Source organism: Strigops habroptila, chromosome 17 (genome assembly GCF_004027225.2).
Source record: "Strigops habroptila isolate Jane chromosome 17, bStrHab1.2.pri, whole genome shotgun sequence".
Taxonomy (NCBI): domain Eukaryota; kingdom Metazoa; phylum Chordata; class Aves; order Psittaciformes; family Psittacidae; genus Strigops; species Strigops habroptila.
This window is the reverse complement of record NC_044293.2, coordinates 4,901,634-5,189,991: the sequence shown is the minus strand read 5'-3', so window position 1 is coordinate 5,189,991 and position 288,358 is coordinate 4,901,634. Positions and strand designations below refer to the sequence as shown.

The following is a 288,358-nucleotide window of genomic DNA, read 5'->3' as shown; positions in this document are numbered from 1 at the left end:
AGAACCTGCAGCCCCGTGCCACCCATTCCACATTCCCTATAGATTCATGTACAGTGACACCGCGTCCCAGGCCCTGAATGCTCCTCGCTGTGATTTCTGCATTCTGCTCCCTCTATTTATAAAGCAGCATTGCCAGGCAAGGCACGCTGAGCGAACGCGCAGTGCCAGGGCGGGATTAAGCCTAACTGCATTGCAGCAATTCCAGGCACTGCCCTTCTGCATGGAACAGCAATTGTGGTGCCCCCCACAACTGAAGCACAGACACAGCAGAGAGCATCCATCAGCTCCCAAGAGTTGGTTCAGGCCTGGTCCCACAGAGTCATGGTGATCCCAACAGCACTGGGCTGGACACAGCAAGGGGGGACCAGTGTGATCCCCTCTTTTCACCTCCCTTATAACACAGAATTAATTCTAACTAGAGGAAGTTTCTTAAGAAGAGAAATTTTCTCTGGATATCGCTATTTCCAGTAATGGAAAACCCACCATAACCCAGGCACACTGCTCCGTGCTCAATTAGCTTTGCTGTTAAAGCGTCTCTCCTGCCGTCTCCATCATCCATCCTGTCCATTAGGGAAAATCCAGTAGGTTTAAAAATGAGCCGCATGTCATTCCAACATCTATCTCATTTTTTAATGCAAAACCTAAAAGTATGATGTTAATTAAAAATCGAACCTCTCCCAAAAGGTATTATTTTCCAGAAGCTGCAATTAAGGCTCTTTTGCTTCTGACTCTGGACCAAGAGCTAATGAACTCATTGACAATATAACTACATGCAAGGAAAGGGACTTGGCACAGCCAGAAGCTGAGCCCTATGAATAGAAGGTTTCCTACAGCCTCAGCCACGTTAATGCTGTCTCCATTCAAAAACATTGTGCCTGAGCATTGGGGAATGTTTCCACGTTTGCCAAATGGAATAACCGTAACAGCGGGTTATTATTACTCTGTTCAGCAACTGCAGACATTTCTCTGCTCTTTTCCCACGTTAAAAAGCCAAGGCTGAACAGAACACAACTACTCACAGGCTGGTTAGCAAGATCACCTATTTTTAATGTGACATCTGTTCTTATGCCCACAGCTCCTGGAAAATACAAAAAGCTGGATAAAAATAGGACTTTGTTAGTTATAATCACTGGCAATTACCAAGATGATGGGCCCAATTCTGCTTTCACCTACAGACCCCAGAAGGGCACAGTGCCAGGTGAGGCAGGTCTGTGAACCAAAAGCCACATGAGGGGTAGAGCAGGGCATATCAAGGCACCCATCCTTGATGAACATGAAGGAGATGATTGGCACAGAAGCGAGGAGGAAGAGCTCACTTGATAGCTTAATGAGGCTGCAGGACTCGCTGCCACACAATGCTTCTGAAATCCAAGAGCCAGAGTGTAATTTATGTGGATAATGATACCTAGGGTCATTAGAGCCAGGAGTAAGGAGTAAGCCGCAGTTGGAAGGCAGATACAATGTCATGTACCAGGGTTAAGCCAGCTGTTAGAGGTTAGGAAAAAGGCCCTTGTGGAAGAAAGATTGCTCTGCATCTGTCTGCTACTGCTCCTTGTATTTGCCTCCAAGCCGTTGGCACCAAATACTGACAGAGGCTGGACAAATTCAAGTCTACTGTTTGGACACCTATTTGTCAAAGTTACTCTGTATTCTCCACATCTACTCTGTGCTGCAGGTAGTGCTCAGCTAAGAACACAGTAGTCAAACTCTAACACATCTGCTTTTGCTAACGGTAGCAGGGGATCATTAATTTCTATGCTAATCAAGGTCTGGTGGCTTCAGATGCTATTTAGGCAGCAAAAATCTAAACTAAGGAAACTAGCTTAACCTCTGTGTACAGCCAGAGGCAACCCAGAGAGCAATTCAGCTCTGCAGAAGACAGGATAAATTATCTCTTTCCCTGCACTGGCCATACATGGAAGAAGATGGTCAACTCAGCCTAAACAGCAAACTTTTAGATGGTCAAAGTCAAAGAGATGAAGCCCACTCAAAGGGAGAAGTGTTTCGAGCTGCTGTAGTGCAATGTTGGCTGGCAGACTCTCAAAATGAAAATAAGAAAGTAAAGGTGAAGTTTATTTCCTCACCTCTTAACTGTCAGTCCTGAAAGGGCTCATTTTTTGCATACCATTAAAGCAATGAGAATTTGATAAAGAGATCCAACTACCGACCGAAACTGGAGGAGAATGTTGGAGGAAGAGCAGACAGAAGAGTGTAAATCACAGTGACTTCCACTGAGAAAGTGTGCAACGTTTCTATTAAATCCAGGTGAAATTCATAGAATCATAGATTGGTTTGGGTTGGAAAGGACCTTAAGATCATTCAGTTCCAACCCTCTGTGGGCAGGGATGCCTTATATTAGACCATGTCGACCAAGAGTCTGTCCAACCTGGCCTTGAACACTGCCAGAGAGCACTGGATTCAGAACATGAACAAATATTGCAATCTGGATATGGGAGTTCCATTACAGCAAACAGAAATGGGACCTAAAATACCTGAAGTGGCTTGGACTCCAAAGTAAACAGTGAAGCTGATTGTCGCTTCACTGGAGGTGGGTGTGAAGATCCAATTTCAGGCATTAAGGTCTGGTGGCTTCAACCTGAACCTCTGTAAAGCTGATGAACAGCCCCACAGGCGCACTGATGTGATTTGGACACTGAGTTTCTTGACTCAGCTTTGGGTGCCTTCACAAATTCACCCCCAAGAGCAAGCTCCACGACCAGTGTGGGGTTTCACAATCCAGCTCCAGACCTGAATGCTACAGCTTGCTCCCACCCCTGCCTCTCACCCTTCTGCAGCTGATGACTTGGGCTAGAATTGCAGGTGATAAAATCCTACCAGGAAGTCTGTTATAATATTTCCCCATGCACCAAAAACACAGGAATTTGGGAGCATTTACAAGAAACTCTGTCCAGATTTACAACTGGTTCACAAGACAAAGCCTTTCAAAAGAATTACAACGCATTTCTTATGAGCAGCTGAACTCAGGTCCATGCTCTTCTTGCCATCAGACATGATCCCTGTGGTTTGCTCTCTTTCCATGCTTGTCTTTCTGATTTTGAGAACTGTGCTTTGTGCCTTCAGCTTCCATATCTGTAAAATGGGCACTTCCCCTCACTTAGAAGCTTTCCATCAACTAATGCTGCTAAAGCATTTAAAATCATGGCCATGGAGTTCCTGTTTTCTTCATTTCAACCTGTAAGGAGAGTCACATTAAAGCTGATTGCTACAGAAAAGAAGCCTTTGTGTCTCATCTTCCTCCCTCAGCTTAAGTTTCGAAGGTATGTTAGGAAATGAGACCCCATGGGGGTTAGTGGTGTCCATTTAAATCTCTCAAATACCTACACGCAAATATACCAAGTGCATGAGGATTAACTCTGAATCTGAGTGGATTAGTCAAGAAGCCTTGCACGGCAGCATGGAGCTGCTGGAGAAAAAGAGATGAAATGGTCATTTTGGTCAACTTTACAACACAACTTGATCCCCCCGTGTTTAATGGGCTGTAAGCCTGGCAATATCCCAGGATCAGGTGAAGGGAAAACTTTCACTTGGGAAAAAAACAGTGGAATTCACAGGGTCAGAGCATCAGACACATGACAGATGAGAAACCTGAGGCCACCTACATTCCTCACTCAACACCCAGCAGTCCCTACCGGCTGCCTTCCTGGAGCTCGGCCAGTCCTGCACGTCTATAGTCACACACACATCCATGTAAAAATATAGACTTACACGCTCCCGAGTAATTAAAGACAACTATGAAAGATTGGGATGTCAAGGACGTGATTGAACATACGTCGGCAAACAACCTTGAGCCACCTTTTGGAGGGTACATCTAAGACTGAAAAATAACAGCTATCAACACTAAATACTCAAATAAAAAGGGAGACAATTCACTTTCAAGAAGAACATTTAAAAGGGAGAAAGCAGTTTCCTATGGGACTTCCCTTGCTCCCTTCGGCTGAAGGAGAGAGGAGATAACCACTTATGAGAACCTTACTGCACTATGCCCTGCCCTGTAGAAGGTGCCACGATGTCACATGAGTGGAAGAAGTGACCAAGGAAAGGTGCAACCCTGAGTTATGGCCTAGAAAGTTTTTAACTCCATGAAGACAGGCTGAGAGAGCTGGGCTGGGGCAGCCTGGAGAAGAGAAGGCTCCTGAAGGGGAGACCTTAGAGCAGCTCCAGGGCCTAAAGGGGCTCCAGGAAACCTGGAGAGGGGCTTTGGACAAGGGATGGAGGGACAGGACAAGGGGAATGGCTTTAACCTGCCAGAGGGGAGACTGAGATGAGCTCTGAGGCAGAAGCTCTTCCCTGTGAGGGTGCTGAGGCGCTGGCACAGGGTGCCCAGAGAAGCTGTGGCTGCCCCATCCCTGGCAGTGTTCAAGGCCAGGTTGGACACAGGGGCTTGGAGCAACCTGCTCTAGTGGAAGGTGTCCCTGCCCATGGCAGGGGGTTGGAACTGGATGAGCTTTATGGTCCTTTCCAACCCAAACCAGTTTGTGGGTCTATAAATCTAGCGGAACAAGTGATGTGCCACTTTACCAGGTAGGGAGCAGAAATATAAAAGCTGGCAAGGTTTTTTCCAAGGTTCTCAAGGGAATAAAGTCAGAACTGCTCCCAGGTCCCATAACCAGGATTCTATTTGATCCACAGGACTCTTCTCCCTTTTTTCCTTAAAAAATCCCGCTGCCTGGCTGCGCTGTCAGTGGCTGCATGACTGGTCACAGCTTATTCATAGCCTTGATCAGCAGGTGTGTGACTGCCTGTTTAGCCACATTTTTAGCTCTCCAGACTCTTGCAAGCTGTCAGAAAGAAAAGCTTTATTTTAGGTAAAATACCACTGCAAAACAAAGTGACATTCAGTTTGACGTGAGGGGATAAATTAAGGATGAAGATACATGAAAGAAACCTCCGAGCGCCTTCGTCACATTCCTACATTCAAGGAGAAATGCAGTCGAGTTTCAGTTGATCTTGGCTTCCTCACTGACCTGTAGCAGTAAATTTTCCCCCTTTCCAGTGTTTAAATAGTTTGTCAGTGAATGATCCCATTCATAAAGTGCTGGCGATGACAGTTGTGCAAAGCTAAACAGCACTTAACTGTGCACCTAATAAATCTGCAACAAAAACAAACAGAGGGGATGAGGATAACGAAGATTAACAATGGCAAAGAGCGAAGAAAACCCCAAAGAAACAAAAGCAGCACTGGCAGGTCTGAAAGGATATTGCCATTCTAACTGTTTGAAATGGTGGAGTGCAGGATTGCTCCCATTTCCCACCCCTGCTTGGCTGACCTTTGGATCCTCAGAAGAAAACGCACTTGGGTATCTGGGAACTCAGTCTTTGGTCAGATGAACTCACTGTGGACAGTGCAGATCCACATCCGTGTGTCTCTGTGTAGTTATCTGCAACCTCCTGAGTTAGTCAAAGGGCATCTCCACTCTCATGGAAAGCAAAATCTGCATTTATCACACATTTTATGATTCCATATAGGAAAAAATGAACTCAAATTACTGAAAGCAGGAGTCAGGTTGGGAAGGGAAATCGGGGCAGGAATGCTGGAACCATGACAAGCTAGTACAAAACAAGTCTCAGAACCACAAACTGCCAGAGCAAAATATTGATTTTAATAAATCAGATAAAATCAAATAAAAGAGATTGATTTTAATAAATCAATCTGGCTGAAGGTGGCACTGAAGAAATGTCCCATGTATTTAAGAACTGGGAAGAAGATTTGGAATAAGCAGACTGATTTATAGCTTTGGGGGAAAAAGCAACTTGGGGGAGAAAGGAGATACAGGGAAATGGGGTAATGTGGAAAGAAGTTTGCTCTGCCTAGTCTCTCTCTTCAATAAGATAATGGGGTTTCTAGACAAAGGAAATGCAGAACACCAGTCATTGGTATGGACTGTGCCATTCTGTATCAGGAATTAATAACTTCACTGGCAAAAGCGGGGTTTTCTGTTCGAGGTGGCCAGAGATCACAGGAAAACGTGTTCAGAGGGACACAAGTGGGCTCAAGGGAGTTTATTAACAGAGTTGTTCAGGATTCAGACTAATTCTGTGTAAGTCTTGAATTAAAACCCTGGGCAGAAAAGCTGAGTTGAGCCCTGGAAGTTTGCTGGTGACAGAAACCTGAGTTAGATTGCCCTTACCAAACAGGACTGTACAAACTGCAGGAAAACCAGGAGATGGAGAACTGGAGCAGAGGAATGAGGCAGGAAGGAGCAAACTGGAAGCATGGTAACCAGTGACCCATTAAACAAGGTTTGTGGCTACTGAAATCAGGTCACCCATATTAGAAACAATGCATTTGTGTACTCCAAAATGAGCCAGATGAGGTATTTGTGCTGGAAACAGCACTGCTGTGAGACCTTCTCTGCAGCAATGGGTCTAGGTTTCATCCCCTGTGCTCAAGAAAGATGAATTCAGCCTGGAACAGAAGCAGCAGCAGGACACCAGAGTGATGGGAGAAGGAGTTTATCTCATGAGACAAGCCTCCAAGAGCCTGGCAGGATGAAGGCTGCATGGAGATATGATCCCTGGCTATAAATACCCAGGGAGAGAAGCAGCAGGGAAGGAGAAGAGCTGTTTGAGGCAGTGGACAATGCTAGTAAAAAGAAAACCAACCAAGGAAACCTCCAAAAAACAGTGAAATGGGATAGATACACATAGCTAGCTAGCTAGCTAGGTAGGTAGGTAGATAGGTAGGTAGGTAGATAGATAGATAGATAGATAGATAGATAGATAGATAGATAGAAAGAAAATTCAATGAAGGACTGCACAGGAATTAGCCTCTGAAACAGCTTTCTGAGAGAAGCAGAAATATACAACCCCCCTTGATTTGTTCTTAAACAGAGGTGGAAATATTTAGGAAAGGGAAAGGATGAACAAACGCATGCAATGGCAACAGCCTGGTCTTTGTAACCCAAACAGATCCTGCTAATGCTGACTTGTACCTCCTGCCATCATATAAGATCCTATCTCGAGAAAGCCCCCACCAACACTGACAGAGGAGAATACTGTTGTACAGGGGAATAGGGAACATTTCTATTGCATTACACAAGAATCCATTTCCCAGCCTGTTGCTATTGTAACTACGCTGAGTTTAATCAGGCTGAGCTGCTAGGAAGAACAAGCAGGAAATGAAACTGATAAAAATAGGATCCTCCAAAGCAGACAGCACAGATCTGGGAGCGCATGGGGAACATCAGTGATTTAGCAACACTCCCCTGTCTACCTGCACCAGATTTATGGTTCAAGATAGAGCAGATGGGCTCTGTGCTGTGTCCAAAAGGTCAACATGGTTGGCCTAATCCAGAGCAGGGCTGGGAGCCAGGGAGCTGAGCATTCCTCAGGAAGGGGTCCAACTGCTCCATAGCTTTCAAACAGCTTCCACAAATGGGAGGATCAAGTTCATGGACTTCTGCTCGTCCCTGTTGGACAACATGGCACGAGGAGAGAAGTAGGTCCTTGGGAAGGGGAATAACCAACCTCAGAGTTAGCAGGGAAACGTCTGGCTGACGCTTCCCAAAGGAGTTATCCCATCTCTCCTGGCAAGAGCTGAGAACAAGCATTGAACCATCCTCTGCTCTTTGACATCTTCATCTCACTGCTCACAATGGGTGAATTTTCACTGCACAAACGCATCTAATTATGACCTCAGGGGTAAATATTCACTCAGGCACATGGAGAATAAGGCACAGAACTTCCAGTCTGGGCTTCTAATCCCATTATCAGACACCTCCTCAGCATCATTATCCTAAATAACACAAAATGAAACACAGAGGGGAAAAATACCCCATTGTATTTGCAGTAATGAGCAGCATGGACACGAGACGAAATCAGTTCTCTGAGTCATGCTCCCCACCCAAATAATAGACACAGCTCCGTGTGGAGCAGCAGATGACGTTATGGATTAGCTGCACTTCATTTTCATCATGAAAAAGTTCCTGTGTGCAAATCCCAGCATGGAAAAGCCGGTTCCCTGTACTCAGGTGGCCTAAACTCCAGCTATTTGCTCCCTGAGTGTTGATGCTCTACATCCCTTTTCACAGGATCAGGCCCCTCCGACTGAAGCCGTGCTCCCACATGGATCATCCCATATCCATTCAGCAGCCTGTAGTTTGGGAGCAGCCCCAGGCGCTGCTGCTCAAGACCTGGCAGCACAGGTGGGTCACAACTCCTAGCTCTGGGAATCCTGGAAGGTGCAATTCCCTGCAGGAACAAAGCTGACTGGGAAGGGGCAGAGGCAGAAACGCTTGGAAAAGGAGCTGGAATTACGGGCAAGCTGAGATTCCAGTAAGAAGAGGGAAATTCCCATCTCTCCTGGCAGGACCCTGGATGCCCAGAGCACCCAGGCTTGGATGTGCACATATATGCTAAGGACAGGGATGGATGATGGAGAAAAAGTCTCTTCTCGCTGAGCTGGTGCCATCAGTTGGGAGCAGGCAACCCTGTGACCTGGAGATTTATTGCTTTTAATCCACCACTTTTCAGCACATTGGCTTCTTATTTAGCTGTGAGATGTCTAAGAGAGCCCATATTCCCACAAGGAAAGCTCCACTGAGAGCAGCTGAGTGATTTGGATTTAAAAATCATCTTCCACCTTGCTAAAAAGTACTCGAGAGCCACAAAAATCTGTATCCAGCAGTGTCAAGGAAGAAGCCCTGCTGTTTTCATGGCACTTTATACCTCTTTTCTCCCATTACTCCTACTATAGTCCTACCATAACATCATAATGACGAGGTGATGCCGCTGCAACAGCCACCCAAGCCTCCCAGCTGTGATAGGAGAAGGATGCTGCTGAAATCTTTCTCCCAGTGCTTTGCTTCTTTCATCAATACCAGGACCTGCCTGACTTCAAGCAGCTCTCAGACCTGCTATAAACTTAATTCACTGGCTGCAAGAGCCTCCCCAACACCTTGCACCATCTCTCGCCCATGGGTGTACCCCAGTCAAACCCACCCTACCTCACTAGAGGTCTGTAGGTGTTTGCACAGCATGAGAGTGGGGTACCACAGCTCTGGTATAAGAAAGGTTTTGCTTTAGCACTGAAGTGCTTGCTATCCTTTCCCTCTTGCAATCTGGAAACCCTTTCTCAGCCATGTAGTTCAGATGTCCTGCTGCTCAGGGGAGGCATTAGGAGCCTCATTTGTATAAGTCTGTTCCTTAGAAGAGCCTGTGGACCCTACTTCAAACTGAGGGAAGTCAACTTTGGAGCCCATCGCTTCTGAGCATCTACACAGGAACTAATGGTATGATGCTGTTACAACCAATGACAGAAAAATTAACCCCCAAATGGCAAAAATATCAGCATTCCCCAAACTCCCGTTGGAGTGACTCACCTTGGCTTATCCTGACTTAGGAGGAGATCTTGGCTTGGTTGTCCAGATGTTACAGGTTACCCAGAGAAGATGTAGAGTGTCCATGGAAGCTGTGGCTGCCCCATCCCTGGCAGTGTTCAAGGCCAGGTTGGACACAGGGGCTTGGAGCAACCTGCTCTAGTGGAAGGTGTCCCTGCCCGTGGCAGGGGGTTGGAACTGGATGAGCTTTAAGGTCCCTTCCAACCCAAACCAGTCTGTGGGTCTATGCTGGGCTTTCCGTGTGGTGAGAATGGTGAAGTTTAAGCTAATGGAAAGACATTAATGACACTTGTATGGGAAGCATAAAAGGACTGGAATATTTTATGATTGTTTTACCCACAAGGGTTTGGTTCCTTTGGTTCTATGCAAACACTAGAAGCATTTGTCCAAGCGTTACCCATTGCTTCCTCTGCTTTTGCTGGCCTCTGACATGCTCTAGCAGAGGGGGAGGAACCCTCCTCCCAGCTGCCTGCAGGAAGGTCCAGGACCAGGATGATTTCAGGAACCTCTCTATTACTCTCAATTGTTTGACAAAACAAGAGCTTCGGTGTTTCCAGCAGTTAACTGACATGTCAGAACAGCCTGGAGGGGTGAACACTCTCCATCGGCAATCTCCCAGCAGTACACCTCTCCCTTTTGGCACTTATGGATCCCGGGAGTGATAAGCAGCTTCCTTCCTAGTAGTGACTGCCGTGCTAAGGTGGAATTACTCCATCGCACTGGGACAGTATATTCGGGAAGATTAACGATATGAGAACGGACTAGAATTGGGGGGAAAGCCTAGAAATCACAGCTTACCTGTTTATGAGGGAAAAAACAGATCTATTTCTGCTAGGGATATAGATTTTAGGGCTCAAATCCCTACACGGAAATCACCCTCATGAACTTCAACTCCAGGACTTCAAAGTCTAAAAGCTTAGAGATTTGAATTGCAACTCTTATGCTTGCAATGTGCCACCCTCTTTAAAACAGGAAAACTACTGTGCTGCAAAGATTTAAGCCCCTAAAATCACTCATCTTCATTTTACAGCAAAACCTAGGGAAGAAAGAGGAGCAACGTCCTTACAGGATGCTCGTTCCCAGCATTTAAGATTCCACAGGATCTAGGCTTCACCAAACTTCTGCCTTTGTCAAGACTCAGATTTAGGCCCAAATCCTGTATTGTAGCTTAAATCTAACCCAACTGTTCTTTACTCAGCTACGTTTTGACTTATAAAGGGTAAAAGGAAACAGAAAAAGCTGTCATTCACCATCCTGCATGTACAGCTAAGCCCCAGACAAATCTCTCTTTACAGAACCAGAGCTTTATCTGTCAAAATTTACCAGAAGTTGATTTTACACATTATTTTTCTCCCTAGCTTTTATTTTCATGTAGTTTGATCCAGGTAAGCTTTTCACCTTCGCTTTTTCTCTCACCTCCTCTTGTTTCACTCATTCTCTTCTTACTGTCCTTTTCCATTTTGCTCCTGAAGAGAGGTGATGGAACTGAAAACCCACCCAAACACCAAATTCCTTTGTTACTGGCCCGAAGTTAAATGAACACATCTTTTTTCCCTTGCAAAACAAGACGAAAGCCCATTCATCCTTGCTGGGACCTGGGGGAACTTACCATCCTGCAGGATGAGCTCAGTGCTTTGCAAAATTATCTAAACAGTGGGTACAACAAAAGGTGGGTCCCAGCCAGAACTCCGGATATGAGCACTTTCAATCCCTGTAGGGAAGTTCGGATTTCAACATCGGGGCTTGTTCCTTGCTGTTAGAACTGGAAGCCAAACACCCCTGAACATCAGCAAGGTTCAACCCCAAGGGCACACGATGAGGCTCCTCTGATAAGTGACAAACAGTCCTAGGACAGGAGATGCCTGGGAGACAGAACAGTCAACAGCCTTTTAAAGAAGTAAAACTACCTTCAGGAGCAGTGCAAAGGCACTTGGAAAGCCTTTGCTGTCATTCTCTCAATAAAGATGGGGGATGAGACTTATAATGTTCTTTCTGGGTCTCAGAAGCATGAAACAAACACAGCCACGAGAGGCAGGCATCACCACAATCCCCTTTAAAAGCTAAACTCAACCAGCCAGGCCTTCTCCAGCCCAGCTTATCTCAGCTCAGCACAAAGCAAAGGAGAATCACTCCTCAATTCTTTGAATTCCAGTGGAGGAAAATCTTAAAACAAGAGAAATCTTACCCAGAGAAGCTGTGGCTGCCCCATCCCTGGCAGTGTTCAAGGCCAGGTTGGACACAGGGGCTTGGAGCAACCTGCTCTAGTGGAAGGCATCCCTGTCCATGGCAGGAGGTTGGAACTGGATGAACTTTATGGTCCTGTCCAACCCAAACCAGTGATTCCATGAAAAGGAGTACTTGCCTACCAACAAAGGCTGGGATCAGTATGTTCAATTCCACTAGAATCTGTAGATATTTTTCTCCAGCTGCAGATATAACCCAGGACAAACAAGAAGTATGAAAAGATTTAGCCAAGAAGTAATTCAATGGGTTTACCATTTCTCCTTCGCTCTTTTCATCCAGACACATGCTGCATGTGCTTTCCATGAACATTCAAGAGACGATCAGGCAAGTCAGCAAAAGGAACTCAGTGGGAGCAAGAATCAGACAGCATTTCAAGAGCTAATTTTGCTCTTGAAAAAGAAGATGCTAAGATTGCAACTCATCCAAAAGAGGAACAAAATCATCTTCAGTGTCTTATGGACTCATTCAAAACTAGCCCAGACAGCTTGAGTATTGCATTTGTACCCAGATTGACTCATAAGTGATTAGAATGGGATTAAGGAAAGAAAAAATAAAGTCAAATCCCTGGAACTGTTCCCACCATAAAGTGGGGCTGAGTCAGAAACAATTATTTTCCTCTGGGAAGTGGGAAATGTAGTTTTGTAACACTTGCTTTACTCTTTGCTGGAAACTCACCAACTTCGCTTTGTTGGTGCTTTGAAAATGTAGCTTGAAAAGGATTTTCAATTTTCTATTTTCTTATTTATCCATTTCAGTGGATAGCACAGACACAGCACTGCCTATTTCAGAGCAAGAAAATAACTTCTTTGTTCCTGTTTCTACTTTTCCTGCTGCACTGTAAATCAATCAAAACTCCTCGAATTAGACAAATCCACTGCAAGAAAAGAAACACAAGCCCCATATGCACCACCCATTTTATGGAGCTGCCTTTGGTTGAAAGAAAGGCTGTATGCTGAAATCTCTCACATTTCAAATACACCTCTGGATTTATTTGGTTTGTTAATTCACTAGAATTAGAATTGCTCTCTTCACTGAGTACTACAGCATTTAAGACTTGTGGAAACATTTTACTTGGAGATAACAGTGCTGATGCTACTATCCAAGAACAACAGAGGACGATTGTAGATTTCATAGACCATCTCATCTAATTCCTGTACAAACAGGCCACAGGCCTCATCTCAATTAAATGCCATTTCAAGTCCAATAGATATGGTTGAACTAAAGCACAGTTCTGGAAAGGAAAATTAAAAAAGACAATGAAAAAAGACAGCCACAGATAAAGGAATGTGCAACAACATCCTGTATGGGAACTCCAGACAAGCACCAAACCCCTGCTCTGCCACCCCTGCCTCTCCCTATGCCTGTCACCAAATCCTGCCAGGCTCAAAGACAAATTTTGAAGCATTTTAGTGGCAGAGGAAAGACTTTGTAGCCCACAGCCTGCATCTTCAACACAACAGGGAAGAGGGAAACCTATCCTCCTTCCATCCCTCTGTGCCAGTAAAAATCAGCTAAATGGCATTAAATGCCTGGGATTTCCAAAGGTTCTTCCAAATGAGCATTGCCCAACTCCAGTGAATTTGTTTTAGGTTTAGGTGTAAACCTGTAGATTGCACTGAAATCTGTAGATGCCTCTTCAAAGTTGATTACTATGCATGAAATACACAGCGAGTGGAGCAATGTCCCACCCTGGCTCTGCTGAAGTCAGCTGGAGTTTTGCCATGTCAGTATTACCTGATGCAGATGCACGTGCCACTGCAGAGCTAATCCAGAGGTGGAATTAAAGTCTTCCAAACCCCATTGAGCAAGAAACTGGGGGGGGGGGGGGTGTGGGGGTGAGGAGAAGAAATCCTTTCTCCCACTCACCACTCCTTGGATAAGCCACTTGAGATCTATGTGTGTGAATGGTTACCACCACCCCAAAAAAGGGATATTAAATCATGTTCACAGGGGCACCAAGACCCATGAATGGGGTGTCCATAGCCAGAACACCGGTGCTTTCATTCTGACATGTTCATCTGCACCCAGTGACAAGGTGGCATTACCAGCATCCCTCACCTACCTCAGCAAGGTGCTACAAGGAAGTCTGCACAGTGCTTGTTACACAGTGGTGTTACGGAAAGTCTGATGACTCCCATTTTCTCCAGGGTTTGTTAGAACAGGCAAACCTAGCCCACAAAAAGTCTCTGTCTAGCACTCTGAAAGAGAAACAACAACAACTGGTTTATTTAGATATTTAATTTTTAATTAAAAAATAAAGGTTATCTGAATACATCTCTTGCAGCCTTTGGGCAAAATGCACCCTTAACAAGACTTTATGAAACATGATGCACGTCTATTCTTGGCACACATCTTAAACAAATGTGAACTTTCTGCAGCAACTTCTTCAATTCATCATTCTCCCAAAGCCCTGGAAACATTTAAATGTTCTTTAGAAAAATCCTGACAAAAATTAGAAGTGGGCCCGAAGCAAAAATCCCAGCTCCAAGCATCCCAAAGCTTTTGGAGCAGACTCAAATCCAAACCCATCATCTCATTCGAAGTTTTATCCTGGATCACTGCAAATCCACAGACACGGCACCCAACCAACACAGAGAGATGAAATCTGGATGCTGAACCCGGTGTGGACCTCGCTTCAGAAGCTTTGATCTTTACACTGGGCCAAAGCAAACCGATGCGACTGAGCTCCTTCCTCAAATGGTTTGGAGTTGGGCCCATCCCAAACACAAATAAGTGCTGGTTACACAAGGAAATGGTGCTATCAGAGCTCCCCATTTCTTAGCTGTCCCTGATCTGAGACCAGACCAAGCACTCTGTCCATTTGCACTACTTTAAAAGGCAAGGATAAAGTCAAGCTACCACACCGACCCCTCCAACACAGTCCCAGCACAGTCTTTCTTCCACTGTGGCCCATGATGGCTGATTCCCAAAGGCACAAAGTGACCAATCTTTAGACTTATACACAAGGTCTACATATATATATATATATATTTATATATATATGTACACACACACAATTACATACATATTTAAATATATATATACATATATATATTTGGTTTTGGTTTTTCTTTCGTATTTTTTTTTGCTTTTCTTTCTCTCTCCTTTCTTCCCCTTTTAACTTGATGGTGTAGTCTCCTCTGAGGAGGGCTCTGGTATATGTTCTGGAGACTCCTCTGTTTCCAAAGAGACTTCTGGCTTCTCCTCTGTCAGTTTAGGCTCCTCGAGGGCTTGAGTTCCCTCTAGCTCCTGGCTCTGAGCCTGACTGTTCATTTTCTCTTCTGCTTCTATCTCTTCCGAGGTGGGAATGGAGTTTTTCTTTGGACGGCCTTTGGGCTTTGTTGGAGCTTCCTGTCCACCCTTCAGCACCTGGAGCAATGAGATGAACCATCAGGATCAATCTGAACTCTGCTGCTGTGAGACATCCTTCACAGAAGGACGAAACTCGGCTTTGACCTCAAAAGTTAATTTGTGGTCACCACTTCAGCCTCATTGAAGTGTCCTGCATTCATGAAGTGAGTTCACCCATTTTCTCATGGAAATAAAGTGAAATGCAAACATTATCAGCGAGGACACCCAGAACTCTAGAGGTCTCTAAGTCAGTTCCTACAGGAAGCCCAAGAGCAACCCAGCCATGCAGTCCTCATCACTACACACAGAAGATTTTATGCAGAATTTAGTTCCTTTCCTGAGTGTTTGCTTTATTCCAAGCCCAAGTATTAAAATGCATGAGACCCCTCTCATCTGAGTAAAAGGTGGGAGTCAGCAAGCCAGGTCTGATCCTATGTTTAATTCCCTCTCCCTTCACACCATCACTGCAGCAATAAGACACTTCCAAAGATCTTTATCCAAGCTAATCCCAGATTTAAGTGGCAGTAACTTCTGCAGCTGTCACACACATTCAGAGATACGGTCTAGAACTGCATCTCTTCTGCCAGATCAGAATACATAAACATCTCCACTTGAGAATGTCACAGCATCATGGTTTCCACCAGGATTTATTGGACACTTGTCCTTTCTAAAAGCATTTTAACTGGAAAAGGGCCATGAAGCTATGAAGAAGTGAAAGACATGAAAGGAAGATATGAAAAGCAAGAATTAATGATACTAGCTCTCAAAACTGCACTGGTTTCCATAGAGCAGCACAATCTTTTTTGTCTATGCACATAACCTATCCCACAAGCATTAAGATTCCAGGAATGCTAAAAGTGCAGAGGGAGATATTTTGGTTCTTCCCTCTGTTCTGTCCTCATTTCTTTCATCTCTTTGCTTTGCATTCTTCCTACTGCCTATGGGCCCCTCTAGCCCACCACATAGGCTGCAGGATGAATATTTGAAGAAAAAAGAGTGTCTTTAAGAAAAGTGATCAAGAATAAACCAAAATTTGATATCAACAGGCACAGGTCACTGACAGTGCTCAGCTTCCAAATCTGTTCTTTTGAAATCCATTTTTAAGGAATGATGGAATGAACCATTTACCATTTTCTTCCACTTCATCCTACGGTTCTGGTACCACGTCTTCACCTGCAGCTGTGTCAGCCCCAGTGACTGAGCTAAGTCCAACCTTGGAGACAAAAGAGACACTGAAGTGAGTTTACAGAGGACAAGAAGAGCTCAGATGCTCTGGGACAGCTGCTGGTACACCACATCCCCGATAAACAGGTTTATGATGTCTGAAGCAACCACCTAAGAACCAAGACACCCAGCATCAGTCTGCTCTTTGCATCCTATTTCTTCTTCACTACCCACATAATGGGGGTAATAATACTTTCTCATTTCTCACGGAGTAGTAGTACATCTAAATCTATTAATTCCTTAGGCATTCTGCTATTATAGGCAATTCAGGCTTATAAATGAATTTATTATTTGCGTGCTTAGCTTAAGGGTATATGTGGCAGACAGCCCATAATCCTGATTCATCCTCCACAAATCTCCAACCTATGCAAGTTCATCTGAAACCATTCATTATTTCTATATTAAAACCCAGGATGTGAAGCAAATGCAGCTCAAAGTAACTCTTTATCCTTCCCCACAGGTGGTAGCTCTATGCATCTGGCAGTTTTGTCATGGAGTTGCACAATGGATGGAGCTGGAAATCCTCAACCACGCTAGGTAAGTGGCCCAGAGAGTCACGCAAGTCCTGCAGGTGGGATAGCTCTGAGAGTCACATTCCAATGTGCCCTGGACTCCATGAGCTTCCTGGCAAGTCGTTCCTGGCCTTTGGATAGGGTAAAAAAATTGTCAAGGCCAAGTTTTTCATAATCAAACTTCTGTTCCAGGCGGGCTCTTAGGGCAATAGACTCACTCTCCTATCCACAAACACCTACATACCTGCAGCAGCTTGCTGGTCTCAAACTCATGCTCTCCCCCACTGTGGATTCACTCCAGACCTACAGGCTTGGTTTGCCCACTGCCTGTGCCACTACATAACATCTGAGCGATACCCCATCGACTTCAAGACACTGTTATGTGAAAAGGAGAATCTAGCAGAGGCATTAATCCTGTTGTGCTGCACTCCCTTTCTGCTGCTAAACCAGGTGCTTCAGTTGCTCTGCCAGGGGTACAATTTTGTGTTCAGGAGCAAACCTGGATCACAACCCACTGCTTTTCCATCACGTTTCCAGCCATGAGTTGACAGAGAGAAACACTGCTTGACTAACTCTTCTTGCCTTAGTGCACATGTCTGATCATACGTTGTAAACAGTTACCAGCTCTTGCCACACGCATTAGGGTAACCAGCACTGCCTAGAAACCCAAGGAAACAAACAGAGGGGAAGTGGTACATGGACAGGAGTTGCTCATCAGCCTCAAACATGTACAAAGCCAAGGAACAGTCATATGATAATATTAATTAACAGCCTCGAGTGCTTCATCAACGGTGTCAACCATCTGGTTATGTGAAGCTGTGAAGAGTTAGCACAGGAGCATTAGGAGCTCTGACACAGTGTGATACAGCCTGGCCATGCCGGTGAAATTTGGTGACAAGCAGAATGAGCAGAGAATGACATCTTCAATTTAAATACTGGGGCACTGCCATCTGTGGAGTTCAAGGTCTGGTGTACCTTTCAAACCCTCTCTAGGTTTACAAACTTCATAGGAATTGGACAGGTCTTTCTCCTGTCATTTCAATTTGCAAAGTAGGATCCAAAGCCCTTTAAAAAGCTAAAGCCTCTCCTTAGTTTGGTTTCTCCATGTGGTACCAAGTAGTTCCCAAGAACTTCCCTTTTCCTTCAAAAAGACAAGGTACTTGCAAGTGCCTTCACAAGGGCAAGGCAGCCTTCAACTCTGCAACCTTGGATGTGTTTTCCAAGCTGCTGGAAAAGCCATCACCTTCTCACTGAAATGCTACCCAAGTGTGGTAGACAGGCTCCACCGTTTTTCCAGTCAGCAGCAGGAATGGGAAAGACTGAGATCCTTCTGCTCAGTACTTTGCCTGTCTCTGAGCCTGGATGCCTGCTAGCAACCACATATATCACCACGTGGCCTTTCCATTGAGCTAATCTATCTGTGGAAGAGTTACCTATCCCAGGAAAAGTTAAGTCTTGAAACTGAATCTAGTCATCTGCCCACTGACCTATGGCAGACGCATCTCTGTGGAGCCTGAAGGCAGCACGCTACGGTCAGTATGGGAAGAGCTGAGCAGGTCCAGAGCAGCCCTTTTTGCTCATTCCTTTTCCTAGTGGAAGAGTCTGACCTACCTGTCAGGGGTAGAGAGATACTTCTGCTTCTGGAACTTCTTCTCCAAGCCCATCAGCTGGAGCTCGGTGAAGATGGTCCTGCTCCGGCGTGGCTTCTTCAGCCGAGGTGTGGGCTGCTCTGCCTCTGACTCGCTGCTGCCATGGGTCTCGCTGGCTGGTGCCTCGGAGCTGGCAGTGCCTGACGGGGTCTGGGCTGGCAGTACGCGGGAGCTGGTGGCAGCAGGGACAAGGTGAGGGACCACGGAGGGCTGCCGGGTGATGACGGAGATGAGAGGGTATGCCCGCAGAGAAGGGGAGCCTGGCAGGAGAGGAAGCAGAGGGAGATAAAGGCCAGTTCAGTGGCAGTGTGGTAATGGGAGCACTAGAGAGAGCAGGGAGAGAGGAATACCTTTCCTGGCTCTGTCCTAATGATAAAAAGCAAAACAATTCCCCTCTCTGGATCTGTTCCTTCTCCCAAACTTCATAGCTTTCCTTGGGCTGGGAATCTTGATGTGCATATCACTAGCACAGGGAAAGGAAGGCCTGTGTTTCCATTGATGACTGTTTTTTTAGGAGCTATTATAACACTCACCATTGAAGTCATCTAATTACCACAAGAGATTAAACTCCAAGCAAACGATGACATCGATGACATCATCTTGCATGACCCGCTCATGCAAGTCTGCTTCTCTATGGACTCTAGCACTGAGTTCACTTGAGATAGTTACCTATTCTCCTCTTACAGGCAACAGACAGTGGAGTTCAAGTCACAATTCATCTCATCCTTTAGTGGGTAACTGAGGGTTACCTACTAACCAGATAGTCAGATGAAGCACACTTTCATCCTCCGCTGTCTACACTGTCCATACAGGCAGATGAGGATGAACAGGTCAGAAGCAAAGTTCTTCACTGACTCTTAACTCTACATCCAACCAGTTGATACCAGCCCTAAAACAAAACCAGCCATTACCCTCCAATCCTTGGAGGCCAGGGCCATTCTGGGGTGACAAACCTAAATGTTTCCAAACACTACAGGAAGTTTCAATTCACATCAGACCTGAATTTTCAGCTATAGACAGATTTCTGCTCAGTGTACAGAGTGTACTCTCTACAAGTCTGCAACCAACCTGCACAGTCTGGGCAAGTCACTCTCTTGCTCTGTACCTCAGTTTACATCACTTGCAAAATGGAAACAACCCCCCTTACTTACTCCATTGGTGGTAAAACATGGATTAAAGTTGAATGTACATAAAGTATTCCGAGATCTTCAGATAAATGGTGCTGTGGAAAGGAACACCTTACATCAGCAGGCCTGATTGCGCAACTCTTCCTGTGAATCACCACTAATGAAAATAATGACCTGTAGACCTCAATCAGTCTATTTTGGTGAGTAACTTGTCGCAGTGGAAGAAAGGAGCTGTCAACTTGGCCTGCTGATGACCTTATATATATATAGCATATATATACCTATATGAGGGTATTCTTACCCTCCTCCCTTGAGTGAAGGGTTGCAATGGCACAAATCAGGTCCCAGGCACAGAGTACATCAAGGAATCACACAGCTTGTTGATCATCACTTCTCTCCACAACCACTGCAAGTTGTGCAAAATCCAGCCACTTACAAAGCAAGCTTGGAAAACTACTGCCAAAATGCCTTAAATTCCAACAGACTGGGATTTAAACAAGACTGGGGCTACAGACTGGGGTTTAGACAGACTGGGGCTTAAGCCTTACTTTCTCCTCCACATCTCTGCCATGCTAAATATCTAACTATTTCCATTGAATTTAACATAAAGCACCAAATAAGTTCTCGAAACATGCGAACAGAATTTCCAGGCAAACTTTAGCTTGTGCAAAATTGACCTTTTCTTTCTGTCGATCTTTTTCAGCTGTCCTACAGCATCACCAAGGAACCTGGCAGAAATTCTGCCTTGATTTAAAACCTTGGTGGCTGCTCCAAGATCATGAATTAGGATAGAGCGCCCTCTCCTTTGCTTTACACTACTAATTCTGCCCTCACTGATACTCATGCACCCAGCTACACAAAAGGTAAAACAGATCCAGCTCCCACAGCCTATATCCAGAAGACCTGTGCAGGAATCTGAAGCCACCTCTACCATGAGAGATGTTCCTAGGGGAGCGATGAGGTTTGTCAATGGGAGTTGGCTCTTCTGCTCTCATTCACAGAGGCTAAATGGGAAGAGACCTCACAGACCCCAGTTCCAACCTGCCCTGAATAAGGAAACTGAGAACTGATGCCCAAGCTTTACATACCATAAAGGAGGGGATCCAGTCTTACTATATGCCCTTATCCTGCTGTTAGGGGGTCCTGGTTCAAACCATCCCATCACAGAGCTCCTGCTCCTCTGCAGGTTCGTTCTCTGAGCCTTATCTCACAGCCTGAAACTGTCCTTGCTCACGGGTGGCTTTTGGCACCAGATCACTGGTTAGTTGATACTTTCATCCTTATACCCCTGTATATTTGCAGTACGGCTCTCCATAAACCACGAGATTACTGAGAAGTAATAAATCAGCAGAGCTCAGAATCCCCTGCAATGCTCCAAGTGACCTAAACCTCTGGACAAAGGCATTCTTACAAGGAACTCTCTTCAAGGGAGGTCAGCAAAAGGTATCTGATATCAGAGCAATCAGAATCATAGAACCATAGGATGGTTTGGGTTTAAAAGGAACCTTAAAGCTCATCCAGTTCCAACCTCCTGCCACGGGCAGGGACACCTTCCACTACAGCGGGTTGCTCAAATATCAGAGATATTTGCTTTCCTGTATGGCACTGAAGCAGCATGTGGGACTGCCTGGAGTATGGGGAGGCTCACTATAATGGTCCCAGAGGTTAAGATCTGCCTCAAACAGAGGGAAGTCTCTTCAGGCTATTTTTCTAACAATCAGGTAGGATGGGGAATAAAAGGACTGCTTCCGTCTTTCCACAATGGGCAGTGAGAACGTGGCTGGTTCTGCAGAGTAGAACTGGCTGGTTTTTACAGAAGCAGATGACATTGGAGTTGTTCAGGTCCACGCTTCCAAGTGCTGAGCACCTGAATGGGGGGATACATTTCCCAAACATTCAGCAGCCAGCAGCTGTGACCTGGCCAAATGCTCAGAAAAGCTCAGCACAGGCTTATTTTTGGTGCCCACGTCAGGACACTGATTTCCTTACGGCTGTTCTACTCCTGTGCTACTAGTGGTTTGCAACTGTTGGGTTGCTTTGAGCTCCAGGTGGTGAACAGATTGGTGAGGCTGTTGACACCAAGTATCTTAGATTTGTTTACCATTTCTGCTTGAAAGAGAAGCCTTTGCTTATGGTTTGACACTAACAGTTGCGATGGTGCTTTTAGAAACCACTGTAAATAATGAAGGCATCTGCTGATGTTCAGCCCAGCCATGTACAAGACTTCTCAGCTTTCTGCCCTCAGCCTGATAAGGACACAGGATGGGTAGGGCATAGAATAAGGACAGCTTTTAGAGAAAGAGGAAAGGTTTGAGGTTGTTGCTGGCCAGAAAAGAGGCAATACTTCAGCAGTCAAGTCTCCTTGCAGATAGAGGAAACCAGAAACAGCCTCTATAGCACCCTAGCTAGCTTCTATATCACGAAGAAACAAGCCTAAGTTCAATGTCCTCTTCTGGATCTAGTTATCCCAAAGTTCAAAGGTAGCTGAAGTTGAGCCAGCCCATTGTCTCTAGGTACACTATTAACATGACTCCCCTTAAACCATCCGTAGAGTTCTTATCCTGATAAAGCCTTGGCCTCCAAACACTATGAAATCTGAGGCTAGATCTAAGTTCCACATCCTCCAGAGTTCAAATGATATTGTAAGAATGGAATAATTTCTTAATCTTCAACAAATTAAATGCTGGCAAGCAGCTCTTGTCTGCTCAGCACTGTTGTGACATGCTCTGTCTCCCAAATTGGGAAGGAATGGAAATGAAGCACTCTTCCTTTCCCTGCCTTTCAGAACAGCTTCAGCTGAACCCAAACTTTTCCTGCATTGTATCTGAGCACCTATTCCAATCCTGACCCACTGCTCTTTTGCACTTGAAACCCAAAAAGAAGCCCAAAAAAGACAGAAAATGAGGAATTACCCCAGCAACATGCACCAAGCACTTTACTGTTTCCACCTAAAACAATCAAGAGGCAGCACAGTCAAATGTTAGATTGAAATGAGCTCTTAGGCAGAAGCTCTTCCCTGTGAGGGTGCTGAGGTGATGGCACAGGGTGCCCAGAGAAGCTGTGGCTGCCCCATCCCTGGCAGTGTTCAAGGCCAGGTTGGACACAGGGGCTTGGAGCAACCTGCTCTAGTGGAAGGTGTCCCTGCCCGTGGCAGGGGGTTGGAGCTGGATGAGCTTTAAGGTCCCTTCCAACACAAACCACTCTGTGTGTCTATGATAATGGTGAACCCATCAGTGGTTTAGGATTCCAGAGGTGTCTTAATAGGTAGTTTTATACATAAAGGCCCCACTTCTATCTGTTAGAACAGTCTTAATCACCCCAAAGCCTAGGTTAGTCTTGGGCTCACTTTGCTGCTGAACACTTCTCAAATACTTGGGAAGTGTTAGCATAATCCATACTTCATACCAAGCACAACTGAGGGAGTGGTGCTTAAGCAACAGAAGTTTTCCTGTAGTTATTTTTTAGAGGATTTGAATAGTCTGCATTTCAAGCAGCAAGAAAGCTCTAATGTCCATCTCAACCACAAAGCTAACATCTGGCTGCTCAGTTGCTAAATCTAACCAAGAGCTAAAAATAAAAAGGGCTTTGGAGCTGCAGAGTGTTTTCTAAGATCTGAAAACATTTTGCTTTGCTATTTAAATCAGGCCATGCTGCAGTCACTGTACAGACCTTTTCAGCAGTAACATCAAGAAGAAGAACAGTGAATTCATCCCATTTTCTCCAAGTTTCAGTCAGAAATGGCAATTTTGACTTACCAAAAGAAGCTCATATCCCAGGCATAACTCTGCTGCATGTCAGCCTTTTACTGCCTCTTACCTAAGGTGTGAACACAAGGGGTAAAGCAGCAAAGGAATTGGGAACACTTGCTTTTCATCAGACCAAACTCAGAGCACCTTCCAATACCTAAAGGGGCTACAAGAAACCTGGAGGGGGGCTTTGGACAAGGGCCTGTAGGGACAGGACAAGGAGAATGGCTTTAACCTGCCAGAGGGGAGATTGAGATGAGCTCTTGGGCAGAAGCTCTTCCCTGTGAGGGTGCTGAGGTGCTGGCACAGGGTGCCCAGAGAAGCTGTGGCTGCCTCATCCCTGGCAGTGTTCAAGGCCAGGTTGGACACAGGGGCTTGGAGCAACCTGCTCTAGTGGAAGGTGTCCCTGCCCGTGGCAGGGGTTGGAACTGGATGAGCTTTAAGGTCCCTTCTAACTCAAACCATTCTATGCTGGGATGTTTCTAAGCTGCTTCTGAGCACCAGACATGACGCATTGGTACCACCACTACACCAGATCACCTTTTAATTAAAAAGAAATACTTCAAACACATCTTTCCCCCTTCTTTTTCCCCTTTCCCCTCCTCCCTGGCTGACTTTCAACCCCATCAGACAACAGACTGGAGGGAAGAGAAAAGGGAAAGCACTAATTAATTGCACTGTTTGACTGTCGGCAATGGCAGAACAATTTTCCTCCTAGGCAAATTCAGCTAATGCTGTTTTGGAAAGAAAGAAAAAGGAAGGAATGATTTATGAATAAGCTCCTCTTGGCAGGTCAGCCCCGCTCAGAGGCAGAATGAAATCTCACTCCGAATGGGCTGCAGTGAAAGGTAAATAGTGAAAGAAAATGAACTTGCGACTCAGGAAGGTCTATAAATCTGTCGTCTCCTGAGTGTCAAAACAAAAGCAAACCAAGAAGGAGTTGAGTTCCTTTGGGAAAGAACTTCATTTTGCTGAAGGAGCAGGCAGCCTACTGGAAGGAAGAAGCAAGCCCTGAGTGAAGCAAAGGAGGCAAAAGCAGCAAGGGAACGTTGAGAATAAGTTGTATCATACAGTTGGTTTAGGGGAGAGGGCGTTATATCTACTTTATCCACCACAGATTCCCAAAAGCAGAGATTTGCCAGCCAGCCACACAAAACAACACACAAAAACCTCCCCTTTAGCCACTGTGTAAGTAAAAACCTGCACTCATTTACTCTTAATGTTTTCCTTAAGCTCTGCATTACGATTAACTATGAGAAGGCAGCTTGCATCAGGTTCTTTCAAGATCAATACTGTGCTCCACCAAGTGCCCTGATAAGGACATAAAGGCAAAAGGAAAAAGAAGAACAGCAATGGGCTGTGCATATACCAGGCAAATTCATTTCCCCTTGGGAACAAGTGCTTAGGAAAAGGTTTAAGGGAAATAACCAGGACTCCAGGAAGGGCAAATAGTCCCTTCCTAAATGCCCACTGGAGTGCTGTCATTAACAGACACTTGGATCCTAAGTTACAAGATGACCTGGGTGTCATTTATGCTCTGCAGCATGATGCTGTGCACAGATCCAGGATGCTTTCTCCAGAATGGGAAGCAGCACAGCCCTGTCAGGCTATGATTGCACCTGAGCTAATTATGGCCTCAGGAGAGGTGGGCTAATTAGGTTGTGAACAATGTGTTGACAGCCTGACAGTTTCCAAGACATGAGTTGGTGTGTTTGCACGGTGCAGTCCTTGCAGTACACTGATGCAGATGGGCTTTCAGAGCTAGCTACCTCTCTTGTGTCCTCTTGTAATGGGCTGCAAGTACAGGCATGGCCATAGTCTTCCTGAAGCTGTCCCCTGCACAAGTCAACTGAGTCTCAAGCCCAGAGGTGGTACCTAAGTATGGATATCAATGATTTAGCATCCCTATCAAACAAAGCTTGGCCAGAGAGGTGGTGACAGATAATTCATCAGGAATCCTTGGTATCAGCAGTTCAGACATTGATTCTCTTCTCATTCTTGCCACTTGCACTGTAAAACAACCCAACAGAGCCTACTCCTCGTTGAATATTGAAATAGCTGGAAAACCTGCATGTGATCCTCAGACCCTTTAGAAGTGCCATATCTCAGCTCTATAATCTGACCTTTCTGTGGCTGTTGCATATTAAATAGGAATGCTGGAACTGGGAATGCTTGAGAGTTATCTTCGTTGCCATTCCTCTTCTCCAGCATCTCAGCATCCAAGAACTCGGTCACCTAACTGAGAGCTAGTGCTGTTTTGGGAGAGGAGATTTGTCTTTGGTTTTGTTGTTTCTTTTTCTACTAGCTCTCTTTTTCTGTGGTTACATGTGGAAACCTTTTGTAGCTAAGCTAAAGCCAAAAGCTCTGCATATGAGCAGAGGTCAAAAGCACCTCTGGGATGTTTTGAAAGCTTCCAAAAGGAGTCCCAAGACTCAGTCCAAATGCACAGAGCCAGTATTTCCATGGGAATCAGGAGTGCCTCAGTGGCTACAGGAAAGGAGAGCATTTTTTCCTGAAATCTAAGTGCAGAGCTGGAGCATGAGGAGACACTGGTGATGCTCCAAAATAGCACACAGGGAGGTTCCCTGTAGTGAAGTCTAAGTGCTCCTCAGAGACTGCAGGTACAGTTCACACCATATCCTATTTCCACTTCAACTGAATGAACTATATCAGCCTGACAAAGACTATGAGTCTTGCAAAATTAAATGCAGCTCAGCTACACAGCAGAAAGACCCCTTGGCAGCAAATGGCTTCTCTGCTTTGTGGAAGAATCCGAAGCCCAACCCATGTTCATGGCAAAATGCCCATCAGCTTCAGTGGAGCCAGGATTTCACCCGCATGTGTCCACAGAAGGAAAACAGAGAAGAAATGAAAATGAGTGCAGCTAATTTTAGCACAGCTAAAATGATCCTTTTTTGGAGAGCTGAAGGCCAGTTCCTCAGGAGTCTGCACCTTCTGTGATGAGCCAAGTGGAAGTGGGGGGGGAAAGTAGCACCTTATCAAATGGTGATTTCTGACAACAGCTTCTTAGCTGGCGAAAAAATAGGGCTCATCCATGTGTCCTATTTCACCTTCTCCAGGCACATTAGAGAACATCCCGTATTGGTTTTGAGTGGGTTTCTAGCTACATCAGTTGCAAACAAACCCACTGGTGCTTGTAAATGTTAACTTCAATTGAATGTAATGTATTACAGCTAAATGCTCCTCCTCAAAGCATCTCTTACCATGCAACTACCTGTCCAGCCACCCAGGGTTGAGCAGAGACGGACACAGGCTTGAGGTGCCATTCCCCAAGCTGTGGGGCACGTAGAGCTGTGGTTGAGTTGAGCCCAGTTTCCTCAGTGAGATGCAGGTTTTCCCTTCCAAGCCTGTCCCCGTTAGCAATTCATCAACGTAACGTTTCAGTCTAACTTCTCCATAATAACACTAATGAAAAAGTTTGAATGCATGTGAGGCATGCATGCCGCAGGCCTGCACAAAAACCAACCAGAAAGATAATTAATCCTCACTTAATAATGACATTTGATATTTATGTTGTGCTTTTTTACATATTTAGGGCACTGTACATGCAGTACGTAATTGGCCCTGAACAGACGCTGAGCCTGAAGGAGAACTTGCCTCACTCCCCGCTGCCACGGGCACCAGGCAGGACTGGATGTGGAGTGATTATAACCTTATAACCACAACCCAAACACTCACCTACAGCACCAGTTTCTCCAGGGATTCCAGATCCCTAAAGCATGGCACCAGGGTTCTTCTGGCAGGGCTGGCGATAACCACTCTAACAAACTGGCATTGTTGAGGGCTGTACTGGTGGGGCAGGAGACAGGAATTCATGTCGAACCAGGAGTCCTGGTTGTGCTGCTATCCTGGGGCAAGTAACTCTGCTTCCTGTTATCACAGGATAGCAATGCTGAGCTGCTGAGCTTCTCCTGAACTGCTGGAAAGATGGAAGCAAACACCTCCTTGGTGCTATGCGTTGTTCTCCTCCCCTTTCTTCCAGGCTGTCTGTCAAACAGCGGAGTGTGCCAGGACCTTGTCAGATCCTCAGTGAAGAAGAAAATTTATATATAAAGAAGATTATTATTTTTTTAGAGAAGCATTTAAAGCATCTATTTGGCCAGCACTCAAGAAATCCTTTGTAGCAAATGTAATAGCATTCCGGCTTCATCAGTGGAGAATGAATCAGAACAACACGCATCACTGTTCTAGTCTGAATTATTCTGCTTCAAGTATTCTAACAGCAACCTGCCTTTTGAAGGTTTTGACTCAAATCCACATTCTTCAAGCAAACCGAGCATGGCTCTGAGAGTTCCTGATCCTTGAGGATAGAGGAAAAGGATTCTGCCTGGGATTCCTCATCTTTAGCAGATAATCCCTTTAAATCCCACTCAGTGGGAAAGCAAGTGCTCTGAACCCAGGTAGATCTGTCCTAGTATCTCCTATTAGGCCATCATGACAGCTCCAAATGGATTGGTGGGTTTGGACATGAACTTGCAGTCCTGCCCCTTATAGTTTGAACTCTGAGGGAGTTCTAAGACCAGGCCACATGAGTCTCAGAGAAATAAAGATGAGCTCCATAAAGGACATATGAAGTCCTTTATGATCTCCATAAAGGACAGTGCCCAGATGGTGCAGGCAAGTTGCTGGGATACAAGCCACCAGCTCATTTACCATATCTGTACCAAGGGATGCTTTGGCTCCACTAAGCCAACCTCAAGTTGAAGCTCTTTCTTTTGAACTAAGTCATATTAAATACTTCAGCCAAGCGTTTCCTTCATTACCAAGGATAAGACTCAACTCTAGAGCCCGTTACCCGCTGGATCCAGGTTTAGCAAGCAAAGTAGCCAAAAGATTACAGAATCAAACAGCTAGAATAGATTTACAGGGAGTCTCTGGTCATGTCTATTGAGGTGGAGGAAAAACACTGCACCAAGATGACATAGCTTTCAGGGTGTCTAAGCTTAAGATGTCTTTCCTAATGATGACCAGATGACCAGACATCTTGGGACACGGGGAAGAAATTGTAGCAGGCCAATTCCAATCCTCTGTCCAGATGATATCCAGATGGTCAAGGAGCAGGATTTGGACTTAGATGGAGAAACAGATCATCAGAGCTGAGAAGGTACAATTTTAGTGGAAGGATAAGTCACGTTGTGTTCTTCACACTGCTCCCTATCTCTTGCTGGCCAGGATACGAGCCTATATGGACTTTGGACTGACATTATGACCATTCTTACATCCTTACACATTTGATGAATAAATCTGCCTTCTCTCAGGATTTCGGAGTTTCTGTCCAAGTTCAAATGCACAATGCCATGTGTGCATAAACCAATCAATCCTTTACTTCCTGCTCTGTTAATTATTGTCACAACAGCCATGAGCAAACACTAGCCTTGGACAGCTGACTGGCCTTGCACACAAAAGCACTCTTTGGGTTTCTCAAGCCCACCCTTGTGTGAGCTCCAGCAAAAAGCTTCCCATAAATATCACTACCTCTTCCTGCTCTGAGCTTCTAAAACACTCTGGTGAGTGACACATGGGAGGAAAGAGAGTTCAATTGTTGCTAAACAGCACACTGTGTAAATTTTGCCTGATGGATCTTTTGGAAAGTGCTTTTTTTCTTCTGGGGAGAATAGTGGATCAGTGTTTGAAACACACAGACATCCCCCCCTTCTCCTCCACATAAATGAGAGGGGGACTTCACCAAGGACCAGTGTTAACCTCAAAGAGACATGTCACATCTTCGCCAAGCCTTTGGCTCTTCTAACTGTGGCTTATCATCTCAAGGGTTGCTTTATTAATAACCTTGCCCCCATCAGGACACGTTTAGCAGAGAGGTTGGTCTCTCTGAGCTGCATTATACGACTCTTTGATCTTGCATCTGCCCTAACAGAGAGAAAACTCATCTCTGTTTCCTCTATGGACGAAAATAAACTCTGGGGATGGTTTGGCTGAACAGCTGCACAAACAATGCCATTTAGAAGGATGCAAATGAGACACGAGCGGGTTTTGTTCACAGCCTGTCTCTCCTTTGTGTTTGCCAATTAGATTGGTGATCTTCACCCAGCTCTTGTGGCTGGGCTGAGGAGGAGAGACACATCCAGGGAATAGAGCTAAGCATAATGCACATCAGAGGAAGGTGAAACCCTATTATCATAATCTATAGCACCTTGGAATAAGGATTTCCTCCAAACCTGATCTTTTTGGTTGAATAAGCTGACAAAGACTATGTCACAGCTTCCACTGGCACAGGGCATGGCTATTTTTAATCCCTCCACATTAAGTAACAGTACACCCATGTCACCCCACGGATTGAATCTAACCCAAACAGAATGAATGAAGGAGAGCCAAGCTTTCACTTTTTGGATGGGGGAAAAAAAAAGTCATAGAATCCCAGACTGGTTTGGGAGGGAAAGGACCTTAAAGCTCATCCAGTTCCAACCCTTTGCTACGGGCAGGGACACCTTCCACTAGAGCAGGTTGCTCCAAGCCCCTGTGTCCAACCTGGCCTTGAACACTGCCAGGGATGGGGCAGCCACAGCTTCTCTGGGCAATACAGCAAAAATACAGCTGAATTTCCAGTTTATAGAAAGCTTTCATTGCAAACTGTTCTGCAACAGTGCAAAAAATCACTGCTGGCCACTTCATTCCCAAATCAGCTTTGTATGATGTCTACATTATACAAAGTTAGTCATGAGCTGAAGATCTTGCAAGAACAAGCCAGTCATCTGGCTTTATCACAGCCTCTACCTGCAGCTGTGACCATCCAGTATGGACACAGGGAGGTGGGATGCTCCCACCAGTCTCCAGGCAAACTGATACTCCACTCACTTCAGCATCTGCACTTCATTAGCCAGGCTAATGAGGACAAGGAAAGCTGCATTCACTGCCACAGACATCATGGAAAGATCATGTCAGATGACAGCATTATACCACAGAGTACGGCCGGTGGGTGAAGATACAAGCAGAGCAGACAAGGCAGCTACAGGGTTAGTGTGCAGTAAGCAACAAGCAGAACAGCCAACTGCTGGAGAAGGACCTAGAGGACTCCAAACAACAGCCAAATCCACCCTACACCCAAACCTGCAGAGCCCCCAGCATCAAAACCAGTCTGATGTATAGTAGCTGAGACCCAGCCCATTTGTTTCAGGGTGGGTGGTGGTTTGTTTCTTTTCAGCTGAAGCATAAAACAAGTTTCACTCCTATTGAAACTCATCTCACCTCAAACAGCAAGCTGGAAAATGTCTAAAGGATGGGCACTGCCAAACTGGTCACACCCCGAATAAGCAGTTCCATGAGAAAAACCTTTGAGCTGCAAAGCACTTCAGGGGCAGGCAACCACTACTGGGTCAGGAAGGTGGTGACAAGGGTTTCCCAGCTACCAGGCTGCCTTCTATGGCACTGGTAGAAGGATAAGCCAGAAATTCCAGTTGGTGAGCTCTAGTTGTCCCAGTTTCTGATCAATACGAGCCCTTGCTCATGTCAGACATTGGTGTGCTGGGGTTTTTTCCCTTCTGATAGGAAGTCAGCCAAGGAGACACTGTTTTTACACCTCTAGACAAATACAGATTAGACTTAGGGTGGAAATAGGCCCTAATTAATCATCACGAGGGACTGAATTCGGTTTCTACAGTGCTCAAATTGTGAATTAATGCCATCATGGATAGAAATGATCAAAGGACATGTTTCTGACAGCTCCAATCCAGTACCATAAACATGCCCCTACAAATGCTCTGATTTAGGGATCCAGATGGGAGACTCTCCCTCATCGTGAGGTTTGGAGGTTTTGAGGCAAAGCTTGGGTTATCCCCCATCTCTGGTTTCCATCAGCACATCTATTTAGCTCCGATTTTCCTCACGCACCCATCGCTGAGGAATGCAGCATTGCCATGTTCCACAAGTACCTCTCGGGCTTGAGCATCTCATTTAAATACCAATCAGGAAAGTCACTAAGCAAAACACAATGCAGCCCTTTCTTCTCTCCACATGAGTGTGGGTGTGCAGTTAGACACAACTCCAGGCTGATGGGAATGTTGTCTCATTCCCACCACCTTTATTTATCCTCACTTGCCCCATCAAGCACCAAGAGAAGAACGTTCTCTTCACTTAGATGCAGATCTGGGGGGAAGAGAACATTAGGCATCGAGTTTCCAACCCTGCCACTGCTTTAACATAGGATCTCAGCCACATTCTTGAATCCCATTGTCCTGCTTTCCCCACGTGCAAGGTGAGGATGGTAATACCGACCACACGAGGTGATTGTATGGCCTGGAAAATACTCAAAGGGAAGCCATGAAGGGAGGCAGAGGTGTGACCATCTCACAGCTGGCTGAAGACATTTCCTATTAACAGACTGCATGAGCTCTGCATTGAGAACTCTCTTCTGTGTCATTGGATTACGAAATTCCTTAAGGTGCCATTAATATATATGTTAATATTGAAGCAGTGCGTGTATCCTGTTGTTGTGTAACTGGCAGTGTTGCCACAGGAACTCCTCCAGTAATAGGCACGTATGCAGCATGTGGCTTTTCAAACCAAAATAACTCTTTTCAGCCTTTCTGGTTGGTTGGTTGAGGATTTCGTTTGTGTGTTTTAAAGTTCTAAACCAAGAAAGATTCTCTGCCAAAGATCAGCTGTGGCTGCCACTTTTTACATGATGGTGATCTAAATCAGTATGCAGGGAGTAGGTTTTCTATCTTTAAATACCACAATTACCAGACTCTTCTATGAGGCACTGCCGGATGAAACTTGTTCAAGATCTGGCATTCCCATGCTCTCCCTGCAGACAGCATGACAGACTCTTTATATTAAGCTTTGAAATGGAGGCCATATCCTACATGGAATGTTATAGTAATCTGTCCAGAGAACTTCGGCAATTATTGGCATTCACTACCATATGATGAAGAGCAATCAACACTGCTGTTCCATCAAGCTCAATTCCTTTGCTTTGCTCAGCCATGGCACAATAGTTATGGGGGATCTTTTAAATGCCGAGAGCTAAATGCACCTTTAATTGATGTTGGGTGAATCACATACAAAAAGCATTTCAATTCAAACATTATTTAACAAATCCTACTCATTTTTGCTCTCCCGTGGGTGACATGGTCCAAGGTGAGGTGTCCCTGCCCATGGCAGGGGGTTGGAACTAGAGGATCTTAAGGTCCTTTCCAACCCAAACCATTCTATGAGTCTATGATTCTGTGGTCAATGCCATGCCTACAGCTGTCTCTGTTTCCACCCCAGAAGATCTGCTGGGAAGCCAGATCCAAGGTCTTTCAGTTCATGTAGAGCTTTAGAAAGACTTGGACACTGCTACCCACTTCACTGTCTTGAAATAGATTTTCTCCAATTCATTCCAGAGTGCTTTTTCCTTTTTCCTTAATAAAGCTATTCTATAGAAATGAAAACCTTGAAGTTAGATGGATGCAATGCTGAACACATACAGATATAGAGTTGTCTTAATAAAAAGATGACTTCCACATCTAGTTTCTGATTCAGACCACCACAAACACTGCCCCACCACCTTCTTTCCACATATAAAATGCCATAAATGAGGGAAAAAAGTGCAACTGAAACTAAAGCAACATCAGAAACTTGTAATACAAGAATTGCCTCAAAACAACTAGAGATTTCAAATTATTTTCTAAAGCCATAAACCAAAAACAGAGCAAGTTTAAGGCATTTGAATAGCTTGCCCCTTCCAAATTTATCAAGTTTCGGACTGACAACACATTCTGACTCCTTTCCAAAGGGGAGGGAACAAAATAAGAATCTCTAAAGAAAAAGAAAAATCATGTATTTAAACAAAAATAATTCAACAAATCTAATCCATGTGAGTTGTCTCTGCACACATTGCAGAGAGGCAAAAAAAGGGCATCATTTTTATTCTTTTCTCCTCTCTGCAGGTCATCTTTCATTAAACTGTTAAGAATGAACCATCCTCCCACCAAGACAATAACATCTCATTTCCAGTGCTGCTTGGGTGAGGAGCCCACATAAAAATAAATGGCTTCTCCAAGACGACACATCATCCATCTTCAGCGTGTAAAACACAGTCATTAATCACAGCAGCAACCTACTTATTACAGGTATTCAAGCACTGGCAATACAAATGCTTATAAAACAGGGGCTCCTTTCATAATTCCCTGCCCTTGCCTCTCAATAGTTTAGAGGATTAACCCTTTTACAACAAGGGATGGGCAAACTGGTTTTGCCTAATTCCAAACCAACTTGACGTCATGGGTTCGAAAGTTCGACTTGAACTCAAACCTTATCAGATGCAGTTTGTGCCGAGGGGAGGCAGCTCAGGGGGGGAGGAAAGGGAAGGAAGACAGTGAAAGAGCAACTTAAAAACCCCAGCAGGCATAGGCAGAATGAAAGAAGTCCAGTAAAGAGTCAAAGGATGGATAAAAATTGCTTGTGAAGGAGTTGAAGCCCTTATGAAGTAATAAACACAGCTTTATCTTAACACCTATCTTAATGCAGTCTGTTGGGAAGTCTCCTCCCTCCTACAGACCTCTCTGGTGGGGAAAAAAATACAGATTTGATTTGTGCTTCATTAATCCTCCACAGTTAAACAGCCACAATTAAAAACCCACTGACCAGATTACTTTGGGTTCCTCTTGCCTTTCTTAGCAAAGGATTTTACACCACTTCGCACAGGTGTGCAATGAACCACTGTTTTCCTTTAAATAATAGGAAGGATGAGCATGTAACTGGCTCCACATCACACAATGAGTCAAGGGCAAAGCCAAAGCACCAAGCGGCCACTGCAAAGTTCTCAGCTCTTCCAAGGGCTCTGCAGAATCATAAGCTCCATTTAGTTATCCTGCTTCCCACCAGCGGCATGTCCCAAGCTGCCGGCTAAATGAATGCTCAGCAGAAAACGTTCAGATATTTGCAGTCTGAAGCAATTCCTTTTCTTTTTCTACACACCCAAAACTTCTGTTGACTTCCAGGAGTAAATAAGAAGTGGAGACAGGGGGTACATCAAGAGGTATTGAGAAAAGTAGTATTTGGACATAACCTGCAGCATGCAAAACCACGAGCCGCACTATTTACTGTTTGTTGTAGAAAGTGAGACACCTGAATGAAGGAAATTCTTGTAGAGAGGAAGGACAGGAGTATTTGGATTTTCTCACTGGCCCCAGTTTAACCAGAGGCAAAAACTTTTCAAACAAACACTTACATTCACTTTGTCATCAACTGGACAAACATTTCCAGCATCGGCATCATGAGGCACATGACCCACAACTGGCTTTGGGGAGAACAAACATTTTGAGAAGACAAATTAAGAGAGTCCACCACATTTTAAAGCTACGTTAAGAGCTATCACATTTTCCTAAAGGTAATAATTTTTCTTCAAGCGAAGTTGTCATCAATGCACTGTGATGAATGAAAGCGTTTTCAGTATCTTTCACTGTCCAAAAGGACCTGCTATCCCGTAATTTACTGCAGGAAAATACCATTTTTATTGCACTGGCATGTGCTCACGGATAACTACAATCACCAGGTAAAAACATTATCACTGGGTTTGCTTTTTGAAAGGTAATACCAAAGTTAAGATCACTGGTGAGTTAATGTGAGTCAAATACAGCACGCCTGGGCTGGACTCAGCAGTCAGTATCTGTGAGGAGATAATAGTAATGCTCAGGTTTTAAATAGCTGTCAACTGATTTTAATGCATTTTTACGAGTTGTAACATGATTATTTGTGTTAATATTAAGAAAGGAGAAATAAGACATCACAGAAATTAGTTTTTTCAAACATATTCAAGCCACAGACAGTCATCTATCGCTATCAGGTTGTCTGCATTGCTTTCATGGCAGCGCCTTTGCTTCCTGATGGGAGAGAAAACAGGCAGTGTTTTTTCTTGGGTTTGTGACACAGAAGTCCTATACCAATATTTATCATGGTTGTATCCCTTTCTCCCGATTAACACTGATGGGTATCACTTTTACCCTTCTCTGAAGGACAGATAGTTCTATTTCACCATTGTAATCTCTTTAGAAAGTGTTAGTGGAAGCTATTAATTGATCCTGCTATTCACAGAGACGCACGGAAAACAGAAAAAGATAGCAAAAAAAAAAAAAAAAGGCAAAACCACCATGAAAACTGTGACAGCACAAGAGAAAAGGAAATAATTTGCCAAACAGAGTTTGCCAGGCTAAAAAGGAAGCCCATTTAGCCAGCTAACCAGCTCTGGAGACGCTCCAACGCTCCCGTGCTAGCTGTGCATGCAGTCGAATGGATCCCGTTTTCTGTCCCTTCAGTGGTCTGCAGATATCCAGCATTTCTATCCACCACAAAGACCTTTCACAGCGCCAGAGCCATGTCGTGCCTGCAGTTAAAATGAGGATCAGGCCCCATCTTTCATTTTAAACACAGCTGCTTACGAAGGCAGAAAAGAAACCAGACCAATTCCGAGCCCTGCACAAGTCCTTTCAGTGCCTGGTGTTGAAGGGAGATCGTCTGTCTGCGGGGACGAATTTAGTTCCCTTGGAGAGATGGGAATGACCCCAGTCAACAGCTATTCACTGCTGCATGCACAGCTCAGCATGCTCCAGGCTTCTGACAGATCTTTGGGGATGGCACTCGGAATGGGATGTGGTACTAAAACCTCCCGAGACAGCCTGTAAATACAAGCCAGGAAACCCTAGACCTGCCAACCCCGAGCTGCTCCCAGGAGCAGGAGATGCCTTCAAAAGGGACGGCGAGGAGAAATTCTGAGGACAGAATGAAAAGGGTCAATCTTGAATTTATTTAAAAAGAAAAAAAAGACATAAATTGTCTTGAATCAGGCTTGTGAATCCCAATTTAAAAGCTGATCTCCCTGAGGTTCTGAAAACACCACTATATGTTGTGAAACTTGAACATACTTCTAAATCCCTCTTTTTATCATGGAGGTTATTTCTTTTTAGATAATATTTTGGGTGCTGTCCATTGTTCAGCTGAGACAAAGATGAATATCCATAACCATTACGGTTTTGAGATGAGCTGATGCAAAAGTTGGAGTGGTTTTTGAGCTGGTACTTACACAAGTAAGCTCTCTAAATCCTCACAATTAGATGAAACAGCACTGGGATTTCTACAATCTCTTCTCAGTCATCTTTGCTGTCTCTTCTCATGCAATCTCTGGCCAGCTAGTCTCTGACAGACAGAAATACATCTTTGGTATCAATTGCTGCGACATCTCTTCACAACAGACAGGTGCTGTAGGATTTAGGCACCACACTAAGAGGTGTCCGGCTCCCAGCCGCAAGAAAAAGGGGTTTTCAATAGAGCTGTACAAATAAAACACTCTCTGTCTGGGATTTCGCAAATGCTTTTGGTTTAATGTTATTTAAGTGCTAAACTACCTTATAATAATGTGCTTTTAAATGTTTACAGTTCAGGAATAATTGAATTTGACTCATTTTGGCCCTGATCCAGCTACGATTTAATTGACTTCAGTGGGAGTTGGATTGGGCTCTAAGTAATTTTAACTAAAATAATCCATCAATTGTTCCTCACCCACTTCATCAAACTCCTTGCCATCACTTATGATTGCTCTGTAATTTATTGCAACAAGGTGAAACCAACCCTTCTAACTTCTGGCATGGCTTCCTGTCCCTCCGTGGGGAATTTTACTACTCTCCAGCAAGCTAAAAAGCAAGTAGAAAGCTAAAGAGCACAACAAAGAGCAGGCGGCAGAGATCCAAACTGCCGAGCACCGGCCTCTGCTGTCACAGAGAACTTCAAATATCAGCTCCTCCACTCTTTAGTCACTGCAGGAACAAAATGAACTGTTAGCAAAGCTGTCAAGAGGAGGTTTGGAACAAAACAGACAGAAGGGTGAAGCAAAATGTATTCACAAACTCACACAAATGTTTTGTGGGCAAAAAACCCACCCCAACCCATTTGCTTCAGACTTGTCACCATTATATTGTATCAATGATTACGTTCCCCATTTCTATTTCAGGGAGACTTTTCATGTTTTTTCCTTTTTGAGCTGCCTGAATCAATGCAAGCAAGGGAAATAGGCCTTCCTAAAGACATACGATGTCATGCACTTACACGTACGTGTTATGTACGGCATGCAAGTAGATATTTTTCATCAGAGAGTACCACCACTGCTAATTTTGCTTCTAAGATGACAGGTTAATCTGTCATAGAACACCCTATTTAAGTAACCACAAACGTATCACACACATTTCCCTCTCTTCTAAAAGAAAGGAGATGCTTTTATTAAGGCTTCACCCCTTCCTTGTGCTTACACAAGAGTGTTTTGGTTTAGAATGTACAGACGTAGGCAGCTGTACACTAGATGTGGCAATAGGTACCTTTAAACTCAAAGCTACAGGGACCTGTTCTTGCTCCAACATTAGTCCTAAAGATGTCTATTAAAATTTAATTCAAATCTGGATTTAAATCCCAGTTAAAAGTAGCCATTAACTGACCCGTAACGTGCAAAAGAATCACTAGTAGAAATACCCAAAGCCAAGTGCTGAGCCAAGTGGTTGATGACTATGTGGAAAACTCTCATTTTGAAGAAAAGCCACAAAATGAGTATCAAGATTATCCGAGTTACAGGGCAAACACAAAAGCTTCCAATCCAAATCCTTCTTTGCATGAGTAGTCCTGTTGAAGTTAGCCAACTAGCTACATGAATCAAACCCACTGGCATGTTAAAGAATGTACAAGATAAGACCTGAATATGCACATCCAAACACATTTTAAGGTCATAGTAAGGTTGTTGCTCCGAATCTCACAGAAAATAAAACTCAATTTGCAAATTTTCTGTCATCACGTTTTCAAAGGAATTTTATTTTTATTATAGAGGAAGTTCTGGAAAACTTTATTTTGTCCTTCCTTAAAAAAAAAGTGTGATTTTCTTTTTACAAAAAATGAAAACCCAAACAGACGTGCTGTTAAGGGGGGTGTTCTTTCAGGTGCTGTGTTTCAGATAGACCTCAAATATTCTGGAAATAAATACTGCCAAAACCATAGTTTTATAAAAGTCTTGTATAGCAAAAAGACTGTATTTTCCCACTCATCATATATGCCAGGTTGTTCTCGTAGCAAATGTCTTGTTTTTACTGAAAGTCATTTCTTCTTACTGAACTATATATTCATGCTCTGCAGAAGTGCCAACTATCATAGAATCACACCGGGCTGGGTTGGAAGGGACCTTAAAGCTCATCCATTTCCTACCTCCTGCCACGGGCAGGGACATCTTCCACTAGAGCAGGTTGCTCCAAGCCCCATCCACCTCACAAATTCTCATCAGGAAGCCAAGAGCAGAATCAAGCCTTTAGCATCCTTATGGCACAGGTTCTACCAGCATCGCCCAGACTCCACTGGACTTGCCCCCACTGGGGTCAGGATATGTTCAGAGAAGCAGCAAGTGTAGAACTTCATTTGCAACACCAGGATGTGCTAAGTGCAGTTGGAGGAGGTTTGAATACCAACCAACGGGGGAATCCTTAAGTTCTTCACCCTTCCCTTGAGTTGTTTCAATGGATCTCAGTGACAAGTACTCAAACACCTGTCTGAAATATCTGCAACTGGTAACTTGGTGTCCTGGCCAAGAGAAATGAGGAAGAAGATGTCAAGAATCAGTCAAAACTTAAAGTTGCTGAGAGGAAAATGGAAAATATTAAGTATTTACAGTGTTAGCCAGGTCCTAACACCAAATCTCTCTATATTTTTAAAGATGTCATTAGAATACAGTTTTGGGAATTTCACATCACTCAACAAGGGCTAGAAGCCTCTGGGTTAGATTCTCCCAGAGTGCTAGGAACACAAGAAACCTGGGGAGGAGAAATCCATCTCCAACCCTTCCCTGGATGATAGTATTGCTGCTAAGCTACTCAAACTCTTGCATTTGTCTCACCCGCATGATCCATGGTAGGAGCCATCAGACACATGATGGCACAGAAACATGAGCAATGCAAAGAGGGGACACTTCAATCAGTGTGAGTGGACACTGTTGTGTCCACCAGCAGGAGACATAACGTGGTCTGTCTCATCTGAGCAAGGCTACACTGTGCTCCAAGTGTCCACAAGTAAAAGGACATCTACTGCTCAGCTCCCATTAGCTTGTTCTTGTGATCCTGTTCCGTTACGGGCTTTGTCTTGACTTCACAAATACAGCTGAGACCACAAAGCAGGTCCTAAACTTTCCGAGGAACTTATTTCCTAGCAAATGAAGCTCGTGGTAACGTGTTCTGGCTTCTGCAGTCCAGCTGGAGCAAGTCTGAAATAGAACTGACTGAAAGCACTCGCTTGTAACTTCCCTTCATCAAAAACAAGACAAAAAGAGGAAAATTTTGGAATACAAAGTAACTTCACTGCTTTGCAAATGTCTCATAAGAAGGAAAGTGTTATAAGTTTTGGTTCAGCCTAGAGAAGATGTTTTCAATGTTTTATTCAAGATCAAGTATTTTCTCTGATCTGATTTCCCCCACACACACATGCAAACTTTTTAAACTTTAAGCTTGCCAAGATATAGCTAAACCATTTTGCTTCACTCTGAACGGAAAAGGACAAGAGATTGTTATTTTTAATATCTATCAACACACTAAACCACCCATTTTCCTGACTACTCCCAGTGTTTTCACTTTGGTGTGATGAAACTTCATATATGGTCTGCAAACGCAAAGCTCCAGTTTTCAGTTCTTCCAAACCGGACTGCACAGTCACCTCAAACTGGAGAATCATGGAATCACAGACTGATTTGTGTGTGAAGGGACCTTAAAGCTCACCCAGTTCCAACCTGCTGCCAGAGGCAGGAACACCTTCCAAGACCAGGTTGCTCCAAGCCCCGTTCAACCTGGCCTTGAACACTGCCAGGGATGGGGCATTAGGGTATCAAGGGAATAAGCATAAGAAATAGATGATCAGAATCAAGAAATTCAGATGATCTAAGCAACAGTGAGCAAGAGCACAGCCTCTCTCTCACCCAAGTTAGTGCCACCAGTGGAGTAAGAAATGCCTCTAGCCAGTGCATTAAGTCATCTACAGAGGTCGGTTCCTGATGTCAAGATCAATTCCAGATGATCAGCTCTGCTGTCTATCATGTGTAGTTGAATGCAAATCTTCCTTCCACACATGCTGGCACTGAGGGCATAGAAGTGACTTAAAGTCAGATATTTCTTTCCCTCCTCCTGCTTACAACACTCCCGTCAGCATTAAATCCTTTCTGAAGGTGGATCTCCACTCCGATCACCACACTGCCAGAACATGATACACCAAGCTGTCCTTCACCATGTTCCTCCACTGGGAAAGAAATGGAATGCTCAACATGAGTAAACAAGACAAAACAAAAAGGCTCCTTAGCTACTGCCCCGTTCCCTGCTTCACACACAGCCTCACTTCTTTTCCCTCCTCAACTTCCCAGTGGAATTCTTGCCCTTGCTCATACCCAGCTGGTGCTGAAGGCAACAATGCTCGGGGACGATTATTCACCTTTTGATATCTGTCCTTTCCTGCATTTTAGAGCAGCAAGTTGAATAAAAGGCATAAAATCAGTAATCACAACACCCTGAGAGTCGTGGCATTGTGCAGTCACCTCCATGAGGACACCCTTTACACATCTACAGCCTTTAAACCTAAACCAGTGTGGAGATGGATCCAACTGTGCGTCAGTGCGAGCCGTGAGGCTTTAGGAAATCAGGTGTAGGTGTTGGTTTTCCCAGTAGAATCCCAAATTCATTAATACCTCCTATTAGAGCATTCCTCCACAACGTTTATTCACACCTAACCACAACCACAATGCTGATTACTTCCCACAGCAGGTTTTGGTGTGATTTTCTCTTTTGTCCCATGTAGTCTGGCCTTTCATTCATTTCTTTTAGTCACTATTAACTGTACCGAGATCCAGACGGCAAAATTCAGTCTGGATTCCAAATGTTTTACTATCTAGCACTGAAACCATTTCAAAGCCAGATTTCCCTGCTCAGTCTAAGTGAGACCTGGTTTCAAACCCAGATTCTGATCTGCCTTTGCTTCTGAAATACCACCTCTAACACTGAATATAATCTGACAGGGAAAAATGACAGACGCTTCCCCGAGTATCTAGTTGTCATTCCCCAGCCTATTATTATCCCTCACATGCCAATTTTTGGCATTTCTGAACCATGTTTTCTGCTAAAGACATCAAAACATGTAAAAACCAAGGCAGATGTCCAGAAAAACGCCTGACTTTCAGCAGTTACAGATGAATTCTATGATTCCATAAACCGATTTTCAAAGTCTATAGCATTGGGCCAGTTTGCCTCAGTTGGTAAACTGGTCTTCAGCGTGACTGCTATGGAAAGACTTTTACTTGTAGGGCTAAAATGGGTGAGGTTTGGACTTATTTGGGTGAGAGTTTTGAGAAAACTCCAGAATTCCCTGAGGCTGCAGCTACGGGAGCAGCGAGACAGTTGGGACAGCAAAGCCTGACTTTTCCAGGTTTCCAGAGGAGCACACCGCGACATCAGTCTAAATATGACTGCATCTTCTAGGATGTGTATGCAGCAACATCACCTCTGAATTATCTTATGCTTATTAAGAATACCTGATAGCCCCCCCAGTACTGCACCAGGGACATCTACAGATGCAATACTTCATATTTTAAAGGATTAATAGATCTCCTTTGCCATTTTGCTTTTATTTTTTGCTATTAGACACTAGAATTACACTGTTCTTTAGAAGCTAAACCCAATAAATGCAGGCAGTTTTCAAAAGATATCATTTATCTTCCTACGTTTGCACAAATAACCAGAAAAACCCCAACCAGCATTGCAGCAATGTGGATTTCCACACAGACATGCTCAGCTTTGCGATTGAAACTGGCACCTATCATTCCCTATTCATTCCGGCCCCGCTTCCCTCAACAAATCCAACTTGGGACACAGGTCCCAGATGACAGCTCATGAGCCATCAAGCTCCAGCTCGTGCCATTTCAGGCACATGTTTAAGGCATTTGGGGGTCCTGAGCACCCAACTTCACACGCCACAAGAGCAAAAGTCTTTCCAACACCTTGGAATAATGGCTGGAATGCCACCCTTACATCTGTATTAGGGGATGGCAATTCCACCCCAGCTGAAGACGCAGGGCTAAGGCACACTCAGGTCCAAGTTCGCTTGGCAGAAGGTCTACCCACAACTTCGCATTAGCTTTATTTCATGGGATTAATCCAGCTGTTTTGTTTCGGATAACATACTTCGAATGGATGGCATCTCATTTTTCCCCACGCTCGGGACATACGCTACATGGAAAGCCTTTTCCTTTCCCACAGTGCCCTGCTGTCCCCCAGGAACTCCATAACAGGATCCATTCAATTTAAAGGAGAAAGGTTCAGCAAGTATTTGAGCAAAAGAAATAATGTCCTAGAGCAAATTCAACCCTTGCCTAGATCAAGGCTTTGTGAAGAGAATCAGAAGGAAACTCGTTGTGCAGCCACACATAAAGACTGAGCTGGTTTAAGACACAATAAATGTACTTTCTCACCATGTGTTTCTAGAAAGGCTAGTAAGACTGAGCAGGGACCGTGAATATCAAAGCTCCCACTTTAACACACAATGATTCCCAGCAGGCCCCACTGGTCGCAGGAGTTGCTTAGTGTAATCCAGAAAACACCAAAGATACCCGTAAAATGCCAGCTCAAAAAACAACTTTGGGATAAGCAGTTCCCAATTTTATCTTAAGATAAAACAACAGGAGACAGACAAAAGAACTGGAAAAGAAAAATGCAAGTTTTGGACCATTTTATACTAGATACCTGCCTACATTAAAACAACCCCCAAACGACAAAAACCCACAACCAACAACCCCAAGAATCATTCCAAGGAAGCAAATCATTATTACGAGTGTTCTTTAAAGGCAACTGGTTCCCCAGACAGAGCAATAGTAGTAAATGTTCAAACAAGTTGAGAAAATGAAGGTTATGTCCACTTTCAGAAGTTGTGGCACTTCTAAATACACACAGAGCGGTGCAGTTCCCTTTAACACAACTCCCCTCACAAGAGTGGAAATTCAAGTAGCTCATCTCTCAGAAAAGTGGATTTAAGGCACCTTTCTGCCTCCAAAACTACGTTCATGCAAGACCTTGTTCTAGTACCGCGATTGTGGCAAGTAAAAGCGAAAGCACAGTCCGACCTGAGATACGCGCTAGTAAAAACCTTGGTGTAGAACATAAATCAACTGGTCCTCATTGCGATTTAAATGATACTTTCAAATACGATACTTTCAAATTGAAGTGGGTTTTTTATGAGCTCTAGAGTAAGTGCACACACGGCATAGACACTGAATAATCTGTCCTGCTTTGCTAAAATAAACTGAACTCTGGCAGCTCGCTCTCGGAAGGGGCAATGCGATTCTTCTTAATCCAGCCAGCTCAAGTCATTTGGATAGTTCAGAAAGGATGTCCGTGACCAATATTGTTAATTATTAATACACAGCATCACATACTGCACTATGCTGGGGAAGGAGCACAACTTCCCACACGCCCCCCAGCTTTTCTTTTTCAAGCAATTGGAGTTATTTTGATACTATGGAGCATTTCTAGTTCGACCTCCTAACATCATACGATGACAAGGGATTCTTTCTCATGCCCAGAACTACAAATATGGCAATTGGATTTTGAATGTATTGCTAAGCCAGGATTTGAACAAAACCAGGAAACAAACCAGAATTGGTATAGACTCACCTACCCATGTTTTTAGAGGTAAAATTGGAAAGACATTTGTTTTCTCTACATATTGTCTTGTATAAAAGTCTTACACGGTGTCTGCATATTATCTTCTATAAAAGCCATATACTGTCTTATATAAAGACAATTTGAGAAATTATTTCTATAGGACTCTGCTCAGCCAAAAGCAATCTTCAGAAATCCCTGTAACAAACCAAGCAGGGGATAAACTAACACTGCAGTCATTTACCTGCACAGATTAATTGGGTATCTCATCAGCTGAAAAGCCAATGAAAACATAAATATCACAAAACCAAATAAACGATGGTTTCATTAAGCCATCACATTCAAAAAGTCAGGGAGTTATTAAACATCATCTGAAGAGATTTCTGGTTTCATAGATGGATTTTTTAAATCACACGAGCTCTGCATTTTGTTACAGATTCAATACGAGTTTATTTGGCTCAAGAAATGCCACAATAGATCCTCATACACCAAATTTTAAGCTAGTAAGGGATCCTTTTTATATGGAATTGCATTTTAATTTCCAAACAGACACACTCTGGTTTGGTTGGGGCTGGCTCCAAGCTTTTCGCAATGGGAATCCCTGCAGTGAGACAGGCGAGCTTTGCATTAGACCTCCAAACACTCCTGAGGACTAAAATGTCAGCCTTTGCCCTCACGATGCCCAGGAAAAGTCCCAAATTTTCCTTCCAGCCCCTCTCCCCTCTACTTGACAAATCTGTTTGATCCCAGCTCAGCTGCACACACTTAAATATTCAGTGTTTGACCATGGCCAAAAGAAGAAACATTTTCCATTTGGTTTGCTGTGGTTTTCACTCACTTAACAAAGGGTGTTGTTAAACACACACACACACACACTGCACAACTACAACATCTTCCATCTTTCAGCTCCAAATAAATGCTGAAGGCATATCAGGCTTCTCTGACTTCACCCCAGATGAAAGAACTATTAACTCCGCAGCCCGTGAAAGCGCCGACAAAGTTTGCCTCCCAACTTGCAAAAAGCCGTGCTGCTGGAGAGGAGCTCAGCCGAAACCACCAGTTACTCATTCCTCTTTCAAACACCCCCCATGTCCCAGCTACAACCACCCTGACCAGGCAAATGTCTGTGATTTAGGTTAGGATTTAGGTGAAGACAGTTTTTCAGACTGCAAACAGACTCTAAGCACTCACTCGCTTCCCGATTAACTCCAGAGACAAAGGGAACGCTGGCAAGTTAAACGCTACAGTGCTGGGATTCTGCAGCCTTCAGTCCCTTGGAGGGTTTGGGGGTTTTTGGTTGGGTTTTGGGGGTTTGCTTTTTGTTTTTTTAAACAGATTCATATTGGGTACGATTCTATGACAGAATTTCCTCTGTTATAATAAAAGAAATCCCATGATCTAATACACATATTACTTTAATTACACCTCTAAATCTCAGAAAGCTTACAATTTGGAAGCATTTTGTGGCAGTTTCTTCTACAGTTTTAATCCCACAAGCAAATCTCTCTTCATACTTCTCAAGCTTATACAGCTTATTCCATTAGAAGCAGATATTCCCAATCCACCTCGCCACCGGGACAGGCCAGAGCTTGGGCTAGAAACACAACCTTGAGGGCAAATTCATTAAAGATTCCAGGCACAAAGAGAAATAAGGCTGTAATTGAACGGTAACCACAAAAGTCTCACTAGCATCACTCAGAATCCCCTGCTGAATCACTGCAGGCTTATTAATAGTTATTTAATGAATATCTAGATGACTCTTGCAAAGACAATGGTTGCTATGCTTGACACAGAAGTATATATTAAAAACTATTCTCTTCTTTCTTTCCCATAGAGGTGGTGAGAGGCAAAGCAGCTGCTGGGAACTACCCCAGTCATCAAAGGTATTAAATATTAGCCTAAAGGTGACACCCAAAATGCAGGTTTTGATGCTGAGTTATTCCCATGTGTTTCTGGATGTTAGTAAATATTCAGGCTAATATTCCTTTTGGGTGCTAAGGGGAATATTTTTTCTAATGCTTTCTTTTTCTGTATATAGGAGGAGATAGAAACGTCGTCTCCTTGGCAGATGGAAGCGTGTGGAAGCCACAGCACCGACTTCAGCGCAAGCAGAATCGGGCCCTCTGTGCCTGTCTCCAAACTGAACCCACCTGGGACTTTCATGCCCATTTTGGCTAAGCACTGATTTTTCCCCTCTCTGCTCTGAAAACTTCCCTTGTCAGCAATATCTTGCTTAACAACCAGATCTTCTTGTATAAAACCATGTCAGCCTTTAGGCAGAGGAGGCGAGGAACGGCGATCGGAAGAAAGCGATGTTGAAGGAGGATCACACCATTCAGGTCATTTCTTCCCAAATACCAGTCATCAGGGGTCTTAATTCTGATCCAGCCTCTTAATCCCTTCCAGATCTTTAAAAGTTAGTATTTATATTGAGTTTGGAGGAAGACTTAAGCTTGGGCTGAGGGTTTACTCAACTTGTCCAACTCTTCGGATACCCCAGCAGCGAGTTTTTTATTAGCACAGTTCCACTAAGACCCAAAAAGTTCCTTTTTCTTTATATTCAGCCATAAAAAACCCAACCCAAACAAACCTAAGCCTGAAGTGCAGGCCTTGAATTTTAAGCACCACTTAACACAAATGCAAAATGAACTTTCCCAGGAAAGGGAAAGAGGAAAACTAGGATTTTATGACCTTGAAATAGAGAATATTTCCTGGGAATTATCCCTTTACAAATGTTATTTTCAGGAGTTAGGATTTTTATTGAAGAGCATATTTTATTCTGCAATTTCATCACCTGATTCTCTGAAGACATCAGGTGTCAACACTGCAAGTACGGGAAGAATATGAACCTGGAAAACTGCGTCCTTCACCAAAAAGAGGGATTTTTGGCTGGTTTAGGATCTGGAATGCATTAGAACAACGATATTTTCACTTTTAGTGTGGATTTCCAAAGCTCACATTAGATAAATCTGGTTGTGATATTTAATAACACTGATGATCAAGACCCAACTGCTCATTTTGGTGTGTTTTATCTGCACAGGACTGAGGTATTTGTGTGTGTTTAGTTGTGGTGCCTGCGTTTGCAACATCAGTACAAGTATTTTCACATCTTTACCACTAGAAATAGCTTAGTTTCTTTCAAAGGAAGAGAGGATTTAGGGTAGAAAAAGAGGGTTTAGGGTAGAAAAACTGTCTCAAGAGCGATTTGTTCTCCTTTTTCTGATTTTGTTATTAATTTCTTTGTACAAGTGGCAATGAAAAATCAGCACAAGGTCACTGCCGCTTCCTAAAGGACCTGAGCTCCTCTCAACCCCCTCCCATTCACATCGAATCACTTGTGAACACCGTGAGGCTGAACCCCACCACCGCATGCTGAGATGAGCCCGCAAAATTCCCTCTTCCCTGGAAAACACGGGCAGCGGGAGTAAACCCTTCCACCGGGGATGCAAACCTGGGGTTCACGGCAGGGGCTGGCTTGGGGGAGCCCCTTCACTGCAGAGGAGAGGATGGGTTTGGCTGGCAAATAGTGACCTCGGAACCCTGGGCACAGGGTTTTCTCTCGGGGCAGCGGTCTTACCGGCGCAGGAGTGCAGGGGCTTGGGCCGGACGAGGAGGGACGGACAGACGGAGTAGAGGGAAAGTTTCTCGAAGTAGTCGCAGGTCTCCTTGGAGAGGATCTCGTCGATCATGAAGGTCTTGTAGCGCCTCCTGCCTGCCCTGTGCCGGCCGGGCGCGGCGAGCCGGGGCTGCGGCTGGCAGTGCATGGCGGGGCCGGCCCCGGGGCTGCGGGGCGCTGCGGGACCCGCGGCCGCCCGCGCATCGGCCGCCTTCTCCTCTTCTTCTTCTTCCTCCTCCCCGCTCGGCTCCGCTCCGCTCGGCTCCCCCGCTATATAAACCCTGCGATAAGCATCTCTCCGCGGCCTTTTTAGGACGCCTCGGCTGTCAATCACGACGCCCCGAGTGTCAATCACGGCGCCCGCGGCTCCCCGGCCAGCACCATTGTTACCCTGCGCCGGGCGGGGAGGATCCGCCGGGCCGCTCCCTCCCTGCGCTCTATTTTAAGACACCGGGGTGTGTGTGCGGTTCTCTCTCCCGTCTTTTTTTCCCTCTGGAAATGCTCCAGATTGGGGCTGGCTTTTTCTTTTTTCCCCTCCTTTCTTCTCTCCCCACCCCCAGGCCTGTTCATTTAAGAGATTAAAAGTGCACATCCCGCATGAAATCCATGCGACGGGAGAGCGCCTCATCCCAGCTTCCCCGCAGCGGCATCAAACCTATTCCCCAGTCACCGCGTGCTGCAGAGAAGCAAGGAAATAAATAAAATCCTATTTATAAGGGCCTTGCTGAAGCAAAGGCTGCTTTCTTCGCAACGGTGTCCCGGGATAAGATGATTTCCTGGCGGATCGCTGCTCATCTCAGCTGGATTTTTGCAGGAATGAGGGTTGAGGATGGACCGCACCGGTCCCCACTCCACCGAGGCTGCGTTTCCTCACAGGCTGAGCCTCAAGTGCCATTTCCCTGCGGCTATTCCCCCCGATGTGGAAAATTCGGAGTGGTTTAGGGCAGGAATCATCAGGACACACTCTAGGGGAAGGCAGACTGGGATGAACCGGAGCTGCGTGGTTTGCCACAAGATACAGCCGGCTTGCAGCGACTTGTGGCCACAGACGGGTGCAGAGAGGCTCCTTACAGAGCTGTGCCACCCCCCAAAACAACCATTTGCAGCCTTCCCGCAAGGATTTCAGTATAATCTGCAAAATGCCACCAGCCACCCTTTAGTTTTCATGCTTTGGTGATCCCAACGGCAGCAAACTTACCTTCCTATTAGAAAACTGTTTATACAGAAGGAAACAACCATCTCAAACGCATAAAAGATTTACTTTCATTTTGTTGATCTGTATTTTTTTAAAAGCCCTTGAAAATGTATAACCTACACCTCTAATCTCTTTTTTTACTATTTCACTATTTCTTTTTCAATTGCAAGAATCAGTTGGCTGTAAATTCAGAGACACATTTGCTGATTTGGGCAAATTCGAGCCTGAAAACCCAGAAGGCACGCACACAGTGTCCACACACTCTCCCAACTGGAACGCAGATGCAAGGAAATATACTTTTGAGATATCCTTTGATATTATTTCCTTAAAAAGTTGTTACATGGTTTTAAAAAAACATTATACAAACCAAAGGTAAACCAAAGCGTTTTTGCTCCTTAAGCTATTGGAAGGGCATTCTCATTTTAAATAAATGACTTGGAAATGGGTTTGTCTTTTTATACCACCTAGAAAGTAAAGTGATTTGACAAACAGGAATTGAACCTGAATAAGAAGAACAACAAAGGAGCTCAAAGACTTTTCCCCCATGTGATAGAACTCTTTTAAACTTTAGTGTTGCTTTAATTCCTAAACAGCCATTTAAGAGATTTGCTGACTTCATTATGAACGCAGCTTTATGAATCCTCGCTTAATTCAGACATGAAACATTTTAGGAGTCCACCTTCTCTGCCTCTTTTCCCAACATTTTTACTTTTAAGGAGCTAAAATAATTACGAACACCATTAACTTTAGCAATTAGTGCTTGAAGATCATTATTGCCAAAGAATATTTCTGAAGCGCTGTCCTGAGCGTGGCACTGATTTAAATCCCAGCGCAGCAGCAAAAGGCATTTTGCTCCACCGTGGTTCCTTGGTGTCTGGGGAGCTACAGCCCCTCTCCCCTCATGCCAAATTCATTCTGCATTCACTGACAAGACTCGGCAGAGGAATGTTTCCTAAATGGAGAGTGCTGGAAATCAAAGTCTTCCATGAGCCCGATAAGATCCAGCCCTGAAATCAAGAGGGGAAGAAAAGCGTCAGCTCGCCTACAACTGTGCGCAAGACAGAAGCCTCAGTTTGGCTTTAAATATTTCTTTGTCACATCTGAAGGGTTGGATATGCAGAGATGTGGGGCTCACACCTCTGCCTGTGCTCTAGAAACACCAATGTCCTCACCAGACCCTACCCACAACAGGATGAACACCCCCGACCCCATTGATGAGCCATCAGGTGGGATGAGCGCCCTGTGACATGGCTCTAGAAACTTGGTTTCTTTTCTCAATTAAAAATAGAAAAGTCAAACTGTGGCCAGAGGAATACAGTGGGTTGTGACGTATGGAACACACACTGGCTGTCAATCAAAACAGGGGGGCTTTGGTCAGGAATAATCAGGGGTTTTGTTTCCAAAATTAATGAAGTGGCTGGAATAGCAAACATCTGCCAAGGGGACTCAAACCCTGAGCAGCTGCTGGAGCCCCCAGTGCTCTCCCTGTGCAGGACTTCTCCCTAAGGTTTCTCCTGTGGTTGGGAAATGGGGCCGGACAGGAGGGCAGGAAGCAAAAGGCATGTTTGGAAAGGTCTGCAGGGCAGAAGACGTGACGCACTTCACATGTGTGAGCCCAGCACCTGCACTGCACAAATGACAGCGTGACAGCAAGATGCCAGGATCGCTCCACATGCCCTTTTCCAAAGGGGAATTAAGCCAAGGGCACGATCCTACAATTCAAGGTTTTGTGTGGGTAAAAGCACTGTCAGAATTGAGGAGGAAAACACCTCAGCTCTGAGCTTGCCAGTCAGCAGCAGGTTGTTCATGATGAAGAGGGAGTTCAATGCTCCACCAGAGAACTGAAAGGAGATCCTCCAGGAGGGAAATCCTGTTCCATCAGGAAGGAGAACAGCAGGAGACTTTAACTAGGGTTTGGGGAGACAACTTGCTTTAATTCAGAGAGGATTTGTGCTACCAGGCACTTCTTGTGCTGTAATGGAGCCCTGCTGGTGCTGAGCACCTCTGGAAGATTATTAAGCACCTTCAAGGAGACTTGTTTAGTCCCACCTCCAACATTAGCATAAGGTGGTGATTAAGGCCAGAGCAATTAAACTGCTGCTGGATTACTATATTTGTTATTTAGGTAGAACCCAAGTACCTGGCTCTGCTCAGGGAGGAGCTGCTGGTTGTGATTACTTGCTCCTGTATTTGTACATTGCCTGGCATCATGTGCCTAAGGAGAGGAGCTCTGCCCAGTGGGTTTGCAGCTCACTAGTTCCACATTCAAACATTAAAATGCAAAAAAGTAAAGTTTTCCTGCCTATTCTGTAATAAAAGAGTGCCAAAGCCTTAAAGTGCATTGGTTCTGGTTCTAAATTCCTTACCAAAAGGGCACAGATACCTTTTGCAGGCCCCTAACATTACAATGTTTAATCACTAGAAAAGTCCCTTTTCCAGTGAAATCCAACCACCTTTGAAAACAGATCCATAGATCCTGCTAAACAGCAACACTCCGATCCTGAGTGTACCCCTTTTTCAGCAGGATCTTGGGCTTGATACCTGATCCAGAATAGAAAAGTGCAATGTTTGCCTACACACAGGGAGGCACAGTTCGGGCCAGTGTTTCACCCTAAATAATCCAGAGGCTTTGTCCTCTCAGCGTGAGAGGTCTTAGTGCATCAAAGTCCCTCTGAGTAAAAGAGCACAGCATCCATCTCACATAAAGAGAGTTTCTAGTATCTGATTGATGCCTGAGAAAATGGGCTTGGTTTTGTTTTAAAAACCAGGAAGGGTGTAAAATCTCCCCACACATAAGCCCATGAGTCCCTGACAGAAATGCTTTTTGAGACAGACAGTCAGACACCCCTGAACCACAGAATGGTTTGGGTTGGAAGGGACCTTCAAAGCTCTTCTAGTCCAAGTCCCTGCAATGAGCAGGGACATCTTCAACTAGATCAGGTTGCCCAGAACCTCATCTAGCCTGGCCTTGAATGTTGCATTCACCACCTCTCGGGGCAGCCTGTGCCCGTGTTTTACCATTCTCATTATACAGAACTTCTTCTTCACATCCAGCCTGGATCTCCCTCTTTTAGTTGAAAACCATCACCTCTTGTCCTGTCAGGACATTTGCAGATGGGAAGATGATACCACTGGCACCAAAGTGTGTGATGATGCAATAGCAGAGCAGAGAGGGAAGTGCTCGTGCTCACACACTCCACTGGCTTCAGGGAGGCTCCCACTATTCCCCCTACACCACTATGATGCTGCAGCATGTGTGGTCCAAACTCACCCTGGATTTGTCTCTCAATGGCCAGAGCTGGGCTTATGGCAGCCACACCATAAAATGGCCCTTGGTATGGTCAGAAGAAACAAAGGCTTGAGTTAGTTACTTTCTTCAATAAAATTATACTAAAAGCTGAACTATCAGTTGGGACACCTTTGTTTCATTCCTTGCTCTGTCACAAGCCCTAAACATGTTCTTCTTTGCTTAGAGCCAACTTTGAATCACCCCAAAATAGAGTATAATGGTGTTTATCATGTCAATGAAGCCATTGGCTAGTCCCCCAATTAGTTCAGATGCTGTGCTTTAAAGTACTAGCATAGCTTATCCATGCTGATAGCAGGCTCAGAATGCCAGAAAGCTCATCACAGAGATAGTAAGTCCTTCAGAAAGATATAGATAAGGTTTCAGACATACATAAAGAGAAACTGAGGCAGAGGCTCCCTCTCTGTTAGCCCTCAGTACAGAAGGTAGATGTCCCTCAGCACTATGCACACTCTCCAGGCAGAGAGAATAATCTGTATCCCAGTATTTTCCTCATTTCCCCCCTCGCCCAGCAGCACTGGGGGATGCGATATCATCTTGGTATTTTCTCAGTTACCTCTTTGCAGGGCACACAGCACCTCAACAGCTTCTTTCCTAGGCTCTGTTGCTACCAAAACCAACCCAGATGCACCACTGGCAGTGCTGGTTGGGGTTCCATGAGCATTGCCTCACCACTATGGAGAGCACCAAAGAACACACCAAACCAGACAGAATAAATCATTACGCATTCTGAGACAGGCTCACTGGCAGAACTGAAGGCATTCAGTGTGATATTTATGGGGTGGCTCTGATTTTCTGGGTGTTGGAAAGATACCACGTACACCTGAGTTGATGCCAAGGAACATATGGCATCTCTCAGCAAGTGGGGATTTGTTTCTTCATGCTATAGCTCAGAAGCTAGAATGTGGACTTGCAAACTAGGGAGAAGGAGTTTGGGAGCAGCAACCAGGAAGGAAGATGAGAATATCCAGGACAACACCACAGAAGGCGACTGTTCTGCTGCTGTCCTAAGCACTACAAATGAAGGCCCAGTTTGGGCAAGACAAGATTGTGCCTGGTCCCCTACTGTGCATCCCAAATATTAATGGGACTAGAGTGTTTTCCCCATGCATCCATTTCTCCGGGGAACTCTGCACTGCACAACCATCTCTTCTTCATCCTACCCATGCTGCTGTCCTCTCCAGGATGCTAATGGAAACCAAGGTGTCTGTTGTAATACGGCCAAGGTTACAAAACTCTCATTTAACCCACTTTCCTAGAGGGACTGGAACCGACAGAAAGGGGAAATATCTGATCTCATGAGAACAAGAGTGTTTGGGGTTGGAACATCTTAAAGGTCTCCCAGTTTTGGGCCCTTTTGGCCATTTCCCAAAGCTGACACCGCTTCACCCTAATCCACACTCCAGCCTCATTTGGATGAGGATCAACATGTGGATCCTCACTGCTGTGTTCAGCTTTGCCTAAGGCCAGCTATTTTTTGCACAAGGCTTGCTAAATCTCTGCCAAGCTGGATGGTAGCATGTTAAAAAAGGAAAAAACACAATATTCCCAGCTCCTATAGAAGGGGACAGGATGTTTTGGTGTTCTGTGAGTGATCCTTTATTCACCATTCACAAGGATTATATCTGTTTGTCTTCTTTTTCCTACAAGAAAACTTACCTGAGAGCAGAGAAAAACGCTCCCAAACCAATAGACCAGTCTCCAGTCTCCATAGAGACACCAGCAAAACACCATGATCATGTGAGCTGCACACAAGCAGCCTATTCATACTGGAATGGGTGGTGTTCCAGGACATGAAGTAATTTTGACAATCTGCCACTATCTCAGCCTGCAAGAAGCCCAGAGGGAGTTATTGATGCCATCAAGTACTGAGTTTTATAAACGCTTTCTAGATGGCCCTTCATCAGTCTGGGCTCTCAAACCCAAAGCTCCAGGTGGATCTTAGCACAGCCATTCAAAGGAAACCACGACCACCATCCCCAGGGACAGCCCAGATGTCCTACATAAACTGTTCATGCTTCCCCTCCCAAGCAGGCTGCAGAGAGTCAGGAATTGCCTGCAGGAAGCCCAGTTATCACAATACATCTGAAGAGCCCAAGTCTTCCTCTTCACTTACTTTACTGTAGCACTCCTGAGTCCTCAGGGTTCACAGGTAAAGCCAGGACTCCCATTGCCTAACACTAAGGGAAAAGCAGAGATATTTCCAAGAAGCAAAGCCTGCTCATGCCTATAGATTCATTCCTTCTAAACAAGAAAAGAGCAAAGTCTCAGCTACAATGAAAATCCCCTTTCAGAGGCCCTGGCCAAAATGACTCTTCTGAAGTAGGCTGCAAAAGGCTTGCTGTATGCATGAAGCCAGCCAAAGCAGGGTTTGGTGTTCCAAACACAGAGGAGAGCCTATTTCAAGCACCTAATTCTCCTACCTATGATGTGAAGTGTCCTTTTGCATAAAGTTCTACAACATCTGCATCAAGTTCCTACCTGTGGAACAGCTCAGGAATGGATTTCATGGCCAGAGCTGAATAACAACGCCATTCCCAGAAGGATTTGTTGCAGCAGTTGGGTATTTCAACATCAGCCAGGAACCAGCACACAGCTCCTAGGATTCAGGAGCGCTGGGCTGCCTGCAGGACACTCACATTCATCAGCCCCAGCTCAGTTTAAGCTGCTTCTACCACCAAATCCCTCAAGAGTAGCCTTGGACTAAAAGATTTGGCCCTGAAGAACGACCTGTCTGCACCAGTGCCATTCTGGAAGCAAATCGGTCACCCTCTGGATTGCTTAACAACAGCCAAGGCTCCCATAGGAACCTGCTATCAATCGGGTTGTGCCACTGCCCACCTCCACAAGAACTGGCTCTGCCTCACTGCCCTTCTGTTTGCTGCAACATGGTTTCAGACAGAGCTTCTTGGATGATCCCAGCTTCATACAGGGACAAAACCTGCCTCCAGCCTAGCGCTCAGACCGAACAGCTACCACTCGTGAGGAACAGGGGGAAGCCAACTGTAATTCAATTGCCATTCAGTATAATCAGGACATTAAAACACCCATAGCTGTTAAGCCCCTGGTGCCAATGGTTAAGCCACGGAGCTTTCACTGTGTTAGCAATGTAAGGGGAGCAATACGACATCAAAAAACCACTACATGTGGCCAATCCCTTTGCATTTATGGAGCATCTTGACTCAGACATCCTGTTTTCCTGCCTGTAATCTCAGCTTTATGCTTGACCCTGAGCTCTTTGTCTTCTCACCATTACCCATTTCCTTGCTTTCTCTCTCAAAAATGCTCTCAAAAGTGCTCTTCCAGCAGCATTCTGAAATGCTTAATCCCTGCAGCCAGGGCTCTCACCACTTCTGGGAGCCCCAAGCCTAGTATTGCCTGCTAACTGACCGTATGTGCAGTGCCTTTCATTCAGGGCTTAGCTCAGACTGCACAGATCATGAGCTCTGTTTGCAAGCAAGAATAGTTCTCATTTGCTTCTACCTATTTCAGAGACTTTCTAGGGGAAATAAAGTTGCACTATCCAGATTGCTGTGGGCAGCAAGAACAGCCATTGAGAAATGCCTTTAACACAGAAAACTCTCTAGACACAACCTGAAAGCTTGCTCCTGCTACACCTAAACTACCTTGCCACCAATCCACCTTTAACACTTTTACCTACTCCAGAGACATTCTTGCTTATTACATTTAGAATTCTTCCTAGCTTAGCCCCATATTACCCCCCATTATACATTATTTTCTTATTAACCTACCAGAGTGGTGGCACTATCTTCTTTCCTGTTTTAAGATCTCATATTTTGCTCTGAAAGCCTCTCTAGAAAGCTCATCTTCCCCCTTTTATAAGAAAGGAAGGGTGCCCACATCCCTGCATTTCTACCTGCAAGAACTAATGAGGGCTCATCGGCTTAAGGGCTTCTACACTATAAAAAGGGGATGGGACAACCTTAGGAAGTCCTGTTGTGGTTGTTAGTTATGCTATGGTATTAGTTCAATATTGAGCTCAGAAATTGAAAGCAAAATATTCTGGCTATTAAAATAGGTAAGGTTGAGATGAAATGAGTCTGTATAATTTATATTAGATTTATAATCTATGTAAATAATAGATTATAATTGTGTAATATTAGCCTATAGAGATGCTATAAAAGAAATCAGACCATGTGGTAAGGACATCTTGCTATAAACCATGTTCTATTATATTGAGCTCACTCTTCCTTTTTTTTCCCTCAATTGTGAACTTCAAACAAATGTATTTTTTAGCACTGCAAGAAGAACAATCCAGGAGTTATCTTCTGAAACCTCACCAACTCACATGGAAATTTACTTTCATCATCAGCTGTGGATCTTTGTTGTAGGTAAGAAAGCTCCTTATGAGCAGAGGTCAGGAGCACTCTGAGACTCCTTAGTCTTGACTCTTCTGTGCATCCTATTTTGTGCTTTTTATATAGAAGAAAATGATTATTTTCCACAGTCGTAGCTCTAAAGGCTAGAAGAACACTAAATGCCTAGGAAAATAGAAGCATAAAAGTAGATAGGTACATTGGCATATGGAAGAAGTGTTAAGGCTTATAGAAAACCTTCTGTTCAGTGAGCAGAAAGAAACTATTCAGCTGCAGCTGGAGAATAAACCAAGATATGAAATTTCTCATAGTATTAAAAGCTTCTTTTCACCTTCTTACAACTGCTGGGGCTGACAATACATGCAATAGCACTGCTGGCTAGGAAGCTTGACAGTGAACTAGCAGATGTTTCTGTTGTGGTGTAATGCCTGACCATGGACGTTTGATGTGTAACTAACTCCAAACTCAATGATGAGCTTCAGACACCAATAAGCAGAGCTAACCTTGCTGATCTGGGGAGAGGAAAGCGAGTTATCACGTGCATCAATCAGCTTATAGCAGGGTTTGGACCATTCCAGCATGACACTCTCCTATCTTAGCTTTGCCTGCAAACACAGCAGGTTGTGGATGCTGTAATGCAGCAAGGTTAGAGAGCTAAGGGCACTTAGGCATTGGAAGCATGAAAGGAGGTGTGAGAGCTAGGGAGCACATGGAACTCTGAGGAGGAGGGAGGTTTGAATGCTGCTGTACAAAGAGGGCTGTCTGGGGAAGATGGGGCCGATGGCTGCCTCTAGGAGCTGGTCTGTGTCCTGTCTGTGTGCTGCTGCTTTAACCTGCATTGGCCCATCTGAGTCGTCTGTGGCATGCTACCTTCACTTCAGTCTTCCACTTAACACTTGCTGCTAGCTGCCATGTTTCTGCAGATGTAAGTGGGAAAACTCCCCGGGTCTTCCAGAATGGTAGGATTGTGAACAGGATCCAGTTTAACAGATGAATCCTGTTCCATTGCATGCAATGGGACTATACTGATACTGGATAAAGATCTGTCTTGTGATCCAGGTGAGGCAAAGCTTAATTACCAGGTAATCAGGTCTTTGGTCCAACTGTTCTCTTGGTTGAATCATAAGTAACCGGTTCAAAATCAAGACCTGCTCTGAGCTTAGAGCAGAGCAAAGTTGTTCCTTTAAACTTCCAATGTGATATTTTTCTATGTATAGTAAAGGCACAACAATGACAACATCAGTCAGGCAAAGGATAGTGACTTAAGATGTACCAGTAAGCACAAATGATTGTTGAGAAAGGCAAAGAGCAGGTTAGAGTTTTCTGGTCCTAATTGTTTTTAAGCAGAACTGGTATGGCCACATTGCTACAAGATGCTGCTGTGTACAGGCGTACAAACAACTCGGCCATGTTCCACAGGGCTCTCTTGCTTCCAGTTCTTCCTTTGTACATATGCAGCCTGGGTCATGGGCTGAGACAAATCAGGCTGGTTCTGCTTGCTTCTGCAGGCTTTAGACAACTTACATTCGGAGATACAGGTCTCTTGGGCAAAGGTGCATGTTGTCAGCTGCTGCTTTGTCTCCTCTGCGGGGGATTTGGAGGTCCTGGTGACTAAGCAGAGTGGGTAAAGGTGGAGTGTTCCTGGGCTGGTGGTGTTTGTGAATGTTGCCCCATTGCACTTTACAAATGCATGCCCTCAGCTCTCAAATGAGCACTTAGAACTGTTCTAAATAGAAGAGGATCACAGTATTATCAGAAGACAGGCTGATTAGAAGTCCTGGACTCATCCTGACCCTTTAGAACTTGAAGAGCAGGTCAGAGTAACAGCAATCCATCTTCTGTGACAGGCTTCGGTGGGATTTCCAGAACCTTGCTTCCCACTGGATACAGAGGCACTGTATTAGTGGTAGGTAGAGGTACCCACCTCTGTGGTAGTGGTAGGTAGAGGTATGCCAGCACAGTTTCTAGTTTTAAAATGAACTTACCAATATCCAACAGGGGAGAATCCTTGTTTTGCACATCCTGCTGCTAAAGCTTGCTAATATTGTGGTGGTGGGTGCTGACAGTCTGAGGTGCCAATGAACTGGTCATTAAAAGGCTAAGTTTAAGAAGACTGTCAAACGCAGGGTGTTGTGTGTGGTTAGAACAGATAGCACCATAAAACCCAGATGCTGGTAAAGAGGCAAGAAAACAACTGTCCCTTAGGTCTGCTCCTGCCTCGGATAACATCCAACCCATGGCCAAACATCCAGCCGGGGTTGCTCTGTTCTCAGAACCAATTGCCTCTCCCTTCTGCAAGTGCTGGGTCACAGACACATGGGATATTCGTGCTAAAAGCCAAGCACCACAGCTCTTCCATAAAAGTCCAGCAGACAGCCATGTTAACCCCTGTAATCCCTTCCTGTGGGGTACGTGACGCCACAGGGATTTATTAATTAAACCCTGTTATCCGGTGGCCGCTGTTTCCTTGTAATGTGTATAATGAGGGCTCATTCATTAGCAAATGTTTCCATTACATTTAAGGCTGTGAGGCTCTCTGAAGACTTCTCCTCCCCAAAAAGAGGTACAAAATGTGTTGTGGTTTTGGGTGGACAAGTAAACCTGGAGATGGAATGGATCTGTTGCTAATCTGAACAATTTCAAGCCTTGCTGTGCCCTGGGAAGACACGGTGCTATCTACAAACAGCTCTGTGCCAGGAGATGGATGTGATTCCTGCTCTGGCACTTCTCAGCCCCGTGATCCCTACCTTTTTTGTTGCTGTTTTGTGCTTAGCACTCTGGAGAACCACATGTGCAACTGAAAAGAAGCAACCTGATGTGCAAGGCCTGCATCTTGATGAGTGCCTCTGAAATGTACCCTCACCAAGTAACCTCTTCAGGTGGGCAACACTGAGATCTGAAGTGTTTCTGACTTCATTGCAAGACCTGGAGTGCTGACACCTGAAGTACCAGCTTCCTGAGTTATGTTACTAGAAATATAATCAGATGAACTCTGAATGCTGAGAAACTAAGCCACCAAAAGACTGGACAAAGAAAAACCCAAGATGCTTCTTTCAAGCTGCAGCTGTAATAATAGAAACTTCATGATTTTAAATGGGTACCTGAAGTCCCTTCAGACCTGATGTGATTTTTAGATCACTGGGGTTTGGTAAAATGATCTAATAGAATAATAATCTGCTCTGCATGTTACCAAGAGATCTTTCCAGCAGCTGCCTCAAGAGGAAGAGGGAAAGGACTAACTGAATCCAAAGCTTTTAGTAAGTCCAGGCCTGCCAGTTGTGCTGGAGCAGCTGTTGGGAGATGGAGCTACAGTTCCCTCTTCTGGCAAAGTCTGCAGTTGCAAGTCCTTTTAAAAAAAGGATTTAATTGTATTTAAATTATATATTCATTTAATCCAAGCCTGGGTTAGGGCTCCTTGTGAATAAAGTTCAAAGCTAAGGATGCCACACGAATCACAAAGTCCGAGTGTGAGGGGAAAAAATAAAGCCTTTATGGAGATAACAAATAGCTGAAGAAATTAAGCTTGTTGGCCATCTTGATACAAGTAATCATAGAATCATAGAATCCCAGACTGGTTTGTGTTGGAAGGGACCTTAAAGCTCATCCAGTTCCAACCCCCTGCCACGGGCAGGGACACCTTCCACTAGAGCAGGTTGCTCCAAGCCCCTGTGTCCAACCTGGCCTTGAACACTGCCAGGGATGGGGCAGCCACAGCTTCTCTGGGCAACCTCTATGATGCTCTTAGTGCTGCAGTGGTGTAATGACCTTGTACCATGATCTCAAAGCTTTAGAATTACTACAGAGGCAAGAGAAAGGGAAGCCTCTTGTAGCAACTCTTTAGTTGCCAGAGCCTGGGAAGAGATGGGAGTGGACATTTGAATCTCAGGCTGAAGAGTTACTGGGTTGTGTCCCCGTGTTATTCCCTGCTCAGTCGGAGCTCTTGCCTGCCAGGAGTGGGGTCAGCAGCAAAGCCTGAAGGAATCCCACAGCAAAGATGTGAATCAGATGTTCCCCCTCTTCCCTCTGCAGCCAGACAGTGAATGAGCTGTTCCCATTGAGCACATGGAAAAGGCGACCTTATCGAATCAAAATCACTGGGAAAAACAGCCCATCCCATCTGGCTGCTCCCAAGCGAGCTGCAGACCTTGCTGGCACTGGCTGAGGCAGCCTGAACACTCATCCTTCCCCACGCATTCCTGGGCCATTTCTAATCATAACTGTGAATGGCATTCCGCAGCGCCTTTCTGGGATCAGGTTCCCCTCTAGAAATGCCCAATCCTGTGTCTGGAGGCAGCAGAGCTCCGAGTGAAGGCTGTTGTGGCACAGCCTGCCTCCCTAAACAGAGCTGGGACCATTAGTAAAGTTTTTAATAGAAATTGAGATTCTTTAATAGTGCTTGGGATTTTCAGAGCGGTGGTGTAGCTTCTCACAGTTGCATTTAGAAGGAAGCCGGCAAAAGACAGGCAAGGCTAAAATGACCTATTCCTTGTCCTCTCTTTTGAGTTGTTCCTTGTCCTCTCTTCTGAGCTGTTCTACAGTAACATACGTACATAATCAATTACGGAGAGCAAAAAATAGGATGATTTTTCAGAAGGCCACTTTACATTTTTCCCTTCTTGGTGCCGGCGTGTTCACACAGTTCCACATGGATCGAAGTGCTAACGAGTAACTCGGCACACGGCCCTGTCTGCTCACTTTATTATCATGCATTCCTGTCTGCCTATCTAATCTAAGATGCTTTTCAAGGACCCATCATCAAAATAGCTAAGTGCTGCCACAGGATCTGGTTACTAATCTTCAGGAAGAACCACTGCCTTTGCTGCAGAGTTGGAATAACCTCCCCTTAAATCTTTATGAAGCAGAAGGCTGAAAAGCACCTAAAAGATCAAACTTTCTTGTCCCTGTCTGTGAGCGCCTGAGGCATGATGCAATATAGAACTATTGTTCTATCAGAAATGATGGTGTTATTTTACACTGTATGAGACCATGAGTCATTAAAATTGTGCTGAACTGCGTCCAAGAAGTGGTTTATATTGGCCTGTGTTATTCACCACTTGCTTTATTGGTTGGCTTTGCTTTGAGTGTGTTACCAGAGAATGTGAGTGCCTTACAAGTAGTAGTGGAATCACTCTCACAGCATCCACAGATCACACAGCATTTTCTTTCCGTGTGGGGAATAGGAGGCATGATGAAGGATGAGATTTGTCTAGGGAAATAAGAGTGATTTTCAGGGCAACACTCCAAATGCACCAGATGTCTCATGTCATAGTCCTTCTGTGCAGGGTCTCCATTTAAATAGAGTCTTTTCCCCTGTCTTCTGACAAGCCAAGGACAGGTTCACCAGCTGGACCACATAAAATCATAGCCAATGTCTGCATCCTTCTGCTCAAAGAAGTTGTTAAAACTCTCACAGTGCAACAGGTTCATGGTAACGGTGTTAGATACAGACTTTGTCGCTTACCATAGAAAATGGGGGAACAGAAGACTAGGGAATGGGCCTGGGGTGAGTCTTTTATGCTTGTTAGAGAAACTAGCTTGCCTAATTCTAGGTCTTTCCTGTTCCTAAGTCACTACCAGCCTTATACTCTGTTCTGCATATCCTTATTCCTGGATAATTCTTCATCACAAACAGGAACAGGCTCATGTATCACATCCATGTGTCCCAGAAAGACAGCCTTCACTCCAACTCAGTCCACAGAGTTCCTCAGCTCTGTTTGATTTCCAGCAAATCGGGATTTTCCTAAACCCACTGTAAAACTGTGGGTGGGCACAGTCTAATTTCCAGTTTGTGTGGACTGGGTCAGTTTGTAGTGGTACATTTGCAGCTAAAAACTAAACTATTAAAGCCAACTGAAATGGCTCATATTACACTGCTATAACTGTGTTTTTAAACAAATGTATATAGACAAATGGATGTATTATCTCATCTTAATAACTGCCATCCACTCTCTCCCACGGGTAGAAGTATAACCTGCATATCTGAACCCCAGCCTTCTCTTCCCATTATTCAAGTCATGCTCCCTACCAAACAATAGAATTATAGAATCCCAGCCTGGTTTGGGTTGAAGGGAGCTTAAAGCTCATCCAGCTCCAACCCCCTGCCACGGGCAGGGACACCTTCCACTAGAGCAGGTTGCTCCAAGCCCCTGTGTCCAACCTGGCCTTGAACACTGCCAGGGATGGGGCAGCCACAGCTTCTCTGGGCAATAGCAGCACATTCATAGAGTTAAAGCACGTACCATAAAGTTATCCAGGCACCTCAATGCAGATGTCCTTGAAATGCTCTGGTTAGTCACTTCAGGAGAAAACAGCAACTTCAGAAAAGCCTTCATTTGGTGGCATCCTGAAACAGAGAATTGATCCACCTGCTGAGATGTGCCTCTACAAAAGAAAAGTTTTACATCTAGGTTGGATGCATTCAGCTTTACCATCTAAATGTTGATTTAAACAGACTTGATTTCCAATGATAAAACTTCTAATTATTTTTTTGAGTGCATTTATGAGAGTGGTTTTAAAAAAATGTTATAATTTTGTAAACTCTTCTACAGAGCAGGATTTATCACCTGTAAAATCAGTATGCTCATCACTAGAAAGCCATTTTAAGGTGTCCAGCTTCACTCCTTATTCTGGCTGGCCTGGGTTTAGCAAAAGTTCTTCTGCCCTGCCACTGTACCTGAGGGCACACAAGCTGCACAGGTAAAAGCAGGGTTGCAAAACACCAGTTCCCCAGTCCTGCAGCCCTGCCTTTCCAAGAGAAGCCCACCAGATGGCAATCCTCCAGAGCAGAGCCTCAACCCAGCACATGAGCATCACCTCTTCCTGCTGCACATCAGCCAACAGCAGCAGCTCAAACCACGGAAACCTGAGAAAATGAAAGAGCAAAATGTCCCTGAGCTTTGCTGAAACATTCAGCCCGAACTTCTGTACCATAATGGGCAAAATCATTGCCGCATGTGCCCTCTTCTGCCTCTCATTTCTCTGTCCCTCTCTGTTCTTACTATTGTAGCTGTTTTTCCTTTGGAAAGCAATAGCTACTTTTAACAGGATGGCACCCTGCTGGGATGAGCACCCTTTGCGCTGGATGCTGAAAAAAACTCACCCCTTTAACTAAGATTTTCCAATCTAACGTTATTCTGTCTCCACAGACAAGGTAACACTTTTGCTACCCCAGCAGCATCTGTGCAGAGGTTGGAGGGAATGTTGTTAGCCTTCACACACCTTGGTAAAACTGCGTGTTTCATACCACATGGTTTGCATAGAACAGTGAAGGGGCTTGGATGAGCCTTGAGTTAATCTTCTTCCTATTTTCTCCCCTAATTGTATCATTACATCTTTTACTTTAAAACCACTGAAATAGAAACCAATCTAAGCCTAGAAGTGTTCATGCTGGGAAGGACAAAAGAAGGCCCTTAATGACACTGGGACTGAGGGCATAAATTGTCATCCCTGGCAGAGTTCAAGGCCAGGTTGGACACAGGGGCTTGGAGTAACCTGCTCTAGTGGAAGGTGTCCCTGCCTGTGACAGGGGGTTGGAACTGGATGAGCGTTAAGGTTCCTTCCAACTTAAACCATTCTATGATTCAGTGCTATAATAAATAAAAAAACCATGCAAAACTTAGCAAATCAATTGATTTCCCAGCCCTAGGAGGCAGAGGGAGAGGTGGTGTTATCCCAAACATGGGGAAACTGGGAGAAGGGGTTATACAATATTCCACAGCAGTGGCCGAGAGCTGGGCTGCAGCTGGATGCTGAGTGCCAAACAGGCAGGGAACAGCAGGGGGAGGTATCAGGCCAGACATGAGAATAACCAGGCGAAATTCCTGGCTCTGTACAGTCAGAGGTGATCATTAAGGTTCTTTTGGGTCTGCGCGCCTCCCACTCCCATATTCCACTGTGCAAATACCCTCAGAGTAGTTGTGCATAAAGAAGGAAATGGTTTTACTGGCAATATACAGAGAGAATCCTTTGTGTCCTGGTCAAGTGCACAGCTGTGCACATCTGTGAGCCCTTGAAAGGACAGAGTTACTGGAGGAGCATGTAAAAGGCTTTGGCCTTTGGGTATACTTCTGAATGCTGCTGATCTCATCACCACCACTCAGGCCTGAAGGAGAAAGACAGTGATGCCACGTGCAGCCCTGGAAGGGGATGTAGCTCTGGCCCTCCCAGTGCACAGATGCTCTCAACAACCAGAGGTTCTGAAGAACACATCTGGAATCACTTCCAGCAGCATCTGGAAGTTGTCATGAGCTGCAATGAGACACAGTTGTTTAATTATTTTGGGTCCGTATCCTTTGCCACTGTGAAGCTGTCAGTGGCCATTCAACCTCCTCGGCACAGATCCCAGCACACCATCCCTGCACGCTGCTTGTCACACATAACTCTTGTAATGGTTCAGGAAACACCAGCTTTATCTTCAGCCCTGCCCTGATGGCATCCAGCACAACAAAACAACTCTGGAAAGTTTGCTGTTACATCAAGAGGAATGAAATACAAAGGAAAATGTCTTAAATACAGAGCCTAGAACAATAGCTCTGTAATCTTCATGGTTTATCTCATCACCAGACACAAACGAAGCTCTCATTCTACTGCTTCAATCCATTCTTTCATGAGAAGTCTATCAATAAATCTATTTGCAGCAGCTCTAAGGTAACATTATGAGATATCCTAGAAGAGGAAAGGGGTATGAACATACCCAGGACACACTGCTACTCTACTATTATATTCTCAGTACTTCATGCTCTCTTCCCTATGTAGGATAGATGGTCTTTTAATGCAAGGTGATCCTTTTTGTTTCCCTCTCTCTTTCCCAGCATCTCTGCTTGCTCCTGGAAGTGAAGGAGTTAACCAGACTGCACAGTGCATTTTACTCCCAGCACAAAGCGGGAGAAGCTAAGGATTCTTGCTCTTTATCCCAGAGCTGAACTTCCTCTGGAATCGTTTGCATCTTCCCTTTCCGCCTCCAGCAATGCCTCTGAGGTCAGTGTCTTGACCCAGGATGGATGGGATTAGAGCTGATGCCTGTTCAGAGTGGGATGGTGCTCCCTGTGCTAACAGGAAGTACAGAAACATGAGGAAAAATGCACTAAAAAATAATAGAAACCAAACAAGAATGTCGAGAAGTTCTGGGGAAAAGAGGGAACATGAATGTACATGGAATACAAAAGGGCAGAGTGCTCCAGGGGCACAAATGAGCTGTAGAGAAAATGTAAAGGAATGACAGAGAAATCATTAAACCAGGACCAAATTGCACAGGAGACATCTAAGGGTTCGGCTCATGCTGCAGTAAAAAGCCAGATGGCTGCGTATCCCAGAGAGATGCTGCTGGGAAAGGAAATGGAGAGGGAAAGAGAGGGAGAGCAGGGTCACTTACACATGACTCTGCCATTCCCAGGGAAAGAGGAAAAGGAAATGTACATTGAGAGAGGTCTTCATAGCCCCAGCACAGGCACAGGAGGCAGAAGCAGCCAAAGAATGTTTTTGAACCTCTTGTGTTCACATATTTTTCTCGCCCTCTTCCCTTCTCATTCTCTCCCACCATTCCAGCCCTCTCTTTTCCTCCCTCTCTCCTTTCTGACAGTGTCTCCGCACTTTTTCAGAGGCCCAGAGCAAGGACTGGGTTATAGCATATATGGTCTCAGGTCCTTTCTTCTTTTGGGGCTCCAGAGTCCTCCGCAAGGTCATGGTCAGACGAAGGGGAAGCTGTGAGAGAAGCCTTTACTCTTGGCATCCCCAGAGGCCCACAGGATCTCCCAGATTCATTTTGCCAGTGGAAAAAGTTAAAATCCGAGTCATACAGACTGGGCTTCCCACACCAGGACAGTTGTGGGTAATAGTGTGAATTTAGGAATGCAGCAGTTGCCTCAGGATGTCTTCTGGTAGCTCTTGACACTCTCAGAACTCATGATGTGATCTTGAATAAGCCATTGACCCTTTCTGGGTCTCAGCCTCCTCAGTTCTGAAAGGGGGAAGGAGGCTGACCTTGTTTTGGACAGGATCCCCAAGCTTTTGTGCTGAAAACATGAAACCAAGTTAAAGAAATGTTATTGGATGAATCAGCAGCTATTGGTGTCTTCTCTGAAGATTTGGTCCTTCAAGAAGCTGTGAAAGTAAGAAGTGAATTTCAAAGCAGGAGGGTTTTGCTGTTGTTGGTTGGGTTTTTACTGGGCTTTTTTGGCTTTGATAAGCTCCTTTCCATTAAATACTATCCTATTACCTGCGCTGAGGCACTGAGTCCTCAATTAAATACCAATGGGAAATGGGGGAGCTGTGTTACATCGAAAGTGGCTGTCTAAAACTTTGGCCATTAAATCAACACTAACTGAGTCTTTTTACTTTGTAATGCCAAGGGCATTCCTGGAAAAACCAGGACCAGAAGCTATTACTCAGGACATATTCCCAGTGGGTCTGTAAAGGGCTGACACATAAGGAATACAGAAACATAGGAGATGTTAGCCATGAGCTGTCTAGCAGAGGAAGATACAAGACGTAGGTTGCATTGTCCCTCCATCACCCTGAGGGGTTAATATATCAGGTTGATTTATCCAAGTTTGAAAACATATATATGCACACATATATATATATGTTCAGGAAAGGGGATAAAGGTCTAGTTTTGCTTTTTTCCTTTTGTTCTGTGCCTTCTTTAGGTTGAAGAAGATATTCTTTCTTCTAAGCTTTTTCTTTTTAGCATCACTATTTGTTCCTTATTTTCCCTTTTACACATGTCTGCCTTTAGAAGGAGATGGAAGCCTGCTGGTAGGGAGATGTTGGTAGCACTTCAGTCCCTGGGTGCCTGAATGGCAGGGTGCAGTGCTTGGAGAAGTCAGCATTTTTAGGGTTGTTTGCTTTCATCCTTGCTTTGAATCCGTTTTAGAACCTGCTGACTAAGCAGGGAAAATAGACTGGAGCAGGAGGAAGACAACAGATTGCCATAACACCTTGTTCAAGGATCTCTTTTATACTGAGGCTGCTAATAACCACAGAATCATAGAATCCCAGACTGGTTTGGGTTGGAAAGGACCTAAAGCTCCTCCAGTTCCAACCCCTGCCACAGGCAGGGACACCTTCCACTAGAGCAGGTTGCTCCAAGCCCCTGTGTCCAACCTGGCCTTGAACACTGCCAGGGATGGGGCAGCCACAGCTTCTCTGGGCACCCTGTGCCAGCGCCTCAGCACCCTCACAGGGAAGAGCTTCTGCCTTAGATCCAACCTGAACTTCCCCTGCTTCAGTTTAAACCCATCACCCCTTGTCCTATCACTACAGGCCCTGATGAAGAGTCATCAGGGACTGATGTTGCAGATGGTCTTACCATCTCTTCAATCCCATGAGCAGAAGCTGAATATTAAGAGGAAGAATAAATAGTTTCATGGATAAAATAATAAAGCAGATACTGCAAATTTTATATCTTGTCTTTAGTAAGTCACTGTGGGATAACTCATCTGTAGAAAACCAGCTTGCTTTTCTGTCTTGCCTTTTCTGGGTGCTCTTTTGGTGTCTCTCATGACCCACAGAGCATCTACCCAGTGGGATTGCTGTGCCTCTGAACACCACCACAGAGGGAAAACCAATGGTGTGTGCTGAATCCTGGAACACAAGACTTTGTATTTGTGATCCCTGTATCATTCCCACTCAGCAGACAGGCACCTCTAAGAGCAGGAGGCCTGTTTTAGTGACTGGCTCAGCTTCCAGAGCCCCCAGAGCAATAGAAATTGAAACACACTGTCTAGAAAGCTTTAATAAAATAGTCTTTCAGCCACAAAGATGGGCACCAGGCCAGTGTCACTTTGCCTCTGTAGCAGCATACTTTGGCTGATGGGTGAGCAGAGGCCAAGAAAGCCACTCCACACAAAGGAGAATCATTCTTCTGAGTCAAAACAGCACAGAAAACATTTGTTGGGCTGCAGCAGTAACTGAGACAAATGCACGTGTATCTGCCACAGCATTTGGAATATTTCATACTCCACAACAGCTCAAGGTATGCAGGCTTCTCAATGGAATTTGCCTGAACTTCCTCCCCAGTCCTGCTTCTGAAGCCAGAAATCCCTCCCTGCCTCATCGGAATCTAAAAGGTTTTACCTACATCTTGGTTGGAGTGTCCTTGACTTGTTTAATGAGGTGCAGGGTATTTTTATTACCATCATCTGCTTTGCAGAGGCATCCAGCATTCCCAGTGGCAGCCCTGCAGTACCAGCCGCCTTACACACGCAGGAAAATGGGAACAGACTTTCCCCAAGGAAGTTTATCTGCTCAGACTTGCTGAATCCTCCTTATGACCCATACACAGCTAGTTCCTTCCTTCATAAAGCCACGTCTGCTTACGCGTCTCTTCATCTTCTGGAAATAAAGCCACTTCATATAAAATTAAGCTCCCAGAAAGCATCAAGCTGGAAATCAGACCTAGATCTTTCCTCCTGGCAAAGAGGAAAAGGTTTAGGACCATTACAAGTGGTGGAAACTTCCCAGGAGATAACGGCAGTTCATTGGGGGGAACTTTTCAGATGCTCTTTCACACTTCTCACAATGGTGTCATTCGGATGTTATGCTTCAGTCCTAAACTGGACACAGGGATGCAAAACCAAACCAACCCAAAAACCCAACCCAAACCCCCAAATCAGCTTGCTAACATCTGTTAGTTCATCTCAGGCTCTCAGCTACATGGGATTTCATTTTATTTTCTTGTTCCTTCCAGGAAATTTTATCCAAGCAGATCTGAAGAACACATACACTTTTTCCCCCTGGGTTTCTGGATGTCCAGCAGCAGCTTTGCTTAGGTAGCTCTGTGCCCGGGACTCCTGAGCGTACACTTTGGGTATGGAAAGCTCATCACTCCAGCACCTGCAGAGCAAAACTCCAAAATCCAACAAATGCTGGAGCTACTAAGCATGCAGCTCACAGTCAATCTGCATATGCAGAGTGACTCCGTGGTGTTCATGGTGTACTACACAGAATGCCTGAACAGAAACATGCAGTCCCACACCTCTCTAGCAACACAAACACTGTCACTGTGACAAGAAGCTTGATGAAAGACTATATATACATGGAGAAATCAAGCATGTTTTAGCTGTGCTCACAGACATGTTGTTCTAAGGCTGGGATCCTTCAGCTTTTCTAGAGGGTGGGGATTGGAACTAGGTGATCTTTCAGATCCCTTCCAACCCAAACCATTCTATGATTTTGTATTGTTTGATGCTGGGACATCAAACAGCAATTTAGGAACATGCTGCATTGGTTCCAGTCTACCCTTTAGCAGCTGCTATGGTGCCCTCCTAGATCCAGCAGCCTCTTGCTGTGGGCACTCACCACCTTACAGAGCATCACACACTGCCCTTGCCAGCAACACTGGTCAAGCTTCTCTATCTCAGGGGATGTTGGACCCTGTAGATATCCTTGATCCCCACCATTGTGATGGGTCAACACCCTGAAGAACTGCTACAATTCTCCCTGTCAATGGTCATTTTGTAGAGATAGAAAGGGCAAGGCTTTTCAGCTGATTTGAACGATGTACTTGGAGCACTGTGTGCAGTTCTGGTGTCCCCAGCATCAGAAGGACATGGACCTGTTGGAGCAAGTCCAGAGGAGGCCACAAGGATGCTCAGGGGCTGAAGCACCTCCCGTGTGAAGACAGGCTGAGAACATTGGGGCTGTTCAGCCTGGAGAAGAGAAGCTGCGTGGAGACCTCAGAGCAGCTTCAGTGTCTGAAGGGGGCTACAAGGATGCTGGAGAGGGACCTTCATCAGGGACTGGAGCGATAGGACAAGGGGTGATGGGTTCAAACTGAAACAGGGGAAGTTCAGGTTAGATACAAGGCAGAAGCTCTTCCCTGTGAGGGTGCTGAGGCGCTGGCACAGGGTGCCCAGAGAAGCTGTGGCTGCCCCATCCCTGGCAGTGTTCAAGGCCAGGTTGGACACAGGGGCTTGGAGCAACCTGCTCTAGTGGAAGGTGTCCCTGCCCGTGGCAGGGGATTGGAGCTGGATGATCTTAAGGTCCCTTCCAACACAAACCAGTCTGGGGTTCTATGAATCTATGATTCTCTGATTCTATGTTAGTCATCTTTGCTTGGCACAGGGCTCAGAGAGCTTTCTTAGTGTTTCTCTCCTCCCACTTTCAGGCGTTGCAGAACCTTCACACAAACTCCCACAGTAAGTGGGCTCAGTTCTGAGATAAATACATCCAGGTACTGAAAAAAAGCTTTATAAAGCACTTCGTGCTTCTTCATGGGAAGCACCAAGAAGACAGAGGTCTCTCTGTTCCTCCTCTGTCATCAGTGAATATATTCTTTCTTGTATTGAGGAGTAAAGAACCATGGCAAGGAGCAGCAAAGGGAACAGGGATCTCTCTGACATGAGTAAGGAAATTCCAGTAATTGAACAGCTCATATTTTGACACATTGAGCTATTAAATTTGGAGAACTGATGAAATCTCTCTAGACATAGCACTGCTTCCCCAGCGCCAGGATAAATAGCAGAGCTTAGGCAGCCTGATTTTAGCACAGATACATGGCCATGAAGCCTACAGTGCTGCTGGTATAGAGAATGTTTAGGGGAAGAGGCCTAAAAAAGGAGAAGGTGGCTCTGAAGGTAACAGCACCACAATGGCTGCACACATGCTGATGGCATGTGTAACCAGGGCTTAAAGGTCATGGAATTGGAACTCTTGCATTTGCTCCTGTCTTCACTGAAAGCTGAGGAACCTCCTCCACTTTCTATAACCTGCTGCATTTCCAGCTCTTTTCTGTTCCAAGGGGCACCCCCACAAGCCAGATTTGGCACCATGCATCCCTACCTAAGCATACCCTTGGATCTTGGCTTGCAACCTGAAATATGCCATGGATCCCACTAGAAATGTAGTATTTCCAATGAAACCCCATTGGTTTTACCCTGCAAATAGCTGGGAGCATCACTGTTAACAACTTAGAATCCCTTGCACATATGTAGCATCTTTCATTCAAGAGTCTCAAAGCACTTAGGAAGAAGCAATTCATTAACCCTGTAACATCTCACTGCTGTAATTACAGCATCTCTACAAGGACTAATTGCATCACCAGTGACTCTGGGTTCCAGTAACTTCACCAACCTGCAGCAGATCTGTCGCAGCAGCCTGTCGTGCAATGCCACAAACAGCAGCAGCCTTAGAAAGATCCTAAAAAGCTCTGGATTAGGCTCCAGTGAGGGATTCAGGAAAGGAGAATGCATGTAGGGAATTCATCAGTGGTGTTACAGGATTTCTGGACAACACACTTTAATGCTTATCTTTAATAGGTATATTAATCACCAGTATGATTTCGTCCATCACATTCACATTAGGTTAAAAGCACCCCATGGAAACCTTGATCCACACGATTCCCATAGCAAGAGGCAAGTCAAGGGTTTCAACTTCTAAGCACGAAGTTTATGGAGTAGTTAGGCCACCAAGAAGGCCTAATGATGACTCAGGATGTCTTTAAGATACCTTTGAGACTTTCAGGTTCACAAAGAAATAGCTCCAAGGAGCATGTAAAGTGCTAACAGCTCAGGTATTACATTGCATTTGCATTCCAGAGCCCAGGGCATTAAGTGAACAACAGCCACTGTCTCACAGGCACAAAGGGCCCTTCATGTCAAAGTGTTTATCAGACACCCTCACCAGGCCGGTTTGGGGATACTTCATGTTTCATTCTCAGTTTGGATGAAAAGCTGTCTCCCATCTCTTCCTAGTGCTGCATTAGCTTCTTTCCTACCCTTTGATACCTCCTTTCCAGTAATAGCTGTCCTATCTTCCCATACAACTGTGACATTTCCTTCCTCTGGGAATAGAAAGGGCATTTGTTCCTTTAGAGAGCTTTGCTCTGCACACAATGCTTTAAGGCATCTGCCTAGATTTCTATAATCTGACAGCTTAAAGATGGAACAACAAGAATAATCATGGCAAGACTTGCCATGTTCTCCAGCAGCTCTCAAAGTAATGAAATGTTCTTCAGCAACATGAATTTTAAGTGTTTTTGTAAATGGGAAATCTTCAGCATACACAGTAGTTAAAAGGACTTGCAGAGCATCACAGAGGTCAGAAACACAGTTAAGAACAGAGTCCAGTAGCCAGATAGCACTGGTAAGGCCTAATTTTTCCTTTTTCCTTTCCTCTACATGTGCATTAAAGTGCATTTCTAGTGTGCTGGCGTATAAGAAGTGGCTGTATTTCACACCTTGCTGCTTGCTCTTCTCCTTCCAAGCCCACATCCCACCAGGCTGGGTCAGCACCCAACACAGGAAGGACACTCCAAAGCAATGCTTGAAATGCTAAACTTTGAGATGTCATACCCAAGATTTTCACAGCAATAGAAGACTACTGATAATGAGTTACTTTCTATTGTCAGGCAAAACCCACACAGCAGTAAGAGGCCAAGATTTTAGCAGGTATAATTTAGCATAGCTTTATTGAACCCAGAAACTATAGACCAAATTAAACCCGTCAAAGCTGTGATAGCAAGACTCAAAGGAAGTATTCATCAGGGACTGTAGCAGCAGGACAAGGGGTGATGGGTTTAAACTGAAGCAGGGGAAGTTCAGGTTGGATCTAAGGCAGAAGTTCTTCCCTGTGAGGGTGCTGAGGCGCTGGCACAGGGTGCCCAGAGAAGCTGTGGCTGCCCCATCCCTGGCAGTGTTCAAGGCCAGGTTGGACACAGGGGCTTGGAGCAACCTGCTCTAGTGGAAGGTGTCCCTGCCCGTGGCAGGGAGTTGGAACTGGATGGTCTTAAGGTCCTTTCCAACCCAAACCATTCTATGAGTCTATGATTCTATTTAACATGCATAAAACCATCAAGATCTGGAGTTTCATCTTAATAGAAAGATAAGTATCTTGCCTCAACATTTAAGCCAATCTTTGGAGCAGGTCCAAAACAGACTGGGGGTGAGATTTTCCCCACACACTCACTCTATTGCCTAAACAAAGGAGAGCTAGGTTATTTCCATCAAAGCTCTGCCTTGTGCTGTAGGAAGAGCAGAGTGAGTTGTGGCAGTGCTTGGACCTGAAAGACAACATTGTTAGAGTGACAATGTGACAGAGAATCAGCAGTGAAAGTGTTAACCCAAGTCTGGGTTTGTATTGCCCCAAAGACACAGAAAAGAGTGGTGACATCTTGGGTTGGATGGCTGAGAAGACACCAGTTGTAACTTCAGCTGTACGGGTAACCACTGCCGTAAAGTTTTAGCATGCTTCATCCACCAGTTCCTCCTGCATAGGAAACTAATGAGTGGCATCAAATGTGCTGTTAATGAAAAGCTCCTGAAATGCCAAACCTTCTCCACACTTGGGCTCAAGTCAGCAGTTCTGTAGGGCTGGGTTAGGCTGCAGCCCAGCCCGCAGCCTCTGGCAGCAGTGTTCAACTATGAAACTATGAAGCTATGAAAGATGTTCAGCCAGTATTTAACCCCCTGTTAAGAGCCATCCACATCTTGTTTAAATTTATCCAACAGTCTGCTCCTGCTAAGAAACATTTGACATGGCAGAGCTCTGTCAAACAGCTCAGAGGTTGTGGTTGCTCTCTAGAGCACCCAAGCCAATGTTAAAAACATAGGAGCATATAGCTCACTGTGAAGTCAAAGAAGATGTTGCTGATCTATCTGAACTAAAGCTGCCTACTGAAACAGACCCAGATTCTCAGATCATAACAGAATTCACAGAGCACAGTGTGTCTGTTATTCAAAGGATGTGTGCCTCTTGCAAATGAAGAGGCATTTCCTATGTTTATTATTCAGGTCTATTGTTTGGTACACCAAAAAGAAAAGATCATGCTGGAGGAGGAGAATGTTGTTCTGTTTTACAGGCCTAAAGCTGTCAGTATTGGGTTTTGCCTTGATACAAGTGAAGCAAAGAATCCCCATTCAAATCAAACTCCATTTCCTGGCTGTTGTGGCATGTGGGACAAAGCAACAAGCCAAACTAGAAAGGAAAAGGGAAGAGGAGACTAAGGCACAGGACACTGGGCACATCTCCCAGACTTCTAGTTGCCCAAAAGCTAAGAAACCCACAGAATCTCCTTGTCACTGTAAAGCTGCTTACCATCCTCAGATGTGTTCCCAGCATCAGAAGGACATGGAGCTGTTGGAGCAAGTCCAGAGGAGGCCACGAGGATGCTCAGGGGCTGGAGCACCTCCCGTGTGGAGACAGGCTGAGAACATTGGGGCTGTTCAGCCTGGAGAAGAGAAGCTGCGTGGAGACCTCAGAGCAGCTTCCAGGGTCTGAAGGGGGCTACAAGGATGCTGGAGAGGGGCTCTGCATCAGGGACTGGAGTGATAGGACAAGGGCTGATGGGTTCAAACTGAAACAGGGGAAGTTCAGGTTAGATCTAAGGAAGAAGTTATTTACTGCAAGGGTGGTGAAGCATTGGCAAAGGCACTTCATGTGCTGAAGAAGTCCTTGAGTGACTGCTGTCAGCAAGCACTGCTGTCACACTTGGTGCATTCTTCACCTGGAGACCTAACCACATAATCATAGCCTTAGAAATGAAGAATTTAAAAGAACTCCAGCAAGCATGGGTGGGCAACAGGTTCTGCAGCATTTGTTCATCATGGCAATTAGAAAAAGAGCTTCATTCAAGCATTCAAGGATTAATATAGAGAAGACTAGATATTAAATACATCGCAAGGGACATTCTCCTCCCATTTTGCTCCAGATTGATGCATGGTATGGAAAACATTCCTTGCAAGGAATGCTCTTGTTTAAGTGGCTTGAGAAATTGGATTCCTTTGCTGCTGTTTTCTCTTCCTTAATCTCTCCTAATTGTAATAATGATTCTCTTGTCTGCGATGCATCTGACCTACTTCCACACTCTCCCTACCCCGCTGTTCTTTTCTATCTGCATTCTCTGTGAAGTATCTGCATTCTCCCTCCCACCCCACTGCCTTTTCCATCCAATTTCTTCCCAAAAAATTAAGATCCTCAGGTAAATGAGGACATGTTTTGATTCTCACCACCTAGAGAATGCTGGAAACCGCATGCAGGGATTCTTCCCCTTTAACCAGTCCTGGCATCAACCTTTAGCAGTCCCAAGATACTGTTAGGCTACATGGGATTTGGTGAAGTATTTGAACCACAAGAGACCTACAAAATGAAAGCAATTCCTTTTTTAATCAACAAAAAAGGAATCTGGCAATTGAAATAAATAAAAAAATAGAATAAAACCCCACCTTTGATACAGGGACAGAAGGAAAATAGGTTTGAGTAGTGGCAGGTGCATCAATTCAGGCAAATGATACACCAAGCACCCTGAATTGTGTCTGATAGCCCAGGCAGGAGGGTTTTCATGGAGAGTTTAGAATTAGGGATTATGGTGCCTGCTCCACTACAGGGTTAACAATTTTCCTCCTCCCTCAGCAATATTAAAACACCACAAACACTGAATATTGTGAGGCTCTTAAGGCTAGATACAATCTAAAAGAAATCATTCTGGGATGGAATCTTGAGCTCTTAATGTGGGAGCTTCATGGGCATTTAAACTGAGAGCCATGACACTTCAACTCTGGTACAATCCAGGAGGCAAGAGCTTTTTTACACCTCAAGCTCTGCAGTCACCTTATTTTCTACTGTAGCTACCTCCATTTTTATTATTTTATTAATTTTTTTAATCTGAGATGGAAATCCTAGTGCTACAGGAGCAATAAATAGGGGTCTACAAGGATGCTGGAGAGGGACTCTTCATCAGGGACTGTAGCGATAGGACAAAGGGTGATGGGTCTCAACTGAAACAGGGGAAGTTCAGGTTAGATCTAAGGCAGAAGTTCTTCCCTGTGAGGGTGCTGAGGCGCTGGCACAGGGTGCCCAGAGAAGCTGTGGCTGCCCCATCCCTGGCAGTGTTCAAGGCCAGGTTGGACACAGGGGCTTGGAGCAACCTGCTCTAGTGGAAGGTGTCCCTGCCCGTGGCAGGGGGTTGGAGCTGGATGAGCTTTATGTCCTTTCCAACCTAAACCAGTCTGGGATTCTATGATTCTATGAACAAAACCAAGGAAAGAGCAGCTGGTTGTACAAAAACCATTTCCAAACAGAAGTAGATGCTGACGGGGACCAGAGTGCCACAGCACAGAGGATCTGCAAACAGCAGCACAGAGAAGTTTAGATCCAACCTCAGTTTGTGAGGCTGTACCTCTGACATGGCACGGAGCAGTAAGATGGGAAAGGGACTGAATCTGCACTTTGTCAGCTGTGACCGAACAACACTGAAGACCTTGTGACAGTTACTATTTCTGCTCAGACCTTAATTATTTTCCATGTTTTACCAACTTCACTCTTCCCTGGAGATCACAAGAGGCAAGAGAAAAGCAGCTTTTGCATCAAGAAAGTAATTTCTTTCCCCATTTCTGGCATACTCCACTAGGAAACCAGTAGCAGGCATCTTGCCTCCAGATTCTCATTTGAGAGCCAGTGCTTCTGCAGACTTTGCACCATTCTGTACCAGACTTCACTTCTAAATCTCCCCTCTGTCAGTTTAAAGCCATTCCCTTGTCCTGTTACTACTTGCTCTTAAAAATACTGGAAGATTTGAGAAGAGCAGTACAGAATCCTTGACAAAGATTGACAACCCCTGCCAACAGTCCTAATTCCTCTTGTGTGTGTCAATGCTTCTTAACTTGCTGCTTCAGAAGCAGTATTCCTCGTTTGCTGAAGCACAGGGGAGAGGAGAACCTGGGCTCATGTTCAGGGAACAAAATGTTTAGAGCCAAGCAAGCAAAGACAAAAGGACAACAGGAATCAAAGGGTGTTGTATTTGATCCAAGAACACAGGGCAGTTTTAGAGTTTCAAAAGTAAATTGCAATAAATGGCAGGTACTATAGTAGCTAAAGAGCTGAAAAACAGAGGTTTCCTCTGCAAGCAGCGTTACATAAAAGAAGAACTTAATTTAAAGGGACAACCATCCTCATTCTGTCCTTTCCACCGCTTTTAACACTTCTGTGACAAACCAGCAAGACACCCTAATACTGCAGCTTTACCCCAAAATCTCTGAGGTGATTTTTCTGGATGCCAAGCCAAAGTACAATGAGGATACATGACCAAACTCAGGGTCTGTCTCTGGCAATGCAAGAGCTGAATCTAGACCTCCCACAGTTCAGGTCAATGCTCTCCATCACAGAAACAGAGAGTAGTTTGTGGTGGAAGCGACCTTAAAGCTCATCCAGTTCCAACCCCCTGCCACGGGCAGGGACACCTTCCACTAGAGCAGGTTGCTCCAAGCCCCTGTGTCCAACCTGGCCTTGAACACTGCCAGGGATGGGGGCAGCCACAGCTTCTCTGGGCACCCTGTGCCAGCGCCTCAGCACCCTGATAGTAAAGAATCCCTCCCTTTTAATGCCAATACCCACCTCAACACACACACACTTACAAGAAGGGGTGGGAAACTGGGCTCAAGCTGACCTGATTTTCTTTATAGAATTCCAGTGAATCATCTCTTGATTCCAAAGTGCAGAATCATGCAGATGTGACTGTCCAGAATCCAGGGGAATGCTGAAAGACATCATTTTCTCCCTCCTGTCCTCAATACCATAGATGAAATGAATTTACTGGGGGCCATTCACAACCTCCACCATTCTAATGAACGGTGTATGCTGTCTTGCCAGATACCTCACAGAGGCTGAAGAGCTTCTTCATCCAAGAGTAGTTCTCCTGCTTGCACTGTGCATCCAGTGGATTCATTACAGGTCCCATTCCCACTGCCTATCTTGCACTTGTCAGAAGAACTGCACAGAACTCCCCTAGAAATGAGAGAAAACATATCCTAGAATAAGCAGGCTTAAAAGAAAAAGCAGCTTTTGTCTGGAGTATATATGTCTAATAGCTACCGATGATGCTAAGTCATGGAATCTGATGCTAACAAAAATTAGGTATCCCCAGAAGACACATAATAATAAACGTTCATTGCAAATCCACCTCCTGAATCTGCTGCCTGCTGAGAGAATGAAGAATGATTCAGTCAGACCCAAGCACCTTTTCATTTCAGCTGCAAAACTGCTCAGGGTGAGGTGAGGCTGCTGCAGAAAGGTAAATGGGGAGGATAACCAGTGCAAAACGAGCTGCCACAGCCCAGCCAGGAGCACCCTGTCCAGTTCCATAATGAAAGCTCAGGGGGAATAATTGCCGGTAGGATTCCTGTCTTAATTCTTGGTTTATAAATCCACGTTTTCAGCCCATTTATGGAACAGAGATCGATTCTGCTCTGAAGACTTTGCTCCTTGTTGCTATTCTTCTCCCGTCACAGCAATCCTGACACACAACCTTATTCCCTGTTGTATTTCTATTTATTAATGCCAATGCAAACCCTGCCCCTGCCCTTTGGGCAGCAATACCTGGTGACCCTCCTTCATCTCTGAGCTGAGAACAAAGCTGTTATTCTGTTACCTTCTAAAAATGTTCAACAGCTCCAGTAATAGAACATCAGGCAGCAAAACTCTATCTATTAAAGAAGTTGGGATGTTCTTTCTGTTTCCTGATGGACACATTTAATCAACTTGTATTTTCAAGGGGCTGATTGATAGCACAGGGCTCTGCTCCAAAGCAGCCTGAGAGTTTCCATAGCACAAGAGAGCTCGAAACCACAACACACAACTGATGATGCAGCACTTTTAAACAGATTTCCAGATGGAAGGAGATGCTCTCCCTATCCACCTCCTGACAGAACAGCCCAGCAGGTAAAACACACCTACAGCTTCTGAATTGGCACGTATATATTAGGGAACTGTCCTTGTAAGGGACATTTCTTATCCCTTTCTTGTTTACTTGCCCCCAGGCCAACATGCTTGGGCCAACTCTCATTCGCAGATGCTCAGAGGGAGAGCAATCCCATAAAAGCATTGCACACTTGACCTAAGGCCAATTTCTCTCCAGTGTCAGTTAAATCAATCAATGAAGGAGCCTTTTAGCTAAATTCCCTGCTTATTTCTCATCCTTTGTCTTTCCTACCCATTGCCTGAAGCCACTCTCAACCTTCCCCTTCCTGCTAGTTGCAGTGCAGGTCTGGAGCAGTTAAGTTCATCTGCTGGTCCACAGCACCAGCTCCTGCAGCCATTTTCAAGAGAACCTTACTCATCCCTTTATTGCTACACCCCGTAGCATCTCACATCTGCTCTTGAACGTGCCACATCTCTTGTGCACTGTTCTTCTCACCTTTTCTACTAACTCACACAAGATTTCATCTGGCTTGGTGCGCAGGGTATCTTTTCTTGAGGACTTCTCCCTGCCCTGTTCCAGACTTCTGAGGTGGCTAATGCCAATAGCCAGAAGTTGGACATCTGCCAGCAATAGGCACCTTTTAGTTCCACTAAAAAGTATAGGAGCCCTCTATGGTAGCAGTATAGTGCTCCTGGTATGGCAGTAGAATTGTAACCCTGGTATGCAGTAGTATTGTAGTCCTAGTATCTACACAGCTCTGCAGCTAGTATAGGGTATCAACCCTAAACTACACTGTTAAATTCAGTGATCATATGGAGCTTGGTTTCTATCTGCTGTCTTTTATCCTATTCAGGTTCAATTTGGCAGTTCCCCCCCCCCCCCTTCTTTTTCTATCTACAGATTAAGCTTTTTATACAGTACTTTAAATGAAATAATGTCTATACAAACCTAAAAGAATTCCATGGGGAATCCAGCCTGCCCTCAATTACTGTGACTTCTAGTTTTTACTGCAGACCCTCGGTACAGCAAAAGCCAGTGTGAAGTTTTAGATGGTTTCTAAGTAGTTTAGGAGATTCCTACCATAAGTACTGAGCTTTGAGCTGTTTTAACATCTTCAGTTTTACAGTTGTACAGCTTGTGTTAACCTTTGTGTGGCTCAAAGCTGGCTACAGGTAAGCTGTGAGGGCTTAGAGTAGGTGATACTTACTTTAAAAGACTCTTCTATTTATTTGTAAGCTCATTAAATTCCTAAAGAACTATTGATTTGCTTCAACAAAGCAGCAGACAGTGTTTGCCATTCTGTGAAGTGCACACAACACAGGGAAGTTGCCACAAATATTGACACTTGTGAAATAACTTGTGCAAAAGATCAGATGAATCATATGACTCTATGATTCTATGAATGGTTGAGTTTAAAATGAGTGACCTAAAGCAGCAAAACCTATGGTGAGACATTACCAGAAACCTCATTTGCAAGAGGAGGTTTCCCTTGCTTCCCAGTTTATATCTGGGACACCCAACCGCTAGAAGATTTAAATACCTCTTCTAATAATAATTGAATATATTTGTAGATATTTTCATCCTCTAGATGCAGAGAAATACACAAGACTCATTCCTGTTTAGCACTGAGCACCAGGATCTTATGGTAGCAACTGCTGCTGATCATCATTATATAGTTCTCAGAAGTCTGCATGAATTTTGGCTTCCCCCAGCTCTGATGTGGGTGTAGGAATATACACATTCTGCTCTTAGGCCGTTTCTGGCACCTGCACTGTGCAGCCCTTCACTTTGCCTCCTTCCATGTGCTCTTCTTGCAGGATTGCAATTTGGAGGGTGGGACTGGAAAGGCAGAGTTGCCATCTCACCCCAGTTTCAGCCCTGAGAGCCCGTCACTTTGTTTGAAACTCTCCTCATCTCATGAGTCCACTTCCAGATTCCCTCCTTTGGGGTTTTCAGGCACCCATCTAACAGTCATCCCCTTTGCAAACTGAATTGCTTCTAGACTTCATTCCGCCTGCTCAGGGTTACAGCAGCCCAACTCTGTGCTAACCCATGTCCAACATCTGGATGTAAGGAACTGACACAGTTGTCATCGTTACAACAGCTGAATTCACTATGAGGGTGCTGAGGCGCTGGCACAGGGTGCCCAGAGAAGCTGTGGCTGCCCCATCCCTGGCAGGGTTAAAGGCCAGGTTGGACACAGGGGCTTGGAGCAACCTGCTCTAGTGGAAGGTGTCCCTGCCCGGGGCAGGGATGAGCTTTAAGGTCCCTTCCAAACCAAACCAGTCTGGGATTCTATTATACCTCCTGTGTTGGGGGTTAAGCCACTCTCTGACAGAGATGGAGAAAACCTAAGATTGAAAATGCAAGACACTGTGCACTTCTCACAAGGTAGTTGTCCAGCTTGTGGCAGCTAACCCTCAGGCTTGATCCAATCTGCTGTGTTCACTCACTTCAGGCAATGGAGAGACATGAATAGAAACAGGCAGCTCTGGCCACACACAGTCATAAATATACAAATTATTACACAACCTGATTTGCATTAAATATGATGGGGTGCAGCACTGAATCAGACACTGTGAAAAGTAGGCAGGGGCTGGTGTACCCTGCATGTTTGATTTCCACCACAGAGTGCCTCACATACTCTCCCCCAGCTAAGGAACAGTGCTGGGTTCCAGGACATTGCTGTATTTCCCACAGCCCAGTATCTTTACTCACTCAGTGATGTGCTATGATGTTAGCAGGCCACAGAAGTGCACAGCACGTGCTAAGTCTCCTCAGTCTTGCAGGACCCCTGCTTACATGAACTCATCTCAATCACTTTCTAAAGAGAGAAACTGTGTGACTAGGCAAGTAGTTGCAATACAGCCTCACCTCCCTTCCCACCAAGGTCCCAGCAGCTAGAAGTTGGCTCTCCTGGAGAAACAGGCATGTGATTGACCTAACTAGTCACTTGATTTCACAGATGCTTCAAGGCAGTATAGCTCCAGGAACGTTTATGAGACTATAAAGGAGGGATTAAAGAGCAAGCAGTCAAAAGAGCAATTTTACTCTATCCCAAGCACAGCATCACATTTGCACACAAGGAGAAATCAGCCCAATAGCTGGAAGAATTCCATTTGCACTCATCTGAGCAGATTTGACCATCAAAGAGACAGGCTGGGATAGAAAGTTCTATTCTGCTCTGCTTCTACTTAGACACAGCTGAACTTTACAGAGTCCCAGAGACTATGTGTGTACACTGTTTTGTAACCATCAGAGGTTCAGGGCTTTACAAATGAATTTATACAGTTAACACTTCTCATCTTCCTCATTGCCTCATATATGCAAACACAATGTTTTCCACAGAGGTGCCAGAATAGGAAGAATTTGAAAAGGGTGGAAAACCATCCAATTCTTTGGATAAAGGCTACAGAATATTGCAAATTCGCACTGGTGTTTGCAAGCATTTTGAGTTTTCAATGGCTATTTCAGCCAAATTATTTCAGAGGATGGCAGTTCCTTTGCTAAGTAGTCTAAATGAATGGTTCCTTTAAAATCTGACCTCAGTATATCTTTGTGAGTCTAGAATTCATGTGGATTTACAGTGTTGTGCACATACACAGAAATGTTGGGTTTGTCCTATATGAGTCAGGAGGATTCTGATACCTAAAGATACTAAAAAATAAAAATAAATTAAAAAAAATCAAGCCATAAAGTACTGTAGGGGAAAAACCAACCTCCTATCTCTGCTGAAAAGGAGCTGAGATGTCTGAACACAAAACATTCATTTGGAAATAGTCACAGAGTGACCAGTTGAGGAATCAGCCACACTGAGCCTGTATAGCCATTGCCAGGAAAAGATACCTTTATTTCCTGAAAATATGAGTAGGAATATTGGTAAAGACAGAGGCTTTCTCTCTCCTCCCCCAGAGCCCTCTCAAACGTGTCAGGTTTGCTACTGAAGTTGCTTGGATGAAGTCTCTTACCACTAACATCTACCTTGGGGAAAAAAGCCTGGCTTCAATTGTCAATAGCAATGCTCCCATCAGCCTTAACAGAGGCAAGATTCCACACTTGGCATCTCAATCCTAACTGAATTACTGGATTAACCAACTGAAATGAAGATTAAGCTAAAACCTCAGAGCAGCTAAGACCTCAGAGCAGCCTTCCAATATCTGAGAGGGGCTACAAGGATACTGGAGAGGGACTCTGCATCAGACAGTGCAGGGATAGGACAAGGGGTAATGGGAAGTTCAGGTTAGGTATGAGGAAGTTCTTCCCTGTGAGGGTGCTGAGGCGCTGGCACAGGGTGCCCATGGAAGCTGTGGCTGCCCCATCCCTGGCAGTGTTCAAGGCCAGGTTGGACACAGGGGCTTGGAGCAACCTGCTCTAGTGGAAGGTGTCCCTGCCCATGGCAGGGGTTGGAACTGGATGACCTTAAGGTCCTTTCCAACTGAAATCATTATATGATTCTATGATTCTAAAACTGAAGTTAGTGAAACTGATTGCATTTTTATAATGATTTTTTTCTTGATGTCAAACACTTGCTCTGTAAGGATTCTGATAAGTGAGATAATCTTTCTCTGCTGTAACCCCTTGAAGCCTCAGCCCAAATTCCGCACCCCTCTATAAGAAACTATACAATAGCGTGGGTCCCACAACCCTGCACCAGAAAGGGTTCACCTTTCTCCCTGGATTATATCTATCCAGGAAACTTAATCTCTAAATGGTGGCAGGAATTGCCTCAGTCATGTCCCAAATCTAGCATGAGGCATGACTAATGCTTGTGATGTGCCCTGCAATACTCGGAGGAAAGGTGCTATAGGAATGCAAAGCAGCTTTCAGGAACAGAAACACATTGTCTCTCACTCTTTCTTTTCCCCATCTTTTTTTTTTCCTTTCACACTTCTTTGTTGTGATCCCAGTTTACTTTGTGAACAGTCTAGTACTGTTTGGCAATGGCATCAGCATCTTCTCAAAGCAAACATCTAAAGCTCAGCAGAAATCTCCAAATGCAGCCAATTGTCTTAGATATTTATCATTTCAGTCCAAGAAAAATATTTACCAGAAGCAGAACATGAAGGAAAGATACAGTGGTATCTCCCATGAGCATCTTCTCAAAGCACAGCTGATCTAAAAACTCGAACTAGCTATCAACATAGCTGTTCTCTACAGCTTCTCTCAGCATCTGAGGCATCTTTCCCTTAGCATTCCCAGACCAAAAAGGGCCTCCAAAACCCCGTCTGCTCTAAGCAAGGCAAAATCTCCTTCTCTAATTTTCCTCAGTGGAAAAAAGATAGTGGAGAAACAAAAGGACGTATGTAACAAGCCCTGTGGATCAAAAAGTCCTCACTCAGGAGAAAAACAATCCTACTCTTGATAACAAATAAATATGGACCAGTTTTCAAAAGCTGAAACCAAAACCTCAGGTCTGGAGGAACTGACACTTTCCTAATTGCCAAAATGGCTGTAATTCCTCCCTCTCATCCTTTGGGCAAGTTTTTTTCCTGAAAGCACTGGCTGCTGAGGTGACCAGGGCCGAGTGACCTTCAGATCCCACATGGAAAGGGCAGACAAGCCCTGTGGCACACAGCAGCAACCTCTAACTGGCAAAGGCTGAAGCAATTCACATCAGTCCTTTCCTGTTTGGGTGAACTGGATACAAGGGCTCAGTACTTTTCATTCAGGTTGAAGCATTTCCTGAAGAGCCATTAAAGTTTTCCAGAAAATTAGCAAGAGCAAGGAGGGAGGAACAAGAAACAGAGAAAGTTTGAGGTGGGAAAACATTCTCCTTTTATTTTTTCTTTTTTTAAGCAAAGCTGTTGAGGCAGAAAGGAAAGGCAGCGAGCTTCAAATCACAAGCCACAAGCTTGGTGGGAGGCAGTTAAAGGGGAAATGCATCACCGAGTCAAGACCTTTCTTTGATCTCCAGTTTTCCCAAGCTGCATTCCCATCTGCAGCCCACCATTTGTTTTCAGTTAGACAGGGAGAATTAAAACTCCTCTGCTTGGGAAGAGCAACAAACCAGCCTTGCAAAAATCACACAGTGACACACAGCCAAAATAAGGAAGAATTAAAATCTCAAAAGAGCTGATGGCATCTAATGAAGAGGGAAAGGCTCATACTTGGGGATGCTCTGGGTATCTTTCATCCAGGAATTTCAAAGTCACCCAAATCAGTGATGGGTAGATAGGGATCGCCTCCTCACACATTACTACATGGAGCCAACAAGCTGGTGCCCCAAGGTTTTATCAGCAGCGAGTGTGGTCCTGGCCCATCCTAATGAACTTGACAGGTTTGGCAGGATCAGAGCAGTAGGTTGTAGCACACACCAGCACAGTAAATCCCATGATTTTGCCTTGTCATCACTGTAATTTATGTATTTTCTGCATCCTCTTTTGTTTGTTAGCCCACGCAATTACACTCTTCCCCATTTTATGGGACACGGTGCAACATCTTCATGATTTACTGTCTCCTGACACGTGGAGCCCCAACCCCACCAACGTCCTCAACTACAGTTCTGTTTGTTGGCATCTGGCACAGCATATGCTGACACAAAGCAGTTCGCATGTCTCAGAGCTATTGTTCCAGACTCTGCACATTTACAGTTACCATGAGTTACTCACAACAGGCTCTGAAAATTTTCATTGCCACAACTAAAGATTCTTCAAATCTTCTAAATTAAAGCTCACAATTCAAACTTCTGCATGCTTACAGCTCGCTTTAGTCACCCCGTACATTAGCAAACAGTGCTATTTAACCAAACACCGCATAGCTGGTGTCACCAGAGTCTTCATGTAGATTACATACTACATTTACAGTGTTTCACAGATGGAAGCGAAAACCAAAAAGCATCAAATCTAGCTTGTGGAATAGTTTCAGCTATGCCTCTCATTTAAAACATTTCTGAAAGTGTAGCAAGTGGGCCATTTCATATTTGCTTTTGCAACACAAATGTAGCCCTCACCCCGTGGTTAAGGCAAAGTACACACCACTGCTCTCAGGTGAGCTGCCACATGCATGGCAACATGCGTGATCCAGACATAACTCTGTATAACTCACAGCTGTGCCTCTGGGCCCGCGCCAAAGCCACCGAAGGAATAAAGGAGGATGGAGCCAGGAGATGGCTGGTCTCTTCTCCCAAGGAACAAGGGATAGGACAAGAGGAAACAGCCTCAAGTTGTGCCAGGGGAGGTTTAGGTTGGAGATTAGGACAAAATATTCCAGAACAGGGCAGTGGTGGAGTCACCGTCCCTGGAAATATCTAAAAGACATATAGATGTGGCACCTGGGGACATGGTTTAATGGTGGTGTTGGCTGTGCTAGTCTAACGGTTGGATTCGATGATCTTAAAGGTCTTTTCCAACCTGGTTGATGTGAGATGATATATATACCTGCAATCAGATTTTTAACCTCTGCGGTCACGAAATGGTGTAATTATCAGGAGGGATTTTCCACATTGCCTACTGCCAGCAAAATCAAGTAATGTCTTTCTGAATGTGCTAATGATGGCATAACTCCTCCCCCCCACCCATAAAGCACATTGTAAAGTGGTTAGGGTCAGCTCCCGAAACACAACACAGGGATAACGTCTCTATCAAAAAGCTCCTCTGCTGCAGCACTGCAGGTCCCTTCATTCAACAAGGGACTTCACTCAACTGGAGAAAGGACTTTGTGGTTAATGCTTAAACCCCACTTAAAAGTTCGAATTAACATTTTTTTCTGATAAAACAACACCATCTCAAGACTAGGGTTAAAACATTTGAAGCTTGACCAGAAGGGAAGGCTTTGTATTGCGAACGGGGTGTGTAAATAGCGTGCCCATGCATACACACATCCTGTGACCAAGGTAAAGCATCTTTCTTGATCTGGCACTGACACAGTGGAGGCACAGTATAGTAAACAAATTAATAGTTGTAGTAAACAAATTAAAACACCAACCAAACTCCAGGACCTCTTTGATAAGATTTTGAGTGCTCTCCCCCAAAAAGAATCGCTCAAAGGCTTGGAACAGCCCCATCGCCAAAACCAGCACACACCATCAAGCACCTTGCTCAGCACACCTCCTTCCCTCAGCCCCAAACAACCCTTCTATGTCCACTCTACTGCAGCTCAGCCCTCACACGAACACAAACCCTTTCCCCACCGCAGCCTGACCCCAACCTCAGCGTTTCCTCACGCACAAAGACCTCTCAACCCCACAGCTTTACCACTACCAATGGCCGCCCCGCTGCCACACCGCCCTCCCCACATAACCCCCGTACAACGCCGCATCCTCCGGCCCCACTGCGCCCTCCCACCCGCAGCAGCCCGCCCTTCCCCGGCGCCGGGGTGGAGCCAGCGAGCGGCGGCAGCGCGCATGGGCCCCGCAGCTCTTTCTCTGAGCCGGGCAGCGTGTGTGTGGTGCGGGGGGGCGTGAGCCGGACGCGGTTTCCCCTCACCCGGCGGCGGCGGGGCCTTTCCCCATCGTCACCTCACCTGCGGCGGCGGCCATGTCGGCGGGACGCGGCTGGTAGACGGTGGTTGGAGCGCCCGGGTTCGGCCCCCCCCCCCCCCCAGCTGTGGTGGAGCGAGGTGAGCATGGGGAGATGGGCTGTGTGTGTGCGGGGCCGGTTCGTGTCGCGATAGCGTCCTCAATATCGCGAGGGCGGCGCCGAGGGAGGCGGGCGGGGGGGAGATGGGTGAGGTGAGGGGGCGCGCGCCGCAGCCTCGGCAACGTTTTCGGCCGTTAGAGCCGAGGGACGGGCCGGTCCCTCAGGGGACGTTCAGCCTCGTCCTGAGAAGGAATAAGACGATAAATGAAATGAACCGTCGTGCTGCTGTGCAATTTTTAATTGTTATTATTATTTATTTGTCGTTTGGCTGCCCCCCCCCCTTTTTTTCCCGCACGCCTTCAGTCGCCGTCCTCCAGGGAATGTCTCTGAGGTGAATCAATTCGCCTCTAGCCAAGAAATAATGTTTTAGGAAAGAAGGGATAATCAGGATTTCAGCCTCCCGTGCTTATGAGGCGTGAGGAGAACGGCGTTGTGCTCCCCGGCTAGCGTGCAGCTGCCGACCGGCTTTGTGCTTGGCCTCCTTCTCCATTGTCCTTTGTGGTGGTTTTAATAAGGCTCTTTTAATGCCTTGTTAGACCTTTTCAGGTGCAGTGAACGTCTGTGGGTCAGCGAGGGTGCTCTGCGAGTGACATGTGTGCTTGGAAACGCTGCGAAATGGAGGAGCGCCCAACAGGCGTGTCACATACGTGTGTGTGTGTGTGCACACGTGTGGAGATGGTTTTATGTGGAAGATCTTGATTAGCTTTCCCACCAGATTGCAGTGAGGAGGTAATCAAAGGGTAGTAGTGCAGGGTCTCGTGAGGAAAGATCCGTAACACGTTTGGACTCTGGGCGAGCAATGGCCTCAACGTGAGAAGCAGCTAAATTAACCTTCAAAACTTTCATGTGTGGAGTCATGTATATTACTGTTTTCCTTTCTCAAACGGTTTCTCCTCTGAGAACATGTCCTGTATCTCAAACTGCTGCTCTGGACCGGACCGATGGCTGTGGGGTTTTAAGGTGATGGGAATGAGTCATTTTATGTTGCACCTCTGTACTTCGCACACAAGATCGTGCAGAAAACAGCACTTTGGACAGAGGCTTGGACTTGGGTGTCCAATTTGTGGTGTTGCTTGATGCTGTCTTTGGTAAGAATGGAATTTAGAGGAATAGGGGGAAAGGCAAGAGGACAGAAGTTTAAAATATGTTATAAACCTCAAGTGTGTTACCCATAGGTGACCAGACATTCCTCTTTGACACATGGAACAGAATGAGTAAGTTTCCAAGACTCTTAAAAGTGTATCTGTTTCAAGGGTTTGAGGTTGGAGCATGGGTCAGATACCTTTTTCTACGAGAGGGACCAATTCCGTGCACGTGCTTGTTCGGAAACAGCTTGTGCAGTTTCTGCCCTGCTGCGCAGATGTCTTTTCATTCCAGCTTTGCAAAATTAGGTTAGCCTTGAGTGAGCAATTTATTTTGACTGGTAAGTAAAATATTACATATTCCTCATGATAAAAGAGCAAGCAAATAGTTCTTGTGCTTGCACTGATTTATTCTCATGAAAATATTTGGGGAAAGAACAGAACTGAAAGTGTTAATGTGGTATTGATACTGTGCATAACGTACAGGAATGGTACTCCATTGCCAGAAGCAAATTATTGTTCAGTCTCTCAGCTTGTGGTCATAACCTGGGATTTGTTTAAAGTATATAGGTCAAGTTTATAAAGAAACAAAGAGCATCAGAGGCAGGTCAGCAGAAATATCAGTGAAGAATTGTTTTGCCTTGTAGACTTTACATACAGTTTGCAGCTGGATGTTGCAGCACTTTTGTGCCACTTGCTTATGGGTTGTGAACTATCAGTTCTTAAGAGTCTGTTTTTCTGTAATGCAAAGTGAGGGAAAAGGTGATGTCATTGAATTTAAGGGGGAAGAAGATCTCAGGGGGAGTGGAGGGAATCTAGCAACGTGGGGAATACTGCCACTTTGGCCATTTTCCTTTGGGCTTCTGTTTCTTTTGTGAACTTCTGAAAAGGAAATGTCATTTTGCTGTTTGCATGCATTGTTTTGCCTGAAGTGTCAGACCACATTATGGGGATGATTCCAGTCAACTTCCCCCGTTCCAAATCAAACACGTCAACTACTGTAATATGTTTATACAAAAATTCAGTGTGTTTTGCAGGAACTCATTCTACATATTTCCAAAAATAAGTGATGTTTTTCATTATTATGGCTGGAAGAGTTTGTATAGGAGACAAAAAATTGAATGGTTTCCCTTGGCCTTTGCATCCTCCTGTCCACAAGTACAAGGAAGACATTGGCTTCTTCAGGAACTGGGGGATTATTTTCATTTGCACTTCCTCTCACAATATTCTTATCTGTGTAGTTCTGTGTGATTCCAGTGGTTGGGACCGAGGCAGGAGCTGTTGTCTCATAGCCATTGGCTCGATACCATTTTGACTGATTACAGGGTTAGGGCAGAAAGGGAAGAAGCTGTGAAGAGCTGCAGGAAAATTAGTACATCTTACTTGCAAACCCCTGGACTAATTGCTCTCGTGGCACTGTAAATGTGGGTGGCTTCTGTCAGGTAGCATGTGCTCATGCAGGGCCATTTCCCTCCCCACTTCCAGGATCTGGGTTCAGCGTGGTTTCACGCTGGGTTTCAGTGGGCTGCAGCAGCATCTCGTACCGGCAGAGCCTATGAGCTTCCTGATGAGGGGATTTGATGATCAACATGGTAAGGCCGAGCCAATAAGGGGCCTGACAGACCCGTTCTGCTCCACCAGATCCCTGCAAGGATTTGGACTTGAAGATGAGCACATGCGATGTCTGTGCCTGCCACAGTGGAAGTTGTCAGTTTCACTGCTTGGGTCTGGAAACTTTCCTCAGGATATCTGTTACCTTAATATGAAATAAATCAACTGAAGTGTCTATCAGCTTTTAAAGCCCACAATTTTCCTTGGGAAAAGAAGTCAGTTTGGTGTCTGGGTCACCGAGTCTGGTCAGTGGGAGCCTGTGGATTTCCAGAGTGATTTCTATTCTGATGCTAATCCTTTGCACAGGCTGGCTGTGCGCTGTTAGCCAATGCGAGAGAGGGGATGTGCATACTGAGGACGCTCAAGGGGAGCCATTTGTTTTAGTTATTGTTATGCAGATGGAGTCTTCCAGCCAACCAGAATTTGGAGAATCATGTAACCTGAGGATGTAATGCTGCCGGTCAGCAGTCATGGAGCAATTCTGAGCCCGTTTGGTTGAAAGTGTTTCTTTTCAGCATGAATTTTGTGGACTTTTTGTTTGATTCGGGTTCGTTGGTTTGGTTTTTAATCCATGTTGTAGCTGAAAACAAATTGGTGCTCTACAATTAGAGTTGGAAAACTGAAAGTTTCAATTTTTAATCATAGTGTTGGGTAAAAAGGGTAGGAAGGCAGTAAAGCTGTCACTCCATTGACACAGCTACGAGCTGCTCAGTGGGATCCTACCTCTACTTCTGATGGGGACTTGCTGTGTTTCTGCATTGCCTCAATTTCTGCTGTGTAAAACGCTTCAGACTGTTGAGTAGCCTGCGTGGGAGTGTTCATAAGTGTGTAAAACCAGGTAAAACGTGTAAGTCTTACTCAGCAGAGTTTGTTTGTTTGCTGAAAATTTGTTCCCTAGAGATTGTTTTGGAAATAGCAAGTACTGGAGTAATGGAAAAGTGCAAGGAATGCTCCAGGTTAGTCTTTGGTTGCATATTATACCTGGTGCAACTGTATGTGGTTTCCCTCCTTTTAAAGATTCCCCCTAACATCATGGGGGCTTCTGCAATATGTTATTAGGCTGGGGCTGATGTTCAGCTACTAAGAAGCCTTTTTATGTTTTATTTAAGTGGTGTTTTGTGTTGCTGGAGTCCAGAGTAGATCAGCGTAGCATATTTTTTGTCTCTCTAGTGTTAGGTGCTTTGGAAGTGTGCAAAAATAATTAAAAGCTGCCCTTTAAACTATTTAGTAAATTGGATTTGCTTTGACCAGCAGCGGCACAGAAAGTTAATCGTGTTTAAGCTGATGGTGACTTTTCCAATCTGATTTTACCTGGCAAGAAACTTTGCTACCCAGTTGTTCAATGCAGTTAATGAAGTGCTGATAATTTAAGCTGATAAACCAATGCTACCAGGTTTACTGGAATCACTTGGGTAAATGTGTATATGGTTCCCTATGTTATCATCCTGCTTTTTGATTAAACACAGTATTAACTACCATCATACTTACAATTTGAATGTATTTAGATGCTATTGTCAAGTGATGGTTATGACATTTAACTGTTATTATCCACTGGATGTACTTTGGCTCTGTCTTGGTTACACATGTGTAATTCTGGAGTTCATAGTGTCATCCCTGAGCCACCAGCTGAGAATATGGCTCAGCAGCTCCTGTCTTTTAACCTGTGGTTTATAAGATAAAACTCTGAGCACGTCCTGTTGATGTGGCTTGAAGTCACCAGCTGTAGCAGTAGTTCAGCACAAACTACTGATCAATGAATCATTCATCCTCTTGTCACGTCAGTTTCTTTGGCTTGAAGTCACTCCTTGAATCAATAGTTCAGTGCGAAATACTGATCAACGAATCACTCATTCTCTTGCTGCGTCACTTTCTTTTGCTGATGAAGAAGCTGCAGTTGCTGCCCCTCCATTCACTTCCTGGTGTGCCCAGTGCTTTTGCCTGTCGACATCTCGGCCCCTACTGGTTGCAGGTGGAAAACATTGATTTAGCATATCCATTATAACTCTCCAAGAATCAGAGAAAGTGGAGTTTTGCCCATTTCTGCCATTAATTCATTAAACCGTGACCACAAGAAGTTTGTAGCCTGCCTTCCTATGGATTTCAGGGGAAAATGAAATGCTTAACTATCCCTGAGGTTTGTTGGATAGAAGGACACTTGGTCAGCTGCAGCCTATGTTATGGCCTTAGATCTCTGGTAGTGGTCCTGTGTTAGTTCTGATTTGGTTTTGCTTCATCCTTTCTAGTAAGCATAAAGTCATAAAGCAGGTGGAAAAATGTCTTACAGCAGCAGTTTGCTGGTGTGACATCACATGTGCCATTCAAACCTGTAGCTCAGCAGTACATGGACATGGCAGTGGTCCCCCACCCGCAGCCCCAGAATCCAGTTGTAGAGAAGGATGACAGATTTACTTACTCCCATAAGTTGCTCTTAAGACACAAGGATGAAAGGGGGTGTTCTAACAGCTTTGTCAGATTGAGATAATCAGTTTTGCTAAAAATAACTCCGATAGCAAGGTGTTAGGTTCTTAAAATTGGTTCCAAAATTCTTGTTTCTTAGAGAAAACCATGTTTAATCCCCTGTGTATTTTGTTACCTGCGAAATATTTATCACCTGAAGACTAAACAAACGTCTATTGACATATTAAGCTGTTTGGTTTTTAATTTCAGTAACAATATTTCCTGCCATTTGGGAGGTGAACTTTTTTCTCTCAATATTCAGAATGCTCAAGGTGCATGTGAAAAGGAAAGAATGGTGCTCAGTGTTTTGAAAGCAGATTAGACACATTCTGGTCAGATCTGTCGTTATCTCAACCCTTCGTGCCCCACGTTGGGTACGAGAAAGAACTGATGTGGTTTAAGCCCAGCCGGTAACTCACCGCTCGCTCACCCCCCCTCTTCTTCCCTCCTCCCGCTCCCGGAGGGGTGGGGAGGAGAATCGAAACAATCTAACTCCCACGGGTTGAGATAAGAGCAGGCCAGTAACTAAGGTATAATACAAAACAACTACTAGTACTACCACCAATGATGATAATGATAAGGGGAATAACAAGGTGAGCAATAACAATTGCTCACCACCCGCTGACCGATACCCAGCCCAACCCGAGTAGCGATCTCAGCCTTCTGGGTAACTCCCCCCAGTTTATATACTGGGCATGACGTGCTGTGGGATGGAATACCCCTTTGCCTAGTTTGGGTCAGGTGTCCTGTCTCTGCTTCCTCCCCGCTTCTTGTGCCCCTCCTCACTGGCACAGCATGGGACTAAAAGTCCTTGATTGGAGTGAACATTACTTAGCGACAACTAAAAACATCGGTGTGTTATCAGCGTTTTTCTCAGGCTAAAGTCAAAAACACAGCACTGCACCAGCTACTAAGAAGGAGGAAAATGACTACTACAGCTGAACTCAGGACAGTTTGTTTTGTGCCAGTGTAAAACCAGAAAGTTTTCCAAATCCAAGTGTTTTCATTTGGCCGTATTCTAACTGACTTCACTAAGGTCCTAAGTGTGGCTGTTACAAAGAAGAATGTAGCTGGACAACCTCTGTTTGAGCCTAATTTTAACAGTTGCAGGAGCCTTAGAGTATTTGCTGGGATCGTTCACCCTTATTCCTTGTTATGATCCATGAACATTTTCATTAGATTTCAGATTAGCTGATATCTTTGGTGTTGTGTGTTTGACAAGAAGCATCTCTAAAGAGTCAGTTCCCACCTGTGTCGATCAACCAGTCTTTTAAAAGGATAAATGAAAATGTAAGTTTTAATTTAAAAGGATAAATTAAAACTTAATTCAAAAAACCACTTCTCCTGCTCAATAATGTACCTTGCTTGTTTTCCTCCCAAAATTTACATAGCAGCTGATAGAATCTTTACAAACTTTATCGACAATTTCCAGATCATCTTTTCATGGAATGTGAATCAATTTTGTAGCTGCTATCCATAGCTTCCCCTTGAGATCATCATCTCATCCCTTACACTCTAGCTGGGATATAAACAGTAAAAAAATCCCTCTTTGGGTTTCACTGTTTGCTTCAAGTGCATATGTGTGTACGTGTATTGTTTAAAACATTGCTGACAGACACCACTTTTGCACTACAATGTAGAATTTGTAGGATTTTATTATAAACTCCCAAATCATAGAATCATAGAATGGTTTGGGTGTGAAGGGACCTTAAAGCTCCTCCAGTTCCAACCCGCTGCCACGGGCAGGGACACCTTCCACTAGAGCAGGTTGCTCCAAGCCCCTGTGTCCAACCTGGCCTTGAACACTGCCAGGGGTGGGGCAGCCACAGCTTCTCTGGGCACCCTGTGCCAGCGGCTCAGCACCGTCACAATAAAGAACTTCTTCCTTAGATCTAACCTGAACTTCCCCTGTTTCAGTTTGAACCCATCACCCCTTGTCCTATCACTACAGTCCCTGATGAAGGTCCCTCTCCAGCATCCTTGTAGCCCCCTTCAGACACTGGAAGCTGCTCTGAGGTCTCCACGCAGCTTCTCTTCTCCAGGCTGAACAGCCCCAATGTTCTCACCCTCTCTTCATATGGGAGGTGCTCCAGCCCCTGATCATCCTCGTGGCCTTCTCTGGGCTTGAATGAGCAAATGAATGAGCAATAGCTGTAAATTTATTTTCAGATAAACCAAAAGGATGTCTTTGATACAATCTGTAAACCAAAGTGTGTCGATCCTTCCTCGCTTCTCTGTATGTGCAGGAGTGTGAAATACTGTATATTATACAGTATATTATACAGGAGACTGAGATTCTGTATATGCTGTGTTTGCTGGAGGTTGATTCAATAAGCAGTAGTTGATTTTGATGTCAGAATGAGTTATGCTCATTTCTTCTTGAAATTGTAAATGAGATTCCATAGCCCTTCAGCTGAATGATGCACAAGGCAAGCTTTAGACAGCAAGTTCACTCATTGGTAACTGCTGCAGCTTATTTCATTGAAGAAACAGGAACAAAAGTTGGTTTGTAAGTACTCTGGAATGGAGAACAAAGGCTGTGGGGACCTTTGAACCTCTGTGGCTGTGCAGCTGAACAAGGAATTGTTCAGGAATGGGAAAAACTGCCAGAAGACCAGAGATCTGCTTTTCCCTATGTCTTTCTACAGCAGTGTTCAACTTCTGCAAGTAAAGCAAAAAGTAGTTAGTTAATTGGAAGAGTTTCTTTCTTGTTCTTCCCCAGTTTGATAATCAAGTATGTGCAGGAGTGGTTATTCTATCACTTATTTTTTCACTGAGGCAAGCTTGGAACAGATGAGTGTGTGTGGTTTGTTTCTGCTTATTTTTGGGGGGGGCTGGGGGAAAGAGAAATCTTAATGGTTGATTGCATCCTTCAGCATTTTGTTCTCTCTCCAATGGTCTGTGCAAATAATTGAGGCCTATGAAGCAATTTGTTTCTGTGCTTCCTGGTGGTGTTCTAACTTTGTCATTCTGTGCTAGCTATCTCCTCAAGGAAGATGGGAGGGAATAATCAGTGTACTGAAGAAATGGTTATTCTCTGCAAGATGTGATGGCTGGCATCTTGAGAGTTCCATCTCCAGTGGGTTGTCCAACAGGAAGGTTCTGCTTCAGGCAGTGATTTGTGTCATATCATAGAATCATAGACTCACAGACTGGTTTGGGTTGAAAGAGACCTTAAAGCTCCTCCAGTTCCAACCCTCTGCCGTGGGCAGGGACATCTTCCACTAGAGCAGGTTGCTCCAAGCCCCTGCGTCCAACCTGGCCTTGAACACTGCCAGGGATGGGGCAGCCACAGCTTCTCTGGGCACCCTGTGCCAGCGCCTCAGCACCCTCACAGGGAAGAGCTTCTGCCTAAGATCTAACCTAAATTTTACAAGGCTTAAAGATAGGATGGGCTGTACTCAAAGAACAGACTCTCTAAATTGCTTCATGCTGAGGGAGAAAAACCACAGTAGTGAGTGTTTTTGAGTAATGAATATAACCCACCAGCTGGAAACAACAGGGTTGTTCATTTATCTTTCTCAGCCTGTACATGCAGCTCATAAGTGTGCTCAGGCATGCATGTAATGTTCATGCCTGTCCCCCTTTCTCTTGCTGAAGAAATACTCTGTGCTGCTCTGGAATTACTTGGGTGGAAGGGAAAGGCAGGGCTTGCCCCTCATGGTCTCTCAGGGATTGAATTGGGAGTTCTGGCATCTGGTGTTCTTCTGTCTGCCTTGGTTCAGCCTCTGCTGGAGAGGGCACTTCCATGGCGGTTTGGAGGGGCTGCAGCCACCTTGAGAGCATTGCTTGGAGTGTCTTCTGGGTCCCTCATCCCCAGAAGCACAGAGAGAATTGGAAAGGCTCTAGCTACCAGCAAGAGGAGTAGCAATTGGGCATGGTTTAGTTGATAGATTAGTATTTCAAGCATGATTCTTCTTGCTGCTAGGGAGGAAAACAGTTTCTTTCTTGGAATGTTAAATTGTTTAGGGACCTTCAGTCCCCTTTTTTTCCCTTTTTCCTAAGGGGTCCATGCAGTCAGCGAAGGTTATGTAGGTTTTTGTTGTATGTTCAGCCTGCCTTTTCAGCTGTCCAAATGACAGCATATCTCAAATGTCTTCTCTTGCTTCTTCCAACTTGTCCTCTTCCTAACCTTTGGCTGCAGATTCTCTGACATGAGGCTGTGCTGTAGGGAAATTCAGCTTCCTGTCTTCCAGGCAGCACAGGAACCTGGCTCCCAGGAGCATGGTGAAACTCCATAGTGGTTGTCCTTGTATTTGGAGGTTCTTTACACTGTACTGGTAGGTTGTCTCTGTGTTTTTTGCTTCCTCCTTTGGAAAGATGCGCAGCAGCTTGAGCTACACCAGTAACCTGTGATGTTTTAAGGTTTTCACTATAGGGAGTATTCATTACCTAATACTTCCAGTCATCCATACACAACGCAATACAAGGACCCAATACATCCTTGGCTATTTAGTTATGTAGCCATATTGTATTAGTTTAGGGAGAATTTAGCTGTCTGGAGTACAGGTTAGGAGCTTTCTAAACGTTTTCACCTAGGTGACAAGAAAACTTTTCCTTGCTTGCATCATTTGCTATAGGTACCCTTTGCGTTTCCTCTTCGTCAAATGCCAGGTTTAAAAATTAAACCACAGTTGACTTCGAAGATTAAAATTGGAAATTAAACCATATAGATCAGTGTTTGACAAAACTTAATTTGTCAGTTCTTATCTCCAGCAAGCATGTGTGTGGAGGAGGGCTGCCATATGGCTGCTAAATATAACCCAACTTTCTCCTGAAAGCAGTCTGAAAAGTACAGAAGTTCACAATCTGGTATCTGTGTTTTTAAGAAGAGTGTGCTGCGGAGTTTAAGAATTCCATGAGTGCAAACTAAGGTGATGGGAATAGAGCCAGAAAGTCATCCAGTAACATGTAAGTGTTTCCTGTGCAGAGGTGACACTGGCTGACATGCTGGAGAGGTGCTCAGCAGCTCGCGGATACTGGACCATTTAGCAATGCCTTTAAGGTGTAAGGGTGGTAGTAGCTGTCAAGGTTACATCAGTTGTTGGTCCTCCCTACCCTCTAGGTCCAACAGCTTGTATTCTTGTTTTCCTTCAATAGCTGCGCTGTTACATCCCAGCACTGGGATGCTGGGGAACTTCATCTCTTGCTACACTGTGCAACATAGTATTTCTATGTAGATTTCAGTATTGGGCAGCTTTGTGAAATACTTTGCTGTGTAGATGAGCCATTTTCTGACTGAGAACCCCCTGAAGAAGACCAGAGCTTTAAAATAATTGTGATTTCCTCCTCCCCACCAAGATTACTCCCCATGCCATGCTGGCCCTGTCCTCTTTTTGACTGGAAACATCCAAAATAGGTATTGAATTTCACATTTAGCAAAGCACTTTAAAATATGTCTACTGTTAGTAATCCTAGGGCTCTGTATAGGATAAAAGGCATTGCTGAACTGAGTCAGATATATCTGATAGGAAAAGCTTATCCTGGAAAAGAATCAGAGGAGAAACTATATTGGTTATATTCCTTAAGGCCTTAAAATATATCAAAGGGAGGAGTATAGATTTACTGATGGGGTTTTGGTGACTAAAAATGCAGTTATGCAAATCAGAGCTTGTCGTGGCAGGGAGCACATGTGCTCCTTCACTGGTTTCTCTATGAAGTTGAATTATAGAGAACAAGAATGCACTTTGTTGTTCTTTAATAATAAATAACAGCACAGCACTTTTGATCTTCAAAGCACTGCTCAGACCTTAATTAATCTTCATAACAGTCCTTTGAGAGACTCACAAATACTCCCTACTCCTTTGGAGAAGGAACTCCTTAACATGGAGATGTCGGAGGATTTGCTGAGGGCCATATTGTCAGTGCGTGCTGGGACAGTGGCTCAGAAATCCCTGCTGTGGCTGGTTCTTGAGGCTGTGTTTCTTCTCTTTTAGGTGTTAAAATTCCCCCAAATTTGAATACATAAAGAAATGGAGTTCTAAATTCCTTTTGTGTCCTTTTGGATTTCCATCCGAGTGTTAACTTATGCATATGCATGTTGGAATTTCCCTTTTGAATACTCCTGTAGGCACCAAGTGCTGTAGGTTTGTGTGTGTGTTGTGCACAGTGTGTGGGAGCAGGTATGCAGAATGGCAGTGCACAAAACCTGGGGCACAGCTTTGGTGGTACAGGAGAGGCAAGTAAAAGGATACTTTTAGAGACGGTAGGACACATAATAAATAGATAGTGTCTTTCAGTCTGCCTTCTCTAATCTTCCTAGTTATTTATAAGGTTTAAAATAAGGAGAAGAAGAGGAATTAGTGTTGATTTTCAAGGGTTTTCCTAGATAATTGTTGATTTGAGTTCTAAAACAGATTTAGAGAGCACATTGCTGCCTGAAAGCCTGCGTTTGGAGAATAAAGTAAGAATGGCAAAACCTGAGACTGTTCAGTTCTGCTGAATCACTTCTCCAGAGGAGCTGATCATCTAAAGATGGTGATCTCTCTACATAACCCTGTGTAGCCAGAGTCTGGAGAACAGCAAAGCTTCATTAAACGTGTGTTTTTCTCACAAACAAGAGGATGGAGTATGTGTGAATAAGTACAAGTGGGTGAACCGGTTACTGCTGGAGGTAAGGGACTCAAAATGAAACCATCACAAGGAATGCAGAGCTATATCTCTAACACAGAGATACGGCTTTGTTAGACCCTGAAATAACCAATGCTTCACGCTTTGTAAATTCCAAATAGTTTGTCATAAACTGGGATGCCTCAAACTAATGAGTGTTTTTATAATGAGCTCCAGCTTTGGCATAAGGCACTAATTCCTGCTGGAGGTTGCACCAGTTTGCATGAGGAATGAATGTGGGACTAGTTGGTGAAGGAGAAAGCTGAGAACCCGTTAAACGGGTTTGAAGAATTCTTCAGTACCAACAGCTAAGTCAGCAGAATGCTGTAAGCAATGCCAGCAAACCCTGTTATACTTAACCTGGTGACCTTGTTAGCTCACAAGAACTTGCTGACAGCATGATGCTTCCAGCTTTGTTTGGGTGAAGGTCTTCTCAGCCTTTCCTGCTGTGGTTCAGGAGCTCCTCATTGCTCGGTACATGCATTCAGAGGAGGAATCTCTGAAGTGATTTAAATGTCTGTCTTTAATTTGTTAGAAATGCAGTGACTTAGGCTGACTCAAGGGGCAATAGAATCACAGAATATTGTGCATGTGGAAACGGCAGAGAAAAGTCTCTGCAGAGCACATTGACACCTTCTAGCCCCTGAACTCGGGCACTGTGGGCTGCTCTGCTTCACCTTTGAAAGCATGAACGTTTGAACAGTGTGTGACTTTGCTTGTATTACTGCTTCAAGTAATAGTTCCTCTTTGTGTGGGGAAATGTGGATAACATGTAGCTCTGGAGAGTGCTTTTCGAAAGCTGATTGGGAAGGTTGTTTGCTGACTGACATATGGAGTGACATACGGCGCTATTTACCACCTCGGGGGCTGAACTTCCAGGGAAATGAGTTTCTCTTTTTGAAACATTTAACTCTATTAAGCACTTGTAGACATCTTCCTTGTCCTGGCCAAATCCATTTACACTTTCCTTTGCTTCTGTTTGTCCCATCTGGTTGTGATTGTTTGTTGCTTTTTCTGTTGTAAATGGACTGTAGTGTTCCAAGGGCTGAGGCTCTCAGTAGCAACTAGCACTTGTAAATGTCTTACCTGCGTTCCTCAAGGTGTTAGGTTTCTTTTACCTTCCTAGAAGATGGAAATGCATGCCAGGCCAACTACTAAGCTGGAAAAATTGCTCTCTGCAAGGTCTAGTGGAACATCTTTCAAAGTCATCTTAGTTCTCCCTAGGAATAACAAATGTTTGAAACCGAATAATGGGTGAGGGCAGAGAAATGACATCAGGGGTGACATTGTTTTGTTGAAAACCTGGTTTGTAATGGAAGAGTAGCAAAAATAACATGGAACAAACTGTTACCTTAAAACCTGGGCAAAAGTAGCTTGAAGGCAGTGCAGTTTCTGGAAGATACATCATGTCTTCGGGCACTGGTGGGAGATGTTGAAATGAAAAGGCTTTTCAGGGAGAAGAAATGCTCTGGACCTTTCCAAGCATGACTTCTGATACCATGGATTCTGCTGTCAGGTTTGCTGCCTTCCAGCTGGCCCTCTGTAGGAATTGCAATGAGGGTATTATTGATCTGTTTTTATATTAGTGCTTTTTCAACAAATACTTGAAGTATTTCCCTTATATGAAAGAGAAGCGATAAAGGACTTGAAATATACAGGGGGAGATACAGAACGGCCTGTGTATTCTAAGCTTTTTTGCATCTTTCTGGCTTCTATTAGTCTCATTTCTTTAGCAGATGCTGCAATTTTGCAGAAAGAAACATTGTGAGTGTGTACAAATAGCTTGAGACTTTTCCTTGTGCTCTGATTCCACTTTTGTCTTCTCCGATCTCATTGGGAACAGCCTGATTGAAATGTGGATATACATCCCCATGAAAACAGCGTATCAGGATGTGTCCCACTGCTCTCTGAGTAATCACTCACCTTGTGAGCATTCATGTAGAGAGCAAGCAAGAAATGTTCCTCCTCCCCTTTTCTTCCCCTTTGCTCTACTGTCTGTCTTTCCTTTTTTTCCCTTAGTCACTAAGAAATGGTATTAAAAGGTTTAAGCAAGAAGCGTGTGTAAACTACTACATTTGCTGCTTAAATGAATAAGTGGTAGAAAAATTGGAAGCAAAGGTCCAGCCTTCACCAGTTTCCTGTGTTTCTACTCTATCCCAGATCTATGGCGTGATAATCTCATTGTAGGATGCTAAATGTTGATCCTTTTCTCATGTATTTAATGCAAACAGTAAGAAGCGTGTAAAGGAAAGGCCTTTTATTGCAGGTTATTAAGTTCTTCCTGGTGTGAGGTTCACACAACAGAGAAAAATACTCTCTACTTCCATGAAGCTTTGTGAAGATTAAGAGATTCCAACCTGAAAAATCTACCTGGATTTGTCAGATATTTGTTTCTTAAAACTAGTTTTTTAGAACATGGGGAAGTGGTTGCTCCAGTATGTCAGAAGTGCGTGATAATGCAGGATGGGGAGACAATCCAGGTGATCAGTGTGATGCTTAAACCAGAGAGGACGACCTTAAGAGGCTTTCTTACCTCTATGAAATGCCCTTGTTAAAGTGCTTCAGTAAGGGCTGGTTTTGCTTACTGAGACCATACATTTAAATGAGCTTAAACACAACTGCATGGCTTCTGGGGGGACATGAAACACACTTTTCCCCTTTCCTTTCCCACTAGGACTCTGAGTTTGCCAAATGACACTTCTCTGATGGTATTCAGGAGAACCAAAGTAAATTTTCTTGTGTGTAACCATGCACATTGAATGTTAAAAACCTGGTGCCATAGGAAGATAAACTGCCTATGGCAGCAAAGTGCTTACTGCCTGCAGGACTGTGACATACTCCTCAGTCTGGTAGTCTCTTCCTATGTGTGGTAGGATAGAGGATGTTCTTTACAGGATCTTAGAATATAGTGGAGGTGGCAAAGTATGGAGAGAGACTTCATGGGAGTGCTGTGATCACAGCTCAGCACTCTGGAAGGGGAATAGCACGGGAAGCGGAACGGAGCCATCTGCCAGTGGCCATAAGGTCTGCAGGGAATGCACCTGGAAGTTTGTGGAAACAACTTCTTTGTGATGTAAATGTTACTTGGACTTTGCTAACCCTCTGCAGAGAGTTCTGCCCATGGGATGCTTTCTCTGGAGGTCCAGAGATTAAACACCAAGGTCCAGGTCTGGAACTGCCTAAAACCCCCATGGCTTTCAGTAGGGGAGGTGATTCCACCACAGCTCCAAACACTTTCAAACCAATGTAAAGCAGAAAAGCAGCAGAAAGGAAATGGATTTGAGCTTCATCAGATCCAACTCCAGTTGGTACTTCCTTGCAAACCCAAATTTACTTGCAGGTTTGGTCTCCTGGGCTGGCGTGTGACCTGGAGGTGCGGGTGCTCCTCTGATTCTGCAGTGGGACAGTGGTATTCCAAGTGGAGACTTGATAATGCAGCCCCGAAGCTCTGTCGCTGGCTTTCATTCATTGCTACTACAGTTTTTAGATGTATTTATCAATTCTATGTGTTTTCTTGATGGGTGGCAGAGGTGGCTCCTTAATTTCACTCAAGATACTTCTTTGTCAAACTTCCTTACATAAAAAAGGGGAGATTAAATGGCTGTGTTCTGGAAAGGGGGCTAAATCTCTCTGAAGTGACTTGAATAAACATTGCTGCATAGTTGATGTCCATCCTTTGGAGGAAGTGTTGACAGAGCAGTTAAGGTTTTTGCCTCCTTTGATGTATGAGGGTTTGACAGCTCTTCAAAATCACTGTTTCTTTAAATAGCCCCAAATCTTACTTTGAAGGAAGATGAGCAGGAAAAGAGAATGACTGACAAGAGCAATTTGCTTAAGAACTTCCCATTTAGCCAAAAGATCAAACTGGTTTTCATCTATATTCCCAATTTAGAGTAAGACTGATCAACCCAAGAGCCACCTTAAGGGTTTCTGTGCACATCTCCAGATCAGCTTCGGATCAAATCAGTCCTGTCTCTGTGTTCTGTGGGGTTTTTTGCTCTAAGTGAGTATGTGCCTTGTGTTCTTCCAAAGGGTTTTCTGGGTCACTGACTTCTTTTCTGAATTGCCAGACCCTCTGTGTGGGGAAAGGACCCTAATATTGAGAACGCATTGGAGTTACAATTCTTTTTGTGCCTGCGAGCAGAAGTTTGTAAGGAAAAAACCTGGAGTATCTGGAATCTAGCTGAGCTTTACAGAATCACTTTGGAGAAGTGATCCAGAGCAGCCCCAAGGAGAAGGACTTGGGGGTGTTGGGTGATGAGAAACTGAACATGAGCTGCTTCAGTGTGTGCTTGAGCCCAGAAACCACCCGTGTGCTGGGCAGCATCAAAAGCAGCGTGAGCAGCAGGTCAAAGGTGATCCTGCCCCTCTACCCTGCTCTCGTGAGACCCCACTTGGAGTATTGTGTGCATTTCTGGTGTCCTCAACATAAGGAGGACATGGAGCTGTTGGAGCAAGTCCAGAGGAGGCCACGAGGATGCTCAGGGGCTGGAGCACCTCTCACATGGAGACAGGCTGAGAGAGTTGGGGCTGTTCAGCCTGGAGAAGAGAAGCTGCTGGAGACCTCAGAGCAGCTTCCAGTGTCTGAAGGGGGCTCCAAGGATGCTGGAGAGGGACTCTGCATCAGGGACTGTAGGAATAGGACAAGGGGTGATGGGTTCAAACTGAAACAGGGGAAGTTCAGGTTAGATCTAAGGAAGAAGTTCTTTATTGTGAAGGTGGTGAGGCCCTGACACAGATTGCCCAAAGAAGTGGTAAATGCTCCATCCCTGACAGTATTCAAGGCCAGGTTGGACAGAGCTTTAGGTGATGTGGTCTAATGTGAGGCATCCTTGCCCATGGCAGGGAGTTGGAACTGGATGATCTTAAGGTTCTTTCCAACTCAAACTGTTCTATGATTCTATGATTCCAAGGCCAGTGAACGGAGCTTGTCACCTGCTTCCTTTGGCTCTGCTGAAATTGGCATCTAAATGCAAGATACAAAGTAACTCCAATCAAAAACCTGGAAATCTTTGAAGCTCCTTTGGTTAAACTGCCATTGAGAAGTGTTGTTGCTTCAGTCCTTTGAAAAACTGCCCAGTGTGTCCTTGTAGGTGCTAGAACTGGGAGGGCAGCAGACCTATATGTTGCCTGGCACACATGGGGCCTGGTCTGTAGCGTGGCATCTGTGTGCTACAGAATCCACTCTTTAAAGTACAAAATGTGGTGAAAAATTTGTGTTGCTGAGCAGTCACTTAGCAAGGTGAGTTTAACTTCATATGTGATTTGGTATCTGCAGTCTTAATCTTGTCAACAGTCTTTGAGTTACATCATTTTAGGGCTAAGGGAGAGGATTGAATCTCTGCCATATTTATCCATGCTGGTTCTGACAGTTGAAATGTTCTTGACCAAAAACATATCTATGTTTGTTCAGCACAAATACACTCTTCTGGAAGAGTTCCCAGCTGTTTCCTTTCTTCTGCAGCTGTGGAAACTGTTCTGGTTTTTCTTTTTTCCTCTGGGTAAACTTATCCTTGTTTTTCAAGCCTGTAGTAGATGATTAGTAGTCGTGTTTGGTTTGTTGGTTTGAAAAAGCCTGTTGTAAATTCATTACTTAATGTAATCACACTGATACACTCCATGAAGTTCAATTGAAAAGCAACTGGTGACAATAAGGTTTTTGGTTGACAGACACATGGAGTGTTTGACTCGTGTAGGAGAGGGAATGTGTAACTCTGTCCTGCAGTGGGTTTGACACAATACACAACTGCAGTGGTGCTCTGGCCTAGCTGATCCTCAGCTCTGTTGTCATGTACCAAACTCCTCCCCTAGTATTTGCTTCTTGTGTTCAACTTATAGTTATCTACCTCTGGAGATCATTCTTAAAAGGAAATTTTCCTTCTTCATGGGTGTTGATGATACTTGATGGTGTTTCTTTTTAGCGCCACTCCTGCACACTGCTTCCAAAACTTATTTTGTCCTTTGAGCAAAAAGCATTCATTTTATGGCTCGTGATGTGAGCTTTGCAGAAGTTCATGTCAGGAACATGACAGGGCTTGCAGTGATGCAGTGGGGAAAAAAAATCTCTGGCTCAAGGTAGTTTTAAAACCAAATGAATTAATTTTCTCTGCCTCTGAGTGATGGTCATGTGGTGCTTTGCTTTGGTTTTATTCTTTTACTTAGTCTCTTGAAAGCTTCAAGGAGCTACCAGCCACCCTGGGGCTTAGAAACACAGTGCTTTTGGTTGGAGCTGCAATAAAGAAGTCCTAAATAAGATCTTTTCTGCTTTAAAACAATCAGGAGAAAGAGAAAAGGATCAGGCAGTGGTCAGCATGAACTCCTCTAGTCACTGAAGGGATGGTTTTTATGGCTCCTGTGTAAGTGAATAACAATAAGAGATGCCAGGAGGACTCTGCTACATGTTGTAGAATGTTATCGGAGGTGCTGAACCCGACTCAGTGAAGGATGTTTCGTTGCTGCTGTTTTTAATGCACTGGCTGAATGAATCGTTCTGTGGCTGTGAGGATGACTGAGCAACATGCAGCCTCCTGAAACCAACGTGTGTGCTTCTTGCAGGGCTATCGGTGATTCACTTGGATTGTGCTACAGGTTAGTTAGAATTCCTTCAGTAAGGAATACTTTTTTTAAGCTCTTTCAGATTATATGTACATTCACTAACTTTAATATGCATCTCTGGGAGGGAACAGCATATTTAACAGCACTTCAGGAAAAATAATATCACTGAAATCTTGTATTTGAGTCCAACAGGACTTTAGAGCTGACGTGGTTTTGTTTAAAGAGGGGTTTTCTATTGTTTGCTCTGTTTTCTTTGCCAATGAACCAATTTGTGTCTAAGTCAAATGATTTGGGCATCTTGTGTGTAAAACATTGTAAAAGCCCCTTTGTGTAGCTTCTCTGCAGTGGAAACACAGGTCTGCAGGCTCTGTATGTGCTGACAGGCTCAGAGACTTGCAGTTGCCAGATGTGAGGCTGGATTCTGCTGAGCCACAATGACTCCATGGGAAAGGGAATGCTCTCAAGAGTGGCAGATTTCACTGCAGTTTTATTTACAAGCCTTCACGCTTCGGGGGGGGGCACACAAAAAAAACCCATTTCAGCAGCAATTTGCTTCATAAACACTGTTCATTGAAGTCGCAGATGCACTTGATTGAGGGCAGTGTTCCCAGCGGCTGCTGAGCCCGCAACACAAGCAGCCCCATGGATGTTAAGGGAACTGATGTATTAACTTGAAGCATATGCAGAGCTGAAATGAGATGTAAACTGGAATAATATTGGATTCTGGTTTTGAATAGATCTGAATTCCAACCCATTCCTCTGTACTTGCAGGGAGTAAAATGGCACTTTCTCCATGCTTGTTTTGCAGCGTGGTTATTCCTCTTGGATAGCCTTTTAAGATTTCGGGTAGCTCTTCCCCATCTCCATTTATAGTTGAACTACATAGGTTTATCTTTGTAAAGTCATTTCTATGAAGTGGGCAAGCCATCTCTTGAACATCTGTACCTAGTGTGCAAAGTTAAGAGCCAGTTTGGGTTAGAACCATGCCATGTTTGCATGACTGCATTGTGCTGACCTTTGCTCTTTGCCTGCAAGCTGGAGATGACTTTCTCCATCTGTCTTTTGAAGTAGCAGGCGCTCAAGATTATCCCCTCCTACCACCCATGTTCTTGGGCTTTATTCTCTCACCTGCAAACTTGCCCCTTCGTAATCAGGTCAGAGCTCATTCCTTCCTCCCCAGCAAAGCCATGATCTGCATTGTCCCTCTTCATCAGGGACTGTAGTGATAGGACAAGGGGTGATGGGTTTAAGCTGAAACAGGGGAAGTTCAGGTTAGATCTAAGGCAGAAGCTCTTCCCCGTGAGGGTGCTGAGGCGCTGGCACAGGGTGCCCAGAGAAGCTGTGGCTGCCCCATCCCTGGCAGTGTTCAAGGCCAGGTTGGACACAGGGGCTTGGAGCAACCTGCTCTAGTGGAAGGTGTCCCTGCCCGTGGTAAGGGGCTGGAACTGGATGAGCTTTAATGTCTCTTTCAACCCAAACCAGTCTGGGATTCTATGATTGTCTCGCGTGATGACCCCTGCAGTGGACAGTGCTTGAATCTCGTATCGGTGCTGCTCAGACATGCTGTGAAGCTCTTTGCTCAGGTGACAAATATGATTAGTCCCATTTTACAGATAGGCAGATTATTCGTTGTAAAATCATATGATCAGTGTTAACCTGGGGAAATACTTTTAATCTGAGACCCTATTCCAGCTGCTCAGGAATGCAGCTGGGAGTAGGAATGGTCACCAGCCTCAAGTTGCTGTGTTACGCACACGAGTGCATTCATCAATAGATGTTGCAAATCTGAGTTTCTCTTGACTGAGCCTCACATTGGTCTGTCGTTGTTCTTCAATTGCAGCAAAGTTTAGGCCAGAGCACTAGTTTCTTTTTTCCCCCCTTTCCTTTCTTTTTTAGGGACAACATTTTTGAGGCTCACATTGTCTGGTCATGCCTCTTGAAATGTAGATTTTATCTGACAGCCCCTGGATTTTGGCTGCACCTTCTCTTCAGCAACTTGTGTATTTAAGAGGAGGTCACCACTTGAGCGTGAGAAAGAGGGGTTTATTGAATTGCAAAAGAGCATGCTTGTCTCTTTGAATTCCTTTGAGAACAGCCTTACATTATGTGTATTGCTGTTTGGAATTGGCCCCATGCATTTGGCAAGCACAAATGGAAGTGGGTAGTAGAGCCAGAGTATTGTACTTGCTTCTTTTAGTGCTAGATCCTGAAGGTTGGTGTGTCTTTAGGTTTCAGTGAAGTTACCATATCAATAAATAAGTCACGTGAGTGTTTGTATGTGTTGGAAGCAGCTTTTAATAGTCCATTTGATTTCAGTGGTTCTGAATTTTTCCCTGTGTGTTTGCATTGAATAAATCATGGCATTAAAATGCTTCTTGTAAGGTGGAATAATGTATGTCCTGAAGCAAGTACATTAGAAATAGGAACTTTGGAGACCTGTCTCTGTTTAGCATGTTGTAATTATGATCCATGTTCTGTAAATGCTGCAGTGTTAGACCAAAACAGTGGTGGCAGTTTGATATGCAAGAGCAAAGTGATGTCATCAATTACAGAAAACAATTCAAGAATGTTTATTGAGGAGAGAATTCTCAATCTTGTTATAAACTTCAACATTCATTTCTGCTTCCACTGAAAGCTGTAGGAAGACTCAGTTTCAAAGAGCACAAAGCAGCACTGGGCACACAAAACTAAGAGAAACTAATTTCACATTATTGCTTGGGAAAAGAAAATCTACATTTCCTTCCTCTGCTGGCTCTCCTCCAGCTGCTGGTGATGACATCAAAATGGGGATTGTGAGTTTGATCCCATGATTATTCCAGCTGCAGTTCTAGGACTTGCAGTCATACTGTGTGCAGTTGTGCCCTCAACATCAGAAGGACATGGAGCTGTTGGAGCAAGTCCAGAGGAGGCCACGAGGATGCTCAGGGGCTGGAGCACCTCCCGTATGGAGACAGGCTGAGAACATTGGGGCTGTTCAGCCTGGAGAAGAGAAGCTGCTGGAGACCTCAGAGCAGCTTCAGTGTCTGAAGGGGGCTACAAGGATGCTGGAGAGGGACTCTGCATCAGGGACTGGAGTGATAGGACAAGGGGTGATGGGTTTAAACTGAAACAGGGGAAGTTCAGGTTAGATCTAAGGAAGAAGTTCTTTATTGTGAGGGTGCTGAGGCGCTGGCACAGGGTGCCCAAAGAAGTGGTAAATGCTCCATCCCTGGCAGTGTTCAAGGCCAGGTTGGACACAGGGGCTTGGAGCAACCTGCTCTAGTGGAAGGTGTCCCTGCCCGTGGCAGGGGGTTGGAACTGGATGATCTTAAGGTCCCTTCCAACCCAAACCATTCTATGATTTTTGTTTATTGCATGAAATTTCTTTTCCCTCCTCAATCTCCAGCACTTGCTACAAACAAGGTCTTCACACCTTCCATTTCACCTTTTTTGGGCACACATGTATGTGAAAGCCCTTCTCTGGGTTGGATTGAATTGGTAATACACTGAAGTCTACAGACTCATCTGCTCCTCAAAGCCAGTGTGTCTTGGTAAATGGGGCCTGTAGGCTTGGTAGTGAAATGTTTCTCTGCTTTACCTCAAAGTCAGAGCAGCTGAGCAGCCCATCTTCTATGGTTCCTGCACGGCACACTTACTCTTTATAAAAGCAAATAGGAAATTGTCACTATTGGCAAACTAATCATGCCAATTGTATTTGGCCTTTCAAAGGCTTGCTCTAATTGAGCTGTTAAAGAAATTGCTTACCCAGAAGACATGCAACAGGAAATAATAAAAGCAATTTTCTTTGGGGAGTGTTTTTAATGTCTATGGTATTTGATACTTGGAATTAAATAATGGGGAGACTAGTAACTGCAGACTGTTCCAAAGGGAAGCATCAAGCAAGGGGAGGAATTTCCCTCCTGAAAGTTCTGGGCTGGCAAAACGGTACTCTTTGGATTCCAGATTGATATTTAAAATGCAGTCAGCTCTGCAGCATCCCCCTTGTTTTGAGGCCTTGTTTGTGGAGTGCTGTCCAGGAGTGAATTAATCTTGGCATTGACTTTTGTCTAAAATGTATCTATTTCACTGAAGTGAAGGACTCAAAATTCCATAGACCTGTTTCAGTGACATTTTGCCAAAGAAAGGGTAGAGAATTGCTCCCCAGTGTCAAATAGGTCTGGTCCTCCTCCTGCTCTAGAAAGATGATGGAACCAGTGAATTTCAGAGGGCAGCCAGCCCTGTCATATCTATATGGATTTTAGTGGAGCTAAAACCAGTTGTGGCTTTAGTCCTTTGAATTGTTGGAAAAATAGTGTCACGACAGGGCTGTCTGTGTCTGTTTCTATGTGTACAGTAACCAGTGAGGAACCACAAACCACATGTTATGCATACATTTACATAGAGCATTGTTCAATGTTCCACAGTGATTTTCACGCTGCTGCTGAATTTATAAGTTGTTGAATATATCAAGTTCTAGAAATGCCTAAATTAAAGGCACCATAAGATCTTTCTACTGAGGTTTCATCTCAAATGGCTATTATGCCTTGAATGTACCAGGATTTCTTATTTCTATTCTTATTTTGGCATTGAATTCCAACCTTTGGAAAACACTGCAGGCGCTTTGCAGCTGTTTGTGAGATACCACATCTTTGAGACCCGGGAGGCAGTGAATTGGAAGTTACCTGGAACATATGTTGACCAGAACTCTTGTTCTGAAACCTGTATTTAGCTCAGTGTGGATATAGCAAAAGGAATAGAACTTCTAGGTTATAATACATACTCATCTTTGCAGATTCCTGAGAGAGAGGTCAAACTTGCTTTTTACATGGTGAGTGCTACTGGTGCAAGTCTGTTAATTTAAGATTAATGGGATAGGAGGGATGCAAACAGGGTATTCTTCTTTAGTCTAGGAAGGTGATATACCTGTTTGAAAACCTGTCAGGGCCCTGAGGGCACTAATAAGCCTCAGTGGCCCTGAGCAACCTCATCTGGGGCCTGCATCCACATCACTGAGCCCAGGAGCTTCAGGCTTTAGGCCATGCTCAGTCTCTCCCTGGGCTGTGCTGGAGGAATGTGGTCTTCTGCTTGGCCACCAGTGTTGCCCCAGCAGTCCCTTGGTCCAGACCTCAACCCACAGACCGGCCTCCCGGCTTGAGCTTAGCTCTCTCCAGTTGCTATGGACCTGAGCCTAACCCTGACCTAAGGATTGGCTTCCCAGCTTGACCTCCTGCCTGCCTCAACACCAGGATCCCATGTTCTGAGCCAGGCTCTGGGCTGGAGCTGCTGTCGTCCCTGGCTCAGTCGCGCTTGCCTTGCTGGAGCTGGGCCCTGCCGGGGAGATGTGGCAGCACCAGAGGCACCCAGGCTGGGGTTGGGTTGATGTTAGCTGTTTGCCTCTCACACTCTGTAAGCAAGCTTATTTTACACCAGTAGTTCTCCCAGGAATTTAACAGTCAAACAGCTGAATTCAGCTGTGTGTGTACCCAGCGTATCAGGAACAGGTATGTTTCAAAAGGCTGTACTTTTAAGAGCCTTTTTCTAGTTAGCTTGCTTTCCGTTTTTCCTTTTTTTTTTTTTTTTTAATTAAATGTAAATGCTTGGCATTAGGTTTTTTCACAGTTCAGCCTCTTGCTGGTTCTCATAGTTCTGTTGAAAATAGTGAAAAGCTTTCTGGAGAGTGATACTGGAGCCGTGGCTCTGTTAAGCCTCTTGCTTCCCCCAAAGCTTTAATTCCAAATCAGCAGCCTATCCAGATCTTCTGCTGCATTTTCTTAATCCTTAGAAGTTCGGGATATTTTTTTCTCTCTCTCCAGAGGAATTTTAATTATTCTTGTATCGTGAGTGTGGAAAAAAAAAATCCACTTTCCTGTAGTGTGAATGTGAAGTCAGTGCTATTGTCAAGTCTCGGCGGGTTACTTGCATATAAATAAATTAAAGGGGGGGAAAGTAATCTTTTGTTAATGTTGCATTCTCTTAGGCTGCTATGGTAACAGATGAGAGGGAGACAGGGCTTGCATGGTAAAGCTTCATGGCAAAGCGGGAGGAAGAAGGGAAGAGAGCACAAATCCTTTAGCAATCATAGAATCAATTGTGTTGGAAAAGACCTTTAAGATCGGGTCCAACTGTTCCCCACCACTAACCCACGCCACTGAGGGCAAGCTGATCTCCCCTCATGGCTGCCACCATCTCCACTCACAGCCACCCCTCATCTGCCTCCCATAGTGACCCACACTGTATAGCTGCTGCCCCTACCCCTCATGGCCACCCCTCATCTCCCCTCATGATCACCCCTCACAATCCATGGCCACCCCTCCTGTCCCCTCATGGCCGCCCCTCCTGTCCCCTCATGATCTTCCCTCATGGCCGCCCCTCCTCTCCCCTCATGATCTTCCCAAAATGAGTCACCAATTCAGCCACAGATGGAGAAGAGCTTCCCTGTTTATTTACAACTGATTTAAATCAGATTTAGTTGATTATATTTGGAGCAGGGAGAGTGGCAGGCTGGAACTTGGGGGAGCAGTAAGTTGGACTGCATCTTTTTCAGCTGATTCTTTGAATCAGGTCCTTCATGTGGCTTGTCAAGGTGGCATTGCTGTGGGGATTGCTTCTGAATCGTTCCGGATGACATTCTGGCTCTGGACCTTGCCAAGACAAGTCAGTGGGCAATTTCATAGGTTCTTAGAATGGTTTGAGTTGGAAGGGACCTTAAAGCTCACCTAGTTGCACACCCCTGGAACTCCAGTTTCTCACAAATGTAAACTTCTGTTGGGTGGTGGGATTTTTCCCCTTCCATATATTCTGGTGTGACTTCTGTACTGCTGAATTATAGAGTGATTTCTTTGAGCTCTTGGGGAGGGTACTTGTCATCTCAAGTTCTTCTTGGTGAAATATCAAGAGAGAATTATAATTACTGGAAGTGGGAGTGTTTGTGTTAAGCATAAAGTTCCAGAGCATGGGATCTTTCCTGCAGAAACTTCATCCGAAGCTTTAGCATTGTGGATGTCATGTCATGGAAATGGTTCCAGAAGTTAGTAAACAGATTATTTACTGTCAGTAAGTAGTGCCAAATAGTGTCAATTCCACAGCTGTGAAGAAATAGCCATGCCAGGTTTTCAGCAGAGTTGGAGGGAAGGAATGGGACATAACAGCAGAGGCAAAGGGAAGGGTTTTGAGAGAACAAGTGACATGCGAGATGAAAAGCTGAAGTGCAGGTTGGTTGGAGTGGAGGATGTTTAGCATGAGGTTTCAGCCTTCATTAAATAAGAAGGCTGAACAGCATGGCATGACCCGTGGCAGAGATGGCTATGGGGTATTCTGCATTGCTTTGGGTCTTGGTCTTACTCTTTCTGCCTATAACTGAAAGCAGAGTACCCAAGGTTGCTTCATGAGGGTAGAAATAGATGGTGATTGGAACAGGGTAGGAGAATTAACTTGTGATGAAAACCCAATTTCTATGTTCTCCAAAAGTGAGCAGAGTTATAAATAGCGGGAAGTTAAATTTGGGCCTCTAGTATGTGCTGTGAGCTTGTTACAATGAGGACTCTGTCACTGCTGTATCCTTGCCATCCTCAGGAGTTTGTGGAAAAAGCCTGCTTTTGCAGGGCAAGAGGCTTTGTGGGATCTTCTCTGGCCTGTATGATCGTCACAGCCTCTGGGGAGAGATGGCGCGGGTCTATAAAGGACTGTTGATTGCCGTTTCAGGACAGGTCTTGCAGGGGAGGAAATACTCTGGGGTCCTTTACAGCCTAATTCTAGTTGCAGGAATGGCCTTATTTTGCAAGCTTCTGTGGTTTGAGGTGTGCCCTGAAGGACAAGGCTGAAGGATTTCAGTGTAGGATTGTCCTGCCTGAGCTGAGGAAGGCAAGCCATCCCCTTGCAACATCTTTCCTAGTTCTGGAAATACATCTTTTTTTTTTTGTCATTATTTAAAGATAAGTGCCATTACGTGATGTATTTCAAACAGTGCAGATGATTAATTGTACCACCTTCGATTATCACTGCCTTCCTGTTTCCTTTCCCAGTTTCACTTGAATGAAGGATATTTCATCCCTAGACATTTCTTTATTTTCTGCTCCATAAACCAGCATAGTGCTGAAGAGCTGATCTAGCAAGAAGCACCTTGTTAAAGGTAAAGTTGGGTCATTTCCTTGCCTCTGACAATGTTGTTCCTTTTCTGGAGAGTGTGGCACCATTCAGGTGGCAGGCTGAGAGAGCTGGGCTGGGTCAGCCTGGAGAAGAGAAGGCTCCTGAAGGGGAGACCTTAGAGCAGCTCCAGTGCCTAAAGGGGCTCCAGGAAACCTGGAGAGGGGCTTTGGACAAGGGATGGAGGGACAGGACAAGGGGAATGGCTTTAACCTGCCAGAGGGGAGATTGAGGTGAGCTCTGAGGCAGAAGCTCTTCCCTGTGAGGGTGCTGAGGCGCTGGCACAGACTTTTCCCAGAGAAGCTGTGGCTGCCCCATCCCTGGCAGTGTTCAAGGCCAGGTTGGACACAGGGGCTTGGAGCAACCTGCTCTAGTGGAAGGTGTCCCTGCCCGTGGCAGGGGGTTGGAACTGGATGAGCTTTAAGGTCGTTCCAGCCCAAACCAATCTGTGATTCCATGATTCCTGCTAAGACTGGCTTTATTCCCTCATAACTGTAAAGCAAAATGATTTCTGAAAAGTTAGGATTTTTACTTTGGAACCCATTTAAACCAAAGCAAGCTGCAGATAGGGTTTTAAAATGAAATCGTCTTTTCAACACCCACTTCTATTACAGCTGATGATTACTTGGCCTTTGTGTGCCATGGATGCAGGATGCTCTGAATTGTTGCTGTTCTTTTGGTGGACCACAGTCACGTGCTGGTTTTGGCTGCCAGGGGAAGGAGTAAAACCATGCATTGAGAGAGCTAAAGTGTTACAGGGAGATCACACAGTTACTCGTGTATATGTTTTGTTTGGTGAGCTCTGTGTTGTATAGTTGCTGAGCTGCTGGCAATGCTCTGAAATAAAGGAGTTGTTTCCGTTTGGGACATGGAAAGGCAAAAGCATGGAGGAGAGAAACTAAGTATTTGAAGACATTGGGAAATAAGGATGCTCAGCAAAGCCTTTCCTGTGTCAAGCAACAAATGAGTCTAGAGCTTGAAATAGAACAGGGGTGCCTGACTTGCAGGCTGCTCTGCTGTGAAACTACTCTCATTTTCTAGCAAGGATCTTGATGTCATTATAGTGTTGGTAATAAATTGAACCAGCAAATGTTCATTTCCTGCTTTGCAGTGATTTCCACAGAGCTTTCTCAGGTCTGAGTAACTACTCCAAACAACACATGCTGGGGTCATTGTTTTGTTTTCATCTGGCCCTGTTGGGAAGTTCAGCTTTTGACCTTTCATACAGCACTTGAGGATTTTGGGGTTTGGCTGGGTTTGTTTGGGTTGGGGTTTGTTGTTACTGTTGTTTTTCCACAAGTGCAGTGAAGGGACAGTGCATTGGAGGCTGGTTTGAGTTTTGTTCATTTTCACAGCTACTTTAAAACTCTTCTGACCAAGCAAAATCTTCAGCCTCAGCTCTGCTTGTACTTGGATCTTTTGTAGTCGTCCTGGTTGGGTGGTTGTTGCCTGATCAGCCTGTATTTCCAGTGGGGTTCACATCTGTCAGCTCTCTTTGAGACTGAAAGGCAGCGTTTGGGGGGTGAAGTGTGATCACAGTGGAGGAGATGGGTGTGAGTAGGATCAGGAGAGACAGAGACAAGTGGAATGAATCAGATATTTGAAGCTGGGTGGGTACATTTATTCTGGGTACAGGGTGGTTGTCCTCATCATTAGGAGGAAATGCACAAAATGAGGCAGTGTATGGCAGAACCCTGCTGGTTCTCACTGAAGGTGCTGAGTTCTTCTGGGCCTGCAGGTCTGGCCTCAGAGGCAGAGACACGGCTGTTGTTTCCTGACCAGATCAGCACAAAGTAACTCTGTTAAGTCTTTTCAAACAACTCGTGCCTTTTAGAGCCATTTGTTGTCTATGGAAGGGGAACAACTGTTTTTGGCTCCTTGCTGTCGTTGGCATTTAATGCTATAAGGGACAAACTATAGAGAACCTGATTTTGAACACCATAGGGTAAGTATTGCTCAGTAAGTACAAAGAAAATTCCCTCTTACCTGGTGATTGCTCAATATACAGGTATAGTAGCACACCTGGAAGACCTTAAAAAGTTGGGCAAGATGAGACATGGCAAAAGCCATTTTGCCTGAACATGTTTCTCATGTTAAAGAGAAGGTGTGTGCTGCTCTGAAGCAGCTGTAACTGTTCCCGAGGCCTATAACAGCCTCAGTCAGGGTGTTGCTGTGGATGCTCTCAGGAATATTCTGTTACCAGTAAGAATGCATTATCTTTATTCCGTATATTTGCAGTGTCTGCAGGTTGTGATGCTGTCAGGTTGTGGCACCAGGCACAAGGTTCCTGTGTTTTGCATAGCAAACAGTGTGTTTGCCTGTCAAGTGTATTTGTGTGGTTCCAGTGGGCTTATGGTCATGATGCCCTCAAGGTTTGATGTTACTCTCAGCAATTGCCAGAGGCTTCCGGGTCATTCACTAGCTCAATGTGCCATCAAATAAGGAGATACAGGAGGCAGACCTCTTTCTTCCTGAACATACGTTTAGACCATAAAATCATAGAATCAACCAGGTTGGAAAAGACCTTTAGGATCATCAAGTCCAACCATTTCCCCAGGGCTGCTAAGACCACCACTAAACCATGTCACTGAGGGCCTCAGCTATGCAGTTTGGGAACACTTCCAGGGGTGGTGATTCTACCACTTTCCTGGGCCATATCCTTTTAAAAGAAAGGATACAAAGATCAAATATCCAAGGAAAGCCCTTTTCCTGTGTAAATCTTGAAAGGCCTTGGACCAGCCAAGCAGTGGATTTGTAGCTTTTACCAGTCCTAAGACACAAGGTTATAAGATTATTATAATAACTGCTTTGCCCTGTTATTTCCATGTAATTTTAGCTCTGAGAATCCGTCGCTGAGACTCTAAAATACCATCTATTGAATTATGTAAAGCATTAATCTTTAAATCTAGCAGAGATACTAAAAAAGTTGGATTACGAGGCTTTTCTGGCTGCATGTACTCACACTTAGGTCTGGTGCTTTCTGTTACCAGGCCTTCAGGGTGTCTCTGATATCATTGACTGTTTTTGATAGGAGAAAGTACTTTTCAAGCTCTGAAGCTTTAAAACACAAAAACAGAGATTAGTGCTCATTGTTGGGTTCTTAAAGCACAGTTTTCCTGCAGTGCAGTTGCTGGGGGTGTTGAGGACAAATTCTGGAGATGGTAACAGGACTCCAGAAGATTACAGGAAGCTATTTTATGGTTTTGGGCAGGTTTTCAGCCTGACTGAATAAAACAGCCTCCTTTTCAAAAGGCAATTTCATTTAGTGTACATTTTATATCTTTTCTTTTGAGAGGAAAAACCCACTCACCAGTACTTTATTATAGCTCTGCTGAGAGCCAGATGTTTCTCTGCTCCAAAACTGAGGCCATAATGCAAAGAGGGACTCTGCAGTAAAGTCCTTTGCAACACAAGTGCCTTCTTCAGAGAGAAAAGCAAATCTGTTGAGGGTAAGATGTTAACTTCTGTTATGAATAATTTGGGAGGGGGAATATGTTTGGGGCTTGCTGAGGGATTGTGGGCAGCGCTGGTTTGAACAGTCCCAGTGAGGCAAGTGCAGAGTCCTTTCTGATGAGCACAAACGACAGTGCAACTGTCTAAAACCAATTAGATGGCAAATAAACAATCTTCTGTTGTCTAAGTGGTGGTTATTGTCATCATGGAAGTGAATTGCCAAAGCTCCAGGCCAAAGGAATATGCTGTAGCTGAGCAGTGCATAACACAAGGAGGTGTTCCTGCTCCCGCAGGTCCCAACTCTGTTCTCGGGGGAATGAGTGGCACATGTTGTTCCTGTCACTTAGGTGCCATGCTAACAGGGAATTCTGATCCATTAGTCTTTGTGCTGTTGTTTAGTGGCACATTAAGAATATGCCAAAGGAGACAGAAGTGTTCGTTCATGACCAAGCGTGCTCCTTTTGCTTCCTCTGATGCTGAGGATTTTCATCTTGGAAACAGTTGAAACTGGAGCAAAGCTGGGTGAGGATGTATGTGGACAACAGTGCATTCTTTCAGAGAGAAGCAAACAGAACAAGCAAAAATAATCAAAATAAATAGGAAATGACCTTTCCTCTGCATTAGCTGCCATTAGAAGAGATGGAAGGGGAAGCCTCCAGAAGTGAAGTTCTACTACAGAGAGAGGCACTCGGGAAGTGTTGCCGTGTCCTGTGGCAGAAATAGCTCCTGTAATGGATTCCCTGTTTCCTGGTTGTGTTTTCAGCAAGCTGTGGCTTCTACATGAGTGTTTTTTGAGCAGTCTTTTCTATAACGGTCTTGCCCAGACTTCCCCCCCCCCTCCAAATTGCTTGTTTCTTTTTGAATGAATCCCTTTATATGTGAGACGATGGAGCGCTGAGGCATCAATATTGTCACAGAAACTAGAACTGCAGCACTGGCTTCCAGCCAGAAAACACACTGATTCATGGCTTGGATGTGGGTGTCTGGAAATGAAATAAATTCTGATTCTCAGGTGAATCAACGAGGAGGATTTGTGTTTGTATATATTTATTTTTTCCCCCTAGGAAGTGTTTTGAACATTTTTCTTCTCTGTCTCCTTTCTCACTTGTACCATTTTAAATGGTAGGAAGGATGTTCTCTAACTACACCTCAACATCTAAGCAGTAAATACAGCTCCGTGTGGTGAATACTGACCTGTTTCTTCTTTTCATTTTAGCTCAGCTTTAAATTCACAAAGTATGAGACCTGGAAGCTGAAATTTTGTATATAGCAATTTGATTTCATTATGGGCCGCTTTGAGAACAGGTTTGTGTCTGCAATGTGTGAATGTGGTTTCTGTGTAGGCCACAAGGATGTGCTAATTGCAGATCAGGGTTGCTAAATGCAACCTCAACTTCTATAAATGTTGGTTGTGCCCACAGTGAGTCCTACGTTTTGTTTATATTTGTGCATAGAAATAAAGTAGTTGCAGCACACACACAGGCACAAGTGGCGATGTGAACAGGAGGGCTGTGTTGTGGGTACACATACTTTCAGCATCCTCCTGTTGCTGAGAGTTTCTCGCTGCTGTCTTTGAGTTAGGGCACCTTATCATAGAATCATAGAATCCCAGACTGGTTTGGGTTGGAAGGACCTGAAGATCATCCAGCTCCAATCCCCTGCCATGGGCAGGGACACCTTCCACTAGAGCAGGTTGCTCCAAGTCCAACCTGGCCTTGAACACTGCCAGGGATGGGGCAGCCACAGCTTCTCTGGGAAAAGTCTGTGCCAGCGCCTCAGCACCCTCACAGGGAAGAGCTTCTGCCTTAGATCTAACCTGAACTTCCCCTGTTTCAGTTTGAACCCATCACCCCTTGTCCTGTCACTACAGTCCCTGATGAAGGTCCCTCTCCAGCACCCCTATAGCCCCCTTCAGACACTGGAAGCTGCTCTGAGGTCTCCACACAGCTTCTCTTCTCCAGGCTGAACAGCCCCAATGTTCTCAGCCTGTCTTCATACAGGAAGTGCTCCAGCCCCTGATCATCCTCGTGGCCTCCTCTGGGCTTGCTCCAACAGCTCCATGTCCTTCTGATGTTGAGGACACCAGCCCTGCACAATTAATATCAGTTAATAAGGAATAATTCCTGTCAGTAATTTAAGACTACAGTGACATAATTTATCAGGTTTTACACATTTGAGTGCCATGTGTTATTAATGATTGCTTTTCAGTTTAAATCTTCTGTTACTGCAAGTAATATGCAAGATGATCTTTTCTTCCATTTCTTCCTTCTCTTTGTGGCTTAGGTGATTTTTGTTTCATGGGCTATGCTAGTCTCTGCATATCTTCTACCTGTGATCCAGAAAAGTCCATTTTAGAGCTGTGGGTTTGCCTTCTGTCAGGACTGCTACAAATTCACCTCTATGTTGACCTCTTGGAGTTGTTCTTCCATGGTGTTGTGAATTTGTCAGTCCACAGGCTTTTGAGTGAGTTGCTGCTGAGATGATGTATCCTGTGGAAGTTTGTTCCAGGGTTTTTGGTGCTGCTGTGGGTGTGATACTACTCTTGAAGTTCGGAGTCTCAGAATGATGGGTTCAGCAGGGCAAAAGATTCAGGATGAGTCTGTCTTCTCAGCGGTGCTGAGGATGTCCCTGGAGACCTTCAAGGCTGTGGTCCTGAGCAATCTGATCCAGCTGAGGATGTCCCTGCTTATCCCTGGATGAGCTTTGAAGGTTCCTTCCAACCCAAGCCATGCTATGGTTCTATGTGTGGAGGAGCAAGAACCTGCTTATGTAGCACAGGAAAGATGTGCTACCAGGAGGACTGGCTGCAAGCCAATATTGGTTTGCTTTCCCATTTCAGAATCTGTTTCAAACCCTCCCCCTTCTGCCTTCTTATTTTAATAAAGCGAAAGAACAAATTTGTTCTTTAAGACAATTGTTTCATTACATTCTGAGGCTTAGATGTTTCCAGCATGTACAACTGAGAGGCATTAGGTGCGAGGGAGAGGGGAAAAGGAAGCCTCTGCGGCCCTTGTGTGCTTTAAGAAGCATCTCTCTGTTTCTAAGGTGCCCTAAAATGCCGTTTCTCTACTATGAGTTGTTCTGTGTGGGGTTTTTCCACCCTCTGTTAAATTAGTGGGGCTATCTTGGTGGTGGTTGTTGTATATGCTCTAGTGTAGATGCTTTTCAACAGGGGGACAAAGCTGGGTCAGGAAGGCAGGTCACTGTCTCCCTGCTTTCCCTGTTGTCTTTTCTGAATAGTGTGGCTTTTATATCCTCATTCCAATTGGGAATGGATGTGGAGGAGGAGAATGAGGTAATGCTTCCTCAAAGACATCTCTGTTGCCGCTAAACAACTCCCTGCTGTGCTTCCTACCCCGCGTGGTTAGGCTGCTGCCTTGTAGCTGCCCTGTCACCAATGGCAGGGATGTCATTTTAGGTCTTTTAGACTCATCGTTGTGTTCTGGGGCTGTATTTTGACTCAAATTCACGACGATGCCGATGCATAAATGGGGCTCCTGGAGTATCTGACAGCAGCTAGAGATGCGTCTAAAGGAAAGCAGCATTCTGGTTGGGCTCTTGAGGAAAGCGCTGGAGTAACAAGCATTCCCGTGCTTCCAGTATTTGCCTTTCAGTCAGATGGGAGCAAAACTAACCCATGGTTTTAGTCTGACAGTAAATATTGGAATATGAAGTAAAGAAGAGACACGAGTGATGGCAATTACTGGTTCTTCCCTGCAAACTTTGGGGGCATTTGACTAAGATGGCTTGTAAGTGCAAACAGACTATTGAACAGCAGAACACATCACTGGTAGGAGTAGACAGCGCTTGGATTTCACAATGAGGATGAAGGACAGGATTTCAAGGCAAAGAATGAGCTGGTTTGTGTCCCCTGATAACCACATTTGACAGCATAGCAGCTGTGCTGGCAATAACCTCATGCACACAAGTTCTTCTGCAAAGCTTTGCTTATCTCTAAGGCCACTGTGTTTGGAATGCACCCAAATCAGCTGTTCAGACCCTAAATGTGAAGCTTTTCAGACTTATTTTATAAAGCCAAACCAAAACACCCTCCCCAACCCAAATGTCGGTTAGAGATGATTGTGACCTGATTGTTCTGTTTTAAAATTAGGACTGTTGGCTTGGTTTCTGCTCCCCCCCCTCCAAATGCCATCTTCATTTCAGCCAAGAAACTTAAGCGACCTTGTTTCTTCTATTGAGTCCTGAAGTTTCTCCTAATGATGTTCCACTCACTCGACCAGAGGAGCAGAGTTAGAAACCACCTCCTCTGGTAGGACACATCTGCCCCAGCTTCTGCAGTTGAAAACTGGTGGCTGTGTCTTCCTCTGGAGCCCATGCAGGCAAGTGAGCACTTCCCAGGGTGAAAAGCATCCTTGGATCTCTGAACACTGTTTGTAGGTGAACTATATATATTTTAAATTCTATGCACAAAAACCCGTGAGTTCTGGAGGACCTACAGGATTTTGATGCTAATCATGGAATCCCAGATTGGTTTGGGTTGGAAAGGACCTGAAGATCATCCAGTTCCAACCCCCTGCCATGGGCAGGGATGATTCACACCAGACCATGTCTCTCAGAGTTGATCTTTTACTTCATACTGAGCTCTGAAAGTCTCTTTGGCCCCTCTTGAGAAGAACTGGTGAGACTGCAGGGACTGGGATTTGAAGTGTTGGTGGAATTGCTCTCATGGAAACTGAGATTGTGTTGATAGGTGGAGTATGGCAACAAAAGCCAAGTAGCAAGCCGAGAGGCTGTTCTCCTCTCCTTCCACAACCCTTTTGTGCACCTGTGGGGTAGTTGGCATCTCCAAGCATCCATCTATCCATGGCTGAAGCTGCTGTGGAGGAGAGCAGGAGGAGGTGTAGGTCAGCAGGGTTTGCTATGCTGGAGGCAGTGCAGCAGAACTGCCCGTCTCTCTCCTTGAAACACATTCAAAGCTTTTAGAGTAACTGTGTTTGGTTCTTTGCACTTCTCTATATCCCAAATGCTCAGGGAGAAGGCATCAGAGAGAAATACAGAGGAGGTTTGGCTGAATGTGCTGAGCCTGTTGGGACAAGAGCTTGTTCTGCCTTGAAACGAGCTGAAGATGAAAGGCAGTGAATTATGAGTGTTCAGTAGTTCCTGATGTATATTACTTCATCTGAGGGGCCAAAGTTCAGTGAAGGTGACTTTGTAAGTGCCTTACAGTGCAGTGGTTGGTACTAGGAAGTGTAAGAAAGATTAATCAGAGCATTGAACTTGGTATGAGTTTTCCATGCTGGGGTGGGATACATGTCTAATGTCAGTGGGGTTTGGAGTTTGATCATAGAATCATAGAATGGTTTGGGTTAAAAAGGACCTTAACATCACCTAGTTTCAACCCACTAAACAGCTTCTTTTACTCAAAGGAGTGAGGACATGGGAGTGCTTCAGCCATCTCAGTTACCAGGGTGCTAAAACCATGGGGAATCTGTGAAGATACTGAGGGTTCTGCTGATAGATCTTCCTAAGAAACAAACTCTTTAAGTTGAGACGAGTCAAAGCAGCTCTGAGCAGTGCAGTGTCGGTGTTGATGTCTCTGTTTAATGGAGGATTATTTATTTCCTACTGGTACCTTCATGAAGGTGAATGTTTTCCCTTTTCCAGCCACAGTTTCAGTGGCGGTCAGCGTGGCTTGCCTTTTGCTTGGGCAAAATATGAAGCACGATGCTTGTTGAAACCCACCTTGGGAAGAACACCCGATTTGCCTGTCATGCTCAAAAAGAGGCTTTCCTGGTGCCCTTCTGTATGTTTAAGGCTTAATGGCACCTGCTGTTTGCTTGTCTGTTGTCTGAGCAGCACCTCTACTGCTGCATGATACGGAAATCTCTATAGCATTGAAAAAGAGCTGAAAACTTGATTTGACTGCAGTGAAAGGGCAGTAACGTGCAAACCAGCAGAGGATTCTAAGGGTTGGCAAGATAAAAAGTCTTATCTCAGTTGAGAGATGGGGGCAGCTATAATTCAGAGCAGGTCAACTGTCAGGCAGGACTGCGTGGGGATTCAGACTGGGCCTCTGAACACTACAGAGGCTCTTTAATAGCTGCTATCTGTAGTAGAAGCCTTTATCCTGATGTGGATGCTGCTACAGGGCTGGAATCCCCAGTCCGTTCTCAGTGGCCATCCTTTGCAAGTGTCATTATTGCCCCTGTGGTTGGGGTGGAGGGTGGAAAATGGGAACAAGAGTCATACTTTTCATTTCAGGGTGCTAAGGACTAGCTGCTACTAGCGTTGAAAACCAAAGAGGAGGAGGAGAAAATGGTGCTGACAGCAATTGCTGCTGCTGCTGTACACAATTAACACTATTCAGTTGGGATAAAGCCCCATCAGGAGCATTTTCCAGCAAAGGGTTGATTCTGACCTCTGAGCCCTTCTACAAGCAAGCATGCAGAGTACGTGATGATGTACAGTTCTTGTAGTGAGCTAACAGGGAACTACCCTTCTGTTGCTAGCTTTTAAAATCCTTAATTCCTGTCTCTTCCCTTTTCTGTTTGCTTTATTCTTGACCCAGTGCTGTATTTTTTGGATGTTTTGGGGTCACTGCTTTCGGCTCCTCCCATGGCCACATGCTCTGATTTCCTTGGGATGATGCTTTTGATAGAAGTGGATGTTTTGGTGGTACTGTTCAGCCAGACCACATTCACTACTGAGTCTGAGTGGCCTGACATGAAAGCAGAGAGCAGAAAGAGAACCAAGCAGTGAACTAACTGCTGCAAGAGTCTGGCTGCAGTACAAGTTGCTACAAGGGGGCAAAGAAGCTGTCAGCTGAGAAGTAGGACACATCTGGGGTCATACAGCTGTTCCTGCCCTGTGTTCTCTCACTTGAATCTTCTCTTTGGGCTTGCCTGCACTTGCAGTGTGTTGGGAGTTAACTCATTGTGTAAATTAACAAAGCTCTGTGCCTTTTTGTGCACATCCTCTGGTGTTTGACAGCACATCCTTGTCGTGTTGCTGGCACAGAGTTCAGCCCACAGCTAAGTAGGTGTGGATGCTTTGGAGCCCAAACCTCTTGCAGTTCTGTGGTGTGTTATAATTCCCTGATTCACTGGGCAGTGTTGTCTGTTCTCCTTCATGACTAACTTGAGTGGACGTTGCCTTTTGTTGTTTAAATGTTGGAATGAATTCAAGGCCTTTCTTCTAAACACCCTGCAAGCTGGAAGCTGTGTGTGCCTTTGCTGTATTTATTCATTCACTGCGGTGCTAGGAATCATAGAATCCCAGACTGGTTTGGGTTGAAAAGGACCTTAAGATCATCCAGTTCCAGCCCCCTGCCACGGGCAGGGACACCTTCCATTAGAGCAGGTTGCTCCAAGCCCCTGTGTCCAACCTGGCCTTGAACACTGCCAGGGATGGGGCAGCCACAGCTTCCATGGGCACCCTGTGCCAGCGCCTCAGCACCCTCACAGGGAACAGCTTCTTCCTTAGATCCAACCTGAACTTCCCCTGTTTCAGTTTGAACCCATCACCCCTTGTCCTATTGCTACAGTCCCTGATGCAGAGTCCCTCTCCAGCATCCTTGTAGCCCCCTTCACCACTGGAAGCTGCTCTGAGGTCTCCAGCAGCTTCTCTTCTCCAGGCTGAACAGCCCCAATGTTCTCAGCCTGTCTCCATACGGGAGGTGCTCCAGCCCCTGAGCATCCTCGTGGCCTCCTCTGGACTTGTTCCAACAGCTCCATGTCCTTCTGATGTTGAGGACACCAGCCCTGCACACAGTGCTGCAAGTGGGGTCTCCCCAGAGAGCAGCAGAGGGGCAGGATCCCCTCCCTGAGCTGCTGCTCACGCTCTGGGGGTGCAGCCCAGCACACGGGGGGGTTCTGGGCTCAACCACACACTGAAGCCGGGTCATGGGGAGCTTCTCATCACCCAGCACCCCCAAGTCCTTCTCCTCAGGCTGCTCTGAATTGCCTGTTAAGCCAATCTTGCAGAAGCAGTGTGAGGCTGAGCTGTGAGGCAGATGTGGCTCTCTCCCTTGAAGCGATGCGGTGGAGTGAAGTGCAGTGGGTGGCTTGATGCAGGTGCTGGCACAGATAAGGGCACTGGGAGGTTTTTTGTTTTCCTTCCTTACGAAAGATTTCCATGGGTTTATGCTGCTGCTGCTTCAAAAGTTACCAGAGAATTAAACATTTCAAAGGGTGGATTCAAAGCACAGAGGTGTCATTTAAGTAGCAAACTAGAGGTGGGGGGCAGAAAGATTTTCCCATTTGGATATGTGCAGCACGCCAAGTTCTAATTAAAATCCCTGTAGGTTCCTTCTGTTTTTCATTGTCATGTTGACTAAAAAAGGGATTTTGTGATAGCTCACCTGCATGGAGAGAGAAAATTATAAAGATAAGAGTGTCTGGGAGAGAGAGAAAAGGGAGATAAAGTAGTAGTTATCCTTGTGGAATATCCTTGTGGAATGTCCACATGAGTTTCTGAAACAGAACTGTTTTCCTCCTTCACACTTTTGTATGATGATGCTACTGGGGGTGGCACTGGAAGGGGAGGCAGGAAATCCATCCCTGGCGGTGATCAAGGCCAAGTTGGACAGAGCCTTGGGTGACATGGTCTAGTGGAAGGTGTCCCTGTCCATGGCAGGGGGTTGGAACTGGATGATCTTCAGGTCCTTTCCAACCCAAACCATTCTGTGATTCTATGATTCTATGAAAAGATTGTGTTTTCTTGATTAAGGACGCAGGAGAGAAGAGAATGGGAGATTGAACATGTCTCACTAGGGTTGGGAATCTCAAAGATATCCAAGATAGGTGAAGTGAGGAAATTGTAATTAACCCTCTTTGTAGATGAAATGGGGACAGAGGTAAAAAAGCAGCATCTGAATTTCATGGGAGATTTTAATGGCAGCATGAACACGAGCAGCTTGTGCCCAGGCAGCCAAGAAGCCAACAGCCTCCTAGCCTGTATCAGAAATAGCATGGCCAGCAGGGCCAGGGCAGTGACTGTCCCCCTGCACTGGGCACTGGTGAGGCTGCGCCTCGAATCCTGGGTCAGTTCTGGGCCTCTCACTACAAGAGAGGCATTGAGGTGCTGGAGCGGGGCCAGAGAAGGGCACCGGAGCTGGAGCAGGGCCTGGAGCACAAGTGTGATGAGGAACGGCTGAGGGACCTGGGGGGCTTTAGTCTGGAGAAGAGAAGGCTCAGGGGGGACCTTATCGCTCTCTGCAACTGCCTGATGGAGCCAGGAGGGGGCTGGTCTCTGCTCCCAAGGAACAAGGGATGGGACAAGAGGAAACGGCCTCAAGCTGCACCAGGGGAGGTTTAGATGGAGCTGAGGAGCAATTCCTTCCCCAAAGGGTGGTCAGACAGGCAAGGCAGTGGTGGAGTCACTGTCCCTGGAAGGGTTCACAAGCCATGTAGCCGAGGCCCTCAGTGACCTGGGGTAGTGGTCGTCTTGGTGGTGCTGGAACAGTTGGACTTACAGGTCTTTTCCACTCTGGTTGATTGTATGATTCTGTGATTCTGTCTCTGTCCTTGTCTCTAAATTGGAGAGACATCAATTTGATAGATGGACCACTCGCTGGATAAAAAACTGGCTCGATGGCCGCACGCAAAGAGTTGTGGTAAATGGCTCGATGTCCAGTTGGAAACCTGTAACGAGTGGTGTCCCTCAGGGATCGGTGTTGGGACCGGTCCTGTTCAACATCTTTGTTGGCGACGTGGGCAGTGGGATTGAGCGCGCCCTCAGCAAGTTTGCCGATGACACCAAGCTGTGTGGTTCGGTTGATACGCTGGAGGGAAGGGATGCCATCCAGAGGGACCTTGACACGCTTGTGAGGTGGGCCGATGCCAACCTTATGAAGTTTAACCAAGCCAAGTGTAAGGTCCTACACCTGGGTCGGGGCAATCCCAGGCACTGCTACAGGTTGGGCGGAGAAGAGATTCAGAGCAGCCCTGCAGAAAAGGACTTGGGGGTGTTGGTTGACGAGAAGCTTAACATGAGCCGGCAGTGTGCACTTGCAGCCCAGAAAGCCAACCGCATCCTGGGCTGCATCAAAAGAAGCGTGACCAGCAGGTCAAAGGAGGTGATCCTGCCCCTCTACTCTGCTCTTGTGAGACCCCACTTGGAGTACTGCGTACAGTTCTGGTGTCCTCAACATAAAAAGGACATGGAGCTGTTGGAGCGAGTCCAGAGGAGGCTATGAGGATGATAAGAGGGCTGGAGCACCTCCCGTATGGAGACAGGCTGAGAACATTGGGGCTGCTCAGCCTGGAGAAGAGAAGCTGCGTGGAGACCTCAGAGCAGCTTCCAGTGTCTGAAGGGGGTCTATAAGGATGCTGGAGAGGGACTCTGCATCAGGGACTGTAGTGATAGGACAAGGGGTAATGGGTTCAAACTTAAACAGGGGAAGTTTAGATTAGATTTAAGGAAGAAGTTCTTTACAGTGAGGGTGGTGAGGCACTGGAATGGGTTGCCCAGGCAGGTTGTGGATGCTCTATCCCTGGTGGTGTTCAAGGCCAGGTTGGACAGAGCCTTGGACCACATGGTTTAGTGCGAGGTGTCCCTGCCCATGGCAGGGGGTTGGAACTGGATGATCTTAAGGTCCTTTCCAACCCTCACTATTCTATGATTCTATGACATTGAGCTCCACACTCATGCATTGTTCTTGTAGGGGAGGTAGAGTTTTCAGACTATGAAATCCCATTTTATCTTTGTGCTAAGAGCATAAAAGCCTCTTTAAAACATTTCCCTTGGAGTTTTGTTGGAAGACTATTCTCTAGACCTGATATGCAATGTATTTTTGGCTGATGTTTTAACTTAAAAATGGGTTTCTGCCTTCTTTTAACTTTAGCAATTGCCCTGCTTTAATTTCTTCTCTTTTTCCAAGCTATTTCATGTAAATTGAAATCTGTAGAAATAGCAGTTAATTATAGTCAGCTCAGAGTTAGGCCTGAAATAGGTCACCTGCTGTTCGGAATAAAACACACTGGAAGTTATTAAATCTGTGTCGTTGGGCTTGAAATACCTTCTGGGGTGTTCGATCCTCCCCTGGCTGCTGCTGTTCCAGTTTGTTCTTGTCTGCCATGGCTGGACCATCAGGTGACAATGTCTCTTCTAAAGGCAAGAAAGAGCGTATGAAACTGTTGGGCTTTCTGTCTTCAACACGGAGGCCAAAACCTTCGTTCACTCTGTCTATTTGAGACTAACTAAACTTCTTCCTAAGGGTTGTCCCATTATCTGAATTCCCAGGGGGAAGATGTGCTATTTACTGTCACAGAAAACAGCTAATATTCAACTTAATCATTCCTTTCCTTTTTGCCCTGGAGTTGCATTTCAGGTCCTGGCTTTCAAGGGAGTTTCTTTCCCATCCTGTTTAGAGGGGATAAGGATGGAGCTGCCTTAGTGAGTCAGCAGGATCTGGTTAACCCTCTCCCTACTGGGGCTGCAGTGCTTCTACTTGTAGGTGATGCTTCTTGTTGTGCTTCATAGGAATTTCTGCATTATGCCAGTTGGGTTTTTTTATTGAAGTCTTCTAAATGCTGTTGAATCAATGCCATTAAAGCAGCTTCACCAGTGACCTTGAGCAGAAGTGATTTCCAGCAGCGTATCTTTTGCATTTAAGCACTGACTTCATGCCTGCACTTCCTCAGGTTCAGCTCTTCTGCATCAACTCTTGTTTCACATACCTGCATGTGTGTCCTTTATGGGAGCCAGTTAGTATTTTACTCACACACAAGAATATGTGCTTATGTTTTGTTTTGTTTTCTTTAAACATTATTGCAGTAAGTACTTGTAAAACTGTCTCCAGCAAAACCAGGAGCTCTAAAAAGCTACATTCAGTGTAGAGGTTTGCTTGAGATACACCTGAAGTTGTTTGGAAAGCAGCAGCACTTTGAAAATAGCTGTGTGGGCTTGTGTTTATCTATTCTGCTTCCTGATCCAGAGTATCTGCAGTGTAAGTAGAAGGGGGGTTACTTTGCACAAACTGGGACTTGGGTAGACTCAGCTGTCCTTTCCTCCTGTTCTCTCCTCCATCCCTAACCCCAGGTTCTGCTTTATCATTGCTGATGGAGCCAACTTGCGTGTTCAGCTAAAGCTGAGTCTTCTCAGCCTGTCCTCAGTGTCCTGCCTTGCTCTCAGTGGATTATCTGCTGGCAAGGAATGGAAGCAGGCAGTTGTGTTGATCTGGTATTGTCACTGAAGGAAGGAGGCAGGGCTGACCTTGGGCAGCTTTCAGAAGCTACGCTGTTGAGCAGAAGGCTGCTTATGGTGAGTTAGTTTTAAGGATAAAGCTGTGGCTCAAAAATAGGCCTTTCCTAAGCAGTATTTTCCAATACAGTTGTGGATGCACATACAGGAAGATACCAGTGCAGCAGTCCCGAATCTGACCTGGTGCATGAGGCCTTGAGCATCCTCACTGTTGAGGATTGAATTTCTCCCAGTTACCATCACCATAAGTCTGTTGTTAGTGTTCTTTAGACTTGCACATCCACAGGTAGCAGCATGTAGCAGTTCTTCATCTGCATCTCCGTCACGGAAGAGGTTAGGCTGCAAGTGCTGTCTCCCTTTAAATGATTTTTGGACATCTGCATCATGAAAGGTAAAACGTTGGAGCATTGAGGTTGCTTGACTTCAAATTTTATGGAAAACTCACCAAGTACAAAGTGCATTTGTTTTCCCTTGGTTGACATGACTGAAAATAGGGAACGGAGGCGGCTTTCCATACTCGACTGTGGAGTCACAGAGTGAGGTAGTTGGTGGTATCATTCTGTTAAAGCTTCAGAAAAGATGGATAATGATTTCCCACCCTTGAAGAGTTCACTCTGGGAACTTCTAATTTCCAACTCTTGTATTTTGAGCTGTGGTTTAGCAGGATCTGTGAGGAAACAGAAGGAATGGGGACTTTTTAGAGTTATGTTTCTAGCAGCACGAAGTGTGTTAAGGTTCCCTCAGCCCCACAGGACTGCACGAGTGAGGGGTTGCCTCACTGTAAAGCCACAGCAACTCTTGGTGAGTTTGGGGCTACGTTAGGGTTACAGTGAGCCACATTTCTGCAAGAGGAGAGCAAAGATTTCTAGTTCCTGGTTACTTATATGTGGGTCAAGAGGCCAGTCCTGCAAATCATTCCTCAATGTAGTCACTTCTATATGGAAAATTTTGCAGGAGATGGTGTCCAGCTTTTCCTTCTCTTCATCTTTTCTGTTTCCCTCTGCTGTTCTTTGAGCATTTACCACTGAAGGCCACAGGGATGTTTTATAGAGAATATGATCTTTGAAAAGAACACTTGATGGAAGCAACTTGTGCAGGAGAAATACTCTCTGTAAAATGAAATCATTCATAGCTTTTAGCTCTTTAAAACCCCATCTCAATGCTCCTGCTGGGTTCCTTTCACTGAGAAGCAAAAGAGAGGATTAGCCAGCATCAGCTCATTAGGCAGCAGTAAAGTCTGTTTAAGTGACTCTGCCCTGATTCAGTTTCCATTCATAGGACTTGCCCATTGAAACCAAATGAAATAAGGACATCTTGATGGCATTGGAAATGTCAGAGCAAGTGTGAGGTGAGGCATACTTAAAGGGGTTTTGCACCTGGGGAGGAAATTCAAGGTAATCCTGTGCAGTTTCCATACCCAGTTTTCCTGTGTTCTGAGTGAGGCTGCAGGTTTACCTCCTGGTTTCTTAATAGCTCCAGTGGTTTGAGAGCTTTCATTCCACTCTATCCTTCTGAAAAGGATGGGAGTGAAAAGGTTCATAGAATCCCAGCCTGGTTTGGGTTGAAGGGACCTTAAAGCTCCTCCAGCTCCAACCCCTGCCACGGGCAGGGACACCTTCCACTAGAGCAGGTTGCTCCAAGCCCCTGTGTCCAACCTGGCCTTGAACACTGCCAGGGATGGGGCAGCCACAGCTTCTCTGCGTGTTCGAGTGTCTCACCACCCTCACAGTAGAGTTGCTGGAGAGTCTTTCCTTCCCATTCCTGCAAGTCTGGGCTGCCTTGGGGTCTGTGCTGGATTGGCTTTGCATAGTACTGTGGCTGAGAACCCTTTAAACCTCCCCCCCTAAACTGCTTGGCGTCAGCTCCTGGCAGGCCTGAAGCAGGAGAGCACAGCTTGGGGGGTGCCAGGATAGGCTGATGGAGTCTCAGGATCCAAGAAAACTGGGTTTTACAATAGAACACACAGGGACCAGGAGCAATAGCTTCTGTTACGAGGTTTGTCTTGGCCTTCACTTCATAAAAGCACTTCAGCACATACTTAACTGCACACAGACCTACGTGTTATGTGCTGAGCAGCTTGCTCTGACTTTGGACCTCGCTGAGGAATGCTGACACTTCACTTCATGTTTGCCTAGAAGGACAAGCTGGATTTTACTTCTTGCCCAGTGGTTCCCATAAGATTACTTACAGCTGAGGAATTTGGGAAGAACAACTCAGCCTTTTCTGAGTAGAGATTATTACTGTAAAGCTTTGCCAATTGGGGCACTGGGTCTGTGGAAAGGAAGGAATTGACCTTTTTGTATTGAGCTTTAAAAGAAACAAAAAGCAAACCATCTTACTAAAACAAGGCATCTTTGAGTTAACATGGTATTTTAAACAGAAGATGTTGCTGGAGATCCTCTGTCACAGATGAAATAGGTGAGACATGGTAGAGGAGAGGATTAAAGAGTTTTCTGCTTTTCAGTCAGACCTGCTTTCTAGTGACAAGTGATGTTATTTAACACATCACTCTTATTGCTGGTATTGGTAATGGACCACTAAATTACTTTTTGTGACTCCCAGTTTCAACATAGGACCTTGAAACTGAGCCCACAAGCAATCAGCTGGCAAAGAAAGGACATGGATCCAAGGAACATCCGTTACTTTAGCTGGAATATCCATTTTGGTGCCTGTGAGTCTGTCTGACCCTGTTACACAGATGAGAAAAGAAGTAAAATCCCCTCTTTGTACAGCTGGTGAGGAGCTTTTGGGAGGAAAGAGCTGGTGGGAAGAGAAGGTCGGGTGACTTCTGCAAGGTGGCTGCAGCCTTGAGACAGTTGAAGGGGATGAGGTGAGGTGAGGCTGGGGTTCAGGGAACTGAGAGAAGGAAGCAGCCAGGAGTGAGCTGAGGAACACCAAAAACCAAGGCAGAATTTGAAGAAGTGGGAGAAATCCAACTCCTCTTTACCTTTAGGCACTGTGGAATGCCTGAACATGGACAAGTTGTTTCCCTGCCTCCCACACCCCCTCAGGAACACCACCTGCAAAATACTTCTCTTTTCCAGTCTATGGAGTACCAGAGTAGATCAGAGCCTGCTCTTCCCAGCATTCAGACAGGAGATCTCTAGGGACATGTCAACCAAACTTCCCAACCAACCTTCACTGCTTTCTTCCTGATTTTTTTCTTATTAAAGGAAGACCTTCTATATAACAATAAAAGCAACATAACAATTCATGTAAGGGGAACCACAATGAGAAAATAACTGTTTAACTTGGCTGCCCATTGAAGACACCTTTGAAATGATGTTCTGCATGCAGATGAGGGCTTGGAGCTTCTCATTCCTGATGCTGGGGTAGGCATATGGCAGTGTCATGTGGAACCAGGATGACAGCTTCTGGTCTAGCAGTTCTCCCACATGGTTTTTAAGCACTCCGAAGCTTGAATATCCCATTGTTTCCTAAATGTTTTGGGATGAGCTTTCCAAAGAGATCTTATTTTCCTTTGTTTTTATTCTTTGAAGAGAAGGTGCATTGTCTGAGGCAGTTCCAAGGTGAGTCACTTGTATATAAATAGAAGTGCTGAGCACACCGGGTAAGCTGCAGCGTGCAGAGGACAAAAATGCTTCAGAAGAAGCAAAGCTGCCTTATTAAAATGATCACATCATTGTAAATGCCTGTCCTTTGAGACTGCTGTCAAGGGGACCTGCCACAGCATCTTTTCCCTTCCCCAGGCCTCTCCTTCCAGTGCAGGTTCATTTGAAATGGTGATTAGTGCATTTGTAAGACCACTGAAGCTTCAGCAGAGAGCACCAGGGGTGGAGAGAGCTGCAGTACAGATGCTTGCAGTGTAAATTCTGTTCCTACATGATATTTCAGTTTGCCAGCACATGGTTCATGTAGAATTAACATGGTAATATCAGATCCTGTGCTGTGGTTCCATGCTGCAGGAGAGCAGAGGCCTGGTCACTCAGGGTTGCTGAAATCATTCAGACTCTGACAGAGTTCTTAAGGCTTTATTCGGTTAGATCTGATATGAAGAGCAAAAGGAGGCTTCTGGCAGGATGAAGCATGAAGGTGTCACCGCTCTCTTCAAGCAAGAGCACTGGATAAAAAGCAGCAATTCAGTAGCTGTGACAAAAGGTCAATTTGTTGGTCAGTGCAGGCTCTGGGAGAGGTGTGATGGGGAAGGCAGAGGCATGTGGCTGGACTGGTTCATAGAGCAGTAGGGGTTTTGCTCCAGGTGAACCTGCCCAGCTGCATTTTTCCATACATTACAGTGTTTCAGCATGCCCAAACTTCTCTTTCTGAAGAGCCTGCTCCCATTTAGAGGTAAGTTTTTGCTTATGTCTCTAACTTCCACTAGAGATTGGGTTGGTGTTGGAGTTGGTTGTTCTTTGCGATAACATCCTTTAAATCTTTATGAAAACCACTCTTGGCAAAACTTGAATATTTTTAGAAGCACTTTCCCTGAGCAACTCTCACTTCAACATGCATATTAGCAGTCAAAAAGGCATTTCAAGTCCATTTCATTTTCATAATCTTCATTTAAATGCAGCCCCTTGCACTATACAAGTGATAATGGGATGCACAGTTTACTAGGTGAGTGTTGGCACTATCAGAATATGAATTAAATCAGCTGTGAGTTATATCTGGTCTGTAAAACACACGTCTGGAGCTTTTCTTTAGTGATTTAAAATGATGGGGATGGCCTGGCTTTCATTTGCAGGTATCAGGTCTTGTTGGTTATATCTTTACAGCAAATCCACAAACAAAAGTTTAGCACCTGGAGAGCTTGTAGTGAGCATTAGAAGCTTGAAAAGTAGTTGTACATGTAGCTGTGGTGCAATGCACCAGTAGAGCTTAAATTGGCTTTATTCTAGAATATCTTGATTATTATCTAAATATGTGGCATTTAAATCATGTATTTTATATATAATCATTTGGAAAATCATTGTGTTTCCCTGATAATAAAGCACAAGGTGCAGCAAAAAGGCTCTGAGACCCTTCACAGAGGCACCAGCTCTGGTTTAGGATCACGGCCCTGAAAGCTTGAAGTTGTCCTGAACATCCAAGTAGTCAACTCGTGTGCTTGTGATCTGTCTGGTGCTTCCCGAGCTTCATCCCTGAGGAGGTCTTCACAGTGCTTCTCTCTTCGCTTTGTCCTGCCACAAACAGAAAAGGGACAAGTGACTCCTCCGCTTGCTTTTGAGAGGTTTTGTTGCTCTCATTTTCATACAATAAATGTCAATCTGTGTGTTCAGATATATTTGAGGAAGGAACATGACATTTTACCTCTGGTCCTTATATTCCAAGAGCAGTCTCCAAATCCTTATTGTGGCAAAAGTACACTCTTTCTATAAAAATACTCAGCGGTAAATATTGATGATGAGAACTTCATAACACCAAATTACAGCCTGTCTGTGCCAGGGCGTGATTCACCTCCTCCTGCGCAGCACTTGTCACCCAGGAGTCTGGCACTTGGGTTTCTTTTTATACATTCGACTTGAACATAGGGATTTTGGTTTCTTTATTTCCCTCCCTCCATTCCTTGTGAGTCCCAAGACATCTAAAAAGCCACATGGGGCTTGCTGAGACTCCCAAGTGACAGCCTGAAAGAAATCCGAGGTGTTGTGTCTGGATGTTCACCTGTGGGACTGGACAAACAGGCACAAAAAGTGACTCCACGTTCTTGGCGCCCTGTTGATTCGATGTCCCATTTGTATCATTGTTCCCTTTGAAATCGGAATTCCAAATGGAATTGGGGGCAGGCTGAGTGTGTTTCATGCAACTGTGGTTGATGTGGATACAAGTACCTGGTGTTGGAGGTCTGCTCCTCAATACCCTGTGGTTCACTGTGGAAGACTCCGTGTGTCTGGTGATGCCTGTGCTCTCCTGTTAGGCTATTTAAAGTGATCTTCTGTTTGGTGTGAGTTAGACACTTGTGTCCTCTCACAGTCTGTGAAACAACTGGCTTTTGGTGCAGGTTAGTGTTCAGAGGTGAGCTCCAAGGGCTTGTATTTTGACTTAACAAAACCAGGAGATGCAGCCTGCCTGCCTTTCTGGCCCCAGATGATGGGGTTTGTCTTCTCACTGCTTTATTGAGAAAGAGAAATCTCTGTTGGTGAACCAAATGGGCTGAGAGGTGGGAAAATAGAACTGGGTCTCAGGAGGCCTGGGCTGTAATCACTGTTTGTCATCAGAGAAGTCATTTCATGCACCATCCCTTCATTTCTCCTCTGGCTTTTCAGCCATCAGACTTGTGCTCTAAACCCTTCAAAAGACCAAATGTGTCCTACAAAGGGCTGTACTTAAACTAAACCCAGCCCTGCTGCAGAATCCTGAGCATGACAACAAAACCCCCATGAAATCCCCATTTCATTCCAATTACTGAGGAAATGCTTTAAACCTCTTTTCCAGTCAGGTTTCCTTTTAGCTGCCAGTGGCATTGTGGATGATGATGAATGTTACCTCGCTGAGATGGGAAGTGGGGTCTGTTTGCTTTTTACCTGCTGCTTTTACACCTTGTGTGCTCATTACATGCTTGAAACTAAATGAGGAAGCATCTTCTTGGCCTTGTGGAGCCAATTTCCAGTTGTCTGTTTAAATCTTCATGTTGTGTTTGCAGCAAGGCTGGTTCAGAGGGCATTAAAGCCTTGAAGTGCAAAGCATCAGTGGCTGTGCTCTCAGAACTCTGGCATAAATCACTATTGAACTACTTCCAAGATGCACTTTTCCCCTTTCCTCCCGCCCCCCAAAGGGAAATTTTTGGTACATCTTAAGCTCATTTTTCTATTAAATCTATTTAACAACTCCTGCACCAAACCACTACCCTGGTGTGTTAGGTGTTGGGCAAAGCAGGGCAGCAACACCCTTTTCTGGATGTCCTTTTCCCCTGACCACAGCACTTGTATGTTTTCCTGCTGTAACATACTGCTTGGATGTTGTTCTCTATGAAAACTCCTGACAAATTTACTAAAAGATTCCCCAAGCTCTTTCTCAATCTGCTTGTATTTTCTGATGGTGCTTCGTGGGTTTATTATACATTTAGATTATACCAATGAGGAAAGCAGTGAGCAGAAATGTGTGCATCAGTGGATTCTAATGGGAGAAATTAGATGTCTGTTGTCTTTTCTTTCAATCTGAGAACAAGAAAGAAAGTGTAATCTCTTCTTCATGTTCAAAACAGCCACTTTATTCTTCTTTAGCTGCTTCATGGGATTCCTGCCTCTGGGAGCTGGTGTGCACACATGGAGTTAGATCCCCCCTGCTGCAGAGGACAGACTGTGCAGTCCCAGTACATACCTATATGCAACCTTTGGGTGAAGGGGGTCGTAACAGTTGACAGTTGTGTTTGAAGAGCAGCTGGTTGAGAAAAGGACTTGAGGAAACTAAACCAGAGGAAGTTCAGGTTAGATCTAAGGAACAAGTTCTTCCCTGTGAGGGTGCTGAGGCGCTGGCACAGGGTGCCCAGAGAAGCTGTGGCTGCCCCATCCCTGGCAGTGTTCAAGGCCAGGTTGGACACAGGGGCTTGGAGCAACCTGCTCTAGTGGAAGGTGTCCCTGCCCGTGGCAGGGGGTTGGAGCTGGATGAGCTTTAAGGTCCTTTCCAACATAAACCACTCTGGGGCTCTGTGATTCTATGAAATGTGGGATGATGCTCAGAAATGAGAGGGATGGGTGGCTGGGGGAAGCATTTGAAATGTTTCAGCTACTGTGGAATCTCTTCTGGTTTAGATTGCAAATGCTCCAATCGCTTTCTGTTTCCTTCTTCCTGCTAACCTCTGGCACTGGAGAAAAAGTTGCTCCCTCAGGTGCTGGCCTTTGGGGGCTGAGAAGCTGTTATCTTGGAGGACTTTGACCTGGTTGCAGTAAATGTGCCTTTGCCAGTTGATCTGCTTTCCTATTACTCAAACTTGGAATCCAGACTTGGCCACCTTCCACCACAGAACACCTCAAGCTGTGGCTCTCCTTCACTGGCTCTGCAGAACACTTGCATCATCCAGCTTTAATGAAATAGAGGCAGTGTTGCTCTCTTCCCCATGAGCTTTAAAGGTGGCAGAGTTCTTTACAGCAGTGTCAAGTGTCCAACCTCCTTCTCCTTTGTCTGCCTCTGCTGCTCTCTGCTGCTGAACCTGCTTCTGTTTTCTCCAAGTCTAGAGGTGATCCTGCCCCTCTACGCTGCTCTGGTGAGCCCCCACTTGCAGCACTGTGTGCAGTTCTGGGGTCCCCAACATCAGAAGGACATGGAGCTGTTGGAGCAAGTCCAGAGGAGGCCACGAGGATGCTCAGGGGCTGGAGCACCTCCCATATGGAGACAGGCTGAGAACATTGGGGCTGCTCACCCTGGAGAAGAGAAGCTGCTGGAGACCTCAGAGCAGCTTCCAGTGTCTGAAGGGGGCTACAAGGATGCTGGAGAGGGGCTCTGCATCAGGGACTGTAGTGATAGGACAAGGGGTGATGGGTTCAAACTGAAACAGGGGAAGTTCAGGTTAGATCTAAGGCAGAGGTTCTTTATTGTGAGGGTGCTGAGGCGCTGGCACAGGGTGCCCAGAGAAGCTGTGGCTGCCCCATCCCTGGCAGTGTTCAAGGCCAGGTTGGACACAAGGGCTTGGAGCAACCTGCTCTAGTGGAAGGTGTCCCTGCCCATGGCAGGGGGTTGGAACGGGATGAGCTTAAGGTCCCTTCCAACACAAACCAGTTTGGGATTCTATGAAACCCAAAATTTGTGTGGGGTAACCACTGTGCTTGCTCTCCTCTCTCCTGTTACAGTTCCCCATCCCTACTTCTTGTCCTAGTAGCTTATCTTGCACTTCCTCTAGGCTCAGGAGAAACAGGTCCAAAACTGATGTGGAAGCATGTCCAAAGCATGAGGCTGATGATCTCTTTCTACAGAGCTAACTCCTGAAGATGTAAACATTTAACCAAGCTTACTGTTTCTGCTGTAATGCAGAGTTCTCTTCACGACACATTTGAGGGGCAGATGTTTCAGTCCGTGCTCATTCCCCTTCCTCATTCCCAGCAGGCAGGCGGCTGCGGTCCTGAGAGTGCTGAATCCAGGCAGGTGGATTGCACAGACACACCTTGGACACGGCATTGCAAAGCATCCCAACAAGCAGGAACTTGTGTGGAGCAGCAGCTTGCTCAGGCTGTTTGACAGAGCAGGAAAAGCAGTATGGGAATACTGGAATGAATCATCTGGTTCAGCGTCTGCCTCGTGAGGCTGGTTCCTCTCTGCTTTGGAATAAGGTTTCACTCACAGTAAGTTGCAGGGAGCACCTATTTCTTCTCCTGGCAGGGATTCCACCCATGCAGATCATGGTTCATGACTCAAAACCACACACCATGTGTCCCATCCATGCAGGATCTGGAGCTAGGTAGCTGTTCCTCAGCTTCCCCTTCATGTGTTGTTCCTGGTCAAGCTGAAGTATAAGCATCCTCTTGTAGTTTCACACTTTTTGTAGTCCAAAATTCAGATGAGGAAGGATTTGAAAGTCTTCAGTGTGGGTTTGAGTGTGGATGTGTCAGTCTTTACTGCATTAGTGTGTGTAGGAGTGTCATAAAGCCATGCTGCATGGGTGCTTCTGCTCTTTGCACCAGGCTCAGCCTGGTCTCAGGTTTAGGAGGGGGAGGTAGGACACATTCTGTGTGCTTTCTTGGCACCTCTAGCAATAGCCCTGCAGCTGAATGTTCCTTTAATAGCCTGTGAGGTCACAGCACTTGTATTTGACACCTTGAAAGCAAAAAAGGCTTTGGGAGTTGAAGATACTCCATGTTATGTTCCCAGTGTGAGAGGGGGTTCTCTACACCTCAGTCACCCCCTTTCAGTCCTGATCTGAGGTGTTTGCAGGGCTGGGTTTTCACTGAGATCCTAAATGACTTGTTCTCTTCCCCTCATGCCACATACTCTCTGCAGCTCATTCCTGGAGCCATCAGTAATATACCTGCAGTGGATCAGGTGGGCATCAAAAGAACAGGACCTACCCCAAGAAGTTCAGCATGGCATAACTGTCATGGAGATGTAATAATATATAGCTGTATAACTGGCCTTGAAAGATGGTTAGCTGGGAGGTGTGCAGCAGTGGCAATAGCTTTGCATTTGAAGCAGAGCCTTGAGCCTAGTTCTGGTCCAGGGAACGTGTCCCTTTGGATTGGAAGGTGTCTGCTGCAGCCTGCTCAGCATGTCTGTTGTCTTCATGGAGAAGGCACAGCCTAAACCAGCCCTGCAGAGAGTCTTTGGGCTTGAGCCATGCAAAAAGAGCCTCTGATGTGGTGAGGGGTTGAAAGGCTTCTACATGTGTTTTGTCAGCCAGAAATTGTGGTCTGGTTTTCTCTCCCTTGGGCTGTGATACACCCATAAACCCCCCATATCTCATAGTACATGGAAACAGGCTATGAACAATGTGCTCTGTGGCTCGTGGAAGGCAAATGTCCTGCCATACACTTCAGTAGAGAGCAGTTTGTGACCCGTGTCATCACTTAGCAATGAAATAGTTCTCATCTCAGGGCTAACAGCAAGATTTTCTTGTCAATATTGTAGTTTCTTGGTTCCAGTTGGTCTTGATATTTCCTGAACTTGTTTCAGTGTGTATTGAGCAACGCCTGAGCTAAAACTGTGGTTGGAATATACAGTGTGAGAGTGGAGTTGCTTCAAGTCATTGATTCAAAGGTATTAGATAACCTCAAGCAATGGACGGGTTACATTTAAAATCCACTCTTGCTGGGCATTTTTATCCATTTAAAGGGAATGGTGTTTAACAGAGGAACTATGGAAGGAGGAACAAATGTGCTGGCAGAGGTGATGAGTTGGATTGTCTTAGTCTATAAGTGGCTGACAGAAGTTGCTGTTAAAGTAGTCTGCAACAGGAGCTGGTGTTGCAGGTCCCCGGAGTGTATTCAGGTAGTAGAAAACTGAAACATGATGTAAATCTAATGATCATTCTTGATATCATTCTGTATCAGGCTGGAAGTGAGAAAGCTGGTTGTGTCATAAAGAAGCTTCCCAGATTGGAGACTTGTGGTGATGTTTGGTTCTGCTCTCCCCTCTGTTACACCATGGATTAAGAGATGAAAGTTTTCCAACCCACTGCTAATTCAACAGCAAATTGGAGCTTTCAGTTAGTGACACACTCTGCTCTGTCCTCTTCATAACAAACACCAAAGCACCTACAGTTTGGGGCAAGATTTCAGTTTTGCTTTGCTGCTATTGTGATAATTCAAGCCCTAAGTAAGGATAAAGTGCAGCTGATCTTGTCTGTGTTAGAAAACTGATCCTTTACTGTCAAAACTTGTTTCCAGCAGAAATGCTCAAGCTCATGTGCAGCAAAGCTGTTACTTCACATCAAATCTTAGCACAGTTTTGAGTCTGCTCTTCGAAGAGATGCCTTAAAAGCACAGTTTTTAAACTGTGACACTTGCTGTGTGTTTCTTAACTAGTGAATGGTTGTTAGATATGAAACAAAACAGTTATTACTGTTTAACCATAGAATCCAGAACACTGGTCTTGAAAACAACCTGACTGCAGCTGAATTACCTGTACTCAAGTCAGAGAGGTCAAACCACAAGTTGAGGGATACAGCCCTCAAGATAAATCCATCCACTGTACTTGGGTCTGTGCCACCAGGAGCTACAGGAGGGGGAAGGAAGAGTGTTGTGAGAGCTCCTGGAGCTCTGCAGCATCTACCAAGGCAATGTCAGGGTAGTTATTTCCTAAATGGGAATGTTGTTTCCTCTTCAGTTCTTCTATGTTTAGCTTGTCCCCCTCATACATGTCTGTTGTAGTGAAGCAAAGAGAAATTGCCACTGGGAGAAAGGGATTTAGAAAAAGTCATTAGGCTTTCTAGGCACAGAACAGGTATAACCTGTTTGACTTTGCTCAGGCTTTGCCAAGCTTGCATCTTCCCCTGTAACTGCTCAAGGAAGGGCTGGCATGGCTCTGTCCTCCTGCATCAGGTTATTGTCTCTGTTATACAGCATTTAACAAGCAGCATTGATCCAGCCAGTGAGAACTAAAACATAGACCAGAGCTGTACTGGCTGTGGTGTGTAATGAGGGATTGTGGAGTACTCTATCTCTCCTCTGGCAGGTTAAAGCCGTTCCCCTTGTCCTGTCCCTCCATCCCTTGTCCAAAGCCCCTCTCCAGGTTTCCTGGAGCCCCTTTAGGCACTGGAGCTGCTCTAAGGTCTCCCCTTCAGGAGCCTTCTCTTCTCCAGGCTGCCCCAGCCCAGCTCTCTCAGCCTGGCTCCAGAGCAGAGCTGCTCCAGCCCTCGCAGCAGCTCCGGGGCCTCGTCTGGCCTCGCTCCAACAGCTCCACATCTTTCGGGTGCTGTTGCCCCAGAGCTGGATCAGGACTGCAGGAGGAGGAGGAGAATCCCCTCCCTGACCTGCTGCTCACGCTCTGGGGGTGCAGCCCAACACACGGAGGGGTCTGGGCTCAAGCGCACACTGAAGCCAGGTCATGGGGAGCTACTGGGATCCCCATCAATATTACCCTGTTTTCAAACTGGAGGAAGCAGAGCAGCAGATCTGTTGATGTGATCCATCCAAAGTCATGCACTTGGCAAACTGGGCTTAGACTCCTGCTTTTAGGACTGTTCCTGGTCACAATCAGAGTTGCTGAAGTTTTACGTTGGGTAAAACCCTGCAGAGAGCAGGTAAGAACAAAGAAATCCCTTTTGCTGCCTCTCCTCCTCCAGCTGGGAAAGGGTTACACTGAAATGCCTGGAACAGCCTCGGGAAAACATGAATCAGTGCTAGGAAGAGAAGGCAGAATGGGAACCCGGAATTGCGACCTGGTCTGTGCGTTTTATTGCTATATACGTTTTTTTTGGGGGGGGGTGTTAGTTAAATCTCATGTTTCAGAGGGTCGGGGCACAGCTGACACTTGAGCAGCTCATGTACCGTGTCATTAGTGGGTGCCTTTGTGCTGGGGTTAGGGGGGGACAGGCTCAGCCCTTCCTCCCCTCTGTGCCTGCAGAGCCAGAGTGCGAGTGTGAGTGCACACACGCAACATGGAGGGAGGGACCGGAGCTGCTGCCGCTGCCGCCTTCCCCGCTGTGTCTCCGGCAGCAGCGGGGACGGGAGGAGCTGGAAGCGATGCTGAGGAATCAGAAAGGTCAGTGCTATCCATACATCACCCGCTGAGAAACACTCCTTGGAGCCGCTCCTTCCTTTCCTTCTTAACCCTGTTCTCTCAGAGATGGAGTATTAAAGCAATACCATATCTCTGAGGAATGTGATTGTGTCACAGTGTGTGATAGAGATGCGGAGCATGACTTAAACAGGCAAACCTGTCACTTCATGTAGCAAATATACCTTCATTTTAATTCTCAGTGTGTTTTGAAGCATATGTATATGACTGTCTTTTGAGTGCTTGAGTTATTTGAATGGAGAGAGGTTAATTGCCTCCTTCAATCAGATTGCACTATGTAGGTTACAGTAGCGTGCAGAAAGCACACAAAGTATAATCTTGCATCCCATTCTTCATGTGACACTGGTCCTTGAGGCATTTTATGGTGAAGTGTGTAGAATGTGGTTGTTGGCATGGCTGAAACATGCATTTAGAAAGCAAAAATCTCCTGTATCCTGTCCGTAGTGGAGTAGAGCACTTCGGTTGTGCAGCAATATTCACACGGGCTCTGTGCTTAGTGGGCTTCTTTTCCTAATGGATAACCAAGTGCTGCTGATCTGGTGGGGATTTAGGAGCAATAGGTCTGGAGGGCCAGGTTATGCTGGAGTTGGAATTCTTGCGGAATGAGGCAGTGCTGATTATCCTCATGGCAAATCGTCCCTTTCACCCTGGGCTTGGGTTTGCACTGATAGGAACTAAGCCCAGTGCTGCCACAGTTCCCTTGGGGTTTTCTGCTTCAGGGCTGAGGGTGCATAAATATTTACTGGTGGAAAAAACCAAAAGAGGGACTTGGGGAAGCAGTAAAGCAGTGTGATTGAAAATTTGCTGTTAACCCCTACCTGTGTTACAGATCCAGGCTGCTTCTCCCAAACTACAGGTATTTCTGAACGTAGCTGCTGGCAGCTGGAGATGCAGGTTCCTATTTCACTGGATAATAGATGATAACAAAGTCCTGATAATTTATGCTAATCCCACCTCCTACAGCTCCCACTGCCAGGAACCAGAGGAGAGTAGCTCCAGCACTGCAACATTTCCCTGGATTTGGCTGCCTTTTCCTTCTTTCTCGAAGTATTGTTCCTTAGGAATGCTGCTGCTGAGTATCTGCTCCTTGTTTGTGCTACCTAGTGAGTTAGCTCCCCTTAGACAAAAACTAAACGTGTATATAGTGCTAAAACTGAAGGCCTTACACTGCCCAGTACTTTTTGTGACAGAAGCAGCACAGTACACAATGTATTGCCACCCATGTGTATGGACACACGCATCCCATAGGGAATTTTGTGAGCAGGAACACCATGGGAGTTTGGTGTGAATTCCCTTGGGAATGTGGAAACGGACCTTTGTGAGTAGCTGGCAGCGTCAAGACCAATACCACCAGGTGTGTGCCTAAACCCAGCTGCAGTTTAGCAGTGCTGTGGTACAACCTCTGCAGTTCTCTTCCAAACAGGTCTTGTATCTTAGATGAAATCTGCAGTCTCTTCCAGGTCTGGCAGTGGCTTCACCGCTTGTACAGATAGTTCAGAGCATGACAAAACTTCCTGGTAGCTTATGACAGTTGTGTATCTGAAGGGAGACCTTTTCTTGTGTTCCCTTAGTGTCCTCCTGTTTAGCATAGACATAAAAACTTGCATTGTTTCTTAGAAACAAGACTTTGATAGGATTATAGAAGGGTTTTTAACTTCATACTCTCAGTCTACAGATACTTGGAGCTTGCAAACGTGTTTGAGGTGAATACCCAGAAAGCAAAGGTGTGCATTTCACACTCAAACATGTTCTTTGTGCTGGCCCAGTGGTAGGGACCAGAGTGGGATTTAGAGTGGGGATGGTGGGAGGGATTTGAACTGGTACCCATTTGCTTTGAAGCACCACATGTTCTGGCTTCTTCTACATCCTGAGTTCATTCCTTCTGAAACTGAGTGTGGAATTTGTTATCCCAGCACCCCTGGAGACACCCGAGGTGATGCAGGACCTGTTTTTCAGTCAGTTGCCTTTTCTTATGCAATCCCTAATCTACTCTGGTTTTCTTCCTGTGGGTAAAACAGCAGTAAAAGTGCAATACTTATTACATGCTTACGAAGTTACAGTTTTATTTCAAAGCTGATAGCAACCAGGATGCTTTGTGGTGGCAAAGACCACACTCAGGTCCAAGAGGTGGTGGTAGAGCTGAGCGTGACCCTCTGTTCAGCCTCCTATGCCAGGAGCAGTATGGATGTGTTGGGTCATCTGTGTTAGGTCATCCTCATGGCCTCTGCTTTAGTTTCTAGAGGGTTGCCCAGCCTTGCATTCCCTTTCAGTATAATCCCATGGCTGAATAAACTCCTGAAGCATCCAGAAGATGACAGTGCATTACTGCTTGTTGGCTTACATATTTACAGTTACTCTAGGTTCGTTTCCAAGCTCCTTCTTGGAGGAGTGAAATCTCTGGTTAATCCAACTTGGGGAAGGACTTGTAACACTTTCTGACACTTCTCATGATGTTAAGGACTAGAACTTTAACACAGCTCTTTGTTTCTTAATTCAGACAATTCAAGCTGGGGGCAGTTTTAGCTGGGTGATCACAAGCATCCTATTGCTCTTGCTGAAAGAAGATGACAGCTTTGTGGCCATGGAGCTGCTACACAGGCAGTGGTTTGTGTTCTCTCAGCACATGAATTCAATGCAGTGTGGAGTCCTGATGGGATTTAACCACTCTTAGAGGAGGCAGGTCTGGTGTAAGGACTCTCCACTTGATCTCAGTCTCTAGGTGCAGCTCACTGTTGTAAACCAAATGCGACACACGGGTGAACTCCAGCCATGTGTGTTCATTCTGTATTATACAGCTCCTTTCCTATTAGCAGCACTATTGAATAGTGAAGGATTTCTCAACGTTCCCCCCTAGGGTTTATATATTAGTGCTCCAAACCTTGTTGAAGATTGGAATGCAGCAGATGAGATTTCAGCCCTTAAGGAGTGTTTTAACCAGGCAAACATGCTTTAATTTCTGGCCACTTGTATATTTCAGAAGGTTTTGTCCTTTTAGAAAGTAACAAGACATTCCACAAACTTGTTTCTGAAACACAAGCACCAAGTTTCCAAGCCCTTCCAATCTCTGGTTCTTTGTGTGTTTTCTCTTGCTGATGCTCTAATGGAATTAGAATGGAATTTCTATATTAGATAAATGTGATTTGTGCCATACTCTATATCTCTCTGCAGCTTGTTCAGTCTTGAACTGTGCTGAATTATACTGGGGAAGTGTAAGGACCAAGGCATGTTGTGCTTCCTTAAGAATTATGTAAAATAATACTAAAATACCTATTTCAGATGCATGTGCCTAGTGACTGTGTGAAAACTTACTTGTTCTTTAAATAAAGATGTGCTGGGAGAGAAATTTTGGGAACCAAACCACTATATACCATGAGAGCAAAAGCCAAAAGCAAAATAAAAAGAGCGCTGAACTCCTTACAATCTCTTTTTGGTGCTTTCTGAGCACATCTCCTAATTCAGAATGATGGGAAGAGGGGCCATGGCACCATATTTCCATGTTTTCCATTAGTGATACCAGAGTAAGGCTGGAACTTTGGCTGGCATCAAACACACTTGAACTAGGAATGAGTTTTGACCTCAGTCATGTGTCTTGAAACACTTGATGTGTTTGGAACTTAGATACCCTGTGTTGCACAACAAGCATCTCACTTGGTACACTGCAAAGAAAGTGGGGTGCTTTCCTACCCAGAGACAGGACATGGGTTGCAACAACTAAGAGGAGGAAATTACAGAGATGTCTTAATTTTGCATGGTTTCAGCTGCAGCCCAGTGCTGACAGCTTCCCTTGAACAGGGGACTTCCCTTCTGCTACCAAGGGAGCTGCTTATGGGCACACATGAAAGTACTTGGATTTTCATTATTAGTGACTGAAGGGAATGAGACCAGTGAAACAGCAAGTTCAGAAGATGGTTGTTCTGAAATCCAACTATTTGTGGTTGCAGAGAGCCTCTAAATCCAGGCCCAGAAGGTTGACCAGATCCATGTTGGCTTTTTTTGTCTCCAGCCTAATTTGTTCAGTACTGCCACAGTCCAACATAACTTTTTGCAGGAGCAATGTGATGAGATCGACAATCTGATCACTTCTATATCTGATACTTCAATCCCCTGGGGAGGTGTGAAAGTGTCAGAGCTCTGCTGCTCTTGTATGGGGGGAAAAACCAGGAGTTGTTCTTTATGGAAGATGTAGGGTTGGTTGCTGGGATGATGGAGCAGCAAAGCTTCAATGTGCAGCCTTGGAGCCAGAGGGACTTTGAGAAGCAGAGCAGAGATGCTGAGGGGTTCGTTATTGGATAGAAAAGCCAAACACCCCCCTCCTTCCTATCACGATCCTCTGAAGAGGGAAGCAACTTCCATAGCGAGATAATTCTGCTATGGAAAAGCTGCTGTGTCAGCAGTGGGGTGCTTGTGGGGAAAAGCCATGTTACATAGGCACCAAATTCTTCCCTTTTTCACCCAGTTAGGTATGGTGTATATGCAGAGTGCTGTCCCGATGTGGTCACTGCTTACCTCCTTCCATGGCTTTCTTTGCCTGCTCCAGGCTAACAGGCAGTGAGGTGGTTTGGCTGCTTCAAGTGGGAATACAGTTTGACTCCTTAGTTATATTTCTCCCTGCTTCTAAAAGCATCCATCACTGGTTATGTGCTCAAAACTAGAAGCTTTGTCTTAAAAACAAAACCAAACTGAGAGAGAACTCTGCATAGTTTTATTGTAAAAGCAAACAGAACACAACTGAGGATGATTTTGAAGCAGTGCTGTGTTCCTGTGCTTGCTTTACCCAGCACTTTGGTGCTGTTGAGGTGTTAACAGCTGCAATACAGATGTTGTGGTAGTCTCCACACTTCCATAGCTTACAGCCCTTTCTGGGTAAGGTGCATAAGTAGTTTCCCTCAGTCCGGTTCTTGAGCTTGGTGGAGATGTTCCCTTTTGCCTTGTCCGTGGAGCTGGTGACTCGTAGGAATAATACCTCTTTTTTTCCACTCTTCAATGTACATTAACAACAACCGGAGACATGAATCACACAAAAGCCTTTTCTCCAGCCAACGTCTCTGGGTTTGAATACATTCTCCCTTTCGAGGGCTTGACCACACATGGAACTTCTCAGAAACAGCTGCTCCCAAATAATTCCAGATGCAGACAGACCTCGAATACAATGTTCTACTCTGTTTTGGGCCTCTTTATGCTGCCCTTTTCCAATTCCTTTTATTGCTCTTTAAGCTCAGGATTACCTCTTTGCTCATTTAAAAATATAAATTCTAGAGACCTTAAAATCTCAGCATTCACATACATGAGCTGAAACTACTTTTATTCATGGCTGTATTCTTTGTGCCATTTGGCACACTGAAGAGGCTTTGCTGCTGTTGGAACTGTCCGTCTAACAAGAGCTATAGGATTTTGGGGGCTGCAGAGCTATTGGTACACAAGCAGTGAAGCCTTTGTTGCTTATAGACTTGAGGAGAGTGCTTTAGCCCCCTGAGAACCAGTTATTTGGTTACGTACCCAGGTAGGTCAGAAGTGGTGGTATGACATGGCAAGTGAAGACCTGAACTTCTTGGCCACAGGACTTGGTGAAGCTAAAGATTTCCCCTCAAGAAATATTAACTTCAGTTTCTTGATTATGATTTGCCTTATTTCCCTCTTTTTCAGTGAGGAAATATCAGAGCACATTACAAATCCTCTAACTCATTTTCAGGTGAGTCAACGTGCACTCAGTTGAACGATGGAAATGTACTTGACTGCATTTACACAGAGAACAGCCAGAAAGAGCAGGGCTGGAATTGCTTGGACCTTCTTGGCTGCTCACTGTACAGGGAGGAGCATTCCCTGTGCCAGCTGGAAAGCAGCTGCTCCTTAAATCTGGCACCTAATGTAGAGTCCTGTCGAAGTACATTGTGTTGAAGAATCCTAGAGAAGCATCAGTGAAGACTTGAGTCGCAAGGGTGGAGGGAAGTGCTGTTGGAGCTCTGTGTTCATCTACCTTGAAGGTGAGGTTTGTGTGGCTTCCAAAAGCCATGGTGGGTTAAGCTGGGTCCAAAAAAGCAGAAAGGAAAGTATTCATGTGGATATCTGGTGGTTCCACAGATCATCAGTGGCTCTACTCCCATGCAAGCCCATGCTCCACTGGCCATCTGCAACTCTTATATCACTTGAAGTATAATCCTTTAGGAGAATGGATACCTTTTCTCTGGATTCTGTGGAGACGGGTTTAGTGACACATGTGACGTGGCTGAAAAGTGCTATTAAATGCAGATTTCAATGTCAGGGAGATCAGCAGCACATAATGCTCATTGTGGGGAGCGGGGGTAGATGGCCTTCGGAGGTCTCTTCCAACCCAAACTATGGTTCTGTGATTCCTGGGGCAGAAACCACCTTCTTCAGTACTTTCTGCCCCTTTGATGAGGAGTGAAGTTGTTGAAAATACTCAATACATTTGGGTGCTAACACAACATAGCTGTGATGTTGAATTTCATCATCATTAAATGAACAACATTGCTAACAGGAAGCAAGTTAAAGCTGATTTGGTAAACTATTTTTCTGGGGTTTGTTTGATTCTTTTCATACCTCGTAAACGATTATGACAGAAAACAACAGAAAATTCCAGTTTATTTTCACTTATGTGCTTCCTTTTGTGTTCAGTCTTTGTACAGTGGGGTTAATACATTTATTCTCCTGGCAAGCAGCACAAAGAGATATCCATCAGAGATGAAATGAGAAGAGGAATGTATGTGTAATATTGTGAGTTGAATTATTATGTGTTTTCTACTTCTCTATCTTCACAGCTGCTTTACTGGCAGATCTGAGCAAATGTGAGCTGAAGGAAGGGGGTGAAGTTGTGGGAGAGAGAAGGCCTGTCTGAAATCTGTCACACAGCTGTGTTAGGAGCAAGCAGTACCTTTGGGAGATACTAATGGTATTACAATTATGTGTATATTCAATAGCAGAGTGAAGAAGGTAATAACGCACTTGTGTACGTTGTAGCTTTTCTTTCCTCTTTTAAGGGAATAGAAAGTAAGTTCATTAGTGGAAATAAGATGGATCCCTTTCTTGGGGGTTGACTTTGGCCTGCCTGTCGAGGTGACGTTTCTTCTGCCTGTGCACGAGGCTGTGGCGGTCTCAGAGGTGACTGACGCACTTCTCTGTACAAGTGAGGAATGGGCCAGTGCTGACTCACAGTCCTGTGCTTGAGCAGAGCGAGCAGCACGCTTCATTTAGAGAGGTCAGAGTAACATTTCTTCCTCCTGGACATAAGAAAGGACTTCTGTACAATGAGGGTGATAAAACACTGGCACAGGCTGCCCGGAGAGGTGATGGATGCGCCATCCCTGGAGACATTTAAAGCGATGGGTGTGTTTCTGGGCAACCTGATCTAGTTGAAGATGTCCCTGCTCATTGCTGGGGCTTGGACTAGATGAGCTTTGAGGGTCCCTTCCAACGCAAACTGTTCTGTGATTCTACCAGGGTTCACAGAAGGATTTCTCCATTTAATTCTAAACACTCCGATAGCTTCTTCCAGACATTCATCTCTTCCATTAGATACTTTATCCCAGTGCTATTTTATACCAGAGATTGTGGGGTTTGCTGTTCATTGTTTTCTTATGGGAATCCTTTGCCTGAGTCTACACAGTCACTCAGAGACTGACAGGCTCATTGGAAAGAAATGCCAAGCTACTACAGTGGCTTTTCATCTCTCTCTTGACCCCTCCAGCATTTAAAAGCCAGCAGTCAAGTCACTGAAAAATCCCTAGATTGCTTTTGAAAAGTGCCTTTTCAAGTGCACTTTGATTACTTATGGGTTTTTAATTTGAATCCAGTTTGAGTTTTTAAATGCCAGACGGGTCATGTTGTGCAGCTTCCCTTTGCACCATGGTTTCAGCAGCATAGGGAAAGCTGAGAGTATTTCTTCACTCTTTGGCTCCGTGACTGGAGCTTTGCAAATACAAAATGCTGAGAGTCTTGCAGTGGAATGACAAGGAATTCTAACAGTGAGCCTTGCATGGTGTAATCTGAAGGTCACGGGCAGTCCCAACAACATTTGTGCTCATGGAAGTTTTAGTGTTTGATCGCAATGAAAATACCTCCCCATTTCTCCTCAGCTCCTTGAAAAACAGCAAGAAACGGGGTTTTTCCTTCAGGTGCATGTATAAATGTGCACACATTCTTTCTTCTCTCTGAAGCGGATCTTAATCCAGCTTCATATAGAATTGTGTTCTGCTATGGCAGCAGCTCCTACTCTGTGCAGGGCTTTATAAATACACGCTAACACTGGGTAAAGGTGGAGTTTCAGGTACTGGGAGAGGCCCGCACCTCATGCTTTTTGTCTCATGGAGTTGTTCTTTGTCTCCTCCAGGGAAGTGGCAGCCACATGGGTGTATATTTTCAGTTGTGTATATCACATTGAAGTACCCTGAATGCTTTGACTTGAGAGTCTGTGGTGTGTTTCATGAGTTCCAGCTCCTCAGCAGCAAGGGGAAGACAAGGTGTTGATCTCCCCTGGCAAATGAGATCTCCTATCTCATTACAGCTAACAATCCATCGACATAGGATATGGTAACAGATACCCAGTGAGATGTAAAACTGTTGCTGAATACCAGCTGATGCCCAGCAGGCTTTTTAGTTAGGACCTGGCCTCTTTTTGAACCAAGATGCGCCTCTATGGGGGAAGATTTTGGATACATTTGGGCTCATAAAGGATGAGAAGGTAATGTTCTTTTCTTGCCTGTTCTCTCTCATGCATATATGAAGTTTTCTTGCTGCCTGCTAAGGAAGTATGAGCAGGGAGTGTGGCTGCACAGAAATGGAAAAACCCATAGGACAGAATTCTTACTGGAAGAAGGACTTGTGCAATTGTGGATAAAATGCAGGATGTGGTATTGCACGGGGTTCTGAGGACAATACATCCCTGGCAGTGTTCAAGGCCAGGTTGGACACAGGGGCTTGGAGCAGCCTGGTCTAGCGGAAGGTGTCCCTGCCCATGGCAGGGGGTTGGAACTGGATGAGCTTTAAGGTCCCTTCCAGCCCAAACCAATCTGTGACTCTGTGGTTCTAAGGAGGTGATGGGCATGGCTGGGCTGGTGCAGGGTAACTCCTGATGTTAAGTAGTTTGGGTTTCCTTATGCTCAGCACCCACTCTGCACAGGCCTGAGCCCTGCCCCTGAGTGGCCTCAGCCTTTATGTCAAGCTGGTCATTCAGTGCTGGGTTTTCATCATTTTTTCCTGCTTCAGACTCTTCATCTTTCCCCCTCTCCCTCTCTGTGTTTTCCTCTTTGATAAGGAGATGTAGTGCTGGTGAGTCTCGGTTTGGTGCTCTGGGGTTTTCCCTGCTCTGATGACAAGATGAACTTTCTTTTCCAAGCGTTACAGTAGTGAGGAGGTGATGTGAGGAGTGAGAAACGGCTGAGTAGCTTTCCAGGACGTATCATTTGACTGTTCTATAAGGCCAGACCTCAACAAGAATAATTTGGAAGTGCTGTCAGGCTGCTCTGGTCCCTGGAAGTTGTATTATATCTTACAGTTCTACTCCTTTGTTTGCTATATTCTTACCTTTTTTACTTTTGAATCTATTCTCTCACAGCTTTCTCTTGGTGCTGAGGTATTCCTTATGCACTAAGAAGTCTCTTTTGCAAGTGTCTGTTCTAAAATCATCATGATTTCTAAGGGGGGGAAGCTTGAAATGAATGTGCACTGATGTCAACAGTATCTCATTCCTTTGGGAAGGCCAATAGCCCAGACACTTCATTATCCTGCCTTTCTGCACAAGTGCCAATGTAACAGAAATGCTTTCATTTGCCACACTACCCGTTGGGTGCTCGAGACAACTGCTTGCAGAAGTGGAGCCACGCTTTCTTCTTTGTTCTGTCAATAAATCTCCTCATCACCTCTACTTTTAGGTCAGCATATTGCACGTGCAACCCTTTTTAATGCCATCAATGATGTGCTTGCCCTGGTAGGTACTTTACCAAATTATTAAGGCTTTCTTTGTCTATCGATTTTCCCAAGAGGGCATTTTATTACTGACAGCATGAGTCAGGACAGTTAAAGGTTGCAGTGAAATATTCCAGCTTCTGATGTGATGCAATAGGAACTGGAATGAAACATTCCTTTAGTCACAGTGAAAAGAAACCCCTATTAACATGCTGTGGTACCTGTGAGTCGGGATGCTGCCAGGTCTCTCTTCTCAGTAACTTCTTCTCCCAATGTACATCATGCCTGGTAAGGAGAAACGTTGTTCTGTGTTAGTGTGCAACCAGCATGGGGTTAAAGTGTGTTGTCCATGCTCATGTTTTATGGAGAGAAGGCTGTTAGGAAGGAAAGAGGGCAGGCAGGACTCGGGGGTTTTACTCCAGGCTTCACTGACTCAGCCAGTGCTGAGTCTTCTTGTGCATTATTTACACCAGTTTTAGGCAAGGGGAACAAAAATAGCTATTTTATGGGAGCCTTCTGACTGAATTTGAAGAGCTGTGTATAAATATATATATACAGAGAACTGTATATATAAAATATAAGTATAAAAATGACTTCAGGGCAAAATTTTATCTTTTTCCTGTTGGTTTTGAAACGGGATTGGCGGTGGCTTTAGTGGCTGGGTGGAATTTCCAGCAGGATTGGCCTTGTTTTTTGGCTTCCCCTTGGATTGTAAGAACTCTGCCCAAGGCAGGGTGGATGTTGACGCTGTGTTGCAGATATTGTGCTTCTCCTCACTATGAATTCCTGGGTTTAACAGTAAGTTACTTTGACACAGCGGCCCAGCATCCATCTTGATCCCTCACTGCCAGCCATCCAGCCACACAAACACATGGAATGCTTTGGGTTGGAAGGGACCTTAAAGCTCATCTAGTTTCTTAAAGCCACAGCAGGGACACCTTCCACTAGAGCAGGTTGTTCCAAGCTAGGCATAAAGCCCCAGCTCCTTGCAGGGTTTCATTTCTCAGTGGTGGGAATGGACAGTGTCTTGTGTTAGGTGGTATTGCCGCAAAGGAGAGCGTTTAGGAGGTCATTTTAAGCACTGTTATCTCTTCAGCTGCTCTGGCCAGATTTTGTGGCCTTTCCTCCCCTTCCCTCTGACTTTATAGTTCTCTGCTTTAGCCAGCCCAGTTATACAGCTACATTCTGTGACACAGAGAAGGTGTTGGCATCATCTCAGCTTCTATTCTGCATAAGGAGAATGGTTGCAGAGATACCGTGTAGCATCTGTACTGGTGGAACCAGGCCAGGAGTGAGTTTAAAGGCAAAGAAGAAGGAAGTGATAAGACATGGTATTTCTCAAGAATGATGGGAAGGAGTTTCAGTTACCTGATATGTTTTTTTCTACCCCTTGAAAGCACATCAGCATCTGCTTAAATGTCACAGCGCTTTACCACGTGGCTCAGGCAGCAGCTACCTGAACCCTTGCTGCTTCTCCTGCAGCTGGTTCCAGGCTGAAGGGTAACTGATGTGTCAGTGGTAATTTAGAGGATTAAATGTTCTTGAAAAGCTATTGCAGAAAGGTTTGTAAAGGAGAGAATGTGTCCAAACTGAGCACTGAAAGCTGCACAGGTTTCCTTATCCTGGTTGGAGTGTGTTTAACAGATTGCATTTCATCTTCCCATTTCAGGGAGGGCTCTTGAGCCTCAACAGCAATGGGAGAGATGTCCTGTAAAGTTATGCAGGTAAAACAGCAGCTTCAACTTCATGCTAACATGAAACAACAGGAAGGTGAGGACAGCAGAGGAGGTGCAGAAATACCACATCACCTTCATGTCCTGGCTACTTTTGTTGGCATTATAGGCCAGGACATGGGGGCAGCTCTCCTGCTTTGCTTTCTGGGCTAGTGCTGGATTCCTCAGGCTGCATTTTCTGCCTTTCCTGTGCTTAGGGTCTGGCTTTAGCTTCCTGTCACGTTGAGAAGCAGGTTCCCAGCCTGCCCAGGCAGCAGCAGTGGTGAAGCAGGGGTTAAAGGAGCTCAGTTTCCTGCTCTTCTGCTTGCTCAGGTGTGCTGTAAAAGGGACTAGAGAATGGCTGATCAGGAGAAACAACTTTGTGCGCAGAGCTGACGGGACCAGGCACAATTCCAGGCTGGGAACTCTTCTTGTTTCTCATTGTTTTACTTATTTTTCCTCTGGTAGCTGTCATTTTTAATGGAAAAGCTTGTCCTATCTGCAGCTATATTTTTCTTCTGTATTTTTTTTCTTCCTGCTGAGTCATTGCCCAATTCAACAGTCATTTCTGTGCTCGCTTCCTGGAGTCTCGAATGGGTTTGTCGCGGCCCTTTCTGCTTCCCTCTTACGTGTAATACAACTGCACTGGCTTCCAGCACAGCAGAACTCCTCTCCGATGGTGCCACGGTACCTCTCTGTGATCACGGTGAGTGGGAATTGGCAGGATTTGGCCTGTGGAACGGATCAGTAAGCTGTTATTCCTGGGATAATGTTAACATTTAGGAATTACTCATTTTCCTTACACAGAGGCAGCCGAGGAATGCAGACGTGTTACCTTATAACTGAGGGGACAGAAAACTTCCTTTGCTTTTGCTTTTTCATACAACATCCTGCTGTTGGCACCTGCAATTAAATGCCTTTCATCTTTTTCATCCTCTGTAATGCATGAGGGGGGTCCTTGTTTTGTTGTTTGTTGAGTATCTTCTCAATCCTGACTTGTCTATGAATATGCATTTCACTTTTCTCCCCTCTTTTTGTCCCCCATTTCCTTCTGCCTTTAGAATTGGGTTGGTGTTCGTAGGATTTTCTTGGGCTGGCTGATGTAAAACTGAAGGGGTTACCTAAGCCTTATGAATAGGTTTGTTTTAAAAGGGGGATAATTCCTGACTGATGTTATATCAGTGGTAAAATGTTGTTCTCAGCTGCAGGTTGGTTCTTAGTTGCAGGTTGTAATGTTTAGATGTTGTTGCTCAATCTTCGCCTTTCCTTTTTCCCCCCTCAAGTGTTTGTGTTTCAGATGCTTCCCCCTCCATATAATTAGAAATTACAATAACAAACAAAACTATTCTTTTTCCTGAGCTCTGGCATTCCCAAAAGATTTGGGTGACGTTGCATGATGAAGCATTGCAGCAAACTCCAGTCCTCAGCTCTAACCCTTGCAAAGCTAAGATAAATACCCAAATCCTCTTTGCTCAGTATGAAGAGGTACACGTACACATGAGGATGGGATCTGCAAAAGCCCCCAGGAGGCTTCGTAGGGCAGGAGCTGGCCAAAGTCAAAAGGGCTCTGAGGAGGGTGAAGATGTTGCTTATCCCCTCCTGTGGACCGACCTTCTAGGGCAGGTGAACTGAAGCAGTGAATGCCCCATCCCTGGCAATGTTCAAGGCCAGGTTGGACACAGGGGCTTGGAGCAACCTGCTCTAGTGGAAGGTGTCCCTGCCCACGGCAGGGGGTTGGAACTGGAGGAGCTTTAAGGTCCCTTCATCCCAAACCAGTCTGGGGTTCCATGATTCTATGTTGTGGCTGAAGGAGGCATTTCCAGCCCTGCCACCTCCATTAGGCCAACAGGAGCTGCTGCGGTGGGTGCTTTGCTGCTGATCCAGTGAAAGCTAGTCCTTTTTGGAATGTATTTCTTTATCCTCCAGTGTCTGTAGAGAGGGGCAAGCACCTCTGCTGGCACGCACGGGGAGATACATCACCGGGTGCTGGGGAGAGGTGGGGAGCTGCCCTTTTGGCACCAGCAGAGCCCTTTGCATTGCTTCTTACTGTTACAGAAACCTCATTGCTGACTGAAAGTGCTGTCTTGAAGATGTGCTACGCAAGCACTTGGATGATGCTGATCTCTGCAGCCCAGTCCTCCTGGGTTTAGTGGTCCTAGGCAGTCTTTCTGTACTTATGGCTTTCTCTCTGAGTTCTTCTCCCTGCATCTCATTGTTTTCCCTCCAGGCCCTCCCTTGGTACTTATCTGCCTTTGGATAAAAGCTGTGTGTGGTTAGGATCTGTGAAACCCAAGTGATTTCCTACTTCAGGCCCAGTCTTCCTCTGAAATACAGGACAAGCTGTCAGTGACTTTGGGAAGTGGATGGAGGTATTCTCTTTGCTCACCTTGTCTGCTTTGATGCAGATAGTCCTTACCTTGATGTTTTATAGTCTCCCGACATATCCAAATGCAGCATAATTGGGGTCACTGGGCTCTAGGCAATAGTGCTTGTTAGCAGAAATCCTTGTAATCGCAGGTTACACATGGTATTTCAGTGTTGTGCTCCTCTGAGTAGCCTTTAGAGTTAACGGTTTTGTTTTAGGATATGCCACCTCTCAGCCTCTCCTCCAAGCAGAAAAAGCAATCTAAATTTGCTTGGCTAATTGTTCTTTCTCTATTCATCCCTGTGGCAGCAGGAAACCTAGCAGCAGGGTTTCCATTTCCAGCAGACGTGGTACACTTCTGTCCCAAAAATGTGGGAGAGGGAGGTAAAAATGATTGGGGACAGTAGTGGATGCAGCTGCATCCTTGAGACCTCAAGGCAAGGGAGAGCAGTGATTTCTTTCCTCTGTGTTGAGGCTTTTTCTTATTCACTGGAAAAGATACTTAACAAATTACTCTAAAAGGGCCAAGTGAAGGTATTTTGGGGGTCTGTTTGCAATGCTCTGCACAAGGGAAGAGTGGAAATGTGCTCTGAAGCACTGTGAGACAATTCAACCCCTACAGCACCTTCATCTTCTGGTCTGCATCCAGCTCTCAGGTGCTGCTTCACGTGTCACCTCTGCATCTTCCTGCGCTGCTGCCACTTCCCTTTCCTCATCTCATGCACCAGGAGGAGCAGATGGGTGGCCTGGGAGGTTTGTCCTGGTCAGCACTTTGCTGTTCCAGCTTCGTGTTAGCCTCAGGATGACCTGTTTGCTCATGAGATGCATCTCTGCTGTTGAGAAATAATCACAGTATGGCTTTGCTCGTGTCATGCCTATGTGACCCCCATGTGTTAAATCTGACCCTGATGACTTTCTGTAGTTGTAGACCTCCATTTAGCTGGTCAAGAACAATCCAGTGGGAATAAGAGTGAAACATGTAAGTAGTAGTTTCTAGACATGAAAGGGTGGAGCAGCCTCTTGTTTGCTGTTGATACCATTGAAATGGAGTGATAGTAGCACAGGTAGGAAAAGTGCTATTGTGAATATGATGCCAGGGCCCACCAGTCCGTTCAGCCTAGATTTAAAGTCAGAACAACTGTAGCTATTCTATTCTCTATTTATTTAGTGCTCAAGGCCAGGGTGGACGGAGCTTGGAGCAACCTAGACTAGTGGAAAATGTGCCTGTGTTCTCAGTGCTGCTTCATGTTAGGAGCAGTTGTCACTTAACAGCATGTGAGGCTCATTATAACTGATGAGCCGATTGCACTTGAGCATTGCTGAAAGCATCAGTTTTCCAGTATATGCTTCCATAAGGAAAGATTACATTTGGCTTTGCACTGGCACTGAATTGCAGCCAAGAGATCAGATACATGTCCTTGGATGTAAGTTTAGGTCATTCTTTATAATTTGGGGGTATACTTTGATCTCTGCTACACTCGGATGAGCTGTAAGCAGATGGGGTTCATTGCTGCTCTGGGTTATTGGAATATTTGAAGACTCCACCAAAGATCAGAATTGCTTTTGCTGGGCAGAGGGGAAGGAATGAGGCTGGTTAAGGAGAAGGTGTGATCTTAACAAACAAGACAAAGGAGGTGGCAAAGGAACATTACTTCCCAGTGCAGCAGGAAGGCAGGAGCACACAGTCCTTTCCCAGCTCTCTTCTACGTTGTAAGTTTAGAGCTGCTTTTAGCAGTTTATTAATTGTAAATGAGAGGTTAGTACCCTTTCTCCCTGGAGGAAAATACCTTTATTACTTTTATATTTGTTCCTGAACCAAATGAAAGAAATCCAAGGCAGGGCTCAGTGATTCTGATTGTTCAGTGATTTCCTAATTCCTTTTCTTAAAGTGATAAGAAAAACCTATTCCTGAAGAATTGGTTTATTGACTGTCACTGTGTTCTTATGCAAGAAAATGCCAAGCACCTACTAAAACAATGTTCTTTTATGTGTTGCCAGATAACAGAGCAGGTTTGTTCAGTAATATGTGCATGCAAAAGCGTGAGGATTCTGTGGTTATAAAGCTTTTTAATAGCTAAGAACGTGTCTCAGAGCTTGTAAAGCTGAATATTCCATGAACTTATTCTTTTCCTAAAGAGTTTAAAGGAATTCCAGTTATGCAAAACCTGGATGCAAATTATTGCAGCCCAGTTCAACAAAGCTCTTGAGGTACATGTTCCAATTCCTTCCAGAGCATGAAGTCCATATCCCTCTATTTTACTTCCTTAAGGAGATGGTGTTACTGAGTTGAGACATAAGACACCATCAGGTGAGATAAGAAGTAATAAAAGAAGCTGTCAACGCTGTGACAGAAGAGCAGAACAAAGGGAAGATGGGTCTGTTGACCCCCAGTTGCTATTTGTTGCATCCCTCCTTACCCCTTGATGGATGTGCAAAGCATCTCTTCAGTGATGCTTTGACACCTTGGTGGTACTTTACACCTTCCTCCCTGTGAGGGTGCTGAGGCGCTGGCACAGGGTGCCCAGAGAAGCTGTGGCTGCCCCATCCCTGGCAGTGTTCAAGGCCAGGTTGGACACAGGGGCTTGGAGCAACCTGCTCTAGTGGAAGGTGTCCCTGCCCGTGGCACTGGATGGTGGGCACATCTACTTGTGATATCCTGTTACTCTATTAATTTTTCTTGTGCAGTGGCTTCCCAAACAATTGAATTTTGGCTGCCCGACTCTGAGCTTCCATCAGAAGTAGCATTTGCAGCTTTCAACTTGGTTGAATCAATCACAGTAAACCATTTAGTTATGCCAGGTCTTCATTTTGTGGTCGAGGATTAAGTACAATCCATTTACCATTTGTTTATTTATGATGGAGGCTTTAAGCTGACCTTGTAGGTCTTTTCTATCTTCACGTTGTATGATCCTTGAGACAGAAACCGTGTTTTATATAATACAAATGGACATAATGGAATCAGGAAGGTGTTGACAAAGCTGATTTAAAACGTGGGAAATGAAATCCTCTTTCAGGTCAGCACTGTCAGTGCTCAATTCCCATCTCTTGTTTCATTTTTCCTGGGGCTCCTGAGCTATCTCTGCTTTCCATATTGCACGATTCTTTTCTTCCTTTCCACCGCATTAGTTTTAATTTCATGGACACAGAGTTTACGTGAAACCACTCTGTGATCTGATGGTTTTTAACCCCCCTAAAGCAGAGTTTTCAAGGTACCTCTCTGTCGATTCACTGTTGGCTTTTACCTGTTCATGCTGTAATTGAAACCTTGGGGATTGAATCCTGTCAAGACTCTACTTGATTCCATGGGAAGAGATAGGGATGCTGCTACGCCGAAGGGCCCCGTGGCTCACCCATAGTGGCATCCTGAAGCCAAAAGTAACCTGTCTCTGCTGTTCTCCTCTTCCCTGAGCACTGTCTGGCAAACTGAAGAGTGCTTATTGAAGACAGACATGGTTGCTAGGAGCAAGGGAGATGAGCCAAGTAGATGTAGAGGTCCCTGCATATCATATTTGCAAGCAGTGCAAAGCTCAAGCCATAGTTCTTTTTAGTGTGATATTTTGGCCTTTTGTGCAAATTACTTGAGTGCATAAATACCAGTTTTCATCAGCTGGTGTTTGGAGCTCATTGGTTTTCAGGATGAGTTTGTGTCAGCACAGTTTGGCTTTTTGGGTAACATTTACAGCTCAGAAATCATCACTTTCTGTGGAGCTCTGAATCCTCTTGTGTTGTTGGTTCTGTAGGGCAAAGCTTTTACATTGGCTGAGAAATCTCCAGGCACATCACCAGTGTTAGATAACAAATAAACGAATAAATCAGTCCTCATCAGCTCTCACCTCTCAAATTGAGGTCAGAAACAACAGCCATTTGTGGGAGAAGCAGCAAGGAAAGCTGAAATGCCTCATGTCCCCATGGGGGAGCACAACCTAAAGATCAGGCTTGGCATTTAATTTAAAGATTATATAGCCAGGCCCCAACGAGGATCTGTCAAGCAGACAGTTCCCTCTGCTGTGAGGAGCCTGGCATTCAAAATGCTTCATGCTTCCACCAGCACGTGGCTTTCAAAGCACCTCTGAAAGTCACTTGTCAGCAGCCTCGTGTCCTCCTAGAGGAGAGCAGTTCATCTGTGTATCATCAGCATCTAGGTGACAGCAAAGCTCATGACAATTGTGTTTTGTGGTCTGTTGTGGGACACAGGACGTGCCAAAGAGCCTCAAGCAGGGGAACAAGGGTTCTTGTAGGGATCCCACAGTGGTTTAAGAGTTTCTGTCCTTTCTCCTGCTGGAGAGGGACTCTCCATCAGGGACTGTAGCGATAGGACAAGGGGTGATGGGTTCAAACTGAAACAGGGGAAGTTCAGGTTAGATCTAAGGCAGAAGCTCTTCCCTGTGAGGGTGCTGAGGCGCTGGCACAGGGTGCCCAGAGAAGCTGTGGCTGCCCCATCCCTGGCAGTGTTCAAGGCCAGGTTGGACACAGGGGCTTGGAGCAACCTGCTCTAGTGGAAGGTGTCCCTGCCCGTGGCAGGGGGTTGGAGCTGGAGGAGCTTTAAGGTCCCTTCCAACCCAAACCAGTGATTTAAGGAGCTCTTCCCACAAACCCACTTCTGGGACCAGCAAATTGGCTTTGAGCATGTGGAAAAGAGATTTCTTGATACAGTTTGCTCATGTGCGGATGTACATCCCTGACTTGAAATTCATCATCCTGACCTACCAGAGAACTTTAAAGAATGGGTGTGAATGTGGGCTGGGCCTTTCGTGAAATGTCCTGTAAACATTTGTTCCAGTACATTTGCTTCTCAATTTACAATGAAGAAGGATTCATTCAGCTGAACAGAGATTGCTTAATGGCCTCCATGCAACCTTTATTAATGTAATGGTGTCAACTTGCATTTGAAGGGCATTCAAAGCTGCTCAGCACTTGAAGAAGTGGCATTTGAAATGAAATTGTGCTTCTATTCTTATGGCTACTGTTAAATTTCCCAGCAGGTTTTCAGTCATTTACAACTCCCATGGAATAGCCAAATACCTGCTCCCTGCAAGAGAGTCTTTAATGTGTACAAAATGTGGGTGTCAGTGTTTGTAAGTGCCAGTGGGGCTCTGGGTCTTCTCCCCTCTTGTGGAAGAGAATCCATGGCAGAAACAAGATGAGGGTGGATGGAGAAATAATGCTTAGAACTGTTGTTGCACATGGATGCCAGACCCTGAGGTTTGGTTTCATTGTCTGTGTCATCCTTGAGGACGCAGAGTTGTAGTAAAGTCTGTTGGAGCAGTGTAAAAAATGGGAGCATCTTGAGTAGCTGCTTTTCTTCCTCTTCTTCCACCTTTCTGGCCCTACTCAGACCCATATTTCACTGCTGCTGATCCACAACATTCATTTTCCATCATCCCCATCATGGATAGGGAGGAAAAAGCCACTAGACTTGGTATATAAGGGACTAATATAACCTGTAGCATCTTGAGCCTTCCTTGGTCTCTTGTCTCAGATGGAATGAAATAGTTACTACTAAAGATTAATAAGGGTTCAGAGGTGGTTATCAAGTGGTTTTAATTGTGTTAGAAAATCTTCAGGGTTCCATCATTTTTATGGTCCTGTGACAAAGGGTTTGATTTTCATCAGTAGTAGAATATTCTGTTAAATAAGTCTGGGAAATGCTCAAAGAGTTGGCTGCAATATGCAATTGGACACACAAAGTTTCTTACTCCAGTAAAAGTCCAGAGCACCTTCAGGAGGAAGGATAATAGGACTGTGCTTCAGGATCTCAGTGGGAAGGCTTTGGGAGGAGTTTTTCATGGAGTTCTATAGACATAATCAGATTAAATGTGTGTAAATAGATGGGAGTCTATTAAAAAGGTCTGGTGACATCTGTGTTTGTCCACTGTGAGGGCAGAGCCCCAGAAGCCCAGGTGATGTTACAACAGAACACATTATTCTCTGTGCTCAGGCCACCACAGGGTTTGAAGCATCCTCCAGGAGGAACTGAGTAATGGTCACTGTAACCAGGCTAAGGATAGACTGTGTGTGATACAATCATTCAGAAGGGTTACTTCTTGAAAGGAAACCACATCTCTGCTGAGGAATCCAGGAGGAATTGCCCTAAGCCTGAGGAGTTGTGTAGTAAATGAATTTGTAATCCAGAGTGCTGATAAAGGTGTACATTCAGTCTCATGTAGTTTCGTATAATGAGAAAGTGTTAATTGTGATAAGCTGTTTGTTTTAAAGCATGGGGTTGGAAGCTGGGTCTTGCCCACGTTACCCATCCTTTTGTTCCATCACCCACTGGAATTAGACTAAATGCTGTTCCACAGCATTAGACTGAAGCTGCTGAGGGATGGCTTGTTCAGAATCTTTGTGTACAGCTGCAGTAAACCAAGCCCCAACAGCCAGAAATGCTGAGGAAAGCGTGACTGGGCCTTGTTCAAAATCATGAGGTTGATTTAAAGAAATATGGACTTTTCCCCCCTTTTTTCAGTTTATCTCTTGTTTTGGAATTGCACAACCTGGTTTTAACTTGTAATATCAGTTAAAACAAGTGGCAAACTCCTCATGTGGTAGAGAAACAGGCCAAATATTCTCATTCTTGGTACGCAAAGAAGGAGGAATGAAAGAGTCACCACTCTGAAGTTTTCAGGTTCACAAAAATCACATTCTTTTGACCACACACATGTCGAAGGTGCCCATCTGAGCTGGCATCACACCTCTACCTTCTAAATCATGCTATTGTCATACAGGGGTTTTTTTGGGCTGGAACTGGATGATCTTAAGGTCCTTTCCAACCCAAACCGTTCTGTGAATCTATGGAAGCTGCTCTCTCCATTTGGGCAAACATGCCTGGACAACTAAGGACTCGAATGTGTGTTTCTTCTCATGTTGTTTGCCTGGGCAACAGAAACAATGGGTTTTGAATGGACTGAAAATTCCTGCTCTACATTTCTCTGTGTTTCAAGACTTGCAAACTGTGCAGTGATTAAACAGAATGATCCGTTGCTTGGTTAGGGAGAGCAGCTTTCTCTGCACCAGATTTACACGTTGTCTTGCTTGGATAATGAGGAATGAAGAGAAACTCAGAAGTCTGTAAGAGTTCTGGGTTTATAAAAGCATTTATATTGTCATACGAGCCACAAAACCAAGCACTAGCACAGATGGTATGTAAGATCACCTAAACCTTGTCACTGAGTATCAAACCTCTCTCTCCTCCTTTCCAGAATGATGAAGTCCTCTGTACACGCAGAAGAAGATGACTTTGTGCCAGAGCTTCAGAGGAGCATCCATCCCAGAGAGAGGCCAGACTGGGAGGAGACTCTCAGCGCTATGGTGAGACACTGTGTGGTGTTTTCTGACTGTTCTTTTCAGTTCTGAACACTCTTCTCTTCCATTTACACACTGATTTACATGCCCTGAGTTTCAGATTTCTAAATACGTAGTACTTTCAGGACCAGAGTACTTCCCTTCCTCTGGCAGTTTGTCAAGGAGAGAGAAGGAACGTGCATAATGCTTCTGCCCTATTAATATGTGCCCCAAAGCAGGTCTAGGAACCAATTAAAGGTCCATAATGTCACAAGGATTTTGTCTGCAGTAACCTCTTTTTCAGCAGAGCTTATGAGCATGAAGCATGTAAAAACATGCTCTTCAAAGCATGCAGCATTATGGAAGAATTAGATTTTAGCAACAGGCTGCCTTAGTCTATAGAAATAAAACCTCAACCTGAAAGCTAATGTACCATCAGAGGGAGCAGAATTGCAGAGAACAACCACAAAGGTGCTGTTCTCGTGCTGACAGGAGGCACTGCAAATGGCAGTGGGCCACAGACAACTGTATTACCTTCATATCTTCGTTTTCTTTCTAAATGAGGGAGTAGAGTACCTGCAGTTCCACTTTCCCAACTCCCTCTGGCATTTGCTGAGATTGGAAGGTCAGACGTTATGTATTACCAGCCAAACAGGGCAATGTGATGAGGTGGTTTTGTGGAGTTACCTTACGTCACAGAAGCTTCACCTGCTTTGTTGCAGTTTAGGAGTGTCTGGAGGTTTTAACTTGCCTGGTATTTTCGGTTGTTCTTAAAGTACCTCCTTAGCATCCTAAATTCAAGAGGAAATTGCCTTCTGTGACAGAGCTTGGACACCTCTGGCTATTCCAGGTCATCAGCTGTGCTTGTGAGGGGCAGGAGGTCCAGCAGTATGGTGAGGTTCCTCACTGTGATGCAGCACTACCTCTCACTGGATCATGGGATCCAGTGGCCAGGCTTCAGCCGGGAAAAGCCATGTGCTCTCTGCTCTGGGTGTCCATCCCAGTGGATTATTTGAAGTTCAAAGCACCATTAGCAGCTGGTTGGGCCATGTGCAATAGATTTTGGATTAGCCATTGGTTATACAGTGCTCAGAAAGTGCACAGGTAATAAACTCCCTATTTATGTTGATTTTAAACAGGGGAACAAAGGTAAGTACTCTGTTTTACTCTTTGAAAAGCATCATTAAACCCCAGATAATACAATGATCACATTTTGTTCCAAACTTTATTTTCAAGGCAAAAAATCAACCCAAAACATAGGATTCACCAGTGGTTTTGTCCGTGGGTATTTTCTGTGCTGGTCACTCCACTCAACACCTTAATAGCCAACATTAGTGTTGACTTTCTGCAGCTGGCACTGAGTATGTTTTTTCTCATGTGCAGCTATTTTCTCCTCCTCCTCCTTGGCCAGCAGCTCACACTGGTGCTGGGTGTCTGAGAGCACTGTCTGTTCTCATCAGCATTGCCCAGCCTCAGCGCATGGTGCTTCTTACCACCCTGGGGCCAGGCTGGTGTCAGTCACTGTGTGACACCCCCCGTGCTGGCTGTAACCTCATGGTGTGTCTCAGGGCTGGGAGTCCCTAATTCAGTGTCTCCCCCTGTAACACAAGGTCGCTGGCATACCTCGTTTGTTCCTGTTCTGCTCCACTGTTGATTTACAGGGAAGGAAAGCTTCACCTCTTCTGGCTTGGTACTTCCCCTGTTCTCATCCAGGCTGTTGTGCTCATCGCTCAGTCTGTTCTTTTTCCTTAAATGTTGATCTTTAGGGAAGAAATATGCCTTGGTTTTAGCTAACGATGCAAGAAAACGTGCTTGGAGGATGAAGATTCTCACTGTCACTTCCTGCAGAGTTCACTTCTTGTTCTGTTGTTCAGATGTTTAGGGTATAAATTGCATGTTACAAGTAGACACATTCTTCACATTATTTCTGTGTTGTTAGAAGAGTTGGGAGAACGAGTGTATCATACAGCAGGTTTGTGTTTTATGCCACTGGAAACAGCTCTTTGTATAAACCAAAAGCGCAGTCCAGGTTGGCTTTACATTGTTCAGTGTTCAGCTCCTACATGTGTGCATAAAGTCGCTCTCACTCCTCTATCACTTTACTTCTTAAACAGCTCTATGCCAGCAATATAAAGATTGAACAGTCCAGGTGGCTGTAAAAAAGAGATTTAGAGGACAAGAAACAAGAAAATTCCCATCTCGGGTCTGCTGCGCAGGGATTTGGTATGATGAAGCGCAGGGCTCAGTGCACTGACCCTGGTGGCTTGGATTTGTGCTTACAGTGTTGGTTTGACCTCCTGCTCCTCTGAATACATTGTAGATGGGTAGAAAAGCCTCCTGTTTACTGTGCTGAGAGAACCACATTTCCACTCTCAACCTCTGCCTTATGTCCTGTCAGAAGGTAGGATCTACAAAATGTCAGTATTTACAGGCCAGTGGCAGGCAGCTCGAGAGCCAGCTAGGGACAGGGCTTTGTTAGTGAGCTGAATTCCATGTTCTGAGCAAATACTGGGAGTAGGAACACTATGGAGAGCTCGGGATACTCAGCGGACCTGTGATGCTTATTCATTTGTCCCTTGAACTTTGTCTTCATACATGGCACAGGGTGCCCAGAGAAGCTGTGGCTGCCCCATCCCTGGCAGTGTTCAAGGCCAGGCTGGACACAGGGGCTTGGAGCAACCTGCTCTAGTGGAAGGTGTCCCTGCCCGTGGCAGGGGGTTGGAACTGGAGGAGCTTTAGGTCCTTTCCAACACAAACCATTCTGTGATTCTATGCTTTTGTAGTTTGGGAAAGGGCCATTTATGCTGTCACAGTTAGATGAACTCTAGTCATCCCCACTCTCCCTCCTCCCTCCTTTTATCTGCAATCCATTCTGAAGTGCTTATTATTAATGTATAAAAGTGCTTTGTTTCCAGAGCTTTTTTTTAACTAGAAATAAACTAAAGGTCTTTGAAATGGATGAAGGTTGAATGTCCTCTATACTGTAAATGTAAAGTAGGGCAGAAACTCTATTTCTAATGTTTCTGTCCTTGCCAGTTTATTCTGAGCACCTGAGTAGCTTCAGTCCTTCAGTATCAGTCTGCTACTACTTTTATCATAGAATCATAGAAGGGTTTGGATTAGAAGGGACCTTAAAGCTCATCCAGTTCCAACCCCTGCCATGGGCAGGGACACCTTCCACTAGAGCAGGTTGCTCCAAGCAGTTAAGTGGATTTTGGGAACCAGGCTGGACGAGATGCAATGCTACATGGACAGACTTCACAGCAGCTGGATAAGAAGCCAGCTGCCTGCATAGTCCTCAAGGACTCCTGTATTTTATATTCTCCTCCCAACTCCTGTTGTGTATTTATAGAATTTGGGGATATTAGAAGCTCCTGGTCCCTCTGTGCCTCTGGGTAACCTTCACACAGGTCTTTTTCTCTCTCTGCTCCAGTTTGGAAAATGCAGTTGATGATATTGACTTTCTTTGTAGGAGACCTGTGAGTTCTAGGGGTGAAAAGCCATATTTGAGGCAAGTGATATTGCAGGATATGGATTTTCTCCCATTTCTCTGGGGTAGTGATGTCATTTTAAAGGAAAGGAGTATCTTTTCCCTGTAAGGTCCTGAAGAGTGTTCCTGTATTACAAGAAATGAAGTTGTGAAAGAGCCTTTATGGAATATTTCTCATACCAAATGGTAACATAAATTGATACTTGTACTTACTACTACATTTACCTTCTGTTATTGACCATCTGATTTGCTCTCAGCACCTCTGTATGAGCTCAGTAAACTTCCCACCCCTCTGAACACTGGCTTTTGGGATCTAGATTGAGGATATTGAGGTGACAGCCGTGGTGTCCAAAGTGTTACTGGTTTATAGCCAGGCTGCCAGTAGAGGTGTGATGAGGAACCTCTATGTTACCAATGGGAAACCATGATGAATCCTTGAATTTGGCCAATGCAGAAGTGAACAAGAAGGCAGGCAGGTGGCACTTGGTGCACATCATCCTTTTTGGCTTATGCTGGTGGAGTTTTCTGTGGAAAAATACAAATCTACAAGTGTTTTGGAAAGGCACAGGGGTTATATCCTGCCCTAGGAAGGCCCTGGAGTAATCTTAGTTCCTGTATCAGGTCAGATGAGTTCTGAGATCCACAACTGATACTAGATACCAAGGTACCATGGCTCCAGAAGGTAATAAAGGCATTTTAATGAGGCCTCAATATATCACTGTTAAATCTGGGACATGAGTGAGGAGAAAACTATTTTTAAATGTAATTTATAAAAGCGTGTGGAAATGAGTGAATTGTAAAGGTTTACAGAGAGATTTCACTCTCCTCCGTACAGGGTTTGTTTCTTGTTCTTCCTATGGCACTTAGCCCAGTGCTGCCCAGGGCAGTGGTGGAAGGGACCTCAAAGCTCATCCAGCTCCAACCCCTGCCACGGGCAGGGACACCTTCCACTAGAGCAGGTTGCTCCAAGCCCCTGTGTCCAACCTGGCCTTGAACACTGCCAGGGATGGGGCAGCCACAGCTTCTCTGGGCACCCTGTGCCAGCACCTCAGCACCCTCACAGGGAAGAGCTTCTGCCTCATAAATCCTGTTTTTTCGGTTGTTTTTTGAATGACTCAGACGATTCAGCGGAGATGGACTTTAGATCTTTTCTTCACTGAGATGCTCCAGCAGTTGGCTGCTGGCTCTAAATCTCCGCATTTCCTAAATGCTATGGCAAACGTTCCCTTAAAGCTGTTCCGTGCAGTCACTGGGCTGTAATATTACTTTGGTCAAACCAGTTCTGGTCTGGCATTGCACCAGTAGAATATTCCATTTTCAAGTCCCATAACTTGTTTTCCTTGTTCTTACTGCAGAAATGAAATGGTTTTTCCCTTTGTTAGGCTTTTGGCAAGGTGTTCTGTTGTCCTGTGTGGTTCTTTCTGTCCCTCTTGGTTAGAGAGTTGTTTTATTTCCCAGTCTAACTCCCAGCATGAAGCTTGTCCCTGAGAATCTCGGAAAACTGGGACAATCACTGAATTGGAAGCACATTGGCTTCCATTTAGGTTCTCTAATTAAATGAGTTCAATTAAACCAGAATGGATCCCATCTTTTTGGCAGTAAATATTAATTTATAGCAATCATTTAATTTTCAGTGGCAGTGCTATAGAAGGGATTGTTTCTGGTGGCATTTACTCACTTTACACTGTGTGTAGTCTTCAGTACAGTGTTGATCCAGGAGAAAAATAATCCATTTTCTATATTTCTGGTGTAAATCTGTGTGTTTACAACATTTAGCCAAGAAGGAATGAGTTAGAATTTGGGAAGGCTGGATCAGTAACGTTGTTGTTCACCATGAGCATGATTTTATGCCCCCTTCTGCATATTTATCCATCTCAAAGCGAATCTGATGCACATCAGTAAATTCAGGTCTTGCTAAGGGAAGTGGTTGGGGCATGGATGTGCACACCACCACTTTCATGGTCATAGGGGATAACGGCAGTTACAAAGATGAAGATGGCACTGGAGTGTAATGGCTTGTCTTTGGAATGCTCCTAGCCAAATTCCATACGTGTAGGTAGATGTAATCATGTATTAATATATTAATCACGAGGCACTTGAGGCTGGGTTTACTGAGGCATTAGGGAGCCTGAGCACCTCATTTTGTCACACTGGGAGTAAGCCACTGGGCTCAGCGGTGTATGTATTGTTGGTAGCAGCATTTGTGAATGAGCAGTCTGCATTTCTTGGGGTGTAGATGGTAGAATTTTAGGTTCAGTGTCAGACAGTTCCATACCCCAGTATCTATTACCATTATCTGCCTGTTGGTGCCAGTATGGTGATGCTGTGGTGATTAGTCACTGCTGGAAGCTCAGAGAGGCACCGTGAGATGAGCTCTGGAGACAGGAGAATGTTCTCATGAAACTCTACCTCTTTTCCTCCTACCTTATTCCGAAGATGATCTCTTTTTAGTTTTGTTGTACTAATAGGAGAAATGCCATATTTGTGTACTTCTTTGGGAGATAATACTCATCATTTATTTATCAATCACTTTTCCCTACTCCCAGCTGCTTGACAATAAGATGGAACATCCAGGAAAGGAAAGGAGTCTCTTCTAAATCAAGTGCTTGGTTTTGTTGGGGAGGTTTTGTTTTGGTTTGAAATCATTGATTCTTAGTTACCATAATGCAAGAAAAGATGGAACCGTTTTTGAAGGGTTGTCAGTAGTTTCCTCATCTATCCCCTTCTGTTGCCTAAGTTAACCCCAAGAGACAAACAAGACACGTCATATATTGCCTTGCTGAAGGTTGTAGGCATGAATTTTTTGGCCCTAATTCAGCCTTCTTAATTATAAGGTGGTGAATTATTCCCTGAAAGCACTGATAAATCTTTAGCCTGATTTATTTCTTTAAATCCTTCCATACAGGATTCCTTCTGGCATTGTACCGGTCACTGCTGCATTGGTGTAGAACAGAATCATAGAACAGTTTGGGTTGGAAAGGACCTTAAGATCACCTGGTTTCACCCCCCTGCCATGGGCAGGGACACCTCACACTAGAGCAGGTTGCTCCAAGCCCCTGTGTCCAACCTGGCCTTGAACACTGCCAGGGATGGAGCATTCACCACTTCTTTGGGCAACCTGTGCGAGTTTAGGGTATAAATTGCATGTTACAAGAAGACACATTTTTCCCATTATTGGGAAAACGAGTGTATCATACAGCAGGTTTGTGTTTTGTGCCATTGGAAACAGCTCCTTTTATAACCAAAAGCCGAGGCCAGGTTGGCTTTACATGCATAAGTCTGAATTCCTATTAACTCAGATATTGGGGTTAAACGTCAGGCCACTGTTTTTTCCACCTTCCCAATCTTTCATTGGGAAAACTCTTCAGTTTCTAAGTAGATTTATACCCATAACATCAGTTTCCTATTTGCATCATCCCTGAATATGGCCAGGGACTTGGAGAGTGGCATTTGCTTGGTTCAGGCTGAATTCACCTCTGTAGTCTTTCATGTGATGAGAAATTGCTTTCTCCCGTAACAACCCAGAGCTCCACTTGTACTGTTATAACTAAGCCATGATTAGGTTCCTCCCCAACCTCTGTGGCTCAATAAACCATAGAAATTGTGCCTCAAACAGGATTTTAGGGGTCCTTTTTAGGCAGCGAGGAACTGGAATCCAAGTGTTGTGCTCATTGGATATGCTATTTGCTGGGGCTTTTTCCTCACATTTATTCTGTAGGCTTTACAGAAGCCATGGGCAGGACCCCTTCCACTAGACCAGGTTGCTCCAAGCCCTGTCCAATGTGGGATTCCACTTGTCAAAGTTGTTTCACGTCTGAGCTGAAGGTGGTTTTACCAGGAGATGAATAGTTCAGCATTTGTTCTTTGTACATTCCAGTCTGATCCTTTAAACTATGGTAAATGGTCTAACTCCTCTACAATGCTGAGGCTCAGGAATGAGAGGTTTCCCTTCGTTTGCCAACTCATGGCAATGCTTAGAAATTTTTTTCTTCTTATTTCCCCCATCTTTTTGGAGGGGAGAAGCTGGGAATAGAAAAAGTCCATCCTGTGTGGTCTTTGGGAAGAGAAGAACTCCCTGTTAACCATGCCATGTAGTGAGTACTGCCTAGAACAATCCAGCATTGACAGGGAATGTGGAAAATGGCATTAAAAGTCCTAAGCTCAGAAAACGATACACATGAAAGTGTCTTCTTTATTGAATGCAGATTTCTGAGACACAGGATCAAGGATGTACACTGCCAGTATTCACAGTTTCCCTACTGGAAGCACTTGCCAATTTTTCACTGCTTTCCTCTATCCCATTTCTCATTTACAGTGAGATTTTAAAGGCATCTCTGCCTGGGTAACTGCTTCCCTGCCTTGCCCAGTCCCCGAGCTGAGAGCCAAATGAAGAACTCGGTGCTACCTCTAATGAATGACTCCAGCCATTGTGGCCTGGAGCTATCCCTGCACATAGTCCCACAGCTCTCCTGTGCCATATCATGTGTCTCTTAACTTTGCAACAGGGATCAAGACATTTGCACTACTTAAGGAGCTAAGAGGTGGCTTCAACTAACAAAAGAATACCTTTATAACATGTAAAAGGTCCCACTATTCCTCATTGTGCCTTCTGGTGGATCTCGAAGCTGTTTATTCGCTGTAATCACAGTATGCTGGAGCCTCAAAGGTAACATTTCTCTGATGCCTTGCTGCAGCTCTTGCAAACAGATGGGTACACAGGCCCATGGGGCGTTAGGAGTGGAGCTTGTCCTTGGTGTGCAGCTTTGGTACTGCTCTGGGTGGTTATTCAGTGTGCCAGTGCTGCGCTCTGCTGACCACGCCGTGAACAGCACAGATCTTCATTCCTAAGATGTTCCATTAGGAAATGCGCTTGGAAGGGGGGTGGTTATTTTTCTTTTTGACTTCTTCAGTAAAGCTTCTGTGGTATCATGAGCAGATAGCTCTGTTTCTGCTGAGATTGATGGATCTGGAGACATTCAAAGCGAGGCTGGATGTGGTTCTGAGCAACCTGGTGTAGTTGAAGACGTCCCTGCTTATTGCAGGGGGGTTGCACTAGATGAGCTTTGAAAGTCCCTTCCAACCCAAACCATTATATGATTCCATAAACCAGATGCAGTTGCTTCTTCATCTTAAATGTGTCCAAATATCTTAAAGAGCTCTGAAAAATGTAGCTGAAATGTGTTAAAGTGACACAAACACCCTGGATGAAAATACTTAGGAAGATTCATTTGCACCACTAAATGAATCAATGGGAAGTGCTAATAGGGAGAGCTTGGCAAACATTTGCAGTTTTGTCATATTGCCCCTGTACCTCAGATGTTTTGGGGTGACAGTTGTGTCTTCTTCAATGACCAAACTTTTCTGCTGTTCAGAAAAGTGACCCAGTTGCAGCCTGGTGTGCTTGATACGTTCTAATCCTTTTCATAGAATCAACCAGGTTGGAAAAGACCTTTAAGATCATCAGGATCAACCATTCCCCAGCACTGCCAAGGCCACCACTAACCCATGGCACTGAGGTCCTTGTCTACACGGTGTGTGAACACTTCCAGGGATGGTGACTCCAGCACTGCCCTGGGCAGCCTGTTCCACTGAATGTGAGTGGCTGTGGAGTATGAAGCTGAGCTGAACCATCTTTCTCCCTTTAATGTGCTTCAGGCTAACTCTTGAGCAGTAATGGGCCAAAGCAGGACAGTGCTAATGAAGCCATCATCTCTGACCCGTGATGAGGGAACGGTTCCTTCTTGACATTGCCAAGCTCTGCAGAGACGTTGATGCCGAGCCAGCTTTGTGTAGCTGGTTGGTACCCAAGGTTTGGAATAGCTGTTGATGTCCTTGTGCATAAACGGCCACTTCAGATAGGGAACTGTGCAGTTCAGTCCATCCTCTTGCTCAGGTTAAGTAGACTATTACCACAAAGTCATGGCTTACTGAACCAGCATTTCTCCAGTGAAGAAATAAAGCTCTAACAAAGCTTTGGAGTTTCTGATGGTGGGGTTTTTTTCCCTCTTTTTTCATTTTTTAACTCCTCTCCAAGAAAATAGAGGGGAAATGAAGATGATGTAAAGGAAAGGCTGTCATGGAAACCAACCAGCTCAGCCATTTCTAGAAACAAGGCCATGTGCTGAAAGGATCCAGAGCAGTCTGGTCCCTCCAAGCTGGTTTTGGTGAGAGATTAGTGGTAGGAAGGTGCATAAAGGCCAAGGCCGGGTTGGACACAGGGGCTTGGAGCAACTTGCTCTAGTGGAAGGTGTCCCTGCCCGTGGCAGGGGGTTGGAACTGGATGAGCTTTAAGGTCTCTTCCAACCCAAACCAGTCTGGGATTCTATGAAAGTCAACTAATTGCGTTCTGGATCGAGGCCTAATGTGTTGACCAGAGCAGCTTAGCTCAGCAGTGACATTAAGCTGTGAAAACTGGGCTAAATCATTTGCCTAAACAGGTCTGCTCTGCAATTCCTGGCTTTCACAGACCAGCGCTGCATAGAGAAAGCAGGGAAGTGAGGAGCAACTGCTGAGGCTGGTGAGCTGATTTTCAGATGTGAATAACCCAACTGTTTCAAAGTGATTTAAAACACAAAACCGCTGTGACACAGAGCACGAAAGATGACAGATCTCATTTGGAGAGGTTTGTATTTTGAGAGGAGGTGACAGTTTGCATGCCAGGTTTTGGATCAGAACAAGTACAGACTAGTAGGGAATAAAGTGCTTTTATCTAGCTTCGTATCTTTGGCTTAAATAGAAAGTAGTTGCAGTTTCCTTTGGAGTTTGGTTTCTAAATGGCAATGAGTTTCTTTTTTGCTTACCTGTCTATCCACCCTGTTTTTTCTGGGGTTAATACCTCATACTAAAGATTTTAGCTTGCACGAGATCACCATTGTGCCCCTTTTCCCTCAGCTGTGAGACTTGGGAGAGATTGTCATGCTGCAGCAGAGTCAGAGAGCTCAGATCTAGTCGGAAGAGCAACCGAAGTGAATTACTGTGTTGCATCTCATTGTAGTCCATTGAAATGGATACATGCTGGAAATGGGAGACAGATCGCTCCTTCCAGCAGGGTTTGGGCATAACTCAACTGGGAAGAAGACGATAATACAACTTTTTCAAAGAGAGATGCTGGCATTTCGCTCTGCTGGAGGTGTGAGTTTTGCCTACGCTGCTTTGAGTCAGATCCAGGAGAGACTCTACCCACTGCTGCAAACTGGCTTGAAGCCCACATTTTTCTGTCAGATTTGTTTATCCATTTTTATACCCCACCAGCTTCTACTGCTGATGGAGGAGAAAAACTCTTCTTCTTCCTCCAGAAATTCTGTTCCTTAGAAAATTAAGGCAAGCACATCCAGCTTTGCCTGAAAGCAGCTTACAGGGATGGCACATTTATTACTGTAATTAGTTATTTGCTTATGTAAAAGACCTGTCAGGTTTATTACATTGGTGATCCTCTTAACATTACAATTCACAAGGAGACTCTCAAGTGTCCTGTTCCATACTGGAGTAATCGTGTGCTTAGTCAATCAGCCCAGAGAGGTTTCTTTAGAGGTATAAATACTTCTTTAAGGGTATATTTCCTGCAGTGCATGGTCTGTACAGTGGTGGGACAGTGGAGCTGAAGGGCTGTGAAAGGCACAACTGGGAGAACGAGTGTCCTGGCTTCAGATTTATTCAGGAATGTTGAAAAGGAGGAGCAGCAGTGCTGGAGAGAACAGGAATTTGTCTGGGTGCAGAGAAGATGCTCTACTCGCGCCCTATGTAAGCCGCAGTGATGGTTGGATGAATGCAGCCAGGATCGTCCCACATTCCCTGTGTCAAGGGAGGAACAGATCCTGCCACAACACAGTTTCTTTTGTCCTCATCTGTTATCTGAAGTATGTGAACTGGACTGTTCACCTCTGGTGACTGTAAAAGCACCCTCAGGTAGAGAGCACAGTTGGAGCTGTGCACCCTGTGCATGCCTGGAGCTGAGTGAGATGAATCCCTTCCCGTTGCTGTTAATGAATTAATGAATATAGACAATATTAAATGAATGGACAGTATTCAATTAAGGAATATAGACACGGGGAATGATTTTGAGTCATTTGCTGCAGCTTTTTCTGCCGTGGTGAAGCATGTGTAAATTTGACCCATGTCAAGCTAAGAGGAAAGCTTCAGGGGCAGGGATAAGACAGATTCCCCTGTTGTTCGTCCCATATGTGGGCTGCTGGCTGGAACTGTAGTTGCCTGACTCTGAAGTTTTGGGGTTAGGACCAAGTTGGTTCCATATTTTACATGTATTCTGTTACATGCAACAGTTTTTGGACTGAGCATCTCTGTTCAGAGATCTTTGGCGGACCAGGTTAGAAGCATTGCTGCTGATGTGGATCAGGGAAGTCATCTCTTTACTCCTAAGGGAATTGGTGTAATACTTTTTCATTGAAGGCCCGTAGGAAGAAATACCGAGGTGCCTTTCTTCCACATTATTAATTGTATAAAGCAGAAAAAAGCTCCTCCAACCAGTGTCACCCACATCACTAGTGACTGTCTCTGGCCAACATCAGGAACCCTGTTTTCTTCTCCCATTTGATCACTGCTCTCTTCATAAACGCCTCACCTAAACCCCCTGATTCCTCTAGGGCTCAGGGCCTGGTACAGCACAGCAGAAACACAAGTGTTTCAGAGTCCCCTGGGATGCTGAATGCAGGTGGAGGAGAGAGAGGGTGGGAAAGCATGACAGAACAAATGAGAAGAGGGAGTTTGCAGTTCTGTCCTCCTGAAAGTCAAGGAATTTCAGTGATTAAGGAATTTTAATATGCACTTACACCAATAGCTTCAAACACCTCCTTTAAATGTTCACCTCCCACATCTCAGCAGCTCTGTCATTAACTTGATTTCCCAGTGTATGAGCTCTCCAGCTTCTTCCAGTGCCTCTGCCTGAATCCAAGTGTTTGGAAAAGCAGGTACTTAATGAGGAGTCTGAGGATGGAGTTTAGGGATGAATGTCTGACTCCTACCTCTGAAAACCTCTTCAGACACCAGCAGTAGCAATGAATGAAATACTGGCACTTGCAGCTATTACTAAGAAGTGGGAAGATTCTGCAGCTGGGTTCAGGAAGAGATGATCCCCTACTAGATTATAATCCTGAGGTTCCCTTTTCCTCATCCAAAGGGCAGAAGCACAACTTGTAGCAGATAGAATTTAGCTGTGTTTGTAGATATATGTAAAAATATGGGCTCAGCAGGCAGCAGGCCATAGCATGCAATCAGATTTGAAGTTCCTTGTTGTTTCTTCCTCCTGTTTTGCAGGCAAGAGGCGCTGATATTCCCGACATCCCAGGGGAGCTGGCGCTCCGGACCTGCGGCAGCACAGCCAGTATGAAAGTGAAGAATGTGAAAAAGTAAGAGCAGCATCCTTTGATTTTCCTGTCCTTGCTTGGCTTCTACTTCTGATATCCCAGCGAGGGCACTCGGGAACAATTTGGGGTAGTATCTTCATCAGAGCCACCAAGATCCATGTGAAACAAAGTAAATTAGAGCTGATGGAATCTAAAAGTGGGGATGTGAGAGGCTTTGGTGGCTCTCTCCCCTGTTTGTGGCCACAGAGGCAAAGCTTTTTAGAGTTTTGAACTTACACATTTTCTTCCTGAAAATAATTTATAATAATAACTTAAAAATATACATTAAAAAACATAAAGAGGGTCCCAGGCAATGTATCAGTGAGAGAATCTACCCTCTCTTCCCATGCTTTGGGAAGCTAAACCAGGACAAGTGGGTGGCCTAGATATATTTTTTCTCTTTTTCTTTCTTTACATTCTGCCCTGTACATCTTCATATGAATGGGTTTGCACAGTTTTAGGGGTATTTTTTCTTCTCTGATCTCCCAGATTTATTTTTCCTTGGTCTCGCACTGTCCTTCTCTGTCTCATTCTCCCCCAGAGAATATAAAGCAATTGATTCTGCTTGCAGCTAAGGTTTCAAACCCCTAACCTGCAAATGGGATCAGAAGCAGTCAATATGTCTTTGCTATGAATGCTGACTGGAGGACCACAACTCCCCAGCATCGATTGCTCAGTGCCTGCAGCTCACCTCTGATGCTGTAAGGGAAATGGCTCTTTGTTCTAGTGCTGAGCAGCCAGCTGCTGCATCTCACTTCCCACTTATATTCCCGTGGGAAGAGAGAGCTAGATAATGACAATCTCATTGGCTCACCACCAGCAATATCTATAGGAGTCTATAATAGCTTCAGCAGAAGCAAGAGCATGTTGCAGAGCCAGAGGATCTCCCCGTCAGCCCTCACTGTAAATGGAGACACTTGGAAATAATTATGGCTCTCTTTGGAATTTGAAAAAGGCAAAGGATAAATAGCGTTTGTTCTGCACCCTCAGATACATCAACCCGGGACTGATGGGCTGTGATGCCTTTCACAGGTAAAGCTCTACTTTCCTATGTGTCTCGTGTAAGGCTGTGTATTTGCACTGCACAAAAGCTTTTGTAAAGGTAGAGCAGCTTGTCCCTGTGCCTGTCCCTCAAGATGTGGGCTTTGGTGTGGAGGAGCTGCCGCACAGTGCTTTAAGGGTGCCGTGGTAAAAGCCACTTTGCACTTTAGTTTTCCTTTCTCACTTGATTCCTTTCTCCGCTCTTTTGGTGCATCACATCAGCAAATCCCTCTGTTCCCTTGGCTTTTGGATGAGAAAGTGGGAAGTGTTATTTTCTGTTGGTAACTGCATTTTGGAATGGTACTTGGTGCTTGGTTCAGTGATTTGCATCTATCTGACGGGGTGCTTTTGATGTGCTTCAGGTTATCCTTTACAAAGGGTCACTTCCCAAAGATGGCTGAATGTGCACATTTCCATTATGAAAACGTGGATTTCGGCAACATCCAGGTGAGTTTCAGGCTTCTTTTATATACAAAACATCCCTGGGTTTGGCTGCCAACTAACCTGCTGGGGAAGGCAGAGGAGGGACCTCCACTAAGGTTGGTTTAGTGATGAGATAGGGTCTCTTGCTTTGGACTTGCTTGCATGTACTGGGCCAGCATCTGTATGTGTTGCCACCCCTTTGAGGCTGGAGTGGTGTTATTTCCACTGGATTTGACTGATATCACTGAAGACTGCATCAAACACTCATGATCGAGTCATCTCAATAACTGCATGCATGGGTTTAGTTTATGTGTGTGTGTCTTTAAACAATTTGTGTGAATGTATTTGTGTGCATAGAAATCATTCCATTTTATCCCTTCTCTTCATGTTATCTTGGCTCTGCACTGTGCAGCTGTGTCATCAGAATCCAAGCAATTGTTAGTCAGCCTGAGTTGCACTTCTGGAAGTGTGATCCATCCATCAGAAGCGTTTTTTGCTGGGCAATACTGGGGAGGTCTGAGAACCGAGAATCACGGCTGGTTTCTCCTGAACAGGGCACATCTTGTTCTGCACTTAGAGAAGCAGGAATGCCTCCAGCATGTGCCAGCCTTGGAGCCAAAAAGAGGTTACAACCTTTTCATTTGTAAAACATTTCCTGGAATAGAGTGAATTATTTACAGCCTTTCATGTTTCTCTACTTGACAGTTCTGCAAGCAGAGTTACGCATCCGATCTTTCTGTCTCTATGAAATTCCAACTGAGAAGGAGTTTGGGTCCTAGTCAGGGGTTGTATCTACTATTATTCACATTTAGTGGCTCTAAGTAGGTCCATTCTATTGAGCATAGGTTGGCAGGCACACATACACACAAAGGCAAAGCAACTGAGGCAGAATGAAGAGGACACCAGCATAAGAGCTCAGTTCTTAGGAGGTCTCTGGAAGATGCTGACACAAACAGGAGCAGTCCTCAGTTTTCTGGAGCAAAACTCTGTTGATTTTCAGTGTACAAGAATAGGTCGACTACTCTGTGTCCCTGGTTTTGGTCTCCTGGTAGTTTTCTGATTTGGCACCACTACTTTTCAGTCATTTTGGAAGGAAGTTTGATGTTGGAGTAGGTGTCAAGCAGGTTTCTATGTCCATACAGATCTCTCTTGCATCGCGAGTTTTCCTTTCCATCATTCAGAGGTACAAGCAAGCTGCAGAGAGATCACAACCCTTGCATGGCACCAGGATTTGAAGCATTCTAAAGACAAAGTGTGGTTGTGTGTGCTGGGGGGGGGGGTGGTCCCTGCTCTGTTTCCACCACTTCTACCTCTGAAAAATCATATACACTTCACTATTTAGGTACCTAAAGCAAAGCATGTGCTTAAATAAGGTGAATTGGGCTCTGGGTACTGGCTCTGTGCCTCTTGTCCCTTCCTTTTTCTAAGCAAGATTTCTGTAATGACCATTTAATATGGATAAAAATACCTTAAGAACAGAGCTTTGCTCCTGAAATACAAAAGGTGTAGGACATTACAGTATTTCCTTCGTAGAAGAGCAGTGTTAAGGGTAAAATAAATGCAAGCTATTAATACAACAGCAGTATTAGTCCACAGATTTCAAAATAGCTTCATCTGGGGCTCATACATGTGAATCAAGAGGCATTCATTGGTGGCTCCTTGGTGCTAAGAAGGGAGCCAGAGAATAGCAGTAGGCTGAAGTGACTTGTAAGTGACAGCTTGGCACCTAATAGTGAATTGCCAAGTTGCATCTGAGGGGTAGTGGGTGGAAACTCCTTTCAAAATCTCTTCACTGTTCAAAATGTGCAGAGTTGCAGTGCAGCATTAGCAGGTATTGTGTAATGCTGCCTGTTAAGAGCCTGGCTGGATTTCAGCTTGTTTTGTAACTGTTGATGTCACTTCGAAGATGGTCTCATGGCGCAATCGGTATTAATATCCTGGCATCTCACCTCATGAGCTCATTCTAAATTAACTTTCTGAGATGTGTGAAAAAGGATTTGTTCTCTTCTTACCCTGGCACCATGCTAACAAAACTAGGTGCTTTTGGGGATGCTTTTTCGTTGCAGAAATGTGCTGCTCTCCTGCTTTCAAAAGCCTTTCAATGTGGTTTAACCTTATCTGCGTCTGGCCACTGAGACACGTGTTGCATGGGCAGGAAATTGCTGGTTTACCATGCACAGGTAGTTGATGTCAAAGCTGTAGTTATAGGAGAGGCTTTACGGATTGCATCAGTGCCTGAAATTCACTGCTGTTTTGCTGAAATACCTTAAATTTCTTACTGCATTGAGTTTTTAAGGCTACATCATTGATTTTTAATCTTACAATGAAAAGCCACTGTCTGCGTAATAGATTTCTCTTAGTCTAACATTGGATAAATGTGTAAGAATCCCATTAGCATGAGCAGAACTGTGGTTGAGCTTCACTGTGGTCTGGGTCTCCCAAACAACATGCCTTGATGATCTTAAAGGTGTTTTGCAACCTGGTCGATTCCGTGTGAGGCCATGGCTAGATTGGGATCACTCAGCATCGGTTAGGTCAGTTCTGTTGCTTTCCTTCTCTCTAAGCTCTGCTGCCTTCACACAGCTAAAACCTCTCAGTGATGCCTTTCCCTCTCTGGAACATCAAAACTCAATTCATTAATACACAAAGCACTGAGGTTTGGAGTTGGAAGTCCTCAGCATCTCTACCAGCTCTTATGTTAAGGCAGAAGGGTTGACTATGCATTTAACTTCATGAGTGCCTAAGTCATCCTAATGTAAGGTAAGTTCACAATCAGTTTCTAAGGCAGCTTATTAAATTAAGCACGATTTTTGGTCTCAGAGTTGCCTTCTCAGGGGCTTGAGTTGTTCCAGCGTGAAGCTGAGGTGCACACGCTAAACAGCACAGCATCTTCCTGACAGGATTTGAGTTGGAGTTGAACCCTGAGCCAACCTGATGGCATGTTCCAGGTTTTGTGCTGTAGCTGTAGAGCTGTGGAGGTGAACTCATTCACATGGGATTTGGATATCTCAGTGCAGCCGTTGTGTCATGTAGTTTCACTGCCTTTCATCAGTGAGCTTTAGGTCTTGTTAATATGTAGGAATGGAACTATTTCAACTCCTCCCCGTGTCACTAAGTTACACAGAGTAGAGCGATTCTCCCCCCAGCATAGTGCAGATGTGATTGTATTTTACTTAGTGCTATGTGCCATTAATATTAACAGAAGAAATAGCGATTAGGTATTCTGTAACATCTGAACTTCCTGCTAGAGATAATTTGTTCTACCCTTGAAAGAATTAAGACTTTATCTTTATTGGAGTAGGTTTTAATAGTAGAATACAGAGAGCTGATCAGCTTCCTGCTTCCCAGGTAATATTCTTTGCTCCCTGAAAAACATATTGCTAAAGGAAAAGTGCTGTCAGGCATTTCAGCACTCCTGCATGTGTCACGGATTCAACCCCTTCAGACAGCAGGTCTCTTGTCTCTCTGTGTTTGCATTCATGTAGCTGCCTTCTAAATATAACCCAATCGGAACAGGATTGGATTACAGGGCATGGAAGATCCTTTCCCTCTCCTTATCTGTTAAACTTTGGCATTGCAAGTGGTAGGAGCACGTTATCAGCCGTAAAGGAAGTATTTGGTCCAGAATCACTTCCGCCTGCGGAGGCATCAGCTGCCAGGAATGCTGCCAGGAATTCCTGTTCCCAGCTCAGCAGTATTGTTCCCTGTTGAATGCCTTTGGCAAGCTGCAGCTTTCCAGCCAAGATGATGCTCTGCCTCGCAATGGGGGCTGTGGTTCCTGCGTGTCACGGCGTTTTCCTGTTGCATCTTCAGAGTGAAGAGCAGCTCGGTTCTTCTCGTGCCTTCTGTCAGCAAAGCCTCTTGAGAAGAGATTTTTCGGGGTCATCTTCTTTTGGTTTGCCTTTTTATTTAATACCATTCCAGGGAAGGGGGGTGCAGAGGGGAAATACGCTTGGGAAGGTGTCTCTGTTAGTTATACAGTCATTTTCCTGAGGTGGATTGCGAAGGAAACAAAGATGGTAAAGCCTGACCAGATGCCATCCTCTGGAGTGATCTGGGGTAGTTTGAGATGTTTCTGCCACAGCTAAAAGCAGTTCTCTGCACAGATCAACTAGAAAGAACAGGAATAGAGGAGTGCTGCCTGGTCTGTGTGTGAAGTCGGGCAGCTTAGCTCAAACCCCTTTCCAGTAGTAATTTCAAACCAAGGCTGCTTGCTACCTTCAGTGTAGGAGGGTTTCTTCATTTTGCAGCTCTTCTGTGGGCACAATGGCTTTCAGTGTCTTGGCAGCCATGAGCAGCTCCATGCTGTAATGTCTTCATTTATTCTACTCTTTTGCTAAGTGTTCTAAGAGAAAAACATGATAGAGTCACAGAGTGGTTTCAGTTGGAAGGGACCTTAAAGCTCATCCAGTTCCATGGGCAGGGACACCTTCCACTAGACCAAGCTTTGACATATTCTGCTATGTTATGTTCCCCTTCTTTAGATGAATACCTTCCCCCCCGTTCACTGTCTTTTCTATATGGTTTCTTTACTATTGCCTTCTACAGTGGCAGGGGGAGATGTTGCAAGGGCTGCCTTAAGGACATGGGTATATAAACCCAACTATGTTCATAGTGTAGGTGGAAACTGCTTCTATTAAATTAATAATTCCAGCCACAACTCCCTGAAAACTGGCACAGTCTCCTGCCAACATTAAGAGTCTCTAGGCCAAGCTTCCTGATGCCAAAAGAGTTAGGAAAATATTCGAGTAAGTTCACCTCAGTTTTTGGATTCTTCTATTTCCTGGTCTTGCATCCAACTTTGCCATGAACTCCTCAGAAAAATTCCTCCCTGGAACGAGATCAGACCTGTGACATTCCAGCTTGCTTGGTTTTCTTCCAGTGAAGTGGGAAGAAATCCAGGATGGGTGTTCCAGTGGAGGGATAACTTCAAGTGGATGGAGGATCTCTCATGAAGCTTTATGGTTGCCTCTCACAAACTACTTGTTTACACTTGTTGCTTGCTGTACAGAGCACTGACAGCCTTGAAGTGATCCAGCCTTAATGGGGCTGTGTTGAAGGCCAGGTTGGACACAGGGGCTTGGAGCAACCTGCTCTAGTGGAAGGTGTCCCTGCCCGTGGCAGGGGGTTGGAACTGGATGAGCTTTAAGGTCCCTTCCAACCCAAACCAGGCTGGGGATTCTATGGCTGACAGTTACAGAAATCAATAACTTATACATGTTTATCTTGTATTGTAAAGTAAAAGGTATTTGCTGGCATTACTCACCTGGAGGGTTATTGAATTGCCTGTCACAGGAAGGAAAGGATCTAGACTACCTCTCTGATTCCAGGTATGTTCATCATCTAGGTGTATAAATGGAAGGGCAGGCTACAACCCTCAAATCATTGTTAAAAGCAAATGAGATTCTACTTGTTACTCTGTTGAACAAGTATTTCTGCTTTTTTTCTTCTCCTGAAAACACAGCAAACTTGTTTGTGGATCTTTAGTCTTTCTTGGTGCATAGTGGCTGTTTGATGGCGTGAGTAGATCTTAAAAGTGAGTGCAATAAACCCAGTTTAACTTTGGCATTGACCTGCTGTTTGCCACCATCGTACATCATCTCTAGCACCATGCGACAGAAATGTACAAAAGTTGTTTTAATTAGTGACTTGTGTTGGAAAATTTGCCTTCCCTGAGGATTAATGGCCTGGGAAAAGCAGAAAGATGTATTACATGTGTAATTAAAATGTATTAAAAAGAATCCATAGGCTCCAGAAGAATAATCCCCACCTCATTGGTGTTTCATAGTTTGAAAAAGGATGAAAACCCCTATGTTTTTGTGTATAATAAACCATGTTGTTAACACGAATGGTGTTAAAATGCAGCATAATATTGTACTCCAGAGACCTGCCAGCATGCCAAGCTGGTGGGATTTTAATAACCAGCAAACTTCATGTTGCTATGATCCTGAGATTTACCGAAGCAGGGCTGTGTTTTCAGTCTGCAGGGGAGGTTTGTCATGCCAGTGGATGTATTAGCTGTTAAAGCAAACAGCACGGGCAGCATTTCCATTCTGTGTTTACTGTACCTGCTTGCAAAAAGAGCAGTTTGTTTAGTTTGTGCTTCTGTGCCAGAAATGTGAGGTTTGATGACAGAGTTGGCAGCTCAGGGGTAGCAAGTTAGGCTACAGGGTGTTTTAAAGTGTTCATTCATTGCCTTGGCTTTCCCGTGGCGTGTGTGTACCTTTGTCCTGCAGTTACAAATGTTTTCATTCATTTCCTGGTGAAGAAGCATGGATAAGATAGAACCTATAGATGTGATCTTGCAAAATGTGTATTCCCGACTGGCTTGGCTTTGGGATATGTTGGAGAGAGGCCAGAGGAGGCCCCGGAGCTGCTGCGAGGGCTGGAGCAGCTCTGCTCTGGAGCCAGGCTGAGAGAGCTGGGCTGGGGCAGCCTGGAGAAGAGAAGGCTCCTGAAGGGGAGACCTTAGAGCAGCTCCAGTGCCTAAAGGGGCTGCAAGAAAGCTGCAAAACCAACCTACTTGTGCATGCCCAAAATGGTGCTTCTACCTTCCCCCAGGGCAAGGAAATGAGCAAGTAGCTAAAGGCCATAGGCTTTATTTGAGAGCACTGGGAGTCCTGTAGCTCTGTGTGTGTCTGTGTGATATTCAAGTGCTTGCAGTGGTCTGTTTAGTCCTAGCCTAACCTTTATGGAACAGTGGGGGGTGTCATAGTGGAATGCAGCACATTCAGGGTTTCCCACAGCCTGATCTGTGAAGATGAGTGGTTGTTGATCTTTCCCACTTCTGGGGTCATGGCAGGAAATGGGCTACGCTTCCCCTCAGCTTTTATCACTTCCTTCTGCCAGCTAAGGGGAGATTATTTTCCTTCATTTGCTGCTTCTCTTGTCAACAAGAGAAGTTGGTGTTTAGCCAGATAATAAATAATGCTTTTCCTGGGGAAGGAGCTCTCAGTAATGCTGATTTCTCCAGCCCCTTGTTTCTATCTTGAGCTTAGTCCTGCAAGTTCTTGCTTGGGAAGGTGTGGTTTGCATACATGTGATGTGCAAAGCTTGTTTGCTTTTGCTTACGGTCCGTTTCTGAAGCTTTTTCAGCAGTTCTAATGGTGGCTCCTTGTCTGCTCTTGTGTAAGGCTTTCGAAGACCCTGCAGGCCAGCCTTGCAGTGCAAGTATATGCTTGTGCACACCTGGTTAGTATTATTTATTCTGATTTATGGAGTTTATTTTATCATTCGCAAGGGGAGACTTTGTCATCTTGTTGAGCTGATTCTCTTCCCCTGAGCCTGCAAGGGTGCTGCACACCTGCAGTAGGTTGAAGAATATGGATCCCTCTGTACTTGGTGATGGGTAAAATGTGAAGCATGGGGTGAAGGCTGGGTTTTCCAGTGCTCTGGGAAGGTAACAATGACCAATTTGAAATCAGCACATCAGGATCCTCTGGCATACTCTCCAGAGCCTGTGGAATTACTGGACAGATGGGTCTGTGGAAAGGAGGTTGTGCATCACCCATGGGTAGCATTGGTTTGCAGTTTCAGGGATGTTGGTTTTGCTTCCTCCCTTGCTGAGCAATGGGTCCTGCATGTTAAAAGGGGTAGAACTGCTCACAGAAAAGGCAGGAGGTGCACTTCCTAATGAGATTCCAGAGTTATTCATTTCCTGCACCTCCAAATATAGCACAACCAGGCTACTGACTTCAAGGCTCTTCAGGGTACGTTTACTTTTGCCTTGTGGGCATTTTGTTTGCTTCCTTTTTGCCCTGGGGATGTTGGTTCCTTATTACTGGTTCTCTATAAATGCAAAATAGGAAATGTTACTCAGCACAGTTCTTGCTTTGGCCTGTGGATTTGAAATAACACGAACACCTCTCTTCAGATGAAGGTGAGAAGTCGTAGCAAAAACCTACCTGCACTCTTGAGTAAGGAAAGGTGCTTTGAAAATGTGGCAGTGAGACAGGATCAATGACTACCTTAAGTACATTAAGCCTCTCATCGCTACAGTACTCTTCCCCCCATCAAAATTACCCTCTCTGGAGGGTTTTGTTGTTCTTTCTCTCCCCTTGGAACTCCTGCTGGTATTTCAGATATATAAGACTTTTTTTGCCAATGACTTTGATTCCTCTCAGTGTGGACAAAAAAGATAATACTGATTTAGTGGGGGAGAAGAAAGAAACAGTGAGTGAGTAAGAGAATAATAGCCTGGAATGACAGGATTGTGTCAATTTTCAGTTCTCTTACAGGAATAATATGCTTGTTTCAAGCAAATGGAAAAGTAGACTGTGACTAAAACTGTCACTGACCTCCCACAGAATTGAATGGATTTTGGAGCTCAGAGAGGAAAAGGCAGTTGTAACTAATGTGGTGATTTTAATGTGCTTTCCTTGTAAGTCAGCAGTTTTATGAAATGCTGTATTCAGGAAGATTAAAAGTATCTATACAGAATCATTGAACCACAGACTGGTTTGTATTGGAAAGGACCTTAAAGCTCACCCAGTTCCAACCCCCTGCCCCGGGCAGGGACACCTTCCACTAGAGCAGGTTGCTCCAAGCCCCTGTGTCCAACCTGGCCTTGAACACTGCCAGGGATGGGGCAGCCACAGCTTCTCTGGGCACCCTGTGCCAGCGCCTCAGCACCCTCACAGGGAAGAGCTTCTGCCTCAGAGCTCATCTCAATCTCCCCTCTGGCAGGTTAAAGCCATTCCCCTTGTCCTGTCCCTACAGGCCCTTGTCCAAAGCCCCTCTCCAGGTTTCCTGGAGCCCCTTCAGGCACTGGAGCTGCTCTAAGGTCTCCCCTTCAGGAGCCTTCTCTTCTCCAGGCTGCCCCAGCCCAGCTCTCTCAGCCTGGCTCCAGAGCAGAGCTGCTCCAGCCCTCGCAGCAGCTCCGGGGCCTCCTCTGGCCTCGCTCCAGCAGCTCCATGTCCCTCTTATCTTACAAAGCTATAAAATAATTTATATTCACTGGCTTCATCCGTTTTTTTTTTTTTTTAGTATGGTTGAATGCATTTTTCAATAAGCTTAAACAATATCCTGCATGGTTTTGTATAGAATTATAAATATCTTATAGGTTCAGCATGTAAAACAAACCTGTTTAAAAATGATGGATAAAAACTTGAAGCAATCTCTTTCGAGTGGCTTTTCTGTGTGAACAGCAGTGCCAACTATGAAAAGGTCCCTTTTGTAGGATGAGGAGGAACGTTGCATTTGTGTGTATTTATTGGCAACAGCCAGAGTAAGGATCCTGTTCTGTCCAGTGGTAGACAGTGAAAGAAAAGACACTTTGTTTGGTGGCAAAGCCACTTTTCTTTTAAATAAGCACATAAATAAATAAACAATAATTTAATTGAACTGCCTCTTTGTTTTCACCTGAAGCCTCCAAGGGGCTGGTTCCTCTTACAGAGCCATCTCCATTGTGTTGACACTGTAAGTATTCACGCGGTGGTGCTGAGCTTTACTTTCAGGAGGGCCAGGAAGAGAATTCTGTTGGTGTTTTCCCCAGGAACCCCAGTCGGTGCCTAATCCCTGCAATAATTTGTAGTGCAATGCCATCTAGTGTTGCAATAGGCTCCTGGGCTTCTAAACATCCGGAAATTCATGGCAGCAGTGATCTGCCCTGTGCATCTAACCCCCTGTGCATCAACCAGCCACATCATTCAGTGGAGATGGTTCTAATAACATTTTGGCATCTGGCAGTGTTCAAGGCCAGGTTGGACACAGGGGCTTGGAGCAACCTGCTCTAGTGGAAGGTGTCCCTGCCCGTGGCAGGGGTTGGAGCTGGATGAGCTTTAAGGTCACTTCCAACACAAACCACTCTGGGGTTTTGTGAACTTCCAGGTTCTCTCTTCTGGGGTTTGCATCATATCCAGTGGTTAGTAGGTGTTTACATCTGGTCTGTTGTTACTGTGTGCTACCATGGCTTATGAAATACAGTTAAGAATCACCTTACCAAATCAGAGGCCGTTTGAATTGACTGTGCTGTTCTTCAGACCTGTTGTCTAATAGATTGGGGCAGGAGCAGCATTACTTCATCACTCACGCTGTGTGTCTTTGTTTGGACTTTGATCTCAATTCTGCACATGGAAGGATATAGTTTTCCCTGTCAGTAGGACAGAAGAATCCTTCCCTCTCTTGTTCTGAAAAGTGATGGGTAGTATTGTTGTGTGATATCCAAGTGTTGAATTCTCACTACTGCCAAGAGCAGGGCTGTGTCTCTGCAGGTAGTAACTAGACCCCAGCCTGCCAGAGAGGGTTCGTTTCTGAATACTCTCATTTGGGTTTCAATTAATTGTGAAATCAGACTCTAATAGGGTGTGAAATGGAAAGAGAGAGAGGTAACACCAGATGCCTTGATTTACATGTGTTAATCAACACAGACCGAAACAACAACAACAGATCCAACTGGAGCCATTCATAGAGTTTGAAACGCTCCGCGTTGTAAAATGTATGACTTGGGAGAGAGATGGAAGGTCAGGAGCATGCACCAGACATGCCAGCATCTGATCCGAACCCCCCTGGAGTTACAGCATTTCAGAAACACCCAATGTGGCTATTGAAACCCATCATTACCTTGAATTAGCTTTGCTGTGAACAGTAATGTGGAAGATACTTACTTTGCTCTTTTGGAGCATAGCCTCTGGAGTGAAAACGAACTCACAGTGTTATATGTGTTGCTCTGTGTACTTTGTATCTCAAAATGCCTGTTTCCAAATGGCTGGTATTATATTCACCAGGGTGATTTTATTAGTGACTAAAGGGGGTTTCCTTTGGAGGCAGGCTGGGTTTTTCTTTTTGGCTTCTGGTTCTGTAATGGTAGGCATCGGAATTCTGTGGGAATTTGTATTGGAAGCAAAGTTTGGTGGGCAGTCGGAGAGGTTCTGTAGTTACCTCTCTAATTCAGCTCAGTGGGGTGAGGGAGAGAACCAATATCTCATGGTGATTGTGCTGCAGATGGTAGTAAGAGTTTTATCTCTGGAAAAATACATTCTGTCACTTCTGGCTAATTCTGTTGTTCAACAGAGCAATTTGATTTGGGTTCCTGGGAAACTTGTGGATTTTGATGCTGTTTGGAGATCAGGTTTGGTGGAATGAGGAAGATGATTCCTCTGGGAAAGAGTTGAAGCACGTTCAAGATAACTTTTGCATTATTCCTCTAGAGAACTTCACAATGGAGACATGAAATCAAGGAATGGTTTGGGTTGGAAGGGACCTTAACATCCACCTAGTTCCAACCTCACTGCCATGGGCAGGGACACCTTTCATGGTGGATCATAAGGCACGTTGACTGCTGTGCTCACCAGAAAGCAGATTTCCACCTGCCATGGTGCCTGTCTGTGACAACAGAGGGAATATTTCTCTGATGTAGGTGTGCAGTAACAAGAAAGAAGTAGTTTTCTTAGAAGCACAATTTCTTCTGGTGGTGTTAAGTCCTTTTTGAAACCCTGTTTATAACCTGCAGACTGCATAGATCCCCGGCTCGGTCTGTGGTGGGAGCAGAAGTGGTCAGCATAATCAATAACCTATTCAAAGGGTTAAGAGGGGACAAGGAGAGTTGTGGCTACGTGGTGTAGGGCTCTGCATGCTCCTGGGTGCAGATCCTCAGTATCCCAGGTAGGTTGTAGGATGTATAGACATCAGAGCTCCCCTCAAGATGTCTCTAAACCTAAGATGTAGTTGAGTTTGTTTTGTTTCAGCAGCAGTACTCACCATTCCAAACACACTATGTGAAATGCTGCTGCTGTTTTAAACCAGACAATGATTTCAAGATTTGAAGTTCAACCAGCCTTCTTACCCCCTTGCACGAACCAGAACTGAGTGTTGCTGATGTAAGGATGTGAGCAATGATTTCATTTAATAAACTCAATTTAGAGAAGAGTCATAATTGTAGCTGGTTAAAATGCAATTTGTCAGTTGAGGGAATAAGAACTTCTTTGGTTATTTGCTGGTGTTTCTTTTCCCTCTTAGAAGGAAATCACAGAATTGTAGAAGCAACTGCATTGGAAAACACCTTTAAGATCAATGAGCCCAACCGTTCCCCAGCACTGCCAAGGCCAGCACTAACCCATGTCACTGAGGGCAAGCTGATCTCCACTCACAGCCACCCCTCATCTGCCCCCCATAGTGACCCACACCGTATAGCTGCTGCCCCCACCCCTCACGGCCACCCCTTGTCTCACCTCATGGTTGCCCCTCATGGCCACCCCTCATGGTCCATGGCTGCCCCTGCTCTCACAACCACCCCACCTCTCCCCTCATGATCTTTCCTCATCCCTCATGGCCACCCCTCCTGTCCCCTCATGATGTCCCCTCACCCCTCATGGCCGCCCCTGTCAGCTCTCTGGTAGGGATAACACAGGCAAGCAGCATAACTAGTTCAAAAGAGGGAGATTGATAATCAGGCTTGTCTTGCACTGGTAAGATCCTTTTCAGCTCCATGCACTTATGAATAATACATGCTGCTGGTTACCAAAATAGGCAAGTCTGTGGTACAGCCCCCCCCACCCCATTCAGACCTTTCTTTCCTGCCTTTTACTGGTCATTCCAGAATTCTGTTTGCCTTCAGAAGTATGCTTCCATCCTCAGAAGTGATTTTCTTCATTGGCACTTTCTAGCATCTCTTTGTGCCAGCGACAGGCCACTCTGCACATCGATAGCAGCAGGAGTTGCTTTCTAACGTTATCAGAGAGGACCAGGTACAGGAGTGGTTAACAGAGAGCAGGACTTGGAAGCTGCTACTCACTGGTTACTACCCTCTTTTGCACAAAATAAGGCTGCTCCTGAGGCGTAGGCTGTGTAATTTGAAGGCACTGACTTCTTCCATTCCCTATTGTTTTCTCTGTGCCATTACAGCACCCTGTAGACTCATTTACTTTGGTGTACGAGAAGCAATCTTATAAACTTTCCCAGCTTCTCATCCCTGAAAATACAGCAACCACTGGCACTGTCTGATAAGTTTTCCAGTGTGACAGTTAAGAAGACACTTTAATGGAAAGCAATTTTCCAAGGTTTGGGAAAAGTCGTGTATTGAGTGGGAAAGAAACTTGGGTTTCTTCACAACAATGCTAGTTCTGCATTTTTTAAACAGCTTGGGTTGAGCATTACAAATTCTCTGGGGTATTTTCACATTATCTGGAAGAACAAAGAGAAACTTTAAAGAGGGGAGAAATAGCTATCAGTTGTTGAGGAGGGGTTTAGAAGTGTATGTCCCTATATGATGTACGTATGATGGACTGGAAAACTCTCACCTCGCTGCATCTTCTACTCCACTTGTTAGAGAAATAAATAGGAAAGGTATGCAACATTCCGTTTTAACCTTTGAATTCAGAAAGAGAGATGTGAGAAGAGGGAGCTGACTGCATTCCCTTCCTTCAAGGTGAAATCACTGCCTGGCAAGGGCAGGCTGGCTGTAGCTAGAACCAATTCCATGGTCAGGAACTCGCTAAATGCCTCTTTCTGAGTAGAAATGACCAGAGCTTGATATTCAGGACTAGCCAAAGTGCTATGAAGCTGCAGCAGCAGTATTCCACAGCGTCGTAGTCATTACAACTTGTAGTTCTTTGCATGGTTAAATGACCAGGCGTGCTTACAATTGAATCCAAATTCTGGGGCTGGGGGTAAGGAATGAGCTCCTTGTTAGTGGTCACTGTGCTCAGGAGCTGAAATGTAAAGTCCTGCCAGGGAATAATGATCTGCCAACTCTGATTTTGCACATGCCCTGGGACCATTTGTTCTATAGTGATAGTACAGAACCCCTGGACAAGCAAATGTGTTCAGGCTCTTAACTGAACAGGGAGGATTTTGACAGCAAACTTTTCACCGTTGAAATGCTTGTTTTCCTTAGGGAATATGTACAGTGAACAGAGAACCCTTGTACCTAGGCACTAGGGCACGCATCCTGCATCGATCCGCGCCAGGGACTGGAGAGGAATTTCATGGAGCTTTAGCTCTGAGCAGTTTACCAGTGGAAAAGGACGAGCAAGGAGGAATCGGCTTGCCTGGAGCCGTGCTGGGCTTCAGGCATGTGATGGCAGTTTGCTGTCATTTGTTTTCTTTCCCTTTGAGCTGTAGCAGCAGACTTCTCTGCCTCAACACAGCCCCTGCCTGCATTCCCTCCCTCTCTGTTTCTCTTGGCTCTTGTTAAACTCCACGGCTTGTCTTGTGGGACCTTTCCAATGCGAGAGCGAACGCGAGAGAAAGGAACACCGCAGCTTGCTCCCCAGTGCAAACCGAGCATGAAATGGGCAGCGTGGAAGCGGCGAACAGGGCTGCGGAGGCAGATCTTCAATGCTATTCATAGGCACTGAAGAAGCAGCAGCACCAGGAAGAGAGGAGAGCAAGGGAAACGAATGTGGGGAGTTTGATTTGATTCTTCCAGCCTGGAGTTCCTGCATTTTGGAGCTGATGCCTGGAAGGTTTTTACAATTAGCTGCTGGGAAGCTACGGAGGGACCTGGAACTGTTAGGCCTTGGCTAGGGATCCATCCATGGAAAGAATAGATCGTTGTAGCAGGGGTAAGTAGCGCACACAGCCTTTCAGAGATCCTCTGTGCTTGAGAGAAGATCCTTTTTGTTACTGGCACAATATAATCATGATGCTAACAGAAAACCAGCAGGAAGGATGGCACCGGGTGCTGGTGCGGCGGTAAGGGGTGATTCAGATGGCAGTTTAACAGGCAGTGGTTTCTGTGCAGAATGCTCCGCTGCAGTTTCCAGGGGGAGTTTATTGCTTTTTTGTGCAGGCTGTCTCCCATTACAGATTTGAAAGCTCAGCACAATGCAAACTGTGGCTCTCCTTCCCGAGATTAACCTGTGGCCTCTGGGAAGCTCCGTCTGAAAGCCCTGTTTCTGAGGTACACGGAATTAACTGGGAGTGGGACTGGGAACATCCCAGGAATATTTCCTTCTTTGGCAGAAGCGAGTGGCTCTTCAGATACACAGTTTTAAACTTGTAGTGTGTCTTCTACTAATTAGAGAAATGAGGGGCCAGTAAAAGAAGGAATATATTGCTTTTTTTGGTGCTAGATATGTTCCAAACTGTTGCTGATGATGCCTAGAACGCTCCCTTTGTTCTAAGGGTAGGATTACCAAAGGTTTCTTTTTTGAGATAAGAAGATTTTAGAATTTACTTCATTTTCTTTGATCTTTCATGCATCTTTCTTTTAAAATAATCATTGGAATATGAAATATGGAGAAAGAGAGTGTGTGTTTGACTTTGTAAACCTTTATTCCATATTTCTTTTTGATGCAGGTATGTATGTATGTGAATCATAGATTTGACTAAATCTTTAATCAGGTGCAGGGGCACATAATACTCATCCTAGATGGCATACAGACAGGAACCATAGGAAAATATACAAGGACAGATAAGCTTTACAAGATGACAAGGATTTTTCCATTCGTAGCCAGTGAGTTATTAACCAGACAAAAGCAGCTTCTGGCCTTTCTAGGAATGACTTTGTCCACGTGCCTACCTGTGGAATTCCTGCCACAGGCAGCTCAGTGCCACTCCAAGCCCTCAGCAGTGCAAACCGGTACAAAGCATCTACGAGACCCCTACAAAATCCTTCTGAGAGTTACCATTGCTCCTTCGTTTGGGAATGGTATGTCACTGCGAGCTTTTGGGATGTGTCCTAACTTCTCCCTCTGTGCTGGCTCAGCTCTCCTCCTCTTCTGTGCAGGAGAGTTGGACTTTCACCACTTCCCATGTCCTGCCTATCTCTGCTCATTGCTTTTCACATGGCCCACAATGTCTTTTATCCCCTGCCCCCAGATTTGCATTTGTGAGCAAAGGGCATCTCTTTACATCCTTTTTTTCCCCTCTGTTAGTTGTGTCAGGCCGAGGGACACCTTCCAGTTGAGTTCTTGGTTAGTGTTGCTGGTGGCGCAAAAATCTGAGCTTAAGATTTGCCATAAGCTAAAGAAACTGAGAGCTTTTTTGTGTTATATTTATGTGTTTGGCTGAGCAGAGTAGAGTAACCAGGGCTAGCTGCTTTCACAATGGTACACAGTTTGCTTCTCGCACGCAAACTTCAGCAGCTGTGACATTTAAATTCATTATTTGGAATATATTGGTTGGACTTGTGGCTTTTTTTCTTATGCTGATTCCTTCCAACACACTTTAGCGAATAGCCAGGTTTTCTGCTTGTTTCTTTCTTTGTTACCTTTCACGTTTTAAAAGCTAGGAATTCATCGGGATCAACTGGCTATGCTCTGGAGCTCGAGGGGACAGACTCCTCACAAGAACCGTGCAGCTTAATAAGACATGTGACACGGGAAGACACGTGGAGCTGCAGGCGATGCGCTGGTCACTGCTTCAATACAATCATTTAATCAACAACATGCCATAATAGAGGCTCTGTATTTACTGAAACCAGATGCATTCATGTCTCTCAGGCTGCGCTTAAACTTCACAAGAGCTGTGGTTTTGATTTCCATCGTAGGTGTGCTAGCAAAATGGGCTTTTTCCTTTCTGTTTTATTCCATGGATGTTCTCTAATGGATAGATATATGGATGATATATTCTTCCCTGTGAGGGTGCTGAGGCGCTGGCACAGGGTGCCCAGAGAAGCTGTGGCTGCCCCATCCCTGGCAGTGTTCAAGGCCAGGTTGGACACAGGGGCTTGGAGCAACCTGCTCTAGTGGAAGGTGTCCCTGCCCGTGGCACCAGATGAGCTTTAAGGTCCCTTCCAACCCAAACTAGTCTGTGATTCTGTGATATGATTCTATTGTATGTCTCTTGGTGGTAATAGAAGTAATAGATGGAGTCAGTAACAGATTCTCTTCATTTATCTTCTAGTTCTTAATTGCTGAAGCACATGTCTAGTGGCAGAGTAGCCCTGGAGCCTGGTTAACGTGGTGTTGGCTATGGCCTAATAACCTCTCTCGAGGGTGAGTTTGAGGAAGGAGCATGATTCCCTGCACCCATCCGCACTGCTCTGGCAGTGATTCCCCAGTTGTGGTCACAGTTACTGGATGTAGGGACTTTCCACGTTGTCACCATGTGTAACTTATTACCCCGTTCTATGTCTGGCAGCAGTACAGCCACCCGGGTCCACGCTAAACGTTTGCCACTGCTTAGTGCCAAGTTTCATTGCTGTCTTCTGAAACCCCAGAGACTGGAAGTAGTTTCCCCTATGAGAAAAGGAGAAGAAAGAGGTCATCATGGCAGCTAAAACCACCCAGGAAAGAAATCTGTGAAACAAAGCTGGTAGTAGTTCTGTATTTCTCCCATGTCTTCCCAAATTTCATTACAAGTGAGAGAGAAGACGTACTAAGGAGACGGGAAATGCAGGTTTCACCCAACTGAGGTGAAAAGCAGTTTTCAGCCTAAAAATTCTCTCACTAACAATGTTTTGGGTCTAATTTATCTTTTGGCCACTGTTTCTGCAGACTGGAATACATGGAGTGAGTAAGTTTCGTAGCGGTCAGTTCACACAGAGCTTTAAAGACAAAAGTCAAAGGCACTAAACTCCAACCAGGAAACCCCAGGTGACAAATCCAGCTTATGGAGCCTTCCAGGATGTTGTGTACTCTTTGCCAACCATCAAGAAGTGCCCCAAGCAGTGCTCTGCATGCAGCCACGTGGAGGGGTGTTCGTTAGTTTGTTTTTAATAACAGCAGATATTTTAACTTTGTGAAAACATTCTGTTTTCAGCCCCTAAGAAGTTGGTTTTGCCTCATGGAGTCCCTGATGGCTGCATCTCAGAAGTTTTTATGAATATTTCATTGCTTAGGAAGATTGACCTTCTTGCACATTTAGAGGAAATAAAAGGGTGAGACCACATGAGAAAACATTTGCAACTTAATACAGGAAAATCTGGGAAAAAGTATCTGTGACACAGCTCTCTGAGATTTTATGTCTCAACAGGCTTAGGCATCAAATGTACTTGGCTTAAGAATTAAAACAAACAGACTCCAGCAGCATGTACATCAGCTGCCTGTGTTGCCAGCTCAACCTGGAATCAGGGATTGAAGTATGGTCTTTCCCACTTGTGCATTTTTCTCTCCACCAGCTCTTGGGGGTATTCCTCTGCCTGGCCTTGAATCCCCCCTGTACCTCCTGGGGGTATTCCTCTGCCTGGCCTTGAATCCCCCCTGTACCTCCTGGGGGTATTCCTCTGCCTGGCCTTCAATCCCCCCAATACTTCCTGGGGGTATTCCTCTGCCTGGCCTTCAATCCCCCCAATACTTCCTGGGGGTATTCCTCTGCCTGGCCTTCAATCCCCCCAATACTTCCTGGGGGTATTCCTCTGCCTGGCCTTCAGTCCCCCCAATACTTCCTGGGGGTATTCCTCTGCTTGGCCTTCAATCCCCCCAATACTTCCTGGGGGTATTCCTCTGCTTGGCCTTCAATCCCCCCAGTAGTTCTTGGGCCTATTCCTCTGCTTGGCCTGAGCGAGAGCAGTTGCCCACTCTAAAGGCATGCCTCTAGCAAAAGCCCACGAGCAGCAGTGGGAACAGCCTCAGTAACCTTTGTCCAGCATTGCATTCTGGAATTAACCTGGAAACAAGATGCCAAATCCAGGAGTAATTAAATCTCAGGAGATGCCGAGATGCACAGCACGTGTCCGTGACCTCCTTGTAAGCTCATACTGGAACCAACATAAAACAACCCAAAGGAGACCTGATCTTGTGACTATAAGGCACATATGGAACCATGTGTGATTGAAGCACCTCAAGGATCCTGCTGCAGAATCAGTATCTGCCCTTTTCTCTAGCTGTGCATATTTATGGTAGGATTTATTAGTCTTGAAGGTGAAGCTCAGTTGAAGGGATGCTGCCTGCTGAATAATCATGCTTCCATCGGAAAAACTTGTCCAATGTGATTTGCAAGCTTAAAATAGTTCTCAAAGTAACTACAGGCAAAATACACATCCCACAACCTTTCAGATTTACTTAATGCTTGTATTGCAGAAAATCCAGCCTTCCCAGTACACCTGCGGTTTGCTGGGACTTGTGTCTGCGAGGAGGAGACTTTAAGGCAGGAGTTAATTTCGCCTCTGTCACTAGTATCCTCCTTGCGTGTTCTAGTGATGTTTTTCTAGTGATGTTATAGACTGGTTTGTGTTGGAAGGGACCTTAAAGCTCATCCAGCTCCAACCCCTGCCACGGGCAGGGACACCTTCCACTAGAGCAGGTTGCTCCAAGCCCCTGTGTCCAACCTGGCCTTGAACACTGCCAGGGATGGGGCAGCCACAGCTTCTCTGGGCACCCTGTGCCAGCGCCTCAGCACCCTCACAGGGAAGAGCTTCTGCCTCAGAGCTCATCTCAGTCTCCCCTCGGGCAGGTTAAAGCCATTCCCCTTGTCCTGTCCCTACAGGCCCTTGTCAAAAGCCCCTCTCCAGACTTTTCTCAGCCCCCTTATGATGCTTCTGTGCAGATGTATCACCTGCACTTTGCAATACTTGGATCATTCAGGATGTTTATGCTTGGGTAAAGAAGCTGCTCTGTCAGAAATGTACTTTTCCTGTTCTGAAGCCACAGTTCAGTATGAAAAGGATAAATCAGGAGAAGATGGGGAACCCAGTGGGAGTATAATTAGTACATTTAGCTAGAAAAATCTGGAGCAAGGAAAAATAGGCCAGATAAATACATTTACGGTGTCAGAGTCATGAGTTAGAATATGTTTCCCTTCTCAAAAAGGTTTGCCAGCCTAAAATTTCAAACACAATAAAATAAAATGCTCAAATATATCAAAACTCAGGTCAGGAAGGTGCCTCATTGCAGGACAAATGTGTGTAATGGGCTCAGCTAAATGAAAATGAAGTGGTGTGATTTAGGAGATGGCAGAAGTATTGTCTGTTAGGGTCTGGAGCTGCGAGAGGGAATAAAAGCTGTTTCTTATAATGACTCTGCATCTCTGAGTCTGATCAGTGTTAAGTCTTTTAATTTCTTCAGGATTTATCCCAAGGATATTTGGGCTTTTTTGAAAATAAAGCATAGCAATATTTCACAGGAAAATGAGCCTCATATTTCTTGCTCTTGGCCACCAGACATAGTTTTCACCCCATCCATACATTCCAAAGCGATGCATAAAGGTGGCGTTTGTCCTGTGGTTTTTCCCTCGTCTGATTTGCTCAATTGCACAAACATCATAAATTCACAAGAGGACAGACAGGAGGCAGGAGGTGGTTCAGAAAGAGAAGAAAGACAAAGTTTGTTCCTAACGCTGTCAGAAGAAAAATTATCAGATGTATCAGTGGTTTGGAAACTTAATGAGCTTTTGCTCTGGTTGAGCTTTCGGTTGCATGTGTCTGGCTGCTTTTAACCTTAAATTCCAGCTCGGAAAAACATAGAAGGATTACCAGGTTTCCTTGGAACAATGACACATCCTTTGCCAGGAAAAGCATCAGCCTTTCCACTGACTTAAAGCTCCTGGCAGAAGACTTCTTCACCATTCTTGCCATCTCTCCTCTCCTGGAGATCTCTACAGATGTGTGCTGTGTTGGAGATGACACCTCTTGAAGCTCATGCTTGCCTGGGAGGCTGGTTCATCGCCATCTGCCCCATCACATCCCTCCATGCGCTCTTCATCCCACCTGGAACACTGTGCCAGATGTTGCCAGTTGTGGGATAGCACAGCTGGACAGGTTGTGGCTTCAAGTGAAAGGACGGGGTCTCTATTAGCTGACTTTACAGCAAATTTCTAATAATATTAGTATTAGGAAGCATTGCAGTTTCATAGAATCATAGAATGGTTTGGGTTGGAAAGGACCTTAAGATCATCCAGTTCCAATCCCCTACCATGGCTCCAAGCCCCTGTGTCCAACCTGGCCTTGAACACTGCCAGGGATGGGGCAGCCACAGCTTCTCTGGGCACCCTGTGCCAGCGCCTCAGCACCCTCACAGGGAAGAGCTTCTGCCTCAGATCTAACCTGAACTTCCCCTCTTTCAGTTTGAACCCATCACCCCTTGTCCTATCGCTACAGTCCCTGATGCAGAGTCCTTCTCTGTCATCCTTGTAGGTTTCTCCTCATCTGTAGAGAGCAGTTGTATTCATTTTATGTACTAATTACTTTGATTTGTCATGGAATACATGTTTCACAGGAGAATATGCATTTGCACTACTCAGATACGTGTGTGCAAGTGAAATCCATGTGTTCGTGACTTTTGGAAGCAGAAACTGAAATAAATAAGGTTCAGAGATGAATTAATCTATCCTTCCCCAGTTTTTCCCAAATTATCCTGTTATCAGGAGGGCTGGATGACAGGGTTAACATCGCTCAGCAAACAAGGAAATGAAAGCCAAAGCTATTTAAATGAGCTTATTTGGCATCTAAGGTCAGAGGCAGAGTGAGGAGGAGCAGACACAGCCCCCTGGACCTTGCAAAGCAAAGGCAGCTCTTACGTGGTAAGGATTTGGCCCTTCAATTTAGTAGCCAACAATCCTGATCTTGGCAATGGATTTCTGTAGTGCTTTTTCTTGAAGTGATTCTTCAGAGTTTTTGCAGTTTCTAAGAGGAGCACACAAGGATGTGACTCTGATTTAAAGCCTGTGGTCACGCTGACAAGTGAAGGACCTGCCTCTGCTCAGATTAAAGCCCTCTCCCCAGTCATCAGCCCTTGCTTTTTGGTGCTGTGTGGGGAATGTGGCAGGTCCCATGTGGCTTCCAGACAGGTTCACAGTAGCCTTGTGGAGCTCCAGACAGACAAATGTGTCTTTAAAACACATGCTGCTTCGCTCCAAGCACAGATCTGCCAGGGCTGGATGCAAGGAGTGTTCTTGGAGGGAGAGCAGAAGGGAGCTTCCAAAGCCACTTTGGAGAGATGAGAGTGTGAGTTTTGTTCTTGTTAACCCCAGTTCTGGAAGGTAAATGCACATGCACAGCATTGCACCTTGTAAAACTGCTGAGCTTTGGAATAAGCCTTCTGAATGTGCCATATCATAACTTACCCTCCTGTTCACGCTGGTGCTGTTTAACTCTACAAGAGGAATAAGCAATAAATCATCCTCTGTGGGAGACTTCTGTAATCACTGTCTTCATCTGCTGGCTTACCAGAGATGAGCTGCTTGTTCTCAGACTGCATGAACTAGAGGCACTTGTAAGCTAGTCCTGCCTCTGTGTGTGATCAATAGTCTTGGCTGTTGAGCACTGCTCTGTGTGGCAACACTAGAGGAGCAAGGTGCATTTTGCCTTTCACTCTTCCCAGTGATACCATGAGGCCCCAATTGCTTCTTCCTCCTGCTCTGGAAGCCTTTGTTTCTATTTGGTTTATTATAGTTACTCATCCTTTGGCAGATCATCGTAGTAGGGACTACAGCTCTTACTAGTCAGCTGCACAAAGCAGCACAGTGTAAATGTGCTGGTAGAGGGAAAATGGCCTGTCTGCTCACCGGGTCGTTGCAGATGTGTGCTGGAAGGCAGAAAGGAGGGGACTCACAATGATAGCTTGACATAACATTCACAGCACTCTGTGCTATTCAGGCACCTGTTAAAGCTCGTAGGAGCATCTTTAGGCCTTGCTTTGTGTATCATAAAATGCTTCCACTGAAAAGTTTAGGGTACCATAAACCTGATTTATGGAGTCAGTGCTATCTGACTGTGCTAGCGAAGCATAGTATTCCAGTAACAAACGTACCTCCAGAACCTAATGCATCCGATGTGTTCATCATGCTCAAGAAGTTTGACACGTTTTGAATGTGAAAAATGAACATTTTGGATTCTATATCAAGCCATATATATCTGGAGGATGCTGTTTAACCCTTTGCTCAGTTACCACAGATGCTATTCACAGATTGTTTCAGCTATCTCAGGTCATACACATTTCTGCTTCCATTTGTTGGGATTTTTTTGCTCTTGGCTAATTACAATCTTTTCCAGACTTCAACTTTTCTGTACACATTTTCCAAAAGAGAAACAAGTCTCTTGTTCCAAAAGACCTTTGTGGAAAAAGGCCCGGATTCTTCCTCAGTGCTTTCTGCTTTTAAGCTGGCATCATTTCTGCTTAACAAGGTGCTGTCACTGCATTTTAATGTCCATCACACAAGGAATAAAGGTAGCTGTGATGGCTGCATGAGCGCTGAGAGGTTAAGATCCTCATCCTGCTCTGTGTATAATGGAGTTTTTAATATATATATATATAATTTTTAGTTCCTGGGTCTCTGTGCTGAGTAAGGATCTCTTTCTTTCATAAAACAACTTTTTGGAAGACATTTCCTTTTATTATTTGCTTTTCAAAGTCTTAATTTGCTTATGATCACTTTTAATGGTCACTTTTCAGAGAAGATGATGAAATATAAGCCATTGTACACATAGGATGTTAAACTAGTAGGAGCAGCAGGACTATTAGTGGTACTAGTCAAGGCACTCAGTACATTCGTTACATGTACAGGAATGAGATGGTTAAATCTCTCCTCCCTGCTCTGAAATAAAAGCACATCCTGATGTTGTATTTAATGACTCTGTATGTGATAAATGGTGCCATAAAGCTCTCTGTTGTGGTAAATTGCTTGACAAGGCTGAAATGAGGAGATCTGGTTTGTTATCTAATGTCTGCTGAACATATCAAATAGAAAATGAATAAAATGGGGGGGGGCGGAAATCACTGTTATCTGATACATGAATATTTATAGAGATATTTCAGTGAACAATTGATTTTGCAGACTTCTAAGCTTTAATCCCTGGCTTGAATACTTTGCCTTCCTAGGATGGTTTTATTTTTGAACCATAGTTTTAGTTTTAAACCTTTAAACCTCAGGTGAGGTGCCGGAATCCAGTGGCATTCCAGTGCAAGCCACGAATGCTCAATGTTTTCTCTCTGACAGCTCCAGACACACAAACATGTCCCTGATTCCCTGCTACTCAGCATGTCTTGGAGCAAGTTGATGTGAACGTCGTGCTTCATGCATTATTACATGCCTGGCTTATCCCTGCTCATTGACCTGGTCTTTCTCTCTTTCTCCACCCCATCCCCGCTCCCTTGATGCAGCTTTCGCTCCCGGAGGAACAGAATGAAGTAACAAGAAATGGCTGTGAATCCAAGGAACTGGTCTACCTTGTTCAGATCTCTTGTCAGGTAAATGCTGGGTTTTCTAGCCCCACTTTGGTTTACATTATGTTTGGCAACACAATGTTTTGATGTGACACTTCTCGGTGGCGGGGAGGTGGGTTTCTGCTTCTCACTTTGGGTCCTCCAAAGGATGCTGTCTGTGGGACTGCAGGGAGCTCATTGTAAGCAAAGGAGCATCGAGGGGAGAAAAAGGAGTCTGTAAGCAAATAATCCTTGCTCCAGTGTGTGTGTAGCTGCTGGATGAGTAGCCTAGAGATAGAGCTGCTCCATGAGTAGCCTAGAGATACTGGCTGCTGGCTGCCAGGAGATGGGGATTCTCCACCTATGTCTCTAGACATCTAGCATGGAATTCTTTCACTGCCTTTGGTATCCAAATGCTTTGGGCAGATAAATATGCTTCTTCGGACTCTGTCTGCTATGATGAAGATAGTGACTTTGTCAAATACTGCATAACAAGTGATCGTATTTTAATATGTTGAATTAAATTGTTTGTGTGAGACATTGCCTGGGTGGGTTCAGCTAAGTGTGATGCCTGTCTTTGGTCAGTTCCCTCCTCTTGGCATAGCAGTTCTTTCTGTGATTCGTGTCAGCACTTCTTGAACATCCATCTTAGCAATTTCTGCGGAACATCACTGCGGTGTCTGTCTTTTTAGAGCTCTTTATGTGATCCTGCCACTGTGATCACATCCTTTATGTGATCCTGACATTTCTCAGGTACCAAAAGGAAGTGTACAGACTAGGCACACCTCTGCTGCCTATATTTGAATTGCATGAGGTAGGAAAGTATTTTCTGTTGGATATTGAATTGTACCAGCCCAGTGGCATTAGTACACCCAGAGACAGGTAGTGAGTTCCCAGTGTCCTTGCTCCTCTGCTCTAACTCTGTGTGCACACTGGTGTAGGGTGTTTGGGGAGAGCTGAGGAGCAAAGCATCCTGCTCTGTTTTGAAGGTGGAGCTTGGCAAAAGCTGCACTACAGCAGTGTAGTTGGTGTGATAGAAACACACAATAACTCTTCTCTGTTGTCATACTCTCTCAGATGCTTTGCAGGGATGTTTCTGAGGACACAGTGCAGAGATTTGATTTCTGTGGGGACAGTGGGGTGAATTCTCTGCCTTGGCTAAGGAAGATGGTACTTTGCAGCTGCTGTCCAATGGATCCAGAGGCTGCGAACAATAGAATCATGGAATGGTTTGGGTTGGAAGAGACCTTAAAGCTCATCCAGTCCCAACCCCCTGCTACGGGCAGGGGCACCTTCCACTAGAGCAGGTTGCTCCAAGCTCTGTTCAGCCTGGCCTTGAACATTTCCAGGGATAGAAACACTTCCCTGCCCAACTGCTGAGAAGTTCTGGTACCTTCTTTTTTCCTTTTTTCTATTCTCTTTTAAGTAATCCTCCTGGCTCACTAGAATTTCTCCCTACCCCAGCCAGTGATTCACCTCTTGTGTGTTAGTCTATGTCCTTGTCTCTCAGATACTTACAAAGCTGAGAAACTTGTGGCATCTGGATTCAATGAGTGGAAAGGCATGGAATGAACTGCACAGCTGAGCATCATCCCTACCATGGAGATACTTCACCCCTGACATCTCGTGGCCTCTCCTAATGTCCAGGGAATGATTCCATTCTATCACACATTGGACCCTGCCGGTGTCTGGATGGATTTGGCTCCACATTAGACTGGAATAGGAGGTGTGAAATAGCTCATGGAATGATAGTGCAGTGGGGGAGAGATTTTGGCAGGATGCACTTGGATAAAGCCAAAAGTATTGAAGGAGGGAGAAAAAAGGCCTATAAAACAAACTTTACTTTGCTCACCCTTTGGATATGCTGCTGCCACTGGTACTGCAGCACTTGCAGAAACCTTGTCATTTCTCAGATGGACACAGAGAAAACGAATTCTGTTGATGAAGGCTAAACCCATGTACATTTAAAAGCCATAAGATACTTGGGATTTGTTGCATAAACAGATAGCACGGGGAAGAGGAAGGGCATTTGGCCATCCTGGCAATTTTAGATTACAGACCTTAGAGAAAGACCCAAAACCCCTTAGTTTTGGGGTTGAACTTATTCTACTGCTGTGCCTTGCACAGTTTGGACTGTGCAGCCCCAATCTGTGTATTGCATGGTCCATTAAAAGACACTGATTTTGTCCTTTCACTCTGTAGCAGGCAACAAACCAAAGCTTGTGAACATTAGACCTTTAAAACCTCCAGCTCAGCCTTAGCTGTGTTTGGCAGACTACACTAAGGAAACTCAATCCCACTCTTTCCCATCTGTAAGTATGATTTTAGTGGTGTAAAGAGAATTATTGTTTTGCAAAACCTTCCCAGAGAAGGGTTGAAACAAATTTTGAGGGGGGCTGTATTTGTGACACAGTTCTGCTGCCCCTCAGCTTGTGAAATACAAGCTTTGTGTGAGGTTCGGGGGGGTTTCAAGTCTCTATTCAGCTTTTCTTCTACTTAGAGACCTCTAAACAATAATCCATTTTAGTAGCTCTTAAGAAGAAGTGGGAATATAGAGAGGTTGATATTATTAACTAAATCTAACCAAAATCCCTTTCTATGATAAGAGAAGTGATGGATGGATGGATGGATGGATGGATGGATGGATGGGCTGGCCTCCTGCTGCAAGTAATTGCAAATCTTAACAATAACCCCAGTTCTTAAAGGACTCCAGGGAATGCTGAGACCTTGGTGAGCCTGTGCTGTACCTGCAGGCTGGGAATGGTTGTGGGCAGTGTTTGCAGTCCTAGCAAGGTTCCACAGGGATACACAAAGAATTTACAAGCTCTGTAACACATTTAAAGGGGTTATTCTGTGCCTTGAGAAGAAATGAAGCCTGCAAAAGGGTTGAACTAGGCTAAGCCGTGGAGTTCTGTCAAGTCCTAAAGCAGGCTGTGAAAATCCGCCTTTTCAGTGGTTCTGGACCTGTTTGTGTGACAGTACAGCAGCAGCTTCCTGCATGTTTAAATATCCCAACATAAGAATGGCTAGTCTAAGCTGTTGTTCTGAAAAACATGCATGTATTTCAACACTTCAGACATCATTTTGTGATGATGTTTTGAATGGGAAGGAGAGAGCAAGAGACAGATTGTGAAAATGGTCTAAGGGAGACCTTAAACTCCAGCCGTCTCATGTGGGTTTTATTGTTCATTTTCAGTATCACAGGTAGATTGTTGAAACAGGAGTGACGGACTGTGCAAGCATGAGTGATGCTCAATAAAATGAGAGGAAGGTTTGGGTTGGAAGGGATCTTAAAGCTCACCCAGTTCCAACCCCTGCCACGGGCAGGGACACCTTCCACTAGAGCAGGTTGCTCCAAGCCCCTGTGGCCAACCTGGCCTTGAACACTGCCAGGGGTGGGGCAGCCACAGCTTCTCTGGGCACCCTGTGCCATCACCCTCATAGTGAAGAGCTTCTTCCTAATATCTAGTCTAAATCTTAGGCCTTTAAACACAGACTAGCTATTGTGATCTTGGAACCGAGCCACACCACCTTCTCTGTTTCCTGCTGTTCACAGGGTAACACCAGTGTCCTGCAAAGGAAGCCTCTTCCTGCTGCAGCTTTGGGAGGTTTCTGAGGCTGTTCTCATGGTCCAAGTGTGGGTTTTCTCTGCTCTTCTGCTCACATTTGCAGACCCCACACTGGCAGCAAGCGGAGCTGTGTGGCTTTGTTGTGCAGGATGCCCTGTTCCTGCTATTTGTTCAAGGCAGCCACTGCTGCCTGTGCTGTGTTCATTTTGATTGATAGAATAAGGTCTCTTATGCACTACACGAAGGCTTTTATGCAACTCTGTGCCACTTGTATGTCCCAGCTCTGCCTTGCAGGAGATTCAAGCTCAGTATCTTCTGTCTGAAGAACAGCATTTGCAAACCTCTGAAGGCATCCCCATCCAGTGTTCCATGGCTGGAAGCGTGGTCACAGTAATAAGTGCTTCAAGGGCAGCAGAGAGAATGCCAGGAAAAAACGGGACTCAAGAAGGAAGAACAGACAAGGCTCCCTATCCTGGGTGGTTTGTGGGGAGAGGAGAGTGGAATCTATTTTCACAGAAGCAAATGTCTTACTCAGACTACTGACATCTAAAGTATGGTTCTCTCTGCCTCTCATAGTCCCTGCTAGAAACCACAAATTGCTTGCAGTAGGATTTTTGAGCATTCAAAACCCTTTTGTGTGAGTGGTTTTAGTCTTGAAGGCTTGTTCTTTAGCGTAATAGTTTCATCTTGTGTGATTGAAGTTCAAACACCTAAAGAACAGTTACTGAGTAGGTGCTGCTGGCATTCCTCCTGTGGAAAGCCACAGTTCTTTAAACAGATGACTCCATGGGACTTGTCCTTCATTCCCAACCATGGAGCAGATTCAGTACTCATGTGTGGAAACCCATCCCCTGGTGACGATTGATCAGAAATCTTTCCCTTCGGTATTTAAATTCGCCATTCATGGTGCTCTCTGAGGTTTTTCCTCTATTTAAATATGGATTGGGAAGGAAATGGTTCTTTCTGGTTCCTGACTCTGGCTGCTTGAGTTGCAGTACCAGGGTTCTAGCTGTGCTATGTGGATTTTGAATGGAATGATTTCTTTATTGAGTGACGCCATAGGGATAAATACCATGGAATGTTTGTGCTAAAGCCATTCCTTCAGCAGATGCGAATGGAAGTGCATTTCAAGCTGTCCCTTCAGTGTGCCAAAGATGTAGAGACTTTACTGTGCTCTGTGCTAAAGGCTTCCACTGTGAACTCTAGGAGAGAAATCATAGAATCCCAGCCTGGTTTGGGTTGGAAGGGACCTTAAAGCTCATCCAGTTCCAGCCCCCTGCCATGGGCAGGGACACCTTCCACTAGAGCAGGTTGCTCAAGTGGAAGGTGTCCACTTGAAATGGTCTGGTGAATTTATTTAAGGGTGGTTTTTACTGGGAAAAGAAGGTATCCAAACAGGTAACAGCCCACCAGTTAATCAGACCTGTGCTGGACTGAGCTGCAGTGCAGTTGTTGAGTGCTCTATAGCAGAATCTGCTTTCATGTGCTCTTCAGATGCTTTGCTGTTATGAAAACCCACAAGCTGAAGCGAATGCTCAGTGTAGCTCTGGTCTAGGAAGGCATGGTGAGCAAGAGGGAAAAGGATTTCTCAGAATAAAGTGCAATATCACATAAACGTGCTGCCATGAAAGGGGTTTTTTTAAGCAACAGAAGCTTTTGCAATTACATGGTAGTTTGTTATTTTCTTGTCCTCTGGGCATTTTGCTTTCAGAAAGCAAGCTCTGAATTAGAGACATCAATCCTCTTGTCTCCAAGTTGTATTCTGCTTAGCTCTGAAGCAAATGTGAAAATCACTGTTGAAATCCAAAAGCCAGGATGATGATTATGGTTTCTGTCAGTAAGTGATGGTTTTGGCATGGCTTCCCCTTGTCATATGGTGCTTTGTAGACAAGGCTGGGCCCGGCCACAGATTGAAGAGTAGAACTGGCTTTTCTTCTGAAGAGACATTGAAACCTGCCCCATAACCAGGCAAGTGCAAGCCCATTGCAGAGGAGCAGCTTGTCTACAGTCTTACTTGTTTTACACCTTCTCCAAGAGCTCAAATCCAAACTAAGAGGAGGATTGTGATGCATGTTCCTGGTTTTCAGTGATAATAGAACCATAGAATGGTTTGGGTTGGAAGGCACCTTCAAAGCTCATCTAATCCAACCCCCCTGCAATCTTCAACTACATCAGATTGCCCAGAACCACATCCACATGGCCTTGAATGTCTCTCCATGGCCAAGAAATGAGACTTAAGCAAATGAAGATCACTATCTGCCTAAGCCAGCCTCAGGCGAGTCATTTTGAAAGTCGTGTTTTATTTTCTTTTCCTAACCTCAGATGTGTCATTTTCAAAGGGGTTTTTTTTGTTGCTCTGGTTTAAAGGATAATGCTGTGGCGTTACTTTAGTGAAACTCTGCTGCTTCTTCTCTGTGGTTAAGATTACAGCACGTTTAGAGCATTGGGTGAAGAGGGCGTTGTGTTTAAATATGTGCAGTGTCTGTGTAATCATTTGTAAATGTGTATCTGTATCCACTCCTTGCCTTGCTACCTGTAGGATGGGAGGATCTTACTTCCTGTTACTTAGCAGTCACGTTAGTGGCTTGAACTATTCCTTTTGTGGCTCATGTTGGGTTATTCCTTGAATGTTCTGAAGTGTAACAAAGCAATCCCCATGTTGTGGCTTCACCTCTGTGTCCCTCCGCGACCTGCTGCTCTTACAGGATCATTTTACTGAAGAGATGATTGATGCTGAATTGTTTCAATTATAACATGCCAGGAGAGCAGGGGATTTCATTCACGTGGTGAGAGTTGTAAACCCTGTTTCAAGTTCATTAGGTGCCTGTCAGCCTGCCACTCAGAAATAGGCTTTCTTGTGGGAGCAAAAATGGATGTTCAGATTTCAAATACACGTGTTGGCTCTTCCTAGCATGCCCTTATTTCTCTGTATCTGTGCAAACGCAAAGCCTGAGCCAAATATTTGCCTGCTGTCTGAATCACAGAATCCCAGACTGGTTTGTGTTGGAAGGGACCTCAAAGCTCATCCAGTTCCAACCTCCTGCCACGGGCAGGGACACCTTCCACTAGAGCAGGTTGCTCCAAGCCCCTGTGTCCAACCTGGCCTTGAACACTGCCAGGGATGGGGCAGCCACAGCTTCTCTGGGCACCCTGTGCCAGCGCCTCAGCACCCTCACAGGGAAGAGCTTCTGCCTCAGAGCTCAGCTCAGTCTCCCCTCTGTCAGTTTAAAACACAGTTCCCATGTGTGTTTTTAGTGTTCCAATCTGTAATTGGAATCAGAGTGAACAAGGAAGTATTAATTTTTAGGGGAGAAAAGCTTCAATGGTTTCCATTAAAATATCTTTTTTTTTGCTGATTGCAATTAGTTGATAATAAACTGATAATTAATGCTGAGAGACATGAATTTCTTCTGTGGAATAAGGCTGTTAAGGATTCACCACATAAATACACTGAACTTTCTGCTCTGCCTTTTGCCTTGCAGTCCATCTGCCCCTGTGTTCGCTTCATCTTGTGATAGTTGGTCTCTGGTGTGATTTCAGTAGTACTGAAGTTACAGCATTCCCATTATTTTCACCTTATTTAAAGCTCCCTCCTGCCCGTATTTCCTTTTCTTCTAGTCATAAATAAGGGCCTGACAGCAGAATGGGTATCACACTGCAAGCTGTGGATGATCTCTTCTAAGCCAGTCAAGTGAGCAGACATCACCTTGGTGTAGCTGTCCTCGCTGTTGGCTTGGCTCTGCCCAGCTCTGTCAGCTGAAATGGGAGCAAGCACTAATGTTTGCCAAGGAAAATGTGTTCATCAGTTCCAATATCTTGGAAATGTCTTCCAGCTTAATGAAAAGCCATACTGCATGTTCCATACCCATGAGGAGCAATGCAAGTGAGCATCCATATGTGGCCTCAAGGTGAAACCTGGAAGCCCAAAAGCATCACACTGCTGAGCATATGCTTTCATTCAGCAATAAAGTTGCGTTAGTGCAAACTCCGTTTAACTTTTAATGATTTATAGTTTCCCTAAAGTTACAATAATACACCAGAGGTCATGAGATCATCCAGGACATTTTGGTAAACAAACTGAAGCTTAGATAAAGCCACCTATGGCCCCAGCTAGGAACGCTTCCTGGGGAAACCCAAAGTGATGGATTTTATCAGGCTTGGTTTCTGTTTTGACTAAATATCTAAGCCATTTTCCAGTGTGACTTGAAATAGAAAAAGGCTGAAGGGTCATGCTGGAATAACATGCAGAACCCAAGACCCAGACAGCTGTAAAAGTCACCCTCATGGCAGAGTTAAACTCTATTGGAGGATGCTGGCAGCTTGCAGCTATTTAATACATGGTGTTTTCTTACTATCGGGTCAAACTGAAGTGACTTTTGCCATATACTTTAGTCTCATTTTCTGGTCTTGATCTGGTAAGGTTCATGAGAGCATCCACGTGATTTCCCTCAGGAAATAAGCATTTGAACCAGAAAAGAAAGGTCTACCCCGTCTTAAAATAAATAAATCCGAGGTGCTACAGAGAAAACAGAGACCGTGGGACCCGCAAGTTGTGCATGCAGGGACTCAGTAGCACCCTGCCTGGCTTGAAGGGGCATTGGTAGACACAAAGGACTCCTGTCTGCTCAGCTGCAGGCAGATTCAGCTGGAAACAGTCTATTTTTACATGGTAGGGATAGATCTGTAAAGGGTTGAAGAGGTGACGGAGCAAATGGGGTTTTAACTATTGAAAGGATGTTTTAAATTATCTCCCTCTTAAACTTGCTTTTTCCAGTCCAACAGTGACCAAGCAGGACAGCAGTTTCTGTCACTGAGCTGCAGCTTTCATGCTGTGTGTTGGGAAGAAAGGGAACAGGGAGTGCTCCTCACTCCAAGTCTCTCCAGATGAGCTGTGCCTCAGGCAGTAGTAAACTTCTCCTGGCTATGGCTGCACGTCATCCTCCTTACGCTGTTTGACCAGTAGACCTAAAAATACTGTGGAAATATCACTGAGTCCCAGACTGGTTTGGGTTGGATGGGACCTTAAGATCATCCAGCTCCAACCCCCTGCAGGGACAGGGATACCTTCCACCAGAGCAGGTTGCTCCAAGCCCCTGTGTCCAACCTGGCCTTGAACACTGCCAGGGATGGGGCAGCCACAGCTTCTCTGGGCACCCTGTGCCAGCGCCTCAGCACCCTCACAGGGAAGAGCTTCTGCCCTAGATCTAACCTGAACTTCCCCTGTTTCAGTTTGAACCCATCACCCCTTGTCCTATCACTACAGTCCCTGATGAAGGGTATCATGATGAAGAGTAATATGTATTATTTCTCCTGCAACTGTGATCTGTACTAACATACCTTATACATAAGAGCCTGAACTCGAGGGCTGGGATTGCGGGCATTGGGCTGACTGTATGGCAACAGTGGTTCTGGTCACCCAGCTTGTGCACCACCCCTCTTCTGGAGGTTGCTGCTGCTGCTTCCGCAGGGATAGCTCAGGAATAGCTCAGGGATAGCTCAGCTGGTTGCTTAGCAGCAACTGGAAGGTACAGCAATGGGTCAGGGTTATCTCTGCACCATGCTCAGGCAGTGCCAGCTCAGTGCTCGCTCCACGAGTTCTTGTGAAGAAGCTCCCAGGGAGATGCTGGGGCAAGAAGCACCACTGCTGTTGGGAGGTAAGCTGTCCCTGCTCACCGAGCAGCTGCCTTGCTAGCTAGTAGTAGCCTTGTCACCATGATGGTGTAGCATGGCTTTCATCAGAGGCAAGGAGAACACTGTATAGTCCAGTTCTCTGCAGCTCATCCTGCTCGCCCCATGCCATGGACCGGTTGTTTGCCAACCCCGACTATTCCCACCTTGTAAATATAACTCTAATGTCTTAATTACAGATAAAAAGAGACTGCAAATCTACAGTCCAACACTTTAAAATATAGAATCATAGAATGGTTTGGGTTGGAAAGGACCTTAAGATCATCCAGTTCCAACCCTCTGCCACGGAGGGGTTGGAATCTGTCATTGAATTAATGACAGATTTATGATTGTTTGACAAATTTGTTAGTGATTTGTGTGGGTAGTTTGTGAGATTGTGTTGAAACATCCTCTGAAGTGCAGCAGGCAGAAGGAAATGAAGGATTGCAGCGATTTCTCAGTCTGTTGTTTCTTCTGTTGGTGACTAAACCTTGCTTTAAGTTGAAGGTGACTTACCTAGAGAGCAAGAACCACTGAACTGCAAAAGGTGGAGAGGTTGGGAAGGCTGTCACCTTTCTGAAGATAGACTTGCACTCCTGGGTTTGGTTTCCTCTTTTAGGTGAACAGTAAAATGACATAACTTCTGGAAATTACAAAGCATTTATGTCCTGTGTAGATACCCTCTTTGTAGGGTTGTGAAATAGGGGTGATTTCTTGTTTATGGGCACAGTACATGGTCTGGAGTTGTCTTACATAAATAGTTGGTATGCTGGAGTATAGGTTTTGCATTTACAATTGCCTTGCAGGCTTTGGATATTGATATAAAAATGATGCTTAGAACCCTCCTGACAAATGAATCTAGCAGAAGGGTGAATGGGAGTTAATGCTTTTTGTATATCAGGTGAAGAGGGCATCTAGTGGAGGTTGAGAGCCACGTACAGCACATCTGGTTCAGGCTTTACAGCTCCTTTCCCCAGCGATGTGTCCCCTCTTATACCATGTGTTTCTCTGCTGTTTGTGCTGGTTGCCAGGCTTTTAATCCTTGCCTTGCCTTGGAGTGGCCGTGTATCCTGGAGCAATCTAATTCCTTCCTCTGGCATCTTCTTCTGAGTCCTTGCCAGAGCGCCAGGACTTGGACAGCATTGCTAACATCTCTTGCAGGCTCTGTTGGTTTTCCCATCCTTTCCCAAGGGAGAACAACTGCCTGTGGAGTGTGAGGCAAGAGCCTGTAATGCTGATGGAGATTCTGTTCTTTCTAAATCACAGAATGGTTTGGGTTGGATGGGACTAAAGATTATCCAGTTCCAACCGCCTGCCACGACCAGGGACACCTTCCACTAGAGCAGGTTGCTCCAAGCCCCTGTGTCCAACCTGGCCTTGAACACTGCCAGGGATGGGGCAGCCACAGCTTCTCTGGGCACCCTGTGCCAGCGCCTCAGCACCCTCACAGGGAAGAATAAATACAGCCATAGTGTTGAGTTTAGGGAAGAAAGACTGAAACAAGCACTTTGTGCTTGAAAGAGAAGGTGGGGGAGCTTTGTGGAGGTCCATGGTCACTGAGTCAGCATCCACATCTGTACAACACGAACAATCTCACTTAAGGTGCTGGATGGGAGTGCTGAGAGGATGAATGACTGTTCATAAAGTGCTTTGACCTGTAAACTGCTGCATTATTACAACATTTTTTATTGATCATAATAGGCCATGCAGCATTTAGAAGTGGTCATTTAGATACTAAAAGCTTCACAAAGCAAATTATGCTGCCCTCGTCTCTTCCTTGTCCCCTGAAGCAGTGTGTATCTTTGTCAATATTTTAATTGGGGCAGTGATATGCACTCAGGAGTAATGTGTTATTCATCATAGACTGGTTTTTAATTCAGCTGAAGATTGGCCTGGGACATCACACAGAAGCTTTGCAAGCTTCTATTCTGCCTTTAGCTCCCCAGTCGTGTATTCTTCTATCTCTGTAGCACCTAGTTTCATGCTATTTGTACAACCATTTTGTCATTTACCTTTGTGCAAAGACACCTTGTATATGAAAACGCTATAAGATCCTTGTGGGACAAGTGGAAGTTAAAAGCTTGGATAGGTCTCAGTAATGCTGGGCCACATCCAAACCCACACTTAAATCGTTCAGACAGGAACATTTGAGCATGAACAGCTGTCCAGAAATTCAAAAATGCTACCAAGGCACTTCTACCATTTGAAATGTTTGAGAAGAAAGGTGACCACATCTGTCTGCTACTTCTAGAACCCTGTGCTCAGTTCTGAGCCCCTCACTACAAGAGAGACATTGAGGTGCTGGAGCGGGGCCAGAGAAGGGCACCGGAGCTGGTGCAGGGCCTGGAGCACAAGTGTGATGAGGAACGGCTGAGGGACCTGGGGGGGTTTAGTCTGGAGAAGAGAAGGCTCAGGGGGGACCTTCTCGCTCTCTGCAACTGCCTGACAGGAGGATGGAGCCAGGAGGGGGCTGGTCTCTGCTCCCAAGGAACAAGGGATGGGACAAGAGGAAACGGCCTCAAGCTGCACCAGGGGAGGTTTAGATGGAGCTGAGGAACAATTCCTTCCCCAAAGGGTGCTCAGGCATTGGAACAGGCTGCGCAGGGCAGTGCTGGAGGCACCGTCCCTGGAAGTGTTCATGCACCATGTAGACAAGGCCCTCAGTGCCATGGGTTAGTGATGGCCTTGGCACTGCTGGGGAATGGTTGGACTTGATCTTCAATGTCTTTTCAATCTGGTTGATGCTCTGATTCTCTGATTCTCCACACACTTCCATTTTCTTCATCTAGCCCCAGTGAGTGAGGAGCTTCTAACAGGGACATTCTCTCTTGTCTTTCTGCAGGGAAGGAGCTGGATCGTGAAGCGGAGTTATGAAGATTTCCGGGTGCTGGACAAACACCTTCACCTGTGTATTTATGACCGGCGCTTCTCCCAGCTCTCCGAGCTGCCCCGCTCTGATGCCCTGAAGGACAACCCAGAGGTGAATTCCCTAAAGCACACTCACCAGCAAGGGCTTGGAAGAGAGAGCTTAAAACTACTTTTTCACATACAAAGTAGTTTTAATGCAGCCTGGGCTAGGTTTGGACATTGATTATGAGTAAGAAGATGTAAGAAGTATGTGTTTTCCACCCTGAATTTCAATGGTCTAAAGGGAAATGCCCTGCAAGTTCATAAGGATTAATGTGCTGCTAAACATGGAATGGTTATTGAGAGTGCCAAGAAAGAAGCTGTCCAGTCAGTACCTTAGATAAGAATGTTGTTACATCTTTGGAAGCTTCTTCAATGATGTGGAGAAGTTTGTGACTTACTGTTAGCAACTTGACATTCCCAGGAATTCATGCCGTGCCAGGGCTGTGACACTGCAAGGGGATTACCATTTGCAGTGCTAGACTTACATCTATGGACTGAAAATTACTGAAGCATTTGCGTTAGTGCCTTATTTAAATGCTCTTTAAAAAGCTTAAAAAGTGGGGTTTTCCCCTAAGTGAATAAGAGGTATTTTTCATATCTTGACTTACTGTCCTCACCTGGAATACAGTGAGCTGGAATTCCTTTGGCTTCATAAGCCTGTTGATAACTCAGAGATTCATTCATGTCCACAATAATCTTCTGGGAAGCAGCAGGTGCATCTTGACTGTGTCATGTCAGAAGATGTGGAGAGGTAATGCATGGCCACAGAGGTTATCTGAGCCAGTGGAGCATGACAAAACCATTCTGCCTGTCTGTCTGCAGGAGGAAGGTGTTACCCAGTGATGGACAGTGCCCCTTTCTTCATTTCACAGGTCACTTAGCTCAGGGACCTGTAGTTGTATGTTTGCCCGCTGCCATCAAGCACAAGTATGGGACAATCCTGACATGCTGTGTGGGAAGGCTGATGTTGCCTGCCCACAAGATGCATAGCCGAAAAAGGACATGGGGAAATAGAGGCCACTCAAAGAAGAATCCATCCAGGAACTGTAAATCAGAATGTGTGTTCTTTCAGCACAGAGCTGGTGAGGATTGATTGCTTTTGAGCAACAAGCAGTGGCTGAAATCAGTACCCACTAGAGTCTGCAGGGCCATTGAATATGGGAAGTTGGTAATACGGTCCCATTGCTCATCAGAACATCTGGTTTATTAGTCACTTTGGCTTAATGCAGGCTGTTCCTGTAGAGAATTTGGTTTCTAGTCTCTTAAATTCAGCAGAAGCAGCAATATTCAGGGGAATGAATTCCTGGGTTTATTGTTTTAAGTTCTATTTTAGGCATTCCTATCTCTTACATCTTTATTTGTACAACTGATTTAATATGCACTTTATAGCATGAGCCTGAAAGTTATCTCTAAGCGCAGAACATGTAAAGGTATGGAAGACCTCTACTGCTCTGAAATGGAATTTTGCAGCTGTGTGGCATCTTGTACTGTATTTTCTCACTCTGAATTGACCACATTTGAACAGACGTTTGAAGAGAACAATGTTTTAAACACCCATACCAACTCTGGGCTGCTTTATAGAAGTGCTTTATAACACTGTGAAGCTTTGGAAGGTCCTCCCCAGCTTCTCTTTAATAAAAGCAAGTTTACTATTACAGAAGAGCCATCGCCAAGTGTATTTTTAAACCCCTCTTCTACTATTTGAAATACCCCTCTTTCACCAAGGGGTCAGGCTGAGTAGCCTCATTTCTAAGGGTTTGCAAGTGGGTGGACATAGTGGGTTTTGTTGCGCTAAATGGTGTGTTTGATGTCCATAATGTATGATTTGTTTGGTGTGAAATTCATGATGAGAAGAAGGCTTTAGGTTTCAGGTATCTTGACAAGGGAGATTATAGAAATCTACATATCTTATAAAAATAACTATTACTTTCACAGGGAGCTGCTGGTTTACCCTGTTTTTCTGGTGTGTAATCATTGTAACACCGTATGTAGTTTGCTGTCCTCCTTCCAATGACAGATTTCCTTGCAAAAGGGAATATATCTGGTTTATGACAATGGATAATTTATGGTCTCTCTCTAAGTCTGAAGAAGTCTCTCCAAACTGGTGTATTAACAGAAAAACTCTGTTTCTTTCTGTCCCAGCTTGTCACCCAGATGCTGATGGCTTACCTGTCACGTCTCTCCGCCATCGCAGGCAACAAGATAAACTGTGGGCCTGCTCTCACATGGATGGAGGTATGGGATGAAGCTTAGGTTGTTCTTTGTTTCCTGACCTTAGCAAGCCACAAATGTGCTCTCTTGCCTTTCCAGAAAGACGTATAATCCTTCCAGACCTATTGGTGTCACTGAAACGCTATCCTAAAAGTTTTACTCCCCTGTTACTAGTATATAAGTGGCCACAGAATGTCTAGAACAAATAGAATCAGATCCAGTGTTAATATAGGAGCTTTTTCCCCCCTCCTTCTTGAATTTTGTCACCCAAAGACGTATCATTCTGCTAATACAAATAAAAGGAGGTGGCAATTCCAGGGAAGCAGTGACTTGGGCAGTGCACTGTCTGGAAAAGTCCCTGAGGAATAGGTTGCAGAAGGCATACACATTCTTACCCTCCTTTTTGGCAAGGCAGTACTGCAAGTGTGGCAAAAGCTATTGGGGCTGTCTCAGTTGTGGTGTTTGCCTGCTCTCTTGATTTTAATTTCCCTGGTGATGGCTACAGAAACAATAAAATCAGCTCCCATTTACTGTTGGTTAAACTGGCACTGTTTGTATGTTGTGAATTGTAGCTTTTGTTTCTCTGTTAATGGTCTTCTACCACCTCAAACAACAGACCTTATTGGGCAAGGAGTACAGGAAAGACTGGGGCTAAGAGATGAAGGCCCCCTGTCTGTGTCAGCAGTGCTGTTGCTGATTAGTCTTGTGGAGATATGTGTATCTTTCCATTCCCTGATGGTATTGCTGCACACCAGGAATAGAAACACCTATTATTAGACTGTTGCAATTCAGGTTTAAATGGTTGTAATAAGGATTTTGAGTGCATTTTCCTGCAATTTTCCCTGCTGATATCCTCCTCACCCTGAAATACTCTTCCTGGGTTGTTCTTCCTCTCCCTGACTGCGTGTGCTGTGGCCTGCTCTGTGTGTGCTGCTCTCCTTAGGGGGCCCTCAAGCTGTGCTGTTGCTGGGAATCAGCTTGAAGCCCCAGCTATGTAGATGAGCACTGCTAAAATGCCTCCTCGCTTGTCCCCAGCTGCCTCACAGTCTCCTGTGCTCTTTATTTCAGATTGATAACAAGGGGAATCACCTGCTAGTCCACGAGGAATCATCCATTAATGTTCCTGCTATTGCTGCTGCCCATGTTATTAAGAGATATATTGCTCAAGCAGCAGATGAACTGTCCTTTGAGGTAAATAAAAGAACTTAGATTCCTTGTTGTCATATGTAGCAGAGTGTAACATGAGTGTCTGTGTGTGTGTGTGCACATCAAGAATATATTCAGACACTTCCAGAATGTTTTGTGAGGTGAAGCTTAGAAGATTCAGTTAAATACTCGATTTGCAATGGTTATTAGATACAGGGTTATTAGATACAGGGAGGAGTTCAGTCATCTGTAAAATACAGCTTTACTTGGCATTAGTATCTCCTGATTACACAGATGCTGCCAAGTGCTCCAGCCTGGTCTCCGAGCAGCAGCTCATGCTGCACAGGGTATTAAAAGTATGTTGTCTCTGTCCACATACGTGTGTGAGGACACATGCCAAGTGAATTCATCACTGGCCAGTTTACACAACCTGTTTTCCTCTTGGCAAGTCCATGTCTAAACCCATGTTTGAGAGCTTCTGCTCCCATGAAAAGTAAAGAACCAGACTGTCAAAGAATTTGATACTTGAAGAATGTGATAATCTAAAGCTGCCCTGAAAATCTTGCTTGATGCAGAATAGGAGCTGCTGTTGGAGCAAAAATCTGGGAGATCAGACCCTGGAAGTCTTTGGGTGTCTGTCTCTTTGGGTCCGTTCTACCCAGAAGGCAGCATTTTATGCTCTGGTTGTTCATGTGCAGTGGTACTATCAATGGAGCATTCATGGTGGTGTACAAAAAAGTGTCAAGGGAAACAGGTAGTGCCCAAAGGAGCGTTTGTGATCACATTCTTAGCATGCAGCACAGGAAGGAAAGGTAATAGTGCTAGTCTGGTGCTGCCAGGGCTTTATTCATATTCAGATGCAGTAACTCTTCTACCTCACATTTTGATTTTACAAAGGCAGATGCCTCAAGATTGGCATTTTTGCAGTTGCTCACGAGTTGAACAGTTTTTGCAGTGTTGAAAAATGCAGTTATTTGAACTGTGCTTTGAACTGCAGGCTGTGATTGATGTTGCCATTCTTTTACAGGTGGGAGACATCGTGTCTGTCATTGATATGCCACCAAAGGAGCTGACCACATGGTGGAGAGGCAAACATGGATTTCAGGTAGACACAAGCATCAGACATGATAGTGCAACTTTATTAAAGGCAGGAAACTCAGCAACGTGTTTGTGGGACTGCTGTGCCTGCACAGGATGTGAGCAGTGTCCCTGTGTATGTGTAAGAGGACTTGTTCTTTCTCTCTGGCCTTCCTGCCTGTTTGAGTTAGGGATGACCATGACCCTTTGGACAGCTGATGTTAGTGGAAGCTGATATTGTAACCCCTCTACAGCAGCTGTTATTCAAATCATCTCGTTCCTTCCACTATCTAAAACTAGATCAGGTGGAACATCGAGGACTCAGAGAAACCCAGTTGGTAAGACACTGCCACTGACTTTGACAAGCCACCCAACTAACCTGTGCTTTCATGTCTGCATTTATTGTGTAGTCTTAGCATTACTGGTCTCTATAAGTGTTACAGCAGAGAGAATTAGACTCCATTTTCAAGAGATCCTAAACATACCTGGGAATTAGGTACCAAAACTTTTGTGTCGAAGTGTGCCACTGCTCTGCAAAAAGAGTTTTATTCCCTAGCTTGGGTTTTCTCATCAGGAAATGAGAAAAGTAAAAGACAGAAGTCTCTATTTACAAAACAAAACCTTCCACTAGAGCAGGTTGCTCCAGGCCCCTGTGTCCAACCTGGCCTTGAACACTGCCAGGGATGGGGCAGCCACAGCTTCTCTGGGCACCCTGTGCCAGCACCTCAGCACCCTCACAGGGAAGAGCTTCTGCCTCAGAGCTCATCTCAATCTCCCCTCTGGCAGGTTAAAGCCATTCCCCTTGGCCTGTCCCTACAGGCCCTTGCCCAAAGCCCCTCTCCAGGTTTCCTGGAGCCCCTTTAGGCACTGGAGCTGCTCTAAGGTGTCCCCTTCAGGAGCCTTTTCTTCTCCAGGCTGCCCCAGCCCAGCTCTCTCAGCCTGGCTCCAGAGCAGAGCTGCTCCAGCCCTCGCAGCAGCTCCGTGGCCTCCATTCTTCAGTGCAAGCTCTCTGCTTGCCATCAGGCTGGCTGAAATCATGACTAGATACAAAGAGATCTGCTGGTGATTAAAGACACTAGAAGCAACCTGTGCAACCTGCCTTCTGTCTCTCAGATCAGAGCAGTCCTAGAGTGCTTTCCCAGCATGAAGATATGTTGATCAGTAAACCACTTGAAGAGGGTTTTGTCTGTATCCATGAACAGTCAGCCTACTGACACAACAGATCCGAGCAGCTGCAGAGGTAGAACACCATATTCTGGCTTAACAGAAAACTAGGGGTGGAATAATCTTGTGTCTTAAATTATAAGCAAGGATCTTTCACAATGTGAGTCCGATCATGGCCACTGAACCACACCATTGGAAACACAGCAGCTGTAATACACGTTTGAGTAGCTCTCAGGTTGTGTTTGCATTGTGTGTTTTGAGAAGTTCCTGCCTGTCGGCTGAGGTAGGTAACAAACCATCTGGGTGCTTTCTGCTCCTCCTGACTGCCAAGTAAGGCTGCTTAGAGCAGAGCTGGTTTTCAGCAGCTGTATCTCGGCTGACAGGCAGTAATTTCATCAGCTATGCAAACTCAGTTATTACTACATCAACATATTTCTTCACACGCCATGGATCTGATTTGCAGAGAGGTGCATTTTTCCTGTGAATTGATAGTTTTTGTCATTTCTTTGAACAGGACTTGTCAGAGCTTTTCATTTCCATGAAATTAGCTACCAAGAGATGCCAATTCCAGTGTGGTACAAAGAGGGAGAGGGATTTTTAGTTTAGGGCCCATAAGCTGTGAGTGTACAGGAAAAGTACACTCTCCTGATATAACAGGAGATTTTCGACCATACTAACTGCTGCAGTGAGAAGAGAATTCAGAGAAAGGAGATTTATCTCTGGTGTTGGTGCACCAGACTTAGAGATGTGTTACTGTTCAGTACCAAACTGTTCTTGGTGAATACTGAAAAGAGTGTATAGGTGAAGAATGTTGTTATAGTTACAGGTTTTGATGAAGCTGTGCAGCCTTGGAAGCGTTTGTTAGAGGCAAACAATCCTGTTCCCGTGGAGGAACAGAAGGTGATAAGGTGATAGCAATCAGTTGATCCAGTCATTTTAATGGATAAAATAAATCAACAAGCACTGTCTTGCCAGAGAGTTGTGATTCTGAGAGCAGAGAAAAGGAGGAGGCCCAAAGCCCAAATGTTTGGCCAGTTTGTTCATGTTACTTCTCAGGTTTTTGCTCTGTGCTCAGAGAGGAGCAAGGTTTTATGCAATGGCCACAGCTTACAGTGTAAATCATACCTTGACAGAGGTGAGCAAGGCTTTGCCCAATGTGGCAAAACATGACTTTGTGACTGAAAAGAACTTACTTGGTTGCATGCATTTAAACCAGCTGTGACTTGGCTATGTCTGGGCAGAAGTGTGTTCATTTCTGCACGTTCCCCCAGCTATCGGGGTGAATAAAGGCTTTCTCCGTGGTGGGCAGATGAAGAAGAGGCAGCTCTACTGATGTCATCAGAAAAGCAGATCCAATAGGTTACAAGTGTGTTCAATATGAGCTGCAGCTTTGATTCCGCATGGAAGTCAATTTATTCTGTGCCAGCTAGAGCTATCCTGCAGGGATGAATCACCATTCCTGTTATCCTCCAATTCCCTGTTAGAGTTGCAGGTCCTTTTCTCCCAGTACCTGATCTAATGACTGCCTTGCAAGACACTTAAGCCACTGCAGAACAGAACAGCCCACTGGGCTTCTTATCATTTTCTCTGCTTAAAGTAAAACGATTTTGAAGACATTTTTCCTCAAGCCTTTTTCTTTTCAAATGCCCTTAGTGAGTCACTGCTTTCCTTGTCAGATTGTTACCTAAATTGCAGCCACCTCCACACTAACAGCCTTCCAGCCCTCTTTGTTCTTCTCTTCTTTTTCTTCATGCTTTGTCTTTTCAATCAGTTTCAGGCAGCTGAATCACGAGGGACAGGCCCTTTTTTGATGCACAAGTGCCTTTTGATGTTCTGGATAATTCTGTCTTTGGGGTACACTTCCATTAGTTGCACTGCTGCTGGAGGTGACCCAAAACACTGCACAGGAGTGTGGTAACCAGAAGTGGATTGGACTTTTTGGTAACTAGTTGAGCTTACATGAGCTTGCACTGGTTGTGGCCCTTGCTTTCAAACCATGGTCCATGCTGAACCTGAACACGGGCTTTAAGTCTGAATGAATTTCCCAAAAAGGGACATGTTCTGCCTTGGATTGGTCGGGAGTGAAGGAGTAGCCTGTGCTTTCCTCCTTTGGTTAAGGTGTGTGGTGATTTTTTAACCTTTAGATGACCTTGTATTGATCTAAATATATCCTCCCCTTGCTATTAGTTTTCGGATGTTGCCAAATCCTTTAATCCTGGCTCACGCTCTGACAGTGCCTTGCTACATCTGTTAAGATTAACTCTTGTGCTAAACTCCTTTACTTATACGAAATCAGGGAAAACTTTGCAGAGGAGGGAAAGCAGCATCTTTTAAATGGGTGGGAATGAGGCACAAGTAACAGGTTATGACCCTGAAGATGATCTCTTGGGGATCTTGAAAGAAAAGTTGGAATAAATAAGTCAGAAGATGTAAGCCATGAGAACTGTTACCAGGGAATTAACAGCAGAGAGCTTGTCAACACCAGCATGAGGGAAAATTCGCCTTCCCTGAAAAATACATCATAATTATTAGTTGGGAACATGGCAAAGATGACACCATGAGAACAGTACAGTGTTTTATTTGGGAATGGTTCTGAAATAGCTAAAAGTAAAGACATAAAAGGGTCTTCTTTCCTTTCTAAATTCATGTTTAGCATTTTATATTGCTAACAGGAAAAACATTATGTTACCAATCAAAGGCAAATGAGCTTTTGATTACAGGATGGGATTTGGGGCTGGATTTAGATCCACCATTTTTCACGGTCTCCCAAATGTATCATTTGTGTTATGGGCTCAGACTTCCACTGGATATGTATATTTTTCCTAGCATAAATATTGTCTCCTTCATCTCTTGTGCAGGAAATGTCCAAGAGAGTCTCTAAGCTATACTGAAGTATTTAAAAATCATAGAATATACATTGTTTAAGTATATTTGCCCAGAGAAGTTATATATTTTGCCCAGAGAAGCTGTGGCTGCCCCATCCCTGGCAGTGTTCAAGGCCAGGTTGGACACAGGGGCTTGGAGCAACCTGCTCTAGTGGAAGGTGTCCCTGCCCATGGCAGGGGTCGGAACTGGATGAGCTTTAATGTCCCTTCCAACCCAAACCAGGCTGGGATTCCATGATTCTATGAAATCATTTCTCCCTAGATATGGAGACTGTTGAGTGGCATGTGAATTCCTGCTGGCGCATCCTATTTCATCAGAGCATTAAGATCCTCGCCACACTCCAGTCTTTAAACTTTCCACTGGTTTAGACAGTCTCTGGTATTTCTCAGTTAGAGATGCAGGGAAAGCTGCTGTGATAAGGGTTGGTGCAGGAACACTACAAATGAACATTTGAAAGTAGTGGGTATGGTTAAGGAGCTCGTGTGGTATGTTCATCAGCTGTTCCTGGGATCAGTTTTCAGTAATGGATATGTGGCACTTTTCTCCCCTGTCCTTTGGCGACAGGGAAACTGAGGCACAAGGGTTGCACTGGCTTGCCCATGTTCAGAGGCACATCAGGAATTCTGGCTCTTGTTAGAGGTGGTTATGCTACATCACGCTCTAAACCCACTTATGTTTAGTCAAATCTCTGGGTTCTTACTTAAAAATGTAGAACTCTGCGTATTTTATTACCTCTGTTCTCAGTTCTAAGACTGAATTGAATTCAATATAACTGAAACCACATCTCTTAAACACAAGTGGTAAATATTCCATCCCTGGCAATATTCAAAGCTGGGTTGGACAGGGCCTTGGGCAACATGGTCTAGTGTGAGGTATCCCTGCCCATGGCAGGGGGTTGGAACTGGATGATCTTGAGGTCCTTTCCAACCCAAACTATGATTCTGTGATTCTATGAAACACACTTATTTGAGATGCTTCAGTAGTATCACTAATCACCCCAATTAGCTCATCAGACCAAGTGCATGCAATAAGGCGAGGACATGGTAGAGATCTTTGTGCATTCAGTGTGTCTTCTCCTAACTTAGCGCATGAGAATATGCCTTTTGTTCTGTAATGAGACTACACAGACAGGCAAATATATTGAACCATATTGGATTTCAGTTTTCTAAAGGAATAAAATGCTAAAGTGCTTGTGAATATGGTATTTTAGCAGTGAAAACAGTCAGGTGTTGGTGTGATTTGAGTATAGATGATTGAGCTGCTAAGAGCTCTTCCTTAAATTTCATGGTACATGCATGCAGTGCAGGAAACCCAGCAAAAGTCTTTCCATCTCTCTTGAGCTCCACTTGAGCTTTAGGGGTGTGTAGCACACTTGTTCTCTCCCCTCTGTTGCAAGTGGAGTATCTGTCCTGTGAACCAGGCTTAGAAAACAGACTCACAACAGTATTTTAGAGAACTAACTATTTGGTTTGTAGAATTTTTAGCTGCATCACTTTGCAAAAATACTTCTGTCAGCCTGGTCATTCTATGTTGGTCATGTTTCGGAGCATCAGAGATGAATCAGTTTAACAGTTGCTGGTTTAACAGGTCAGACGTTAAACCCACCACACTCAGTATTGTGCTTCTCTTTGTGTTTTCACTACAGGTTGGATTTTTCCCTAGTGAATGTGTTGAACTAATTAACGACAAAGTTCCTCAGTCCGTGACCAATTCTGTGCCAAAACCAGGTATGTGTGTTCAGGTTTATGATAAGTGAAATGATCTTTTTGGTGTTCCATGTATCTCCTTTATACATACGCACCATGTTACACTCTGTGCGTCGATCATTCTTTGTACGTACCGTGTTATCCTTTCTATGTGTCACTCATCCACACATTCCCTCTCTCTGAGTAGTTCCCACTGGTGAATGTCTTTCATCTGCAGTGTTTTGTAAGCTCCTGTCAATGTCCATCTCCTGCATGGTTTGAAAGATTTTAAGCTTGTAAGAACTTATATACATTCAGCAATCTGTAAGTGGTGATTCCATGCAACATTCTGTTCTTGGTGTCCAGAAGGTGTTGTCTGTTAGGTTATTTTCATACAGCATACAGGCGACCCAAAAATGTTTCTGCTGACTTAGATGGAATAGATTAATTAGGTGCTGAAAGCTTCCTTCTGTTTGAGGATTGATGAGGAGGGTCGGATTTAACAGCTTGGAATCCTAATCACTTCTGCTCTGGGTATATAACTCCATCTGCTTCCTACTGCCTTCTATATGGTGTGAAATCTGGGCAAAGTAATACCCAGCTTTGCTGAGGAAAGGGAAAATAAATAGAAAATGAGACCTTGGATCTATTCTGTGGTCATCCCAGTATGCACTGGAAGTGATTGCAGGTAAATGTGCTGGCGTAATGGAGATCTCTGCAGAATGTACTGGTGGTGAAGCATTTGTTCTTCTGATTTAAAAAAGAAAATCTATATATTCATATATATGAAGATAGATCTATATATCTTTCGTATCAAAAGAAGCAGTTTGAAATTGCTGATCTTTCTTAAAATGTTATGCAGCTGGCAAGTTGATCTGGAAGATGGTTAACTGGTGTGCTTTTCATCTATTTTAATGATGTTCCTTATCTTCGAAGATTGCTGAATTGATATTTTAAAACAAATAGATGTGATTCAAAAGTTTGGCTTTTACTAAGGGAAATGTGTTTTATCAGATCTTGTATTACAGCTTGGAACTTATGGTTCAGTGGTAAAAAGCCATCAGTGCACTGCATGAATCTACATGCTTCAAAGAGCTGACAGCTTAGGGAAATCGTGTCCTCAGCCTTTGGTATTGCAAGCCTTTGTTATTCCTGGGAACATACAAATGGATTTGTTGGAATCAGTGTCATGGAGAATTCAAAGCAATCCAAAGCACTGCAGCAGGTGGTCATTCCATAAATCCAGTATCTGCCTTTTGTTGTTTGAAGTTGATCTCTCAGTACTGTGATCAGCCACTTCTCTGGGCTCGCTCTGCTAAAGCATGTGGACAAGGGCAGCTTTAAATCTAAATACAGGCCAGGCTGATCAATACAATCATAAGCAAAGTGTTTGTTATTAAACACGGCTCAGGCAATGAAGTGTCATGCACTGCTAGTGAGTAGTTTCTTGCTAGGCTTTAATGAGAGATAGTGAAGCAGCATGGATTAATAGATCCTATTTGGCTTCAACAACACATGTGGTGGTGGATTTCCTCTTTCAGCCCTGGGAAATGGCTGTTATAAAGTTGGTACCAAAAGCCCATCTCCTATTAAAAGTAGTAAGTTGAAAGATATCACCAAGTCATGAGGTTGTCCCTGTTGACCTTCTCTGGTAGTTGTTCTGGGCACACAATTAAAGGCAAGAGTCCACTCCAGAGGAACACTAATGAGCTTTCAGATGTAAGGATTGCTAGAAGGAATGTCAACACTGGTTCTGCAGTCCCGCTCTGCTCTTCCTTTGCACACAGAATTGATGGTACCATTTCTTTGTACCATTATGCTTTCCATTTTTCCCACCTTGGGAAGTAACAGTGCTTGTATGGTGGAGACAGAAGGCTTAGAATAGTCTTCCTTGGGTGCTGCGGAGTTTGGCATGGGGCAGAAATGAACTGCTGGAGCACCCTGAGCAGCTTAAATAGCACTGCTGGGAAGTGGGATCTTTCCAGAGCCTCGCTAGGAATTGCATTGCTGGAATAGCACAGAAGAGCTTGTGTTTTCCTCACCCATATTCCGTGCATTTAGTATATGGCTTAAACATATAAGGTAGTTCTCACACACTTAAATGTCCACATCCATTATTTTTCTCTCTTTAACTATGTTTGAAACAGCGGATTGGCTTTTCCCAAGGAATAAGAGACTTTTCTAAAAGGAACCACTTGGAGCTTTTGTCCTTACTCGTCATTAGCAGAGTATTTCATCTAGAATTAATGTGATTTGGGCTTGATAAGAGATACTTAACGACATGCAAGCTTTATTTTCTTTCATCCAGATGTGTAGGACATTTTGTATCTGCAGCGGAAAGCTCTTTGCCATGAAGGAATTTACAAACATAGAACTCCTTGTGCTGTTTAGTTGTCCATAGGCTTGGCTGGGTTGAGGAATCTAATGAAAAGCAGATGGAAAGCGAAGAACTTCCTGCCCTGTGTTTTTATTATGATTTATAATGAGAGGGTTTGATTTGCAGAAGCGATGGGGACAGCATTTTAATAGAACCATAAACTACTGCAGTGGTCTGTAACACAGTACAAATAATGACTGAAGTTCAAATGGAAATGAGACGCAGGGAATGGGAGGGGAAGGTTGGGTTTAAGTGCAAACTCTGCTTTTAGAAGCAATATTTTCTTTGCCTGTGGACTCTAATGATAACTTCTTAGCCTAAATTATGATATTGAATGATAGCTGATATTTCAGAGCTAATCCCATTTACTGTCAATTTCAGTACTAGAATAGATGGAAGCAGCTTGTATTTATAACGGCTTTTGAAGAGATCCAGGATAAAGGTTGCATTTGAATTTCAGATACTTGATGAGAAATGAATCTCTTCAATATTCATTAGTAGAAAAAAAAGCTCTTTTGTTCTTTCCTTCTGAGTGAACATTAGGGAATTGCCTGTAGCATGTGGCTGTGTTTACTCTGCTCATTCCCTTCTGTCCATCTCTGGTTGGTCTTTTCTGGGAACGATGTGTCCGTGTGTGTGTTCATCTTGTGCCCACTCATCATCTTGGCATAGCTCACAGTCCCAGGCAGCATGTCTCAGCTATGTCTCAGTCTGTTCTTCCTCATAATCCTGGATATCTGTAGCTTCTCAGTCTTGCTTAGGACAAAAGAATGAATAACCCCAGCAGCTCTGGCCAAATTCCTGTCTCATCCATTCATTTAATTTGGATTTAACAGGTAAATGTACCCTTATGATACGAAACTAAGGACGCACTAAAGGGTACTTGTTAGTATTACAAGTTGTTGTAAATTAATACTATTTTTTTCAAACATAAATAACAGCTTAATCCAGGTCAACACACCAAATACAACTAATCTACTGACCTTCAGGAGGACTGGAATTTAGGTCTGGACCAGGCAGCAGACTCTGTTCTGACTTCCTGAAGGCTCTGGTACAGTGCTGAAGGAATGAATTTGAACTGCAAAGAATGCAAACTGAGCTACATTCACTGTGTTAGAGCTATTGCAACCATGACAGACCCTTCCAAGGTCATGCCTGGGTTGAAACAGGCCAGTTGCTAATCCCTGGGCAAAGAAGATTGTGAGTTTTCTTTTACAAAAGAATAAAAAACATGAAGAATAAGGTACGGATAGAACGTAGGTTCTCCAGAGGCCTGGGTTGAACAGTCATTGGCAATGATGAGTGCATAATGTTTTAATCAGTGGTTTTACAAAGAAAGTTATATATAATTAGTACCATTCTCCTTAATCTTGTAGAAATGAACTAGTTGTTTGGTGTTCAACATGCAACTGTCTCATTAAAGCTAAATGAACTGAAACTCTTACTGAGCCACGTCAGATCTCCGTTTTCAGTGTGAAAGGAGACAGGGAATAAACATCTCAAGGCCCCTAAATACAGCTCCGATGCAGAAGATGGGACATGTGCTTTCAGTATTGACAGAGCTCAGGACCAGTCCTCCAAGAAATCAAGTTATCTCCTGGGCTTCTCTCTTCCATTAAAACCAAAGCTCATACTTGGGGCTGAGGCAGAGCTAAGTCTCTGCCTCCTCTCCAAGTAATGATTTTCAGGAAGAACACCTTTTGATGATAGGAAAACAGAGATCTGTGCCATTATTATCTTTTTGCATGGAATGCGCAGCAAGATAAAGCGTATTAAAGATAAAAAAAGATATTAAAATAGAGGAAAGCTGAATGTGTAAGGAACCAAACCACAGGAAATACACATTTACAAATCTGGGTGTTGTTTTCTTGTGGAAGCGGTTGGCATTGTCCATCTGGACAAAGAAGTGTCACATCTTCCAGCCCTGCTTCTGACTCCACAAGGTACTTAAACGTGGGCTTAACTATGAACACATGCTCAGCAGAGGGTGGGAGTGACACGGAGGAATCCCATGCTTCCCTCCCTTGCTCAGCAGTGATGGGCCTTGTGCTAAAAGTTCAGACATGCAATATGTTTGGGGGGGTTTTTTTGAGCTGGGACACAGTGGCTGGGGAGTTGTTGGATCTTAAGGAATTTCCAAAGCGTTTAAGGAATAAAGCACCAAACAACTTGGAGGATTGGGGCTGTGGTTGTGTCTAGCCTAGCTGAGCTTTGTATGAAATGAACCCATTTCAATGGGTGCATGTTTTAACCAACTTTTTTGTTTTTTTCTTTCTTTTTTCACTTACTCCTTCCCAGTCTCCCCTGCCCACGGAGCCCGTCCAGCGTCCTGGAGCTACTTCCCCCCTTGTACGTTCTCATTGATTCCTTTTTCCTTCTTTCACTCTTTCTCTCCCTGTCTCTCTCTTTGTATCTCTTAAAAATTACTATTTTCTTCTATACTTGCAGGTCCAGGTGCTTTGAAGGGTATTTAGGGAAACCAAACTAAACCTTTAGTCTTGCATGCCTTTTTAAAAGCTCTTTGGACATAAAGCAGGGAAACAAAGAAACTTATTTTAACTCTTTTCTGGAAGAGATTATAAGATCATTTTGAATGAATAAAAGCAGAAGTGAAAGAAATTAAGTGCCAGGCAACCAAATGTCAGTTTGAAAGAAAGAGGTGATAAAAATGGGTGTTGGAGAGGAATTAACTGTTGTTAACCACTTGTGAGGGTGCTGAGGCACTGGAACAGGGTGCCCAAAGCAGTGATAAATGCCCCATCCCTGGCAGTGTTCAGGGCCAGGTTGGACAGAGCCTTGGGTGACATGGTCTAGTGTGAGGTGTCCCTGCCCATGGCAGGGGTTTGGAACCAGATGATCTTAAGGTCCTTTCCTACCCAAACTATTCTGTGATTCTATGATTCTAAAGTTTGTTAGAACTTGAAGATCTTAGAAGCAAAGATTCCTTGTTTTTTCTTTCTTAAGCTCAGAAGATGCTACTTGTGCTTAGCATCTCCCAGTGCCCAAAGTGAAGCTGTTATGTGGCTTATTTATTCAGAGAATCCTGCTTCCTATTACCATGGTCTTGTTTAGATCCTGCTACTGCTCATCTAACCTCATAGTAATGAGCTGGTGTGAGTAAAATCAGTTTCCATAGATGTACCTTTTTTTACAGTAAGGTTTCATTTACGCTTATCGATTCCCTCTGGGATGTTGTTTGGATTTCATACATCAGCCTTAAAACTGGATATAAAGTAGAGAGAGAAAGATATAAAAAACAAAATATATAGTATGCATATATATACACACACACACATATATATGTGCTTTCCCCATGCACATGCACACTTCCAGCCTGTTGGCATAGACACTGTGTGCTGATAGCCTTGTAACATGGGAAACAGGCACATGGTTCCTATTCGTGATGTTTTCTGCTGGAGAAGAATGTTGTTTGACAGCAAAAATCTTGTTTTGGAGCACCTTCCTGAGCATATGCTGACATTATCAAATGCTTTCCAGACAAAAAGGTAGAGACTTCAGAGAGGAAGAGGAGAACGTGGTTTGTATTTCAGATATATCTTCCAATACCTACAGGGGCCAACAAGAAAGCTGGAGCAGGACTTTTGACAAGGACATGTAGTGACAGAACAAGGGGGAATGACTCCACTCCCTGACAGAGGGGAGACTGAGATGAGATCTTCCACTGAGCAACTTGCTCTAGTGGAAGGTGTCCCTGCCCATGGCAGGGGGTTGGAACTGGCTGAGCTTTAAGGCCCCTTCCAACACAAACCGGTCTGGGATTCTGTGATACAGGAAGAGAGAGCAGATTTTTCTTAGGTTTTTCCCTCCTTTGTAGTCATGCTCCTTGAACCCACCAATGATGCAATTCCTGTTAAGGATCAGTAGCAGTTAACTTCATACAATAAAGGCAGGGTTGGGCTTTTTGCCCTTTTTAACATGAAAACAAAGAACAGCCCCATTCCTGGTTATTTATTGCAGCCTGACAGCTTAGCATTCAGTCACCCTCCTCCTTAAGCCATTGGCGAGAAGGAAGTGAAATCTTCTGGTTGGAATACCCCAGAGCACCTATACCATTTCTGCTCAAAGGTATAAGGCTTATTAAGCGCTTCTGCTGGTTTTTCATGTAAAATTAATTTCTTTTGACAGCCATGTCCCTTTGTGAGTCATGGAATTGCACCAGAGACCAGAAACTTGAGTGGGGCTGTGCTCAGAGCCCTGCTACAGGGACCATGGGCCACATCCCGGCCATGCCCCAGCGCTTCTCTGTGGTCTGCGCTCGTGGTTCCTGTTTATAATGTTCCAGTCCACCAAAGGTCATGGTTGTACCAGTGATTTAGGGAGATACTTAATGTATTTGTTAAGCGTGGAAGGTCCAAGGTCCTGTTCAGAGTTTGCCAGTGTTAGGGGGAAGTTACTTTCTGGGAGAAAGCTGGGGAGAGACTTTGGACAAGGGCCCGTAGGGGCAGGACAAGGGGAATGGCTTTAACCTGCCAGAGGGGAGATTGAGATGAGCTCTTGGGCAGAAGCTCTTCCCTGTGAGGGTGCTGAGGCGCTGGCACAGGGTGCCCAGAGAAGCTGTGGCTGCCCCATCCCTGGCAGTGTTCAAGGCCAGGCTGGACACAGGGGCTTGGAGCAACCTGCTCTAGTGGAAGGTGTCCCTGCCCGTGGCAGGGGGCTGGAACTGGATGAGCTTTGACGTCCCTTCCAACCCAAACCAGGCTGGGATTCCATGATTTCTCTAGCACTGTCTCTAACTGCTGTCTCTACAAATTAAATTGTTACTCTCCTGCAGTTTGTTCCAGGAGATACTTTAACTTTGTCCTTTCTCTTGCCTTCTCTCTGTCCCTTGTCCTTCTTCCCACCTGACCTTACTTACGTGCAGATCTGGAGATGGATAGTGTAAAGCCAGGCTCTGCGTATGTTACAGAGGCTCTGAACCACTCCCAGCCAAGCTCAGGTAGAGCCCATTGGTGTCCTAACCAAGTCTAATGCTGTATGTGATAGCAATAACCATTTACTAACACTCTAGGTTTGGTTACAGAAGCTAGATGTAGTTGAAATAGTTTATTAGTCATTTTATTTCTATTCATATCTGTTGGCTACAAGAGCTGAGGCCTGATTCTCAGAATCCACCTTCTCACAGGCAGGTTTTCCACAAATGATTTTGTTCAAGTCAATGAATCCAAATCTTAAGAGTATGCTTAACATAACTGGGCTTGTATTGCAAGTGCTCTGCAGTATCAGGACTATGTGACTCTTGGTCTGTGTACCATAAATTACCTTCTTCCCCCTCCCCGCAACTGCTGGATTTCTAAATATAAAGTGTTCTTCTCTTCCCAGGCTTTCAATTTGTGTCTCAGAAAGATATCTGCAAAGAGTGTGCCAAACCCCATTTGACCATGTTCTGGAGGAAAGAACTTGCTTGAATAAGAGAGAAAAGAAATGTGGTTAAATCCTATAGTTTGATGGCAATGTAAACAACCCTAATAGCAGAAAACAACTGTGTTGTGTTGTCCTTGTCATGACGACATCGTTAGAGCTTTCCAGAACTAGCATTAGGTAAAATCAAAGTGCTCCAGTGGAACTGAGCAATGAGATATGTCTCGGGTATGTCTTAAATACATGCCATGTACTTAACCAATTTGATCCTCAGTTATTGAGGGCTGTTTGACAACAGGCATTTCAATTGGGTTTGTTTTGTTAAATCAGATCTGGATTTCTGTTTTCCTGGATCAAAGTGCTTTGAAAGAAGATGTAAGTGGAATTTTAGGAGAGGCTGAGTAGCAAACTGTGTAAGTTTTGTTTTCCAGAGGGCTGGATCAGGGTTTTACAGTAAGGCAAAGTGTTTCTTGCAAAGTGTTCAGGCAACGTGTTGACCTCTCATGTCCCTCTGTTTCATCCAGTCCTTTCATACTGTGGTTGCAATGCATTTGCAGGGTAACTACCTGTCACAGAGATCACCCCAGTCTGTTCTGCAGGTAAAATGAATTGCTTAGTGGCTGTTTGGTCCTGAAGTGATGCCAGTAAAGGCAGCCAGCCAGCACTCGCTCGGGACCTGCTGTCTGTGATGCTGCTTTTACATTTCGGGTTACTAAAGAGACTAATATTTGTGCAATTCAGTGATTTTGAAGTGCTGGGTAAGTGGCAGGCATCTTTTCTAATTGCATTTCAACTGATTGCAAATCTTGTGGTTGCCTATGTGTAACGCTCTGCCTCTGCTGAAATCTTCATCTCTATTTCCATTGTTACCTTCTAAAGTCACCAAAGATGGATTTATTTTTAAACTTAAGGGCTTTATTTTACTCCCATAATAAGTGTTGGATGCTTGCTTTGGAAAAAAAAAAATATATATATATATATTTAGCAGTATTATTTTGCTGTTAGTTTGCATCTTGGATACGTTAGGAATGCCAAACTTCGTCTTCCATAATTATATTGCATTGGTTCTTGCTTTCAGTGCAAGAAATGCTGATAAAGTGCTTATTTAACCTGAATCACTCCAGTAATTACCTGGTTGTAGGAGAAGGAGATTTATTGCAGTGACTGAACACAACTCTAACATGTTCTATTGCAGTGTTTTTAGTCTTTTCAGGTCTTCAAATTCATGCACAGAATTGTACAAATCATAACTGCCACAGTGTTTTCCTGTTGGTTTTTCATTTCCTTGGAGTCTTCCTTTCTCTTTGCTCTCCCTCCCTTCTTTAAAGTGATTCTTCCCCCTGCTTTTTTTCCTCCTTAGCATTTTTTGGCTGAGCTAGAAAGGGACAAGGACTGTGGGCTGATCTGTGGAAATGCTGCTATATAGAGGATTCATCTGGTCCTCTCTGAAAGTCACACCATAAAATCTGTGATTCTGCTGGAGAAGTATGAGTTTGAGAGAACAGCTCCGTTGAGCCTGTGTGCTGGGAACAGATAAGTGATTGAAACTCTAAATGACAGATACCGTGTTCACTGGGCACGGAAGCATGGATAGGTATGATGAGCATCCCAACTGCAGCAATGTATGTCCTGCCTGGGTACTAAAAAATTGGGTTGCCCAGAGAAGCTGTGGCTGCCCCATCTCTTGCAGTGTTCAAGGCCAGGTTGGATGGGGCTTGGAGCAACCTCTGACTATGAGAACATGTTTTTCTGTGCAACTTGCTTTTGGATTCAGCCTTCAGCAGCAAATCTGAAATACTCTTCTTGTCCACCTAAATAAAATCAATAAATCTTGGTATAAGTGAGGGACGAGCAAGAATTTGAAGTATTTCAAAGCAGTTCCTAAGGATACACAGCGTTAGGAAGTCAATGTATTTTTTGTTTCCTTCTTAAGCCTTTAATCCTTTACCAGTGCAGATGTTTTCTGACAGCAGGAGTGAGAACCAAGCACGCATTTTGGCAGGATTTTTAAGCACCATGGTTGTGGTTCTTACCCACAAACTCTGTGGAGTTGTTGGTGATGTTTGTAGTCAATGCAGTATTTGCAGTGCGAACAAATGAGGTATTTTGGGAACATTTCCTGGGTGCCGTGGAAACACGTCTGGATAGTTATCAGGTATTTGAGAGTAAATTGGTTGATGTTTTCTTCAAGAGGCCTGGATGAGAAAGTCTGGAGTTTCCTGTAGAAGAGAAGGGATTTGGGGATTACTGATGGGTCCAGGGTCAGAGGCAGAGGAAGCTTGGCAGGGCAGGAGATCCATAGTTTGGGGAAGACCAGGAGAGAGTCTGGACTAAATAAAGGGCATCTGCAGTGATGAAGGGTATACAGTTTGGTTCTGCTCTTTCATTTCTATCTTTTGTAGCTGAAGTAAAAAGAGTTTTCTAATCTGGCACAAGACTTGTCTGAGCCCTCTCACCTGCAAGCATGGAGCCTTCCTCATTTCAGGCAGTGCTCATGTGTGCAAAGTAGTTATTGCACATGAGCATTGCCTTGCACAAGTGCAAGCTGAATAAGGTGATTGCTCCTTTGGGCTTCTTTGTACAGGACCAAGTGGTGAACATCAGTGAATGTGACCTTGGGCTCCAACTCCAGGCTGGGTTTGCACTCGTGCCTTTCCTGGCACAGCTGTGGGTATGGAAAAGATCACACCAGAGCTGGTACAGCCAAAAATACCCCCCTAAGGACCCAGGTGCGGTGTAGGCACGGCCAGAAGAGTCCCTTTGCTAGCTTAGGTTGTGGCAGAGTTCTGCCAGTTGGGAAGCATCTCCCATCAGCACATCCTGCATCTCCACTGGGAGGCACTACTGGTGTAACCACAGCATTGGAAGCCACTTGGAGTCTCCTCAAGTCCAGGAAACACAGATAAAAGGACAAGACAGATATAATTTCTGCATTCCCTGTAGATTTCTTCCTCGTGCGGGGTCACTCTCACCAGTGAGGCTTTCTGAAGAAGCTGAACCCATGGGCTTCAGGCTTCCCATGTTTTTACAGGTAATTTTATGGCAAATCTTGGCCATGTTTCCTGGAGGAATTATAATTGGAAAAGAAAGCGTGGTGTATGGATTTGTATGCATGAGTTCAGAAATAATTACATAGCTCTGTAAATTGTGTAGGTAAGAAAGAGCTATATTGATGTCTCTGTTATGGAATCCTTCATGCCTTACCTCTTTGGAGAGTTTTGGTGGAGAGTCTACCAGAATAGGATGACTGGTTAGGAAGCAAAGTGGTAAAACTTGGCTGAGCGCAGGGGTGTTAGAGGCACTGATGTGCTATTAATAAGGCCAGCTTGCTTTTCACATGTTCTGTGCTTCTTTCTCACTCTGCCTGCTCTCCACTTATTCAGGTTGGGGGGGTTGTTATTTTTAAACTAGATGGTTTTTTCCTTTCACACAAGCTCTGTCGAAATAGGACCTTACTCTAATAATAGTTGGCTTGAGCAAAACTCCACAGTTATGCTAAGAGCTTGGAAATCATGGGAAAAGGTGGTTTGTTCTGCTCTGCTTTTCCTCTGCTTTCTTCCTGAATAATTCTGCAAATCAGTGTGGGAGCCAAGTTGTGGCTTAAAAACATTTTCATAGAATCCCAGAGTGGTTTGTGTTGGAAGGGACCTTAAAGCTCATCCAGTTCCAATCCCCTGCCATGGGCAGGAACACCTTCTACTAGACCACATTACCCCAAGCCCCTTCCAACCCGGCTTTGAACACTGCCAGGGATGGGGCAGCCACAGCTTTAAAGCCATTTCCTCTTGTCCTATCCCTACCTGCCCTTGTAAAAAATATACACTGGCAAATCCCTGTGTTTGGCTTTCTCAGAAGGTCTTGGATTGGGCACAGCTATGGTGTACGTTGGGGAGGATCCTTAAGTGGACATGTAGAAATGGATCTCCTCCAGCAGCAAGGCAAGAGCACTCCTGCCCCTCTCTGCCTCTCCATCCCTCGCTGTCCTCCCTCCTTTTCTTCCCATCTCCCTGGTAGTGAATTCAATAGCTGCAAAGAGCAGCTCACAGCATTACTCTGGGCTCTAGGACTCGCTTTGCTAGCTTGTGAATCAGCCTGGCTCTACGATTAATTCACAAGTCTTTGCTGATCTGAAGTTTCATCTGCTGGATTTCATTTAGGAGCTTGTCTCAATGCCGTGCTCATTCTTCAGCATTTAATCCTGTAACTGCAGTGGGAAGCTTGCAGCAAATTCTTTGTCTTGTTCTCATGGGAACTGCTTTTGCTAAAGGAAAGGCAAGTAAAAGGCCGCTATTACCAGCTTGGCTACATATTACCTCATTCCTGACTGTGTTTTTGCCTTTGTAAATGCAATATTTGCACTATTTTTCTTGCAGACCTGGACAGCCATGGCAGACCATGGCTACGTCCACCAAAAGAACAAATCACCCTCTGATTGTCCAGGTGCTCTGTGACAAGGTGATTCCTTTGTGTCCAGCCTGGTTTCTGTGAGCTCTGTGAATCGAATCAAACCACTTTGATGTTGTCCCAGGACAGTCTATTGCATGGTGTGCTGTTCTGTTGGGGTTTCTTTAATCTCTGAGTCTGCTTTCATCTATAATCTTGGTTTCTCCCCAAACCCCTTTATTTAAGAAGGGAGGGTTGTTTATTTGGGGGTTCTTTTTGTGTATTTTGAGAGCATTTGATTGCAGGATGCCAGGTTGGACAGAGCCTTGGTCGACACGGTGTAGTGTGAGGCATCCCTGCCCGTGGCAGGAGTTGGAACTGGATGATCTTAAGGTCCTTTCCAACCCAAACCTTTCTATGATTCTATGATAAATCTAGCTGAGTAAGACTCAGCACTGAAAAATACTGGCTGCCTAACTTCTAATAATGGTTTGAAGCTTCCTCCAGCAGTTGAATCTGCAAAACCAGAAAGTGAAAGAAGCTACAGAGTATATTAATAACAGTTTTTAGGCTCTCTGCCTTCCCAGTACTTCTATCTGAACTAACTTTTGCAGGATAGATTAGAACTATCCAAGGAAAAGCCTATGAGCTCCCAAGCAGAGGAGTCACGTCCCTGTGGTGATGTGAACACGCTCCTCAGCGTGATGCAGTGATGTGCCAAAGGCAGAATTGCTGTTTCCGGGTGTGGAAGAGCCGCATCTCTGCTTCCTCAGGTTTCATTCCTTAAAGAAAGACGTTTTGTAACAAATATCAAGTATTTTTCTTTACAGGAAGCAAAGTGCAGGTGAGGAAAGGTGTGCCATTGTACACCATGTAGTAAAGTATCTCCTCAAGCACTGTTGGTCATCAGGGCACCAATTTTCAAAGGTTTCTACCTTTGTATTTCTACCTCGAATTGTTGTCTGTGCCTTTTGCATGTCGATTTGGAAGAGCATTGCTTCTGTGGTGTTCATTCCCTGTTTGTGTTAGGATATTACCAACTTTTATCAATAGGTCTGATAGGAAGAACGTTCCTGGGATGGGGGTTTGTGTCAGGAAGAAGGGTTTGTATTCAAAATCATAAATAAGCACATGCAGAACTGGATTTAGGAGTCATGCTTGGCTGCTAAGGAAAAAAGTAATGTGATAGTGTGATCATTGTCCAAGCAAAACACTTCCAGTAATAAATCCCAGTATAATAAGCAGCTGGAGAACGGGCAATATTTGGAGATATGAGTCAGCAAACAATTTTGAAAATAACCAGTTTCTTGAGGAGAAACTGTGAACACCAAAAGAAACAAGTTTTACCCTCCTCATCATGAAGATGTCTGCATAAACAGAAATAGATTCCTCTTTAATCTTCTGACCCTGAGGTTGCCCAACTCCTCAGTGAGCACACATTTTAGTGTGTGACAGCAATTACTGAGATTGATAAACCAAACAGCAACAGTATTTTTTCCTCAAGCATGAAATAAATGCAGGTAAGGCAGAAGGCAGGAAGGTTTGTCCCAAGTTTCCTGAGCCCAGTGACCAGCTTGGCTTTTGTCCCTGCTGCGGGGTGGCCGAGCAAGTGATGGTCAAGTCAAGTCACGGCATGTTGTGCTTCCTGCCCCAGAGCATGGTGTGCTGGGTTTGGAGCTGGGCTGTAAAGCAGGTCACTGTACAGCGATCTGTGTCGTTTTCCTTTGGTTTTAACAGCAGAACTCCTGGAGAGTTTGGAATTGAAGGGGTTTCTTTTTGATCTGATCAGTGCCACCACAAACTGCTTGTTGATGGCCACTCAGGGCGGGACGGGGTGTAATTTCTTTAGTGCTGTAATTAGGTTAACAGGACGGACACCTGAGGTGCAGTGAGTCTGGTCTGCAAGCCTGGACCAGCCTCCACCAGAGTGCCCAGGCATGCTCTGTGTCCCTCCCTTCCCTTTGGACACTGTGCCTTTTAGCATGGATTTGAGGATTAGCAGTGAGACCTGCACCCAAAGAAGGGCGCAGGCGTACCCCTGACCTCTGCAGCCCTCACCGCAGGGTTCTGCTGTGGGTTTGGGGGTGAAGGTGCAGTTTAGGAACAAGGAAGCTGTGGTTAACCTGGAGCGTGTTTCCCTGGAGGTGCTCCCAAGCTGGAAAAATCATAGAATCAACCGAGTTGGAAAAGACCTTTAGGATCACCAAGTCCAACCGTTCCCCAGCGCCGCCAAGGCCACCACTAACCCATGGCACTGAGGGCTTCGAATACACAGTTTGTGAACACTTGCAGGGACAGTGACTCCAGCACTGCCCTGGGCAGCCTGTTCCAATGCCTGAGCACCCTTTGGGGAAGGAATTGTTCCTCATCTCCATCTAAACCTGCCCTGGTGCAGCTTGAGGCCGTTTCATCTTGTCCCATCCCTTGTTCCTTGGGAGCAGAGACCAGCCCCCTCCTGGCTCCATCCTCCTGTTGGAGAGAGCGATAAGGTCCCCCCTGAGCCTTCTCTTCTCCAAAAGAGAGAAGAGCACGATCCATCCCCACAGCAGGGGCTGAGGTGGGTGGTGCTGAGGGAAACCAGCGCTCTGCCGGGGCTGTGTTTGCCCTCTCAACCCTCGGCGGCTGCCGGCCCCATGAGGCGGCCCGGCGAGAAGGGGCCGGCGGCGCCGCCGCCGCACCTGAGGCCGCGGCCGTGCTCCGGCGGCGCATCCCGGGGCCGGGTTGTGGAGCCGGCGTGGAGGGAGGCACCTGCGGGAGGTGGAGCCGGGCGGCGGGGCCGGCTCGGCCGGGGAGGGGCCTGGCAGAGCCGCAGAGGCGGTGAGCGCCCACCGCACCGCACCGCCGGGCCGGGGAGAGCCGAGCCGAGCCAGGCCGTCAGCGGCTGGACCCGTCGGTGCAGGGACCCCGGGCAGGGACCGCGGCCTCGCCCCGGGCAGGACGCAGCGGGGACAGCGGCGGAGCGGCTCCGGGGGCTGACGGTAGGAGAGGTCTCCTTATCCCCCCCTCGCCTCGGGTGAGACGCGTCGTGTGTCCTCGGGCTCCTGCGCCCACTTGTTGCTTAGTAACTTGCAGGTATTTAACGTGTGGGTTCGGAGGATTGGTGGAAGGGGTTTATTTCCTGGTGATGTTGCGGAGCAGGGACGGTTTGGCGCTTGGAGACCCCCTGAGCTGCACCCAGCGATGGACATGGATGTGTCCTGCACAAGGAGCAGAACTGTTCTTGCGCAGGGGCAATGCCATGGAGGCTCTCAAATGCTTCTGCTGTGGAGAGGGAGCCCGGGATCATGTTTTTAGCCGGATGAAAAGCATACCCTACATTCAGTAATGACGCTGTCTCACCCAGCACTGGTTGCGGACCCAATCGTGAGAGAAGATCTTAAGGGATCTGTGCCCTTGGGCAGGTTGCCTGGATTGGCTTCTCTTGCCAGCCAAAGGCTGATTAAATAAACGCCACGTACTTTCCCCTGCTTCTCCCCATGCTAATTTACTTGTTTCCCTCTTACTAATCTCTGGCTCCAGGTTTCTATTGCACCTTTCTTCTCACTAGGTCCATAGTTGTAAACTGTTTTATTGGACTTACTTTAGGGTCATGGGTGTGTAGCAAGCCAGAGCTGTTAAAGGGAGCCTCTTTCATGTCTGGGATGATTTGTGTGAGGATTCCCACCCAAATCCCAGAGGAGAAGGAATTTCAGCTTGCAGCCCCCTCCAGCGCAGCAGTCCCGCATGCCCCTGTGAGATCAGGGATTCCTGCTCAGATTTATACCCAGCTCCCAAAGAGGCAGCTGACAGATGGGAACGGCTGGAATTTAAATTTCAATAGATTTTTGCATATCACTTTATCTTCCCCCCCCACCCCCACTGGCACTCGGAGGACATAAGATGCATTCCTAAGTGTTAATATTACTGATGCTGTTGTTCAGGAGAAGGGGGCTTCCTGTTTAAAAATGCCAATCCTTTGTTTGCTGGAGCCCTGGGGCAGCGAATGCATGCTCTGGAAAATAACATTCCCAGGGAGAGTAGTTACTGTGATCATAGTAGACATTTTGCAAGTAGCCATGCCTTGTCTGTTCCTATTTGTTCACAAAACCTCCTAGAAGCTACAGTCCATTTTAAAGACTAAATGCCCTGCAGGATCTTATTCTTTATGACAGAGAAGGCAGGAGGCCTCCCCTTTCCACTCTTCCCTGACCTCCTTTGTTCTGGGCACCACACAGGAATGATGAAAGAGCCTGATTTGAAATCAAAGCTCTGGCTGGTAAGATAAAGGAGAAGAATAAAGCAGACAAAGCAATGCAATATCTGCATTTCTAAGTCTTAGAAAGCAGATTTCATTTGCCTCAAATCCCCAAACAGATTGGGCCCAATTTTTTTTTCCATAAAGCTTTTGTACACTTCTTCAGCTGCATAAGGAGGATGTATGGGAAGATGCCATTTTCATCCTCTTTAAAGCTACTGATTCCTGCTGGTGCTGCGTAAGGTGACTAACGTGGATGAGGCTCATGCCTGTTGTCTTCAATAGTTTCCACTCCAGGTGCATGGAAATTTTGCTTCCAAAGGCAGAATTGTCTCATGCACGTGTTAATAGCTAAAGTATAAATAATTCAGAAAGTCAAGGTTGTGAATAAAAAGAACCAGAACGATGCCAATCTTGGAAGAGGAGGTCACTGTGATTCGAAAGTAACTGGTCTGGGCTGTAAACAGCTGCCCTCTGGCTACTGAAAATGGAGATCAGCATCACCTCGGAGTGAAGGGATTGGGAGAGCAGCCGCAGCGCTACTTGTCCTACTGGGAGTACCACATACTTCAGAGGAGCCTGTGCTGAGGGTTGAGGTAGTGGCTGCACTGTGTGGCTTAAGAGAAGGGAGGTAGCGTGCTTTGACCCGAGCCTCCTCCTTATTCCAGCTGGATTGCTCATCTCCCTTCCTGGTGGGATGAGAAGTGGCTTTCCAGGGCCTTGCGTAAGAGCAAACACCCTCTTGGTCCAGGATCGGGCTCCATCTGCCAAACTCCTCGTTATTCAACTTGTGTTTGTTGATTCATGTCAGATCTCTTTACATCACTCGCCTCCTCCCACCACCCAAGCTGGAGCGTGCTGCCGTGCAAAACTGGAGTAACTGGACTGCCGCAGTCACTCTGGTTATCCTGGTTCAGCTGACGGCAGGATGGGGCTGAAGCGTTGTGTTTGAGTGACTAGTGAAGGCTCCAGGCTGCACGCCTGTGTCCAGAGCATTCGATGTCATTCAGGGTTGGCTTGGGTTACTGTCAAGCTTTTGGAAACTCTCCTGCAGTACTGCTGCTCTTGGTAGCAGAAGCGGAAATGGTGTGGGTGAGGCTCAGCAGCATCGTTCAGGCTGTTGTAAAGCCTTTTGAGCAAGGGAGGATACTGCATGCAACATGGTGTTTGAACGAGGCAGGGCAAAAAAGCAGTTTGCTTTCAAATTTCTGACTTCTCTGAAGCCGTGGCCACTGTAGACAGGACAATAAACGTTTGGTGTGGGTAGTATGAGAAGGAGGTTGGGGTCAGACAGTAAGAAACTCCATCTGTAAAAACAGAATCATAGAATCATATCCAGCAGCTCAAGTAATCACCAACAGAGAACGTGTGGCGTTTTCATCACTGGCAACTGTTGAGGTGGAGAAACTTCTGGCAGCCACCTAATGGGTTAGGTGGCACCTTGGCTCTTGGTTTTTCTCTCCTCTCTTCCTTATTTACAAGTATCTGTAGAGTATCTAATACACAATTAACCTGGTTGATCTTGACACTTGGTTGTTGATGCTTACCTGGTTGTCCTTAATGCCGCTGCACTGCTTGAGGTTCAAGATAAGAAGTCTGCTAACCACTACCACCTTTCATGAGATACAGTGCATCACCTTTGGGTTGTTCTAAAATGGGGCTTCTTCTCAAACTATACAAACTATGTGTTAGAGAGACATTCAGGTTACAGTATCATATTCTCTTTACACATAGAGGTTTAGCAAAACACAGTGTGAATGAAAAAGAAAGACGTTCCAAGTGTCTTGCCCATTTTCTCCTAGCTCTGCATTTCCCAGTTTGCTCCCTTGTCTCCCAGTCCTGCTGCTGGCTTTGTGACCTTCGTGTCACCTGAGCTGCTGATGCTACTGCCTTTTGTGCTACACACCCTCATCTTTACTCTCTATTCCAGTTTTGGCCTCTGATAACTTATTTCCTTAACTTCGCCCCATCTATTATCATTTCCTCACTTCCCTGAGCTCTTTGTGTCACCTACCTGAAGCCCATCCCTGCTGTGATTTCTATCTCCCAACCAGAGACTGCTTCCCTCAGGGTAGGTGCACTTTAGGGAATTAATTTGGCAACGAGGAGCATGGAAAGAGTTTTTGCCATTGTAAACAGTTCCTGGTTCTTGTCTGCATTGACATAAAGAAACTTTCTGCACACACTTCAGGCTGTATATACTCCTTGTGTGTATCCTTACAGGTGTGTGCTTTGAGTTAAATCAATGGTGCTGAAAGCAGTCAGTGCTGCTGGTGAGAAGCTGTTAAATTTGCAGCCTTCTGTCTCTGGAGGAGGGCTGATTAGACCCAAATGAAGCAGAACCTGACAGAGGTTCTGCATGAAAAAGCACCAAGTGAGTTGCCAAAGCTGGTCCGTCTCCAACTAACCAAAATAAGCCAGTTCTCCAGCTTGAGCCAAAGGCTGGTGTTGGCAAGGATGAAGGAGAGCTTCTCTTTGAGGAGATTATTGCTTCCAGACGCTGCCCAAAGCATGGCTCCAGAAGCCTGGGCAGATGCAAGGATGAACGTGGCTTCTTTGTTACTAGACTTTGTAAGAACAGCACCATCACTTTGCTCTCCATGTACATGGTGATAGCTGGAAATCTGCACTGCTTCTTGCCATCATAGTTAATTTTAATGGTTTTTATCTAATGACACTTAAATCGATCACCTTTAACCTATTTCATGACTACTTATAACACAAAGGCCAGCTTTAACTGATGTCAGCCTGGCACAAGATAAGCACTGCAGCCTCAAAGAGCATTTTTACTTTTCTTTCTCTATAGACTAAATCACTAAGCACACATTTATGAAGGTTATTTTTAAATCTCTTTCTGAAAATCTTTCTGACCAGTGAGGGAGTCTGGTGCAGAGATTAGTGCAATTATTGATGTGGTGTTGGTTGGTACTTCTTCAAACCCAGCCTCCTATTCAGGGTCTAAAGGATGGTGCTTGGTGGTGCGTGGTTCCAGATTCTGGTTGGGATTTTAGGGCTGTATAAATAAGCTTCCAAAATAGAATCTGCTGTGGCAGGAGGAAGGGAGGAAAATGTCTTGTTGCTAAGGAACATGACAGAGAACTGGGAGATGTGACTCAGTTCTTGGCTTCATTTAACTTCTCTTCAGGAAGATGTGGATCCACAGAGCTTGTCTCTCAAAGTGTGAAGCGATGGGTATTTACTGAGGTTTTGAGAAGATGCGGTGTGGGGAACCAGTTGAACTCAGTCCACTCTCACAGTTAAATGTACTTCCAAGTGTCTGCAGCATCAGGAGCACAGGGAAATATGTGGCAAACCAAACCTGGCTTCTCATCTCCTGATTCCTCTTCTTCAGAAGAGTCTGTTGCTGCTCTTTCTCCCTCTGTTTAATTTTAGAGGAGGATGGGTCCTGAGGACCTAATAGCCTGGGGAAACGATAGCTTGACTTGCTGCAAATCTCTCTTCAGAGAGGAGGGATTTGGCTTTTGGTTTGTAATACCTACCTGTAGCTTTTTCTATGCCGTCCCCATGCTTTTCCCAGCTTTGATGTTGTGACTGGATATCGCAGGTTGTTTGTCTTTCAGCTGTGCAGCCACACGTGTTCACATTCCTGACCTTAGCACCACGTTCTCCTCACACAGCTGGGTTCTGTGGTCTGTAAAATCATTGCTAATAATAAGAGAAACACAGAAGAATAGGAGAAATAAAGCTGGCCGTGTGCTGGGGCAGCACACACCCTCTGAGATTTTCTTTCAAAGTCAAAGTTTACTAACCCTGTATTAGAAAGTGTTGTCAATTTCAAATCTAACATATTAGTGGTAGCAACAGGAGATAAAGCAGGTGTTCTCTGTTTGTTTAGCATGGGTTTGGTTTCCCTTGGCAAAGTGTCCTATGGGAAGCTGCCATTATCCTGTTCAAAATACAGGACCATACGCTGGATGGGTGCCGAGCAAGCACTTACCTTGCACCATAAATGTGCGAGACTTGAAGTGTGTTTTGTTCTTGGAGCCTTTGTTTCATGGGGTTTTTCTTACTGAAAAGGAGAGGAAAAGGCAAGCACAAGATGATTTGGGGGACACAGGAAAGCTTTATTTATTAAAAGGCTTCTCCTGTTTGTTCGCTATGATTCAAAGCCAAGGAGTCAGGAGCCAGTGCTCTCTTCAGAGAATCGTGGAATGGTTTGGGTTGGAAGGGACATTAAAGCTCATCCAGTTCCACAGGCAGGGACACCTTCCCCTAGAGCAGGTTGCTCCAAGCCCCTGTGTCCAACCTGGCCTTGAACACTGCCAGGGATGGGGTAGCCACAGCTTCTCTGGGAAAAGTCTGTGCCAGCGCCTCAGCACCCTCACAGGGAAGAGCTTCTGCCTCAGAGCTCATCTCAATCTCCCCTCTGGCAGGTTAAAGCCATTCCCCTTGGCCTGTCCCTACAGGCCCTTGGCCAAAGCCCCTCTCCAGGTTTCTTGTCAGCCCCTGTAGGTACATTCCTGACCTAACCCAAGAATGACATATTGTGGCCAACAAGAGTCATGCAAGTACCTTAAATCAGTTGATGCTGGCACATTTCTCCATGAACAAGCTTCATAAAGTGCGTTTTCAGTCTGGGTATTAGGCTGAGCAGCTTTTGCTCTGCTTTTAATGAAGTAATTGTTATTTAATAGTTTTTATCAGAGCCAGGGGAATCTCAGGCATCACTTCTACTACAAAAGCTTGGTGGTATGACAGCAGTGTGGTTTGATGGATGAATGTTCCTTGGGGAGGTACAGCCTATGGCAGTTGTCCAAACCCACAATAAACTACCTGGCACCAATATTCCTTTTCCTTCCCTCCCTTCCCACCATATAAAGACTTTGGCCAGTGTAGTTATGTCAGCCAAGGGTGTGAGATTTCTTCTCACTTCTAATAGACAGAGTCGTGCCAGCAAAGCTTCACAAGGAGTCCAACCTCAGGTGAGGGGTTTTTGCAGCCAGTCTCACTATGGAGATGGAGAACTTGTTGCTGGTTCAGGCCCTGTTACTTATCCAGACCTGAGGACAATCAGCCCCTGGTTCTTCTAGGAAAGCCTCTGTTTCTTGGATTGTAGTGGTTAAATCCAAGGTGGAAAGTAATATGGATAAACGTTAGGATTTGTGTTGAGTTTTGTTTGCCTTTCAGTTGGTAACTGTTGTCTCTGACTACAGCAACCATTTAAAACTGGCCTGTAGGAATGCTGCTTTATCTGAATTTACTTCTGAATTCACCCAAATTTACTTCTGTGACACTTGTTGTACAGCTCACGCGGAGACACAAGCTGTGAATGGTTCAGATGTATCATATCCCCACTTCATTGGTGGGACAGTAAAGGTAGCAAAGGCTGATTATTTTATCCAAGTCTCCTTAATTTGTAACAATTTTAGATCTGTTTCTGGTCTAAACCCTGTGCCTTGAGACCGTCACTTCCTTGTAGTCACTAATTCTGGGTTTCCAAGATCAGCACGTGTGGATAGGACAGGAGCAGGAGAGCACCACTTGTTGCTGCTGGTACCATCACCAGCAGAGGTTTGACACCAGTGTTCTGGAGTAGAAAACATCTATTCTGCAGAATTCTTCATAGCAACCTTGGTTTTCTGGTGCTTATCCAGAAACTAGGGCTAGAAATTAAACCTCTCTAGGATGTGTTGCTAGTTTGGGGATCAGATGATGATAGAAAGCATTTCCCTTTTGTTTGCTGTTTGTTGGCAGGACAGCATGCCTGGGGACAGCTTGTCCTTATCAGACACCTCCTTGCTTTTTTGATCTTCTTTTTGTAACCTGTCAGCAAAGAGATGACTGCTTGGATTGTCTTGCTGTTCTCCTTTTCTTCCCCACCCAGGAGAAGCTGAACTCCTACCAGTGAATCATTCCTGCGTAGGTATAAAGCTCTGAGGTTGCTTTAGCCTGAGAAACTCTCCTACAGAGCAGGCAGTGATTCAGAGGAGAGCAGTGCAGGAAACTGTTTAACCAAGGAACAATGCAAACTTTTGGACAGGCTGTGGATCAGGGAATTTCTGGTTAAGGAACCTGCTCAGGCATTGCCCTGACGATGTTCTGGACACTGATGCAGAAAACAAGATGATTATTTTAACCTGCACTGTGTGTCTTAAAGGCAGAACAGATTTATTGTGGTTTAGAACTTGGCTCTCCTCTCTGGTTAGTGATCAGTGCCAAGCAAAGTACATCCGTGCATCCTGGGAGTGCATCCCTTGCACCTTTTCCTGCTTTTAACAACCAAGGTGACACCCAAAAGTCACTTGCTGTCCTGGTCACCAGCATTAGTAGAATTTCTTCAGTGCTGGACGGCATTTTTGTCCATTGGACTCATTTTTCATTATGTGGAGTAAGATACTCCATGAAGAACTGTGTGCAGAGTCTGTGAAATCATTTGAATGAACAACTATGTATTACTCATTGCTTTATTTGTCTCTTTCTTTGACTGCTATAAAAGCATCCATCTCAGGCCTAACACCTCCAACTTTGACATTCCCCCCAAGTCAGGATGAGACCCCCATTTGGGGGATGGCTGCCCCATCCCTGGCAGTGTTCAAGGCCAGGTTGGACACAGGGACTTGGAGCAACCTGCTCTAGTGGAAGCTGTCCCTGCCCATGGCAGGGGACTGGAACTGAATGAGCTTTAAGGTCCCTTCCAACCCAAACCAGGCTGGGATTCTATGATTTATTCTTGAGTAGGGCTGATAGGAGATGATCAATGATCAGTTAAAGCCCCCATAGCCACAGACTGTGATGCTCAATGCTTGTGTTTTGTTAAGTGGTTTGTAGTTGATGCAGACATGGGTTTTGTGGGAGATTTTAGGATTTCAGGTGTTCAGATGTATTTGGCTGCTGCAGATTGTGGTGGTGCCACAGCCAAAAAGCAGAACTCTGCTCACATAGATAGAAGCATGTTAAGGTCAGAAATAGAGGGACTGCATCAATACCTGGTAAAATAAAAGGGGAAATACTCAGCTGTTTGAAGGGATTAAAACAACTCGAAGCCTGTGGTATAACCTTGTTCTTGGGACAAGGTTTTTCATGGTGTCTGTTTGAAGAATACCCTCTCTGCCAGTACGAAGCATTACCCCATAAACCCCAGGTTTGCTGAGTCCCACATCCAAAGCTGCTCACTGAGGTTCCAGTTGTGTGTGTTAGCGAGGCGCAGTGACCCTGAAGAGATGCCCCTTTGTCACCAGGGCTCTTCGTTGCTTTTGTGGTTTGTTTGAAACAGCCTTACTCTGCTGGAACCTGATGACGGGGCTCAGGGGTTTAATGCAGGTGAAATACAGGGTTGTCTTTCCTCCCTGGGATCTGAGACAGGAGCTCAGGAGAGGGATTGCTGGTGCTGCAGGTGCCTTTACAGCTTCCCAGAGCTGTAAAGGCTTCCTCACAAAACAGCACAGCCTTTTCTACCCAGTGATTTCTTCTTTTCAATAGAACTCTTCTGTTTTTACCTCACGTACACAATGGCGCCTTTGTTGGGGAGGCCTCTCAGCCTCAGGAAGAGACGTTGACATCCAAGGGCATTGTGCTGTGTCCCATTGGAATGCTCAGCCTCTCCTTCCAATCTGCATGAGGTTATTTGTGTCACCCACTTCTGCCCTGTGTGACTCCCCATATCCTTCCACTGTGGATTATGCTCCTTAAGGGACTGGATGGTGTTAACAGGGACCGATTTCACCAGTGTAACACAGAGCCCGTGTGGCGATGCGTAGAGAAACGGAACAGGAGGTTTGGAGGGACAGCTCTCTTCTGTTTGTAGGCTTCTTGTATTTATTCTGGAGAGGATAAACTGCATCCCTTCAAGTCAGCTGCCTTAGTTTGCTGTTAAATCAAACAAAGACAGTAATGTTTTCATCTTGCAATGGCTTGAGAAGACTCAGAAAGCCCTGGAATGGAGCGTGCGTCCGCAGCTGCAGCGAGGGCCATTCACACTGCAGGTGTGCTGGAAAGGGCACTTCGAGCCAAGCGTTCTCCATGTTCAGATATTATTAGTCACTCATTTGTTCTGGAGGCCCTTAAGACCACTAGAATCAGAGTAACATGAGAGTAAAGTGAACGCCAGTGCATTTCTTTCTGCTTGTGGATTACAAATCATGTTGGTCAATGCACATGAGATTACCGGCTTTGTTGGTTTAGTCTTTTTCATTTTTCCAGCTCTCAGGTGCTGCTCACTGTCCAGTATTCCATTTAAGATCCTTTAGGACTTTCCCACCTGAAGCTGCTTCACTGATAAATGCATCTTTGTGTTCAATTCTTCTCCTGTTATTTCTGCACTAGCACCAAAGCCAAGTCTCTGTTTAGTACCGGACCTTGGAAAATCTGTAAATGATTGAAATTAATGTCACTGTAGTTCTTGCTTGCCCTGTAGAACATGTTATGCTTGGCCTTGCCTGGCTTGAGAGCAACCTAAACTGAAGTATTTTCCCTGTATTTTGTTGTGCAGTGTCGAAAAAGCACGGCAAGCTCATCACCTTCCTGAGGACATTCATGAAGTCGCGCCCAACCAAGCAGAAGCTGAAGCAACGGGGGATACTGAAGGAAAGGGTGTTCGGCTGTGACCTGGGGGAGCATCTTCTCAACTCTGGCCATGACGGTAAGAAACACTCCATTCTTGAGTTGGGAATCTTATTTCAGGGTGGTGGTAGCCAGTAAAGGGCTAGTTGGGGCTAGCAGAGAAATGGGTAATAGAAGAGAAGGCTCCGGGGAGACCTTAGAGCAGCTTCCAGTGCCTAAAGGGCCTACAAGAAACCTGGAGAGGGGCTTTTTATAGAGAAAGTAGGGGTAGGATGAGGGGTAATGGAAGGGGTTAGATTTAGATTAGATACAAGGAAGTAGTTCTTCCCTGTGAGGGTGCTGAGGCGCTGGCACAGGGTGCCCAGAGAAGCTGTGGCTGCCCCATCCCTGGCAGTGTTCAAGGCCAGGTTGGACACAGGGGCTTGGAGCAACCTGCTCTAGTGGAAGGTGTCCCTGCCCGGGGCAGGGGGTTGGGACTGGAGGAGCTTTAAGGTCCCTTCCAACATAAACCAGTTTGTGATTCTAGTAAGAAGCAAGTGTGGTTGATGTGGGAGTGCTGGAGCTGCATGGAACCACTGGCAGTGAGTTCTCAACCTTTCAAAGTCTCTGAGTAAATAGTGAATAACTACTATTTTATTTTTTTTTTTCAGGGAAATAGACTTTATTTTAGAGTTTATTTAGAAATTAGACTTTATGTGTCAGTGTCAATGAGTGATTAACTGGTGTGTTAAATCCATATGTTTCTCTGACTCGGTACCTTGCAGTGTAAATCCTTCCTCCACCTTTTCCCTTGGTTTCACAAAGCCTCCAGGAGTTAAATGAGCATAATGTTTCATCACAGCTTCCTTTTCCCTCAGCTTGTCAGGGTGAGTTTTCCGTAGCTCTTCTCAGTCCCTTTCACCTTCCCATCAGCAGTTTAGGGAGGCAGCAGAGAAGTTCTGTCCTTTCCAAGGAAAAATTACACTGTTGTTAGTACTCCTCCTTGGATGAACTTTGCTTTCACGTGCTCTTTCCTACCCTCTCACTTGACATCTCGAGAAGTTGGGGAGGTGTCTGCATTGCTGTGGAGCAAACCCAAGACAGGAATTCTTTCATGGTTCGCATGGTTTCACATGGTAACAGCAACATGCACTCCCTGGCTTCACGTGAAGTATTTTACTACCAGTTAGTGAATAACATGAGCTTGTTCTTACGGAATTGGGGCTGTAGCAGGGCTCACTGGCTTGTTAACTGGAGCCAGTCTTTATTGCTGGGGCTTGAAAAGCATCAGAGAGCCAGAAACAGGGTGGTTTGGAGGCAGAAACAGACAGTAACCCGTGGAAGAACTACATCAGGGGTAGGTAATTCACACCACCGGGTAGCTGTAGAGCTAGGTTTATATTCATGCTGTGGGAGCAATCTGGGAGGGCAGGAGGCATGACAGCAGAGTGAGCTCATTCATGGGAAGGAGAGAGTTCTCTTTTTATCCCTAACCCTCCTCCTGCCCATTTTAGTTAGGCACAAGTCAGCAATAACTAAAGCTTTTCCCTGCCCTCTGTGTTGACTTCTTCCCCTGCCTTGAAGGGGTGTGCACTGTATTTAGCATTAAAAGACACATCCTGAGCTGAAGTGGGTTGTTCTAAGTCCACCAGAGGCTCCTGTCTGACAGTCTCTGGGGACCTCACGTCTTCTTCTGGTCACTCCACCTACCATCACATGGGCCTGAGTGACTGCGACTGCGCAGGGCTGATGAGGCCTCTTCATCTGAGAAGCTGCCAGTTGCTTTCACCCTTGAGTTACTAACTCTTTCCTAACTCCCTGGAGTGAAGCAGTTCCAATTTGGATGCTGCTAACAGGGGCATGTCTCCTTTTCGCACAGCAGGGTTGTTTTTGGGTGTGATTCAGCTCTCTGACCTGTATTCCAAGTGATGTAATCCTGGGATTGGTTTTGTGGAGATGTTGCTGGGTTCCTGTGAACCAGGCTCCATGCATAAGCAGCATTTTAAGATTCCCTCATTCCGTAGCATTAATGTTGCTCAATCTTAGAGGCAGCTGCTGAACGGGGATGGAGATACCACAGCAGACCCTGCGAGGAATTGGAGAGAGCAAAAAGCCCTGCTTCCTCACCTCATAACCAAGTAGTTTTATAGGAGCACAGTGCTTGAAATGAGCAGCAAGGTGTTCACATGCTCCTCAGAAATGCAGTGTTGAACCAAACTGGAGTTATGTTCGGAATTCTGTTCATTACCAATGTTGGGAAGCTGACAAAGCCTAAAGAGGGGCTCTTCATTAGGGACTGTAGCGATAGGACAAGGTGTGATGGGTTTAAGCTGAAACAGGGGAAGTTCAGGTTAGATATAAGGAAGAAGCTCTTCCCTGTGAGGGTGCTGAGGCGCTGGCACAGGTTGCCCAAAGAAGTGGTAAATGCTCCATCCCTGGCAGTGTTCAAGGCCAGGTTGGACAGAGCCTTGGGTGACAAGGTCTAGTGTGAGGCATCCCTGCCTATGTCAGGGGTTGGAACTGGATGATCTTAAGGTCCCTTCCAACCCAAACCATTCTATGATTCGATACTGAGGCAGCTAGCTCCCAGCTGCTAAGCTGGGAGAAGAGTGTTTGTTGTTATGTGTCCATGTAACCAGGAGGGAATTTACAGGCACAGGGGGAATGTGTGACCTGCTGCATTACATGTCTTTCTGTGGGCTCAGAACTTGCATCTGCTGAACCTTGGGGTTGGGGTGGTGGATGATGCATCTGCCCAGGGAGTCTCTCCTCAGGCAAGGCAGGATGAATGGAGCAGGTAGGCTGGTGCTGCTGCTGCTGCCTTCTCATTTTTGGTGAGGATACACTTTGTCATTTTGGTAATTGTTGTGTATGGATCTGAGAAGTAGCACCATAAGCAGGTATGGGGTAGAAGGTAAGGGTTTTGACAAAGGTTACCCATAACACCAGTAGGGACTAGTTAAAACTCTTTGTCTGCCTGATGGTTCATGTTGGGGATTGTGGTGATTCTTGGGCTGGCAGTTGGAAACAGGCCATGTCCTGGGCTTTGGATTTGGGTGTGGTTTAGGGGGTGTTTTTAATTGCAGTGTGTAGTGTGCCGACACTTTGAGCTCTCTGAACAGTGATGGAGCCATTCCGTGGTCAGAGCCGTACTTCCACACAGTGTGAAGCAGTCCTTTCCCAAAGGCCCTTGTAGACAAGGTAGCAGTGAAGGGAAGGAAGCCTCATTGTCCAGCCTGTTAGAAGAGGCTCTGAGTCATAGGCAGGTCACAGGCTCGTTTTCCAAAATCGTCTGGGTTCCAGGCTGCTTTGGGAGATGGGAACCAGGAGCCACGGTGCTCCCGGGCTGGGCTGTACATCCATGTGCTGCTTCCAGCTCTGTGCTTTCGGGTCCTCTTCTCTGTCCCACAGCAGTGCCTTGCTATGGGCTGGCACCTGAAGGAGTAAAACCAATTTTGACCTGACGGATTTTTGACCTCTCTGTTGGGTCTCAATCTAGCAAAGGTTGTGGTGATGCTCCTCCCTTCAAGTATGTTGGTTAGCGCAGCAGCTCTCCAGCTGGCTCAGGTCACCCATGGAGCCTGCCTTAAGAGGCCCATCTCCATTTCCTTTTAGTGCCTTATCCATTTGTTGGCTCCTTGTGGGTTTTGAATTGCTTCCACTGCCAATGAGGTGTCATCTGGAAGCAGACCAGGTTGAGCAGGGAGTAGTTGTTTCTTCATCGGCCTGAGAGATGTTCCCAGCTGGTTTGGTGCTGCTGACACCTAACAGGCTGGTTTGGTGTATGGAGCTGTGAGATGCTCCGTACATGTGAGATGTGAGATAAGAAGGACATGGAGCTGTTGGAGCAAGTCCAGAGGAGGCCACGAGGATGCTCAGGGGCTGGAGCACCTCCCGTATGGAGACAGGCTGAGAACATTGGGGCTGTTCAGCCTGGAGAAGAGAAGCTGCTGGAGACCTCACAGCAGCTTCCAGGGTCTGAAGGGGGCTACAAGGATGCTGGAGAGGGACCTTCATCAGGGACTGTAGCAACAGGACAAGGGGTGATGGGTTCAAACTGAAACAGGGGAAGTTCAGGTTGGATCTAAGGCAGAAGCTCTTCCCTGTGAGGGTGCTGAGGCGCTGGCACAGGGTGCCCAGAGAAGCTGTGGCTGCCCCATCCCTGGCAGTGTTCAAGGCCAGGTTGGACACAGGGGCTTGGAGCAACCTGCTCTAGGGGAAGGTGTCCCTGCCCATGGCAGGGGGTTGGAACTGGATGATCTTAAGGTGCTTTCCAACCCAAACCAGTCTGTGAGTCTATGCAGCAAATTCAGTGTTACCTCTGGCTCAGGTAGAGGCCGTGTTCCCTTTGTAGGTAGAGAGACTTCCCCCTCCCCCCCCCTTTTTTTTTCCTCTCAAAGGAAACCAAATAGAACTTAAATTTAGCTTGACCCCAGTTAGAAAGAATTGTGCTTGCAGAGGATGTGTTTGTTTAGTGTGGGAGCTGGTGAAGTGCTGCATTGCAGCATCTGTGCCATGTCCTCATTTGTGCCTCTGAGTATTTCGAAACAGAGCGCTCCATGGCTTCAGGTTGCCCAGAGAAGCTGTGGCTGCCCCATCCCTGGCAGTGTTCAAGGCCAGGTTGGACACAGGGGCTTGGAGCAACCTGCTCTGGTGGAAGGTGTCCCTGCCCGTGGCAGGGGTTGGAGCTGGATGATCTTAAGGTCCCTTCCAACCCAAACCAGGCTGGGATTCTGTGATTCTATAAGAAATAAAATGAGCACCCGGTGACAGTGCAGCTTGTCGAGGGTCCTCCAGTGTTACCCGTCCCTTCGAGCCAAGCCCTGGCTGCAGCTAAAGTGATGCAGTTACCTTTGATGCTAATTTATTGCAGATTTGAGTATAGGGAGAGCACTGTGACCAGAACATGAACACAAGGAATGAAATCTTGGGCAGCATCTTGGCAGGGATCTGTAAAGACCTGGTTCCCCTTAGCTCAAGGGTAAGGTTCGTCATCTCTATGTTGTCACTTTGGTTCCTACTATTAATTTGAGGAGTCCTTTTTACTAAAAATTTTCATGATAATAAAAGTCTCCCTGGCTGGCTTTGGGTCTTTGCCCTCTTGATTTGGAATTCGGGACAGCTGAGTCTTAGTATTTAGTTTATATGGATGTTTTACTCTTAGAGGGTAAATGCAACCATTTTCCCTTTTCTCTCTTACTGCTAGAGAGTGAAATTGAACAGGACAAACAAGAAGTGAAGCAAACTTTGCTGGAAAGGAGAAAGTTATAAATATTTACAGATTTGTTGCTTTTTTTTCCTTTCCTTTCTTCAAACAGTGGATTGACTTGTAAACACAAGGCAGGTCCTGGAATCCAAGAGCTCCCCAGTTGTGAAGGCGCTTGTGATGTCCTGGACCACAAAGGGAATTGCTTTGCTCCAAGATTTTTCGCTTCAGGAAGTACTTTGCAGAGCTTCCATCAGAAATAGATCCTGAAGCTTTATTGTAGACTCATGGAATGGTTTGGCCTGGAAGGGACCTTAAAGCTCATCCAGTTCCAATCCGTGCCATGGGCAGGGACAGCTTCCACTAGAGCAGGTTGCTCCAAGCCCCTGTGTCCAACCTGGCCTTGAACACTGCCAGGGATGGGGCAGCCACAGCTTCTCTGGGCACCCTGTGCCAGTGCCTCAGCACCCTCACAGGGGAGAATTCACTGGAGCTCCTTGGTAAATCCCTGTGCTTTACCTGTGTGTTGTGGGTGCCTGGATGGGTCTGATCTGGTGTCGGTACCTCTGCACACACGAGCTCGTGTAAGGTAAAACCAGATCCAGAAACCTTGCTAACAGTGCAATTGTTGACCCAAATTTGCAGATGAGCACGTTCCACTTCCTGCAGATGCATTCTCTGCTACACAGACTAGTTGACCACACGTTGGTACTAATAGTTTTGAGCTGGTTTGGGCAAATTTCCAAACATAACAGGCACTGTTATTGCTTCACTATCTGAACTGCTGGAACTCAAGATTGGTGGGTACAGGGTTAGCATTACACGGGGTCCCCGTGGAGAATTCCTTGTTTGGGGGGGAAGCACTTGCAGAATTGCAGGATTGCTGAGCAGGCAATACAAGCTTTTTCAGTGGAGAAAAGAGACAGTTTCGCCCTCTCCCCATCTCTTTTACCCTGCCTGCAGCCTTGAGAAGATAAATTCTTTATGCCTGAGTGACCCAGAGGACAGTAGGGAGTTGAAAACGTATTTGCATTTCGAAACACTCTAGCTGTAGGGGGAACAAAGGTGGGGAGGAATGTTGCAGTCCGTGCAGGAATTGCGTGTGCTCTTCCTCTCTCGACAAGGTGGATGCTTTTTCCTCTCTCTTTTTGTAGTAAGTGTGATCGATTTAAACAGAAAACACTAGCACACAGTAGTCTTGTGTATTGGTACTATCTTTATTCCATTTGTGGGTATTTGGTATTAAAACCATAAAAAGCCAGCCCCAAGGAATTGGACAGGGGGGTTGGAACTAGATGATCTTAAGGTCCTTGTGTGGTGTCAGCTCTTGGAACCAGCTCTGGGTTTACAGCCCCCTCTTCCATGATTGAGCTTTCCCACTCCAAACAATGCCTGTCACCAGGAGATAGCACAGCTTGTGATAGCAGCCTTGGACTTCATGCAACTCAGCAGCAGCGTGAAGAATTCTAATGTGGGAGCATCTTGAAGTTTGCTGTTTGGTTGGGTTTTGTATTCTCTCTTACTCCTGGTGATTCAAACGTGGGGACATGGATTTAGGAGTGGGACAAAAGTCCTTAGAGGAGAATCTTGACAAGGGACACCTGCCACCAGAGCAGGTTGCTCCAAGCCCCTGTGTCCAACCTGGCCTTGAACACTGCCAGGGATGGGGCAGCCACAGCTTCTCTGGGCACCCTGTGCCAGCGCCTCAGCACCCTCACAGGGAAGAGCTTCTTCCTAATATCTAATCTAAGTCTACGCAGATATTAGCATGTGGTGGTCCATTAACCAGCCAAAAGGCCTGGCCCGTGCAGCAGGTCACCTTATTTCTGTAAGATTGGGCAAATAGCACAGCTTGAGGGGAGGCTTCGCTCCCCAGGCTGAAAAAATAGTGCTGGTTCCAGCCACATACCAAGAAAATTAAAAATAAACCTAAAGCAAGCCTCCCAAAACCCAGGGAGGGAGCATGACAAAAGATTAAAAAGGAAAAAGTAAACCTAAGATAATAGGAAAGGAAATGTGCCTGATTTCAAGATGAATCAAAATGTTCTTCCGAATGAAAGCCATAAAACTTCTACTTCCTTTTAATGGCAGAAAATGAGCCAGTTAACAAGTCCTATAGGAGATGCAATAAACCTTTCAAAGCAGCTGGGAGATGCTCAGGAATGTGTTGGATAAATTCCTTTAGCTGCTGTGGTGATGCAATGTTCTCAGGTCTCCTTTGTCGATGCATCCACGTTTCCAACCCTTTGTGCTTTGGTTACTGGCACTACCTATTATTGAGGGAGGGAATGTGGGAAGGTGATTGATTTTGGAATGGAAGATGTGCTCAGATTCCCATGAAGAGGTGGGCATTCCAATGTAGCACCTACCCGTGGATTTTAGCAGCTCAACCAGTGCCTCCACTGTAGAGGGATTATCTGGAGCCAGTGGCTGAAAGAATATTGCTCACGGAAGGAATAAACCCAACTGCATTAGCACAGTTTTGCTACTTGCCTGGGAACATGGAATTAGAAAGGGCTTTGTGCTGGGTTTAGCAAACACAGATACTAGTTCTGGTGGGCACTGTTTCCTGAGCAGAGATTATGGGGGCTGGAGGCATATTCTGTATGTTATCCTGTGCTGAAATGGCTTGTTTGTGGTGGTCATCAGGAACCGGGTGCTGAGCTAAGACAGGCCTTGATGGCTCTTGATATAGACCACATGTGTCATCAAGTCTGGTTGGTAGAATTGCAGGAAACCACAATAATTAACTAACATTAGTGGAATTTTAATGTAGATGCTGCTACATCCTGTGAGAAGAAATCCCCACTGTTACATTTCTGATTGGTTTGGGATCCAGAAGCTGCAATTGGGCTCTGAACTGGCAAGTTCCCTTAGGGATTTATGCCACAGGCAAGGAGAGGGACCTGAAAAAGTCACAACCTGATGGCAGAAGCCACTGTAGGTGATAGCATTGGAACACTTCACTATTGCAAACTCAAGTCTCAGCTTGTGCTGTCATCCTGTCATTACATTCTGATGGTAACAGACCGGTCCCCTGCAGGTGTGTGTCTATACCTGTAGATAAGTATGTAGCTGGAGAGCTTTGGGACTCAAAGGGCAGAGGAGGTTAAACACACATGTAATTGTTAAACATTCAGAACTCAGAACAATCAAGTCACCATTCCAGCAAAGGCCTTCAGGTATAACTATACCCCTCCTTGGACCGTAGTCACTTCTCCAACCATGCAGAATTCCCCCAAAATATCCATGCTGCTGGCATGATATATTTAGCTTAAAGAACAGCTCGTCCTGGTAACCAGATTAGGAAATGCATAGAGCAAGCCTGCTGGAGCTTTTTCAGTGTCTATTCATTATTCTAACTGGGTCCATGATAAGTAAGTGCTTTGGGAAGCACGTTGTAGGTGCTGCATCCCTCACTCTTCCCCCTGTTGTCCCTTGACCTGGTTCACATTGTCACAACAGGTTGCTGCTCAGCTCAAATACCATAAATACCATGCAAACACTGTTCTTAGTGTGCTGTTTGTTGACACAGCTCCATAAACCCCAGGAGATGAGGCCTTGGAGAGGTGCATAGCTCTGGAAGGTCACACACACAGTGTGTGCATCACCCTTCCCGGGCATTATCAGCCTCCTGGTAGGAATTGGGCAGGAATGTGCTATGTATTTATTTGCTTATGTATTTATTGCAATGGGGAACCCTAACAAGATTCAAATGTGGATTGTTAAAGTCTTTGGGATTGTGCCCTTTAGTATGGGTCTTTCCTCAGGCTGCAGAGGGGAGAGCACAGAGCATCTGAGTGCAGAAGAATAGACTCACAGATGGCATTTGCTGCTTGATGTAGGGGGATTTGCCACTTGACCTATTCAGAATCTGTGTCAAATTGATCAGACCTGTCATCTAACCTGTCATCTAACGTAGATCAGCACAGGAGCTTGCGGAGGAATCCACAGGGATCTGCGCTTTTCTCATGAAGGTTTGCTGATGCTCCCAAAAGCTCAGTTCGGATTTTCTTTCTGTGTTCAGGGCAGTTTTATCTCCCTTTTATAAAGTGATTTGCTCCTCCTTCAGCTTCCAAGGGTGGACAGATAGCTCCAGCAGTGGATGCTGCATGAGGCTGAGAAGTCAGCTGGAAGGAATTGGTTGGTGAAGCGGTTTGAATATTAACTTGACACCTAATTATATCCTCTGGGCTTGTTCTTTCCATTCTGTCATAGCCTGGTTTGTCTGCAGCTTCTGTGAGTGGGGTACATCGTGTAGCTTCTAAATCCAGTCACGCTCTGGTAGGCATTGGGGGGGAAATGATCAGTTGCAAAACCTAAAACTGTCCTGGCTCTGGTACAGAAAGTAGCATCTCCTTAATGTTTGCATTTGCTTAAGCCAAGGGGTAAAGTGTTAATCCTGTATAGATTTGAAAACAAAAGAAATCTTTGGCTAATATTGCGTATTTACTCAATATTGTAGCTCTCCTGGAATGGAATTCAATGCCATGGTTCTTGTGGGAGGTGTGATGGGACCTGCGCTGTCTCTGCTCAAGCAGAGACAGCGCAGGTCCCATCACACCTCCCACAAGGTGGTCAACCACAATTGACTTTGTTCAACCTGATTCACATCCTGGCATTTCTTTAGAGCAAAGAAAACCTCTGACCGCTTTCCACAGCAACTCCTAAAGTGAAATTTCTTACAGACTTTCTCCTCTAAGAACTAAAGAAAGAACTAAAGCGATAGCTCAGCTGGGTTTAGTGTGTGGCATCTGACAAGACCACAGCCTGAACTAAGACTTTAAAAACACGCTCAACTAACCAGCCACACTTGCTCCTTAGTCCCACAGGTCCTCAAGAGCTGCACTGAATTCATTGAGAAGCATGGCATTGTGGATGGGATATATCGTCTGTCTGGGATTGCATCCAACATCCAGAAACTACGGTAAGGGCACCACATCTGACCCACTGGGATAGGCTCTTCACCCTCTGGTCTGAAGCAGCAGAGCCCTCTTCTGTCCCCCAGTCTGGCTTCTATGACACAGCATTGTGTCTAGGGGAAGGCAGGAGCTGCTTCCTCATCCTGTAAGGGGTGTAGGGGTGATGGCTGCAGTTACAAATGCACCTGGTGCCTTGGACACAGCTACAGATGGGCTCCATTCTGTCGGCAGAGAGGTGAGCTCTGTGTTTGAGCTGTGCTGAACGCACATTTTGTCTTCTGGGCTACAAACTGCCTGGCTTGGACAGTGGGAGAGGCTGGGGATGCTGCCACCAAGCCCCTGACATTGTGGTTGCAGTGTAGACAGTTGATGAGCAGTTTTGGTTTACAGCTTAAAGCCCCTCGTAGGGAAGCGCAGCTTCATTGGGAGCAGCCGTGTTCTCGCAGCCCCTGCCAATCTGTCTTCCTAATTCAAACCAGCACTTTCCATGCACATATTCCAGCAGCTCAGCTTTTATTTCGTAAATGTTTGTGATTTGGGTTTTCCTCTCTCTCCAAAAACCAAGGGAATGCTCAGGGATTTTCTTCATGTGGTTCCTGGCTCCCTTCACCCTGTAGCAGAGGCGTCTCCCCAGGGAATTTCTGCTTTCCATGTGCTGATGGCACTGCTGGTGGGCATTGCTTTCTCATTTTGATTTCCAAGCCTTTGCAATGCAAAGGGACAGCAGCTTTTCTTCAGACCTGGGCACTGTGCTCCACCAGGCAGCCCCCAGTCACAGTTAAACCTTCAGGTTGCCTTTGTGCTTGTGGAAGACATGCTCAGCCTTTGGGAAAAGCCCTGTTGTAAAACTAACTGAAAATGCCTTATTATTTGTGCTGGTTTTTCTTTACATCTCTCCTTTCCAAATGCCTTTGCCCATTTTTCTGTTCTCATTTCCAGCCACGAGTTTGACTCCGAGCAGATCCCTGACTTGACAAAGGATATTTATATTCAGGACATCCACTGCGTGGGCTCTCTCTGCAAACTGTACTTCCGTGAGCTCCCGAACCCTCTGCTCACCTACCAGCTTTATGAGAAGTTCTCGGTAAGTACTGGGCAATGCCTTTGGCTTTCCACTTCAGCTCAACTTCATCCACATGGAGAAACACTGAAGAGGATCCATCAGGAAGCTGAACCTGTCTTACATACACCTTTCTTTGTCTTACTTCTGCTTAAGTTGGGGTTTTCAGAGAGGTGAAATCTGCTCCCCCTTTAGGTTTACTAACATGTGCCTTTGTCCCCTGTGCCACACCATCTTAATTCCACTTGTGAGGCCCCAGGTTGAGGCTATTGGGACATAAGTAAGAATTCCCCAATTGGGACATAAGTAAGAATTCCCCTATTGTTTGCCATCCCTCAGTGATTACTTGACCATGACTGGGATTAGAAGCAAGCACTATTTGGAGCTGGACACCCTCTGTAAGGAATGGCTCAGTTGTTTTAAAAGTGATGATGTACAGCCTTGCTAGAAGGAGGGAATGCAGATTTCTCTTTCCAGTCTCACCTGTAGTATTAATTGCTGCCTAATTCCTGCTTCTCTGTGTGTGTCCAAATTCAACATCAGAACAAATTGATCCATCTCCAGCTCTGTATTTTTGTCACTGTTTATATACACAGATAAAATAAGCCCCAAAGCCCAGGCAGTGCATCTAAAATTACTTGTTTTGCACCCACGTTATACAGGTAGCTTTAAAAACAATAAATCCCCCAATTCTTTCCCCCTTTTTTCATCCCTGTTTCAGAGCACGGAGGGACCTTCCCCACCTCTTGTTCTCTTTTGAACATCTGGGCTGAAGGGCTCCAGTTTAAAGTCTGATTCTGAAAGCCTTTATTTCAGTTTTCGTACTATAGGTACTGAGGTGCCAGCGTGAGTTGTCCTGAATGGTTGGACTTAATCTTAAAGGTCTTTTCTAACCTGTTTGATTCTGTGATGCTATAAAGTGGCCCAGATCCTGATGTACTTGACCTTTCTCACATTATCTGTGTGCTGCTCTGTCCCCAGAAGGTAAAGACCAACACAATCCACCTCGCTGCTGCAGAGGCCACATGGATCCAGATGATGTGTCAGGTATTGAGTCTTATTTGCAGCTAAATCCCTTCCTGTCTCATTCCAGGATGCTGTTTCTGCTGCTACAGATGAGGAACGGTTGGTGAAAATCCATGATGTCATCCAGCAGCTGCCCCCTCCTCACTACAGGTCAGTGTCACGATAGATGGGTTCTAGCTCAAAGTTTGCTCCTTAGCAAACATTGTCTCCTCTGCATAGTCTTATTTGCCTGCCTCGGAAACTATGTTTGGATGCAAATACAATGTTGTAGTAGACTAATTATAATATGGTGTTTAAAAAACACCAGCTGACTATAATATATTCCAACTTATTATTATTAATAACTAATTTGTGAGTTATTGTGTAACTCACAAATTAGTTACTAATTTGTGTTATTAGAGGTGTAAGTAATTGTGTTTAATACTCAAGGACTTGTTAATAGCCTTGAGTATTAAAAGTTATGGTAAACAGGCCTTAGATACCAAAAAGATGGTGGTTGGTATTAATAACTAATAGTATATGATAATGAGTCTTTTAGTAACTAAGTATTGTAATGGGGTGTGGTAAGTTCTCTTCAACAGTTGTGTATTCTAATGGCTGGCTGCAATTCCTAAAGTTATTTGGGTGTCGATAACTACTTATTGTGTAAAGAATGATAAGCAAGCAACAAGATAAAGTAAAGTAAATCAGTGCTAATTTGTGCTAATATATGTTAATTTATCCAAGTAACTGGAAATGTACTTGGATGAGGTGATCTGGTGATCTGGCCCTAGGCAGGTTTATGCTAATACATTGAAATGAGGGGATCTGGTGATCTTGGTTTTGGTTTTTTGTTTTTAGCTCTGTGCAGATTTATACATGTGCATGGGAATTTCTGTTAATGATGCTAATTTATGCTAATAGCTTGAAATGGAGGCCTGCTAATTTCGTGTTCTGACTCTATGCAGATTTATACAGAAATATTAAATTTTCATGTTAATGTGTGGTAATTTATGCTAAAACTGAAAGGAGTGGACTGGCTAATTTCGTCCAAAAGAGCCAATGTGCTCTTTTCTTCTATTCGGATGTATGAAGATTTATGTTAAGGAATTGTAATTTATGCTAATATATTGAAATGAGGGGATCTGTTGATCTTGTTTTCGAGTTCTGTGCAGCTTAATGGGGTATGAAAATGTTATGTGTTTATGATTAGATACTATGGCTACTTGAATCATTGTAATGTATGGTGGTTCGCTGGACCATTGCAGTGCTGTTCCCGAGTGGTATAACTGTCTCATATGTTATTTTAATATCAATAACTAACTCTATGGGCATTAGTCTGAACTAATCATTGTTAACTAATGTGTTATAAGCTATAAATGTGTGTGTTAATGTAGTAGCTGATACTTTGTGTTGACTAATGGTAATACTTTATATATGTTAACCAAGGGGACAGGGCTTTGAGGGGGACGTTCTCACGAGTGATCTCCTTTTCTCTGGTGCATTCCACCTTTTCCCTAAAATGACTCTTCATTTTATGGGGGTGAACAAAGGTGTTTGACTTGGATCTCATGCGTCCTATGTGTGTGGTGTAGCCCTAGACCAGAGAGAGGACATGGGAGACACCAGGACGCAAAACAGTGTACAAAGAGAGAGAAAACACTTTACTGTTGTGCTGCTCTGCGCAGAGAAGTTCCATGCAGGTTCCACGGGGTGCTAGAGCTCTCCCTTTTGTTTCCAGCCAGAAACATCCATCCTCACCCCAGGCCTTGTCCCTGTGAAGTTTAACCTTTATACATGTATAAGAACCCTGGAGCCAGTCACTTCTGAAGTAGACTTGGACACAGTGGAGTTTTGTGGCACAGTGTTACAGTAAAGCAGCCAAGCAGTGAATTTCCAGGCACTCTGCTTCTGGATCCAGCCCTTGGACTGAGTAGCTTTTCCTTGAGCATGCACGAATGAGGACAGACACCCCCACCCCAGTGTAATTATTTGCTAAAGACAACTTCACCATCTCTCTTAGGGTACATAGTGCAACATTTTGTTTCCTGGAAGCTGTCAAACCAAAAGAAACTAATGAACAGGGGTGCGTTTTCTAAGTCCCAGCATGGCTTTGCTCATCCATGCTGAACATCGGCCTATCTCCTCTTTTCCAGGACACTGGAGTTCCTAATGAGGCATTTGGCTCGTCTTGCTGATTACTGCTCCATCACAAACATGCACACCAAGAACTTAGCAATTGTCTGGGCTCCAAACCTCCTGAGGTACTCTTTGGCTTTTTTCCCCCATTTCTATACAAGATGAGTTTTCATATTTATAGAACACAGATAGCTGTTCTCCAGCAAAATCACAGCTTTCAGCAGGTGAGAAAGATCTTCCTTTCCTCCAGCCAATGTGCTCTTTTCTTCCTGTGAAACCTGCTAATGGGAACGAAGCACAGGCTTGAGGCCAGCTCCTGAACTAGCAATGTAGTTCAGCCACAACCCTGGCCCCTGTTGTACTGATTCCTGGACTGCTTTTGTGTCCAACCTGAGAAACGTGAGAAACCTGAGTCATAGATTCCCCTGTGGGCACTTAATTAGGGTAAGCTCTTTTCTCCTTGCTGGTAATTCACCCCCAAGCAGTCAAATGATGTCTTGTTTGAGTTTGCTGCTGTGAATATTGGGGTACTGGCTGGGCAGGGTCAGTGGGAGGCATTCCCTGCTAGAGGGAAAATCACATTGGAAGGCCCCAGTGAGCTTTGTGCAGTGTCACTGCTTTAAACTGCTGCTGTAAATCTGGAAAACATCTGGAAACATGTACCAAAAAGCTTCCCCCTTGGCATAATGCACTTTATTTACCTTGACCCAGACCTGCCATATACTCCTTTTCTTTCAAGACACAGCCTCCTCTTGCCATTTCGGTAAGACTGGAACCTAAACCCAAAATCTGGGTATGAATCACTAAAGTCAGTATGATCATTTGTGTAACGTTGTGAGAAGATTGAATCCCTGTAACTGCCCCCAAAGTCCTGCCTGAGGAGCCAGGCACAACATGCCAAAGCCTTACCCAAAAGGAGCACATCTTCAAGTGTTCTTCTGGCTGTTTGTGTTTCATTTCCTCTGCCTTCTCTTCAGATCAAAGCAGATAGAGTCTGCCTGCTTCAGTGGGACCGCTGCCTTCATGGAGGTGCGCATCCAGTCAGTGGTTGTGGAATTCATCTTGAACCACGTGGATGTCCTCTTCAGTTCCAAGCTCAGTTCAGTCATACGGGATGGAGCAGGTGAGTGTTTTCCTCCAGGAGCTGCGCCTTGATCAAAAGAGGTAGCAGGCACTTAATGGGCATCTGGGACATCGAAAATACATTTGTTCTATAAACTAAAGGACAGATTTGCAGGGCTATGATGTTAGAACCTGGCAAATACAGCCTGGCGTTAGAAACTGCTGTTAGCATCTTTCATAGAAGCCAAGGATGCTCCACATAAGCATGCATCTTAATGTTTGGCTGCTACTTTTATGTTCTAGCACTGAGAAACTGTAAGGAATCTCCTAAGTCTTTGTACCCCTTGCTGCCTTCCCCTTCTTTTTAAAAACATCCTCAAGAATGCTCCTGCATGTCCATTTGAGCTGCCTGGCAGTACCACACCATGCCTGGTCTGTCCACCCTCACCAGCACTTTAGAACATAAAGAGAAACAAAGCAAGCTTTCTGTATTCAGTAATGGAATACAGAGTAAGGAAGGAACTTAACAGGGAATACTTTGGCATCTGCTGTAAGTATACCCATTCCACTGAAAAGGAGCAGAGTTGCATCAAGGAAGTTTACTCTCTGTTAGCTCACCAAACTTAGGTACCACGAGCTGTTACTACTCCTAAGCAGCAGTCAGCATGTACCATCTGCTTTGATAACCTGCCTTTCCTATGAAATGTGCACAGCCATTGCAGGTACAACCACCTGTGGGGTACAGATAGTTGGTTTTCCAGTGCATTTACTGCTCCCCCTTTTAAACAACTCCTCTTAGACAGCAGAGTTGCTCCAAGTCCAGCTTCTGTTCCTACTGGAAGGCAATTTTAAGTCAAGAGGAGCCAGAGGTTAGCTTGTCTGAACAGTAGTAGCCCACAGCAGGCTGAGCACTGCCAGGGCAAGATAAGCACACTAAGAATCAGAGCCAAATGATTATCCAGGCTTAGAATGGACCGTGGAAATTCAGCTAATTGTTCAATGACTTGGTCATTCGCAGTCATTGTGCTCTGACACAAAACTGGCAGGGAGATGGCTCAGGCTTTTTCACAGCAGATGAGCCAAGAGCAGGCAAGGCAGCGTCTCTTCAGCACTTCCAGGAGCCTGGCTTTGAGCACAGCTTCTTACCCGCTTCCACCCCTCAGAGGTGAAAGCAGTATTCCCAAGCCTGCTTTAAGCCACTCTAGGTAAGGCAAAGAGAGTTGGAACCCAAACTTCACCTGGGATAGCATTTACAGCTGACAAACACATACGCTGCACAAGAGATGGGGTGCTTCAGGAACAGCAGTAGGAAAGGAACCAACCAGGGTGTAGATGCAATGGCATCCTTCCCCCCAACCCCTTAACTCACACACAGCACTTCTGTGGCACCAAGAGGTGGAACCTGGGGCTGACCAAAACTATGTAAGAATAAACCCCTAGCTTTCTTTACAGGCTTTTGCGTGCAGGTGAAGCTTAAGGAAAGCTTATGTGCATGTGGGTTTCTAACCTCCCTGCTTCTTAAAAGACACTAAGCTGCTCTCAATTACAAGAATTTTTGTTTGTCACAACCATACCTCTCACAAAAGGGTTACTCTGACCATGTGTTTCGGTGGCTGGGATAACAAAGCTTTAGGAAAACACAGCACCTCCCTAGACACACAGAGCAGAGCTTTGATCTCTGTACTGCTGTGTTCTGATTCTCCTGTTGCCTGTGGTTTTCCCTTACAGGGCACAGCTCTTTATCACGGCCCAAGTCTCTGTTGGTGTCCTCTCCTTCCACCAAGCTGCTCACACTGGAGGAAGCCCAGGCACGAACACAAGCCCAGATCAACTCTCCCATCGTGGCAGACAGCAAATACATAGAAGTGGGAGAAGGCCCTGCAGCTTTACAGGGGAAATTCCACACAGTCATAGACTTCCCATCCGAAAGGTAGAGACGAGTTTCCTTTCCAGCACATGTCATAACTGGTTTGGGGTTTTATTACAGCAAAAACTTGCCAATATTGGCTTACATTAATCATACCTGGAGTACTGTAGCCAGTTTTCCACCTGCTTTGGACTCTGTGAGGATTCAGCTTACATCAGCTGTCTGCTGGACTCAGTTTAGCCATGTAACTTCTGTGCCTCTGCCACCTCTTCAGCAAGGTTATTACATGTGTAAAACCATGTTGTTGTATGTGATGCATAGAGATACCTGTACTGGTCACACACACTAACATGTAAGTGGGGTGAACACCTGGAAACATGGGGAGTTTCCAGGTTTCAGGGCTGAGTACCTGGAACAAATCCAGGTTCTCCTCAAAATGGAGCAGTTGAATAGATGTGATGACACTAAATATGGCAGTGGGAGGAGGCAAATGTGATTTTACAGCATCAGCAAGAGATGCTTTCACCATTCATAGAGAACTGGTACATCTGCTAGCTAAATAAAAGCCACCCCTTCACTGCTGTGCTGTATGAGTATGGGGCTTTGCTCACCTGCACCACACCAGAAATTTACCCAGCAACACTTCAGGGCTGAGCTACAGGAACAAAAACCATCCTCAGCTATTGAAAAGAGAGCGAGTTTCTAAGCTCAATAAGCCAGACAGTGCTAATAACAACCGACCAGTAACAGGAGCTACGTGCAGCTTCCCTCTCCAGCAGTTTGCCCTATTTTCTCACTCCAGAAAAAGGCCTCCCAGCAAGATGAAGAAGTCACCAGTTGGCAGTTGGCGTTCCTTTTTCAACCTGGGAAAATCCTCATCCGTGTCCAAACGCAAGCTGCAGCGCAATCCCAGCGAGCCCTCAGAAATGAAAGCCATAGCCCTGGCAGGTGAGGCTGCAGGTCCAGCTCCCAAAACGCAGGCTTTGCAGCAATGCACAATTCATATTTGCAGTGTGCTTTTATCTCCTTCTAGCGTTCGAGTCGTGCATGACACCTTCAGCTAACTGCTGTCTTTCCTAAATGGATCTCACATTAGCTCAGATCTAGAGCACGCACCTTTTAGCACTCTTCTCAGAGTAGCTTGTGAAAGACTGTATGTGGGCACCACTGTAGTAAGTCTCAGAGTTTATGACACTTATTACGAAATAATAAGTTCTGGCTCCCTTTGCTTGCTCTCAAAAGACACCAGTTAAAGTAAGTAAAGGCACTTTTCCACAAACACATTCACCCCAAAAGTGTAACTAGAGGTGGCACCCAACAACTTTTTACAGCCACATCCAACATACATAGGCTGAATTCTCAGCCCTTTCCATATATAGTTTACTGTCTCTTTCCTAATTTAAAAATAGCAACGATATGTTTTTGTGGTAAAACACACCACAAATCTCTGAACACAGACTAGTGAGGACTTTTAGCCCATCTTTTACCTGGTGCCATTTTCAAATGAAGACTCTTTTAGACTTCAGTATAACAAATGCATGCTATGAATGCCCTTATGGCTGTCCTCTCAGAGCACTGAAGTCATACTTCTTTAGTGCTCATCAAACAAGTTGTGTAAATGTTACATTCTTCCCCATTTTTAAGGGGTTTTGTTTGCTGGCAGGAGCCAACCAATTACCATGGGCACATCCAGACAGAGCCTGCAGCAGAATGATGGGAGGGTTGTTTCCCAACCTGTCATCTGCAGCAGTTACTATTTAGGTGGGTTACTTTTCTCCGGTCTCTAAAATAAAGCACAAGTGTTACTCTTGCTAGAAGCCCATTTGTGGGTTTCCTGCCAGTGTCACATATCCAGATATAAACCACTTCTGTAACTCAGCCTTTCCCTGTCTTGCTGCATTCCCTCAGGTGGACGAGGAGACAGTGGGACTCTTCGCTCAGCTAAGAGTGAAGAATCACTCACCTCCCTGCATGCTGTTGATGGTAAGACAAATTTTACCTGCCCTTTTAACCCGTGTGCATTTAAAAAGGCAGTTTGGCATTACTGACAGCAGATCTTAATTTCCAGCCCTCCAGTAAAAGCTGGACTTGCTAACTGATGAAGCAGCTTACTGCTGCCCAACACAGATGGGTATCACAGGGAGAGCCTTAGTTCTACAGCACACTTAAACTAGTTTTGCTTGTGCACACAGCTTAGTTCCAGACTAAATCAGACCAGACTATTTGAGCAAACACAATAAAGAGCTAACTACATTGGTTTTGTGTGTAAGAGTTAACCAGGTGAGCATCTCACACACCGCCTTAAGACTACTTTAAAAAGGCCGCCAAACCATCACCTCCTGGACAATAAGATTTGACACTAACCCCTCTCTGTCTACCCTTTTCTAGGTGAATCTAAACTCTTTAGGCCCAGAAGACCTAGGTCCAGTAGTGATGCATTGTCTGCTTCCTTCAACGGAGAGCTCTTGGGAAACATGAATCGCTGCAATTCTTATGACAACCTTCCCCACGATGACAGTGATGGGGATGAGGGGCTCATCCACGTTCCTGCCTTGATTTCTCCTCGATCTGCTGAAGATGTTGACCTGAGCCCACCAGATATCGGAGTCGCAAGCCTGGATTTTGACCCTATGTCTTTTCAGTGCAGCCCACCCCAAGCAGAGTCCGAGTGCCTGGACAGCAGCACCTCCTTGCTGGAGTCAGTTGGCATAAACAAGGAGAAGCCAAGCCTACTAAAGAAAGATTTAGAATCAGGCAGCCAGTCCCAGACACCAGGCAGTGCCACGAGCTCTGAGCCAGTCTCCCCTTTCCATGAGAAGATGAGTCCCTTCTTCACTCTGGACCTGAGCCCCACGGAAGAGAAGAGCTGCAAACCCCCCACGTTCTCACCCACGATGGGCCGGAAACCCATCAAATCTCCACCACTGACTACACCCGAACCCATCTCCTTTGCACTGCCCAGCCGCATGCCAGAAGCCATTGGAGCAGTGCCCGTCACATCCAGAAACTCCTCTGCTTCCAGCTGGAGCAAAGGGATTGGCATGACTGAAATCACAAACAGGTCCCCAACCCAGATGTCCTTGCCCCTGAAAAACAGTGAAACAGGAGCAGGGGAAGGAGCCCACCAAGAGCTACAGCACACCCAGCTAGTGGCTGCTGGCAAAGCAGAGTTGCCAGAAGAAGGGGAGAGACCAATGTCAAGCAGTCAGAATAAGACTGTACCCACTGGACACACACAGCCAGGTACAGTGCATTTTCCTCCATTCTTTCTTTAAGTTCCAAAGGGGACCTGCTCTCAGAAACGTCCTCCTCTGCGTGCCTTTTAGGAGAGGGGATTGCCCGTCAGTTCTGATCACAAGTGTCTTGCAGGGCTGTGCAGATCAGTAAGGTCTTAACCTCTGCCTTCTCCCTACATCACACAAATCACATAATACTCTATATACCACTTCTTTTTCCCCCATCCTGTCGTGTGTGAAAATCTCTAGCATGTCCCTCTCAATCATTTCAGCCAATAGACCACCTAAAACTTTTCTTTTTTAAATTAAAAGTCTGCCAACACTCGAAGAAGGGACCTTTCCGCCTAAAACCTTATGATCAAAATTGTGTAAGGGTATCTCATTCTCTGCTTCCTACCTCTCTAGAAATGCAAGAGGAACCTTTAGACAATCTCTTGTGTTTTTTTCCCTTTTTGTGATGAACTGCTGTGCTGTTGAGCAGCGTTTTCGTGTGAGACATGAGCTGTAAAGTCATGTTTCACCTCACAAGGAACTGCCACTGTGAAAAAGTGTGGAAAGCATCTATTTTTTTATAGTAGTCATTACGGTTAGGTCACTCTCCTTATTGGGTAACATAAAATCAACTCTCTCTCTCGATTTTCCCCCCATTAGGAGCAGTTGCCCTCGACTCCCCCCAGGATCCTGTTCCCGTCAGTTCTGTGTCTCTTATCCCTCCTCCTCCTCCGAAAAACGCGGCGCGCATGCTGGCCCTAGCGTTAGCTGAGTCCGCGCAGCAAGCGTCCGCCCAGTCTCAGAAAAGGCCAGGAGATGCTCATGCTGAAAGCACAAATTATGGAGAGGCTGAAGCTGGCACAGCTCTAGAAAAGCTCCATCTCTCTGCCGGTGCTCCAGACAAGCTCCACCTCTATACTGGTCTGCCCGAGAACCGACTTCACTTCCAGACGGGTGCACCAGTAGAGCAGGATTTCCAAGGTAGCAGCAGCACACCCGGGGAGCAGAACCACCCACCGGGTGCACCTGGAAGCCAGGACCCCCTTCCACCTCTCCACACCCCAGGCGTGCCTGGGGACGTGCCTGGTAGCAGAGATGCAGAGCAGGAGCAGTCCAGCTTCCATCCTGGTAAACCGGGGGACAAAGACCACTTCCCCTCCCATGCTGGGGACTGGGACCACACACCCCCCCACCCTCCTGGTGCACTGCCTGACTGGGAGCCACCCGCAGCAGACTTGCCTGTAGATAAGCCCCAGCTCCGCGCCTGTGGGGCTGGGGACAAGCACCACATTCCCATCTGCACAGCTGATAACAAGCTTCAGTCTCCTCCTGTCCTAAGTGCCGGGGAGAAAAGCGCCCCGGCCTCCCTGCCGTACTTAACACCCATCCAGACAGCAGCAGCTGAGCCTCAGCGGGGACCGGCGGGTGCCACCACGACGCAGGCAGAGGTGGCGGTGCCAGTGCCGCGCACAGCACCGAGCAGCCAGCCCGCCCCGGCGCAGCGCCACGATCCCCAGGCAGCAACGGGACAAGTGCCGGCGGCCTCCACTAAAGCACCCAGTACTTCCAGTCAGGTATGTGCATGTGCCTAGAAAGGTTGGACCAGATGATCCTTAAGGTCCCTTCTAACCTGGGATTCTAGGATTCTTCACTGAGGCTGGCAGATTCCTTGCATGAGAGTTAGACGTCCACTCAAAAATCCCAACTGTTGCAGCCTGTCTTAAGCACCACAGACACATTTAAGGAAGGGATTTCTGCTGTATTACACCACTTGATCTGCTCACCAGCATGTGAGGAGTTTAAATCCAGGTGCATTTTCAGTTGAATAAGTATATTTGTAAGCAAAACACTGTGTAAAAGTTTTAACCTGTTGCTATAGACACGCAGCTCCTCCCCTTGCCCTAGATGGCCATTTGCGATGGGTCCCAACACCTCCCAGAGGCACCACCAGCCCCTTGCTTTTGCTGAGGGGTGAAGCTTCCACATCTCCTCTTTCCCAGAAGCACATTAGCTCTCCAGGGCAAACCAGAACTTTAACTGCACTAATAATCCATACGAGCATCTGTGATTTTAACTACAGAACAGGAGGGGGAAAACTTGTGTCTAACCAGTTTTTTTCTCTGTAGGCATGGGGCACAACTGCACCTGAGAAGCCACCGGAGCCCACGCCTGGCTTTGTCTCCGAAGGCAGTTCCACCACCCGCTGTTCCTCCTCTTCTGCGCCCCCGGGCCACCAGAGCCATGTGGAAAAGCCTCGGGAGACAACGAGGGCCCCCCCGCTGCACCTGCGATCTGAGTCCGTCCCTACTCACCCCTCCTACAGCTTCACACCCCCTGTCCCGCCGGTGAGAACACTGGAGAGCAAAATCGCTGCCGCCATGCACTCGAACAACACAGACACCATCAACAACTCCAGCTACCACACCTTCCTCTCTTCCTCCGTGCTGGCCTCCTCCATGGAGGAAGCCCTGCTGCCACCACCACCACCACCCCCTCCTCCCAAGCACACTTCCCTGCAGACTGTGTACGTGCCGCATCCCAAGCCAGAGAGCATCCCGGAGCCCTCTGGTCCGGACAGCTACCTGCACCACAAGCCAGCTTCCATCCACCAGTACAGGCCTGAGAGCGTTCCTCCACACATCTACCACAGCAAGCCTGACCAGCACCAAGCCTACCCTCCTCGCTCCGAGACCCCCGCTTCCGCGGGCACTCGCTACAACACCTACACCACCCAAGGGAAGAGCACCTCTGCTCTGCACTCCAAGCCTCGCAGAGAGTTTGTGTCCTCCGTGAGCCCAACGGGCCTGCGCAGCGCCGGCTATGCCGAGGATGCTCCACCCTACCCCACAATCCGGAGGGTCCAGTCGCTGCACGTGCCCACCCCTGCTGCCGCTGCTATCCGCTCCGTTCCCATTTCACGGACCGAGGTCCCTCCGGATGACGAGCCAGTGTACTGCCCACGGCCCCTCTATCAGTACAAGCCATATCAGCCCCACTCCGACTACCACGTAACTCAGCTGCAGCCTTACTTTGAGAATGGGCGGGTACATTACCGGTACAGCCCTTACTCCAGCTCTTCTGCATCCTCTTACTACACCACTGCTGATGGGAGCTTTTACGATCTGGATCCCTACAGCACCGTGCGGGTCCGGCCTTTCCATCCCCTGCCCAGCCGAGACTTTGCCTCCTATGCCTCCCGGCTGCAGAGCAAGGGCCTGTACCGCTACCCCAGTTTGTCAGCCTACCCTCGGGGCGGCCTCATCGGCCACCTTGCAGGCAAAGAGCACAGCTTCATCAGCAGAGACGTGCCTCCTGCCCCAGACATCAAGCACATGTACATGTCCTGGGACCTGGAGGACATGGAGAAGTACCGCATGCAGTCTATTCGCCGGGAGAGCCGCACGCGCCAGAAGGTGAAAGGGCCGGTGATGTCCCAGTATGATAACGTGGCCCCACTGCTGCAGGAGGATCTGGGAGGACTGGATGTGATTCACTTGCGCAGCAAGTCAGATCCTGGGAAAACTGGCCTCCTCACCGTGGCAGAAGGGAAAGAGGGGAGGTACCCAGCCAAAGCAGCTACGCCCGAGGGCGACGAGCGTTACTACATGCAGCATCCTGAGCCAGAGCTGGAGAGAGCCCACTACCACGGGGCCTATGGGAACGGGCAGTCAGAGAAGCCGTCCCTTCCCCAGAAGCAGAGCAGCATCCGGAACAGGAAGCTGCATGAGCCTGGCTGCAGCACAAACGAACACAGGACGCACTTGCAGCAGGAAGCGAGCCATAGGCAGCCTTCCGAATCCAAAAACGGGCCCCCTTATCCCGACTACAGGCCCAAAGGTGGCCCAGAGCCCTCCGAGCCCATCGGTTACCAGCACGCGGGCAGCAAGTACATCCCGGCGAACCAGGAGACCCTGAGACTGAACCACAAGGAGGTGAGGTTGGCAGAGGACAGGCCAGACTTGGAGAGGTCTCGAGGCAGACCCACCATGTCCATGGAGAAACACTCCAGAGACTGCTATAAGGAAGAGGAACACGCTGCCTCCCCCATGGCACCACCGCCCAAGCCCGAACGGAGCCACAGCCTCAGAATGCAGCACCCTGACCCCATGGAGAGGGACTCTGCCCTGCTCTACCCGTACCAAACCCTTGGGAAACGCCAAAGCACTATGACTGTGGTGTCCCAGTATGATAATTTGGAGGATTACCATACCATGCCTCAGCACCAAAGAGGGGGCTATGTTGGAGGAGGGGGGTTTGTGCCCCCCAGTTTTACCCATGTGCACAGTAGAACTTATGCCACGGCGCTCGGCCAGGGAGCCTTCCTCCCGACGGAGCTGTGTTTGCAGAGGCCTGAAACAGAGGTCCACGTCGAGTGAGCTGGTGGGGGGGAAGGTGGGATAGAGTCTAAGCAGCCTCTGCTGGACAGTGGACTGTTTTATTTTTTCAGTGATGGAAAAAAAACACAAACACAAACCAATCCTGCCCCGATGAGCAAAGCAAACCCCCCTTCAGCAACCCAGCCCCACCACTCACTGTTTTTATGTAGTAGAGATAGAGCTTTTCCATGTAGTTTTGAGACAACTGGAATGATAGGGCAGGCTCTTGGCACACAAACGTTGCCAGAGAGACCGGGCAGAGCTGAAAGACATGCTGTTGGGGCAGGGAGGGAAGGAAAAGCATTTCCTTCCCTACATTTGCCATTGGCAGTTAGCGCCGCGTCCTCCCCGTGCCCCACAGTCCTGTGCATGAGGGACTGTGCATGCAGCTCTTCTCCCTTCCCACTGCCAGCTTCCCAGCAAGGGGCTCCATACAGGCCTTGGAAAACCAATGTTCTGCCCCCCCCAAGGTTACACAGCAAGAGCTGGATGGGGGGGAAAGAATTCCCAAGTATTTTCCTGATAAATGCTGAGGTCCTGTGTCTCCCTTGAAAATTATTGCTTAGGCCTCATGGATCCACTTCAATTGCTCTGAAGTGGGTGGGAGCCTGTTTTCACTCGAAGCCTGTGGAATAGGCTCTGGAGCAAGCTCAGAATACAACACACCTTTTAAATTGCTCACTTACAAGCTGTTTCTGACTACAAGAAATCAATTACTTGCAATTTCTGTGGCCAGCTATGGGAGCCAAGTAGGGCAGTTTGCATTTCGCATACCAAAAGAAACACCACACAAAACCACACCAAACCATGCACACCCATTGGGAACAGCACACCCATTTCATGCCAACTCCTCTTTACTGCTAGGCTGTCTCCAGTCCAGACAATGTGATACTGTGTTGTGGCTGGCCAGACAGCATCATCTCTACAAAACAATACTATAAAGTCTCTTTAGCATTATGTCCAGCTTGTAAATTGGAGCCCAACTTACCAGCTGGGAATGACTGTGTAATTGCTGAGTTACCTGCATGACCAGCTATTAGCCCCGGCCCAGATTCTGCAGCTCTTAGATCAGGGAATGCTCCTGTTGACTTCAAAGAAGGTCTCCAGGACGTGGCTTTCTGTAACCTATAAGTTCTGTGTTGGGAAGGGGATCCCTCTGAAGTTGTGGCACATACAGAGTAGTTACGTGCTGTCTATGCGCTGTGAAATAGCACTGCCTCCCGTATTGCAATTGTAGCTCATACCAGTGTTCAGTTAGCAGTAGGGACAGAAGGCCAGTGCACTCTCTAATACAGTAACCACGTTGTCCTAGGTATTTAAAAGCTTTCCATATTGTCAAAGAGAAGAAAAATGGTCCTCTTGGACATCCCAGGTTGCCCTACAACCCCACCTTAGAGATAAAGCACATCCATTTCATTAGCCAGGGCTTTGCAAGCAATACTTGAGACTGAGTTAGTTTTTATATGTTCACCAGGAAATTCCAAGGCCATTCCTGTTCCGTGTGGTTGAAGATAGAACTTTTCTACCCGTGTTGAATCTCTAATGCTTTATTAAGACCCTGGAGGTCCTGCAGTTAGCACACAGCTGTTAAAGCTCAAGGGAGCTTAGATGGTTGAACAAAAGTTCCGTGGTTATTTTAAATCCTAAGGAAAACCTGTTTCTAGTTGCTAACTAGTCTTTAGCTTCTTTTTAATCTTGTAGCCCCATCTGGGGCTGTTTCAGTGGCACCACCTCATGGTCCTGTTTTATTGGGCAGTGCTGTTGGTTTAAACATTTTGTGGAGAAGAGTCGTTCTGACGTGTTACAGAACTAAATCTGGCAGCAGGGGGGGAAAAGGGATAAAGAAAAAAGCAGCACCGTGTGCCAGGTTACCAGCATCTCCTTGTGAGTCATCCCCGGGTAGAGGGGTCAGGTTTTTGTGAGGGAATGCTTTTGGTAATGTTTTCTTTGGAAGAAAATATATAGAAAGGGGCCATGAGGTGAGCCACGTTGGGCATTGCTAGCTGACTCCCTAGGGAAGGGCTGACCTCAGCGCAGGCTCACCAAGGGAGTCCACTGTGAGTACCTGCTCTCTCAGTAGAGGTGTGTGTTGCATTAGGACTAGTAGCAGTTTTCAAGCCTTGTAGTACAGTCTCCCCACAGCTGCCAGTTACCTGCTGAAGTCTCCAGTCAAAGCAGGGACAATGTGTTTGGTTCAGGCTATTTGGGATTCAGGTAATGAGAGCTGGAGGTCAACCCTCTCTCTCTGTGGAAGCCTTAACTCCCCACTCCTGCCCCACAGCAACTCTCCTAACCTCCATTTTGGCCTTACGTTAACCAGGACTATCCTACTATGAGGGAGCTGAGCCCAGCTCCCAGGAATTGTCAGGCCTCACTGGATATTCCTGCTCAAAGCCACTGTCTCCCTCTAGAGATCAAGTGCCATCCTTGGACAACCTCTATTCCTTCTAGTCTTGTCATGGCTCCTGCCTGAGCCTGGGCCCTGCAGCCCAGTACATTGTGTGAGGTGCCAAGTACCCTGTTGCCCCATGAGAAGGAGAAGCTGTAAAGAGCTTCTGGAAGTGCACACCCATATACTGAGGTGGCTGCTACACGCATCCTTCCTTTTGAGAATAAGGTCTCTGTTTAATAAAGGCAGCAGAAAACATCCCTCTGCATGCAGCCACATCAGCGCATACTTAAAGGGCTGAAAGCTCTCAGAGAACCCAAACTAACTGCTGTATGCTAGTGTTGAGCAACAAGGACAAAAAGGAAAACAAAAAGCAAGGTTAAGGCACCAGCTTTCCCCAGAGAATAGTACACAAGCACCTTTCTTTTAGTGTAGCTACTGCCCGTGGCTTAAACATTAAGTACAATTCAGGAGGCGTCCCGCATCCACCCCACACAAAGCCATATAGTGAACTATGCAGTCCTCTTGCACTGTGGTTATTTTACATCCTCATCAACTGAGTCAGCATCAAGTCAAAACATCCCAAAATCGTAGCCGAGCTTACAGAGGGCATCATGCATCAGAGCGAGGAGGGAGGGTTACACCAGATGTGTCAGTAGGACCCGTGGGTTGGTAGTTCAGTTCTTAGTGTCCTAGCAGAGAAATGGGAGAGCAACACAAAGAACACTCTTATTGCAAGTCCCGTTCTGCTCCAGGTAGTAAATCCTTGCCTAACTCTATCTCCAGCGATACGACAAGCAGCTATGTTCTTAAATAACACTCTTCTAAGTTGCCACAACCTGTCTGCATCCGAAATTGCTGCTTCCCAGGTTTCCAGCCAAGGTTCTCCCTAATGCACGCAGGTGACACTGGATTGTCACCTCTGCTTTAGAGCAGAGACTGCTCTAACCCAGGAGAGACCTCCCTTAGGGAAGGGGGAGTGCAGATGTTAGGTAATGAGGACCTAGCCCCTATGAAGTCTTAAGTAAAGCATTAATGTCTCCCTGTTAAAAAGAGTCTTATCAGGTGAAATCTATATGCACAGACAAAATACCCACAACTTTGTGCCTGTGCCTTTCTAGAGGTCCTGGGTTTATGCTCATCATTTGAAGGGGGGGTCAGTAAGGATTTCACAGTGGTAGTAAGTTGCTACACCAAACCAAAACCAACTTGAAAACCTGCTGTTCCTCTTTACCTCCAGAAAGGGACAGACCCTCCTGTGTACTCTGTTCATCAGTACATGGACTGAAGCATTGGGAAACGTGGATGAGAACCTGTTTTGCTTCCCTTGGAGGCAGCTTAGGAGGGCAGCAATTTCCCCCGAGCCTCGTGCTGCAGATCCCTGATGGTGAAAGGCATGGTCTGGTCTCAACAGACACAAAACCTGCATGTGTGGAGTCTTGCCTCGTCCAGTTGTGGGGAGGGAGGAGGAAAGGGTTGTTTTGCAGTTCATTTTCCTGCTGTAAAAGACTTGATTTTTCTTCCCTGAGCCGCATGAGAGAAAACATCCCAGAAAGTCTTGGGTTCCCTTTGGAGTTCCCTTCACTTTAATTTATATAGTGTCTTTTTTTGTGAACTGGTGTAAAATGTATATGCCGACAAGCTCATGTATTTTTATGTAAATATTTTTTGTGGTTTCCCCACTTGCCCTTCTCTGTAAATATTTAGAATTCTCATCTTCTTCTCACCTCGTATGATGCAGATGTGGTTTTGTTTCTGTTTTTTATTTGTACTGTAATGCAACAATCCAGACTGAGGTGTCTTGTGGTATTAAACAAAAGCAACAGTCCCACTGAGCTCACACTCAGATGTGCAACTTGACAGCATTAATCAAGCCAGGTTAAAAACTATTCCATTGTGCTTGTGTCTCTTTTTGCCTCTGCCTCATCTATTAACTGTGTGTCCTTAAAGAACAGGAAAAGCTGCTTCAGAGCCATGTTTAGGAGGGATCTCCAAAAACAAGGAGGTAACTTTGTTTTCATACACCAAAGCCATCACAAAACACTCACCTTAAGCCCCTGGCCCTGCTCATCTCTGCAGTTACACCTATGGCCATGACTCTGTACCCAGAAATAAGCCATCCTGGGGTTTTTTAGCCTCCCTTTATTCCCACCCAGCAGGACAGTGCAAGGAGAAACAGCTTGGTGCTAGAACACAAGGCACATGGCAGATGAAGTGAGGACTGACAGATGGCACAGGCCACCTTAGAGCTGGCCAGCAGGGATTCTAGGCACCACTGTAATATAGTTCTTAGTTAATTACAGCAAAAGGATGAATAAAGGAAGCTAATTTCATACTTTTTTAACATTGTAAGGACTTCTGTTGGGTATTAAAGCCTTTGGAATCTTTGCCTCACACACTCCCAGCTCCTTTCTTCACAATCCACATCTGCTTATTGATACACATTCAGCCTCTCCAGCTAAACACTCATGGTCCCACCATCCAGGCGAGCAACTCACCCCTTCTCTGTGCTTTAACATCTGCTTAGCACCAGGTATTGCCAATGTGCAGAGCAAGGCAGACGGGAGAGGGGTGCCCTGAGAAGGCTGCCATGCAAAGCAGGTACCCACACTATGAGCAGGACCTCCCCACTGCAGAGATGGGCTGAGAGCAGCAAAGCTTTTCCACTGCTGGGCACCATCAGAGGTGCTCGTGCCACATCCAGACTAGGATAAGAAACAGACAGGCTTTGACCCACTCCACAGGACCCCCCCCCATGCTCACTTTGCACCTCATGAAGTTATGTGTTAATGCCACTAACACTGAAGCTGTCCTAGAGACCAAGGGCAGAATACAACCGGGATGACTCTGCAACGAAAAACCTCACAAGTGCCATCCAGATAATTTCACACTTCCACTAAAGTGCTTGTGGCACCTCAACAGATTGTCTGCACAGCACACTGTCAAAAGGGCAGTTGATGATGATTACATCTTGGGTTTGGTAGGTAAGGGAGTAGCAGAGCTGTAAACCCAGTGTCCCACCACCCTCATAGTGAAGAATTTCTTCGTAATGACTAATCTAAATCTGCCCTCGTTCACTTTAAAGCCATTCTGCCTTATCTTGTCATTACAGGCCCTTGCAAACAGTCCCTCTCCAGCTTTCTTGTAGGCACCCTTTACGTATTAGAAGACTGTTATAGGGTCTCACCAGAGTCTTCTCCAGGCTGACCCAGCCCAGCTCTCTCAGCCTGGCTCCAGAGCAGAGCTGCTCCAGCCCTCGCAGCAGGGAGGAAAATGGGAGGAAGCCTTTACCTCCTCCTTTCCCTGCTGCTTTGCAGGAAGAAGCTGTTAAGCAGAGGTGATTCTTGCGCTCTCTTCACACTTTGGGTGCCGTTGGGCTGTGGTGTCACCCCAGGCACATGCAGTTGAGTCAGGCAGCCATGGAGCCTGGGCGGAGAGGACAACCCAAAAGAAAAGGAGCCTGGGTGGAGAGGACAACCCAAAAGAAAAGGTCCCCGGGCAGCCCTCTGCCTTGCTGTGGGCTCAGCACATGCTCCACGCTCCTGGCGTCTGCAGCCACTGCCCTGTGCCCAGCAGGGCTGGGGGCTCGAACCCTCCTGCCATCGGCTCTTCCCCCCCGCTGCAGGAGCCAGCACCCTGGGGACGAGCTCAACACAGAACTATTGCTCCTCGGCAGAAAAGGGGAGGATTGCAATAAAGTTTCTCGCAGTGAATTCTATCCCTACATCAGATAAGCCCCTTCTTGCGGGCCCATGTCACCCGGGCCCACCAAGCCCCCAGGATCAAGTCCCTCATCGGGGCGGCCCCAATTGCCTTTGGGCTTCCGTCTCCCTGCAGTGAGGGCTGGGGCGTCCCCGTCCCCACAGGGCACACATGAGGGGTTCTGTGTTTTGGCTCTATCAATTGGTACAGGACAGTTTGTAGCGTGTGTTCTGTGACAGCACCGCTGCTGCCTTTGGACCTGTGCCCCCCATGTCCCTCCTGTCCCCTCTCCCTGCTCCCCACCGACTCTCTGTGCCCAAGACTGCACCCCCTGAGGCTCCCGCCCTCCTCCTCTGCTGCCAGAGCTGACCCAGAGCCCCCGGCCTCTGCTTGGCACCCCCATCCCTTGGCTCTTGAGGGGAGCCCAGGAGCGCTGGGACGGAGGGGGCTTGCTCCGGGCCTGTCCCCATGGCAGCGCCGGGCTCCAGCCCCTGCCCCTGCACCCGCCACAGGGGCCTGTGCTCCCCGTGACCCTCACCCCAGGCTAGGCGCTCAGTGCAGCACCAGCTCCGGGCACAACGTGATCCCTCTGCCCGCCGGGCTGTCCTGGCCCCTTTGCTGTGGCAGCAGGGGCTGGATGTTTGCACTCTTGGAGCTCGGCTCTTTGGATGGGCACGGAGCTGGAAGCAGCATTATTTGGCTGAGGAAACGCAGCTCCCGAGTGTTGCTGGGGCTGGGGCAGTGCTTGCCAAGGGCAGGGGAGGCCCAGCAACAGCTCCTGTCCTGGCACTGTTGCTGTGGGAGCACAGGGGCTCCCGCGGGCATTGCTGCAGTCAGGATTGCACAGGGGTGGCCAGAGCCCACCAGCTCCTTCCCACCTTCTGCAATGCCCGGTGGGCTTCTGTGCGCGTTGCTGGAGCCAGGCAGGTCCCCTTGTGCTGAGCTCCCAGTGACAGCACCAGCAGCTGCACTGCCCAGGGGCTGCTCCTGTCCTCACACCTTCTCAGCACCTCTCACACCAGCAGCTCCTGCACACACAAGGCTCCTGCTTCGCCCCCAGCACCTCTGCAGCCAGAGCTGAGCTCCAAGCACATGAACAAGCCCAGGGCCTCCTCCTCACCTCTCCCCTGCTCCTCCAGCTGGGATGGCACCAGCACATCTCCTGACAGCTTCTCCTCCCTTTAGAGCACGCACCCACAACGTGTTTCAAGTGAACACTAAAGTAGGATTGAAAAGTCAAAGAACACGTACCTGGATGCGCAGGGCAGCCAGGGGAGATGCAGCCTCCCCAGGGAGGGGTCTCCTCTGCACTAGTTCCTGCAGGGCTCTCGCTCCTTAAATAGCCCACGCTCACCGGGGGGGCCCCGTCACAATGGGCGTCTCCACAGCGACCGCCACGGCTTTGTGATGGCGGCAGCATCGTGCCCATGGCCACTGGGCACCCAGGGGTGCTCCGGGAGCTGCCGCAGGGGGGACAGCTCAACCTGGGCAATGAACAGGGCGTCACGTCCACCTATGAGCAGTGGAGAGTGACTGACATTCGCACATAAGGGAATCATGGAATTCCAGGCTGGTTGGGGCTGAAGGGACCCTAAAGCTCATCCAGCTCCAACCCCCTGCCACGGGCAGGGACACCTTCCACTAGAGCAGGTTGCTCCAAGCCCCTGTGTCCAACCTGGCCTTGAACACTGCCAGGGATGGGGCAGCCACAACTTCTCTGGGAAAAGTCTGTGCCAGCGCCTCAGCACCCTCACAGGGAAGAGCTTCTGCCTAAGAGCTCATCTCAATCTACCTTTGTGTAGATCTCTTTGTTGGCAAAAGTGTCAGCAACAACAGCTGAAACATGAAGCCTTTCTTTCAACTGGGACACTCCATCATTTGTAATTAAGCCACAGAGAAAACAGAAACACAACGTCCATTGCAGTAAAAAAAATCATTTATTGCAGATGGCTGCAACGCTGCTGCCTGAGCAGAGGATCAAAGAACATCTTCGAGGTAAAACAAATCCCACCCAGTTCCTGTTAACAAGAAGAGAGCTAAAAACATCTGATCATAGACGTTACTTATTTCTATGCATGACCTGCACGTGTAAACTGACAGTGCTGCACTGCAGGAGAGCCAGCTCCAGAACCTTTTAAAATTAGTGTATTAAAAACTTCTAGTACAAAGATTTCATCACTTGTCTTAACATCAGTACAAAGCACAGCTATTCAAACCTTCTCATCGACTATCGCTATAAACACAATAGCTGAAAAGTGAAAAAATTGCTTGGAAGACCTATTTAAACCAAAGTTCTATCCCAACAAATACTTCGTCATCACAGAAACCATCAGAATCGAAAGAGAATTGTTAAAACAGTCGAATTCTACACTAATGTAGAAGATTGGCTTTTATCACTCAACAGGCAGAAAATACAGAGAATGTAACAGAAGAGCTGTGAAAACTGGAGCAACTCATTCCCTGCAGAGCTCAGCTGAAAGTCAGTTCTGATCCCATCACCACTGCGTTTGTCCAGTTTGAGCAAATCCATTCTTCATTGCTGCGGTGATCAAGGGAGCCAGGTTCATATCCTCAAATCCGGAGCGCAGGGGACAGGTGCCACGAGGCGCCCTGCACAGTGATGGTGTTCAGCTGCCATGAAAGTGATCACATTCAGTATTATTCAGCATCATACAGTCGAATTCACTGGCTATTCTCAACCACAGTCAAATCTCCTTCAGGTACATACACACTGGACTTCCCCATCCTCCTGCATTACCCACCAAGTGCACCCAGGTCCTTCAGCAAAAGCAATCCCACAAGTGGGTTTGCCTTTGTCTGGGGCAGGCATAACCCAGACTGTTTTCCCCAGCAGATTCTTTATGTGCACCACAGGAACTTTATCCCCCTCTACAGTACGTAAAAGCCCTGATTGGGCTGGGCCAGCCCTGTTGGCAGATCCCCTACTGTTGACCAACCAGGTAGCTTTTGGTAAATGTGTATCCCAGTGTTTGAAAGTCCCACCACCCATTGCTCTCAGTGTGGTTTTCAACAGCCCATTGTACCGCCGGATTCTCCCAGAGGCTGGTGCATGGTAGGGGATGTGATATACCCACTCGATGCCGTGCTCTTTGGCACAGGTGCCTATGGGGTTGTTCCGGAAATGAGTCCCATTGTCTGACTCAATTCTCTCTGGGGTGCCGTGTCGCCACAAGACTTGTTTCTCAAGGCCCAGCACAGTGTTCCGGGCAGTGGCGTGGGGCACAGAATGTTTCCAGCCATCCGTTGGTTGCTTCCACCATGGTAAGCACTTGCCTTGGCAGGTAGGTGGGAGTGTGATATAGTCAACCTGCAGGCCTCTCCGTATTTGTACTTCAGCCATCATCTGATGTTCCTCAGTGGCCTGACTCTTGGGTCCATGCGGCATACCTTCACCACCAGGTTCTGCACCTGGGCAGTGATTTCTTCCCACAGCACATCAGCCCAGATAGGTTTACCTCGGCGTTGCCAGTCACTCTGCTTCCATTGCTGCAACCACCCATCCCTCCTCCCCCTCAGGACATTTGCCACCATCCATGAGTCAGTACAGAGATACAGTACTGGCCATTTTTCTCATTTATTATATGGTGCCACTTCTTCAGCACCTGTCACCTCTTCCTTTGAAGACATTCTGAAATCTTTGCTTTCTGGCCATTCCATGATCACTTCCAAGATTCCTGGAAGACCAGGATTTCCTATTTGAGCTCGTCGTGTGATCAGGGCAACCCACTTACTCCATGTAGCATCAGTCGCATGCTGTGTAGAGGAAATCTTCCCTTTGAACATCCAGCCCAGCACAGACAACTGGGGTGCCAGGATGCCAGGAGGAGCTGTACTTCAGTACCAGCCACTTCCGAAGCAGCTTGAACCCCTTCATAGGCTGCAGTATATCTTTTTCAGTTGGAGTATAGCTGTCCTTGGATCCCCTGTATCCCCAACTCCAAAAGCCAAGGGGTTGACCTTGAGTCTCCCCTGGAGCTTTCTGCCAGAGGTTCCAGGTAGCACCATTCTCCCCGGCTGCGGTGCAGAGCACATTTGTCACATCTTGTCCGGTCTGGACTGGTCCAAGGAAATGAACTATCTCCTGTTAATTTGTTCAGAGGCTTGTTGTTGCTCGGGTCCTACTTGGAACTGTTCTTTTCCTGGGTCACTTGGCAGAGAGGGCTCACAATCAGGCTGTAATTTGGGATGTGCATTCTCCAAAACTCCACAACACCTGAGAAAGCTTGTGTTTCTTTCTTGTTAGTTGGTGAAGACATTGCTGGTATTTTGTTGATCACATCCATCGGGATCTGGTGACACCCATCTTGCCATTTTATTGTCCAAAATTGGGTCTCCTGTGCAGGTCCCTTGACCTTACTCTGTTTTATGGCAAAACCTGCTTTCAGAAGGATTTGGATTATTTTCTTCCCTTTCTCAAAAGCTTCCTCTGCTGTATCGCCCCACATCAATGTGTTGCAGATATTTCCCCCTGTCCCAGTGCAGTCTGGATCAGTCCATGGCAGATGGTAGTGCTGTTTTTCACCCCTGGGGCAATCGATTCCAAGCGTACTGGAAGCCCTCCAAGTACAAGTGAACTGTGGCCTGCATTCTGTTGCCAAAGGAATTGAGAAAAACGCATTGGCAATATCAATTGTGCCATCCCACTGGGCTGCCTTTGACTCCGTGCCAGCCCATCTAATCCACATAGTCCAGCAAACCTGGTTGCCCCTCTCCTGCACGTGGCTGGAGGCAGGGCCACTCTAGTCCTGGTTGTAGGATGCTCTGCTTCCTTCTTGTAAAAGTGGGTTAGAATTCATCACCACAGGGTCAGATGTAAGGTCACCCTCCCTCTCTGCATGGGAAGCTGCCCACTGGAGACTGGAGCAGGGACTCTTCTGTGCAAACCCCCATTTGTGGATGTTTTTCCTTGCAATTCACATACCCGTGTGTCCAGGACTGAGGTAGGTTTTCCACAGAATTACTGCTAAGCGTGGAGCCCTGTGCAGTACATGAGGCCAGTGGTTCTTTAACACAAAGGTGATCTCTAATTCCTTGTAGGTTATAGGAATGGGAACAGTAACCTGAACGAAGAGGGCTGTTGGCATCTGTGTGAGTTCCTGTAGAGTAACTGGAATGTGCTGCTCTCCTCCTGCCCTCGAGGGCCCTGCAGGCAGTAGTGTCCTCTAGAAGATTAGTCCTTTGGCAGCTCCAGTGAGCAGGAGTTGCCTTTTTTATTAGGGAACTGCAGCGCAGTGCTGAGGGTCCCTGCTGTCACTGGCTCTGTTACAGAAATACCACTCAGAGAGCCAGGGCACTGACCAGGTGGCAGAAACACGAGCTTGAATCCATGAACTCAAAGGAATCATGGTTGGAAATCCAGGTATCTTGCTTCCCTCAGCACCACACGTGCAGCATTCCCCAGGCCCGGATTCCCACAGGGAGTTACCAGGAGTGAAGCTGGTTGAGGGTGGCCTCCCTTGGCAGAATGAGCTGATGAAGAAGGGGCTGTGACTTGCCTTGAACTTGGTTGAGGGTGGCACATGGGTGTGAGGATGCTCTTTGAGATGAACTTGCACAGGTTGTGGTGGGGTGAAGCATGCTCTGGATTTGGGCAGCTTGTCATGAGGCTTTCCTGCAGCTACTCAGAGGAAAGTGCTCCTTGGTAGCTTCCATATTCTATTTCTTGTGTGTGTGTCAGACTCTGGTTTGGGTTTTAACAAGTCTGGTCACTTAAAACAGAGGGTTAGATCTGGAACTGACCAAAACTGGATCAGGTTGGTCCCCAATCTTAGCTTGGGTGCTGTGAAACTGTTCCTTAAGTACTCCTGCTGGCAGTCTCTGAAAGGCTGAGAATTACCTGATGTCTACTAAGCCGGTGCCAAGAGCTCCGGGCTGGCAATGGGGCTGGAGTGTGGGACACAGTGTTTTCCACTGGTTTTCTACCTTCAGATTTGGATTTTTGCCTCTTTATCTACACTTATGGCACAAAGAGGAGAGAAGCTGGAACTGCTAATGGATAAAACAGAGAATCCTGTGGATTTGGTAAGTCTGGAAAAGAACTTAGAAATGGGGAAATGGTCCTAGTACATAAGTTGTGCAGGTGAAGACCAGTATCAAGATCTGCTTTTAAACATCCGCTGAAGCATCATCACTCTGGAGAGGGGCTTTTGACCAGGGCCTGCAGGGACAGGACAAGGGGGAATGGCTTTAAGCTGACAGAGGGTGGATTTAGCTTAGAGATTAGTAAAAATCTCTTCTCTGTGAGGGTGGTGAGACTGGCACAGGGTGCCCAGAGAAGCTGTGGCTGCCCCATCCCTGGCAGTGTTCAAGGCCAGGTTGGACAGGGCTTGGAGCAACCTGCTCTAGCGGAAGGGGGTTAGAGCTGGGTGAGCTTTAAGGTCCCTTCCAACCCAAACCATTCCATGATTCTATGATTCTATGATTTATGAAACTCAGTCACTCTCCACTTCTCGTAGGTGGATGTAACGCCCTGTTCCATTGCCCAGGTTGAGATGTGATCCCTCGCATGCTCCACCTCTGGATGAAATGCGCTGAAGAAGAGCAGCCTGTGAAAGACCTCCAGGAGCTGGCTGGGCAGAGGCTGGTCTCCATGCAGCGACTCCAGTGAGCCCAGTGGCTCCTCAGGCACTGGTAGCAGCCAGCCACGGCTGCAAGCTGCCTCCTCTGCAGCCGGTCACCTGCAGAGCGTGTCTCCTGCCCCAGCTGATCCCACAGACTCTGAACCTGCAGCTTCTACCCTGGTTGGAGCTCATGAGGGAGAGGGACACTGTGCACCTCTTGCTCCCAAGGCACAAGAGGAGGAGGCACAGGAATCAGCTTCTCCCGGCTGTGGCGCTCAGGCCACAGCAGCACAGGCAGAGGGCCAGGCACTTGCCCTGCTCAGCCCCACAGCCTACGAGGTGGTTGTGCAGGAACCGGCCAAGCGCTTTATGAACAATGTCCTGGCCGATTCTGTGTCTGTTGTCCAGGGAACTGGCCAGCAGCCAGTGGAACAGCAGGACAAGACACAAAGCTTGGATGTGGCAACTGCAGCAGTGGCAGCAGCTGAAATTCAGGACAGCAGGGATGACCCAGGTACGTCTCCGAGACAAGGGCAGCTCTCTCCTGGCTGACCGGGTGAGTGGTACCCAAGCCAGGCTGACATCAGTGTGTGCACAAGGTTGGCCGGGTTCCAGGCACCTCTCCCTGGGGAAGGGCTGAAAAGCTGTGATGGAAAGCCTTTGGTGGTCAGTGGCAGCAGGAGCTTGCCTGTTTCTCGCCCAGCCCCTCATGTACAGCTCTCATTTTCCTGCAGGTAACCCCGGAGCTGCAGCAGCAGCAGAACAGGGACGTGTGCCTGGGGCTGGAGATGTAGTTGTGCAGGAATGCAGACAGAACTCTTGATTTGTATTTGGGGATTGTGGGAAAGGGAGGGAAATTAGAGACCACCTCTCCCCACTCCCCCAAAGTTTTACTGTAGCACTAAGGAAACCTTAGGGTAAAATGCAGGTGCTGCTGCCAGGGTGGGATGCAGTTGGCATGCACAGAACCTACCTGGTGATAGTTCCCCAGGCAGCCCTGCAACCTTGGGATATGCTAAGAGAAACTGAGCAGAAGGTGGACTAGAGGGAAGGCCCCACGGCCAGGCTCTGTTACACTCCCTGCAGGAGTGGGACTTGAAGGCACCGTGTCCTGATAATGCACATCAGCACAACTATTGCACACAGCAGCTGCCAAACGAGGAAACTCCATTGCCTGTCCTGAGTCTCCCAGTGTATGGTTCCCTGTGAAGCTGCTCATTCTTCCCATGGAGCAGCCTCGCACTTGCTGGTCACTGAATCTACAACCAACCTGGCTTAGAAAAAAGCATTTCCTGGAAGAAACTGGAATGACTAAGGAGTGCTTTTTGCAAGACCTACAGATCATAGAATCATGGAATGGTTTGGGTTGGAAGGG

General features: G+C 45.6%; 2 protein-coding genes and 1 long non-coding RNA gene across 7 annotated transcripts; 1 reads left to right on the top strand and 2 right to left on the bottom strand.

Annotated features, from left to right (window-relative positions):
• Positions 1-14,691: 14,691 nt before the first annotated feature.
• Positions 14,692-48,001, bottom strand: BARX2 (BARX homeobox 2). The gene is made up of 4 exons (XM_030505334.1): positions 47,456-48,001; positions 18,302-18,599; positions 16,083-16,167; positions 14,692-14,972 (listed from the first exon to the last, which is right to left on the bottom strand). The coding sequence occupies exons 1-4, from the start codon at positions 47,640-47,642 to the stop codon at positions 14,721-14,723; spliced, it is 822 nt and encodes a 273-aa protein (XP_030361194.1). The 5' UTR covers positions 47,643-48,001; the 3' UTR covers positions 14,692-14,720.
• A 40,369-nt stretch (positions 48,002-88,370) lies between these two features.
• ARHGAP32 (Rho GTPase activating protein 32) lies at positions 88,371-278,589 on the top strand. Of its 5 annotated transcripts, none has more exons than XM_030505266.2 (25): positions 88,371-88,624; positions 163,906-164,014; positions 176,748-176,839; positions 177,827-177,868; positions 178,240-178,324; positions 202,219-202,305; positions 214,339-214,476; positions 216,549-216,641; positions 217,686-217,808; positions 218,791-218,868; positions 224,536-224,617; positions 229,251-229,301; positions 231,835-231,909; positions 249,398-249,547; positions 259,478-259,580; positions 260,515-260,659; positions 261,729-261,811; positions 263,797-263,904; positions 264,757-264,902; positions 266,570-266,771; positions 267,511-267,656; positions 268,617-268,691; positions 269,097-269,951; positions 270,596-271,509; positions 272,062-278,589. In XM_030505266.2, exons 2-25 carry the CDS (start codon positions 163,907-163,909, stop codon positions 274,309-274,311), a joined length of 6,231 nt encoding a protein of 2,076 aa, XP_030361126.1. In that variant the 5' UTR covers positions 88,371-88,624; position 163,906; the 3' UTR covers positions 274,312-278,589. The 5 variants fall into 5 exon arrangements, with proteins under 5 accessions (XP_030361126.1, XP_030361128.1, XP_030361127.1 ...); XM_030505268.2 differs by lacking the exon at positions 88,371-88,624 and adding an exon at positions 105,863-105,883; XM_030505267.1 differs by lacking the exon at positions 88,371-88,624 and adding an exon at positions 163,759-163,774.
• Positions 263,899-278,515, bottom strand: LOC115616255. The gene is made up of 3 exons (XR_003994248.1): positions 278,428-278,515; positions 264,689-264,929; positions 263,899-264,060 (listed from the first exon to the last, which is right to left on the bottom strand). It is a non-coding gene; the product is annotated as an uncharacterized LOC115616255 (long non-coding RNA).
• Positions 278,590-288,358: the final 9,769 nt, after the last annotated feature.

What these genes read in the sequence shown, in the direction of transcription:
- BARX2 (XM_030505334.1), bottom strand. Translation starts at nt 47,642, where the DNA reads ATGCACTGCCAGCCGCAGCCCCGGCTCGCCGCGCCCGGCCGGCACAGG. An exon ending in GCCCCTGCACTCCTGCGCCG is followed by an intron (nt 18,600 to 47,455) that starts GTAAGACCGCTG and finishes CTCTCCTGCCAG; the next exon opens with GCTCCCCTTCTCTGCGGGCA. An exon ending in GGATGAAGTGGAAGAAAATG is followed by an intron (nt 14,973 to 16,082) that starts GTAAATGGTTCA and finishes TCATTGCTCCAG; the next exon opens with GTGCTGAAGGGTGGACAGGA.
- ARHGAP32 (XM_030505266.2), top strand. Translation starts at nt 163,907, where the DNA reads ATGATGAAGTCCTCTGTACACGCAGAAGAAGATGACTTTGTGCCAGAG. An exon ending in GGCTGTGATGCCTTTCACAG is followed by an intron (nt 177,869 to 178,239) that starts GTAAAGCTCTAC and finishes GATGTGCTTCAG; the next exon opens with GTTATCCTTTACAAAGGGTC. An exon ending in TGGATTTCGGCAACATCCAG is followed by an intron (nt 178,325 to 202,218) that starts GTGAGTTTCAGG and finishes CCCTTGATGCAG; the next exon opens with CTTTCGCTCCCGGAGGAACA.